This window comes from Myxocyprinus asiaticus, chromosome 35 (assembly GCF_019703515.2).
Source record: "Myxocyprinus asiaticus isolate MX2 ecotype Aquarium Trade chromosome 35, UBuf_Myxa_2, whole genome shotgun sequence".
NCBI classification, from domain to species: Eukaryota; Metazoa; Chordata; class Actinopteri; order Cypriniformes; family Catostomidae; genus Myxocyprinus; species Myxocyprinus asiaticus.
In genome coordinates this window covers 24,058,314-24,343,990 of record NC_059378.1, presented here as the reverse complement: position 1 = coordinate 24,343,990, position 285,677 = coordinate 24,058,314, and the positions used below count along the sequence as shown (strand labels likewise).

General features: G+C 38.3%; 11 protein-coding genes, 3 long non-coding RNA genes and 5 other non-coding genes across 25 annotated transcripts; 10 read left to right on the top strand and 9 right to left on the bottom strand.

Moving 5' to 3' along the window:
• The first annotated feature begins 6,831 nt into the window (after positions 1-6,831).
• Positions 6,832-53,819, top strand: LOC127426437 (adenomatous polyposis coli protein 2-like). The gene is made up of 15 exons (XM_051673245.1): positions 6,832-6,884; positions 23,852-24,010; positions 30,415-30,505; positions 30,768-31,017; positions 34,522-34,630; positions 36,384-36,497; positions 37,089-37,184; positions 44,016-44,105; positions 44,565-44,946; positions 45,288-45,386; positions 45,510-45,649; positions 45,784-45,861; positions 46,014-46,130; positions 46,265-46,479; positions 46,577-53,819. Exons 2-15 carry the CDS (start codon positions 23,867-23,869, stop codon positions 52,125-52,127), a joined length of 7,476 nt encoding a protein of 2,491 aa, XP_051529205.1. The 5' UTR covers positions 6,832-6,884; positions 23,852-23,866; the 3' UTR covers positions 52,128-53,819.
• Positions 53,820-53,930: 111 nt separating this feature from the next.
• On the bottom strand, positions 53,931-59,345 carry c35h19orf25 (chromosome 35 C19orf25 homolog). Its single transcript, XM_051673286.1, has 2 exons — positions 59,013-59,345; positions 53,931-54,374 (listed from the first exon to the last, which is right to left on the bottom strand). The coding sequence occupies exons 1-2, from the start codon at positions 59,170-59,172 to the stop codon at positions 54,169-54,171; spliced, it is 366 nt and encodes a 121-aa protein (XP_051529246.1). The 5' UTR covers positions 59,173-59,345; the 3' UTR covers positions 53,931-54,168.
• A 4,712-nt stretch (positions 59,346-64,057) lies between these two features.
• On the bottom strand, positions 64,058-72,188 carry LOC127426450 (receptor expression-enhancing protein 6-like). Its single transcript, XM_051673280.1, has 7 exons — positions 71,975-72,188; positions 69,077-69,170; positions 68,778-68,916; positions 68,362-68,530; positions 64,863-64,939; positions 64,648-64,671; positions 64,058-64,545 (listed from the first exon to the last, which is right to left on the bottom strand). The coding sequence occupies exons 1-6, from the start codon at positions 72,099-72,101 to the stop codon at positions 64,651-64,653; spliced, it is 627 nt and encodes a 208-aa protein (XP_051529240.1). The 5' UTR covers positions 72,102-72,188; the 3' UTR covers positions 64,058-64,545; positions 64,648-64,650.
• A 14,277-nt stretch (positions 72,189-86,465) lies between these two features.
• Positions 86,466-105,233, bottom strand: LOC127426443 (thimet oligopeptidase-like). Of its 2 annotated transcripts, none has more exons than XM_051673270.1 (13): positions 105,141-105,233; positions 103,158-103,364; positions 101,122-101,270; positions 100,223-100,330; positions 100,032-100,134; positions 98,950-99,110; positions 98,705-98,840; positions 95,999-96,365; positions 94,561-94,762; positions 94,258-94,444; positions 93,952-94,080; positions 89,080-89,216; positions 86,466-88,888 (listed from the first exon to the last, which is right to left on the bottom strand). In XM_051673270.1, exons 1-13 carry the CDS (start codon positions 105,151-105,153, stop codon positions 88,727-88,729), a joined length of 2,061 nt encoding a protein of 686 aa, XP_051529230.1. In that variant the 5' UTR covers positions 105,154-105,233; the 3' UTR covers positions 86,466-88,726. The 2 variants fall into 2 exon arrangements, 1 of the variants encoding a protein (XP_051529230.1); XR_007894778.1 differs by lacking the exon at positions 86,466-88,888 and adding an exon at positions 91,266-91,608 and having other exon boundaries at positions 89,083-89,216.
• A 275-nt stretch (positions 105,234-105,508) lies between these two features.
• On the bottom strand, positions 105,509-114,806 carry LOC127426543 (zinc finger protein OZF-like). Of its 2 annotated transcripts, none has more exons than XM_051673414.1 (3): positions 114,566-114,806; positions 113,601-114,155; positions 105,509-107,208 (listed from the first exon to the last, which is right to left on the bottom strand). In XM_051673414.1, the coding sequence occupies exons 1-3, from the start codon at positions 114,756-114,758 to the stop codon at positions 106,517-106,519; spliced, it is 1,440 nt and encodes a 479-aa protein (XP_051529374.1). In that variant the 5' UTR covers positions 114,759-114,806; the 3' UTR covers positions 105,509-106,516. The 2 variants fall into 2 exon arrangements, with proteins under 2 accessions (XP_051529374.1, XP_051529375.1); XM_051673415.1 differs by having other exon boundaries at positions 114,009-114,155.
• A 6,193-nt stretch (positions 114,807-120,999) lies between these two features.
• LOC127426387 (cadherin-like protein 26) lies at positions 121,000-143,567 on the bottom strand. 2 transcript variants are annotated; one of them, XM_051673175.1, is made up of 17 exons: positions 143,436-143,567; positions 140,465-140,581; positions 139,516-139,665; positions 139,287-139,431; positions 138,555-138,718; positions 138,049-138,180; positions 136,825-137,007; positions 134,822-135,117; positions 132,071-132,213; positions 131,695-131,919; positions 130,013-130,234; positions 128,036-128,157; positions 127,751-127,846; positions 123,733-123,819; positions 123,507-123,563; positions 123,302-123,388; positions 121,000-121,950 (listed from the first exon to the last, which is right to left on the bottom strand). In XM_051673175.1, the coding sequence occupies exons 1-17, from the start codon at positions 143,478-143,480 to the stop codon at positions 121,717-121,719; spliced, it is 2,505 nt and encodes an 834-aa protein (XP_051529135.1). In that variant the 5' UTR covers positions 143,481-143,567; the 3' UTR covers positions 121,000-121,716. The 2 variants fall into 2 exon arrangements, with proteins under 2 accessions (XP_051529135.1, XP_051529137.1); XM_051673177.1 differs by lacking the exon at positions 143,436-143,567 and adding an exon at positions 141,677-141,769.
• Positions 143,568-156,409: 12,842 nt separating this feature from the next.
• On the bottom strand, positions 156,410-189,283 carry LOC127426305 (dysbindin-like). The gene is made up of 4 exons (XM_051673033.1): positions 189,090-189,283; positions 163,132-163,281; positions 162,897-163,031; positions 156,410-157,408 (listed from the first exon to the last, which is right to left on the bottom strand). Exons 1-4 carry the CDS (start codon positions 189,130-189,132, stop codon positions 157,158-157,160), a joined length of 579 nt encoding a protein of 192 aa, XP_051528993.1. The 5' UTR covers positions 189,133-189,283; the 3' UTR covers positions 156,410-157,157.
• A 15,578-nt stretch (positions 189,284-204,861) lies between these two features.
• LOC127425885 (uncharacterized) lies at positions 204,862-207,391 on the top strand. Its single transcript, XM_051672168.1, has 2 exons — positions 204,862-205,428; positions 207,031-207,391. Exons 1-2 carry the CDS (start codon positions 204,862-204,864, stop codon positions 207,355-207,357), a joined length of 894 nt encoding a protein of 297 aa, XP_051528128.1. The 3' UTR covers positions 207,358-207,391.
• A 4,121-nt stretch (positions 207,392-211,512) lies between these two features.
• On the bottom strand, positions 211,513-232,536 carry LOC127426338 (bone morphogenetic protein 7-like). The gene is made up of 7 exons (XM_051673087.1): positions 232,149-232,536; positions 225,518-225,710; positions 215,309-215,451; positions 214,461-214,676; positions 213,326-213,402; positions 213,078-213,188; positions 211,513-212,661 (listed from the first exon to the last, which is right to left on the bottom strand). The coding sequence occupies exons 1-7, from the start codon at positions 232,534-232,536 to the stop codon at positions 212,512-212,514; spliced, it is 1,278 nt and encodes a 425-aa protein (XP_051529047.1). The 3' UTR covers positions 211,513-212,511.
• A 3,875-nt stretch (positions 232,537-236,411) lies between these two features.
• LOC127426571 (uncharacterized) lies at positions 236,412-242,579 on the bottom strand. Of its 4 annotated transcripts, none has more exons than XR_007894804.1 (5): positions 242,554-242,579; positions 242,199-242,242; positions 241,980-242,086; positions 239,935-241,057; positions 236,412-238,222 (listed from the first exon to the last, which is right to left on the bottom strand). It is a non-coding gene; the product is annotated as an uncharacterized LOC127426571 (long non-coding RNA). The 4 variants fall into 4 exon arrangements; XR_007894806.1 differs by lacking the exon at positions 242,554-242,579 and having other exon boundaries at positions 239,935-240,616; positions 240,889-241,057; positions 242,199-242,543; XR_007894803.1 differs by lacking the exon at positions 242,554-242,579 and having other exon boundaries at positions 242,199-242,543.
• A 3,229-nt stretch (positions 242,580-245,808) lies between these two features.
• LOC127426390 (uncharacterized) lies at positions 245,809-247,128 on the top strand. The gene is made up of 5 exons (XR_007894771.1): positions 245,809-245,940; positions 246,191-246,291; positions 246,507-246,546; positions 246,739-246,803; positions 246,899-247,128. It is a non-coding gene; the product is annotated as an uncharacterized LOC127426390 (long non-coding RNA).
• On the top strand, positions 246,346-246,438 carry LOC127426619 (small nucleolar SNORD12/SNORD106). The gene has a single exon (XR_007894809.1). It is a non-coding gene; the product is annotated as a small nucleolar SNORD12/SNORD106 (small nucleolar RNA).
• On the top strand, positions 246,590-246,682 carry LOC127426623 (small nucleolar SNORD12/SNORD106). Its single transcript, XR_007894812.1, has one exon. It is a non-coding gene; the product is annotated as a small nucleolar SNORD12/SNORD106 (small nucleolar RNA).
• Positions 247,129-248,981: 1,853 nt separating the features above from the next.
• On the top strand, positions 248,982-255,264 carry LOC127426391 (uncharacterized). The gene is made up of 7 exons (XR_007894772.1): positions 248,982-249,114; positions 250,223-252,433; positions 252,684-252,784; positions 252,996-253,069; positions 253,327-253,366; positions 253,570-253,634; positions 253,739-255,264. It is a non-coding gene; the product is annotated as an uncharacterized LOC127426391 (long non-coding RNA).
• LOC127426621 (small nucleolar SNORD12/SNORD106) lies at positions 252,837-252,926 on the top strand. The gene has a single exon (XR_007894810.1). It is a non-coding gene; the product is annotated as a small nucleolar SNORD12/SNORD106 (small nucleolar RNA).
• Positions 253,157-253,249, top strand: LOC127426618 (small nucleolar SNORD12/SNORD106). Its single transcript, XR_007894808.1, has one exon. It is a non-coding gene; the product is annotated as a small nucleolar SNORD12/SNORD106 (small nucleolar RNA).
• On the top strand, positions 253,417-253,509 carry LOC127426622 (small nucleolar SNORD12/SNORD106). The gene has a single exon (XR_007894811.1). It is a non-coding gene; the product is annotated as a small nucleolar SNORD12/SNORD106 (small nucleolar RNA).
• LOC127426389 (small integral membrane protein 7) lies at positions 255,121-256,420 on the bottom strand. The gene is made up of 5 exons (XM_051673179.1): positions 256,299-256,420; positions 256,084-256,125; positions 255,954-256,012; positions 255,573-255,663; positions 255,121-255,422 (listed from the first exon to the last, which is right to left on the bottom strand). The coding sequence occupies exons 1-5, from the start codon at positions 256,322-256,324 to the stop codon at positions 255,407-255,409; spliced, it is 234 nt and encodes a 77-aa protein (XP_051529139.1). The 5' UTR covers positions 256,325-256,420; the 3' UTR covers positions 255,121-255,406.
• A 985-nt stretch (positions 256,421-257,405) lies between these two features.
• On the top strand, positions 257,406-266,560 carry LOC127426388 (trimeric intracellular cation channel type A-like). The gene is made up of 6 exons (XM_051673178.1): positions 257,406-257,625; positions 261,959-262,115; positions 262,830-263,014; positions 263,147-263,234; positions 263,890-264,007; positions 265,878-266,560. The coding sequence occupies exons 1-6, from the start codon at positions 257,502-257,504 to the stop codon at positions 266,091-266,093; spliced, it is 888 nt and encodes a 295-aa protein (XP_051529138.1). The 5' UTR covers positions 257,406-257,501; the 3' UTR covers positions 266,094-266,560.
• The last annotated feature ends 19,117 nt before the right edge of the window (positions 266,561-285,677 follow it).

The following is a 285,677-nucleotide window of genomic DNA, read 5'->3' as shown; positions in this document are numbered from 1 at the left end:
CTTTTGAAAGACCCGGACCAAACTCCAGACATGAATTGTCGACCGACAGTGCTTGCAAATCACTGACCCCTTTTGCTGAGGCGAGAGCCAGCAAGAGAAAGCACATGGAATTCAACAGTCCAAAGGTTCTAAGAGGGGCCCCGCGAGCACTTTTAGGACCAAAGTTAGGTCCCAAGTCGGGACTGTAGCCAGGCGAGGGGGATTTAGCTGCCTCGCACCTCTAAGGAACTTTATGATCAAATCATGTTTGCCTATAGAGGTGTGGGCTTCAGGTGCATGATACGCAGAGATAGTTGCTACAAAAACTTAGAGTGTTGACGGAGTGAACCGTGCATCCAATAGCTCTTGAAGAAATGTAAGAATTTCAGGTATGGGGCAGTTCACTGGGTCTTTGCCACGTGAAAAGCACCAACTAGTGAACACATTCCATTTCAGCACGTAAAGGCATCTCATAGACAGCGCTCTAGCCTGTAAAATGGTGTTCATAACCGACTGGGTCAGTTCTGTGATGTTTAGAGCACTCCATCCAGGGGCCACACATGCAGGTTCCACAGCTTGGGCTGGGGATGCCAGATTGTGCCTTGCACTTGAGAGAGGAGATCTTTCCTCAGCGGTATTTCCCATGGAGAGCCGTTCAGAATCTCTATAATTTCTGGAATCTAGGACTGATTGGGCCACTTCGGCGCAACCAATAGAATCGTTTCCCTGTCCTCTTGGACTTTGTATGTGACAAAGTGAAGGAGGCACATCGGGGGAAATGTGTATTTGCATTTCGCAGGCCATTTGTGGGCCATTGAATCCACTCCTAGCGGAGCATGGGACTTGGAGTACAAGCCAAATCCTCAGGACAGTCTGAGGATGAAGTCTCCATTCGCTCAGCATTGCTCATTGGCGTGACAACAGGTCTGCACCGTAATTCAGACGGCCTAAGGCATATGTCACCCGCAGGGAGAGAAGATGGTGCTCGCTCCACAGGAGGAGGCGATGCCTCAGGCTCATCATTGGCAGGGAATGAATTCTGGCTTGGCGGTTTTTGTATGCTACAACTGTCATGTTGTTCAAGTGAATCAGAACATGATAATTCGCTATTTTGGATTGAAAAGCCTTCAAGACTAGGAAAACTGCCAACAGCTCCAGGCGGTTGATGTGCCACGTCCTCCTCGCACCTGTCCAGATAATGAAGGCCGGGTGTCCATCGCACAAAGCACCCCAACCAGTGTTGGATGTGTCTGTAGTCACCACTTTCCACCTAAAAGCCTACCGCAGCATGACACCTTGCTGGTAGAAAGCATCAGCTATCCAGGGTGCTATAGCAGTTAGACTGCAGCGAGATATAGCAATGCGCATGCGTCCTTAGCATTGGTGAAATATGACCCTTTTGGCATTCCATATTGGAGCGCGTTGAAGAATGTGTGTGCAACTGAATGTGTATGGGTGGTGGTGTAGTGGACTAAAGCACTGAACTGGTAAGCAGAAGGTTGTTGGTTCAATCCCCGCAGCCACCACCATTGTGTCCTTGAGCAAGGCACTTAACTCCAGGTTGTTCCAGGGGGATTGACCCTGTAATAAGGGCACTGTAAGTCGCTTTGGATAAAAGCATCTGCCAAATGTGTAAAAAATGCAATGAGTGCTTTGCTCTTTTGTGAGAACATTCTTATTGAACACAATACACAGAATCAACATTTTGAGTAACATCCCGGTCCCGGAGGAAGGAAATAATTGGGATGTCACAGACCATACAGGGCGGTGATAGCATCCAATACACACCTCAAATGTGATAAGTAATGATTAATTTCCCTACTTAGTGAATTCGGGAGGGAAGATTAACATCACACTAGGAGCAAGGTGGCCGGCGTATGAACTGAATCATGCAGCCGTGTCTGACCGTCTTTAAAACCCAGTCGGACACGGCTGTGAGGGCCCGCCTCTCATCCGTGGAGTGGGAAAATGGCATATTGGTTCACTCACTAGATGAGACTGAGCGCTGCTCACCACCGGGAAGCGGTTGTGCCCAGTATTTAATACTTGCCTCAAAGTGTGATTAGTCATGAGGAAGGAAATAATCATAATAAAGAATGTCACAGACCACACAGGATGATGATAGCATTCAATATACACACCTCAAGTATGATTTGTAATGATTAATTTCCCCACCTAGTGAATTTGGGAGGGATGAAAATAATAGGATGTCACAGACCACACAGGACGGTGACAGCATTCAATATACACCTCAAGTGTGATTAATAATGATTCATTTCCCCACCTAGTGAATTTTGGAGAGAAGATTAATTTCAAACTGAGTGCGAGGTGGCCGACGTAAAACCTGAATCATGAGGATGCGCCACGCATCCGCGGAGTGGGATAGGAGGCATGTTGGCTCGCTCTCTAGATGAGACTGAGTGCCGCTCACCATTGGATAAAGGTTGTGCACAATATTCATTAATACACACCTCAAGTGTTATTAATAGTGATTAATATACCCTCCTAGTGAATTTGGGAGTGAGGTAGCCGGCATACAAACTGAATCGTGCAGCCATGTAGACCCACCACGCATCCACACAGCGGGATAACGGCTTGCTTACTAGATGAGACTGAGCGCCGCTTGCCACAGGGAAGCAGTTGTGCACAGTACTCATCATTTTAGGAGGGAATCACTCAACAAAATTGGACCATTCACAGTCTCTGATGCTGCGTGATGCGTCATGGCATCATCTTCATCTTCAGAACCGCCAAACGAACAACAGAGGACCTGAGCTCATCACGCATATAATATATAGGCGAAGCCGCTTCAAGAGAAGATTGAGGGGCTCACAGGGCTTGCGCCAGCACAAGATCCACTACTGATTCATCTAGCTCGGCCTCTTGGCCATGCCGTGAGAGAGCGCATGAGGCCAAATTCAGAGTGAAGCATCTTGAGACTCATGCTCTCACAGTGAGGGCAATCTGTCTCCATAAGAGCTGCTTTGGAGTGGCCGTGGCCCAAGCAATGAACACAGCTCTCATGACCATCTGACAACTGGATGTGCCACTTGGAACACTTGCGGAACACGCAAGTGGCTCTTTATTATACACACAATAATGTATAATTTTTTTTATCATCCCCTTTTCTCTCAATTTGGAATGCCCAAATTCTCACTACTTAGTAGGTCCTTGTGGTGGCTTCTCACCTCAATCCAAGTGGCAGAGGACAAGTCTCAGTTGCCTCCGCTTCTGAGACCGTCAATCTGCGCATCTTATCATGTGGCTCGTTGTGCGTGATACTGCGGAGACTCCACATGTGGAGGCTCATGCTACTCTCCGCAATCCACACACAACTTACCACACGCCACATTGAGAGCGGTTACCCAATGTGACTCTACCCTCCCTAGCAACCGGGCCAATTTGGTTGCTAAGGAGAGCTGGCTGGAGTCACTCAGCACACCCTGGATTCGAACTCGCGACTCCAGGGGTGGTAGTCAGCGTCAATACTCGCTGAGCTACCCAGGCCCCCTATACACACAATATCAACAATAAGCGTATAAGGATACAAATCTCCTGCCGAAGCGCTGCGGGGAATCAGGATGCTGAAGCGGCCCGTTCACCAGTGAAGCGTCAAGCGTCAAGGCGGAATAACACTGCAGGGGAGCGGAGAGTCTTCTTGTTGCGGTGAAGATCCTGCCTGCTGACTCGTGTATGTCGACGGCAAAGTTGTAGAGGGCTTCTAGACGAGAGAGATGCTCGAAAATTCTGAGGAATGGTGTTTGTGTGCCTGCTTATATACTGAAAAACAGTTTCGCGACTAAAAGGGCTTAAACACCATAGCCAATTTTAGGATTGCCTATTGTAGAAGGGTTTTAACTAGGTCGTCGGAAAAGGATTTCCCATATGCGTCAGCATGAGGCAAGGTCGAGTGAACTGAATCTTAAGGGAACGGAGGCAGCAGTCGAAGTGGCGCTGCTTTCCAAGCTCGTTCATGAGAAATCTGCCGTTTTGTTGTGCACGACTGCTTGCGGCGCACACTGCGCAAGATAAAAAATATTTTATCTCTCCGCGGCTGCCGTTTGTCATTGACCAATGCTTTTATGTATTCAAGCACACAATGGAGAAGAATAAACTCACTGTTGCTGAATTTCCTGAGCTATATATCCTTTCTTTGAGTGTTTATAGAGATATAAATAGGAAAGCAGCCTGACAGGAAGCTGTAAGTGGACAAGTCGGTGTACCAGGTGAAAATAGGCTACGGATACTTGCATAGTTTATGTTTGGAAGACAGACGACTGTGCGATATATGCAAATGAGCCATGGACCATCTACTTTAATGTTCTCTTCTGCAGCAGGTGTTTGAAACATCAACTTTAGATAAACAGAAAATTCCATTTCCCAGGGGGTTTATTAGCAGAGTGTTTTGTGGATGTTTAATGTTAATTTGTAGCCCTCCCATATTTTAATAATTGATGTGATGTTATTTACACTATATAAATTTGGCAATAGAAATATAAAGTACTGCAGTCTGTTTCTCCTGTCATTAAAAAAATACGGAATTCATCAAATGTGGAGAAACATGACACACCAATACTTACAATTATATTATTTAGCTATTTAACCTTGATATAATTTTACATTAATTAAAAAAATATTTTCTAGTTATAACAAGTTTTTTGGGGAAATACTCTGGCGGCCAAAAGTTTGGAATAATGTACAGATTTTGCTGTTTCGGAAGGAAACTGGTACTTTAATTCACCAAAGTGGCATTCAGCTGATCACAAAGTATAGTCAGGACATTACTGATGTAAAAAACAGCACCATCACTATTTGAAAAAAGTCATTTTTGATCAAATCTAGACAGGCTCCATTTCCAGCAGCCATCACTCCAACACTCCAACTTAACCTTGAGTAATCATGCTAAATTGCTAATTTGGTACTAGAAAATCACTTGCCATTATATCAAACACAGTTGAAAGCTATTTGGTTCGTTAAATGAGGCTTACCATTGTGTTTGTTTTTGAGTTGCCACAGTATGCAATAGAATGGCATGTCTTAAGGTCAATATTAGATCAAAAATGGCAAAAAAGAAACAGCTTTCTCTAGAAACTCCTCAGTCAATCATTGTTTTGAAGAATGAAGACTATACAATGCTTGAAATTGCCCAAAAAACTGAAGATTTCATACAAAGGTGTACACTACAGTCTTCAAAGACAAAGAACAACTGGCTCTGATAAGGACAGAAAGAGACGTGGAAGGCCCAGATGTGAGGATCAGTACATCACTAAACTAGAGTCTCTAGTTTGAGAAATAGATGACTCATATGTCCTCTGCTGACAGCTTCATTGAATTCTACCCACTCAACACCAGTTTCATGTACAACAGTAAAGAGAAGACTCAGGTGTGCAGGCCTTATGGGAAGAATTGCAAAGAAAATGCCTCTTTTGAAACAGAAAAACAAAAAGAAAAGGTTAGAGTGGGCAAAGAAACATAGACAACAGATAATTGGAAAAGAGTGTTATGGATCTTAACCCCATTGAGTTTGTGGGATCAGCTAGACTGTAAGGTGTGTGAGAAGTGCCCGACAAGACAGCCACATCTATGGCAAGTGCTACAGGAAGCTTGGGGTGAAATGTAACCTGATTATCTGGACAAATTGACAGCTAGAATGCTAAGGATCTGCAAAGCTGTCATTGCTGCACATGGAGGATTTTTTGATGAGAAGACTTTGAAGTAATTTAAGAAGTTCTGAAATTTTTTTATTTTTTTTTCAAATTGTAATAGTAATTTTTCAAGTTATTAATGTCCTGACTTTACATTGTTATCAGCTGAATGCCACTTTGGTGAATAAAAGTACCAATTTCTTTCCTGTACATTATTCCAAACTTTTGGCCGTCAGTGTAAGTGCCATTTTATTTATGTGCAATAACGTACATGAAAACTAATACAATATTTACAGAAATCACCTCAGAGACCCAGTATCTGAGCAGAAACAGTAGGGGTCATTGCAGTAAAATGTGGCATGGATGATCAACCATGGCATGATTGTTGGTGCCAGACGAGCTGGTTTGAGTATTTCTGTAACTGCCAATCTCCTGGGATTTTCATGGACAACAGTCTCCAGAGTTTACTCAGAATGGTGCCAAAAACAAACAAAAAAAAAAACATCCAGTGAGTGGCAGTTCTGTGGATGGACATGCCTTATGCACAACATGTCGAACAGCAGAAGACCATATTTTATATTTAATATGTACATTTATTTTTTTACTCACAACAGTTGTAATAAATAAATGGGCATAAGTGTTTGTGAGAGAGTGTGTGAAGTGGTTGTGTGTATTTGAGCACATTTCTTTATTCATACTAATCTAACTTATTAAAACTTGAATATGGATTCTTTCAATATTATTTGAACCGTTTTAATGAAAGGAACCATCTCTTATGAGTCAGTTTATAAAATGGCCCATTTTAGCTGAAACACTTGGCCCATTTTAGCTGATCAGGGTTAGTAAAAATGGATCAGTAACAAAGTAGTCTTTTCATCAAATAATTAATTTGTTTTGCAAATCAATTTAGATATTCAATAGTTGCTAATGGATATACTATAAAACATGCCATGGCACTGATCTTATGGTTTTGCCATCAAGCAAAATGATTTGCCCTGCTTACCTCAACAAACTCAGAACAATGAAATCTTACACCAGTCAATACTGAAGTTCTATAAAGACAATTAGAGAGAGAGAGAGAGAGAGAGAGAGAGAGAGAGAGAGAGAGAGAGAGAGAGAGAGAGAGAGAGAGAGAGAGAGCGTAGCGTTTACGTGACATCAGAACGTGCAGCATCACTGAATGCAGGGTATAGTCTCCACAGAGAAACACAGCACGGACTCCACGCCCAGAAAATACCACCAACGCTGCTTGAAAATGAGGTAAGATTAAATTATATTAAACTATTAGCCTATATGTTTGAACATGCACGACCGATGAATCACATAACATACATATGTACTGCTCTTTTTGCGGTGAAATCTAACAGCAGCATTCATTCTGTGTGTTGGTGAGACGTGGTCCTGATGAGAATATGTATGAGGGCGCCAGAGATGGCTACTCACGCTCGCGCTTTCACACGAATCTTATGTTAACGCGCTCAAATAAATTAACTTATCCTGCCTGTGAAAAATTACGTATTGCTTTAAGGCTAGAAAAAAAGACACATTTTATGGTGTCATAGTAACCAAAATATTTAAAATATAACGGCCAATGTCATAAATAAAACAGCAAAGGTAACTACCTCATCATCTACCTCAGGATTGTGAACGTCATGCGCTTTAATGTTAAGAAGTACGATAATTTGACGTTATGGTGAAAGGTTCATAAGATTTTAATGAAATAGCATTTAAATCCTTTGGCTCCCAGAGAAGAAGACCTTTTCTGCGAGTGTTTCGGCCTCCATCACCGCTGCAATTTTGCATGAGCACAAAGACAATGCGACGATTATAGTTGCTATGTGAGACGTAAGTGAGATGTAACGGAATTGGTCAGAATACACATTATTTGTATAAGGTGCAACTAGTGCCATACTAAACCAGGCTCGGAATTATATATGTAGGCTACAAATAAATATACTTCAAAGGCCTGCTGTATCATCAGGGCCATAGCTAGTGGGGTGAAAAGTGGTAACGATTCTAGGGGCCCACAGGTCCAAGGGGGCCCCACAACAAATTCTAAACAGTATTTTTTAATAGGAAATGGGCCCAGAGCAACATAGAGTCAAGGGGCCCAGAATACCCTGCTACGGCCTTGTTTCATATTTTATACAACACGATTTTTCATAAAATAATGCATGAAGTCTCCTGATTCATTTAGATTCCGATTCACAAGCTCTCAATTCAATTACATTTTGATTTCGATTCGGAATTTCAGTTATAATGTCCCTTTTGCTAACATATGAAAGATATAATTAACTAGGTACATTATGAAAATATAAAGTTTACTTATTATATTTATTAGTTTTTTCATCATTTTGGTCACATTTTGACTTTTAAAAAATGAACAAATCTCAGTGGTTAGCACTGTTGCCTCACAGCAAGAAGGTCCTGGGTTTGAGTCCCAGCTCAACTGGGCCTTCTACCTGTGTTTGTGTAGATTTCCTCTGGGTGCTCTGGTTTTCCCCACAAGTCCAAAAACATGCAGGTTAAGTGAATTGGAGACTCTAAATTGCCCCATAGGTGTGAGTGAGTGTCCCCTAGCCACTGGGGGTTGCGTCAGGAAGGGCATCTGGTGTAAAACCTGTGCCAAGTCAAATATGCAGATCATGGATGGTCTGCTGTGGTGACCCTAACAGGAGCAACCAAAAGAAGACAATGATTTGTTGAACATGTGCTAAAACCGGTACTGTCTCTTTAACAAAACTGGCATTTCTGTAGAGAGGGTCTGTAGATGAGCGCATTTTAACGAGAGAGACTCAAATAGCTCATCTGTGCCATGCATGATTAGAATTAAATGTTTATTTTTTGTTGTTTTTTATCAACAATTGACTGTAGAGAACAGAAAGGGTATTAAAAGAGACATTATTCAATGACAAATGGGTCGTGTGGATCTCGTCTTTGGATACACATTTCACGGAACAACTTTTACTCTCAACACGCAGTGAAAGGATCTCGCTACTGAATACTCCACCACAATACTACACAATCACTGTTGAGTGAAATGTAAACATTTACCAGCCAGTTGCCAAATATACTGTATACATTTTAGTCGCATAGCAAGAAATTTGGTTGCAAATGCGAATGATTTTGGTTGCGCATAGAGTAAAAGATCGATCTTGGGATTTAAGACTCGATATCGAGATTGTTCAAATGAAGATCGTGATGCATTGGAAAATCGATATTTTTACCCACCCCTAGAAATATAAACGTTACTGTTACTGTTACTTTATCAAAATCAGCAAAGATTTCACACCAAAAAGACATGTGCATCACTATATGAAGGTGAACATGTTGCAAATGATTTTACAAAGCCTTCAACTTCCTGAAGAACCTGGATAATTCACCAGGAGGCAGGAGACAGGTATACATGTATACATTTCATATAACAGGTTTTTCTGCAAAGTATTGATCATGATGTAAAGGCTTTAGAATATCATGTATCAAATATGATATGCTAGGCTTTATATGAATTTGAGAATTATTGTCAATTTCTTTTAATGTGATCTTGGCTATTGCTTGCCCATAAGCTATGGCTGTTTGGAAGCCCAAAGCATATGTGGCATGGGGGGCGTGGTCATGTGTCGGTCTGCGGGAGAGAGAGAGCGGTAAGGCTCGTCACCTGGTTCATAATTATCTCTAACACCTGTCTCTCATTATAGTGATGGCGGAGGGAGACTTAAAAGGCATGCCAGAGCATCAGAGAGAGAGTGACCGACAAACCTACAGCCAAACACAGAGTGTTTTGCCCATTATTTTGTGAACCAGGTGACGAACCTTACTGCTCTCTCTCTCTCTCTGTCTCTGTCTCTCTCTCTCTCTCCCGCAGACCGACACATGGTTGATTGAAAATAAAACTCCACAACTTGAGGTTTGTGGACTATTGACTTTAAATAAACTTGCAGTCATGTTGTAGTTAGCATAGATTGATTTGTTTTATAGCTGATATACTTCTGTTAGAAGACTTTTGAGAACTCACCTTTGAGGCTGAAACTTGTCAGCGTTACCTTTTTAGGTTCACTCAAGCCTGATGATCATAATTTAAGATTGATCTGTACTTTCACATTCTCTGCAGGTCTTTCAAGATAATGTAAATAGTCTTTTCCAATCTTCAGGGATTGTTGGAATTGTGAAGGTGATTTGAGCTATCAAACAAGGGTTACTGGCAAGCATATGTTGAAAGTTACTGCAGTAGTGTTTCTTTACTTTTAGCAAACATCAGAGGAATGGATGGTTGCATATTTCTTGTTGCACCCCTCCTGTGCTGCAGAATAATGCAGACCACTAGATGAAATTTTGATGAGTCATTATTATTAGGCCCTTGCTCATCTGAACAAGTCAGTGACCTTACTTTGTAATCACATGCTGGCTATAGTTTCTTGATTTGTGGGTCGCTGGCATGGAGACTACAGCGTCAGAGGGCACTAACACAGGGTCAGCTGAAATGCCTAACTGCCTTCACAGAATTATCGTAAATTTGAGTTTGCACATGAACAAACTCTTAAGTCGTAATTACGACTGGGGAAACTCTTAGATAATTTGGATACCCGGGTTTCAGAGATGGGAAGAGTCATAAACTTTCAATGTGGTGGAGGAGAGTACAGTTTCTATAGTGAATGACATGTTTTATTCATTTTTCTAAATACAGCTAATTGTTAGCAGTACTTGCCGTTTCGGTCATATTCATTTATGTATATCAGCAACCATTTGATGCATGTTGTACATTTTTACACCGTGAAAACAGCTTGTATTTGACCATAATTCAATTATTGTCAGCAAGCTAACTGAGTAATATGTAATATGGTGTGACTGGTGTCAAAATAAAGTTCCTCAAGAAATATGTATAAATGAACCTGGCATCGTCCATGTTTCCTGTTCTTTTTGACAACAAAGCACTTGAATGCAACATATTCAAAATTATATAGGATAATTCCGATAGCAGATAAAGGCAGCATTAATACTGCACATTTTTAAATGAAGGTTTCCTTTAGGTCATTTTTTCCTATGGCCAGCACTGCATTAGGTTTATCAGTTGATCTAAAGTTAAAGTCAGAAGTTTACATACACTTAGGTAGTCATTAAAACTAATTTAACCACTCCACAGATTTCATATTAACAAACTATTGTTATGGCAAGTTGTTTAGAAAATCTACTTTGTGCATTACACCAGTAATTGTTCCAACAATTGTTTACAGACAGATTGATTCACTTTTAATTGACTGTATCACAATTCCAGTGGGTCAGAATTTTACATACACTAAGTTAACTGTGTCTTTAAGCAGCTTGGAAAATCCCTTCTGATTAACTAATTGGAGTCAATTGGAGGTGTACCTGTGGATATATTTTAAGGCCTACCTACAAACTCAGTGCCTCTTTGCTTGACATCATGGGAAAATCAAAAGAAATCAGCCAAGACCTCAGAAAAAAATTGTGGACCTCCACAAGTCTGGTTCATCCTTGGGAGCAATTTCCAAACGCCTGAAGGTACCGTGTTCATCTGTACAAAAAATAGTACGCAAGTATAAACACCATGGGACCACACAGCCATCATACCTCTCAGGAAGGAGACGCATTCTGTCTCCTAGAGATGAACGTAGTTTGGTGCGAAAAGTGTAAATCAATCCCAGAACAACAGCAAAATACATTGTGAAGATGCTGGAGGAAACAGGTAGATAAGTATCTATATCCACAGTAAAATGAGTCCTAGATTGACATAACCTGAAAGGCTGCTCAACAAGGAAGAAGCCACTGCTCCAAAACTGCCATAAAAAAGCCAAAGATTTTTATGGGGGCAAAGATTTTACTTTTTGGAGAAATGTCCTCTGGTCTGATGAAACAAAAATTGAACTGTTTGGCCATAATGACCATCGTTATGTTTGGAGGAAAAAGGGTGAGGCTTGCAAGCCGAAGAACACCATCCCAACCGAGAAGCATGGGGGTGGCAGCATCATGTTCACAAAATAGATGGCATCATGAGGAAGGAAAATTATGTGGAAATATTGAAGCAACATCTCAAGACATATGCCAGGAAGTTAAAGCTTGGTCGCAAATGGGTCTTCCAAATGGACAATGACCCCAACCATACCTCCAAAGTTGTGGCAAAATGGCTTAAGGACAACAAAATCAAGGCATTGGAGTGGCCATCACAAAGCCCTGACCTCAATCCGATAGAAAATTTGTGGGCAGAACTGAAAAAGCATATGCGAGCAAGGAGGCCTACAAACCAGTTACACCAGTTCTGTCTGGAGGAATGGGCCAAAATTAGTTTGACCCAAGTTAAACAATTTAAAGGCAATGCTACCAAATACTAACAAAGTGTATGTAAACTTCTGACCCACTGGGAATGTGATGAAAGAAATAAATGAAATAAATCATTGTCTCTACTATTATTCTGACATTTCACATTCTTAAAATAAAGTAGTGATCCTAACTGACCTATGACAGGGAATGTTTTCTACGATTAAATGTCAGGAATTGTGAAAAACGGAGTTTAAATGTATTTAGCTAAGGGGTATGTAAACTTCTGACTTCAACTGTATATGTTTAAATTGAATGTTTACATTTAAGTATTTAAACATCATGGTAATAATTGTTGGACTGCCTTTAATTTATGCTGAATAAAATATATATAAATTGCAGTCATTTTTTACAGTTAGCAAATAATTCTGTATTACAATGATGAAATCACCATCGTGTATAATAGTAATTACCACAACCCAAGAGTAATATGCCCAGTCGCATTACAGTAATGAGAATTTATGGGGGAAATTTGCTTAATTGTCATGAAAATAATGTCACAGTGGCTCCTAAAATATGCTCTATTTGTCAAATATAACAGTGGGGTGAAATGTGACCTGGACATGTTTCCATGAAATTCTTGACTATCCCCTGCTTGGCTGATGGGTGAATTGCCTAAATTTGTGGCCACCATTTTATACAAACTTTCCACAGTTTAATGCAATCTCTTAACAAAAACATGACCTGCTGGCTCAGATTTGGAATTCTTAGGCATGATGCCTTCCTTTGCAGGTGCTGTTTCCTTGGTAACCAGATGGTCTAGAAGTGAATGGTTGTTGAGAGAAACTGTAGATGTGGTCAGGGAGGGGGGAGGAGGCTAAGCAATCCTCCAACTTCTTTGTTCTCATTCCCGCTGCTTGTGGCCTACTTTACTCCACTGTATCAAAATTCCTTTTCTCAATGCATGTCTGGTTGAAATATTTATTGATTTCTAAAATGAAATCAATCAATCAGAGCTACATCATGAAGGGTTTCAGTGAATTATTGGTTAAATTGCTGTCGTCTAATTTCTTTTACTCTGGTCTATCTTAATGTCAAGATGTCTTGCGAGTCTCTTGCATCTTTCCATTTCCTTTTTATTTGTACATGTGTACATTAATTTATTAAAACAATGTTTGTTTTATTTTATTATTGTTCTCACTGAATAATGAATACAAGCCTCTGAATCTCTAGCTAATCTCAAGTTAATGCACTGAGGTCCCCCTATTCAGAGGAGAGTATTTTTATATTATATTTATATTATATGTGATTGCTGACCTTCCCAACACTCTTTTTGTACTGTTACTGTGTGGCGATGTGTGTTTTATCTGCTGTTGTGTGTGCATGACTAAGGAGCCTCAGGCTATTGTTATATCACAATTAGGGAGGACATTAGGACACTGCAGAGTCACGGGCATCTCACACAGCACCACTGATGCACTGTTTAATGCCCTAACAATGGGCATCCAGTGAAACTTATATCTGTACAGAAATGTTCTGTAAAGAAATGTTCTGTACAAAATTGTTATTGAAAATATTTTTCAGGAACACTGCTGTGTCAAAAAAAATGTATGCAGCATAATATAAAATCAATAGTGTAAGGGGGTTCAGTGGAAAGGAGGAGGCGAGAACTGGCTTGACAACTTAAATTATAATTTAATAAACAATTTAAACAAAACACACAGTACAGCTGTCTGTAATTCTCTCTCTCTCGAACTGTCGTCCCCGGCCACCTTTATCCCTCGCACGTCCCATCAGGCTGATTGGGGACCGGGTGTGTCTCATTCCAGCCCGGCCCCGCCCTCCTCAGCTCTACACTCCTTCCGGCGTTGCCTCAGGCCGGGGAGCCCCCGGCATGACGTACATCCCCCAGCCTTCCTCTCCGGGGGGGGGCGTGCCTTACGCCCTGACTGCCGGCGGGTCATCCCCGCCTTCCTCGACCTGGGAGGAGACAGGAGGGGAAAAAAACAAAACAAAAAACAAAATGGCGAGGGAAAGGCCAACACGGAGCGAAAGAGAGAGAGAGGAGAGAGAGAAAAAAACTCACCAGTTCTCTGATGCGCCGTCGCGTGGTCCTCGATCACTACTCCACCCTCTCAGGCGGACTGCAGCCGCTCCTCCCCGGGCGGACCGGAGTCAGACCTCCGACCCCCAGCGGACAGAACACCCCTCCGCGTTCCCGGCGTCCCGTGGGGACACTCGTCCGCCCCTGGCAGCGGCCCTACCACTCCAGGCGGTCGGGGAGTCGCTTCCCTCCTCCCCCCGCGGACGGCGGTCTTCTCTCGACCCCTCCGCGTTCCCGGGGGACTGCAGGGCACTCCTCCACCCCCGGCAGCGGCTCCCTCGCTCCAGGTGGTCGGGGAGTCCCGTCCCCACTCGCCTCGCGGACGGCGGCCGTTCCCTGCGTCCGGGTGGTCGGGCTACTCCGTCCCCCGTCGGACAGCAGCGGTGCTCCCCTGGGTGGACGGGAGTGTCAAGGACTCTGCGACGGGAATCCCTCCTCCTTTCCGGGTTTCGGCACCAGTGTAAGGGGGTTCAGTGGAAAGGAGGAGGTGAGAACCGGCTTGACAACTTAAATAATAATTTAATAAACAATTTAAACAAAACACAACCAAAAACACACAGTACAGCTGTCTGTAATTCTCTCTCTCTCGAACTGTCGTCCCCGGCCGCCTTTATCCCTCGCGCGCCCCATCAGGCTGATTGGGGACCGGGTGTGTCTCATTCCAGCCCGGCCCCGCCCTCCTCGGCTCTACAAATAGTTTTCAGTTTTAGATGCCATTGTAGAAATTAAGTATTCACAGTCAGCCATGATTACTTTAATCAATGAGGGACAGTGTCAAATAACAGGACGGTTACTGAGATTAAGCGAGTAGTATTCGGCTGGCATGTGATTCTAACATGGCAGCCCCCATGTGTGGACCCTCTCCATACAGAATAAAACAGCTTTTATAAGGTTACTGATATGACTGGAGTCTTCATTTTAATGTGAGTGGTCATGATTTCCTACATACATTGCAAAATTACAATTCAAGTCTTTAGGAGTTAAACTTTTTTAATGAGGAAACAATTACTGAGTGCACCTTTAAATATTCACTGTAAAATGACTGCAAAAGCTCCCTTCTTAAAAAAAAAAAATAAGTAAAGCTCCCTTCTTCTTGATTAATGTCCACCAGTTTTTTACAGTGTTTCTCAGAAATGACATCTTATGTTGAGGTTGTGTAACTTTGAGTCATCTACTCTCAATATATACTCATGTAATGTGGTGATGTTGAGCTAAACCTAGTGAGCTGCAATGCTTTCTACTGCCTACACAGCATCCTTTCCCGAATGGAACCTCATAAGCGATTGATTTGGCATCTCTGCATACAGTAGGAAGCAACTATGTGCGTCATACAAATAGTGCTTCTCATGTTAATTTCAATAGAGTGTGGCATTAGCATGTTGCTAAGCTAATGATGCGAGACTCTAATTAGCATAAAATACATAGCACATACAAATATTGTTCAGTAATAAAAAAATATATATATTAGAATGAGCTATTTCATTCTGTATTTTTGGTATTTCTGTTTTATTGAAATGATCAGTAGATTTTACTGGAGTCATTTAATTTTTCATTTACTGGAGCCATGAGACCGTCTTTCTGTCATTAAATTACATCTGTTTTCAATCTAGCCCTGGGGAGGCGTGCTGTACAGCTGTAGATCTGAGCATTAGATCATACAGTGAGACATACTGTACATTTAGGTAGCACTTTTCCCCTCACAATGCAAATTAAGATGCTGTGTTTTTAGTACTTTCCCTCCTTAAGCAGAGCAGAGATGGGGTGTTACCATGGTAACCATCTAGAACTGCTGCACCGCATTGGCAGCTCACTAACACTCTTTCAATTATTTTCCTCCAGGGACAATTCTCTGAACAGATTATCCAGCATCCACTGCACCACATAATATGCAGGAAAAAGTACAAACGACAGAAAAAGGGATCACCATTTCCTCTCCTGGCATCAGTAATATAATGGTTATTGAAACACCCCAGGAGCCCATTAAAATGCAGAAACATTTAATGGCTGTGCATGGTGCCCAACTGGTCATGCATTCAGCCAATTTGATCTGGAACAAGACTAGCGAGATGAAAAAGAAAAACTTGCTGTGTTTAAATCCCCGTGGACACATGCTTCATCATCAAACATCTCTCTATCCCTCAGCTCCTTTTACTGTATATCTTACACACACACTTTTGCACATAATTTTTAATTTTAGTGCCTCCTGTGCTTTCTAGAATAAGTAATGTTCTCCAAATCTTGCTATGAAATTACAGACAGATAGCCTACTGTGTGCAATGATGTAAAGTGCAAAAACAACAACAACAGAAGAATTCAATGTGACTCCATTGGCCACTGCTCTGGGCATCGTTCATGGCAAAATGTGTTGGGTTATGTTAGGCGATGTTAGGATGTGTTAAGATATGTTGGGCTGTGTTACATTTTGTTTAGCTCTGTAAGGGTGTGTTACGCTATGTTGTGAAAAAAATCATTTGGGATTCCATCGACCACTGCCCTGGTCTTGTATTCCTGGCAAATTGGTTTTCTGCATTGATCTGTGAGTGTGAATTTTAATGGATTGATTTTGGGGTCGTGCACAATCTTTACATAATCCAGCATGTCCTCAGATGGACCTCAGCTGAGCATATAAAGGCGTGTGGTCCTCCAGAGAGATCTGCTTGAGTGTTGCGGGGTCTGGCTGGATGTGCTAATTTAGTTTAACACTACACCTGCTGATACTGGGATCTGTGCAGTCTGGAGAACACAGCAGCCTGTTTGTGAGTAAATCTTTAATTGACTAATGGGGGCTACTTGAGCAGGATTACACAGATTTAATTTAGAAAATTAAAGCATAGTCTAAGTGATTGTAATGAATGCCTTGGTAGTTTGTGTCTGTGCTGGCAAGTCCATTGAGACAATTACAAAAAAATAAAACTAAAAATAGAAATATTAAAATATAGATTATATGTATTAGAAATGTTTATTTAGAGAGGTTTAGTCTGGCCCCATTTACAACATGCATTGACATGCATTTTCAATGAACGGATCGCTATCGGATAGTACTTGACTGCATTAAATTACAGGTGTAACTGCACCAAAGATGCATTTGGTCACCCAAGACCACATTTGAAGGAGGTCAGGGACGGATTGTGACCACATTCAAGAAAGGTGTAAATGCAAATGTGTTTTTGTTATCGGGATACAACTACGTAAGTAATTAATGATGTGATGAGTTCACGCTACAGTCATCCATTGTTAAAGCACTGTGTTGTGTGTTCTTGTCTTTTTCTGTTAATTATGCTTTTGCAATGTGAAAAACACAACAGACACTGCTGTCTTGCAATCTTGTTACACAAACAATATCCTATGTATTATTCCATTGGAATACACCTGGAATATCACGTCTCTGTCCTCAAATCCCCACTCGTTTACATCTCTCTCATGTTTTCTAATCTTGCGCAACACATGTGAAATCAGGCTACACTCGCACATTTCAGATGAAGCATATTTAGCCAAGCACCAAGCACGAAACAACTATCATTAATGTCCCCATGAAGTGCTTTGACTAGTGTGATTACATTTTGTGTTTTGACGTATTTCCTTCTGAAACAGGATGTGGTGGCGGGACATGTGAAACGACTTGTCCCATTTTTAAAAATAGCCAATAGGCTTTTGTTTACAAACACACACACACACACACACACACACACACACACACATACACACACACACACACACACACACACACATACACACACACACACCCCTTGTGCTGCTCATGTCAGAGCCACTTACTGGGGGAACTTGAGAATCGATCTCAATACCGGCCAGCTTTTCTAAAGACTTGAGAACATTCAGTTGATCTAACTAAACCTGTTACTGCATAACAAGCCCACAAACAAACACAGCGCATCGCGGTCTTTGCTTACAACAAGGCTGGAGCCAGTGCCAGTACAGATGAGAAACAAGCGAGTAAAAGATAATATATCCATGTTTTAAATCACAATACACTAAACATAAATAATAAAGAACACTAACTCGAGCTGTACATCCCAAAAAAAAACTCAATTTATATAAATAAACTCGAGAAACTTTCCTCACGTGCTGCTCCCACGTAGCCGCGTCCCATTCAGAAGTGATTTCTGAATGGACAAGGTTTCTGAACCTCTATGTGACATCACAGATGTTTCTGAGACTTTTTAGCCAGAAGAGATTTTAAATGCTTATATCTTCTGAAAACAAATTTTGTCAACGTTTAGAACTACACTAGCAGATACAGTCACTGAGCACTTTATAAGGAACACCTGTACACCTACTTATTCTTGTGATTATCTAATCAGCCAATCATGTGGCAGCAGTGCAATGCATAAAATCATTCAGATACGGGTCAGGAGCTTCAGTTAATGTTCACATAAACCATCAGAATGGGGAAAAAATTTGATCTCAGTGATTTCGTCTGTGGCATGATTGTCGGTAGCAGACAGGTTGGTTTGAGTATTTTTGTATCTGCTGATCTCCTGGTCTCCAAAAAACATCCACTGAGAGGCAGTTCTGTGGACGGAAACGCCTTGTTGATGAGAGAGGTCAACGGAGAATGGCCAGACTGGTTCAAGCTGACAGAAAGGCTATGGTAACTCAGATAACCACTCTGTACAGTTGTAGTGAGCAGAATAGCATCTCAGAATACACAACAGGTTGAACCTTGATGCGGATGGGCTAAAACAGCATAAGTCTGGCACTTTATTAGGACCATAGTGTTCCTAATACAGTTCTCAGTGAGTATAGAAGACCTTAAAGCTAATAGATATGGACTAAAAGCAGCAAAACTTAAATTTTAATTGTACGAGATCTTTACATTTGCGTCAGCGACCCGAAATTTAGCTTTGACAGCTGCCAAAAAATAGTGAAAGAAAAAACATGACTGTTAAAATGATAGAATAGTGTATTTGAAAATTTGTTAAAAGACAAAGAATTTTCAGTTACCACAGCCTCTATTGTAATACATAAGTAGCGTTTTCCTTTTTGCACGGGTAATTTTGATCAAATCTCTATCTGATTACAGTGGAGACACATTTGACTGCAAGGTGTAAATGCAATCCATTTAAAGAATATCCAGATATTATCTGGATATGAAATCCATGTTAGTGCAAGGTGTAAATGGGGCCTCTGTGTTGTCTTCTAGACTAGTAAGTGTTGGACAGCACTAAGATGTGTTAGGCTGTGTTTGTTACACTGGCCTGTGTTAGGGTGTGCTAAGATGTGTTAAGCTGTTTTAGGATGTGTTAAGATGTGATTGTACGGTGGCCGTGAAGTGCAAAACAAAACAAATATGGCAAATCCAAAAACAAAACAGTAAATCAGAAAATACAACAGCAATTCAGTTGAAATGGAAAGGGTAGGTACCATAGCTTCTCACCTGATTGGCTGTGTGAATGAGACCTAGTCCTTTCCTCAGGATTGGTTCAATGATTATATCAAAATCCATGGCAAAAGGTCACTGACTGAAAAACTAAATCATTTGGAGTGTTTTCTCTCTCAGGAAAAACTTTATAACACATAGAGTGAAAACAGCAAGCAGGAAAAGTTAGTTTTAGTTACGATGTTCATCTATGGTCTCATGGTTCATCTGGTGCATAAGGGACCGTCTTAAAGTTTACAACCTGCGCTAAAACGTTGGTGGCATCCAAGTGTTCATTCAATTTGCATGTTCTAACTTATCAAACACTGTTGTTTAAATAAAAATAAAAAATCTTAATTATAAAGGTTCTGGTTGCTGCCAATGGATGGATTTTCCAAGTATATCTACAGTAATTATATGGATTCAGTATTCAATTATTTTACAAAAAACACCACTAAAATTCATCAAGATGTAATTTTTATTAGGTTGTAACAGGCTGCCAGTGGTGTGAATGACTAACTTACATAGTTTATTATTATTATTATAATACACAATTCACAAGTTTCAGTAATTGAGCATTTTGAGGGCAGGGAACCAGTCCTGAGGAAAGGAGGTATTCTCCACACAGCCAATCAAGTGAGAAGCTATTGGTACCTACCCTTTCCGTTTTGACTGAATTGCTGTGGTGTTTTCTGATTTGCTGTTGTGTTTTCAGATTTGCTAATGTGTTTCTGAATTGTTATTTTGTCTTTGGATTTGCCGTTGAGTTTTTAGATTTGTTGTTTTGTTTTGCACTTCACGGCAACCGTATGGGCTATATTAGAGTATTTTAAGCTGTGCTGGGCTGTGTTAGGGTGTTACATTGTGTTGGGCTTTTTTAAGGTGTGTTAAGCTGTATTGTCTTTCTAGCAGCTTGCATCTGTAGTGCTATTATCAGCATCAGATTGAGGTTTGAGCTATATAATCACGCTGGTATTGGGACGCTGCACTATAAAATATACTAGCTTTAAAGGGACAGTTCAAATGTCTAAGGCTAAAGCCCAAAGTAAACTTAAGTCTGCTTACAGTCTAACCTTTCAAAGTATACTTAATTTGACTGTGAGCACATGCACAAGTGGTTGGCACGCGCATGCTACAACAGCTATGAGATACTGGATTATTTCTCTTCAAGAGTTTAGACCCATGAAGATGTCTTTATATTCCTTCAGACTCCAGTCATAAAAATGGTGGTATCTCCTGACCTCCTCACACATGCAGTCTTGGCATGCACATCCACTGTTTCCAGCTTCATCTCCTGTTGTTTACTGGCCTTTACATCTTCTTCTAGCACTTCTACTTGACAGCAACAGCTCAACTGTGAGTGTTGCCACCTTGTGGGGCCACTAATTAGTGCAAAAATTCCAGGCACATTCACATACTGTGCATTCAGAGTACGCATGGTTAGAATAATCTGGCTGCATGCATTTAGTGCTCGAGCACTCTGCTGATGACGAGATTTGTGTTTCGCGTCTGAGTGAAATATACTTTGAGCTTAAAGCCTCACCATCCCCCAGCACTCTTTGAAGAGAGCAATTCACAGAGAACAATGCAGACATCCAGGTTCTTTCTCAGTACTCTAGATCTCAGCTGCAGGCATGAGCAAACATCATATAATATAGCAGTGCTCAGGGTCCATGTGTGTTATTATTTGAGAAAAAGTGGAACAAAAGCAAGGCTGTGCGAGTAGATAAGGGTGGAAAATGAGGGAGCAAGCGAGAGAGAGAGAGAGAGAGCGAGAGAGAGAGAGAGGGAAATAAGAATGTTTGATATGTTCCTGATCCAGACTATAGTGTGGGGGGATGGTCAGCGAGAGAGAGAGAGAGAGAGAGAGAGAGAAGCTGCTGTCAGCAGTCACACAGAGAATTAACACAGCAGTGAATAATGCAAACCTGTCTTATCTGTCTGCAAGGAGGCTCTGCTTGTACAGACAGATGGCTTGATCCAGACTTGTGCACAAACCCATCCAAAATTTCTGCCATAATTTTGTCACCATCATATATTCTTCCAAACTCATATGACTCTCTTTCTTCCATGAAACACAAAAAGAGATGCCTCAGTCACCGTTCACTTACATTTTATGGGAAAAAGCAGAGTTGCCCTGTCTAGAATAAAAAACTAAATGGTGTATGTATCGCAGGGTCCAGTGTTACTAATGCTCACTTGCCCTGTCAGGATTTGTGTGAGCATTCTCTTGTACAGTAGCCAATCTGAATGGCCCCACAGGAAGTGCATTCAGGCTTGCCCAAGTGTAAACATTCATGAAAAATGAAATAAACTGAATTTGACAGATCATTAATTCACCTTTGTGCCATCTGCTGCCAGCAGTATGAAATGTTCCTGAGAGTTCTTGTGTGTTTACAGCACACACCCAGCAATTTAGAGAGGAGTTTTGACTATGGTCAATTTATTTACAGTCCTGCAGTGTTTGGGTGAAGGGAAAGGAAGCTGGAGGATAGTACAACACACAGTGGTGCTAAATTCATATTTCCTTCTTTCTTATTATTTGTATTTATTTGTATAAAGGGCAAATATATTCTCTGAAATGTAGCTTTAACCATTTGAATGTAGTAGCTGGTTTTACATGGTTTCAACTTTCTAGCTGGTCCAAGTCATTTATGGTGTCATTAAGCAGGTCTTCATTGTTGATCAGCTGGTCTGGAGATGTTGGAGCTGGATTTGACCTGGTAGACCATCTTGGTTAAAAGAATAGTTCACCCAAAAGAAAATTCTCTTATCATTTACTCACACTCATGCTGTCCCAGATGTGTGTATGTCTTTTTTTTTTTCATCTGCAGAACAGATTAAAGGTAATCCGTTTAATCCATATTTTCTGAAGTGTTCTAATCAGTTTTGGGTGGGAACAGACCATTCTCTTTGGGATGAGAATCTTGACATCAGCAGTCTCCTTGGCGATCATGATTTTAAGCTTGATTGCACTTCATAGCCACATCTAGCACTCTGCGCATGTTCCACGCACTAAGAAGTGTAACTGAGCTTGAGTGTACCGCGCCTAGAGACTGCAATGGCAAGATGTACAGTGAAAAAGGAGTTACATTTTGGTCTGTTCTTACTCAAAACCAACTGGAAAATTTCAGAAGATATGGCTTAAACCACTGGAGTCAAATGGATTATTTTATGCTGCTGTTGTTTTGATATTTTTTAGTTTTTGTATTAAATTTTGATAACCAACCATTCATCTGCAGTATATGGACCTACAGAGCTGAGGGTTTCTTATAAAAAACTTTGTGTTCTGCAGAATAAAGAAAGTCATACACATCTGGGATGGAATGAGGGGGAGAAAATGATGAGAGAATTTTCATTTTTGTATGAACTATCCCTTTAAGCTGGTAGACTAACAAATAAACGCCACTTGCACACCTGAGTGGTCATGAACAAGTGTGGAGGATACCGTCAATATAATGGAAAAATTGATAAACTCTTGCACACTAGCTGGTAGCTTGCAAATCTTTATTTAATTGCAAGTTTCCCTTCAAAAATCTTATTTAGACATCTTAAAAAATGGCACATGATCAACTGGCATATTTAAAGTATGAAAAATGGGCAATCAGATTATTTTTAATTGTGTTGAACAGCCAATAGCATCAAAAGTGACAACCAAACACGTAAAGCCACATGTGAAAACAAAAAAATAACAATTTAAAAATCCCAGATGTGAATACCAAGAAAGAAACTGAAATATCTTTATATACTAAAAAGGAGAAATTTAAATACAGATGTGATCTCCAAAGTGAAAAAAAAAGAAAAGAAAAAAAAAAACAGAAAAAAAGATACAGATCGGAAAATATGTCACGCAATGACAAAATTGTCTACATTCACAAATCCCACCACAACAGAAATGTAACCACTGTACTTCTTATAGCATCACACTGAACATCCTTTGGAGATCACATTTGTATTTAAAATTTCTCATTTGTTGTATAAAATGTTTTGTTTAATTTTTGTTCTTTGCAATTCCATGAAGAGGAACTTAATCAGTTTTCACATCTGGTTTTGCATGTTTGATTGTCATCTTCTTCTATGCCATTGACGGTCCAAAACACCTAAAAGGATCTGATTGGCCAGTTTATACTTTGAAAATAATCATACATTTTCTTTAAAATGCCTGAAGATCTTTCACTGAAAAGTTGCTAATGAATAAAGATTGGCAAGCTACAAAAGTATACAGGATTTTTTATATTCTTTACATTGTAGAGCTGTAGGCAAGCATGGACCAGCAAAAACACTAGTTTCCATGTTTAGTTGCCATGTTTTAAAAACCAGCTTGACCACCTTAAGCTGGTATTATTTGGTTTTTCCAGCAGGGTTCTGTGGAACTGAGATCTGTGGATTCCAGTGTGTTTTGTGCACACCACCCATCTGAGATTGTGATTGCACTGAACTCTGAGTCTGACCTTTGCCCTCTGACCTTCTCAGGGATCCCATCGTGTGATGATGTCGTACTCAACGGCCTCCTATGACCAGCTGGTGCGTCAGGTGGAGGATCTCCGGAAGGAGAACTCTCACCTGCGACGTGAGCTCCAAGACAACTCACACCACCTGTCCAAGCTGGAGAACGAGACCTCTGACATGAAGGTGAGATAAGCTCAGATCATCACATAGTCATTAAACGAAATACTAGAAGTTTGATCCTGCTGGTTGGACTGGATTATCCCCCTGTCTTCCATTGTTCTGACAAACTAGTTAATTCCCAGTAACAGTAGACAACAGTTTATTACATGTAGTCCTGGCTTAATCGCCACATTCTTCGATAACAGCCTCTTTGCATGTTTTCATTGTGGGCCAAGGAACATTTGATTTTTTGTGATATGATACTTTTAAGACATTTTTTGTAACTCTAGAAAAGCACATTGGAAACATTGACTAAATTTTGACTTAAATTCATTTTTTTATTTTTTATTTTGTCTGTTCAGTGTATGTTGAACAATGTGCAGTGTAGTCGCAATTGCATGCATTTGCCTTAGTCATGACCCACTTTTTGCAAAATGTCTGGAGACTCTAATGGTGACTGCCCAGCCCTGAATAATGCCTGAGCGCATTTTAAATCACAGCCAAGCTCCATATTGTTGCCCATTGCATTGGTTGCCTACTGCGTTTGTCTGCTCTAAGTTGAGTTAGGAAGGAAACCATTAGACCACGGAGGTAATTTATCATAATTGACCCTGAGTCTTGAATTGCAGAATGTTTTACTGTATGTGTCATATGAGCTTGATGTTGGTTCAGTTTCCAGTAAAGAGGGTGTGTCTTCTTCCAGTCACACAGGGGCGTAGCACCAAATTTTGGGCCCAGGGTACAGAACTGTTTTAGGGCCCCGTTAACAATATAGGTTTGTGGTGGGGATAATATCCAGTATAAATATTTTAGATGGATATTTAACAGTGCCAATTCATAAGTAATTCACATCTTTTTATTTTCAAACACAAATATTATTTGAATAAAGCAATACATTATTTAAAAAAATTTAAAAAACAAAAAAACAAAATAAACTGTACATGTATAAATGTATGAGTTTTCTTGTTGACAAAGTCACTGTAACATTTCTGAAATGAGAAGAGTGCCAGGTTATCAGTCTATCCTGAGACATTTCTGCTCTCAGGTAGTTTTAGAAAGTCTTAACTTGCCAACTGATATTTGCACAGGGTCCAAAATTAACTTAAAATTAGGGCTGGGTATTGTTACAGTTTTCCAGATTCCATTTTATATTTAGTCCGTTTTTCATTATATTGGTCACATTTTAGCTTTTGAAAAATGGTCAAACTCATTATAGTCCATCAATAAATGTCTTGAAACTGCATTATTATTTTGCATACATATATTTGTTACATGTTTATTGTTTACATGCATAGATTGTTCTATTTACAATGATTAACATCGATACTCAGAACACATGCTAAATCGGTACTGTGTCTTTAAATAGATAACAGCATCTGAGTGCAACTACCGTTGATTTTGTTCCTCGCATATTCTTTTAGTGGCTTAATGTGAGGAAAATGTCACATGTATCCCATTGAGTTCTGGAGAAAAATAACATTTAGGCATCATAGATGGTCATCTGATGGTAAATTTTGCACTTAAGTAAAATATGTTTATACAGTAGATGCGTAGCGGCTGTTGACAGTTTGATTTGAATTGTGCACATCACTTTATTGAGCAAGCATCTGATTGTTGTTCACTGTTTAATAAAAAACATGTAATGATGCAGTTGCTAATAGTGTTACCCACCACCTGGTGAATATCACCAAAAGCAATTTTTTCTTGCATGTGGCACATGCAATATGTGTTCATTTTGGACCATGTTTTCATGGATATTACTGCTTACTCCTGCTTATTCTCCACTCCTTTTTCTTTTTAATGTCCAACTTTGGATTCATTTCTGTAGATACATTAACAGTCTGAAGCTATGTACATCAAGACGTGTACACAGTTTGGACCGCGTGCTGGCTGATGGACCAGACCACTTTCGCTTTTGTTGAGGGTGGGTGGGGGTCGCTAACATGGGAGGAGACAAAACATTAGGAGACATTTTTACAGGTGGAAAACTGACTCTTGCCACCTTTTATTCCAAACAATAACATGTTATTACTGTATGTATGTAACAAATGATAATATAATGGAATATCAATGTAACATTTCTGTGGGCCCCCCTCCAGTGTGGGCCCCTGTTAATCAGGTCCACCATTACCCACGTTCCGATGCCCCTGCAGTCACATTCTGCATTATTTTAAAAATTCAATTATTCTGCTTTTGAAAACTCAACAACAAATCAAATAAATCAGATGAAGATGAGGTAGAAACCCATCAGATGAAGAAAAAATAATCGAAAAGGTCTTACATTTGTTATTAGGTTAATACTGCAGATTCCAGACTGTTTTGTCAATTTAACTGTGCTTAGAGACATTAATCCTGTAGGGAGTAAGAGCTCATTAGGAACTGACTGCTTTGTTCTATCAGTTTTAGTTTAGTCTAGAGGTGACCACTGCTTTCATTTGGCACAATAGTAATGAATGTTTAAACAATATTTGTTTACAATTTCAACATTATATAAAAAATCAGATAAAATTAAAGCTAAAAAGATATGCAACATATATAAAAATTCTGTTTTAGTCAATCCATGTTTTTGGACATATCCACTATACTGCTAACCAACTGCTAACCCTACCTTTAAAGAAATATGTTGAAAAATCTCACCCTCATCTCATTCCAACACTTATCAAACCCTTTGTCTTTCTTCCATGGAAAAACAGAAGACATTTTGTTGCTGCTAGTTGTTGTTTTTATTTATTTTATTTTATTTTCATTTGTCAAATTTAACATTTCTGGATTTTTGAACCAGATAAACTGATTCATTGAAAAGATCTGACTCATTTGATACTCATTTGATTTATTCAAGAATTGGTCATCACAATGCAAACGTGCAATGGAGAGCAAGGGCGAATGTCAAGATATTAAGTGAATAACAACTTAAATTTCGATCTGTTCATCACACAAAGCTTCACATTGGTTCACTCTTCACAGAAATTAATAATCAACATTTGAGCGTATCATCTATTGTTTCCCGTGATTGTTATTCTGTGTAAATACATTTAAGCTACCTCTGTGTGTCAGTAACCTTGTTCGGTCTGAAATGCAATTGTTCTTGTGTTCCGTTGTCAGACAGCAATTAAACTTCCTGTTGCCTTTGAAGGAATGTAATGTGAAGGTTGTACAAAGTAACATTTATCTTTAACAACACTATCAAAGTGGGTAGTGGGCACAACAATGGGCCGCTATCTTGATTGTTTAGGGTTGAATGGATCACATGACTGCGTCACATGACATCAATTACGTTATCGTTTTCAGATATTTCAGTTGTCCCTGTCCACACTACAACATGAAGACAGTGTTATAAAATGTATCTACTTGGAAGAGCGTTTTCAAAAACAAAGATTAAGTGTGGACGGAAGGCCAAAACGTAGAGAAAATTTTTCAAACTAAAACGTATTGGTGTGGATGTGGCCTAAAATCACTCTAGACAGGCTTATTTAACCATAATATAATTGGCTCATAATGCTGAGAGCAGGCTCCCGCATGGGTCGGCCAGTGGTGTGGCTTCTGAAAACTTGTGATTAGTTAGGGCTGTTGATTTAATGCGTTATTTCAGTGTGATTAATTATATAAAAAATAACGGGTTAAAAAATTAACACAATTAATCTTGTCCTCGGACCGTAATAAGGAATATTTCTACCAAAGGAGCAATTCAAGCTTGAAGTACCACCTATTTTCAACAGGGGGCAATAAGTGAAACTAGGCAATGCACAGCTGTTCAGACAACAAACCACACTCAGGCTTGCTTGACACTAGTGACAGCACAAGATGAGGACGCGTTCTGGCATTTAAACAGCTGGATGGAGTGCAATTCCGAATTTAGAGATCTCAAGATATGTTTTTATAAGTTTCAAACTACGTTTAACTTGACACAGCACCCTTAAAACGCTGTGTTTATGACGAAAATCAACTAAAGCGAGAGACTCCAAAAGCATCCGTCTGACGTAAAATCAGAAATTATTAGATTTTTTTGGATTGCTGTGGACTGTTGGCAAATGATCTTTCTGTATGTTCAGTGATATATAAATAAACAACATATTGCCTTCTAAGGCAACTTTTTGTATTGTCTTATCAATGCTTTACTCGTCTGCCACATATTGCATTTTAACTATCAGAATAATTATATTTATATTATACAGTATATTATATTTATAATTATTTGAATATAACTATTTACAATTATTGAATCATTATATATTAAATAATTGTTATTTGAGTGCCTTTCTCAGCAAATATGTATACATTATATGCAATTAATTGCAAATCATTTGATTAATTTACATATTATGTTATTATTCAATTAAAAATTGTAATTGATTGACAGCCCTACTTGTAATATATACAGGTGCATCTCAGTAAATTAGAATGTCATGGAAAAGTTCATTTATTTCAGTCATTCAACTCAAATTGTGAAACTCGTGTATTAAATAAATTCAATGCACACAGACTGAAGTAGTTTAAGTCTTTGGTTCTTTAAATTGTGATGATTTTGGCTCACATTTAACAAAAACCCACCAATTCACTATCTCAAAAAATTAGAATACATCATAAGACCAATAAAAAAAAACATTTTTAGTGAATTGTTGGCCTTCTGGAAAGTATGTTCATTTACTGTATATGTACTCAATACTTGGTAGGGGCTCCTTTTGCTTTAATTACTGCCTCAATTCGGCATGGCATGGAGGTGATCAGTTTGTGGCACTGCTGAGGCAGTATGGAAGCCCAGGTTTCTTTGACAGTGGCCTTCAGCTTATCTGCATTTTTTGGTCTCTTGTTTCTCATTTTCCTCTTGACAATACCCCACAGATTCTCTATGGGGTTCAGGTCTGGTGAGTTTGCTGGCCAGTCAAGCACACCAACACCATGGTCATTTAACCAACTTTTGGCAGTGTGGGCAGGTGCCAAATCCTGCTGGAAAATGAAATCAGCATCTTTAAAAAGCTGGTCAGCAGAAGGAAGCATGAAGTGCTCCAAAATTTCTTGGTAAATGGGTGCAGTGACTTTGGTTTTCAAAAAACACAATGGACCAACACCAGCAGATGACATTGCACCCCAAATCATCACAGACTGTGGAAACTTAACACTGGACTTCAAGCAACTTGGGCTATGAGCTTCTCCACCCTTCCTCCAGACTCTAGGACCTTGGTTTCCAAATGAAATACAAAACTTGCTCTCATCTGAAAAGAGGACTTTGGACCACTGGGCAACAGTCCAGTTCTTCTTCTCCTTAGCCCAGGTAAGACGCCTCTGACATTGTCTGTGGTTCAGGAGTGGCTTAACAAGAGGAATACGACAACTGTAGCCAAATTCCTTGACACGTCTGTGTGTGGTGGCTCTTGATGCCTTGACCCCAGCCTCAGTCCATTCCTTGTGAAGTTCACCCAAATTCTTGAATCGATTTTGCTTGACAATCCTCATAAGGCTGCGGTTCTCTCGGTTGGTTGTGCATCTTTTTCTTCCACACTTTTTCCTTCCACTCAACTTTCTGTTAACATTCTTGGATACAGCACTCTGTGAACAGCCAGCTTCTTTGGCAATGAATGTTTGTGGCTTACCCTCCTTGTGAAGGGTGTCAATGATTGTCTTCTGGACAACTGTCAGATCAGTCTTCCCCATGATTGTGTAGCCTAGTGAACCAAACTGAGAGACCATTTTGAAGGCTCAGGAAAACTTTGCAGGTGTTTTGAGTTGATTAGCTGTTTGGCATGTCACCATATTCTAATTTTTTGAGATAGTGAATTGGTGGGTTTTTGTTAAATGTGAGCCAAAATCATCACAATTAAAAGAACCAAAGACTTAAACTACTTCAATCTGTGTGCATTGAATTTATTTAATACACGAGTTTCACAATTTGAGTTGAATTACTGAAATAAATGAACTTTAACATGACATTCTAATTTATTGAGATGCACCTGTAGTTATTTAGTGATATGGACTACTGGTGCTTTTTTTTATGGTGCTTTTGTTTCCTTTTTTAAGCTTGAAAGCTCCAGTCCCCATTAATTTTCATTTTTTGTTAAAATATTCCATTAAACAAAATCATCAATTTAAACAAAACCAGCAATGAGTGATTTCATGAGCTTATACAGTAGGTGATACATGGGGGTCATGTTTGGTATCCCATGATTCCACATGCCCAGATGCTGAGCATAATCCCTGCTAAAGCTTTCATTCTGACAGTCAATTCTTTCCTCAAACAGTCTGGAATAGAGCTGATGCAAGCATTAGAAAGATGAGGTCAATCTGTTTCCTCGACATGAGAGGAGCATCTATGAGAAGAGATGCTTTTCTCCTTTTTCTTTAAAACGTATGAGTTTGTTTTTACTAAATTGGACTCCACTGGCAAACACTGACTGTCGCCTGTTTGTGTTTTTTGGTTTATTTTGCTGTTAAAGGAGGTTTTGAGGCAGCTGCAAAGCAAACTGGAGCAGGAGGCCGGAACTCTTGCCTCTTCAGGCAGAACGGATGTGCTGGACCAGCTCAAAGGTTATTTAATGGTGCATTTTTTCAATGAACAAAATATTTGACTTAAAATTTATTTGACAACTAACGTACAAATATTACTCAGATTAATGGTCTATCAATATTTTTCAAGTTATTCAATTAACAATTTTTACAATTTTACCTTTGATCCCCCAATAACTTCTACACTATTAATTTGCTGCCTTGAAATAATTGGTATTGTCATTCAGGAAATGCAAAGCTAGTTAAACTGAAATCTTCGATCTGGATCTGTTTGTTTCTCCAGAGCTACATATGGACTTGACCAACTACTATGAGCTCAAGTACAAGCCTCACAACCTGTGTGCATTTCCAGAGACTATGGCTAGTCAGGTAGGGGAAGGTGATGAGAGACTCAGCATCGGCAGATCCAGGAGCCCCATCTGCCCGCCGTCCCGTCAGTCCTCATCTGCAGCTGTACACCCTGGGCACCCTTATCAGGGCACTGGAGATGTCCATGTGACTGCGCAGCACTTAGAGGATCTCTGTAAAGAGAGGTGATTTTTGATTTCTTCAAAAATAGTGCCATAATTAGTTTTCATTTTTCAATTAACAACATCCAAAGTCTAGTAAATGTAAAAAAAAAAAAAAGCTAAATCAATATTTGGTGTGACCAACTTTGCCTTCACAACAGCACCAATTCTCCTAGGGACACCTGGACACAGTTTTTCTTGGTTGTTGGCAGATAGGATGTTCCAAGCTTCTTGTAAAATTCGCCACAGTTCTTCTATATATTTAGGCTGTCTCAATTGCTTCTGTCTTTTCATGTAATCCCAGACTGACTCGATGTTCAGTGGGGGTCTCTGTGGGCCATGCCATTTGTTGCAGGGCTACAAGTTCTTCTATTCTAATCTATTTGCAGAAGAAATGTTTGGGAATCAAAAATGTATATTACCTATTGACACACTACAGCTTATGATATAAATAACCATCTTTAAAACAAATGTTTTTGATAAACATCTTATGTTATAAATAATAATAATAATAATAAAAAACACACACATTTAAAACTATAAGTCCCTCTCCACTGCCCCTCCCCGAGAGCCCTCCAAAAAGGCCAAATAGCTGCCCCACTTTTTATCAAACAACTCCCGGTTGCCTAGCCTTCTATACGACACCTCCTCAAATGTTGCCACCCTGCCCATCTCTGTGCACCACTCCTGAAATGAGGGTGCTCCAGTCGACTTCCATCCCATAAGGATGACCTGTCTGCTGATCATAACACTGGCTAGGACCCAATTTTTTATGTACTCATCCCCTGTATTAATGACTGCCCCATCGCCTAAAATACAGAGTCTGGGGCAAAATGAAATTTGAGTGCCCAATACGTCACACATAAAACTCTAAACCCTCAACCAAAATTCTTGGATCTTAACACACCACCAAAAAACATGGGTTGTGTTCCCATCTTCTGATTGGCATCGCCAGCAGGTGGGTATGTCTTTAAGACCAAGCCTGTACAATCTAGAGGGGTCCAATAGAATCTATGTAAAATCTTAAATTGCATAAGGCACACCCTTGCATCTCTAGATGTAGACTTGATGTTTTTTAGAATCCTAGCCCACACACCCTCCTCCAATACCAAGTTTAAATCTTTCTCCCATAAGTTGAAGCTCCGTCCCCCAGACTCTGAACTAGCAGGGAGTAATACACTGATGTCTCATGACCTTTGCCAAAAGCAGTAATCACCACTCCCAGAGTATCTGCCACTTTAGGGGGGTGTATGCTACTCCCAAAAATAGAACAAAGCAGGTGGCGCAGCTGTAAATACCTAAAGAATTGAGACCTGGGAATCCCAAAATGTTGAACCATATTTTCAAAGAAACTCAACACTCTCATATAGGTCACCGAGCGTATTAACCTCCTTCACAATCCACTCTGTCCAGCAGAAAGGGGATTTATTAATACATAACTTTGGGTTCAGCCATATGCTCGAAGCAACATTTAAATAAATGTCCAAATTAAAACTCTGGACACATTTTTCCATACCGTGTGCAAATGCGAGATAACGGGGTGTAACTTATCTTCTCCGGTTAGTTTGATAGAAAGACTTTGCAATGGTGAAATAGAGAAAAGAACTTCCTGTTCAATACAAAACCAGGGAGGGGCTCTCTCAGGTGGAAGCGACCAATGAGCCAAATGTGTAAGACCGAATGCATAATAATAAAACAATATTTTGGTTAGGCCTAGCCCACCTTTGTCAATCGGCCTATGCAACGTACTGAAATGTAATCTGGGACGTTTACCATTCCAAATGAAGGACTTCGCTATGCTATCAAATTACTTGAAATAAGAGAGGGGGACATCTATAGGGAGAGACTGTAGCAGGTAGTTGAATTTTGGAATACAATTAATTTTAATAACATTAACCTTCCCAATCATAGACCATGAGACCATGAGAAACAAAGATTGAACTCTTTGGCCTGAATGGCAAGTGTTATGTCTGGAGGAAACCAGGCACCGCTCATCACCTGGCCAATACCATCCCTACAGTGAAGCATGGTGGTGGCAGCATAATGCTGTGGGGATGTTTTTCAGCGGCAGGAACTGGGATACTAGTCAGGATCGAGGGAAAGATGAATGCAGCAATGTACAGAGACATCCTTGATGAAAACCTGCTCCAGAGCGCTCTGGACCTCAGACTGGGGCGAAGGTTCATCTTTCAACAGGACAACGACCCTAAGCACACAGCCAAGATAACAAAGGAGTGGCTCCGGGACAACTCTGTGAATGTCCTTGAGTGACCCAGCCAGAGCCCAGACTTGAACCCGATTGAACATCTCTGGAGAGATCTGAAAATGGCTGTGTGCCAACGCTCCCCATCCAACCTGATGGAGCTTGAGAGGTCCTGCAAAGCAGAATGGGAGAAACTGCCCAAAAATAGGTGTATTAACCCCATGCATGACAGCGCCAACTTGCGTCCATCCCTCCAAACTCAAACAGTCCATGCACGCCTACAAGAGCCCCTGCGAAAAACTTAAGTGTTCTGTGTTTCTATAAAAAAAAAATTTGGGACAGAATTACACAGCAAAAGATAATCTATAAAACAAACTCCAGCCAATAGGCAGAATAATCACAAAGAGCATGTGGATTCATCCATAAAACTATCCTGAAGGTGTGACACTACAAAGTAAACTCCAGCCGCTTGGCGGAACCAGCACAAAAAAAGCGCACAGATTTCTCAAACAGTCAAGTGAATTTTCACTGAGCTGGTCCACTCAGCTGCAACATGAGTGCAAGCAAATGACTTACTCCAATGACTTTGCAAGAAATACTCCACAAAACAAACTCCAGCCAATAGGTGGAATAAGCACAAAGATTTGGTTGCTTAAGAGACCTGCCTGGAGTCAGTCAGCATGCCCTGGATTCGAACTCATGACTCCAGGGGTGATAGTCAGTGTCTTTGTTTGCTGAGCTACCCAGGCCCCATCAGAGCCTGAGGATTTTTAATTCTTTGACATATTGTCCTCCTAGAACAGTTATGGAACAGTGTATCGAATCACATCGGTTTATGTCATTAAAAGTGTTAAAACTAGCAAAGAGTGCAGAGCTCGCCATTCACACGTCCGATCCTTGCATGGCGTCACATGACTCCCACTTTGTTCATTCTTGAAGAAGTACAAAAACATTCATTGCTTTGGACTGCTATCTCCTGCACTGCATCAGCTTGTCCTGTGTGTGTGAGAGAGAGAGATACATGTTATATCACCCTCTTGTGGTCTCCCAACGCTATTACGCCAGACTGTTAAACTGCCAACTGAGTGAATCGGAAAGCATGCGAATTGGGCTTCTAATTTAAATGTCGGCTAATTTTTAAATATCGATGCCTCAAAAATATATCGATAAAATAATGTGCTGATCAATAATCAATATATCAATATTTTATGACATCCCTAGTGCTTAGCTATTTGAGGGACCTGAGTTTTGAGCATTTGTGCATATAGACTGGAGTACAGTAATTTCAGGTTTCAGGAGTGTGTCTGTGTTTATGTGAGTTGCAGGGCCATGTTGCTTAGAGAAACAGAGAAAGAGGAGAGAGAGCAGCGATGGTATTACTCACAACTGCAGGATTTGTCTAAGAGACTGGCTGAACTGCCACGGCTTGATACGGTAAGGAGCTTCAGCATCCTCTACTGACTGGACTGTGCGCATCTGTAGCCAAAAATGAGGTCACCTGGTTTGCAACTAATGACCACAGATTGTCTTAAATCTAGATCAGATTTTTTTCAGTCTGGTAATGCCCATGTCTAGTTAAAAATATCAGCTAATATATCTCTTCAATTCTGGGGCATTTTTGGGCTGTAGCCTGCAATTTATCACACTCACATGCATTTTAGCCCTCACAGATGTGCTCGTCCATAGACTTCAGTCTAATTTTCAGTTCATGCACCACCCCCATTGTTTCACCGAATATTTCGGCCTCCTAGTGGACTAGAAGCTCAATCTATCATTAGAAAGCTGAGATCATCCCCTTTGCGAAGATGTATAACATTTTATCATCAATAGTATGATAAAATCATCTATAACATATATTCCCCATGATTTGTTCAGCAGCTTTGCCTGCTGAACCGTATATTTTGTTCTGGACATAAAAGATACATAGTAACTTTGGTTTATTCACACAAGCAAGCTCACAGACAAGTTAAAAAAAAAAAAAATCATTAATTTTTTAGAAAACTGCCTATGGTAAACGTAGATATAAAGTTTTTAGCTATTTGAGGCTTACAGCAGCAGTAATTGGCTCATAAAATAGACATTTGTATTTGATGTCTTACAGAAATTGTAGTTCACTTTGTGATTCTTTTGAACATTTTTCAAACTATTGGTATTAGTTCAACAAACTGTACAGTCACATTCCTGAGCATGAGAGCTTTCATTTGATATATGATGTGTCTGTTTAAGTGCTGTTTGAAAGACTTTTATATTCATATTCATATTTCTACCACATTACCTCTAGGTGGCGCTGATTTGCGAAGAGAATGTTTTCAGACCTTATTTTGTTATTTTATGTAACAGATTCTAAGCTTTCAAACGATACCACATATGATTGACTTATGTATTCGGAGACTTGAATATTTTAAGTGTAAACATTTTCGTGACATAGCGTCCCCCTTATGGACCCACCGTCAGTTCTGCAGAGTTGAAGAGGTTAAAGGAGTAGTTCAACCCATACAAAACATGATGTCATCCTTTACTCACCCCCATGTCATTTTAAACCCACATGATTTTCTTTCTTCCATGGAACACAAAAGGAGATGATTGGAAGAATGGTCGCGCTGCTCCTTATAGTGACAGTATTTAGTGACCAGGGGCTGTCAAGCTCTAAAAAGATGCTTTGTGCTTGGGAAAAATGCTATATAAATTAAACAAAAAAAGCACCATAAATATATCATAAATTGTAGTCCATACGACTTGTATGCTATATTCCAAGTCTTCTGAATCCATATGCTTTGTGTGAGGAACAGAAATTCAAGGTGTTAATTACTGAGCCCTCAATTCTCATTCAAGTACGTTAGCAAAAATGAACTTCTCCTTTTGTGTTTCATGGTTGAAAGTAAGTCTTTTTTTTAAATAATGACAGAGTTTTAATTTTTGGATAAACGATTCCTGTTAGACTAACTCTGCCATCATTGTAAGTTGCTTTTGGGTCTTAACATTCAAATACAACAAATCTGTATCTAATAAATAATTGTATTTTGTTTGTAAAAATTATTGATAATTCAAGTTTTTGTTGGGTTTGTTTAATCTGCAAGTCTCTCACATCTCTCTTACAGAGAGATGTCTGTACATTGCTTTGAATAGATAAAAGAATTGTGTGCATGCAGTAAAAATTTATAAGTCCAACTTATTCTGTGCATCACAGTTCTCTATGCAGGTGGATTTCATTCGTCAGCAGCTAGAGTTTGAAGCCCAGCAACTGCGTTCCGTGATGGAGGAACGTTTCGGCACCAGTGATGAGATGGTTCAGAGAACACAAGTAAGAGCAGATTGGAGATTTAATGCAACATGTTTCATCAACCAAGATCCAGCTGTAAATCCAGCTTAAGTGTCACGTGTCAGTCACAAATGCGCCACGCTTAAAGCACTTTATGTAAATTACAGTACTGGTGCTCAAACATCCAGCACAGTTGATTTTGGATGCTGGTGTCCCCAACAAGGCTTCTTAATTAGCTTAACAAGCAAGACTTCCTTAGTCAACCAGCTTCATCAGAAAGACCATGCTGGTTAACCAGCTTCAAAAGCTGGTGAACATAAAGACTTTGCTGGTCCACTGGCTAGACCAGCACTAAACAAGCCCATAAAGTCATGCTGGTCTAAGTTGGTCTTTTCAGTATAAACATTTACATTTGGCATACAGTGCACTTAAGTAAGAAAAAAAATTATGTTCCCTGGGAATCTAACCTATGATCTCACCATTGTTAGCACTAAGCTCTACCAGTTGAGCTACAGGAATTTATAGGATTTACAGTGGCATCTGATATCTTGCTCTTTTAAAGTGTCAGCATCAAAGCATGAGACAGTTGTTTTCAGTCTGATCAATAACCAGCATATGTGTTTCTGCGTTCAGATCCGTGTTGCTCGGTTGGAGCAGCTAGAGAAAGAGCTACAGGAGGCCCAGAGCTCTCGTGGTTGTCAGGAGAAGAGTGTTCTACCAGAGACTCAGGTGATACACACACCCCTGCCCTCTATTTGAGCTGGCATCATTAAGATGAAATGTAATTTTACTGCAAGAAAACTTGCTCTAGAAAAATAGAACATGACTGAGCATGAACACTTTTGGCTCTGGTATGGCTTAAACCCCTTTAATATTTGAAAGTAAAGCAGTTAACCAAATAAACATCAACACATCTCCTTTATAATTTTGGTGAAATATGCTATAAACACAGATATGATCATAATAATAATAAAAATGGCTGAAATGGGTCAATGATGTGTTTTTCTATCTGGGTCCATTAAGTTAAGATATCCTTATATGTCATTGACCTAAATACCCAAAGACACACAGTTATCAACAGTCATTAAAACATTTAATAAGTAATCTAATTAATTTTGTAATTATAATAATATTTCAAAAAATGTCACTGATAACTATGATGATTTCCTTTCTGTTAGTCACATCAAAATGCTACAAATAAGATTTTGGAGCAAGTCACTTCGCAGTTACAGTATTTACCCCTCAATAGTGGCACACAATGCAGATCAATTTATAGAAGCTATAAACTGCTGAGGGTTTGCTTTTGCCAGGGGCAACACAACAGCTCAGAAAACATTAGCCGCTTTTTCCACCATCGAGCCGAATGGTGCTGAGCACGGTGAGGAATGGTTGGAGTAGCATTTACACTTGAGCACGGTTTGGCACGGCACGAGTACAAACTGTTCTCGGCACGGATTTCTTGGCACGGTTAGCTTACTGCAATTAACCATGCTCAACTGTGCTGGTGGAATGGCTTTAGTTGGTGATGACACAATTGTCAATAGCCCAACAGTGCCCGACCACTTTTTCAGCCGTCTGGGTTCCGGAAGTATTTTTTCCTATTCATTTCTTCCATAGACTTTTCATAAAATCCTCCATTAAAGAGTTGTAAAGCATGAACCAAACCAACCTGCTCCGAGGTGAATCGCAACATTACAGACTTAGTTTTAAGGCAAAAAAGTATTTGAAAATCCAACAAAAAGACAAAGGTCTGTATACTTTTTTTATTTTTTATTTTTTTTTTTCTCTTTTTTCTCCCAATTTGGAATGCCCAATTCCTGATGCGCTCTAAGTCCTCATGGTCGCATAGTGATTCACCTCAGTCCGGGTGGCAGAGGATGAATCCCAGTTGCCTCCGTGTCTGAGACAGTCAACCCGCGCATCTTATCACGTGGCTTGTTGAGTGCGTTGCCATGGAGACATAGCGCGTGTGGAGGCTTCACGCCATCCACCGCGGCAACCACGCTCAATTCACCATGCGCCCCACCGAGAACAAACCACATTATAGTGACCACGAGGAGGTTACCCCATGTGACTCTACCCTCCCTAGCAACCAGGCCAATTTGGTTGCTTAGGAGACCTGGCTGGAGTCACTCAGCATGCCCTGGGATTTGAACTAGCGAACTAGTGAACTCCAGGGGTGGTAGCCAGCGTATTTTACCACTGAGCTACCCAGGCCCCCCAAGTCTGTATACTTACCGTCTTTCATGAGGGCACAGACTACAATCCCATGAAGCACTGTGAATGATGTAATCGAATATAAAACTATAAAAAATATTGATTTTAGGTTGTTGATTATAAGTATAGAAACAATATAGTTTATGTTTATTACAGAATATTCCGATATTCACAAATATATAAGTAGTTTGAGAGTGCAGGAAGACCAACTCGTTTGCGTCATTCAGAGTGTATCATGGGAGTGGGCAGTCGCTTCCGGGCTTATTTCGCAGGCTTTGTTGGCCATGGTTCTCTGATTGGTGAAGCTTTCTCTGCTGGACCATGGGTAATGTAGTTGTTCAACAGGAATTCCGCTATTAAAGATGATTTTTTAACAATAAAGTTGAAATAACGCAGATGGATTGCTTCAACAGAAGCATATACCATCGTTGAACAACCTCAAAGCTCATGGTAGATCTGTCTCTAAAGGTTTATAAGTTAGCATTGAAAATCAGTTCGTTTCTATGGAAGAAATGAATGGGATTTTTACTTCCGGAACCAGACTGTTGCACTCTATTTGCCAACAGCAAGGTAACTCATTTGTTTCTAGGTAGCTGGCAAAGTTTGCCATGGTGAGGTTTATAAAATAAAAAGTTTTTAAAAAATAGTGAAAGTTTGGTGTATCTTTATGATTTTATGATGTTGGTTTAACTAGTATAGTACATTATTTTTCTACACGTCTTTTGCGTCAGGGAGGTAGATTACGCTAGCTAGCTCATTACAACACATCTGTTTTATATCATTATATTACTTGTATAATATTTTGTCAATAAATGTCCTTTTTAGCTAGTCTGTGAACTTTTACCTTTTTGTGTGTTCTTGTCCGTTGACATGCACAACCCCTCAGCAAATGATGGTAAACCTCCCAACTTTTTCTCTTTGCTTTCTTTTTTACGACTTGGGACATGTCTTTCTTGTGCTTTAGCAGAGTAAAACCCAGGGGAAAAGCAGTCCTAAAAACTGGAATATGCGATCATCCTCCATAGTGCACACTGGCTGGGCCACTCAAGGACATTCACAGAGTTGTCCCTAAGCCACTCTTGCGTTGTCTTGGCTGTGTGCTTTGGGTCATTGTCCTGCTGGAAGGTGAACCTTCGGCCCAGTCTGAGGTTCTGAGCGCCCTGGACCAGGTTTTCATTAAGGATATCTCTGTATTTTGCTGCATTCAGCTTTCCTTCAACCCTGACCAGTCCCCCAGTCCCTGCCACTGTTAAACACCCCCACACCATGCTCCACTGTTGGGATGGTATTGCGCAGGTAATGCGCGGTGCCTGGTTTTGTCCAGACATGACACTTGGAATTGAGGCCAAACAGTTAAATTTCATCAGACCAGAGAATCTTGTTTCTCACAGTCTGAGAGTCCTTTAGGTGCTATTTATGTGTCTTGCACAGTGGAGAGGCTTCCGTCTGGCCACTCTGCCATAAAGCCCAGATCGGTGGAGTGTTGCAGTGATGGTTGTCCTTCTGCAAGTTTCTCCCATCTCCACACATGATCTCTGAAGCTTAACCAGAGTGACTATCGGATTCTTGATCACTACAGCCGTCCTCCTCCTTTTTGCTCTGATATGCATTTTCAGCTGTGAGACCTTATATAGACAGGAGTGTGCCATTCCAAATCATGTCCAATCAATTGAATTTGCCACAGGTGAACTCCAATCAAATTGTAGAAACATCTCAAAGATGAGCCAGAGAAATGGGATGCACCTGAGCTAAATTTCATGTGTCATAGCAAAGGGTCTGAATACTTATGTCAATGTGATATTTCAGTTTTTTATTTTTTAATAAATTTGCAAAGTTATCAAAAATCAGTTTTTTGCTTTGTCGTTATGGGGTATGGACTGTAGATTGGTGTGAAACAAATAATAATTTAAAGCATTATAGCATAAGGCTTCAACATAACTAAATGTGAAAAAATGAAAGGGTCTGAATACTTTCTGAATGCACTGTATATATCTATATATATATATATATACTGTATATATGTATACTGGCAAAAGTTTGGAATAATGTACAGATTTTGCACTTATGGAAAGGAATTGGTACTTTTATTCACCAAACTGGCATTCAGCTGATCACAATGTATAGTCAGGACATTAATAATGTGAAAAATACTATTACAGTTTGAAAAAAAAAAAATCTGAACTTCTTAAACTACTTCAAAGAGTTCTCATAAAAAAATCCTTCACGTGCAGCAATGACATCTTTGCAGATCATTGGCATTCCAGCTGTCAGTTTGTCCAAATACTCAGGTGACATTTCATCCCACGCTTCCTGTAGCACTTGCCATAGATGTGGCAGTCTGGTCGGGCACTTCACACGCACCTTACAGTCTAGCTGATCCCACAAAGGCTCAATGGGGTTAAGATTCATAACACTCTTTTCCAAGTATCTGTTGTCCAATGTCTGTGTTTCTTTGCCCACTCTAACCTTTCTTTTTGTTTTTCTGTTTCAAAAGTGGCTTTTTCTTTGCAATTCTTCCCATAAGGCCTGCACCCCTGAGTCTTCTCTTTACTGTTGTACATGAAACTGGTGTTGAGCAGGTAGAATTCAATGAAGCTGTCAGCTGAGGACATGTGAGGCATCTATTTCTCAAACTAGAGACTCTGATGTACTTATCCTCTTGTTTAGTTGTACATCTGGCCTTCCACATCTCTTTCTGTCCTTGTTAGAGCCAGTTGTCCTTTGTCCTTGAAGACGCACGTTTGTTTGAAATCTTGGGTTTTTGGCAATTTCAAGCATTGTATAGCCTTCATTCCTAAAAACAATGATTGACTGATGAGTTTCTAGAGAAAGCTGTTCTTTTTTGCCATTTTTGACCTAATATTGACCTTAAGACATGCCAGACTATTGCATACTGTGGCAACTCAAAAACAAACGCAAAGACAATGTTAAGCTTCATTTTATGAACCAAATAGCTTTCAACTGTGTTTGGTATAATGGCAAGTGATTTTCTAGAACCAAATTAGCAATTTAGCATGATTACTCAAGGATAAGATGTTGGAGTGATGGCTGCTGGAAATGGGGCCTGTCTAGATTTGATCAAAAATGACTTTTTTCAAATACTGATGGTGCTGTTTTTTACATCAGTAATGTCCTGACTATACATTGTGATCAGTTGAATGCCACTTTGGTGAATTAAAGTACCAATTTCCTTCCAAACCAGCAAAATCTGTACATTATTGGCCGCCAGTGTGTGTATATATATATTGATTTTGTATAGATAATATATCTATAATTATGATTAAATGTCTCCAAATAATATTTAGGAAATATATGTGAGCCTCACACCACGAGATTGCATATTCTGTATACATAAAATATTCAACAATATTAATGCTAATTCAATAAAACTGTGCAGCCACTTCCTGTAATTCACTGTGTTACTGCTGGAATATGATGTAGTGAGTGCGGGTATCTGTGCCATAGTTACTCAGTTCAGGAAAATTGGAGGCATTAGTCTTCTAGGCTTTTCCTCTTCCTGCCACTATCTCATAGAACAGGCTGGCACTGAATGTTGCTATGCAGAAAACAGGGCATACCCTCTGCAAGCTGTCTCCTATTGGCTGCTAGTAACTGGGATGCTTGGCAAGTGTGAGGCTCTCTGAGACTAAGGGATTCCTACCAAAGCATAGTCATCTGTCTTCACCACACTGACAGTGAGCTGCAGAAACACATCACTTAATTTTTTTTAAAAGATGAGAAGTCATAAATAGTTAGTATATCTTGTTTTGTTGTAATTTTAAAATAAAAGAAAAGTTGTTTGACAAAAGTGAATTGACAAGATGCTCTTTGGAACATTCTCAAATTGTGCTTGAATAACATGGATCATCAGGCTGTGCACAAACTTGTGGAGCCCCTGCCAGCTCAAGCACAAGCTGTAAAACTAAGAGCGGCATACAAAATACTAAGAAATTCTAAAATTCATATACATTTTTCAGTTGTTATGCTGATAATATCATTTGTAATGAAAATAAGAAGACTTTTGGACTCCACTGTACAGATAAAGAGAACTGAAATTGCCTCATCTCTACTGCTTTCAGATGTAAACTGAATTAGTTAATTTAAACTATTTATATTCATCTAAAAAATCTCCAAAATGATATTCTAAAAACTGTATAAGATATCCTGAGCCATGCCAGTATTCTACCTTGCAATCTAGTCCTCTAGAGATTGCATGTGCAACACTGGTGTCAAAAGTTACCATAGTGATTGGCTTGGGCATGAAAGAATGAAGTGCTTTGGCGCCAGTGGTAATTCACTCCTCACATGCAGATGATGTCCACAAGCTCAATCAAGATTTTTAATAGAAAGAATGTGTCAATTGTCTACAAATTATCTATATGCAGGGTTGGGAGGGTTACTTTTGAAATGTATTCCACTACAGATTACAGAATACATACTGTAAAATGTAATTTGTAATGTATTCTGTTAGATTACTCAAGGTCAGTAACATATTCTAAATACTTTGGATTACTTCTTCAGCACTGGTAGATTTTTTACTTGTTTTGACTATAAAAACTCTGCCAGAACAGTAAGACAAAATACACATGTTAAAAATACATTCTCTGAAAAACCTAAATATCTTATGCAGTGTTGTTTCTAAAACAAAATAAATCAAATTGATCTTGTTTTAAGGATTTTTAGATATTTTTACAGGAAAACAATACAAAAATTATGAAGAATATGATTTTTGCCCTAATATCAAAAGTCTTACTAGAAAAAAAGAAATTATGATCCAATGTGAATTTTCTTGATAAAAAAATATGATCATGCCTGGTAACATAAGCATGTAAAATGGCTAGAAATAGCATTTTAGCTGAGCGTAAAGCTGACAATTTACACAAGGTTTATTTCTATTTCTTCTGTTTCAAACATACTTCAAACTTACTTTTGTCTGCTTGTATAAATGTAACACATCATAAGAAAGTGTTTCACTGCTGTTCAAATGCACTTTGGATCGCATCATATATATGTATAAATGTTTTCCATCTGAAAGGACTAAATATTAAATGAAACAAATGACAATAAAATGCAAAGTAATCTCTTCAGTAATCAAAATACTTTTTGAATGTAACTGTATTCTAATTACCAATGATTTAAATTGTAACTGTAGTGGAATACAGTTACTTATATTTTGTATTTTAAATACGTAATCCTGTTACATGTATTCCGTTACTCCCCAACCCTGTATATATGTGCACTCACAATAGATATGGATCATTCTTAAATATATTAAAACATACAAACCAAATTGCTTGAGTGCCTGAAGGAACAAATATGAAATCATTCCCTCTCTGTCCACAGAATGCTGATTGTCTCTCAAAAGCATCTGTCCCTGACATCGATACGGGAAATGCTGGTACTTTGGAGGCCTCTGGAGAGGCAGGGAGCAAAGTAAGACCACCATCCTGATTTTTTCCCCCCAAGATGTATCAGTTTGTTGTTATTCCTCAATTTTAAACATCTGGAGCATTTTTGCTTCAAGCCCTGGTTAATTTCTAACCTTGTTATGAAGTATTCTAATAGTTTTCATTTGAACTTCATGAAACAGGGCTCCCACGTTCAAGGATTTGATTTCCATCTTAAGAAGTCATGGACATTTCTATAGTGAAAATGCTCTGTAGTAAATTTCTATAGTGAAAATGCTCTGCGCTAAAATAATTCATTGGCTAGTAATTGCTCTTTGTGAGTGGAATCTCAGTTTAAAAAAAATATTTATGAAGTAAACAATTTGTTGGTCAAATTATGTACTCAAAAGATTTATGGCTTAAAGAAAATACACCCCAGATTAGTAATAGTGGACTGTAAAATCGTTTATGTGTGGATACTATAGTTCTACTGTCTGTGTTGTAGGTAGAGATGGTGTTTTGGCTGCTCTCTATGCTAGCCTCTAGAGATCGGGAGGAAATGTCCAGGACCCTGCTGGCGATGTCAAGCTCACAGGAGAGCTGTATCGCCATGCGCAAGTCTGGTTGCGTCCCGCTGCTTGTGCAAATACTGCATGAGGGAGGCAGCGGAGAGGCAGCTGGGACAGAAGGCTACAGTCGAGAAGCCCGTTCCAGAGCCAGTGCTGCCCTGCACAACATTGTGTACTCACAATCAGATGAGGGTCAGGCCCGGCGTGAGATGAGGATTCTGCACGTGCTGGAGCAGATCCGCTCCCACTGTGAGAATGGCTGGGACTGGATCGAGAACCATTTAGGAACCCTCTCACCTGGTGGTGCCAAAACCACAGGTGAGTCCTGGCTAAGTTCATTATATCTCTGGAATCTCACTAATTGAACTGCCGTGCAATTTATTAGTTTCTCCTACACACTAACCTAGAAGGGATGAGGTCTTGTATCAGAATAATCAAATGAGAGGTACCTTCCATGTGTTAACTATTTAATTCATTGGATTATCAAATTATAGTCATTACCACATGGTAATTTAATATTTAAACCATTTTTATTTGTATTTATTTTCTAGAAAAAATTATGTATTTTGATATATTTATAGTATATACCTTTACTGGTATATAAAATTACTCATACAGTGATATAAGATTTTACTTAACATTTACATTGATATCCACAGAAATCCCTGAGCCAGTGGACCCCCAGATTTGCCAGGCCTTGTGCGCAATAATGAAGTTATCTTTCGAGGAAGAGTACCGCAGGGCAATAAATGAACTAGGTATGTGAATGAAGTGCAGTTTCTCTAAATACACTGGAGAGCAATAGAATGTATGCTGTAGTTATAAATAAACACATTTACAATGAGGTGCAACTCAAAAAAGTTTATTTGTGCATCTTTTAGGGGGGTTGCAAGCCATTGCAGAGCTAATTCAACTGGACCAAGAACTGTATGGCATGCAGAATGAGCCAATCAATATTGCCCTGCGGCGGTACTCTGGAATGGCGATCACTAACCTGACATATGGGGATGTTGTAAATAAGGTACATTTCTAAATACAGAAAGTATAGATTTGGGTAAAGGTACAAATAAATGACAAATGTTGACCTGCAATTATAAATGTGGATTCACTTGTTTTCTTGTGATATAAATAGAATGCTCTTTATTTATTTTTCAGGCTACTCTTTGCTCAAAGAAAAGCTGCCTTCAAGCCATTGTTGCACAGCTTGCATCTGATAGTGAGGAGTTGCAGCAGGTATATAAGCTAGTTTTCCAAAGAGTCAATCATCAGATTATTGCTTTAAGAACTTTTAAAGACAAATAAATGTAGCAACTCATTGTAATTTATTGCTTATCTCATGTGTAATGATTTGGACCAATATATCTCTGATTTGTCTTTGCCTTTAGGTGGTGTCAAGTATACTGAGAAATTTGTCATGGCGTGCTGATATCAACAGCAAGAGGGCTCTAAGAGATGTTGGCAGTGTGTCAGCACTTATGAGCTGTGGACTGCAGGCTACAAAGGTACAATCAAGATTTCTATGATATTATGCAGTTTACATTTATTTGAAGTTATTTACCCAATAAGTTGGTTACATGTATCCACTAATTCCATTAAATAAGTAATTGGAATTAATTTAGCCTGGTCTTCCCTACAGGAATCCACCTTAAAGAGTGTGTTAAGTGCACTATGGAATTTGTCAGCACACAGCACTGAGAATAAAGTGGCAATTTGCTCTGTTGATGGTGCTCTTGGCTTTTTGGTTAGCACTTTGACTTACCGATGTCAAACTAACTCACTGGCCATTATTGAGAGTGGTGGAGGCATCCTGCGTAATGTGTCCAGCCTAATTGCTACCCGAGACGATTACAGGTATCAGGTGCATTTACATTCACAAATCAAATGCATAAAATGTATTTTTCATAGTACCAATGACATTACTTATATTCTTCCCGTTTTCTTAACTCAGGCAAATCCTCAGGGATCATAACTGCCTACAGACTCTGTTGCAGCACTTGCGATCTCACAGTCTGACCATTGTGAGTAATGCATGTGGAACCCTCTGGAACCTGTCTGCAAGGAATCCAAAAGACCAGGAACTACTGTGGGATCTGGGAGCTGTGAGCATGCTGCGCAATCTGATCCACTCAAAGCACAAAATGATAGCCATGGGAAGTGCTGCAGCTCTGCGAAACCTCCTCACAAATCGTCCCCTCAAATATAAAGATACTGCTGTTATATCCCCAGGATCCTGTATGCCGTCACTCTACATGAGGAAGCAGAAAGCGTTAGAGGCTGAGTTAGATGCAAAGCACCTGGCAGAAACATTTGATTCAATTGAGAAGCAAAGTTTCAAACATCAGAGTATAAACAAACCACTTAGGCACATTGAGAGCCTAGCAAAGGACTATGCCTCAGACTCTGGTTGTTTTGATGACGATGAGGCCCCTAATGTGTCAAGCAGCTTGGACACAGGGACCTTCTCCATGCTTTCTATGTTCTTGAACAATTCTAACTTCCTTAATACTCATCATCGAAAGCGAGAGGGGGAGCCTGAACAAGACATTGAACATCTGCAGACCGAAAATAAAAGGACACAACCCCCTGATGATGAAGTGACTGTAGCAGCTGAGAAATTAGCCAAAAAGATCACCAACACAGTGGCTAAAATTGATAAACTGGTGGAAGATATTACGATGAACACATCATCAGAGGACAGCTTCAGCCTCAGCTCAGAAGACCATTTTGTAGATTGGAATTATGGGCCAGATGAGCTTCATGAGGCAAGAGCCGTATCATGCTCCCCTTGTTATCTTTCTGATACCAGCTCTTTTTCACCTAAAGAACGTCTCAGCAGAGCCCATGCTTTCTTGCATCTTAAAACACCCAACTCAAGTTTATCCAATGACAGCCTTAACAGTGATGGCTATTGTGGCAGTCAGGACCAGATTCATACTTTTTCAAGGCCAACAGAACAAATACGCCCAAATAAACTTGACCTTAAGGTAGCTCATGAGGAGCCATTGAACAGTGTTGTGCATATTTCAAGAGTCATGTGTCAAAATGAGATCCCTGAGAGAGATTTTGAGACAAAAAAAGATGCTATTTTGCCTGATTCAGGTTCCACGGATACAGAGAAGAGCCAAGAACCTCTTATAGCAACACCAGCAACTGTATCAACCAAGGTGTCCTCTGATGCTAGTATACCAACTGTCAAGCTCTCTCCCTCTTATCAGCATATTCCACTCATACAGAGTATCACCAAATTTAGTGTTGCAAAAACTACAATTAATGTTCAGGCAGCACAAGCAATGCGCAGGCAGGCTTGGGTTCCAACTGTGATGACTGGTGGAAGTATATGCAAATATTCGCCAATATGCTCTGCAAGAAGCCCAACAATAGGACAGCTGGAGACACCTCAAAAGTATTCTGTAGAGAACACTCCAATCTGCTTCTCTCGCTGCAGTTCTCTGTCCTCTTTGTCCTCAGGGGATGGAGCCCTTGATGGGCAAAGTCAAACTGAAAACGAGTTAGAGAGTGACTCCTCATTAGAGATCATAGAGGTGGAAGATGATAATGTTGAGAGAAAAGAGGATGAGGATGAGACACTAGATGACTTGAGTGACAGCCAGTTATTAGTAACTGATCAAAAAATCTGTCCAACCAATAGCAGTAGCTCTTATCCAACTGAGCTCCCTGGAACACTTAAAAATGAGAAGGGGTTCTTTACAGGAGTATCTCCAATAATTCTTGAGGACAGGACACCATCCAGCTCTTCAGAAAACTACATTCATGAAACACCACTTGTAATGAGCCGCTGTAGTTCGGTGAGCTCACTTGGAAGCTTTGAATCCCCTTCAATTGCCAGTTCTATTCAGAGTGATCCATGCAGTGAAATGATAAGTGGAACTGTTAGCCCCAGTGACCTACCAGACAGCCCAGGACAAACCATGCCTCCAAGTCGCAGCAAAACTCCATGCTGTGCAGAATCAAGTGGGCCTGAGACACAGACTCTAAGCGGAAGCCAGTGGGAAAACAGCTTGCGCAAGTTTATGGAAATTGCAGACTTCAAGGAAAGGTTTAACCTACCTCCAGATTTGGACACAATGATCTATTTCACTGTGGAAAAACCAATTGAGAATTTCTCATGTGCCTCTAGTCTGAGTGCCCTCCCTCTGCATGAGCACTATGTCCAGAAAGATGTGGAGCTTAAACTTACTCCTTTGTTAAACCAACAAGACAATGATCCAGAGGATTCTGGAAAGGATGAAGATATGGATGACCAAGACCAATACAGTGAAGGCAACTCCGATGATGACATTGAAATTCTCAAAGAGTGCATTAATTCTGCCATGCCTTCAAGGTTTAAAAAGGTAAGGCCCACTGTGATGCCCACCCTCTCAAACCAAGTTCTAAACATGCAGGCTCGAAAATCTGTGCAATTACCAGTGTATATGGTGCTGCAGAATAAAAACAGTCCAGTGTGTACTGGACAAAATCTTGTAATGTCTGCTAAAGAAATCTATCATGATGATTCCTCCTACACTGACTCTGCTGAAGGTACCCCTATCAATTTCTCAAGCACCACTTCCTTAAGTGATGAAACTATACAATATCCAGTGAGGGCTAAAGGAGTAAAAGATTGGAGGTTAAGAAACAAAGAAACACAGGAGCTTGTTGATATCGAGGCAAAGAGAATTGAAGACCTACGCATGTTCTCTCGCTTCCACAAACCAACAAAAATGACATGTCAGTCTCACATAGTCACAAACAAATTGAACAAAACAATCAGACCTATGGTGCCCACTCAAAGATTACTTATACAGAATAAGGAGATGGCAGCAAAAATGACCCAGCAAAGGATTCAAAGCCAGTCTCCAGTTCAAAAAACTCAAAAGGAAGGACAGAATCTGTCAAAAAGCATGCCACAGTTAGATATTCCCATAAGAAAACAAATGACAGATGTATACCAACATCAGAAATCCTCCTCTCTGAGTTATGCAGAGGAAAACACTGTAGCCTTTCCATCTAGGCATCACCCAACACCTATAGAAGTATCAATTTGCCATAATAAAATGGACAAACATGGTGGACTGATGAATAGGACTGGACGTAAACAAATACGTAATGCTAATATACAAGATCAAGTCAACAGTTACCAATCGCGCCAAAAAGGCTTTCACAGAATTAAGCAAAATCTAATTTTAGAAGAAGCACCTCCATGTTACTCTTTGAGTTCCTCTCTTAGCTCTTTGAGTGATGCAGATTTTGAGGAGCATCATGAAAAAACTCAGCATACGTGGATGAGGAACAGACATAATATAACATCCCACCCTGGTCAGTGCTCTCCAAAATCAAAGCAAGACCTCAACCAATTTGAAGAGAACAGTTCGCCAAGCTCAGTCAGCATGGATTCAGAAGATGATCTTTTGCTAAAATGCATAACATCTGCTATGCCCCAACATAAGAAAAAGCAGGCTGCCAGAAAAAGCAAAGCAGAGAAAAAGCACAAACAGAAAGAAACAGAGGAATGGAGTCCTGAAAATGAACTAGACAGTGATGAAATGGTATCAGACAAAGACTCTGAACTCAATAGTGTTGAATGGAGAGCAATACAAGAAGGAGCAAATACAATCATTACAAAGTTACAAGCTTCAAAGTCTCAGGAACCGTCATCAGAGTCAGAATCGGTTATGTCCTTTATGTCTGGATCAAGCTTTACTCCAAAAGAGAAGAAGGTATTCAAAGATGACAAAAAGGCTAATAAGCCACTTGATTTTGCACCTCGTAAGCCAGTTCCAAACTTGCCTATGGTCTTCAGGGGTAGAACAGTAATATACACACCCAAGAAGGAGACAACTCTCTCTCAAAGACCACCACCCAAAAAAGTGATACAGAAAGCAGATGCCCCCAAAAATCCAAATCTTGCTCAACACAGGTCAAGAAGCCTTCACAGACTGGGCCATCCCAATGATTCTGCTCAGTTGTCATTGCCCAAAAGAAGCTCAACACCTCCTGCCCGGATACCAAAGAGTTCATCATCAGGATCATCTCAAATTTCAACTCCTTCCAGGCATCCTCAGAAAAAAGTAACATCCCCAACACAAACCATTAAACAAGGTCAGGAGAAAGTGGCATCAGCACCAAGCAGTCCACCAGACAAAAGGGGAAGCACTCCAAACCCCAATCAAAACTCAAAATCTCCAATAGACAAGAAAACTCAGAAATCCCCTGTCAGAATACCTTTCATGCAGAATCCATTGAAGCAAACAAGAGTCATTTCACCTTTAGTAACCAGTCAGCCCTCTAGCATCAGCAGACAAAATACCCAGATGTCAGGGAGAAGAATCCTACCAGCAAATCGATTTGATTTGGTTCGCATGACATCTACTCATTTAAGTAGTGGCGAATCAGACCGGAATGGTTTTCTGAGACAATTGACATTTATCAAAGAATCGTCAAAAGTTCCAAGACGTAATGCTTTTTGTTCACGTTCTGTTCCTACATCGCAGCACGCCTCACCCCGAAGAACAGGCCCAGGGGCCCCAGCAGTTTTTTTATGTTCCTCTCGTTGTCAAGAGCTGAAGGAAGCAGTTCAAGGTCCAAGAAGAATACCTGTGACTCAAGGACAAAGACAAGTGCAGGAACAAGGGGTTCTTAGACAGGGCATGGCTCTGACAAGAGCTACCTCCATTGACAGGGATGTCACTGTGAAACGTCCGGCTAGACGAACAAACTCAGAAAGTCCTTGCAGGGCATCACAGAGGAATACACCTGGGCCAAAGCAAAGAGAAAAGAGGGATGATACCTTCAAAAGATACTCTTCCTCTCCAAGTATAAATATCTTAAGTCGAGGCACCAGCCGCTCCTCTCTTCGTTCTTCATCTTCTGACTCAAGTGGACAAGCGAAAAGTGAAAGAAACATAAATCAGAGGCAGCAGAGAGCTGGATCACGAAATGCTGATAAAGTGACCTGGAGAAGGATTCGTGACGAGGACGTTCCCCAGATATTAAAGAGCACCCTATCACCCAGTGCACTGCCTCTGCTGCCTTCACCTGAGGGTGTCAAACAGATGCCACCACCACTACCAGGAAAACTGCCAACTATTACTCTTGCATCACGGAAAACAAGTGATGCAACTGTTCAAACTGAGGACTTCTCAGCCAACAAAACAAACTCAAGCACCTCCCCCACAATTGAAAATGGTCTTATCATTACAGAGGAGGTCCCAAAGATGGCCCTTCCCAGAAAAATAAACATGGCCTTAGGAAATAACCTACAAGATGGGGATTCAGATGGATCCCTCAAAAACTACAGCACAGCATCAACCTCCACCTTTCAGTCAGTGGAAAGTACCCACAGTGGTGGTGTTGGCCATTTCCGTCAGAGCTCTCCTAGTAAAGCGGTCCGAGTTACTCCCTTCAACTACATCCCCAGCCCCATGGTCTGCTGTTCTCCACAGACACAGGGTCAAGCACCGACAATGTTTGAGAAGTCAGGTGAAAAACATGAAGCATAAAACCTGTGATCTGTCCACATTTCCATGCTCGATTATATTCTATGCTTCTGATGCTGTAAAAACTCAGGTGGTAATGGACATGATTCTCATTACCTCGATATTAAATCGAGTCTTGTGCTTGCCAATTCATCAGAAGTTTTACTTATCTGAAAAAATTAAAATAAAAATGTGGATGTTGACAATTACCCATGTACAATACTCTCACTGGATTCACAACATGGACCTATCCATAATACAAGTGAGGGTATACCATTTTTTAAATTTTTTGTAAAGTTATATTAATCATTGCTTGTGCTATTTAGATAACTAATCACACAGGAAAAAGACTGTCCCGGAGTGTGTTATCCATAGTTAAAAATAATTCTCCACCGTCAACACATTATGCAAACCATTCTCTGAAAAACAATTGTGACAAATACTTTAAAAAGCCATGTGCCACCTACAAACCGGAAAAGACTGTTGTTCTCTAACAAGAGAACCATGTATGTGCATGCCTTTATGCCACACTGACAGGTTAGAACAGCCTATTGCCTTTACTTATTATTATTGCAGGTAAATATATTTACAGTAGGTAAAATCTGCACAAAATGTCTATGTAATTGTCATGGATATTTAGTGATACTGTTGTAAATACTGATTTAAAACTGTAGTATAATGCTTCCCACAAGGCAAAATATAATCCTGCCATTGCTACAAAAAGCATGCTACACACTCACTTACCCACTGTAAAAATATGTGATGTTTACTTTGCAGTTTTTTTCCATTGAAAATGACAGACTATGACAACCATGCATCTCTACCCAACACATTTCCATTTCTGAATATAAGACTGTTGTAATTGTCCAGTGTTCAACAAATTTATTTATGTACAGCCACTTAATTGTATTATTTCTTCTTACTGAATGCTTTCATAATGTCATTTTGTGTAGAGTCGCATAATGCTTTAAGTATTTAAAAGCGAGCTAATGAGTAGCAACTCGGTGGATTGAGGATAAATATAACTACTTGTCAGTTGGCTGAATTCTAACAGACTGCTGTAGAATGTTTTAAATGGCTTCCATTCCAACCAAAGCCCTCTGCAGATAAACAAGCAAATATTTTAAACGTGATGATCAATATAGGCTCAATTATGACTTAACAAATAACCTGCACAAAAAGTGTTTTTGTCTTATTTGGTGAGGTGCAGTATTGACATGAATTTCATTTTAACTGTAATATAGCAGCTTGACTGAATTTGTCACTTTTACTCAGAAAACATGCATTCTCTAATGTTTCCTCGGACATTCTGATACAGGGAACTACATTTTGGATGTGCTCGCTAATACCAACTGTTTTTCAGAGAGAAGACACTGGTCTGATTATAAGATATTGAAATTGACCAATAACAGTGGTTAGTGTAATGCTGTTCCTTAACAGTGTTGGTCTGGATAAAGCAATATGATGTAATTACTTGCTATAAACAATAACATTACAATTCTTATAAACCTCTACAAAAAACATTGATTTAATGCTAAACACATTTTGATCTTTTTGGGGGGGTTGGAACCATGTTGCTTTTGAGCAAATTTGAGAGGTCTTGTCAAAGTATGAATTGGGTTTAAAATGTTGTTTCAGAGAATGTGTAGACTAACAGTTAAACAGCTGTGGCCAAGGGTTAGGAGTCCTCAAATAAACATTCTCATAAAGCCTGTGTCTAGATTTCATTTTATTGAGTGGAATGATTTAATGATTTAAGGGATGTAAGACCATCAGATAAAATTACACTTTCTTATAAAATGAAGAATTTTTGCAGAGACCATGGACCTTTGTTAAGCCATATTTAATGATGCCAATGTAAAGAAATCTGTGAGAGATTGTACAGTCTGTTCAGTGGGTTGTACCCCAAACATAAAAAACCTGCATAAATTAACATATCTATTCACCATACATCCATTATGAAGAACATTCACGATTCTTCTGTTGATACTGATCACCATTTTGCTTTCACTAGGGCCATGACCAGTCATCAACCAGTGAATAAACAAATCTCAGGTTCATAAATTCAGATTTGTGCTTGCTTCGGGCCCCTGTGCGACGTCTTCACCTCTGTCACATTTCTTTCCAAAGACTCCCCGGTTGCATGCAGCTCGTCTCTCCGCCGTGCGAGGTCACTGCGTGCCTCCTGGAGTTGCTCGTGCAGCTCTATGTAACGCCTGCTCTGCAGGTATCTCGCCTCCACTTCTCTGCTGCTGGAACTGCCCTTCAAATCTGAAAGATGACACTTTATATAAGTGGTCAAGGGAAAGGCTAATCATTACCATTATGTACCAAGTGCCTGAAACTTCTCTAAATCATTATTACCAAGTGCATAAAATTCTCTAAAACCATCAATCTAGAGCAAACGTGGTCAGCCAAGATGAGCAAACCACCTTAGACTGGTTTAAGCTGTTGCAAAGGGATCATTTTAGTCACACCATGCTGCTATTTTCATTAAAAATAAAATAAAAAAAATATACTAGGATGATCACACAGTATGCATTCTTGCTTTTAAAAAAGATAAATGAAATCAAATTAAAAATTGAATTACTTTTAATGATACACAGCATCTTAAAATACGCAATGCTCGTGGCACTATACATTAAAAAAAAACCACTCAGACATGACACATCGACCAAAAAAAAACGTCCCTCTGGCACATGTGTACCTAGAACAGCAATTACAATAGCACTAGGGCTGTGCCGATACAATAAAATATCGATATATCGCGATATTTTTCCTCATAATATTGTATCTATACTTTAGATCCATGTATCAATATTTATATTAAACTATTTGTGTATTCATATCATGTAAACACACAACAAATTTGGCACTGCTCACCAAGAGACAAAAATGTGATGTTTTGAGCTACATGCTCTTCATCAGACATCAGTTTATAACCTAAATATACCCAAATGAATTGGAATTGAAATTGGAATTGATTTGTAATCGAATCAAATTATATCATGATGTATTGCAATATATGAAATCGTGATGTGTATTGCAATACGTATCATATCGTGAGGTGCTAGGCGATACACAGCCCTAAATAGCACACTGATTCTTAAGACATGGCACAAAACATAGATCACAATTTTACCAGTCATTATTTAAAAAAACAAATTTCCAAATTACTCAAATATATTATTTCATTTATTTTCTCTTTATTTTAACAAAATTATATTACTTCATTATTTATTATAGGGGTGGGCGATATGACCAAAATATTATATCATGATAATGATATATATCAAGATATATTAAAAGTTTTCAGAAAAATCAATACAATTCTATTATATATTAAGCCATGTGGCAATGTGTAATTTTGAGTAATCCAGTCAGTGAAATTAATACTTTATAAATGAAAACTTAATTATAAAAAATAAAAAAGCCACATTTCAGTCTAATGATGTGCACCAATTTTCTTCTTCTTTTTATTATTATTATTGTTGTTGTTATTATTATTATTATTATTATTATTAATATTATTGTTAAAACTTTCCTCAAGAAACTTAACATCTTCTCAAAGCAATGCAAAAAGTAAAATAACATATAAATAAAAAATGATCCATAAATAAAACACTTAATTGGGCTCTTTGTGTTTTTAGTAATCTCTATAAAGAAAATATAAAATATGTGAAGGAAAGCATGGCTGGTTTGTTTCCTGATATCAAACATCATTTGAACAGAATTTTAGAAAGGGTTTTGATGTGCATTTTAAAAACCCACTTGACATCGAGAGAAACCAGAATGAGTAACGGGTGTGATCTGCGCTTTTTCTCTCACAGGAGCACAAATGAAGGGACTGGGATGACTTCAATACTCGTGCGCACTTGCGTGTTTCAGACTGTGTGTGCAACACTCGCGCAAAACACAGCTGCACGTGTTTGGATGGGAGACATGTTTAGAGCGTGGGAAATATTATCATTGAATTTGCTTTGACGGTCGCTCAAGCGAAATTTCTTGCCGCAAAAGAGGATTCAGTGTCATTTCTTCTCACGTCCTAAACAAGCATTTCATCTAATGACATGTGCAGCTGTCAGTGAAAAACTGTTTCATTTTTTCTATCAGTCTCACATGAAGCCTTGACCACTGATATATAGGTGCACATGGATACAGTATATCGACATACACATGTTTTCTGCTCGGTATCACGTTTTCAAAAGCCAAACCAATTCCACACCACGGAGGATGCAATTTTTCCTTTATAATCTCCTCTTATCTTCTCATTCAAATGAATTTGAGGAATGAGCAGTCCCTCCTCCTTCCTCCATTAATCCAACAGGGTGTGTAATGCGTGCATGTTATGTGCTGTACACATTTCTCACGTGGCAATTTTGAGTTACCGTGATAAGAGACGTTATCCAAAATGTATACCGGTTGGCAAATTTCTACGGGTTTATCATGTCTACCAGTATATCGGCCACCCCTCTATATATATATATATATATATATATATATATATATATATATATATATACATATATATAGTTGACTGTTTAACACGTTAATAAAAATTAAAGCAATTAATGCCACATCCGGGTTTTATACCTTCAGAAACGTCACTGTTTTTTTCCTAATTCCTGGCTAAAATTGCCATATATAAATTTCCAGGAGGTACACACTCGACTCGACTGCACGTCCTAGCACGGGAACTGACTGTGTGGAGTAGTGCACACTTATTCATTAAGCACCACACATGTCCCGGGCATAATAAACACAGGAGCAGATTTACTGTTTGGAGAATGGAGTGGTGAGCCAAGTGTGGGAGAGATACGGGAAAGCTGCCATATCTCTTCACATCACCCAAAAACGCTCACTCACTGTCATCTGAACCAGTGTCCAAAGGAAAACCGAGAGAGACCCAGCGTGTACGTGATTAAACTTCAGCATTCCATTTGTTTTATATCTGTATAAATAGTGTCCAATAATGCATTGGCAATGTACACTTAAAGGTGCACTCAGTAATTTTTCCTCATTAAAAGTTTAACTCTTATATTGTAATTTTGCAATATATGAAGGAAATCATGAGCACTCACATTAAAATTAAGAGTCCAGTTTTTTTTATTTTTCCCCTTTTTCTCCCAATTTGGAATGCCCAATTCCCAATGTGCTTTTAAGTCCTTGTGGTTGCGTAGTGATTCGCCTCAGTCCAGGTGGTGGAGGACGAATCCCAGTTGCCTCCGCGTCTGAGACCATCAACCCGCGCATCTTATCACGTGGCTTGTTGAGCACGTTGCCACGGAGACATAGTACATGTGGAGGCTTCACGCCATCCACTGCGGCAACCACGCTCAACTCACCACGTGCCCCACCGAGAACGAACCACATTATAGCGACCACAAGGAGTTTATCCCATGTGACTCTACCCTCCCTAGCAACTGGGCCAATTTGGTTGCTTAGGAGACCTGGCTGGAGTCACTCAGCATGCCCTGGGATAACGAGCTAGCGAACTCCAGGGGTGGTAGCCAGCGTACTTTACCACTGAGCTACCCAGGCCTCCCATGGCTGACTGTGAATCCTAAATTTCTACAATGGCATCTAAAACTGAAAACTATTGATTTGAAATTAAGCTGCATCCAAGCTGCTAGGTGTCAGTGTAAGTCCAAGATGACACAATTACAAAAGTTACTGAGTGCACCTTTAAGTTTATCTTGCCAATAAAGCTTGATACGAATTGCATCTGCCCATTTGATCCTATTATTAAAGTCCAATTGAAAACTCCAGGTGATTTTTCCAAACTTTTACAGCATGTCCACTGATTTTAAGGCATGTATACATATACTTGAATCAAAGATTTATACCTGATAAAAATGTGTCATTAATTATCTGCAAAATGATCTGCAAAAAACTTAACATTAAAATGTTTATATTAAAATAATTAAAATAAATGATGACTTTCCAAGTTCTTTGAGACTAAGTATAAGGTAAATATATTTATGATTATATTTTAATGTTTGTTTTAATGTATTATGTACCATGATTATCCACGATTAATCTCAGAAAACTGTGTGATTAATTTGTTAAAAAAATGAATCTATTCACAGCCCTAATATATGTGTGTGTGTGTGTGTGTGTGTGTGTGAGAGAGAGAGAGAGAGAACTTTGTCATCAAAATTGAGATAATTCCCCTTATTTTAAGTAGGTCTTATAAGTAGTTAGTAACATCAGAACATGGCTACTATGATTAATATACGTGATATGCAAAATGTGGTTGTTTTGTTAGCACATTTTTAACACTTTCTGTCTGAAGATGATAGCAATTCAATAGATGGAGCTGTAAAATCAGTTTGAACCCTCCTGTATTCTCAATTCACTTTTAATCAAAGCTAAATGCTGTATTAGTCCATATTTATAATAAACATCTGACATGACAAACAAATTGACAATCTTGAGGGAAAAACTCATTTTGTGAGAAAATGAAAGTAGGAGGTTGCACCTCAGCGTTAGCATAATTGAATTCCTCTGAACATGTGTTACAGACTAATCTAAAATAATCCCTTGGTATATAGCTAAACTTTAACTTTTTTAAATTCTGTGGCCTGTTTTGTCCAATGTCCTAAGAATAGGTGAGCGCAGACGACTGCAAGAACGTCTCCTGTGTGAACACCCCCTTATTCTGTACGATCATTTGTTTTTCTGATTTACAAATCAGTTGATCGTCTGCATTAGTGAAGTGGGGAAAAAAGTGCATTTACAACGTAAGAAAATGTGTTTTCATGTGAAGTGATGTTTGAAAACTAAGGACATGAACTTAATTTTCATTTCACTAAAACGTTGACCTGCAGCATGTGTGTTTAATGTCTCTGTGCAAAAATATTCACATAAACTGTTGAACTCTGTACATTTAGCAGCACCGTCCGATACCTTCAACAGAATCTTGTAAAACAGCGAACACTGGATCGTTGGGATAGGCTCGGTTCACATCCTCCATGATCTGCTCCACTGTCGGCGGTTCGGGTCGGGTCGGCAGAACCATCCGCTTCTTGCTTTTGGAACCAAAATTCATCGTAAATCTAGACTGCATCAGCTTCAGTTTAACACATCAGACATATGCTATTTATAAAGCATTCGTGTTCAATTTGATGGGAAACTGTACAAAAAAATATATATCAGCAAATTAATGAACATGTTTAGCAGCAAGGAGCACTCTATTTGGGGTAAACCCTTGTTTACTGTGGAAGCCACCTGACACGTCAGAGGACGATCTTTGTGATGACTGTCGCCACCTAACGACTCGGAGTAACACTGCATTTGAGATTCCCACTCCAACCCCCACAGATTAAATGTCATTAATAAAATATCAATGGTAGATAATGATAAAAAAAAAAAAAAAAAGAAAAGGGCATTAATAGGCATTTGAAAAGCGCTAGAAGTTTTCGTTTTTAAAGCTGAAGTATGTAACTTTTTCAGTGTTAAAATACTTTCTTCTGTCCCAGCTTTAATATGCAGAGACAACTATAAGTTAGCCATTCATAGGTTAATTTTCTCAAAAACTGTAAACACTGTGTCTCTGTGTTTGTTTTGAGCAACCCGCTAAGACCCGCCCCAACAATGTTAATGAACCAATGGTATGAGTTGAGGGCGGGGCTATCTGACTGTTTGAACAACTGCACAGGAGGGGTGTATTCAGAAAGCGGTTTTAAAACATTGTTTATTTTTTGAAGTTCCTTTCTGTGGCACTAGTTGCGGAGAAATTACATAGTTCACCTATTTAAGTTTAGCTTTTATTTTCATTTCTGAAACAGTTTTAATATAATTCTTTAAGTTAGTACTACAAAACGCAGTAGGCTATGAGGGTTTTTTGTACATTTCATTTTTTGATAAAGATATCATGTACTTTTGAGTGTATTATTTTATAAAATTTTGCTGTCATATATAATTTGAAGATTATCCAAATGAGATAAAAAAAATAAAAACAGGTGTACCATACCAAGCGGATGTAGGTATGGGCAGGGGTGGGCTGAGCCCACCCAAACGTGAGTCTTGCCCACCCAATCAAACATTTGGGAAACACTGTTTTAAATAAAATATTACATTTTTTCCAATTTGTGCATTGGTTAAAAGCAATATGGGGGCGTGCTGTGTGTAACAGACATTGAGAGTGGTCTGTAGATTGCCCAACCAATCACAAAACAGCACCGGAAATGTGTAGTGTTTTTCTATTTTTCTCATTGGCCGAAAGCAACAATCTGCAGATGCAAACCAGATGTCACATGAGCGAGAATGGTAATAAGAGATACTTTTGTGCAATGCATAGGTTTTTAGTGCCCATAAAGAAGCCTGGTGGTGTCTCTAGCAGTGACCATGTGGCTGTTGTTAATGTACCACAGGCTCCCTCTTATCAAATATCTCCCTCCACATCAGCTTCCCAAAGTCATGTTGCGGGTGTTCAAGAAATACTGAACGGACCTGAATTATAAAGCAGAGTTCTGTGCGGGATGGATTTTTCAGACACGCTCACACAAGATTCTGTCCCGCTCCCGCAAAAATATATGTAATATTTTGTCCCGCTCCCACCTGCAACTTTCACGTTTTGTCCTGCTCCTGCACACAAAGGCCCGCATGTAGTGGTCTGCGTGAATTTTTCAGTCCCACTCCCGTAAGATTCTGTCCCACTCCGGTATCATTAGCTTTTCTTTTTCTTTTTTTTTTTTTTTTTACAATTCCCAGCTGGGAAAAAAACGGAAAGAGAGAGAGGGAAAAAAAAAAAAACACATTTTGTTAACACTATAACATTGTCAAATATCTGATTGACCTTTGGTTGGTTTCGAAGTTTTGTTTGTACCTTTCTTTAATAAAGTGTTAACATCCATAGCACTAAGGTGCTTTCCACCGCATGGAGAACAAGGAAGAAATTGTATGAATCAGCCACCAACCCTGCGCCTGTATAGTTTATTTTTTTGTTGCTCTTGTGCGATAGGCGAATAACACGAATAACACTCTGTACCTTAAATACATTTGAGGAACATCTGTTTTATTTTTTAGATATTTATATTTTGCATGAGTCCCACGAGTCATTTCTTTTTCCCGCTCCAACGCACACATCATCCCGCCCACACCTGCACATAGCAATCAAAACTTGTCCCGTCATGTGGTTTCCGCGGCTAATATTAGGGGATAGTACCGTTCGCGACCATTGCTGGGTTTTGCAGGATGCGTGATTCTGTTTCCCCTTTTGTAAATTTGGTGTTGCTGAGAGATGCTGTCTTTCTCCTCATGTCTTACCTCTCTTATACATCTTTTACAGTGCTGTGATAGTTTGTTGTTTATTGTTCGTCAATGCTTTTTAAACTACTGTATTTTTGCCATGAATATTACCATAGGTGCTTACATGGCATTACTTTACATCCATCCATCCATCCATCCATCTATAATGGTAGCCAGCTGGCAGATAGCTGTGCAGTGTGTAAACATCACTCCCCTGGCCTCAAGAGGCACACTAGTGACCAATGCTAGGGGCTGTAGCCTTTAGCCTCTTCACTGGTGTGCCTGCTTTCCATGCCAGAGACCCTGGTTCAAATCCCTCTAGGTGTGGGCCAAGAAGGACTGGTTACACATCTATCCATCCAAATTTCTGTATATTTCCCTAAATTACTTTACACATAGTTTCACTGGTAAAAATATAAATACCCTTTACTAACCTACAAAGGCCATCCTCATTAACACTGAAACTGAGGAAATTGGCTTTTATTATTTGATGTGGATTTTGTAGTTACTATATATTCACAAATTGGTTTCTCTGAATTTCAGCATACTCATCTGTCACCGGACAAATCATAGGATACCTGTTTCAGTCATTACTCAATTTTGCGTTTTGCCTTTGTAGGGCAGTATCATTGCTTATTACATTTCTGTCAAACAGAAAAGTCAAACAATTGTCATTATTTAATATTGTATAATTATTTCTTTAAGCAGTTCCAATCTGTGACAAACTTTAGGATCTTAATCTTATATGTTATTGATCTCTCCATCTAATATATTTCCTTTCATACCATCCTTGTTTTCCTCCTTGATATTATTTCTCTCCACTGCATCCTTGCATTCGTGGGGATTTGTCTTTGTAATTTGCTTTAAGGATGTAATACTAATTACTCTGAAAGTGTTTTGCTTTATTTTATTTCTTAGTAATGGAGGTCGTATACCAAGAATAAGGTTGTCAGAGACCACTTCAATCTTATGATTATATACAATGTTTATCAGTTTATTTCAATATATTTTTAATTATGGGGAATAAGTGTAAAATATAATTATATTGGGCCATATGATCTTGACAATTGCCATGTTATGCCAATTAAAGACATTAAATTAGTAGTCTGAGTAACCCCCCATAGGCTATAACTGTGTGATAAATAGTTTAAGGTAGCTACAAGTGTTATGCTGTTAAATCTCAATATAACTTTTCTAAACTGCTTATTTGACCTAACTTCACTTCCTTTATACATTAGAGTTGTGTGGGGTGGGGGTTTATCTGCTATTAAGTGCAATCTGCTGTCACGTCACAATCGAGTTGCATTGTGGGATATGGAGCTGCCTGAAGCGTACATCAGAGTAGGCTTGCTCCCTCGGTCAAAATCGAGGGGTTGAGGGTCTGTCAACAGAAACTTCCCTCGCTCACTTAAGGAAGTGGAACCAACTTCCAAAATGGCGGCGGGGATTCCCCCGAGGGGAAGTGCTTAGGGAAGTTAGCCAGTGGATGTTAAAAGTGAAGTGGAACGCAGCCCAAAATACTAGTGAACTTATTATTCTCCATTTTTTTTCCTTTTATGCACAAAAGCAAAAAAAAAAAAAAACATTTTTGTAAACAACGAAACTGTAATTTGACAATAAATTAGGATTAAACTGTGTTATTGTATCATTACTGTTGTTTAATAATAGTGTAATATTACAGTTTATGAATAAAAACAAATGAATCAATCCTCAATATTAAAAAAATTTCTTCAGAAGAATATTGTGCTTTACTCATGTGTGAGTTCATCCTTTGAAATTATAATAATTTACGCAATTTAAAAAAAAACATAATTAAAAAAAAAACAGTACAGGTTAGAGCGTTTGTGTCTTCACACATTTGGGGTCTTCAAGTAACAGGTAGGACATTTCTTAATAGTTTAATATTTTAGCATATGAGTTCATTTTAATTGTTTTGTCTGAACAATTATATTGTTTTTGATGGTTATTTCTCATTCACACAGACACGGCAACATTTTTGAACGTGGTAGAATGTAACTAATGCATTGGCTGGCTTACTAAATGACTTAATTGTTGGTGAAAAAGTTCCACTGCGTTTTGTGTGTGTGTACAGTGATCGCGATGGGAGAAAAGTGCCTCTGGTTCCTTGCAGGGTACTCAGGGGTGGGGTTAGGGCATCTGTTGCCTCGCAGGAACAAATTGAGGCCCCTTTGTACAATGGGCGTACAGTGATAGGGAGACACGTGGTTCTCTGATGCCCTTGTTGCGTGTGCAAGATGTGTAAATCGTCCACCAAAACTGCAGCACCCCTTGCCAAAAAATCGTTCCCGCGCCTTTGCAACATTCTGTAGGTGTGTGAACCCTCGGCCAAAATCAAGTTGTTCTGAACCGGCTAGTGAGATGCTGACTTTAATATAACCTACTGCAATTAGAGTCATTTTAGACCCATTTGGTGACTGTGCTGGCTGGTGCCACATTGCAGTAATAGAAACCATTTCAAAAATAGAAAGTCCTGTTACTAGTTGCAGCTGGTTAGGACAAAAACTTTGATTAACATGGAAAAGATAGGCTACCTTTTATCACTTGTCATGGCGTCACGTCTGTTTAGGACACGGTGTTAGATGGCATGAGGGTGAGTAAATGATGACAGAATTTTTATTTTTGGGTGAACTATCCCTTTAAAAAAAGCATATTTTCAAATATAGAATACAAAACCAATTTATTGAAAGTTTGTAAACTTTACATTTTTATCTAATTAAAATTATGATTTCAAAATAAATAGACCTGACACATGCAATATGTTATTACTACAAAGAATATAATAAATAAAACCTGGTCTGTTGAATGGCCTATTGCAATTTGATTGAAAAGTGTCATTTGTAAATAAAAATGCTGAAGACTTTCTGGACAAATACATATAGGATGACTGCTGTAAATACTCTAGCTTTGAAGGAGGAACAAATATTTTAGATTATTAGGCTATAACATCCAAAACTCCTGACACTGACTGTCTGATAACCATGATCATTAGGAAAATAAGATAAATTATAATTCACATAATAATTCAAAATGATAATTAATTGAGGTCCTCAGTGCTGTCATGTCAGATTTTAATCCATCTGAAGTCTTTCTTGAGGATGCCGCTCCTTTAACTTGTTGTCATGTGATTCTTCTCCTCACATAACTGAGACTTTGCATGAGTGCAGTCGGCCTGTATGTAAATATGTTAAAAAAGTTAATGACCAAATAAATAATAATAATAAATAAATAAATAAATAAAAATGGAAAATTTTAACATTTTGTGAAAATGTACCTTTTAGTCAACAGTGGGTTCAGTCTACAGTCACATACATGCAAAAATAGACAGCACAAAGAGATGGATTAATGTGGAACGATTAAACAAATGGAAAAACGTATGACTTTATAAGATATTATGAGACAGATGAACTGTAAGTAACAAAACATGAGTTTTTATGTGTGTATGTGTGTGTCAGATTTAGGTGTAATTAGTAATATGATATGACGTACAGGAGTTGAACTGGGCAGTTGTTTGGCTTCAGGCATGGCAGGGCCAATAGTTCTGTTTCTCACCAGAGTTTGAAGAACTGCAATAAGAGACAGATGGTGGAAAGAACAAGTGTAAAATATGAATAAATAAATGAGACCAGGCAAACTCAGCATATGACAAAATATGAATGACGAAAATGAGGTGTTAACATTTACAGTATACAGACAAATATGAAGGCTGATGTCATCAGGCTTGTCATGAAATGTGACTAACAGTTTTCTCTTTTATGTGCCACAATAACATGCCATAACAATTTGCCATAACAATGTAATGCTTGGTTTAAAAAAAAGAATTGTAATTCCATAATAAATAATATAGTAGATTAGATAATTTATTATATGGGTCTGGGCAGGGCAAGAGTGGCAATGGGGAAGATCAGGAGAATTCCCGCTGGGCCGGTCAAAAATTGGGCCGGTTAGGTCCGCATGTTGATTGACACACTTTCATCATATGTCGCATAACAATTGCCAACAGTCCGTAACATCCGGTATTTAAAGGATCAGAATTGCGTTCCGTATTATAGCAGACGCAGTCTGTATTTTATCATCTGACACCCAAACAAATGAGAGAGTAGCCTGTGAGAGACAAAACTGATGTGCTTCACTTGACAGCACGGGTAGGATCACGGAAGATCCATCAAGAACAGATAGGCTACTAATAGCTGAATGGATGAATGTGCTTCAGGTAGCCTACAAGATCATCACAAGTTTAATACTGACTGCAGTCTCACAATCTCAATCAATTAATCTCTGAAATCATCTTCCCTAGCAGTGCAGAATGATAATAGCAAAATTATTTTTTGTCACAAAATAACAGAGTACATAAAGTAAATGAATACAGATGCAACAGCACGACACGGTACGAAAATAATGGGTCTTTACAGCTCTCAAAAGATTAAACTCAACGAAACAAACTGCACAGAGTGCCTTCAATGTTGTATAATGCGATAAAACCCTCTTAAAGTGACAGTAACCATTTTGCCTTTGTCCTGAACATTTACATTCCAAGTAAAAGAAAAGCACAAATGTGTTATTTTTAGTCTTTTATTTCACTCTTATCATTGTAAAATGGCACAATTTTGAATGGCATGTAAAAATGTAAAAACAATCACTCAATCTTAATTGTTTCACTGGATCTGTTGCTATATCAATTATCTAAAATACAAAGCACTGACCATTTAAAGTGTGAGCCTGTACATCTTGAAAGAGTTATAAACATTTACAGTTCTATAGTGTTATTATGTGCCTAGATAGTCTTTAAAATAAACTTAGTTTACCCAAGAATGAAATTTCTCTCATCATTTACTCAAACTCATGCCAGCCCAGATGTGTATGACTTTCTGTCTTCTGCTGAACACAAATTAAACTTTTTAGAAGAATTTCTCAGTTCTGTTGGTCCTTTCAATGCAAGTGAATGGTGATCAGAACTCAGAAGGTACAAAAACACATAAAAGCAGCATAAAAGTAATCCATACAACTCCAGTGGTTTAATCTATGTCTTCAGAAGCGATATGATGATTTTCTTTTCTATAAATTCTCTCCCTGCCCAGTATGGAGCGATATGCTTATGTAAATCACCAAAAACAGAAGAAGAACTCTTAAGAGAGAAGAGTGCTTATGAAAGTGAAAGTGGAGATTTATAGTAAAAAATGACTGAATTATTGATCTGTTTCTCACCGCTTCTCATTTACTTGCATTAAATGGACCAACAGTTCTTCTAAACATCTTCATTCATGTTCTGCAAAAGAAAGTCATACACATCTGGGATGGCATGAGGGTGACGAAATGATCAAATATCCCTTTAACATTCGCTTATTTTTACAACACATACAATGATGTCTTATGACAAAGTGAAAATTTTGTGAATGCCATATGTGGTATAATGACATGGAGAGCTTAAATAATTTTCGAGTAATTACATATATTGCATATTTTTGCTGTGATCTTGATTTATTGTTATCATCTTCACCTCCAACCCCACTTTTGGGTGTGGGCTGACTTGGACATGACATCCCGGGCTGAATATGCATCCCACTCCGGCCCTGGGTCTGGGTAAACCCCAGGGTACAACAGGGTACAACCCTGTTGTAACTGGTTTGTTTCTCAGTCCCTATATTTAGGGCTGTTACCTACTTGGTATTTGTTACTTGCTGTAAGCTCCATGACCTCAATATACCAACTTAATCCATGTGTTTGCTTATGAAATACAACACTGGTCAAAGTTTCAATTAATTTTAACAAATACACTGCTGTTTAATCAAGACTGAGAAGTTTTCATTGGGTACAATCTAAAAAACATGGCAATTATTGTAGTTTTAATCAAAGGAATATTCCAGGTTCAATACAAGTTAAGCTCAATTAACAGCATTTGTGGCATAATGTTGATTACCACAAAAATACTTTTTTACTCGTCCCTCCTTTTCTTTAAAAAAAGCAAAAATCAAGGTTACAGTGAGGCACTTACAACTGAAGTGAATGGGGTCCATTTTTGGAGGGCTTAAAAGCAGAAATGTGAAGCTTATTATTTTATAAAAGCACTTACATTAATTTAAACCTTGTGTTGTTAACACACATATTGTTTTTGTCTAGTTGCTATACTTTTGAAAAAGTGAGTATTTAATGTTTACGAATTGTCTCCATTCACTTCCATTGTAAGTGCCTCACTGGAATCCAGATTTTTGCTTTTTTTTTTTTTATAGAAAATGAGGGACATGTCAAAACATTTTTTTGTGGCAACCAACATTATGCTACAAATGCTGTCGATTGAACTTAGCTTGTATTGAACCCGGAATATGGACCGATGTAGCAGCCAGGGCAATTTATCAGATGATATTTGGCCATTTTGTGATTATCAGCATCGTCTGATAATGCTGTGTTAGCTCCTTCTTATGTCAGTTCAAACTGATAGCTTTGTTAATTAATAAATGTTTGGTGAATTTGTATTAAATATTGTGTAAAATAAGTGTTCATTTCGTTTTAGCAGTTTGCCTTAAGATGTACACAATTTATCTGCATAAAATCGCCCATTGGCCACCCAGCTGTCTACATATCACTATCGGCAGGGGCGTTACTAGGATGCGATCTTTGGGGGCATTTTGGTCTTTAGTGTAGGCAACTAGCTGTCTCTGCGTCGGTTCGAGGGGTGGGGGTCCCCATCGATCATTCAGCATTTGTACTGAGGTGTTGTCAGAAGTTTCTCGGGGAGCACAAGGAAAATATATGGAGCAATGTCGATTGCCTCCCCTTAGACCTGGCCAAGGACATTGGACTTTGAAAAACCCATATCGGTCAACCACTGCTTCTAATTTCTCAATATTTTTTCTCAATTTTTCAGGTAGGCTAACTAGATAAAACATCTAACATCTAAACATCTTCACAAAATAGTGTGGCATCTCTGAATTTTTCTCTCTTTTTGAAAATTCTGGAAATGAATGGTGTTTGTTGCTCTTGTGCTGCGTACCTTCTCTGGTGACATTCTCAGCTGCTGACATGGCCTTCCCGCTCAGATCATTGACCATCCCGTCTACTTTAACTTCATGCTTCAGGAAAAATGGGCGCACCGCATGCCTGTACAGAATCTGAGAACCATTCCAGGAGACTGGAGCCATGCACCACAGAAGGAACAGGCACTAAACACCAGCAAAGAAACAAAGATGACAGGAGAGGGAGAAAGGTTATCTGGTTTCAACACTAATATGGACATACTGACAGATGGTGTCCTAACAGAACTTCTAAATGATCTAACTATCCTCTTAGATACCATATGACAAAAGGAGGCAGAAGTCTTTGTGCCAATTAGCAGAAAGGAGCTGGTAATAACTGATCCTCTTAAACTGGATATTAGCAAGAGAAAGCGTATGGCATTGTTCTACCCACCTTACATATGTAGTAGAATGGAAACCAGTAGAGAAAAATGTCAGAGAAGAATTCACCTATGCTGAAAAAGCCGTAGATTACCCAATATGTCAGCCATTGTGTGTCATCCTCTTTACCTGGACTTTCTATGGCTTTTATTCTAAAATATTTAAATAACACATTTTAAAAGGATAAGAAAGATAGAAAAAATAAAAAAGACAAGTTACTACAAACAAACTCTAAGATAACACAAAATAAACAATCCAAGTAATCAGACAAATAGTGATTCTTGAAAAGTTTTAAAAGCACTTATGACTCACGAGAAATATGCTGGATAAACAAAACCAATTAAATTGCAGAGCAGAGAGGCGCCATAGCCAAATAATAAATATGCTCCCGTCACGGAGACAGCACCTGTGGGGGGAAAAATAGATAAATACAGCCCTTCTAAAACAACCCAACAGTGTACTGTATATGCTATAACTTTCTTTAGGGAAGTGTCTTTAATTAATTGGCTACTCATGTTCATTCAGTTAAATGAGTAACTGTCTTTCAATAAGGCCAGAAATGTATACAAATGAGTATGATACTTTAATTACCACTCATGTTCAACTATTATAAACCTGGATTAAATGAACACACATACTGTATAAGGCAGGGTTGGCAATTCTTACGCATTTAGTGTGAGACACACGTTTTCAGACTCTGTCTCACGCTCTCACTTTACCCAAGTAAATCTCAACAAATCACAACAAAACATAATTCAATATAAAACAAATAAAACATAGCAGCAAATCTTCAATTTGGATTTTTCCATCAGCATGAGACTTGAATTTTCAGGCTGCCGAAGCAAATTTACCACCCCAACGCACATCAGCGTGCCCCACAAACTGGATAACCAGTGCTCTCACGCGACTCAACACACATTCGATATCTCTGCACGCGGACACCTCAAAACTACTGCACTTAATTTGAATTCTACAGAGAATCATCTAATTTAAATAGCTGGGGAAGAAGTAAAACCTCTTAAACTGCTAGACAGCCCTGACATTATAAACTGTTAAGGTAAAGAGGAGACAACACCATGCATCAAAATCAATTATAAGGCTTTTTAAAATGCACATCATCACCTTAACTAAAATGATTTGTGTTTATTCTGTAGTAACACATTGACAGAAAAGTTATAGTTTCATATTAAATCTATTAGGAGGAATCCGTTTAACTTAATTTTTATGTTATGTTATTTTATTTTATTTTAAGTAGGCCTACTTTATGTACATGTGTTTAGGCTATTAGTTTTTTCCATAATAAATACTAGTTTGTTTGTTTTTTAGAAAGACTAGCTACATTGACCTAACTAAGGTAATGATGAGGAGCCATTCATTGTGGTTATGGCCCTATTATTAGGCTACCAATGACAATTAAACAGTGGAAGAACTATGACAGGCTAACCAGTCGTAAGGGCAAGTACAAATGGTGGAATGAAGGGGTTTAAAAATCTGGACCTCCATGAACTTTGGACAAATCATAGACAAAGTTTTTCTCCTGTACTAACAAACTGGCCCTGTTTACCTTCAGATATTTCAAGATATGACTTAACTTGATGTAAATTACTTAGAGCCTGATGAAAGGAAAACAACATTTAAAAAGGACACAAACATTTTTACTGGAAGCACAGTCCAATAAGGTCTTATTTAAATTAAATTAATTTAATTTGATTTCCCATAACATTTTTAAGTAAAACATTAAAAAAGTTCCAGATTTCCAATGTTAACATGAAATGCAGTTTTGTAATTCTGTTAATTAGTAATAATTGTAATTATGTAACCAACCAACTTTAAGCTTGTGGGTGAGCTTGGTTGGACCCAGGAAAAACCCTTGTTGTGCCAAAGTTTATGGGTGTTTTGGAATTGTGAATGGTAGGTAAATTGGCATAATTGAGCCAATAAATAGGCTAAATAAATTAAAAAATATTATTTGTCTTGTAGGGTTGGATTAGGTCTTGTGCTGGCCTATTAGTATCAAGTACGCGGACTACATGGATTTGCCTGTTCATTAATGCGGTCCTGGCCATGATATCAAAATCTCACTCCAGCCTGGTATCCAAAGTTGGCAACCCTGTATAAGGCCAGATAAAATCATATAATAGATTTATACCTATATATAAATAACAGATTTATTTCTATAGTATTTACAAAACCCACACTCATTACCCTTCCTAACAACAATTCAATCCAATCCAATAAAGGAGAGCCAGAACCCTTCTACATAGTTGAACCTACAAGCTTAGCCTAAAATAGCATAACGCAGCGGTCCCATAGACATTCTATGGGCGGTACACTGGCGAGGAGACAAGAGGCAGTTTTTTTAATGGATGTCTATGGAGAACATACTTCATTCCGCTGAATAAACTGCTTTTGTAAGGAAACAGCTTTCCATTTAATAAACTGACCGATCTTCAAAATGTTTTACACTAAACAATCCTTTTGGAATGAACTATGTGTCGAGATTACTACGATAAAATTGCTGTTTTATCAGAGAAGACACGGAAAATGTTGCGACAGGTAGGTGTCAGTTTACGGCTCTCCCCATTCGTTTGTATGGTACCCGCAAACGGTGACTTACTGTCGTAACGCGTTAGTTGAGCGTAACGCTTTCTCCGATATTAAAAACGTGCATGTTTTTATAGATGTATAGAAGATCTTTGTGAGAGCCTTTTTCTCCTAAACTGTGTTGGCACCTGCACCAAAAGCAAGTCCTTGCATATCAATATTGTATATAAAAACTTAAAGCTTCTAATTGTTTCTCTCTAGTGATGTAATTTCAGATGCCACTGACAAAGACAGCAATATACCAAAACAGCAAACAGTTGTATAACCTTTAACTGGTTCCTGTCCACACTGAAATAATAATAATAATAATAATAATAATAAACTATAAATGTGCTTCCTGTGGTAACATCTAAATTAATTGGTTTTATTTAAAAGGTCCAAAATATTATTTAACATTACTGAGTCGACCTGAATACATCAAGATACACCAACAAAACTAATATTAAGGACAAGATCAGGTAAAAATAGACCTAACAATTGCACTTTTAAAGTGCACCTGTTTTCCAGGCTATGGGTTACTGTTATTCTGTTGTATCCTATAACTCAGTATTGCACAAAAACACTTAATAATATAAAATATATAAAACATATAAAATTAGGACAAACCGGCTGCCAGGTAACGTTTCCTAATACCCGTTTTTTCTTCGATCTTATTGAGACAGTCTGTGAAAAAATTCTTCTCGTTTAAAAAAGCCTCGACGCGTTCCTTTATCTTTGTAAATATGGAAAACATAGTGGCTTGATTGCGGAAGGAATGTGCTACAGCCGTACCGATGTAAACATTAATAATAATGTGTCCAAGTGCGTCTGATAGTTTCGCTGACTGAACGCACACAATCCGCTTACTGACGCGTCTGTTGGGGGGATCAAGTCTCCTGACTGACAGGCGAGAGACCAATTATATGTTATACCTCATTACAAGACATCAAACCAGTTCAATAGACTTAAGAAACTAACATTTGGCGCTTCGTTACACTGCATTTTAAAATTAAAATAAAAGACTGTTATTCCAATTTCAATGCACTTCTATGACCTTACAGTAGGCTATTGAACAGTTAACCACTAGATGGCACTGCTCACTTGGTGATAGTGCCAAATCAGTTTTGTTTATATACCTACTTGGAAAAATCTGGTCACAGCAGTACAATGCAACTGTGATATGAATGTAAAGTCATTAAAACTCATTTTTGAACCACTCCACAGATTTCATATTGGCAAACTATAGTTTTGGCAAGTCGTTTAGGACATCTACTGTGTGCATGACACAAGTACTTTTGTTTACAGACAGACTGTTTCACTTTTAATTGACTATATCACAATTCAGTGGGTCAGAACTTTACATACACTAAGTTAACTGTGCCTTTAAGCAGCTTGGAAAATTCTAGAAAATGATGTCAAGCCTTTAGGCAATTAGCCAATTAGCTTCTGATAGGCTAATTGGAGTCAATTGGAGGTGTACCTGTGGATGTATTTAAGGCCTACCTTCAAACACAGTGCCTCTTTGCTTGACATCATGGGGGGGGGGATCTGGATCATCCTTGGGAGCCATTTTGAAACACCTGAAGATACCACGTTCATCTGTACAAACAATAGTATGCAAGTATAAACACCATGGGACCACGCAGCCATCATACTGTTCAGGAAGGAGATGTATTCTGTCTCCTAGAGATGAGCGTAGTTTGTTGCGAAAAGTGCAAATCAATTCCAGGGCAACAGCAAAGGACCTTGTGAAGATGTTGGAGGAAACAGGTAGACAAGTATCTATATCCACAGTAAAACTAGTCCTATATCGACATAACCTGAAAGGCTGCTCAGCAAAGAAGAAGCCACTGCTCCAAAACTGCGATAAAAAAGCCAGACTACAGTTTGCAAGTGCACATGGTGACAAAGATCTTACTTTTTGGAGAAATGTCCTCTGGTCTGATGAAACAAAAATTGAACTGTTTGGCCATAATAACCATCATTATGTTTGGAGGAAAAAGGGCGAGGCTTGCAAGCCAAAGAACACCATCCCAACCATGAAGCATGGGGGTGGCAGCATCATGTTGTCGGGGTGCTTTGCTGTAGATTGAACTGGTGCACTTCACAAAATCGATGGCATCATGAGGAAAGAAAATTATGTGGATATATTGAAGCAACACCTCAAGACATCAGCCAGGAAGTTAAAGCTCTGTTGCAAATTGGTCTTCCAAATGGACAATGACCCCAACCTCCAAAGTTGTGGCAAAATGGCTTAAGGACAACAAAGTCAAGGTATTGGAGTGGCCATCGCAAAGCCCTGACCTCAATCCGATAAAATATTTGTGGGCAGAACTGAAAAAGTGTGTGCGAACAAGGAGGCCTACAAACCTGACTTAGTTACACCAGTTCTGTCTGGATGAATGGCACAAAATTCCAGCAACTTATTGTGAGAAGCTTGTGGTAGGCTACCCAAAATGTTTGACCCAAGTTAAACAATTTAAAGGCAATGCTACCAAATACTAACCAGGTGTATGTAAACTTCTGACCCACTGGGAATGTGATGAAAGAAATGAAAGCTGAACTAAATAATTCTCTCTACAATTATTCTGACATTTCACATTCTTAAAATAAAGTAGTGATCCTAACTGACCTAAGACAGGTAATGTTTTCTACGGTAAAATGTCAGGACTTGTGAAAAACTGAGTTTAAATGTATTTGGCTAAGGTGTATGTAAACTTCTGACTTCAACTGTAAAGTTATGTATAATGTTTAAAAAAAACATTTGTACATTTAAACCAAAAGAAATCAAATAAATGTACGTAAACATTTACTTAAAAAAATATTTTCAAGATTTACAGTATGCTCGAGAGTTTCAATTTCATAACAAATATCTATTAAATTGAATTAAGTAATCTTTAACAAGATTAAGAAAAAAAGTTTTTTATTATTTTACTTTTATTTTAAAAACTTTTATTTTAAGTTTTAATAATTAAATTTGGTTAAACATCACAAAATTCTATTTGATGGAAATTTGTTATGAAATTGAAATGCGTAAATCTTAAAAATAGGCTTTTTTTGTGTTGGGCATTATGAACCTAAGAGATATTACAGTAAAAAAAAAAAAAAAAAAAGTAGCACACCTCTCTCCTCAGCAAGCCACATGATTTGAGGTATCATTCATGTCCATAACACAAACGTGCAGGGCAAGTTATGCACCAAAGTTTAATACCTAGGGTTAGGGGTTTGCAAAGCTCTTTAAAGGTTTGAGCAATAATAATAGTGATGAACTGCCCACCTTCTACATTGTAAGACTGACCATTGTTTTATGTGTAGACTGTGTTCAACTCCATGTGTGGCTATGAGACACAGAAGATGAAAAAAAATGTGGTTGGTCAGTTCATCTATAGATTCTACACCATTGGCTGTCTGAATAAAATCGTCTGATGGGGTAAACAGAACTTTCTGCTGGTGGGAGGGATGACCTTTGTCCTACGTTGCCTTGAGTCAGGTTCACCTTACTACCTTAATTTCTTACTGATTTTTTTTTATTTACATGTAGACTTTGAATAATAATTTTATGCCTCAACCACACTGAAAAAAATGACTAGTAAGATTTACTTAATTTTTTTGCACAGTAAATCTTAATGGTATAAAAAAAATAAAATCTACTTAACTTTATGACATAATATTGATTAAAGTGAGTAAATGTTAGTAAATTCAGTAACTTTTATGAGAAAAATATGATATACATGGTGCTTTAATAAACTTAGTCAAATTTAAATAAATATCTTATTACAATATTATTGCAAGCTCATTAATTATTCAAGCCCATTGCATGCTGGTAACATCAGCTTTGAAAAGTTAAGTAAAATGTACTTATTTTATTTACCAGTGAAATTTACTCAAATTAGCAAATAAATATGACATGGTTTTCTGCTTTAGGATTAATACATGATGACACATTGTGGGGGTCCAAAAGTCTGACACTGTGTTGAAAATCTTTTTACTGAATCCAGGAAAAAAAAAAAATTTAAGGTAGGGCTGCACAATCGTAATCGCGATTAGTTTTTCGATTATGTAATCGTGAAAATGGACAATTACAGAATTCAGTTTATGTCCTGTTGCGTTAATGTTTTCTATTTAGAAAGTGTTATTGCAGCGGTTGAGTTTCTAACCAATCCCAGTTGTGTGCGTTAAGCAATGAAACAGCAATAGCCAATCAGAGACACAGTGAGTCTATAGTACAGTCCTATCAGAAATGACAACCAATCTTTATGCGCAAGTTTGGAATAGTCTGATGTCTAGATAATTGCTTTACATGACAGTATATTTAATTTCGATTAGCGATGACACACGAAAATTAAGAAACATCACCTGACACTCGAAAATAAGCTGTAGAACAAAGGTGAGCAATGTTGTATTATTTTCAATTCGTTAAATGTCGCCCCGTTTTATTTATCATAGGTAAACAATCCGCTAACGAGCAACGCGACAAAACTAAAACGATCCCTGCCCGTTATAATCAAGGTCTAAATAAGTGATTTATTGTGTTGTTTAAACAACTATATTTATTATGAGAGCATTTGTGAGTGCAGAACAGGAGAGTTTGAATACTGTTGGGTTGCTCGATTTTTGTGTACAACTTAATTTTTTTTAAATAATAATAATAATAAAAAAGAATAACAGTTGTATTGATGTATTAAACAAGTTTTGCTTGTTTTGGACATAGAAAAAGTCTTCAAATTTCACAGACCATCCTCATTGTTATCGTGTCTGCTCAAATAAATGCCTATTTGTTCCACATCTTTTGTTGGTAGATTTACATTTTAACGAATCATACAAAATTGCAAACAGGCTGATCTTACTTTCCAACCGCTGTAACAGATTTGAGACCAAATATGATTTAATGATGATCTTATGCAAACAAGATCACAGTACGGGATTTTAAATGCAGTAAGGAAGTTCAATCCAAGGGTACGTTTACACGACAACGATGTACTAAAAACAGAAAAGTTTTTCCTTTGCGTTTTTGAAAAGTTTCGCGTACAGACGACAACGTTGTCAAAACAATCCCTGTTCACACGGATCCGCGAAAACGACTAAAAACGTTGCATTATGCATGCCAGGCCAGTAGTGAGCGATGTCACTTTGTAAAGAAACATCATGCGCCTGCGCACATAAGCATTCTTCCACAGAGCGGTGAATACAACAATGAAGATGGCGAAAGCATCGAGCAATTTTGTCTGGATGGACGATGAGGTTGCTTTATTACTACAATTACTTTGCTGGAGAAGCGTCAATAAACTCAAAATCTTGAGCAGCACTAACACAGTCCTGTAGTCCGCCATTGTAGTTTTGAATGTCTCGCGCGTTGTTTTGAAGTACACACGTGCATGCTTATAGACTGAACTTTAAAGATTATTCAATAAACTCTGCTCATTTTTACCATCACTTCGTCTCCTGCCTTCTTCTGTATTCCCCCTGCTGACTCTTGGGCTAGTAGGAGAGTAAATTAACATAACAGGCTGTTGATGTTGACTGGTTTTGGATATCAGACAGAACTCTGATATATGGATATCTTCTGACGGAGAGAGAGGTCTTGTGTACACTGGATCTAACATGCATTTTCACTGTCTCACAGTGGCAGCGGGGGCGTGGTCAAGCATCTCTCTGGAGAGAGAGAAAGCGGTAAGGGTTAAATTAAGAGTTAAATTATGTCTAACACCTGTCTCTAATTTCAGTGAGCACGGGGAGAGCAGCATAAATAGAGCCACACCGCAGGTAGACGAGAGAGAGCCTGGGCACCAGAGACACTGTTGTGAAGCAGAGAGTTTAATTTTGTGAAATAGTTTGTTTAATTTTTTTAGAGTGAATTATTGAACAATGTGAAAGCCCTGAAAGAGTGTAGTTGTTGCAGTGAGGAAAATAAAACGCTTACCTGAACCAGGAAATCTGCTTCTCATCTCCTCCTTCCACTGAGAAGTGTTACACTGGTGCCGAAACCTGGGAAAAAGGTTTGAAGATGGATGGAAGTCGCCCCGTAGAGTCCTCCCAGTTGGCTGAGATCCTCCAAGCCCTCGCTGGCTTACATCGGAGCCACCAGCAATCCCTGCTTGAGCTCCAGCAAGATAAAGACCGCCGGTTTGTGGAGCTCATGCGTGCTCAAGCAGAGGACCGACAGGCGATCCGGAGCCTCCTCAGCCAGGAGGCATCCCCAGCCGCGACCCCGGACACCCACACGCCGTTACCCCCGCCTGCGTTACAGAAGATGGGGGCAGCGGACAACCCAGAGGTGTTCCTGGATCTCTTCAAGCGCACCGCCGAGATCTGGGGCTGGCCGCTCGGCCAGTGGGCGGCCCGACTCATACCGCTACTGTCCGGGAAGCCCAGCTCACGGCTCAACAACTACCAGCGACGAGCCTCCTGGCTTACGGAGATTTAAAGAAAGCTATCCTGCAACGGGTTGGTCGGAGTCTGGAAGAAAGTCGTCAACTCTTCCGGAGCCTGAAGCTGGAGAGCTCCGACCGCCTGTTTGCCTTCGCCCAACGGTTCCGCGACGCCTGCCGAAGATGGTTGCTAGCAGGGGGCTGCGGCGTCGACGGAATCATCGACCAGGTGGTACTGGAGCAATTAATACATCAACTGCCAAAAGGGACGGCGAAATGGGTCCAGTGCCACCGCCCGGCGTCGCTGGAGGAAGCCATCCGGCTTGCGGAGGACCACATGGCGGTGATCCCGAGGGCGGAAAAGCCTTCCCACTCTCTCTCTCTTCCCCCGTCTCATTTCCCTCCCCATCTCCTCTCGTTCTGCTCTCTCTCCAGGTCCCGTTCCTGCCCCATGCAGACTAGGAGGACTTCAGCCACTGAGACCAGTTCCCCGGGTGCGGGGGCCGACACTTTCCCCTATCCTGATGCCCCGCCACTCTCCCCCTCGGGCCGACGCAAGTGCGGGCGTAGTGCCTGGGCCAGCCTGCTTTCCCTTTGGAGCAGTCGCGAGGCGAAACCCTCAAACACGCCTTCGACCAAGTGAGAGTCATCGATGGTCAACGTTTCCAGCCGGACATCGCCCTTTCATACCCCTATTTTGCGATCATAAATGAGTGGTTGTATAGAGTGACACAGGACGCTCAGACTAAAGAGGATACAACCCAACTTTTGATTCCAAGGAGCCATCGGGAAATGGTATTCCAGGCGGCTCATTATAATCCCATGGTGGGTCACTTAGGAGAATGGAAAACACTGAACCATCTAATAGCCCGTTTCTATTGGCCGGGCATTGGCGGCGATGTCCGCAGGTGGTGTGCGGCATGCCGCGAATGCCAGCTGGTTAACCCACCGGCCACCCCAAAAGCGCCATTGTGCCCTCTCCCTTTGATCGAGGTCCCCTTTGAGAGAATTGGAATGGACCTCGTCGGGCCATTAGAACGGTCAGCACGCGGACATCGCTTTGTATTGTCCCAGTGGACTATGCAACGCAATATCCGGAAGCAGTGCCTCTTCACAACATCTCAGCATGCAGTGTTGCGGAGGCACTCTTCAAAATAATCTCCTGGGTGGGTATTCCGAAAGAAATCCTCACCGATCAGGGCACAACGTTTATGTCACGGACACTACGCGAACTGTACGAGTTATTAAGTATTAAATCGATTCGCACCAGCGTATACCATCCTCAAATGGATGGCCTGGTGGAACGATTTAATAAAACCCTCAAAAACATGATTCGTAAGTTTGTGCACGACGATGCTAGAAATTGGGATAAATGGCTCGACCCCTGTTATTTGCAGTACGAGAGGTCCCGCAAGCCTTCACTGGCTTCTCCCCATTCGAACTGCTGTATGGGCGACGCCCACGCGGTGTGCTTGATGTATTGCGAGAGGCCTGGGAGGAGGGACCTTCAAACAGTAAAAATGAAATTCAATACGTTCTTGATCTTAGAGCAAAACTCCACACTTTGGGACAGCTAACACAGGAGAATTTGCTCCAAGCTCAAGAACGACAGCGCCGACTGTATGATAGGAGAACTCAGCTAAGGGAATTTGCACCAGGAGATAAAGCGCTTGTATTGCTCCCCACATCGAGCTCTAAATTACTCACCAAGTGGCAAGGACCCTTTGAGGTCACACGACGAGTGGGAGATCTCGATTATGAGGTTAAACGAACCGATAGACGGGGCGCACGTCAAATATACCACCTCAATCTCCTGAAATTGTGGAGGGAGGCGGTTCCCGTGATGTTGGCTACGGTAGTTCCCGAGAAGGCGGAGCTCGGACCGGAGGTGAGTTCAAAACATAAACAGTTCACCCCGGTCACTTGCGGAGACCACCTCTCACCGAGTCAATTTGCGGAGGTTGCTAGGTTGCAACAGGAGTTTGCGGATGTGTTCTCCCCTCTACCGGGACGTACAAACCTCATCCATCACCACATCGAGACCGAGCCGGGGGTCGTGGTACGTAGCCGCCCCTATCGATTACCCGAACACAAGAAGAAAATCGTTCGGGAAGAATTGGATGCAATGCTCGATATGGGGGTAATAGAAGAATCCCACAGCGATTGGTCCAGCCCAGTTGTTCTAGTGCCTAAGAGCGACGGGTCTGTACGGTTCTGTGTGGATTATAGGAAAGTCAACGCGGTGTCTAAATTTGATGCGTATCCAATGCCTCGCGTTGATGAGTTGCTCGATTGGTTGGGCACTGCTTGATTTTATTCGACATTGGATTTGACGAAGGGTTATTGGCAGATCCCCTTGACACCAATTTCCCGTGAGAAAACCGCCTTCTCCACACTGTTTGGATTACACCAATTTGTGACACTTCCGTTCGGTTTGTTTGGAGCCCAGGCTACGTTTCAGCGTCTCATGGACCGAATCCTCAAACCGCATTCAGCTTACACTGCTGCCTATTTAGACGACATCATCATTTATAGCAGTGATTGGCAGCGGCACATGCAACATCTGAGGGCGGTTCTGAGATCGCTGCGCCGAGCGGGACTCACAGCGAACCCAAAGAAGTGCGCGATTGGGCGGGTGGAGGTACGGTATCTGGGGTTCCACTTGGGCCACGGGCAGGTGCGTCCCCAAATTGACAAGACAGCAGTGATTGCGACCCGAGGCCCAAGACCAAAAAGGGGGTGAGACAGTTCCTGGGGCTGGCTGGCTATTATAGAAGATTTGTACCTAATTATTCGACGTCACCAGCCCGCTGACTGATCTCACTAAAAAGGGAGCTCCAGACCCGGTCCAGTGGACAGAGCAGTGTCAGCGGACGTTCACGCAAGTTAAAGCTGCACTTTGCGGAGGGCCGCTTTTACATTCACCTGACTTCTCTCTCCCTTTTGTTTTACAGACAGATGCTTCAGACAGGGGGCTGGGGGCCGTGCTCTCGCAGGTGGTGGAAGGGGAGGAGCGCCCGGTGCTGTACATTAGCCATAAGCTCTCGTTGAGGGAAACTAAGTACAGCACTGTGGAAAAGGAGTGTCTCGCCATCAAGTGGGTGGTCCTCACTCTCCGATACTACCTGTTGGGGTGGGCCTTCACCCTCTGTTCCGATCACGCCCCACTCCAGTGGCTCCACCGCATGAAAGATACCAATGCCCGGATCACCCATTGGTATCTGGCTCTTCAGCCGTTTAAGTTAAAGGTGGTCCACAGACCGGGAGCGCAGATGGCTGTCGCCGACTTCCTTTCCAGGAATGGGGGGGGAGTGGTAGGCAGGCCGGATGCTGCCCCGGCCTGAGTCAGGTGGTGGGGATATGTGGCAGCAGGGGCGTGGTTAAGCATCTCTCCGGAGAGAGAGAAAGCGGTAAGGGCGCTTACACCTGAGTTAAATTATGTCTAACACCTGTCTCTAATTTCAGTGAGCATGGGGAGAGCGGCATAAATAGAGCCACACCGCAGGTAGACGAGAGAGAGCCTGGGCACCAGAGACCCTGTTGTGAAGCTGAGAGTTTAATTTTGTGAAATAGTTTGTTTATTTTTTTAGAGTGAATTATTGAACACCGTGAAAGCCCTGAAAGAGTGTAGTTGTTGCAGTGAGGAAAATAAAACGCTTACCTGAACCAGGAAATCTGCTTCTCGCCTCCTCCTTCCACTGAGAAGTGTTACACTCATGTTTTCATATTCTAAGCATATCATTGAATACTGTACATGGCATCACATCTCTGTCTATAGGCTATATACATAAGCGGTGGGTGAATGAATTGCAGGGTAAAGGTACATCAAATAAAATTAAGTAAATAAATAAATACAAAATACAAATACATTTTTCCCATCTGAATCCATACATTTATTTCAAGATTTTCAAATTGCAGGTTCTGCCTACTGTACAATGTTCACACTCCATAAAAAACACTCCAAATGAATAAATAGTTGATTATTGTTATTTGCACAGACACCAGTACTCATATTGATAATTATACATCTCAAATTGATGCCTATCAATCCATCATTCTTTATATAACACGTAATAAGCGTGCGCATGACGTCATCGTTTTCACAGATTCGCGTTTTTGTACATTTACACGGAGATGATAACGGCATCATTTTCAAAAACTTGCACTTTGAAACCTGTTTTCAAAAGTTTGTACACGACAACGCCGTTTTGGGGCCTGAAAACGCAAACTTTTGAAAACGGGTTTCAAAGTGCAAGTTTTTGAAAACGATGCGTTTATCGTCTCTGTGTAAACATACAAAAATGCGAATTTATGAAAACGATGATGTCATTCGCACATGTATTACGTGTTCAGTCTATAGGCATGCGCGCGAGTACATCAAAACAACACGTGAGACATTCAAAACTACAATAGCGGACTACAGGACTGTGTTTGTGCTGCTCAAGATTTTGAGTTTATTGACGCTTCTCCAGCAAAGTAATTGTAGTAATAAAGCAACCTCATCATCCAACCAGACAAAATTGCTCGATGCTTTCGCCATCTTCATTGTTTGTATTCACCGCTCTGTGGAAGAATGCTTATGTGCGCAGGCGCGTAGTGTTTCTTTACAAATTGACATCGCCAACTACTGGCCTGGCATGCATAATACAGCATTTTTAGTTGTTTTTGCAGATCCATGTGAACGGGGATTGTTTTGACAACGTTGTCGTCTGTACGCGAAACTTTTCAAAAACTTTCCCGTTTTTAGTACATCGTTGTCATGTAAACGTACCCTTAATCGGCTGTTCAGTTTGACTATTGAATATGTCAGATGTTACTATTAACTGTATGTGGACCAATAATTTAAGCAGTAAAGACACATATTGCATGTCTGTTTTTATGCCACATTTTTCAGGCTTTGGAATTGTGTTAAATGTGTGAGGATGTGTATACATCAACCTGTTACATGACACACAGGCATATTGACTGAAGTTAAAACTGGTTTTGCCAATAGTTCAGAAAGAACCTAAATACATTTCTTCACTGTAACCATAGACCTTTGTAATAAACTTTAGTAACATTAACAAACATTATTACAGTATTTAATGCTTAAAATACATTGCAGCCCATAACCACCTGATGTTCTGAAGAACCTGCAAGCACGGTTGCCTGCTTAGTGACATCACAGTAATTTAATCTATTAATCGTCATTAATAATCGCTGTTACAATATCAAGGGCAATAATCGACAATTATGATTTTTGTCATAATCGTAAAGTTTCTGGCGAGTACCTACTGACAGTGGTCCGAGGAGGGACAAACCACAAACAAGGCTCATCGATGTGCGAGGGCAACGAAGGCTATCCCGTCTGGTCCTAACTGACATAAGGTCTACTGTGGCACAAGTCACAGAAAATGTTTATGTTGGTTACGGGAGGAATGTGCCACAACACACAGTGCATCACACCCTGCTGCGTATGGGGCTGCATAGCCACAGACCAGTCAGTGTGCCCATGATGACCCCTTTCCACCGTCGAAAGTACCTACAATGGGCAAGCGAGCATTGGAACTGGACCTTGGAGCAGTGGAAGAAGGTTGCCTGGTCCGATGAGTCCCATTTTCTTTTACTTCTCATGAACGGCTGTGTATGTGTGCACCGTTTACTTGGGGAAGTGATGGCAACAGGATGCACTGCGGGAAGACTACAAGCCGTTGGAGGGAGTGTGATGCTCTGGGCAATGTTCTGCTGGGAAACCCTGGGTCTGGCCATTCATGTGGACGTCAATTTGACATGTGCCTACCTAAACATCACTACAGACCAGGTACACCCCTTCATGACAATGGTATTCCCTGATGGCAGTGGCCCCTTTCAGCAGGATAATGTGCCCTGCCACACTGCACACATTGTTCGGGAATTGTTTGAGGAACATAATGAAGAGTTCAAGGTGTTGCCCTGGCCTCCAAATTCCCCAGATCTCAATCCGATTAAGCATCTGTGGGAAATACTGGACCAACAAGTCCGATCCTGTGCAGCTCTACCTCGCAACTTACAGGACTTTAAGGATCTGCTGCTAATGTCTTGGAGCCAGATACCACACGACACCTTCAGGGGTGTTGTAGAGTCCATGCCTCAGTGGGTTGGTGCTGTTTTGGCGGCATGTGGAAGACCAACAGCATATTTGGCAGGTGGTCATAATGTTTTGGCTCATCAGTGTATAATTTGTAATACACTTTTTTTTAAAAATTACATTAGGAAGCATTTTCACCAGTGATCTCAGACTTTTGCATACCACTATATGCGTTACATGTCAAATCAGCCTTTTAAACATTTTTACATTTACAAATGTATTTACAAATACATTTTTAATTAATCTTATTTGCTTTTACAGTTAAAAAAAGAGATCTCCTCATACAGGTGTATTCCACATAATATTTAATTGTACATCACAGCAAAATCCACACTGAACTGCTACAGCACAACCACAGAAACATTATATCTGACATATCTCATATGCACGATGCACTGAATTGATTCATTCCTCTGTTCTTCAGATATGTATGATGTCACTGGCTGCAGTACAGTTCTGTCAAATCAGAAACGTTCAACAGAAGACAGGAAAAACTAACACTGGCCAAAACATTTTTTGCAATAGAAAGTCTTGACTGTTTTTAGACACCCATCTTTCCCTGTTTTTCATTCAGATTTAATTATGTGCTGCATTAGAAATAACTATTAACATGTTACAAACTAAACGCAAAATGTGAATGCGTCATTCCTGCTTTGCTGAATATTGTCATGTCCCCATCATGTATTAATACAGTAGCTAAACAAATCAATTTTTTTAAAGATAGAAATTTATCAGTTTGTTTTCTAGAATCACAATAGCCTAATCTAGTGAACATATGTGTGAATTTGAAATAATTTCACTTTTTTGGTTTAACCAGATGTTGCCATTTTTGCCATGACCACGGGTACTATACTGTACCCTAAATTTTAAAATCATAATCTGGCTATTTATATTCCAGCTGTTTCTTAATTTTTCTCTAATTGAAATGTTTCAAACTGAACATTTCCTTGGGAATATCGTTTCAATTGGTAATCAAATATCCTCTTTAATTTACTGTGCGTAAAAGACAGCTGTGAATAAACTGTAAAAACGAAGCTTTTATAATATAATGTTAATAAAATATACTTTACAACATGCTGCCCTTTAGATGCTTGTGATAGGGACCAGAGCAGTCACAAGGATAATCAGACCGAGGAAGCAGGAATGGCATTCCAAAAAGATATTTATTCCATAAGAGGTGCAAAATGTGCAAATAAATAGTTTAAAAGCAATCATAAAAACAAGATTACATAAAAAAAAAAAAAAAAAAAAAAAAGTCTAAAATTTAGGCCTGTTTGTGGTACTAATACTGCGTTTCATTCAAATCGGATGTGGGATATTCTTACTTGATATCTCCGATCTCCGACCATAAATGCATTCCATTGCCATATGCTTGGAAGATGGCGTTTAAGGAAACAAAACTGCAAAGCTTCCGTTAGCCTAGCAGGTATTTGGCTGTCACCAGAGATGTCTCCTAGTAACCCAGTTCATAAACAATTTGCAATGCTAGCATTTGTGCTACAGGTGTATGATTATCAAAAAAGAATATAATTTACCGTGTTTTGAACACCGGCTACTCTGCTAATGTTTGTTAAACATGCTTTAATATCATGTAATGTAGGAACTTCTACTCATTTATCGATATTTGCAACTCGGCAAAATCGGAGTTTAAAATTTCCACACAACTTTAAACTGGAATTACGACTTCAAGTGCCGTTCCATTGCACTTTTCCCAGTAGGAAGTTGGAAAATCCGACTTTCCGAGTTGAATGGAATGCAGCAAAAGAACAGTACCTACTCCCTCCCTAAACAATGGAGGCCGAAGTATATTGCGCTCAAGCAACGCCAGCAACCTTGTCCATGTGCTCAAACACTCGTCGTCCATCTTGTTCTCTCCCCTAGTGGCAGCTGGGTTAAATAGAAAAATTTCCAGCCTTTTTTAATTGGAACATACCATTTAGTTTAACTTAAAATTAACTCTCACCTCCCTATTCTTAAATACAAAACCTTTGAATTATACACAAGAATGAGTTAAAATGAGTGTTAAAAACAATAAATAGGATGGATAACATTTGCACAATAAAACCCCAATAAATATTGCAAAATGGTGAGTAAAACAATAAAGTCCTTTAGACACATTCAAATCCTGTGATAGAGACCGATTCACAGGCTCTCCATCACAATGCTGTATTTTAATTTATTGACAGAATTACTAAAGTCAGCCTGCAGAGTGTCTTCTTCTCAGAGGAGAACACGTGTTGAATGGTTTGGTTTTCATCATGCCATGAAATTGTACTGAACAGGATTGTAGTCTTGAAGCTCATTGATTACGGTGTGGGGAACAGTGTTGGGTAACGTTACTTTTAAAATGAACTCGTTAGAATACTCCTTAAAGTAACTTAATTAAAAAGTTATTTTTTATGGAAAGTAAAGCGGTACGTTACTTTTTTCTCACAGCCACTTTCTCTTCTGCTACAGTGCATCCGGAAAGTATTCACAGCACTTCACTTTTTCCACATTTTGTTATGTTACAGCCTTATTCCAAAATGGATTAAATTCATTATTTTCCTCAAAATTCTACAAACAATACCCCATAATGACAACATGAAAGAAGTTTGTTTGAAATCTTTGCAAATTTATTAAAAAAAAAAAAAAATCACATGTACATAAGTATTCACAGCCTTTGCCATGACACTCAAAATTGAGCTCAGGTGCATCCTGTTTCCACTGATCATCCTTGAGATGTTTCTACAACTTGATTGGAGTCCACCTGTGGTAAATTCAGTTGATTGGACATGATTTGGAAAGGCACACACCTGTCTATATAAGGTCCCACAGTTAACAGTGCATGTCAGAGCACAAACCAAGCCATGAAGTCCAAGGAATTGTCTGTAGACCCCTGAGACAGGATTGTATCGGGGCACAGATCTGGGGAAGGATACAGAAAAATTTCGGCAGCATTGAAGGTCCCAATGAGCGCAGTGGCCTCCATCATCCGTAAATGGAAGAAGTTTGGAACCACCAGGACTCTTCCTAGAGCTGGCCGCCTGGCCAAACTGAGCGATCGGGGGAGAAGGGACTTAGTCAGGGAGGTGACCAAGAACCCGATGGTCACTCTGACAGAGCTCCAGCGTTTCTCTGTGGAGAGAGGAGAACCTTCCAGAAGAACAACCATCTCTGCAGCACTCCACCAATCAGGCCTGTATGGTAGAGTGGCCAGATGGAAGCCACTCCTCAGTAAAAGGCACATGACAGCCTGCCTGGAGTTTTCAAAAGGCACCTGAAGGACTCTCAGACCATGAGAAACAAAGATTGAGCTCTTTGGCCTGAATGGCAAGCGTCATGTCTGGAGGAAACCAGGCACCGCTCATCACCTGGCCAATACCATCCCTACAGTGAAGCATGGTGGTGGCAGCATCATGCTGTGGGGATGTTTTTCAGCGGCAGGAACTGGGAGACAAGTCAGGATCGAGGGAAAGATGAATGCAGCAATGTACAGAGACATCCTTGATGAAAACCTGCTCCAGAGTGCTCTGGACCTCAGACTGGGGTGAAGGATCATCTTCCAACAGGACAACAACCCTAAGCACACAGCCAAGATAACAAAGGAGTGGCTCCGGGACAACTCTGTGAATGTCCTTGAGTGGCCCAGCCAGAGCCCAGACTTGAACCTGATTGAACATCTCTGGAGAGATCTGAAAATGGCTGTGCACCGACGCTCCCCATCCAACCTGATGGAGCTTGAGCGGTCCTGCAAAGAAGAATGGGAGAAACTGCTCAAAAATAGGTGTGCCAAGCTTGTAGCATCATACTCAAAAAGACTTGAGGCTGTAATTGGTGCCAAAGGTGCTTCAACAAAGTATTGAGCAAAGGCTGTGAATACTTTTGTACATGTTTTTTTTTTTTTATATATATATATATATATAAATAAATTTGCAAAGATTTCAAACAAACTACTTTCATGTTGTCATTATGGGGTATTGTTTGTAGAATTTTGAGGAAAATAATGAATTTAATCCATTTTGGAATAAGGCTGTAACATAACAAAATGTGGAAAAAGTGAATTGTATACACGCATAAACTGTTGCTTTTCATGTCTGATTATATGTGCCAAAGACCACTGAAATCATTTTAATTTAATCGTAATTAATTGCAAAATTATTTTAAATGACAAGCAGGTGTGAACCTGTTGAAACATGTTGGCTTTGCTGCTGATCTCATTCCTTCGAGGTGCAGGTTATTTTATTGCGCTGTTAACTAAACCTCTGCATCAGTTAAGTTTTACTCTGTGTTGTTTGTTTCAGCCATGCTCCTTTTAACATGTTCAGGTCCCTTCGGTCCTGAGATAAAATAACCGAAGTCTACGATCACTAAGGGATCAGGTGTCAGGTTGCTTTGAGTTGTGATTAAAACGATTGACAATTTGACGGAGGAAATATTGTGCAATACTCCTGTAACTTTCTAATTAAACACATTTCTTGTAGAATGAATCTCACGAAACACATTTCTAATAGAATGAATCTCACGAAATGAGATGCACGAAATAACACGATGTAAAAAATATGGTTTCCTGGTGTCCTGTTGAGAACCAAAGGTTGTATCGCATGTGACATAAGCCTAATGATGTTATGAGTGCATTGGGGCAGTTGCTCCATATTTCCTGTAGGGAATTCATTATATTCAACAAAAAACACATCAGAAAAACAAAGGAGTCAAGATAGCATTTTGTCTTTTTTTTTTTTTTTTTTAAACAGGTTTCAATACAATTTTCAATTTTGAAATGATGCTTCAAACATCCAAAACAAAAGCTCTGTGCACAGGTTCAGGGCTGGGAAAGGGTGTAATATGAGCATGAGCTTTCTGGGTTTTTCTAAGGAGGTATCAGTCTGTCTGAGGCTTTATTGGTTGGTCCTAACGCTCACGCGGTCAGCAGGCACAGGGTGTGCCGGACTCCGGCTCCACTGTCAATCCTTTGCTCTGGAGGAATGCTTCCTGCTTGGGTTCTCTTCCCAGGAACTTCTTCAGCATGTCGGCAGCGTCCTCCGAGCCACCGGGCTTCAGAATACACTTCCTGTACTCCAAACCCACCTGTTAAAAAACACAAATGTGAGTAGGCATACAAAATGTGTATTTACAAAAAAGTATTAACAACAAAATTCAGTAGTTATCTAATAGAAATGTATATAAAATATCAACACTAAATACATTCAGATCACAAGAGATTATATCTGCACCTTATTTTAAAAATTTACCAAAATGAAACACTATATTAAGCAAACCTTGGGGTTCATAATGCCTTCCTGTTTGAATCGGGCGAAGAACATGTCCATGGAAAAGACTTCGCTCCACAGGTAACCATAGTACTGAGCATCGTATCCTCCTGCAAGGTGGCCGAAGGTGGCGGGCATGTTTGTCCCTATAAGCAATCAAAAGACATTAGATGATATCCAGTTAGTAGGGCTGGGCACAATATATTGAATGTTCATGATAAAATGTGCAATTATTTTGCTAGCAATATAAAATTAAGCAATATTGTGAACATTTATATAATTTTAATACGCTTTCCATTTTGCCATTAAGACAGATGTTTTAAAAGCATCTCCGATTTAAACGTAATTTGAGGAAAAATGGCATTAGAGTTGGTAAGTCCAATTGAATTCCATGATTAAACTCATATTCTGTGAATCAAAACATACAGCTGAAGTCAGAAGTTTACATACACCTTAGCCAAATACATTTAAGTTTTTCACAATTTCTGACATTTAATCTTTGAAAATATTCCCTGTCTTAGGTCAGTTAGGATCACTACTTTATTTTAAGAATGTGAAATGTCAGAATTATAGTAGAGAGAATGATTTCATTTATTTCTTTCATCACATTCCCAGAAGGTGATAAGTTTACATACACTTTGTTAGTATTTGGTAGCATTGCTTTTAAATTGTTTAACTTGGGTCAAACATTTTGGGTAGCCTTCCACAAGCTTCTCACAATAAGTTGCTGGAATTTTGGCCCATTCCTCCAGACAGAACTGGTGTAACAGTCAGGTTTGCAGGCCTCCTTGCTCACACATGCTTTTTCAGTTCTGCCCACAAATTTTCTATCGGATTGAGGTCAGGGCTTTGTGATGGCCACTCCAATACCTTGACTTTGTTGTCCTTAACCCATTTTGCCATAACTTGGAGGTATGCTTGGGGTCATTGTCCTTTTGGAAGACCCATTTGCGACCAAGCTTTAACTTCCTGGCTGATGTTGCTTCAACATATCCACATAATTTTCCTTCTTCATGATGCCATCTATTTTGTGAAGTGCACCAGTCCCTCCTTCAGCAAAGCACCACCACAACATGATGCTGCCACCCCCATGCTTCACGGTTGGGATGGTGTTCTTTGGCTTGCAAGCCTCACCCTTTTTCCTTCAAACATAACGATGGTCATTATGAACAAACAGTTCCATTTTTGTTTCTTCAGACCAGAGGACATTTCTCCAAGAAGTAAGATCTGTCACCATGTACACTTGCAAACTGTAGTCTGGCTTTTTTTATTGCGGTTTTGGAGCAGTGGCTTCTTCCTTGCTGAGCAGCCTTTCAGTTTATGTCAATATAGGACTCGTTTTACTGTGGATATAGATACTTGTCTACCTGTTTCCTCCAGCATCTTCACAAGGTCCTTTGCTGTTGTTCTGGGATTGATTTGCACTTTTCGCACCAAACTACGTTCATCTCTAGGAGACAGAATGCGTCTCCTTCCTGAAGTTGCGTGGTCCCATGGTGTTTATACTTGCATACTATTGTTTGTACAGATGAATGTGGTACTTTCAGGCATTTGGAAATTGCTCCCAAGGATGACCCAGACTTGTGGAGGTCCACTATTTTTTTTCTGAGGTCTTGGCTGATTTCTTTTGATTTTCCTATGATGCCAAGCAAAGAGGCACTGGGTTTGAAGGTAGGCCTTAAAATACATCCACATGTACACCTCCAATTGACTCATTTCATGCACAAGAGATGTCCTAATCAACTTGCCAAAACTATAGACTGCCAATATGAAATCTGTGGAGTGGTTAAAAAATGAGTTTTAATGACTTCAACCTAAGTGTATGTAAACTTCTGACTTCAACTGTACATATTAGTGCTGTCAGTCCATTAAAAATTGTAATCACGATTAATTGCATACTTTTTCCACAGTTAATCGTGATTAATCACAGATTTGGAAAGTGCTGAAATTTTAATCTATATACACCGATGAGCCAAAACATTATGACTAGTCGATCATCTCCTAACAAGGCCACATGTCAAGGTCTGGGTAGATTAGATGGTAAGTGAACAATCAGTTCTCATAATCAATGTGTTGAATGCAGAAAATGGGCAGGAGTAAAGACCTAAGTGACTTTGACAAGGGCCATGCTCTGAGCAATGTTCTGCTGGGAAACCCTGGTTCATGTGGACGTCAATTTGACATGTGCCACCTACTTAAACATCATTGCAGACCAGGAACACCCCTTCATGGCAATGGTATTCCCTGATGGCAGTGGCCTCTTTCAGCAGGATAATGCACCCTGCCACAATGCACACATTGTTCGGGAATGGTTTGAGGAACATGATGAAAAGTTCAAGGTGTTGCCCTGGCCTCCAAATTCCCCAGACCTCAATCTAATTGAGCATCTGTGGGATGTGCTGGACCAACAAGTCTGATCCATGGTGGCTCCACCTCACAACTAACAGAACTTTAAGGATCTGCTGCTAATGTCTTGGTGCCAGATACCACAGGACACCTTCAGGAGTCTTGCAGAGCCCATGCCTCAGCGGGTCGGCGCTGTTTTGGTGGCATGCGGAGAACAGTATATTAGGCAGGTGGTCATAATGTTTTGGCTCATCAGTGTATACTTTTCTTGTCAAAATGCAATTATTTCCATCGTACAAAAAAATAAATGTAACAATAATGCTTTAACATTTTTCAAACAAAGCCTTCCACAGTATAAAAACAGAAATGCACTAAAATAGAAACAATGCAAGTAATATTAAACAATTCCCAAAATCTAAGTTGGAGGTTGACTAATTAAAAGAACTAGTCCACATAGGTTGCATATCATCCTCTACAATATTAATTGGCAGCAGACTGTGGCTATCCACTTTGCATATGGAATTCACATTATTAGCATCAAGCACCACTTTGAACTCCACATAATTAGGGGGCCAAGCAGCGAAGCTGCTGGATCCCTATTGTAATTGTACTGATTTTCTTCTTTTTCTGCCCTAAAAGTGTCTGGGCGTCAGAGACCGTAAGTTGTAGAGACAATAAACTTGGCAGGATGATCCCAAATCCCCCCCAATACTAAGGTGCACAAACGCACACCCATCTGACCCTAGGTGCCGCTATAATAAACACTTAAGTTTTGACTCATATCTCTGCAACCATAAGGGCTAGAATCTAAATTATTCCTCTGACTCGAGTCAAGCCATACAAAATGTATATCTCCGATTTCATTTCCGTCTATAATTTTTTTTCCGCCATTTTGACCGTTTTGAAAAACCTACTTTTTCGAACTCCTCCTAGACCGTTAGTCCGATCAGCACGCAATTTGGTATACGTAATCTACAGACCCCCCTGACAAAAAGTTATCAAAAGAATTTCGATACGTCAAATTATTCCAAAGATGTTAACGATAAAATTCCTTCGGCTTAACGCAATTTGAGTAATTGATAATATCTACTCAACACAAACTCCAAATGTAACCAAACTCAGTACACATAGTCAACAGGATATTTAGAAGACGTCAGCAAAGTTTCATACAATTTGACCCCTAGGGGGTGCTACAAATAAAACCGGTCATAACTTTACAGCTGTTTGAGCGACAAAGTTCAAATTAAATATGAATCTTCTTTAGTTCAAATGCTAACATACTCTTAAAAAATAGATTCGACAAATTAACAAAAATGGCTGCCAATGGCCAATCAAATTTCAGTACCTTATAACTTGTATTGGGAATGGCCAAGGGTTATGGAAATTACTAAACTCAAGAAGGGTGTCAACTTGAAGCCGCATATCGAATTTTGTGACAATCGGCCACACGGTGGTGGTATAATTAGCTAATTTGCATTTTTGCTAATAACTCCGAAACTGTATAGGCTACAATACAAATTTGTAGCTTCTCTGAATCTATCAGTGCCCCACAATGATATGGTCACTTGAATTTCCATTTCCACAAGAAACATTTTTTTACAATTTCGATTTATTCGAAAAACATACTTTTTCAAACTCGTCCTAGGCTGTTTGCCCGAAACTTGGTATATATCATCTACAGACTCTCCTGACAAAAAGTTATCAAAAGAATTTTGATGCGTAAAATCGTTCCAAAAATATAAGCAAATGTGTTTTGGGCATGGCCTATAATGACTAATTAGCCTGTATCTTGTGAGTGCAATTTTGAAACTTAAAATTTGTACACATGGATGAGAAAACTGAGGTAACATAATGAGTTTCGATCATTTATTTATGCTAGGTGGCGCTATAACTTAAGACAATCCTATTTTTGCAACTGTGCTCAAAGCAGGTGAAATGTCACACCAAAATAGCTGTCCACAGCATCCACAGGATCTTTTCTGTCAAATTTGTTTGTTTTGGTCATCTCGCCATATGTGCTTGGCCCCCGACAATAGTCGCTTGCGGCTATATTTAAAAATTGTTGTGATTCTGTAGAAAAATTTAGACTATCAAAATGATGCAAAGTACTTTATTTTTGTAACAAGTCCCATCTGGGTTTGTTTTACAGGTCCTTTCTCCATCACTTGATCGTTAACACTGAATCGCTGTTGCGTTTACGGTGTGTACATCTGTGTAATATCCACACCGGACACATCGCAAATTTTCTGCCGTACTTCACCCAGTGTTTAGAACTCACTCGGAGCCGAATAAAATGTCAGAATCTAATGCGAAAATTGGTCAATTTATAATACAGAAATATATTAATTCTTCATTATCTTCATTTAGTTAAAACTGTATTTTACTTCTTGCATTGAACATTTTGAATCAACTAGGCAACAATGGCTGGTTGGTTTTCGGAGCAGACACAAAAATAGAGATACATATGGAATCTACTCAAAAGGTTGAAAAGAAATTGAGATCGCCCATCACATCTCGATCAAAATCGAATTTTACCTGCTGAAGCAGGAATTCCCAGGATGTCCAGACAGAGTTTAGCATACTCCTCAGCTGCGTCAATCCCACCCTTAATGTGCAAAGCCTGGTCCACCTTAGCCAGAACAATCTGCCTTAAGTTAAACAGCCCTGATGAAAAGAAAGAAAAAAAAAAATATCCATAAGTGAGAGTTTTAAATGTATCTAGAAATTACTTGAAATTTATGAAAGCTGGAGCAAATGTCTTATTCAATTCAAGTTCTTCAAGCTAGAAACTGATTAGTATAAGGTGTTTATCAAAATGTTCTGTTCTGTCTTTCTTGTTACCCGTGTTAGCGAGTCTGGACTTGATGAGCTTGTCCAGAAGCTCCTCTGGAATGGCGTTTCCCGTTTTGTAGTGTTTGGACATGCGCTGCAGTGGCTCCTTCTCCCAGACCCAGTTCTCTAACATCTGGGATGGAGCCTCCACGAAATCCCGCTCCACATGAGTCCCGCTGAACATCGCAAAGTCAGACTGAACAAACATAAGTACATTTATATTATTGTACTTAAACTGCAAATTGTTACAATACAGTGTAAACATTATCCAATGTGTGTTTGGATAAGTTACTTTGAAGACTTCATTCAGACCTGGGCACAAAGCTGGTGCATCACATGTCCAAACTCATGGAAGTATGTTTCCACCTCATCGTGCTGCAGCAGGGATGGAGCATCAGCGGTGGGCTTGCTGAAATTAGCCACCATTGCAGCCACAGCCATTTGCCTGGTCCCATCCATGAGCAAACAGCCAGGTTGCAGGCCAAAGCATGCGGCATGGCCATACTTTCCCTCCCTAAAGGAATAATGGAGAATTAGCCTTTAATTTAGCTCAGTGGTTCCCAGCTGCTGGGTTGCAAATCTGTCGGGGAGAGCAGGGGAAAAAAACAATGCTAAATGCAAATAATAAAATTCAACTAACCATAAAATCATGCATAATTATAAAAGCAAATTAAATGGCGTTAGGAGAAAACACTTCCCATATCTTTTGTTGTTTTCGTCAGAGGCAATGCATCCAATCAAACTCTACGGTATTTTGGAACAAGTTCATCAGTCACTTCACTTGGTAGTAGCAAGCCAAATTAGGCAGACGTCAACATAAGACAAGTTGCTTGACAGCCCCTCATCCTCGAAAATTGGAAATCCAAAACAGTCAGTAAATGTCATGTAAATATGTCAAGTAAAAAATTTTGCATATTGCTGGGCCTATGCAGATCATGGTAATATTATTTGTAGGATTAAAGGGATAGTTTACTCACCCACATGCCATCCCAGATGTGTATGAATTTCTTCTGCTGAAAACAAAGAGTTTTAGAAGAATATCTCAGCTCTGTAGGTCCGTACAATGCTTGTGAATAGTGGCCAGAACTTTGAAGGTCCAAAAAGAATATAAAGGCAGCATAAATGTAGTCCATATGACTCCAGTGGTTAAATCCATATCTTCTTGAGCTATATGATAGATGAGGGTGTGAAACAGATATTTAAGTCATTTTTTCTTTACTATTAATTTCCACTTTCACTTTTTCATACTTTGTGCATATTGCCACCTACTGGGCAGCGAGAATTTATAATAAAAAAGGACTTAAATATTGATCCGTTGCTCACCCACAACTATCATATCGCTTCTGAATATATGGATTTTACCACTGGAGTCTTTTGGATTACTTTTATGCTGCTTTTATGTGCTTTTTGGAGCGTCAAAGTTCTGGCTACCATTCACTTGCATTGTATGAACCTACAGAGCTGAGACATTCTTCTAAAAAAATTTGTTTGTGTTCAGCAGAACAATGAAAGTCATACACATTTGGGATGGCATGAGCGTGAGAAAATGATTAGAGAATTCTCATTTTTGGGTGATCCCTTTAACAATTTTAATATTGGGTTGGGTTGCCACTTGAAGTCTAATGTAAAATCTAAGACCTGAAGCAAAACCAGTTGAAAACTAATAATTTAGCTGAACTGCCACCAAAGCTCTGCACTCAGGGAATAACTGGGTTTCAAGCCTCAGAAAACACAGACACTGATTGCTCACCTGGGGAAAAGATCCAGATAAAACTGGCCCACCACATGGCCCGAGGTGCGGTCTTTAACACAGTACAGCGTCACATCATCGTGCCAGACAGGAGCACCTTCTACCAGCTCAAAGGTGAGATTGAGCAGCTCCTGATAGATGTCCAGCAGGCCCTGGGTCACCACCTCCATGGGGAAATACTCCTTCAGCTGGTTCTGATCCACCGCATACTGGGTCTCTTCCACCTGGGTCATGTAGTAGCGTGTGTCCCAGGCATGCAGTTCTCCACTGAAGGGCAGATTCCTCTTCAGGCACTCCTGTTCCTTTAGCTTCAGGATCACTGCTCTCTCCTCCTCACCCAGGGGCTTCAGCTTATGAGCCAAATCCTCTACAGGGTGCGGAGTGCAATGGAAAAAATGGGGTTAAAGGTTATAGGACAAAGATTGAGGTTTCAACTAGGATTGGGTGATATAACTGAAATGACTAAAAATAAATCTCAATATTTAGGCATTTGCTTTGAACTGGCATAAAAAGGGTGATTTGTTTTATTTTTAACCAGAGGAACAATTTTGACCAAAACTCGACTGCAGACGTTAACAAAATTTGAATGCTTGTCACAAATCATGCCCTGCCTCCTGTTTCTTATGTTTATTTATTGTTCGTCCTTAAAGAGCCCATATTATGCTAATTTACAGGCAGGGTTGGGAGGGTTACATTTGAAATGTATTCCACTACAGATTACAGAATACATACTGTAAAATGTAATTTGTAATGTATTCCGTTAGATTGCTCAAGGTCAGTAACATATTCTAAATACTTTGGATTACTTCTTCAGCACTGGTAGATTTTTTTCACTCGTTTTGACTATAAAAACTCTGCCAGTAAGACAAAACACACATGTTAAAAATACATTCTCTGAAAAACCTAAATATCTTATGCAGTGTTGTTTCTAAAATGAGATAAATCAATCTGATCTTGTTTTAAGGATTTTTAGATATTTTTACAGGAAAACAATACAAAAATTATTATCAAGAATATGATTTTTGCCCTAATATCAAAGGTCTTACTACAGAAAAAGAAATTATGATCTAACATGAATTTTCTTGATAAACAAATATGATCGTGCCTGGTAACATGTGCATGTAAAATGGCTAGAAATAGCATTTTAGCTGAGCGTAAAGCTGACAATTTACACAAGGTTTATTTCTATTTCTTGTGCTCCAAACTTATTTCAAACTTACTTCTCTATCTGCTCGTATGAATGTAACGCATCATAAGAAAGTGTTTCACCGTTGTTCAAATGCACTTTGGATCGCATCATTTATGTATAAATGTTTTCCATCTGAAAGGACTAAACATTAAATGAAACAAATGACAACAGAATGCAAAGTAATCTCTTCAGTAATCAAAATACTTCTTGAATGTAACTGTATTCCAATTACCAATGATTTAAATTGTAACTGTAGTGTAATACAGTTACTTATATTTTGTATTTTAAATACGTATTTTCGTTACATGTATTCCGTTACTCCCCAACCCTGTTTACAGGTTCATAATTTTATTTTTGGGGTCTATAAGAATAGATTTACATGCTTTAATGCTCAAAAAAGCTTTTTTCCCCCCCTCATACTGTACATTTATTTTCTCTGTTCTTCATACTCTGTCTGAAACGCTCTGATTTAGCTCCTGTCTCTTTAAAGCCCCACTTTCCGAAAAGCCCAGTGTGCTCTGATTGGTCAGCTGGCCTAGTCTGTTGTGATTGGTCAACCGTGTAGAGTGTGTGTCGGAAATGTAAACGCCCCTTACCATAACCTAGTTTCAGCTCCCGAGGCTACGCGAGTAGCTTTGTAAATACTATTGTATCTATGGTAACAGTGGTGTCGGTTTTTGCCGTACCAGCTCTAGCCCGAGTCCGATAATGAATGAAATAATGAAAGTTTGCTTTAGCAGGACGTTTCACAGTGGTAAGTTTTAATTTTATAGCTCTCTTACAAGTACACTGATGATTATTGTGATTCTGAAGCACCAGATTGTCCCAACAAAGTGGGAACTGCACCATCATACAGAAGTAACCGACTTGAAAATCCAGCATCAGTTGTGGTTGTATTGCTAAATAATTAAAATACATTTTAACCACTGATTCTTCAATTCATCTGCCTTTGGAAGTTCAAACAAAGAGGTTTTGCTTTCACAGTGAAGAAAACAGTGTCTTCTGGACATGGCGACAACACTAACCCAACTCATCCTGGCCTCGGCTATAACCAAGTTTGTTTGAGGGCGAGCCAAATTAGCCAATGTGTTACAGTGACATAGATACTTTACGGATGAAATGACTGGACTACAAATCAGCCATTTCGTGTAGTTCTTGGGCAGTGTTGTCTGTGGCAGAGAATAAATCCCTTTTGCGTGGACTTTGTGCTTTGCAACTTTGCAGACTTTTACATGCACAAACAGCTATGTTACACACTAAAGGAAAGGTAAAATCCCAAAAAGCATAATAGGGCCTCTTTAATTATAATTGCGTTGGCACTGCATTAGCCATTGAGAATGTAGTTTCCTCAATGTAATAGTAATTCCCAGAAAATGTAAAAAAAAAAAAAAAGAAAAAGAAATAAAAAGCAGATTTGACGTGGGTCTAATGGTTGGTTTTGCCTGTTTATCTTAAGTCTCTCAATACTCGTCTCTTAACGTCTGTGTCAATTGCCATGTGAAGATGGAAGTAATTACCAAGGAAAGTTGAGACCTTCTTGGAGTTCTTGGCCATGTTCATCTCTAGCACAAAGTCAGCATGCGTGCTGAAGCCCAGTAGACTGCTCTTCTGAGAGCGCAGCTCTACCAGCTCCTTCAGGATAGCAGAGTTCTCCTGCCACACAAATCAAGATGAATGAATGATTCATTTTCATTATTTTTATGCAACAGCAACTAAATCATCAGCACAGTGTTACGGTTTACAGACAGAGACAGTTTCTGACCTCTTTACAGCGCGAGTTAAAAGCCTCCTCTAATTTCTTTCGTGTCTCAGGGACGAAGCATTTCTTCATGGTGGGGAAATAATGAGGGTACTTCAGAGTTAGCTTCAGTTTTCCAGACTCTTCTTTCTCAAGTGAGTTAAGGAAATCCTCTGGCAGTCCTCCTAAAAATAGCATTTATCAAAACAGGTAACACGCTCAAATCTATGCAAAATCAGGTTGGCATTTTCTGTCTTTTTGTAGCTACATAATTAGCCCTTAAATGGATAGTTCGCCAAAAAAAGAAAATTAACTCCTTATTTACTCGGCCTCATGCCATCCCAGATGTATATGACTTTCTTCTGCAGAACACAAATGAAGATTTTAAGAAGAATATTTCAGCTCTGTAGGTCCATACAATGCAAGTGAATGGTGACCAGACTTTTCAAGTTCCAAAAATCACATAAAGCCAGCATAAAAGTAATCCATTCGACTCCAGTGGTTAAATCTGTCTTCAAAAATGATATAATACGTGTGGGTGAGAAACAGATCAAGATTTAACTCCTTCTTTACTATACATCACTTTCACATCTTTCACATTCTGAAAGTGAAAGTGGAGATTTATAGTAAAAAAATGATTAAAATATAGATCCGTTTCTCACCCAAAGTGATTGCATCGCTTCAGAAGACAAAAATTAAACAACTGGAGTCGAATGGATTACTTTTATGCTGACAATGTGTGATTTTATTTTTTTTGAGCTTCAAAGGTCTGGTCACCATTCACTTGCATTGAAAGGACCTGAGCTTCTACTAAATTCTGATTTGACAAAGCTATTGTAAAATGCCAATAAACACACAACCATAAACAGCTTACAGTTAGACTAATGTTCAGACTAATAAACTACCAGTACTGTTTATTTCTTGGTGGAAGAATTGTTTATTCTGAATGTTTTTGATAAATTTAACTGTTTATTGAACATGGTTCTTTTTTATCAAGTTGCTGTAGTTTAACTACTTATAAAAATGATAATCATAACGGTTCTAAAGGAGGCAAAAAATAAAAATCCTCTGTGTCTCTCGGAAGGGAAAGTAAAACTCCAACCTACCAAGCTCCTCTCGAGAGAAAGAAAGGCTGGTTGTATCTTCATTCAGGTGCTTGTTGAAATCGATACACAGAGTGCTAAGTTTTTTCTTGATCTTTTTAATCTCCTGTTACAGAGAGGGTAAAACTCTGTTACAGTCCAGAAGAGAGAGTTTGTGCTACTGTTACACAGCAATGATGATCTTAACGTCTGACCTCCTGCATATCTTTGGGAAGATGAAGGCCGTTTCTCTTGCCAAGTTTTATGAGTCTCTCCATGTAACGCTTGGCCTCAGGAGTCAAACTCTCATCTGACAGCTTCTCCTGTAAAAATATACACAAAATTGATACACTGATTAATCCAATTCATCGTAAATAATCGCATATTTCAATATTTGCAGAGAAAAGCCCCGAAATGTACACAACTCAAAGACGTTACAATACTGTGGCAGATGAAAGCACTGAATAGACATTTATTTCAAAAAGTGGCTTTAGATGTCAACATGTTATTTGTTTTATTCCATATCATTTAACAAAAGCATTTTACTGGCCTACAGTCCACAGCAATCGAGTGTCAATATGTTTTAGGTGCTCTTCTCACACATTCTTGCATTCCATCTGTGCCATTTATTGCTATTATTATTATTGGTCCATGCGTTAAACAATCACCACTGACCATTGCATCACTGTTTTCTCAGCAGCTCGTGCCATGAGACCAACGTTTTTCAAATGCAGTGTCAAGAAAGAGTAAAATTAGTTTAACTTTAATCCGTCTAGATGGAGTTAATGCAAAAATGTGTCCTGTGTGAATAGCTTAGGAAGGAAAATTTCTTATTACTGAAATTATGTATGGGTCAGGGGGTACGATTCAGTGCGTTACATTTTGTATCATAATTATTATTTTTAAATAATTATTTGTACTAAATTAAAATGTTAAATTGGAAGCTCTACTAAAAAATATCCATACGCTGTTGTCGTAACACACTGATGTGCAAGTTATTTAGTAAACTCAGTTCACAGGTTTATTCAGCTGACTCAGAGCTCAGCTCAGTCCCTGAGAGACACAGTGGTTCCTCTGAGAGAGACACTCTAGCGCTGTGACCCTCACTGCTCACCTCCAGAGCCACGATTCTCAGATAAACATCCTCTCTCATGCTCATCTCCACATCAAACTCTGATAGCTTCTTATCAGCTTCAGTGCTGGCAGTGCGGACGTCCTTACAAGAGGACACGTGCTGGGGGAAGTCCAACATGTTCCTCTGGACTGCAAAAAAGACCCAGAAACTGTAAGGTGCAGTTTTTGAATACCAGTGATTCTTGAGACATAGGACAAAACATGTGTCCCACAATTTTATCTGCCATTAGTTTTGAAAATAGCAACAGTTCCACTTTGAAATGATTCAGATATGATCACTAGATTGTTAACACAAATGTACTATTTTGTTAATTTTCTTTTTATCAAAATTTACAATACTTTTTTTTTTCACTCACTAAATTAAAACCACCTGTCCTCAGACCATAACTCAATACTTCATATAGACAGATAAACACAGTATTTGACAAAGTGATAGTTAAACCAAAAATAAAGATTCTCATCATTTACTTAGCCTCATGCTATCCCAGATGTGTATGACTTTCTTTCTTCTGCAGAACACAAACACAGTTTTTCAGAAGAATATCTCAGCCCTGTAGGTCCTCACAGTGCAAGTGAGTGGGTACCAAAATTTTGAAGGTCCATAAAACATAAACACAATGTAAAAGTAATCCATAAAACTCCAGTGGTTTAATCCATATCTTCTGAAGTGATATCCTAAGTGTGGGTAAGAAATAAAAAGTCCTTTTTTTATGCTGCCTTTATATGCTTTTTGGACCTTCAAAATTCTGGTCCCCATTCACTTACATTGTATGGACCTACAGAGCTGAAATATTCTTCTAAAAATGTTGCTTGTGTAAGAAGCAAAGAATAAGAAAGTCATACACATCTGGGATGGAATGAGGGTGAGTAAATGATGAGAGAATTTTAATTTTTGGGTGAACTATCCCTTTAAGAAAAGCAGAAGTATAAATATGTATCTTTAAAAGAAACATGACATTGTGGAAGAGGTAATTAAAAAAAAAAAAAACATCTGAAGTTTCTCAGTTGTGTCCTTTTTATCAACACTGTCTGATATTTATGAAAACATAAATAAGATCATCAGGCAATGTCTAAGTCAGCCTTCACCCACAACTTAATTTTTAACTTTATATTTTCTGTCACAATAATGGCATGTACATTTTTAGATGATTTCCCTCATTTAAAGCAGGTCTTATTATTAGCAAGCAACAGCAGAAAAAAAAAAAAAAAAAAAAAACACTAGGCTTCTGCATTTAATACTTTAATGTCTTGTGTAAAATGCAAAATATTATTATTTTGCCAACAGATGGAGCTGACAATTGGTTTGAAACCACCCTATGTTCTCAATTCACTCTTAAACAGAATGCTAGATTTGCCATTATCAATAATACTTATTTAAAAAGACAGTAGACATTGTTTTTGTTTCTGGCATTGATAGGCAAGAAAAAAAAAGTGATACAATGGAAGCATGATAATTTAACAGATAATTTAAAATAAATCCAATGTTTTAAGAATCACTTCAGCAATCAATTCTGCATGATTGGTCAGTTTTGATCATTGTTAATTCAAACAGTAGGCCCTTAAACATTGTGTGCACACCTTTATTTCAACTTGCTATCTGAACAAGTATGTTAATTTTTGTTTAGTAGGAATAATCACAGACAAAAGTCAGCTAATTTAACACTTGAACAATGGACAACTGCAGAAGAGTGTGCAGGCTGCTCAGGGTTTCATTATGTTAAAGTGCTGAATGGTCGGTATACCATTGCGTACAGCTTTACTGCACACACAGACTTTTTTTTTGTAGTGCTTACAAAAGTGATAGTGATGCATGGTACTTTACTGTCATCCCTCAATCAGACTGTTTAGGTTAAATTGTTAGGGACTGAATTATTATGGCAAAAATCTCTCCTGAAGTTTAGACACAGTATCCTTCACACTTTGTGTCAGATACTGAACTTGCTGGTTTTGGATACAGTCCACAACAGTGCAACAGACAGCACAAACACTATATTGTTTATATGATGGGATATGTACCTGTGTACTCAACTTCCACATCAGCAAGTGCCTTGAGGGTGTTCTCATAACTGACTCTGGCCAAGTCCAGAGCACCCACCGAGTCGTACACCTTTTTGGTCTTGGCAATGAGCTCATCGGTAAGCTTGTGGATCTGGTCTGGAGTGAGGTCCCAGCGCAGACGGTTGTCAGCACAGACCCGCTCCCCAGAGCCAATCACAACTTCACCTGAACATTCAAAGATACGACATAATTGACTAAATGACTCATTCAAAATCACACCATTATAAGATAAATATTCCCTTAGGGCTTAATGTGAATAGTAGTACATATTCCTAGACCAAAACAACAACATTCCTATCAACAAAGTGCTGACATCTGATTTTACAGTAAGGGCTATGACTGGTTAATAGGAAATTCAAAGTTTTTACTGGTCAGATTCATAATATTTTTTTTTTTTTTTTAACCAAAGGTCAGCTTCAGCTTAAAGGGATAGTTCACCCAAAAATGTAAACTTTTCATTTACTCACCCTCATTCCATCCCAGATGTGCATGACTTTCTTTCTTTTGCTGAACACAGATGAAGATTTTTAGAAGAGAATCTCAACACTGTAGGTCCATACAATAAAGTGAATGGTGGCCAGACTTTTGAAGGACCAAAAAGCACATAAAGGCAGCATAAAAGTAATCCATATGACTCCAGTGGTTAAATCTATATCTCCAGAAGTGATATGATAGGTGTGGGTCAGAAACATATCACAAATATTTAAGTATTATTTTAGTATTAATTCTCCTCCCTGCCAGTAGGTGGCGATATGCACGAAGAATGTGAATCGCCAAAAACAAAAGAAGGATGTGAAAGTTGAGATTTAAAAGTAAAAAAAAAGAAAAAAGAAAAAAAGGACAAATATTTATCTGTTTCTCACCCACACTTATATCACTTCTGAAGATATGGATTTAACCACTGGAGTCATATGGATTACTTTTATGCTGATTTATGTGCTTTTGGCACTTCAACATTTTGGTACGCGTTCACTTGCATTGTGAGGGCTTACAGAACTGAAATATTCTAAAAATCTTTGTGTTCAGCAGAAGAAAAGAAAAATTCATACACATCTTGGATGGCATGAGGGTGAGTAAATGATGAGAGAATTTTCATTTTTGGGTGAACTATCCCTTTAACTGTGCATTTGAAAAATGTACACACATAGAGGCACAATAACAATAAGTATTTCCAGGCCATGAGTTTTCAAGGCTCGGAAATCACGGTTTAAACATTGCTAGATATTTCCAAGTTTTCCATGTCCGTTTATAATCCAGACAGTGGAAGAGTGTTTGATGATTCTGAAATAGGTAGCAAAATATTTACTTTTTTATGAATGATAGATGCAGAACCTTACTGAAATGTATGTTTATTATACAAAAGTATTGCCTTAATTAAGTTTATTGCATTGTCCTTTAGTACCTGAACTATACATAACTAAACTGCTCCAGGAAGTTTCAGTTTGTGTGTTTGTGTGTGTGTGATAAGCGTTTGCTAATAGAATCTCAAAATAAATCTCAGCGCTTAAAAGCTAACTAACCCTGCTCTACTTTAACACAACCTTTTTAATTCCCAAAACCAGCTTTATAATAAAACTATATAATTTAATATCCTCAAAACAACAGAGGAACCACTTATACTGAACAATGAAAGAAATGCTGAATTAATCTGGTGTATTATGAAACACATATTGGGCCCTGTCACTGTGTAATGACTGAACAAGTGGCCCGCGCGATCAGTTGTATCTGTCTCGCGCGTTCAGTGCCGGTACCGGAGGGAGTACGCGGAGCTATGCGGCACCAGCTGACCCACCAAAAATTAGCTGACTACGCTAACCAGCTACAAACGCATCACCGGAGTTATTTATGCTTAATTTAAACCGCTAAAAATAGTGTTTGCGCAGTCTTTCTCTAGCCATATAAAGCATCTTTATGTAGGTTATGGTGGCGCGTGTCTCTTACCTGTAGGTGCCATTAATTAATTAAGCACAAACACCGCGTGTATAAGCGCAAAGAACCGCTTACTTCACTCACTCGCTTCTTGCTCCGGTCACATGACCTTCAGAGCGGAGCCAGCGATTGGTTGCACGCCTCTGCTGTCATCTAAGTCGTTTTAATCTACTTTAAAATAAGCATTTACTTCTTTTATTCATTTTCTTTTCTTTCCTTTCCTTTTTCAGTTTTGTGTTCTTAAATTATGTTAAACTTTATCTATCTATCTATCTGTCTGTCTGTCATCTATTTGTGTTAATAAATCGCCTATTGTTTAAAAGATGTTTATCTTTGATACCAAACTGTCTGCACATTGGATAAACCTCACACGTAATGGACAGCAGCATTTCAGAAATGGGAATATTTTGCTTTATTTACAAAACACATAGACTTGCTAAAAGCATTAAAATAAAACGTTTTCTGGCATGTGACCAAGTTAAAGGGATAGCTCACCCAAAAATAAAAATTCTCTCATCATTTACTCTCTCTCTCTCATGTCATCCCAAATGTACAAGACTGACTTTCTTCTGCTGATATCTAGGCTCTGTAGGTCAATACAATGCAAGTGAAAGGTGACCAAAACTTTGAAGCTCTAAAAGTACATAAAGGTGGCATTAAAGTAACCCATAAGACTCCAGTGGTTAAATCCTATCTTCAGAAGCAATATGATAAGTGTAGGTGAGAAACAGATTAAGATTTAAGTCCTTTTTTACTATAATTCTCCTCCCTCCCAAGTAGAGTTGCCATATGCACAAATGTGAATCACCAAAAACAAAAGCAGCATGTGAAAGTGGAGATTTTTAGTAAAAAAGGACTCAAATATTGATTTGTTTCATATCATATCACTTCAGAAGACATGGAATAAACCACTGGAGTCATATGGATTACTTTTATGCTGCCTTTATTTGCTTTTTTGACCTTCAAAGTTCTGGCCACCATTAACTTGCAATGTGTGGACCTACAGAGCTAAGATATTCTTCAAAAAAATCTTCATTTGTGTTCAGTAGAAGAAAGTCATACATATCTGGGATGGCATGAGAGTGAGTAAATGATGACAGAATTGTCATTTTTGGGTGAACAATTCCTTTAAATTGCAGTTATATAACTAGGAAATTATTAGATATTTTATTACAGTATGCAGTATGGTTGTCTGTTGATTCTCTATGGCCTCTGATGAAAACAATTACACTACTGGGCTGTTTTTTTATTTAAATTTTCCTGATATTTAATATTTGGGCACTGTACACTCAATCTAAAATTAGGTATGTAAATTTGAAATTCAATACCAGCATTACTATTCAAATTACTTAGCCAAAGAAGTGATAACAACAGCCAATTTACCAGCTTTACGGCTTTTTCTTTGATAATAGTGACATATCTCCTCCATGATGTTTAATTATGTGTGCCCTTGCCTGATTCCACTGAACAAAGCTTTTCCCACATTTTTTGCACCCATATGGTTTTTCACCAGTGTGAATCCTCAAATGCTCTCTGAGATGACAGCTCTTATAGAATCCCCTACCACAAAACCTACAGTGGTAGTTTCTGACTCGTTGGTGCACACGCATGTGGATCTTTAGACTCTGGTGATGTCTGAATGGCTTGTCACATATTTCGCAATGGACAGGATATTTCTCAGTGTCCTGATGGTGTTGGTCCAAATTCAGGTGAGATATCCCCTCAAATGTTTGTTCATTATCAGGAACGGTATAGGTGCTTAGTCCATCATCTTCAATTATCACCTGGTCACTTACACTTTTATTTGGAGTAGTATGTGACCCTGAGATATTAGAACAGATGGCCTTTGTCTCAAAATAATCTCTTGTAACATGCTCCATCAAGTTCATGCCTAGATCAGCCCCCTTTTCTGTCTTAACTGAGATTCTGTTTAAACTTAGTTTAGAAGTTGATGAAGCACTCGGTGAGTACTGTGGGTTTCCATCCAGGTTTATGCTGTCTGGCTTCAGCATTATTTGCATATTGGAGAGCTGTGAGTCCAGTGGTTCTTCAATGGAGCTCTGATCCACTGTTCGGCTTTCTGTTGGGAAAGAAATGTTCTTAAAATAAAGTCTATAAATATGATGATCAGTTAAAAACACGTTTATATGAGTTGCATCATAAAACTATTTCTGTAATGGCATTCTGTGGACTAAATATGCTATTAATGAAAAGTAAGATCTCATGATCTTATCTGAACTGCTACATATCCACTATTAACATCTAAGTGAGTCTAAACATCTAGCAAGCTATTTGTCAGCAAATTTCATGAACTTGGAACTACCTTGATTTCTTTTAATTAGATGTGGAGTTGAACGTTGATGTTTTTCTTTATGGCAAACAGAAGGCAGTTTGCGGTCCAACTACAATATCTCCTCCACTTTCCAACAAGAAAAATGCTGCCTGTACCTCCAAGACCCAAAAGACCCTAGCTGTGACATTGTAGTTACCAAGCAGGGTTGTTTGTGAATGTTCAGAATGGCATTTTTCATGTTTGTAACTTTTGTATATTAATCTAAATCATAACCCTTTATTTGATTGGACTGACAAAAATTAATACAATTTGACACAAAATTGGACATCAAATGCAAATTAACCATATTTTCAAAATGACAACTAGATGCCACTTGCAGAAATTAAACATGCATAGTGAGGTCCTGTGAAAACAATGTAGTATTTTAATGATTTTAACTAGGCTTGCTTCCATATTTAGGCCTATTTATTTGTTGTATACTTTTATTACTAACACTTATTTTTTGGGTGCCTTAAAAGGGGTTATGACATGAGGAATCAAAGTTTCCTTGATTTTTTGACATAAGATGTCATTGTACTATAAGTTTCAGAACTGAAAACTTCCTCCTTAATAGAAAAAAAGCATTTATTTCATCCAAGCTGCAAAAATGGCTAGTATGGAATTTGTGGAACTTGTGACGTCACAAAGACATCATTGCACAATTGGCCCCGCCCACTAGTGCTCAGTCAGTCACACAGGTGAAGAGGAGAGAGATGGCCTGTCATGGGAGATTCATCCAAAATGGGTTGCACAGGACACATTCATGTACCTGTCTGGATTTAAATGTTTTTCTTCACAAACGTGCACTAGACGAACAGCGTTGACTGTTATCATACATCTCGCGCCACTTTTAAAAGACGCAATGTCAAGTTATAACTCTAAAAAGGATCCCCCCATTGTGTTTCATTCAGCTGCGCTGTCTTGCTGTTGTGCTGTTTTGGAAGGCGTCCTGGACTATTTTTGCACCCATCTGTGCTATTTTTAGTAGTTGGTCTTTTGTAAACATATAACCATCTTTGATCGTTATGACGCGTTTCCGGCGATGTATGCTGCGTTTTAAGAGCGGTACAAGTACAAATTTTAAAAACGTGTCTCATTCTGCTGCTGCCACTGACTGGGACAAACACATGCAGTCCTGTGTGTAAACAAACCGGGAAAATGCTAGATGTTTAGACCAGCGTCTCTGCTTTGGCCTGTTGAAGCATCCAACATCACCGTGTACTGTATTACATTTGAGTATTCAGAAGATTTCAGTGTGAACTGCTTGTGAAACAGCCACAATATGATTCAAGTTTTGCAAAGGAACTGATATTGAAAGATGGGGCAGTTAAAATTGGACTAATGGACGAAAAACTGTAAGTAACCAATTTCATTCATGAATATTTAATGGCATGACTGTTTATGCTGTGCTTGAGTGAACAGTTTGATACATTCAGATGAAATATGTTGGGTGTACTTTGTGTTAACCCTAAAATGTAGTGTGGAGTTTGTACATTTTCTTCAGAATGCATTTCAAATATGCCTGTATCACAACAGTAGGCATTTACAATGAAGTCTTAAAGGGTCAGGCAGCTTAAAACCAAGGTTTTCAGACAGAGGGCCAAAGACAGGATGGAAAATTATACAGTGCATTCAGAAAGTCAGACCCCTTCATTTTTTCACATTTTATGTTGCAGCCTTATACTAATATGCTTTATATTATTGTATTTTTTTCACATCAATTTACACTCCATACCCCTTAATGACCAAGCAAAAACCGGATTTTTGATAACTAACTTTGCAAATTTATTAAAAAGAAAAAAAACTGAAGCTTGATAGCCCCAGGCCCCGTTAACATTCATTGTGTGAAAAGTTGTCAGATTGACAACTACTCAGACCCTTTGCTATGACACTTGAAATTTAGCTCATGTGCATCCCATTTCTCTGGATCATCTTTGAGATGCTTCTACACTTTGACTGGAGTCCACCTGTGGCAAATTCAATTGATTAGACGTGATTTGGAAAGGCACACACCTGTCTATATAAGGTCTCACAGCTGAAAATGCATATCAGAGCAAAAACCAGGACTTTTCCTAGAGCTGGCCGCCTGGCCAAACTGAGAAATCAGGGTGAAGGGCCTTGGTAAGAGAAGTGACCAAGAACTTGATGATCACTCTGGTTGAGCTCCAGAGATCATGTGTGGAGATGGGAGAAACTTGCAGAAGGACAACCATCATTGCAACACTCCACCGATCTGGGCTTTATGGCAGAGTGGCCAGATGGAAGCCTCTCCTCAGTGTAAGACATATGAAAGCACCTAAAGGACTTTCAGACTGTGAGAAACAAGATTCTCTTGTCTGATGAAACGAAGATTGAACTGTTTGTCCTCAATTCCAAGTGTCATGTCTGGACGAAATCAGGCACTGCGCATTACCTGCGCAATACCATCCTAACAGTGGAGCATGGTGGTGGTAGCATCATGCTGTGGGGGTGTTTATCAGTGGCAGGGACTGGTCAGGGTTGAAGGAAAGCTGAACACAGCAAAATACAGAGATATCCTTAATGAAAACCTAGTCCAGAGCACTCAGGACCTCAGACTGGGCCGAAGGGTCACCTTCCAACAGGACAATGACCCTAAAGCACACAGCCAAGACCACGCAAGAATGGCTTAGGGACAACTCTGTGAATGTCCTTGAGTGGCCCAGCCAGAGCCTGGACTTGAATGCAATCGAACATCTCTGGAGAGACATGAAAATAGCTGTCCACTGATGGTCCCCATACAACCTGACAGAGCTTGAGAGGATCTGCAGAGAATAATGGCAGAAAATCCCCAAATGCAAGTGTGCAAAGCTTGTCGCATCATACCCAAAAAGAATTGAGGCTGTAATCACTGCCAAAGGTGCTTCAACTAAATACTGAGTTAAGGGTCTGAATAACTTATGTCAATGTAATATTTCAGTTTTTTCTTTTTAATAACTTTGGAAAGTTATCAAAAATCTGCTTCTTGCTTTGTCATTATGGGGTAAGAATTGTAGATCAGTGGTTCCCAACCTTGGATATCTCCCTAATCAAACACACCTGATTCAACTCATCAGCTCATTAGTGGAGACTCTAAGACCTGAACTGGGTTTGTCAGAAAAGGTAGATAAACAAAATGTGCAGTGTTGGGGGGCCTGCAGGAACAGGATTGAGAACCACTGGGATAGATTGATGTGAAAAAATAATTGCAGCGATAAACTTTATTGGACTTTAAAATAAATAACACAAACCAACGCATTTCAGCACGTAGGCCTTCCACATTTAAAACAGACATCCACATTTAAAACAACTTTGACCAATGAAAGCACACTTAAACAACCAATCATTTTGGGCTATGAAATTGAATCCAAGTTTCTCACTTGATTGACAAGAATGTTTTTCTTTCTGCCATGTTTTGTGGTCATTATGAGAGAAGTATTCTAAAAGTATTCTATCAAAAAAAAAAAAAAAAAAAAAAATCAGTCAGAGCCGTTACTGAATTATTCTTATACTGATAACTTGAAATTAAATAAGAATGGTTGAAGTCTCACAAGCCTAAGGTACAAGATTAGACTACATAACACAACTCTCTCCACAAGTTTTGTTGTAATAAGTGGAATTTTATAAAATAATAAATGCACGAATGAAACATGCTATCACATTTCTTGTTTTAGAACTTTTATTTAATATATAATTAGGATCAATTATTGTATTGCATGTATTTCTCTAAAAAGTCTGCAAACACACCTTTTACAACAATTTATATTTAAGCTTTAATATTTATATACACTGATGAGCCAAAATATTATGACAACTCACAGGTGAAGCGAATGAAGTTGATCATTTCCTAACAAGGTCACATGTTAAGGCCTGGGTAGATTAGATGAGTAAGCGAACAGTCAGTTTGAATGCAGGAGAAATGGGCAGGAGTAAAGACCTGAACGACTTTGAGAAGGGCCAGACGACTGGATCGGAACATCTATGAAACGGCAAGGCTTGAGGGGTGCTCCCAGTCAGCAGTGGTGAGTACCTATCAACAGTGGTCCAAGGAGGGACAAACGACAAACCGGCAGCAGGGTGTTGGCCACCCAAGGCTCATCGATGCGTGAGGACAACGAAGGCTATTCCATCTGGTTCGAACTGACAGAAGGCATACTGTGGCACAAGTCACAGAGAATTTTAATGATGGTTACGGGAGGAATGTGTCACAACACACAGTGCATCGCACCCTGCTGTGTATGGGGCTGCGTAGCTTCAGACCATTAAGAGTGCCCTTGATGACCCTTGTCTACCATCGAAAGTGCCTACAATGGGCACCGAGCATCGGCACTGGACCTTGGAGCAGTTGAAGAAGGTCTCCTGATCCGAAGAGTCCCGTTTTCTTTACATCACATGGACGGCCGTGTACGTGTGCGCTGTTTACCTGGGGAAGTGATGGCACCAGGATACACTGTGGGAAGACAACAAGCCAGTGGAGGGAGTGTGATGCTCTGGGTAATGTTTTGCTGGGAAATCCTGGGTCCGGCCATTCATGTGGATGTCAATTTGACACGTGCCACCTACCTAAACACCAGGCACACCCCTTCATGGCGATGACATTCCCTGATGGCAGTGGCCTCTTTCAGCAGGATAACGCGCCCTGCTACACTGCACACATTGTTCGGGAATGGTTTGAGGAACATGAAGAGTTCAAGGTGTTGCCCTGGCCTCCAAATTCCCCAGATCTCAATCTGATTGAGCATCTGTGGGATGTGCTGGACTAACAAGCCCGATCCAAGCTGGCTCCACCTCGCAACTTACAGGACTTGAAGGATCTGCTGTTAATGTCTTGGTGCCAGATACCACAGGACACCTTCAGGAGTCTTGTAGAGTCCATGCCTCAGGGGGTTGGCACTGTTTTGGCAGCACGTGGAGGACCAACATATTAGGCAGATGGTCATATTGTTTTGGCTCATCAGTGTATATTAAAGTTATTTCTGATGTGTTATATCTGCTGTCAAATTTCAAAAAGAAACTTGAAATTTCAAGAAACTTGAAATGATCTCATCATTTGGCAACAGACTGCAAAATGGCAGTAAATGCAATAAGAATTGCATTTCTTATTTCCAAATAATTCTTCCTCAAAAGTATTAGCCTAAAAGAATTGTTACTGGAATCGTTACTGGAACCGGAATCGTTAAATTCCTTATGATTCCCATTCCTGATAAAAAAAAAAAAAGTCAATAATTCTCCTGTGTTTTTAACGTGAGGAGTGGTATTTGTGTGATGCGCAGAGTTGCTGCCTTGTAGACCGTTCCAAATAGGTCACTATTTGGAGGTTCCATTTGAATTAGGATGCGGTCTTAGAAGGAAGTAGACAGCAAGGCAACGCACAAGGTTTTGGTATCATGCCAAAATCTGCCTTACCCACAGTACCATATTCACAGAATCTATCAGTCCATAAATCTGACAGAGAAGTGTTTTATATAATCTGCCATCTGTATAAGTGTATTACAAGAACATGAATCATATTTTCATACAATCCTTTGAACACCTGACCCCCTTCGGATGTTCCCCTCATGTTTTGGTATCAAGCCAATATCTGCCTTACCCACAGTACCATAATCACAGAATCTAACAGTCCATAAACCTGACAGAGAAGTGTTTAATATAATCTGCCATCTGTATAAGTGTATTACAAGAACATAAATCATATTTTCATATTATCCTTTGGATGTTACCCTTATGTTTTATTATCTGCAGTATTGTATTTCAGAGCAAGTGAATGTAACTGCGTATCAAATATATTGGACAGACAGTGTTGCTGCTATCGTTGGGCAGAAATTCCTCCCATCGAACAATCAATCAATAAAGCAATAAAATAATATATAGCAATGTTCACATAATTTGGAAGAAAAGTAGAGTTGTCTCTCAGTTACATGTTTTAATATTTCATTTACATATATCTAATAAAACTTAGTAGGAAATTAGTTAATTATTTCTGATTTCAATTCTTCATTTTTGTGTGTGTGTGTGTGTGTGTGTGTGTGTGTGTGTGTGTGTGTTTTAAGACTGATCACAATGAACAGTCTTAAGGTGCCATCTCACAAGATTTGACCGAGAAAAACCCTTTCCACACATTGGGCAGCTGTAGCGATAATCACCTTTATGGAGTCTCTCATGTTCTTTCAAATGGATTTTCGATTTAAAGCACCTCCCACAGAAATCACAGCTGAAAGGTCTCTCGCTCTGGTGAACTATCATATGTGTCCGCAAGCGTCCCTTGCTGCAGAAAGACTTGCCACAAATCTTGCACATGAATGTGTTCTGGTGACTTTGCGGCACCTTTTGCGACACCTCATCACGAGAGTGCAGATCTTGTTCAGCTATTGGAAGGTCAACGTGACCATCACTGATATAGCCAAGTAGTACTACAGTTGGGTTTGAATCACTACCTTGATCACACTGATCTGATTTAACTGCGACTGATGATTGTATATCTAAACCACCACTATCTTCATTCTTCACAAGTAACTCTGGCTGGTGTGAAAGGGACTCAGTGGGTTCCTGACCTTCTGAGAGGACAGAGGTGATGGCTGAAGCTTGACTCAAAGGTTCATGAGACACCACGGTGGCAACCTCCATCTTCACTCGTATTTCTGAGAGTTCTGAACCAAATGGATCTTGCAGAACTTCATCTGCAATGTTGCTCTGAGTGTCTGTGTAACATGTGACACAAGATCAGATTTGAATAACAAAAATAAAACAGGTAAACAATAAATATCAATGTTGAATGTACTGTAAACGATGTTGAAAATCTCACCACATAATACTGTATAACATTCATCACATAGATATCAGAAATCTTCACCTAAAAAAATCTTATAAGCACTACAAGTACAAAAAAGTACTGTGGTGGTGTTATGGTACAGTGATTAGCACTTTAATACATAACATATTTCTAAATGAGTACCATTTTCATAAACCGTGATATTTACATTACATCATGTACAAAAACATAGTAACACCATGTTACTATTTTGTTAGTGTACAATTTAGTGTATGTTAAATAAATGAGATAATGTTTGTTCTTGTTTATTATTAGTTTCTAAGTGAATGTGTTACTGACCATTGTGTGTTTCTGCACGGTTGAAGCTCCTGGTGTGAGCCAGTGTGTTCCTCAGGCAACAGTTCTCCTGCTTTAGACGCTCTATCTCCTGCTGATACTCAATAACATTGTCTTTGACAGCGTCGAATATTTCTTCGGCGGCTGCCATCATGCGCTTTATCAGAAATGAATGAATGGACACCAATCCCATCATGATGAATTTTGTCAGACACTCCGGCCGTTGTTGAACTCTCTTCTTCGTCTTCCTGTGCGTCAAACAGCAGTACAGTTACAAGCTGAGAATGCAGAGCGCCTCCTGCAGAGCAGTGCAGCGTTTCAGTCACTCAAATAACAGCAAATTCCGATTCAAATATATGAGATGCACCTGTCCAGGGTGTTTCCCTGCCTTCGGACCGAGACAGTTGGGATAGGTTCCAGCACCTCCCGCGAACCTACATAGGACACGCGGCTATAGAAGATGGATGGATATATGAGATAATGATTTAAATTCAGAATAGTTCACTCCAAATCTTAAACAGTTGTCTTGATTTACTCATCCTAATTTTTTCCCAAACCTGTACAAACTTTTTCCACAGGAAAACAGAAAAGGAGTTGTTTAGCCAAATGTCCTGGCTGCTCTTTTCACACAATGAATGTTAACGGGGCCTGGGGCTGTCAAGATTAAAAAATGACAAAAAGCACCATTAAAGTATTCCAACATAAAGTACTCTGGTAACACTTTATATGAAGGTTCTATTTATTAACATTAGTTAGCATGAACTAACAATGAACAATACTTTTACAGCATTTAGCCTATTAATCTTGGTTAATGCAAATTTCAACATATAGTAATGCATTTTTAAAATCAAAGTTGTATACGGTAACATTAGTTAATGCACTATGAACTAACATGAACAACTGTATTTTTAATTACTAACATTAACAAAGATTAATAAATGCTGTAAAAAAAAAAAATTGTTCATGGTTAGTTCATGATAATGCATTACGAATGGAACCTTATTGTAAAGTATTACCTGTACTCCTTTGTTAAAGCCTATAACTATTCAATTCATTTAAAATCAAATAAAAATTAACATGAACCCACATTAAACATGTAATAATGTGTATTTTTGCTATCGATTTTCATTGTTTAATATTGAAAGTCTAAGTCTGGGACAAGTTTAAAACAGTCAAATCTGAACATTAAAGGAGCACTCAGTAATTTTTTCCTCATTAAAAAAGTTTAACTCCTATAGACATGAATTGTAATTTTGCAATATATGTAGGAAATCATGACCATTCACATTAAAATGAAGAATCCAGTCATATCATTAAACTTATAAAAGCTGTTTTATTCTACATGGAGAGGGTCCACACATGGGGGCTGCCATGTTAGAATCACTTGACCAGCCGATTAATACTCGCTTAATCTCAGTAACCGTCCTGTTATTTGACACTTTCACTCATTGATTAAAATAATCATGGCTGACCATGATTACTAAATTTCTACAATGGCATCTGAAACTGAAAACTATTGATTTATAAATGATGCTGCATCCAAGCCGCTAGGTGTCAGTGTAAGTCAAGATGACACAAAGACAAACGTTTCTGAGTGCACCTTTAAAGACTTTGAAAAGTAGCCTACCAAAAATAAATGATGAAGGTCTGTTAAAATGTTTGAAAGTTAATTTTAACGGAAAAAATGTCCCCAAAAAAAGTACAAAAAAACAAACAAACAAACAAAAAAAAAAACAAACAAACAAAAAAAAAAACATCCATTTAAGAAATAGCCAACAAGAACTTTCATTACATTGTGTCTTTTTTTTAACTCTTTAAAAGGGTCATATTAGAGAAAATGTGATTTGTTAAAAAGTGTAAAAGAGTTAGATGCAGGGTTGGACTGGCCATAGGGAGAACCGGGACTTCTCCAAACAACCCCAAAATATTCAGTTTACTGGAACACATACCTATAAATAGTAAATCCAGAGAAACTGATCATTTTGCAGTGGTCTCTTAATTTTTTCCAGAGCTGCATATGTCTTAAAGGTACAGTTCCCAAATTAGCTGATGTAATGGTATGATCAGAAAGAGAGTGGAAAATGATCATGAAAAACTAAATTATTACTGTTTTGGTGCAAAATAAACATAAACATTATAAGTGGACTTTTTAAATGCTCCAAAGGAAATGCTACAAAAGTTGATGTGTTAAGTGTAGAAGTTAATCAGTGAAACCCTACCTGTACTGAGTACATTTACATTTACATTTATTCATTTGGAATACAGCAAAAAGCCATTCATCATAAGGCAGCAGTAACATGAGAAGAGTATGACAGCAGCCAGACCCACCCAGATGTGACTGTACATGTTGGGAATATTCTTTGCATTGTGAAAATCAAACACAGCCACCACAGAATTGACCGCCATGATGAAGGCGAGAACAACACTTCATCATCTGCTTACTGCACTTTGCAGGTCTATAGAAGCCTGTACACCACAATCACTGGAGAAAAAAAGAAAATGAATAAATAAACAAATAAGTGGTCTTTCATTTACATCACAATTATGAGGAGAAACCAGATTCATACAACCAAGCGTTGCAGAAATGAACAGATGGGGTAAAATTGACAACATTTAATCATTTAATTGGGGCCTATACATTAACACAACACCTTAAAAAAAAAAAAGAAAGAAAAAAAATCTCTCTCTCTCTCTCTCTCTCTCTCTCTCTCTCTCTCTCTCTCTCTCTCTATATATATATATATATATAATAAGCAAATATAAATATAAGTAATAACATACCTCCTAATGAGCAGATTATTTTGCAGGTCATTTTGTGTGACCTTCTTGCATCTTTTTATGTTGGTAGTGTCTAAAATCGTTTCCCATACTATTCTTGAGAAAATGTGACATGTTTCTGCCATCCAAAGTTTATTAAACACAGTCAGACATAAAGACTAAATAGCAGGTTATTATAGTTTTGGGTTTTTAATTTAATTATTTTGTATTCAATTTGTCATTGCAATTTAGTTTAGTTTTCGTTAGTTTTCACAGTTTGTTAGTTTTAGTTTAGTTTTAGTTTAAGTATTTTTTATGGCTGCCAAAGCTGAGCTTTTACTGATGTAATTCAGAAAGTCTAACATCATTACATTTCTCAGGGCATTCTTGTGTTACCACAATCAAGTGGTATTTTCACGTTTAATGTGGATTGTAAATGTTGCAAATTGTATAATATAGGGTGAATAGTGACAAAGGACATTTGAGCTTGATCCTCATTGTATCCATATGTATTTCCTTAAATTATTATAAATCATAACTAAACTAATCTTTGGGGAGTAAACAATTAAAGGGATATTTCACCCAAAAATGAACAATTTTTGTCATTAAATCACTCTAATCCCATCCCAGATGTGTATGACTTTCTTTCTTCTGCTAAATACAAAACAAAGATTTTTAGAAGTATATCTCAGCTCTGTTGGTCCATACAATGTAAGTCAACAGGGGCCAAAACTTTGAAGCTTCAAAAAGCACATAAAGGTGGCATAAAAGTAAACCATAAGACTTGTGGTTTATCCATGTCTTTAGAAGTGATATAATAAGTGTGGGTGAGAAACAGATCATTATTTAAGTCATTCTTTACAGTAAATCTTGACATCAGCAGTCTCCTTGGCAATCATGATTTCAAGCTGGATTATATTTTCCAGCGCCATCTAGTGCTCAGTGAACTCTACTTGTAAGTGTAATCGAGCTTGAAAACATGATAGTTCCTGTAGACTGCAACTGCAAGATGTACAGTGAAAATGAGTTACATGTTGGTATGTTCTCACCCAAAACAGATTATATCACTTCAGAAGACATGGATTAAACCATTTATGGATTACTTTTATGCTGACTTTATGTGTTTTTTGGATCTTCAAAGTTTTGAATGCTCTTGACTTGCATTATATTGACCAACTGAGATAATCTTCTAAAAATCTTTGTTTGTGTTAGCAGAAGAAAGAAAGTACACACATCTGGGATGGCATGAGGGTGAATTCATTTTTGGTTCAAATATCCCTTGGAGGTTTTTAATTGATGATTTTACTTTGGGATGTGTGGCAGAGCTCATTTCATGACCACTGGTGGGAAAAGCAATGATAAACATGACAGAAATTTGAGGTAAATCTTGTTAAGTTTATAAAAAGTAATAAAAAAGTAAAAGTTAACTTGATGTTATGATGTGAAAGTAAGAAAATATAAACATTTATTCCAAATACTTTGTAGATATTTTCTAGAGAATAATTTTTCCTCTGTCCCACTTTACCAGTACTGCTTAAAATAAAATCAGGGATTTGGCCAAAATAGGGTCTTCAAAGGCTCTACTTCCCAGTACTGAATATTTATTCATTTTTGCTTTTGACTTAGAAGACATCCTAAGCTTTCTTCAAAGGTATAATGTTACTGTAGGTTATGTGGCATTTGGATTACAATTCAAAGTGTCAAGAAAAGTATCATTTCCAAAAGTGTCCCACTTTGCCCATATTCACCCTAGTATATCAAAAACTAAAACTAAAATGTATTCGAATATTTTTTATTTTCTTTTAGTTAGTTTTTGAGTTACGAAAAAGTATTTTGGTTTAGTTTCAGTTTTTTCCAATTATTTAATTTTTAATTTTGATTTTAGTAAAAAAAAAAAAAAAACGATTTTAGTTAGTTTTTGTTTTCATTTTCATTAACTAACCTATAATAACACTGCTAAATAGCAACAAAATAATATTTTTCATTACTTATTTTCTGGATATCTGTCAACAGGAGCATTACTGAGCATGCAAATCTCTATGTACTATTTATTATTTGTATATATTTAAAATTTTATTTATGCTGCATTTGTATTTTTTGTCACCTTAATTGCTAGTTAACCCCAGGGAATCACAAAAGTAGGTGTGCCTTGCAAGGTAGTGGGTAGGAAGCAGGGTGAGCCATAGGTTGAAGATCTAAAGTATCTAATGGCAACCACCTCATTTTTGCATATCAGTGCTTTTGCTTTTTACTAGAGCTTTCAATTGATAATTATTATTATTATAATCATTTTTAACTGAATTAAATTCATGATGTGGTGATTAATTAGTATAAGCAAATTAATTAAAATTAATCACGTATATCAATATTTGCTAAAAAACCGGACAAATATACATATAAATGTTGCCGTTATATGATTGGCTTAGAAGACTCCCTTGTTAAAAGTTGACCTTTTATGCTCTTTCCTTTGGTAGAGCCGCAGAGGCTTATGTCCTTATAAAAAAGAGATTCTCTGCATTCTAAAAAGAATCCAAAAGAAAATGTGTTCTGAGTAGACCACGTTTAGTCTGCCTTGCTCATGCTATCCACGTAAGATATTTTAATGTCTTCATATAAAATGACTGGACACTCAAATGCTCTTGAATTTATTTAGATAACAAGAGCTCTAAACTCCCACCCAGCAGACAGGACAATTACACATTTAAAAGAGATTTTCAGCTACAAAAACTTTGCAGAATCTCACAAAAACAAGTCCAGGTCACATTTCACCGAAAAATCAATTAGAATTAGAAAATATATTATTCTGATATTGAATTTACTTACATACTTAGACTTAACAGACCCTAAAACCCTACAATGACTGTAAAAACAACGATTTAAACAACTTTAAACTTCAAATAATACATGACTTTTAACAGAAGAATTAATGTAAGTGCTTTTATAAGATTATAAGCTTCATATTTCTGCCTTTAAACCCTTTAAAAAGGGTGGCCCCATTCACTTCCATTGTAAGTGCCTCACTGTAACCTCGATATTTGCTTTTTTCAAAGAAAAGGAGGGATGAATCTAAAATATTTTTTTTGTGTTAATCAACTTTATGCCACAAATGCTGTTGATTGAGCCTAAACTTGTACTGAACCCGGAATATTCCTTTAAATCCCAGTGACAAGCTTTTGTTTTGATGAACAGCCTCCCTACTTCAAATGTATTATATTCCCTCACTCCTCTATTATAGCCTATGACAAATTTAATAGAGCTGAAATAGTGATATGATAATATGTATTATAAATCTATTTCTGCCTAAAGTATAGTTAATGTTACTATAGTAAATTCAAGCGTGGTCATGTAGAATTCTGTGCCGAATTCAAATGGTTTCTGTGTCTCGCGCCTTGCTTCTCACTGATTCTCGCAAAGCTGCAATGATCAGAGATGCGCGTTTAAGAGCTCGAGACCAGTCTTTGTGTAAAAACATACCTACCTTGCGCTCGCGCTGCTCTTTCCATTGAGCCGTATTCACCTACAGAGTCATACAGGTGCATTAGCGGAGGCTGTGACTTCGTCTATTTGACGCTGCTAAACCAGATACTTCAGATGTGTTGCTAGACTTCAAAATCAGATGAACTACAGTACAACCCATATAATGGAGTCTAGATAAACATTTTAATGCAAACAGGAGCTTGAAGATAGATTTGATTAACATGACTGATAAACGCCCCCCATTTGTAACCTAACGCCACCCTCACTACTAATTTGCCCTAGCGCCCCCTGGCATCCTTTGAACGCCCACTGGGGGGTGGTACCGCCCCTGTTGAGAACCCCTGTTCTACATGATGCTTTTTATTTCATAAGTCAGAGGCAAAAACATAGTCATCATTTTTGAAGAAAAAGAAATTTGAAAAAATACAAAAAATACATTTGGAAAACAATGAAATGTTCAAAGGATACAACCACCTCACAGAACAGGCCAGTACAGCTGAGAAAAGAGCATTAAGTATATGATGCTACTGTATATCCCTGAGTACATTTTTGCTTACATCATTTATTATATATTTGCTTTGTAAACAATCACTGTAAGAAATACAAATCATTGCTTTTCCTATTATTGAGGTAGTAATGACTTGTTTTTGCAGCTGACACTGCACTTGAAATATTGTATATCTTTGCGTGTGTCTTTGCAGGTAGCATCTCTTGTACTTAAAAAACATATACTTTTAAAACAATAAAACAATCCATTATAAGCAAATGAAAAATCCCAAATTATATACTTCATTTGACAATGAAGAACTTTTTTTTCTTTAATCTCCCCATTATTTTTTTCAACAGTTGATCATTTAATTTAAATTGGCCACTCTTTACTATGGGAATGAGACAACATCTTCATTTTCCTAATCACTAAACTATCTGATCCCATTCTTCATCCCTTCTGCTGTGGAGCATATCTCCGGGTAACAGATTAAAGCCAGATGTTTAAAAGCTGGCCCAAGGCCAGAGAGCAGCTCAGGATCAAACTCATTATTGGGCATGTCTATGGGGTCCAGGTCGACAAAGTTCTCAGAGTCATCCGCAAAAGCGTAACGGTGAGGCTCGTGATCAGGCAGCTCATTTTCTATGGACTGTATTGAATGCAGCCTCTGAAAGTTAAAAAAGAAATATGCTTATTGCCAAACAAATGTTATATTTTCCAATCAAAATATCCTAAAAGAGATTTTTAGCTTAGAAAAAGTTGGGGAATCTTACAAAAACATGTCCAGGTCACATTTGATCACAAAATAAAAAGAAAAAAATTCAAAATTATATTTTGCTTCAAGAAAATAAAGTCTATTCTGGGACTAATAGGATATTGGTAAATATAGGTAAATACTTTACAATGAAACATAATACTAACAGAATTGAAATTTAAAAACAAATAAAAAAGAAATAAAATACAGGGTGGCCCCCCCAAAAAACAAGGCCACTATGTTTGATTGCAAATATCTTAAAAATTCATAAAGGTGTTTGCACAATTTTTGACGTACTTCTATGACTTTTTGTAAACAAAGAAATTATGTCACTGTGACATTGTGAGCAACAACTTGCTAAAAATAAATAAATAAGTAAATTGAGCAATCAAACACAGTGGCTCCCTTTGTAGACTGTAGACACAAAGTTTCCATCAGTGCCACTATTTCACTCCCTGCAACAAATATTCATACATAACATCACTGGTTTTGGTGTACCTCAGGTTTGGCTGTACGCTACTTGTTTTCTTTTAACCCTTAAACGCATAACTCGGGTCTTTAGTGACCCAGCACCTCATTCCACCCCCTGTACCTAATCCAGTTTTTGGAGTTGTGCCCAAACCTATTTAGTATTCCTCAATGTCTGTCTTATAAATAATGTAACACAAAAAAATGCCAATTGCAACAAAACAAAAAAAAAAAAAAAAAAAAAAAAGGGGGAAAAATAATAATGTTTTGAGTACCAAAAGTGTATAGGGTCATTAGAAGCCCTAGGTATGTAAGAGTGTCAGGTTTCTTTTTTGCAATTCCATAAATTATAATTTTATGATTATTTCATAGCTATATAAGTTTACTGTCACAGGATATCTATTTATTTGTTTATTACAAGAGGAATGAGTACTACATTCACACACATATATACTCTATAATGTTGATTTTCTGTGCATAAATTTATAAACAATGGCGATTTATCAATATTACACATGCATGAAAACATACATATTATACATGTTATTTCTTACTCAAGGTGGTGCTGATGTGTCAGTGACTGAATTAATTTACATTTGACATTGTTATTTGATGAAGAAGCAACATGGAAGTAAACTACAAGTGTAACACATGAACAGTATGATTTGGCTATTGTCATTTGGGTGTACTACTGAAGTTGTGTAGTAGAATGAATGATAAATGAATGAACATTGCATTCATCTGTTGCTTTGCTGGGTGGAAGGATTGCAGGTGAATCGGGTACATTGAAACTTACCTGCATAAGCAAACTTTGTATGGCAGATCGGCTGATAAAATAGCTATTGTGCCTTCTTTGTGAGCTCCTCCTGCTAAGGGTTGTGCCCTAAGGGCACAAAACATAATCTGTATATTACTGTTCTGAAGATATTTCTCAAGAGCACACTGTTTCACAAGGTGCCAACATGTTCAGACATGTCAAAACAATAAAATGTTCAACTGACCTGAAAGCAGCTGTCACTCCGATACAGAGACTGTTTCCACACCAATGTCTGTTGGTTCTGGTGGAATAGAAGACAGTTGTTGGAATAGGAAATCGAGCTTACTTTTTTTTTTTTTTTTTTTTTTGCAGTTACAAAGAATCATTATGTTACTCATTTTGTAGTCCTTGTTAAATTATTGTGAAAATGCTGTAAATGAACTGCTGTAATTTAATGTATGTGGTTTTACCTCAGGGTAGTATTGCGATCTGTCTCTGGACAAGTATTTATCCGTTTGAACCGAGGACCTTTGAGGACTCAAATTTTTACTTGTTACCTGTGACCAACAAATACAATAGTAATAAAAAACTACAAAAATAAATAAAAATACAAAGGAGTGTTTTTTTAATCTTCTAACAAACTCTAATATTTAAACATTCATAGGATTGTTTTTCTTTCGTTCACATTATGAATGGAAGATAATTATAAACATCTTTTTTTAAAGAGAAAATAAGGGTTTGACATTATAAAATTTACACTTGCATTCATCTTCAAATGACTTGAGAGACTTCAGATATGCTCACTGGTTTTAACAATGCATTCATTACAGAGGGAACATTTCAGCACACTGAAATGATTTTGAGAATGGAACAGCCCTAGAAATGCCTGACTCCCTGGCCAATGCCCTGACAGCTGAACTTGGGAGCTGATTGAAATGCACACAGAGATATTTTATTTACAGAATTGACAACAGCATTCTACTACCAAATTCATTCTCAAAAACCTAATAAAAACCAAATTTTCATTAAATAATAATGAAACTGTTACACTGTTTACTGATTAAAGGATCTTCTACTTCAACTAAACTATAAAAGTTAAAAAAAATTTTTGTCAGTGTAACCCATTAGTCAGATAAAATAACATCTTTAATTTTCACTGTGGGTGTATGTGCGCAAACTGTGGGTGTATTGTATGGTAACAAAGTGGCGCAAAGCACGATTTTCTATTTTTCAGATAAATAAATCATTCGTTTCAATACCACGTGTGTTTGCAAAGCAAAGTCCAAATTCAGCTCCTGCATCTGCAGTTTGGAGATTTCACCATCAGGTGGTAATAAAGTTTATGTCCAAACTCTGGAAACATAGTGAAACATTAAATGATGTCCCTGATGATCACTGCTGTAGCCGTTTTATGAAACAAACATTTGAGTTAAAATATCTATTGGTCATGGTTTATTTTTCAATTATTTTTATTATCATGTTTATATTTACAGTTGAATTTATGATATAATTTTATTGGTATTTTTCCACCTGTTTTCGTTGAGTAATTTTTAAGTCTCTGCAAAAGGGGCCGGTGGAAGAAAATGTTTGGATGATTTTTTTATGTTTCTATAAATGAATTACATTTTTTTCAAAATCAAAATCGACCAGTAGAAGTGAAGAGTGTGCCGATACAATCAATGTTAATACTAGCCATGATTTGTGTTTTAGTTGATGAAAATGATTAATAATACTTATATTCTTTATAATTTAACAGAGCCTTCATCCATATCCTGAACCACATTTTCCATGCGTATAAAAGGAGTGTCACATTCAACATATTTCTATTAAACTAATCATTGCATACAGTCTATTTTCACTACCAACTTCTTATGAATGTGCTATCTTAATTTATATCACTGGTGCTTGAGGGAATGGACTATATAATTGGATGCAGATGCAGCAATAACCATAGAAGAACCTCCAAATTAAATTGCACTTGACCCAGCCCATTAGGGGAAATGAACTAGGGGGGCATAGACTAAGTGCATGCTTGCACGAAAATATTAAAACTTCATGGCTATGCCCATTGACTTTGTGCTTATAACTTATGGCATAGCGCTGCGCGCTGTCAGCCAACCTGTTTTTTCCCCCTATAAAATTAGTGATTTTGTGAGCTCACTTCATGTATACTGAAAACTTAATTGGCTTCAGAAAGCTTAGGTTAGGTTTCACTCTGAATCCTTACCAACTCTTAAAAAACCTTAAGTACATTATAGTATGCATTATCCTTTCATAAGTTACATTAACATTTGCATAGAGTGGCAGTGTTATCTAGGGTAGATTCAAATGCAACCAAATGCATTATTAATATTCATCTGCTGACAAAAATTTGCAATTTGTATTGGTTTATTAAAAATTGTTCGTTGAGAAGATTTTTACCTGTGACTTTTCACACTAAAAGTAATAAACATTCAGACACATATTTCTCACATTCTTGGGAGGGGCTCAGCCCCCTAAAGCTAAAATCCTTGAACCACCCTTGAGTGACTCATTCACATGTTTTGATACTGTCTCTCATACAGTGCATCCAGAAAGTATTCACAGCGCTTCACTTTTTCCACATTTTGTTATGTTACAGCCTTATTCCAAAATTGATTAAATTCATTATTTTCCTCAAAATTCTACAAACAATACCCCATAATGACAATGTGAAAGTAGTTTGTTTGAAATCTTTGCAAATTTATATATATATAAAAATAAAAAAAAAACACATGTACAAAAGTATTCACAGCCCTTGCTCAATACTTTGTTGAAGCACCTTTGGCACCAATTACAGCCTCAACTCTTTTTGAGTATGATGCTACAAGCTTGGCACACCTATTTTTGGGCAGTTTCTCCCATTCTTCTTTGCAGGACCACTCAAGCTCCATCAGGTTGGATGGGGAGTGTCGGTGCACAGCCATTTTCAGATTTCTCCAGAGATGTTCAATCGGGTTCAAGTCTGGGCTCTGGCTGGTCCACTCAAGGACATTCACAGAGTTGTCCCGTAGCCACTCCTTTGTTATCTTGGCTGTGTGCTTAGGGTCGTTGTCCTGTTGGAAGATGAACCTTCACCCCAGTCTGAGGTCCAGAGCGCTCTGGAGCAGGTTTTCATCAAGGATGTCTCTGTACATTGCTGCATTCATCTTTCCCTCAATCCTGACTAGTCTCCCAGTTCCTGCCGCTGAAAAACATCCCCACAGCATGATGCTGCCACCACCATGCTTCACTGTAGGGATGGTATTGGCCAGGTGATGAGCGGTGCCTGGTTTCCTCCAGACATGACGCTTGCCATTCAGGCCAAAGAGCTCAGTCTTTGTTTCTCATGGTCTGAGAGTCCTTCAGGTGCCTTTTGGAAAACTCCAGGCGGGCTGTCATGTGCCTTTTACTGAGGAGTGGCTTCCGTCTGGCCACTCTACCATACAGGCCTGATTGGTGGAGTGCTGCAGAGATGGTTGTTCTTCTGGAAGGTTCTCCTCTCTCCACAGAGAAATGCTGGAGCTCAGTCAGAGTGACCATCAGGTTCTTGGTCACCTCCCTGACTAAGGCCCTTCTCCCCCGATCGCTCAGTTTGGCCGGGCGGCCAGCTCTAGGAAGAGTCCTGGTGGTTCCAAACTTCTTCCATTTATGGATGATGGAGGCCACCGTGCTCATTGGGACCTTCAATGCTGCCGAAATTTTTCTGTACCCTTCCCCAGATCTGTGCCTCGATACAATCCTGTCTCGGAGGTCAGCAGACAATTCCTTGGGCTTCATGGCTTGGTTTGTGCTCTGACATGCACTGTTAAGTGTGGGATCTTATATAGACAGGTGTGTGCCTTTCCAAATCATGTCCAATCAACTGAGTTTACCACAGGTGGACTCCAATCAAGTTGTAGAAACATCTCAAGGATGATCAGTGGAAACAGGATGCACCTGAGCTCAATTTTGAGTGTCATGGCAAAGGCTGTGAATACTTATGTACATGTGATTTTTTTTGTTTTTTATTTTTAATAAATTTGCAAAGATTTCAAACAAACTTCTTTCACATTGTCATTATGGGGTATTGTTTGTAGAATTTTGAGGAAAATAATGAATTTAATCCATTTTGGAATAAGGCTGTAACATAACAAAATGTGGAAAAAGTGAAGCGCTGTGAGTACTTTCCGGATGCACTGTAGTTGTTTCCAACAGCCCTGATGTCTAGGGGAAAGCCACACATTATATTTGAGAGCAACAAATTAAAAGGCATAATCAAAACATGGCATATCTGTCAATGGCGGTTTAATAGAAATGTAGTAAACCATGTTAAAATGCCTCCTGTCTATGGCTGTCTTATCATATCACTATGATGATCATGTAATTTTGGGTGTGACTTTATTACCGCAATTTAAGGGATTTACTACCATATTTAATTGTGGTTGTCACTCCCAAAGCTTTGGAGTTTGTATGTGGCTTTGATGTAACAAATAGAAATGTTTGCCATACCTGCTGAATGCCAGATATCTTTTGAACACCATTACTGGCAGGAGGAGCCTCCTTTGATTGAATATCAGATGCTTCCTTTGGTAGAACATACAGGACCTACAATCAAAGATGAATGTATGTAATATAGAAACATGGTCATTAGTTATCCTTGTGTTAGACTTTTTTTGGGGCATTTCTGTTACACTTACATTAAATACAAAAAGCAAATTAAATGTCTTTGAATGCTTTATTTGGTATTTTGTCAGACTCCAGTTTTATGTCAGTATTTTTAAGGCAAGGTCTTACCATACAATCTGTGCCAGGTTTCTCAATATTAGAAGGCAACAGGGTATCTTCTAAGATGTGATCCACTTGCGCCAGAGACTTTACGTTCCCGCAAGAGCAAGTAAAGAACAGCAGCAGGCATGCTAAGAGGAAAAACATTTGAACTTCTTAAACAAAATTAATTCATTTCATATAGAGCCAAGAACTAAAATGCTTTCATTTCCTAAACATATGTATTTACTCTTTGTTGTTGTTCTACAAGGGTTGCAGAGACAAAACAAATGCAAATAATAAAATTCAACTAACTATAAAATCTAGTAAATGGTTAGTTTTTTTTAAAAAATTATTATTATAGTTAAGTGCATTGTTAGGGTAGCAACTTAAAAGGGAGGAAAAATAAAACACAAAATTAGTTCATTTCATATAGAGCTAATAATTAATATGCTTTCATTTTCTCAAAAATATGTATTGACCCTTTGTTGCTGTTTTGGTAGTGTTGCAGACACAAGACAATAAAAATGCAAATAATAAAATGCAACTAAACATAAAATCTAGTTAATTGTTGTGTTTATGGTTAAATATAGTGAATAGTTAGAACAGCAAAATAAACAGACTCATCAACTTAAAAGGGAGGAAAAAACACTTTGCATATCTTTTGTTGTTGACATCAAAGGATGTCCAAACAAATTCTATTGTATTGTTTTTAAAATGTATCTGTCTTTTAGTGCACCAAAAAAGCAGTAACCTACAATTGTTAAAACAATTAAATAATAATAATAATAATAATAATAATAATAATAACTTTTGAACAATGAACACTTTTGGTACTACTAAAAGTTGATAAAACAATCTTTAAGCAGATACGTGCATTTCAAATAAAAGTATTTCTTCTCTGGGAAAACGGATCAAAAATATTGATGGTTCATTTTGTTTCAGCATACACATTTTTGTCCAATGAAATGCTCTCTAAAATTATAAAGTCCCTCCCTCTACACTGTAAAAATTTTTGTGAGGTAACTTACTTGTAAATGTAAATGTGCATAAATGTACTTCATGTGGTAAAAACTAAATTAAATTGTTTTATTCAGTCCAAAATTTTTATTTTAAATTGAAGTTTTTTTTAGGTGTTAAATATGTTCTCCTTTCCCAGCTTAAAGGTGCACTCAGTAATTTTCTTCATTAAAAAAAGTTTTACTCCTGAAGAAACGAATTGTAATTTTTAAACATATGTATAAATTCATGAGCACTCAAACTGAAATGAAGACACCAGTCATTTCAGTAACCTTATAAAAGCTGTTTTATTCTACATGGAGAGGGTCCACACATGGGGGCTGCCATGTTAGAATGTTACTGATGGCCATGTTTGACCAACCAAAAACTACTCCCTTAATCTCAGTAACTGCTCTTTTATTTGACACTTTCACTCATAGATTAAATTAATCATGGCTGACTGTGAATAGTACATTTTTACAATGGCATCTGTACCTGAAAACTATTGATTTTGAATTATGCTGCATCCATACCACTAGGTGTCAGTGTAAGTCTAATATGACACAAAGACAAAAGTTACTGAGTGCACCTTTAATGTATAGAGACAACTATAAGTATGCCAAAGGTTATTTTTCTTGAAAACTGTAAACACTGTGTCTCTGTGGCGCTATAACAATTCCTCTGTTTGTTTTGAGCGACCCATCCAGTCCGATACAATAACATCAACTCAACCATTGGCATGAGTTTGGGGCGGAACTATCAGTTTGTTCAATCAACAGCAGATGGGGGATGTATTAAAAAGGCTGTTTGAAAACTATTTTTATTTTTGCAATTCCGTTCGGTTGCGCTAGTGGTGCAGAAATTACACGCAGGGCTGTGAATTAGACTAAAGTCCTTCAGTATGTCCTGCCCCAACTTTCTGTCACAATAGTAAATGTCAACACAGGAAAGAAAATTGCGCTTGTCAAATCATTTCATGGGGTCTTTAAATTTTCCAGAAACGCTCACCCAAACTCAGTAGCGAGACAAAGACGATAGTTCCAATCACACCACTTCCCACTTTCTGTTGTGTGTTGCGCTGCAGCAGACAGTTTGGGGAGACTGTACAATCACACGCAGCAACAGTGAGGTTCTGGAGGACATACCTTCCCTGCATATCAGATATTTTCACAACCAATGTGTACAGACCGACATGAACGCTTTTGTGTTTCACCAAATGCACTGTGCTACCTAAAGAACAAAGCAAAAGAGATGACAGAGGATTACAAGGAGTTTTGCACCAACTCTAAATCTAAAGTCTAATCAAACGTTATGTAACTGTAATAACAATCATCAACCAAAGTGTTGACTGTTACGTCTACGGGGCAAATGTACAATAATTACCCCATCAATTTTACAACTGCATGTCTGTCAGCGCACTATCTGTTATTGTTTGTTTTTACCAACTGAGTGACAAGTCCAAATGATTTTCTGTGATAATCTTCAGTATGTTTCAGATGCACAACATAAATTAATTAATTAGTTAATTAAATTCTTTATCAGTAGTTTTGTCTTCAATTGAAAACCAGTTATCTAAACACCTATAAAACATGCCACATATACAAAAAAAAAAAAAAAAAAGAAAAGAAAGTGCACGATTGTAATTCTTACTCATTCACAGTTTTTCTTGTTTTAACATAAACCTCTCTAAAATGTATAGATTCATGCACAAAACAAGAAAGAACAAATTGCCATTGGGGTAAGAAAAATACATTTGAATGAATATTCCAGGTTCAATACAAATTAAGTTCAGTTGACAGCATTTGTGGCATAAAGTTGATTACCACAAAAAATGTTTTAGATTCGTCCCTCCTTTTCTTTAAAAAAAGCAAAAATCTGAGTTACAGTGTGGCACTTACAATGGAAGTGAATAGGGCCCATTTTTGAAGCTTGAAGCTTCTAACTTTATAAAAACACTTTTATTAATTCTTCTGTTAAAACTCATGTATTATTTAACCTGTAAAGTTGCTTAAATCATCACTTTTACAGTCATTTTAATGTTTTAGGGTTTGTTGACACTACATCGTTATGTCAACAAAGCTGTTAAATTGGCTATAACTTTACACAGAAAAGGTTAGTAAGCGATTTTATCACGCTAAAATCATGTTAACACGTATATTGTTCATGTCTTTTGGCTATAATTTTGAAATAGTATTTTAACGTTTACGGATTGGCCCCATTCTCTTCCATTGTAATTGCTACACTGGAACCCATATTTTTGCTTTTTTTAAAGAAAAGGAGGGGCAAGCCAAAAGAAGTGTTTGTGGTAATCAATATTATGTCACAAATGCTGTCGATTGAGCTTAACTTGTATTAAAACCAGAATATTCCTTTAATTCAAAATATATTGTCTGAAAACAAGTAGGCTATTTATTATATTGTATGCCATTTTGCTTTCCAAGGAAATTGTTCTTGTTTTTAGGATGTTTAGACATTTTTACTGGAAAACAAGACAAAAATACTGATTAAGAAAATTATTGTTTGTAGTGTGCTGTCAATAAATTTAACCGGAATGCTCCTTTAAAATATCTATACGTTTATTGATCATCTCGGCAACTGAAACTATATGGCTCTTGGGTTTCATCTGAATGCTTTGAATAAGATACATCTCTTGAGAGTTTATGCAGACACTATAACGTTTTTTTTCTTACCATGGCTAGGGTCGAAGTTCCATTCTTCCTTATGATCCCCTATTACTTCAAAACTGAATGGACCACTGTATGGATCTCCGTCGAGGTCATTAGGAGTGATCTCTGTACTCGACATTCCATCAGACTGGCACACAGAGACCATGTTCTCCTGTAGCATGGGGACATTGTCATTCTTGTCTTCAATGTAGATTTGAACTGTAGCAGTGCTTGTCACTTTAGGATTATCTGGCATGGAAAGTTAACAATAAGAAAAGGAAGAATAAAACATCTTGTTCTATAGAGCTGAAATTAGTTTTGATGAACTCTGTATGGGTTTGTCTAACATTGCCGGTTTTATTTTGTGAGCTGAACGGAAATTGACTGTATTTTGGTTTACCCTTCTCTGTCACAATGACAGTGATTGTATAAGTGCCATTGGTCACATAACTTGACTCTCTGTCCAAGCTCTCTTTTATAAAGATCTCGCCTGTTGTTTCATTTACTCTGACCCAGCCTGCAGGGTCTTGTTCAACAGAATACCTGATGGGGAAAAAAGAAGTTTCATTGATGTTATAATGTTGGGTCTCTATACATGAGCTGCTTATGTTAGAATTTCATTGCATTCGATAACAAAAGATCAAAGCAGTGGCATCTGCAAACTAATGATGCTATAGCTTTTCACAGAACTAACTTTTCTAAGCAATTTTTCAATGACTTTTAACCAACTAGTCCCCAAGGTAATTTTTAAAGGGGTCATGACATGAGGAATCAAAGTTTCCTTGATTTTTCCTTGATTAGAGATCATTGTACTATAAAAACATACTGTAAGTTTCAGAACTCAAAACTTTTTTCTCACTGCAAAAACAGCATTTATTGAAACCAAGCTGCCAAAATAACTCATTCTCTACTTCTTCCACATTGTGATGTCACAATGTGGTAGACATTTGCATCTGACTGTCCCCAAAACAACACATCAAAGCCTAATTTACCTTATCACTTTCATAGTTTGCCCAGCAGTGGTGAGCAGTGAGCTGGCAAGTAGAAAGCAGGTCAGTCAAGAGCAGAGAGCCAATTATAACAGTGGGCGTTTACTGTTAAGTCTTAAAAGAGAAGCAGCACCAAAACCCAAGCGTTTCTGACAGAGGGTCAGAATGAAGGTGGAAAGTGATCATGTTTTACAAATATAAGACTGTTTTTTGTGCAAAAAACCTTACTAATATTATAAGTGAACCTCAAAGAACATGTCATGACCCCTTTAAGTTCACACATATGTCCAAGCAGAGTAACTATAGGTTTTGTTCCTATAACTACAGATATGTTCAACTCATGTTAAACAATTACAAAGTGTCCATATTCTGTACTTTTTTGTCATAATCATGAGCGATATTGTTTTATAATTTGAAACCGAACAAGGGCAGATCTTCCGGGGTGGCATAGGGTGGAAAATGCCACCCTAAGAAAAAGCATTGCCACCCCATCTGCCACCCCAATGTAAGTATCCAAACGTATTAAATATAAATGTAAGTATATTATAGCTGATGTTGACATTGTGTAGGGGTTTATTTATGTCAAACTGCCTAAACTCTCACTGAACGCACAAATGACTACAGACTAACCAGGTGAGCTGATTGTTGATGAGGCACACCGGTGCACAGTGTGTTTCCTCCCTATATAAAATGTTTCATGGCTGGGTTGTGTGATAGGAGATGGTTGTTTGTGAACTGTGTCATCATGTTCACTCAGGCGCATATTGTTTGTTTTTTTCCCAGGTTCCCGCTGCTGGTGCGGAGAGTTTGTGGTTGTCACTGTCTGAATTTCAGAGTTCACTGTTTTTCATATACAGAAATATCCATAAATGTGATTTTGTTTCTGCTACTCTCATCTCCCTGCATCTGTTGCTGCAGTTTTAAAGTGTAACACCCATCCACTGACATACAGATGCAATCTTGTTTTTTTTAAATAAAAAGTTATATTTAGGCGATTTAGAATCCAAAACCTCTAAAAACTAAAGGCAAAAATTTACCACTAGATCAGTTAGTCATGTTCTTAATCATAGTGCTGATCTATGTATTCATCTACTGACTAACAAAATCGCAAGACTGATAGTGGCAGATGTAGAAATTAAATGACCATATTGTGTGAAATATTTGGGTGCTTGAATTGGTCATTAAGAATGACTGTTGATTGAAACAGGTAATTTAAAAGAATCTTTTGCTGTGCATAGCATAATTAATATACATGAGTTTTGCAGCAATGCCCCCCACAGTGTAATTTTCTGTACAGTTTATTTTTATTTAGACCTAACTTTGTGTTAATTCACTTTCAAATGGCTTATTCCAGCTGTAACAAAGGTGATAGGTCTACAGGACTAGAATAACATGGTATATGCATGCATTTCCCATCCATGGGTACACTTAACAAAAAATAAAATAAAATAAAATTGGCCTGCATAAGGTGGTGACGTTTAGTCCAGATTGCCGGTTCTATATGTGAAGCTTAGGAACATTTAGAATTTGGTGATGTGTATAATAGACAATGTCTTGGTGCTCTGGAGATATACAATTTGTTATTTGTTTTTTATTATGCAAAAAAAAAAAAATAATAAATAAAAAATGTTACTATATGGTTACTGTGGAAATGCAGTTGTATCGCAAATTAATGGACATTTGTAATTTAATAGTGACTCCAATTAATGAACTACTTGTTGCAATGAAGCTTGGTACCTTCATCAATAAAAACTACGTATGGGCGCTTGCTTTGGTGTTGCCACCCCTCATAGTCTGCATGCCACCCCCTTGCCACCTCATAAAAACATTTCTAGATCCGCTCCTGGAACCGAACAAACTTATTTTTTGAGATGCTTTGGTTGAAGTGGATTTGATTTATTTATTTCAAATAAATGCCACTTGGTTTAATATTTTGTTATTTAATGCAAAGATGTTCATACATTTTTAAGTTTGGCTTAAGTGTCCAAATAATATTGTATAATTTTACACTGGCTTTCATTTAGCCAAGACAGCATTCTGTATTTGACCAGTTTAGATCATAGTTGTGACAAATGACTTTACTATTAAATAAGAGATTAATAGAATTTTTCAAAAGTACTACAGTAAATAACATCGAGCATATGAAAAACTGAAGAACATACTGTAGTGTGTAGGGATGCGTGGTATCAGGATCTACAGCTGTTACTCTGTCCACAAAAGTTCCAATGGCACCATTTTCTTCCATGATGATTTTACTCCTTGGCTTGGGAAAATATGGGGGTTCATTGACATCTTCCACTGCAATGGCAATATCTCGAGAGGACAGTGTTGGTGGATTTGTGATGAGAGTCCAGAGGCCATTTGCAGATCTCTCTTTCACCTCACATGAGAAATAGGGTTCTTCGTTCTCAACAGAAATGGTGATTTTTCGTTCTGCTTGTTCTTCATAGTCTAAGGGCTGCATGCACAGAATTGCAAAAACTAATATCATAATATATTCATGATTATTCCACTCTTTGTTTGGGAGAAAAATCGAAAATACTGGACCTTAATATACCTGTGCTTACTAGATACATTTTTGCATGTGTGATTAAAAGCTTCTCTCTTTTTTTTTTTTTCAAGATCTCACTGTGAATTCGGTGATAGTGGGTTGAAAGTTCTGCTGCTGAAATCGGTCTGTTCTTACCTAAATTCAAACCACTGCCCCCAGTGGCCAAAGCTGGAAGTGTTGTTTGAACGTATAGGCTCCAGGTGAAATGTCCACAGAGTGAGCGAGTTGAATTTTAAGTTGTAAAAGATGTAATACAGCGAACAGGAATGCATATTTTTAAACATACGCCCCAACTCAAACCCTAAACCTAACCATCAGTGGAGTAAAAAAGTAATTTTAAAAAGAAAAATCAACCTCCAATTGACGCTCATCATTGTTTCTGTAAATGCAACTACATCCTGGATACCATAGACCAGAACCCATCTTTCTGTTTGTGCAACGCACTCAGTAACACCACAGAAAAAGGTAAACACATTTGAATTGATGCAAAAATGTCTAATGGGGGATGGCACTTGTCAGTTTTTTTGGCAGAATGGGGTCGAATTTAGGGTGCCGGAACATTCGATAGCAAGATGTTGATTTCCCATGTGATCATGTTGACATTATAGTTATTAATATAAACAAAAAGTAACTTTACAATGAAATAGGAATAATTAAGCATTTATTTTAGCTTCTAACTTAAAATGACATATATATATATATATATCCCTAACCCTACCAACATGTCATGAGCAGGCACAGTGTGACAAAAGTATCAGCGACAAGCTACAGCATTTCTATTGCCATGTGGAATGCAAAACTGCTGTGTGACTCAAAATAATCACAGACAATCAGAACATATTTGATGTATAATGTAGTTATGTGCTTCAATTTTGGACCAATGTGATTTCACTGTGGACAGGGCTACTAAAAACATCACAGAAATAAAAACCAAGCGACTAATAAAATGTCCTATTGCTTCACACTGACAGCGAATAAAGCACTGGAGGTCGCCGAGTTACTGTACTGTTGGTTGCCCGTGGGTGTTCATACTCAGCTGCCTTTTCCAACCGCTTCACTGTCTGCACTGCCGATACCTGAAAGGTGCCCCGAATTGTGCATGACACAATTCTGCATAGCATTGCTGTGCATTTGCATGAAGTTAAACTTTGTTGCATCACCCACTAATGGTGGGTAATTTTATTCATCCCAGTGACATCCCAGTGTCATTTGAATCGGTTCATCAAAAAATTAGTTCACATATGTTCAGTGACCATTCTGTGGATGATTACATCTTTACGCCAGTAGGTGGCAACAAATTAGCATCTTTGTTGTGAGAGAGTCATTGAATCATGGACTCCATCAACCACTCCTGTAGTGAACAATGAGTTACACTACTTTTTAATGCCTACAGTAATTAGATTACAGTAACTAATTACTTTGTAATCCAGTTACACCCAACACTGTATATAAAGCATAGTAATAAACAAAATAATATACCCACATAATGTTCCATCTGTGCACTAAAAAAAAAAAAAAAACAATTTAAAAGAATATTTGTTTCTTTTATTCATCCCCAGACATTGTGAATTTTATCATAACATTAACAGAAAAGCCTGCAGTGTGTAAACATACCTTAACAACTGTAAGGATTCCATTATTGGTATCTGGATCAGTGTGGATGGAGAAGTGGCCACTCTTATCTCCCTTTACAGAGTATCTGACTCTCCACGCTGCAGTGGAACGTGTGTCAGCATCAGTTGTGTGTATGGTGAGGGGGGAGGTACCATTCGTCCCCTCTGCAACTTTACCTGAACCCTAAATGAGCGGAACATTTAAAGAGATATTTTAACCAAAAATTTAAATTCTGTGATAATGTACTCACATCATGTAGTTTCAAACATGTATGCAGTTTTTTTTCCTGTGGAACAAATTAGAAATGTGGAAAAATATTTTCTTTACAAGGACAATTAAAAGCCTGAACACAGAACACAAATGAAGATTTTAAGAAGAATATCTCTGCTCTGTAGGTCCACACAATGCAAGTGAATGGTGACAAGACCTTTCAAGCTCCAAAAATCCCATAAAAGTAATCCATACGATTCCAGCGGTTAAATCCATATCTTTAGAAGCATTATGATAGATGTGGGTGGGAAACAGATCAATATTTAAGTCCTTTTTTACTATAAATCTCCAGAAAGTAGAGATTTATAGTAAAACATAATTTAAATATTGATGTTACTCACCCAAAGCGATTGCATTGCTTCAGAAGACATTTATACTTGCATTGAAAGGGCCTACAGAGCTGAAATATTCTTCTAACAATCTTCACTTCTGTTCAGCAGAAGAAAGAAATTCAGTCATACATCTGGGATGGCATGAGGGTGAGTAAATAATGAGAGAATTTTCATATAGTGTCCATGGCTATCCAAAGGACAAAAACACTTAGGTGAGGAACACACACACACACACACACACACACACACACACACATACATACATATATATATATATATATATATATTTTTTTTTTTTTTTTTTTTTTTTTTTTTTTTTAAATCCAGTCCTCCACCATGTCAAAATGCCATTGGTTCTCACATGTTGTAACCAAACATGATGCTACTAAATGAATATGCAAAATGGAGAATAAAATTTGAGCTGCAGATTTTCAGATATAATTTTGGTCTGTTCCTCAAACAAAGCTATCCTATGGCTTCAGAAGACTTGGAATATAATGGAAAAGTAACATGTTTTAGAACAACATGGGTGTGAGTAAATTTCATTTTGGGGTGAATAGTGTTTCCCTATGAACTCATGTATGTAATTATTTTTTAATATGCTGGAAAATTTAACACTAACCATTTGTCCTGTGATAACTGGTGGATGATTGTTGCCATCCAGCATACTGACAATTATAGTAGCTGTGCTTGACAACTTTACAACCTCTCCACGGTCCTTCGCTTCAACCAGTATAGTGTATTTATTAGCCGCCTATAAAGAAAACCAGTAGGACACTAATGTTTAAGATATAAACAAACAAAAAAAAGCATTTTGCAGGACTTTGTAAATGTCAACATATTATACACACTACAATGCATGTTTTCACATGTTATTATAACATTGTACTGAACTTTAATACAGATGCCTGTTGGTTTACTATGTCGGGCACTAACATGACAGCTCATGTTTTATGACTGCAATTTGCCAATTCGATCATGACACACAGGTTTAACAGGCATGAAACATTTTGAATAGTATGTTAGGACCTGAATGCACTGTGCTAGTAACAACAAAGTAATAATGTATACATTGAGTTAATAATCAAGCTGTCTCAAATGTCTCCAATGTGCGTTGATGGTTTTTACCTCATAATCCAGACATCCTTTAAAAGATATCGCGCCACTATCTTGGATGAAGAATTCTGCATTTTTAGTACTTGGGGTTACAGAGATGAGTTTGTAATCAATGATGGAATTGAGAGTTCCTGGTTCGTCTTTATCAGTGGCTAATAGACCTACAACAAATGTGCCTGAAAACAGATGATGTGCAGAAAATGACTTTTTGTTTGTTTTGTTTTGCTATTAAAGATATCAATGAAGCAAACAGACAACATATCTCCTATTTGTACTTTATTTATTAATATTTTAAAACCAAGTGCTCACAAAAACAGTGGCCTATAAATATTTTTGCACAAATCTTTGCCATTTTTGCAAGTGTACCAGCTGGTGTCAAAGTGATTCACTGATTGTGAATTTCTGTCAAATGTTTTGCATGAAACGTGTGCTTGTGCTATCTTTCTGTGTAATAAATGGTTTAACATTTTGTTATATAAAGTAATGACATCCATACTCTGTTAAAAGTGGTAACCTGCAACTGTTATCTTAAAGGTCTATTTCTACTTGATCTAACCCTGTATGTATGTAATTTGAGGCTGAATGTTGGACTGAGGTTTGCTAAAGCTAGCAGCAACACATCACAAAGTCATTTTTAAGTGTGGCCTAAGTGCCCAAATACTTTTTGGGGCCATTGTATGTATAATTAACTTATTTATATGCAATATACCTTATACCTGAAATCAAAATCATAGTTCTACTGACCTTGTTTAGTTGCTTCATGTAGAGTGACCTGATAAATCTTTCTCTGGAAGACTGGTGGGTTGTCGTTGATGTCCAGTATGTTGACCTCCATGCCTAGCTGTGTGTCTACAGCCAGGTTGGACCTATTTCTTGCTTGAAAGGTCAGCTTTGAAGCAGTGATGAAATTGGGGTTTAAACATATGGCCTTCATATTACCGTCATATTAAATAAAAATTTGGATTCCTCTTACCATCAGAACATTGTACTGCTCAAAGTCAACTTTGCAGTGGACTTTGATGACTCCTGTCTTTGGATCAATAGAAAGAACACCCTTTGGAGCTTCATCCACACCTTTGCCTTTTAGCATGAAGTCCACTAAATAGCTCCGCTCCAATTTAATCTAAAGTTTGGTTGAAGAAATTTTCTCAGGAATGCACTCAATGTTTTTTTTTTTTTTTTTTTTTTTTTATAGAATTATGGTACCTTGTTTATGGTAAAATAAAGATTGCTACATAATAATTTGTCATTTAAATGATGCTTTTTATCCAAAGCAATTTAGGCTACACATTCAAAGACATTAATATAGATTTTAATAAAACAATATATATATATTTTATTTATTTATTTATTTATTTATTTTACACAGCATGTGGGTTGAAATCTTTTGATGGCTGTGTTAACTGTTAAGACAGTATTGAAAAATTTATCAATTTGAAAATTATTTATGTTTTGTTGTAAAACTTGAATTTCATTGAATTTGCAATTCGGTAAATTCCTCTTCTGTTATTTAAATTCAAATTACAGTTCAAAATCCTTTGGGGCATAGCCAGTTCAAATCATGGAGACAGCCAATTCACATATTCTACACTCAAAAAAATTATTTTAAAATGTACACATTTCAGTTTCAAAATCAAAACAAAATTACATTACAATTATTTGAGTTATCTTTAATAAAATAAATTAAAAAAACAAAATATATTTTTTTAAACATTACATAGTTCAATATGATGAATTTATTTATAAATAAATATTTTTTTAAGTGTGAATTTGCACAGATCTTAAACCAAAAGTATACACCACCTCATTAATATAACTTTGTACTGTATTGTAACATTTAATGTTTTCTGGGCACACTGTAGAACAATTATTGAACTCGTGCAGTTCTTTCTAGTACAGCATATTAGAGCATTGATACTTACCTGTCCCAATTCGTATGGAAAAGGTCCTGGGTATTCCTCCACAATGTCAAACGAGTCTATAATCCAGGATCTTTTATAACGTCTGAGAAGCTCTGTGCTGCACAAACAAAGCGATCCCTTTTAACAGAAACAGAACATGTGTTATTTTAGTCTTTAAACGTGTTATATACAGTAGGAGCTTTAAAGGGATAGTTCACCCAAAAATTTAAATTCTCTCACCATTTACTCACCCTCCTGCCATCCCAGATGTGAATGACTTTCTTTCTTCTATAGAACACAAACAATGATTTTTAGAAGATTATCTCAGCTCTGTAGGTCCATACAATGCAAGTGAATGGTGACCAGACCTTTGAATCTCCAAAAATCACATAAAGGCCACATTAAAGTAATTCATATGATGGTTAAATCCATATATTCAAAAGTGATATGATAAGTGTGGGTGAGAAACAGATCAATATTTAAGTCATTTTTTTATTTTTAATAAATCTCTACTTTCAATTTCACATTCAATCACATTTTAAAAGTGAAAAGGACTTAAATATTAATCTGTTTCATATCATATCGCTTCAGAAGACATGGATTAAACAACTGAAGATTTATGGATTACTTTTATATGGCCTTTATGTGATTTTTGGAGCTTCAAAGATCTGGTCACCATTCACTTGTAATATATGGACCAACAGAGCTCAGATATTCTTCTAAGAATCTTTGTTTGTGTTCTGCAAAACAAATTAAGTCATACACATCTGGCATGGCATGAAGGTGAGTAAATGATGAGAGAATTTTTATTTTGGGCGAACTATCCCTTTAAGGAGATGATAGGTAGAATCTGAGCCTGTGAATGGTGACTGAGGCTGTCAGTCAAAAATCTTCTCCTTATGTTCCACAAAAGATAGTCATATAAATTTTGAACAACATGAAAGTGAGTACATGACAACAGAATTTTCATTTTTGGGTGAACTATCTAGTTAAAAGATGAGGAACTATTTATTAAACAGACCACCTTTTCAACTGTAAATCACAGGACTGTTCTGTCCTTTATTTGCTCTCATAAATATACACTCACTGGGCACATTATTATGAACACTATGGTACTAATAAAGTTCCCGATGTGGTCTTCTGCTGTTGTAGCCCATCTGTATCAAGATGTGTTGTACATTCTTAGTTGTTATTCTGCTCACTACAATTGTACAAAGTATTTATCTGAGTTACCTTAGCCTGTCTGTCAGCTCGAACCAGTCTGGCCATTCTCTGTTGACCTCTCTCATTAACATGGCGTTTCTGTCCACAGAACTGCCGCTTAATGGATGTTTTTTGTTTTTGGCACCATTCTGAATAAAATCTAGAGATTGTTGTGTGTGAAAATCCCAGAAGATCAGCAGATATACAAATACTCATACCAGTCCGTCTGGCACCAACAGTCATGCCACGGTCGAAATCACTGAGATCAAATTTTTCCCCATCCTGATGGTTGATGTGAATATTAACTGATTCTCCTGACCCATATCTGCATGGTTTTATGCATTGCACTGCTGCCACACAATTGGCTGATTAGATAATTGCATGAATAAGTAGGTGTACAGGTGTTCCTAATCAAGTGCTCAGTGAGCGTAAGTGTTATATGGCCTGATATAAAATATGGCATTGTTTGTCAGAGCAGCTGTGTATGAGGTGGTGGTAGCCTCAGAATTATGAATAGACCCTTTCCACATTTTGTTGGGTTTGGAATATGGAAGTAAACTATAGCGGGGTAAAGTTATATAGAGGTACATGGCAGACCTATCAAAAATTATTTTTGCATTTCCATATGCTCCAGCAGCAAAATAAATCCACTATTACATTTCCAAGACTTTCCAAAAGAGGAAAACAAATAGAGAGAGATGGCTTACGGTAGTCAGAAGAGAGACTGGGCCCTTTTTTTATTATTAATATTAATGCTATGGGTAATACAGTATAACACAAAAAAATATCTGTTGCTAAGTTAGGGCAGAAATATGTCACCACAATCGGTGAAAAGGTTCCATTCAGTGGTTAAACCTAAAGGCAAGAGAAAATCGGAGAAGATGGGGTCATCATGTAACAGCTTTGTCTTTCATAGTATACGGATGATAATGGAGCATGGAAAATGACATTTAATTAACATTCAACATCAACATTGTTTCGGTCATTTCTTCCATAGAGGCAGTCAGAGGACACATATTTTTGCTGACTCTTTTGAGTCACCTTAATTTACTTTGACTATATGTTTACCTGACTGAGAGAATTCAAAGTTGTGAAACAGGTTTGGAAAAGGCTCTATTTGACTCTTTTATGGCTGTTTTTCTGAACTGACCCTCAAAAAGATAAATCTCCTGGCTATGGGCTCATGTTACAGAAATAAATGTGTAAAAAAAAAAAAAAGAAAACACTTAAAAACACAGTTGGGTCATAAAATGAGTGTAGCAGAGAATGTGAAAATGTCTCATAACTCTCTCATTTTTAAGAACTGCTCAGTCTGGAGATCAACACAATGACCAACAACTGTGTAGAATTAGAATTACCTTTTTTCTACAACATAATAAATTCTTTTTTTGCTCAAAAGTTCATGTTAAATTACAATGTCAGAAAAAAAAAGCAGAAGAAAAAAAAATCACAGCACTGTGAAAACGTTTAATCGGGTAACTTAAAAAATGTGCTTCAATTTAGTGACACCTAAACTGACTAGTTTTATTTAAGTCAAATATATTATGTGGTATGACAGGATCAACATGACAACATTAGGTTACACCAATAAAAGTGATTTTTTAACATGTCTGAATACATGATTACATTTATTATACACCTTTACAGTTTTGCAAAACAATGTTTAAAAAAGTAGAGCAAACCAATCAATGCATGGATTGAAAAGACATTTTGATTTACTCTAAAGATATAATTTAACCTTGAAGATCACCAATTAAACAACTGTGACAGGAACACAAACTGTACTTACCAAAAGTACCAAAAAGTAGAACATTTTTGTGTCCATGCAGTTCATAAGATGTAAAGTTAATTAACACCATCAGCTTCTCACAAACTCTCATACTCAGTGCTGCTACTGCACTCAAAGCGTACTCATACCTGTGAAAAGACAAACAGGTAACTAAACCCTAGGGCAGTGTGAGCTACAGAACTATTATGTACACCGACATTATAGAGAGAGACATTATACATGTTTCTACAGGAGAGAGAGAGTCTATGATTTAAGAAGGGAGCTGAATTTTACTGCCTGGTCATCTACTTACCTAATTTATCTTACTTTATATCCGTTTGTTTTACATCCAGTGGGTCTTCATGTGCATAAGTTGCACCAGCAGTCACTGTAGCACAATTAGATACAGTTACTCACCCATCCATAAATCACACCTACCTGTGATAACACCTGCAACACCAGCCAGTGCCATCAGGGTAACCATGAGACCACCACTAATCCATTTCAATAATCCAATCAATTCGGCAGTTGTTTAAAGAGAAGAATCTTGACTGAATAATTGTTCCTGAATATTCTGGTTACATCATTGTGAAATATGGAGGAATACAATTATTTTAGAACGCAATTAAAAGTTGCATTTCAAATATTTTTACATTTATTTTATTGGTAGGGTACAACGGGTTTAAAGGCACCCAAATTTGATATTTATCTGGTCACAAAGTATATCCAGGTTAAAAAACATGACTTTTTTATTGAATAATGATGGAGCAACATAATTTGTGTAGAAAATAAATAATGCAAGTTTTATTAAATTTAAAATTCATTAAAAAAAATAGGTGAAAAAAATAAGATGCTATTTTGAGCAACAAATTAAAATAATGCTTATTCAAAATTCAGAGAAGGGTGCACCATTTCATGGTAATTTCAATCATATTTGGCTTTTCATAACATCTCAAGTATTCTATTAACAAATTAATTTCCATTGTGAATGGATCAGTCAACGTGAGCCCACTTTGAACATTCTTCATAACAAATCTATTCCCCCTCTTAAGGGTGGATCTTTTATAGGGGGCCTTTATCCCTTGCAACAAGGTGGCTTTTTACCCAATATACAATCCTAATTTTTGGATAATTATTGAAAAACCTTTTAAAGTGGTCATGTCATGCATTTTATTTTGTTATTATTTTCCTTGAGGTTCACTTAAAATGTTACTAAAATTTAAGTTATAATGTAATATTACATTATGACTGTTTCTTTGTGGTAAAAAAAACGTTACTAACATTTTTAGTTTGGGATGGGGATATGATTTCGAGGCCCCAAGCAACCATCCAGCGGGGCCCCCTTTCAGCATACCTCTGGGGGAAATTACATAAAAGTGATTTTATATCATAATTTTAAAATAATTTCTAATAGCCACTGTAGACAAGTACATTCAAAATGTTTAATGAAATAAAAATCTAGATGTATTTAATTTATAATAATTATTATAATTTAGAGGATTTGTTTTATACAATAGTAATAATATGTTTCTGTCATATTTACCTCACTGTCACTTGGAGCTTAAATGAATTTTAAGAGAACTACACGACGGCGTTTCCAGGAGGCAATGAAGCAGACAGACACATGACCACGTCCCCATCCCCACAAAGGGCTTGTATGTAATTTTTGACAGCTGAAGTTTGAAATTACGAACATTCCAAAACAGACTGCTTGCTCAGTTAAATATCCTGTCTATTTAATGTAGTCCAGGGGATTTTTGGACACTTTGAAAAGGCTTAAATTATGCCTTTGCAGGTCTTTTCGATGGAAAAATAATAATGGCAGCCAAGCTGTAGGGTTGTTCAAAACAGAATTTCCCAAAAAATGACCAAATGACCACTATTTTTGAGCCCACACCTTTCAGCCCTTCAAAGCTCTCACAATGGAGGGTAAAGTCTTTGAAGGAAATAGGGTGTAGGGATGATCACTTCTGAATGGAACACACCCCATCATTCAGATGAGTTAGAAAAGATATAGCAGCGCGAGCCAGAACTACCTGAACTCTTTGCCGAATTTCACCAGACCTTTGCATAGATACTACAGGAACCTACTGTATTTGTTAAATTCATCAATATTTAAAGTGTTTGAAGTTAAATTATTTCCATTTATTATGGCTCCTTTAAATATATGCATTTTGTATGCATAATTTGTAGTACTTACACTGAGTTTACATTATGTTTAACAAAAGTTAAAATGTTACTGTCTCTTTAAGAACAGTGGCTGTTCAGCAAATGTGTGTTTTTTTTTTTTTGTGTGTGTGTGTGTGTGTGTGTGTTTCAATTAATCTGACAGTAAATAACAGAACAGGTATTAAAATAGACTTAAATTAAAGAAAATCAATTACTTAGATCTCAACTTTAAAAGATAATTGGACCTGGGGGGGTAAATTGGCCCCAGGGCCCTTGCTAGTCATAATCCGCCCCTGCCCATGCTTCATAACTAAACTTAGAGGAAAAAGTGATACAAGTGGCAGGAGGACTGACACATCTTGATGTGATCCGTCAGTGCCAGCTTCTGCCAGCCAGTGAGAGATCAAACTCCTATCATCTTACTGCGCGGAGTAAACAACGCAAAGCCGAACCCTTTATGCTTGCGCGACCCACTTAAAGTGCAGAGACGTGCTTTGCAGCAAGTCGGCGCTCAGTGGGTCGCACGAATGTTTTGTCCACTCTCTTGCTATTACCCTCGTGCCAACCCCTCCACGTGGCAAAGGTGGCACGTGTGCCTTTGGTTGTCGACCCCTGGGCAAGCTTTTTAAACTATTCCTCAACTTATATGCAGTCTGTTTCCTAACCCACACCCCCGCGCTAATAGTACAGTCCACAGTGAAAACTGCAAGACAAATAAATGGAAACATTTTAAATTGGTGATGAGTCAGTTATTCAAAAAATAATTTCTAATGTCGCAATTTAGAAAAATTCAAATTGAAGAAAAGGAGAGAATTATCCATTCTTGAAGTAACTGGAAAAAAATGAAAAATTAAAGTTTCAAACTGTTTTTTTATTTTTGCATTTGGATTGTTATGGTCTGAAAAATGAACTGTCTAAAACCTGTATATTATTATTAATAATGTTATAGATTTTTTTTATTCAAAGTGTTTTCTAACCAAACATAGTTTATACACATTTAACATGTATGTTTGAGGAGAATGTGTAGGTTACTTACTGTGCTGACTTAGTATCTCTTATAAAACATAAAATTTTCCTACCTAACGTACTCTCGACTATGGCAAAGTAGCGATTCTCCTGTAGTAGACAGCAGTAGCAGTTTTAACCATGCAATTGCGTGGGGCCCCGGACATTGGGGGGCCCCCATCCTGGAAAGCTCAGCAAAACCATTTGAGGGGTGACATGTTGTTCTGGGTACACATGAGGTGTGAATATGCTGTTGTCAGCGCTCTCAGCATTAGAGGTACGCTGGGTTCAGGTCAGTTTTTCAAGTAGGACTTTGAGTTGGGGTTTGTAATTTATGAAAAAATATACAGTCCTTCTGAACTTGTTTTGCACTCTCACTCTCATGTGTTAGTGGCCGTTCACAACAAACGTGTTTTTGCGTGCGTCTGCTCTGTTTTTCCAATGTTTTCCTATGTAAAATGCAGTGGACGAACGTCCATACCTGCTGCACCACGTCTCGCTATTTCTTCAGTGCCTCATGCAGGACCAGCACATTTTAGACACAGTGTCAAGTCTCAAAAACGCATGTCGAGACACCTGTGTTCTGTTTCATTCGTTGTGCTGCATTTTGATTGTTTTTAGTGCAGGTGTCACAAAGATTTAACGTTCTGAACAAGTTCAGGTTACAAAGAAGTGACTGTTACAATGTTTAACATTATTCCTGATTGTTCTGCACCAAGCAAAGTTTCAGCACTTTATAAACAGCAATGTTTTATTTCCTTCTGCTCTAGTGTGCTGATTGGCTGCCGTGCCTTGTATGTTTACTGTAACAATACTGCTACGAATGTTGATACAGCCTTTTGCAACATGTTGAACAATACACTGCAGCCTCCAGGTGAAAAAGTAAATAAGACAGGAATATATTACTATTGATACAACAAATCCTCTGAGTTACTGACAAACTGGACAACAATAAATCATTTTGTGTTATAATAATAAATGACAACTTAATTCCAAAATATTAGTGAGTGAAGTAGTAGGTTTTGCACACCCTGTTCATTAAAGTAATACAAAGTGTTTTGTAAAAATATATGTATTGCTTTTTTATCACTGTATTGTGGAAAAACTGGAAAGCATGTATTAATTATCTTTAACTAGATTTTTATTTAATTAAACATTTTGAATGTACTTGGCTACAATGGCTGATAGGATGAATTAAAAATTATTTAAAATAGATGTCATGTAATTTAAGCAAAAGTTTTCAAACTTGGGGCCCCAGGCTGGTCGGTTTCTTGGGACCTCAGAAATCATTAACACGCCCCTGGTAGACAGTTATAGTACAACGCCAGGATGAAGTTTTTTCCAAGTTGCGCATGCGCACAAGATCATAGAACGCTTAAATTCCAGCAACAGCTACCAACAGGACAGCTACGGCATTCTATGTTCTTATCGTAGTCGAGAGTACGAGACAAATTAGCTGTTGTAATCGGTTACGGTTACGACCGCTATGATATCAGTGATGTAAAATACCATTGGCTTTTGCGTGTCATGTGACCGACTGCAACATTCTAATGTTTGGATGTATATTTTCTTAATGAGATGTGACTGTCTTTGCGTAGAGAATGATTTTCAGTGATTAAACACGGAAAGTGCATCCCAAACTGCACACTTTTGCACTATTCTACGTCATTTTGTAGTGTAAGTGCTATTGTATGTTTACACTGAAAATGCAACAAAAAGAAGTGTACTACGAGTACCCAGATGATGTACTTCTTCAGCCATCAAGACGGACTGTGGAATGTTGGACACTTCATGTACTCAGCACTAACGGCTTGCCGTACGTAGCGGAAGGGGCAGAGTTACCTGGCTGCGTTGCTGGTCTGACAAAACATTTGTAAACAATGGAAAATGTGGCCACTAGCGAAACTTCAGTGAGGACAGCACCTTACAAAAGTGAGTTGAATGTTTTGCCATCACCCAAGCTGTTTGAATATCTTCCTTAATTTAGATATAAGTGTCAAAGGTGCACTTAGTAACTTTTGTCTTTGTGTCATCTTGGACTTACACTGACACCAAGCAGCTTGGATGAAGCATCAATATCAATAGTTTTCAGTTTCAGATGCCATTGTAGAAATGTAGTGTTCACAGTCAGCCATGATTACTTTAAAGGAATAGTTCACCCTAAAATGAAAGTCTCTCATCATTTACTCACCCTCATGCCATCCCAGATGTGTATGACTGACTTACTTCTGCTAAACACAAATTAAGTTTTTTAGAAGAATATTTCAGCTCTGTAGGTCCATAATTTGCAAGTGAATGGGTGCCAGAAGTGTGTTCTTCAGAAGAAAGAAAGTCATACACATCTGGGATGGCATGAGGGTGAGTAAAAAATCATTTTTGTCAAATAGTCCTTTAATCAATGAGTGACAGTGTCAAATAACAGGAGGGTTACTGAGATTAAAGGAATAGTTCCTCAAAAAATGAAAATTTGCTGATAAATTACTGATTTATGACTTTCTTTCTTCATCAGAACAGGATTTAAGATTTTTAGGAAAGTATCCCAGGTTTTTAGCTTCATCCAATGCAAGTAAATGGACACCAATTTTTGATGGTCCAAAAAGCATATTTTGGTAGCATCAAAGTAATCCACACGACTCTGAGTCGATCAAGTAATGTCTTCTGAAGTTAATCGATACATTTGTGTGAAGCTGGAGTGTTTCAGAGGTCCTCACACAGAGCTACTGTATTGTATGTTTACTAAAGAATTTAAATGCAGCATGCATGAGTCATTTGGAATACTTTTATGATGCTTTATTTTATGAATAAATAATTGTGTATTTACTTGTATTTTATGTGCTTGTTATGCCTTTTATATTGTTGGTTGGTTATATTGTTGTTATATTATTGGCTAGGTTTAGGCATAGAGGTAGGGTTAGGTGGTCAAAAATATTGAGTATATTACAGTGTAATGTAAATAAAAATAACTGTGACTACATTTCCTTGTCTCTTACATGTTTTATATTGTTGATAAGTGGTTAAGTTTAGGAATGGGGTTGAGTTAGGGGATCTAAAATATAAATATGAGCTTATATATACTATCATATTGATAAGTATAATGAAACATGCATGATAAATCTGAAGACTGCCGAGCCTGCGATGGAATCGTTAGAGCTGAGATGAGAACAGAATGACTATAACATTTTGATGGTGCAGGAAATAAAGTCGCTATGGTGACATTTTCTTCATATGACTGCCCTGGTTTTTCAAGATAATGTCTCTGAATGATGTCCCGCTGCATTCCTTTTGTGTAGGGTTTGGTCATGAGGGAAAAGAGCATTTACATTCAACAGACAGTTTATAATCTCAGGCACATAATGGCACTTAATTTTTACAAGTACTCCTGCTTATCTGTCATTCTTGCATGCCTAAATGAGGAGTTTGAGATGAGCTCAAATTGATGTATAAATATTTGGAATGCCTGCTTTTGTAAACTGAATTCCACAGATTCAGGCTAACTTCTGAGTACTAGCATAGCATAGTTTGTTGCAAAATATCTTGCATTTAATGAAGTTTATACTTTAGACTCTCAATGGGAAATCCTTCAAGGCCTCATGAAATCTAAATTGAAGTTTTGTGGCTTTAAGTATGTCAGTAAGCTGTGAGGCCATCTTTATGCTAATGTACTCCAAAAGTTGACAAAATTAACTTTTAGCAGATATATTTAAAATGTACCATCTTTCTCTTCCGGGAAAACTGTTGATGACTTGTGTTTACTTGAATTTACACATTTTTGTCCAATAAAATTTTGTGCCTTCCCCTTGAGGGCTCCAATATACTAGTGAAATCAAAGAAAAATGGGTGTAATGTCAGTTAAAACCAAATCTGGCCTAAATTGTTTTTTTTTTTTATTCAAAACATCTTGCCAGTGTGAATTTTCTGGAAAACTTCGTACTGATTGGAGGGAACAAGACATTGTGTCGATGTAGTGACACAAGGGGTCACTCTTGGGAGCCCCAAACACCTCTGCTTTTTGAAAAAAGGCCAATGGGAATTGGCGAGTGGAATTTGCATGCCACTCCCCCAGACATACAGGTATAAAAGGAGCTGGTATGCAACCACTCATTCAGGTTTTGTGCTGAGGAGCCGAGACAAGGTCCCGGCCATTTCAGCGGGTAGTTCAGTGTTGTGGCAGGAGGGACACAACATCTCGTTCCCTCCATCAGGGAACAGTGGTTACAAAAGTAACCAGGACGTTCCCTATCTATCACTCACTCGTCGTTGTGTCGATGTAGTGACACTAGGGGTCCCTATACAAAACGCCACAACTAGCTGAACTGTGTTACGTGGACTGGCGGTGCGAGAAGGGCAGACCGCTGTGTGCCTCGTAGCCAGCGCACCAGGCCGTCACGTAACCTCCCCCAACGCTCTTATGAGCGTCGAACGGTCCTTCGGGAACAAGTCGACTGCCCAAAAAAATAGGGACAGGCTAGCCCAGCCATGGCCTCTTTTCCTCTTTTGTTCTCCCCAAAAAGAGTGGAATTTGTTAACTGACTGGGAGCAATAAATGTCTACGTCAGGGTGTCACTTCCAAGGGGAAGACACCACGGAGACCACACTCCGCCCAGAGAAAAGAGGGGGTGGGGGGGGGGTATTTTGAGTGGAAATACACATGGTCTTACCGAGTCTTGTCGGAAGTATGTCATGTGGAGAAGTCCCATGATAGGTCCTACCCAAGGGGGGAGGAGTTTCTTCAAACATGGTGACTGGGGGCAGAGGGGCCTCTGCCCAAGGAAGATGCAGTTTACCGACAGGTTTAGCAGAAGATATCACATGGGGTTACCTACGGGGAACCAGCACATGTGGACCACCTACCTCAGTACAGGGACTAATTAGCACACGTACTGGGCTGGCAGCGAGTTTCTCCGCAAACTCATCTGCCACAGGGCTAAGGAGGAATGTCATCCAGGGATCACAGCTTGTGAACATGACTGGGAGTCAAAAGCACACATCTTCACCTCAAGGGAGGGGAAAGGCGCTGTGCGCAAGCGGTACACCTGGCCAGCTGTGCCGAAACTTACCTGCTCGTACCTGACAATACACGGGACGAAACCGGCTCAACCCAGAGATTGTAGAACCTTGCAAAGGTGTTGGGTGTTGCCCAGCCCGCTGCTCTGCAGATGTCTGCCAAAGAGGCGCCACTGGCCAGGGCCCAGGAGGCCGCTTCACTCCTAGTAGAGTGGGCTCGTAACACCACAGGGGGCGGTACGTCCTGAGCGTGATATGCCATCATGATGGCGTCAACGACCCAGTGGGCGATCCTCTGTTTGGAGACAGCACTTTCTTTCCGTTGTCCACCAAAGCAGACAAAGAGCTGCTCAGAGCTTTTAAAGGTCTGGGTGTGATCCAAATGGATGCGTAAAGCACGCACCGGACACAGAAATGCCAAAGCTGGGTCTGCCTCCTCATGGGGTAGCGCTTGCAGGTTCACCACCTGATCCCTAAAAGGGGTCGTGGGAACCTTGGGCACATAGCCCGATCGGGGTCTCAGGATCACGTGAGAGTAACCCGGACCAAACTCCAGGCACGATTCGCTGACAGAGAACGCCTGCAGGTCCCCTACCCTCTTGATGGAAGCGAGCGCAGTCAGGAGGGCAGTCTTCAAAGAGAGTGCCTTAAGCTCAACTGACTCCAGGGGCACAAAGAGAGCTCCCCATAGACCCCAAAGGACTACAGAGAGGTCCCATGAGGGGATGAGGTGCAGTCTGGAGGGATTCAACCTCCTGGCGTCTCTCAGGAACCTGATGATCAAGTCGTGCCAGTAGGGTGCTACTAGGATGACCTGCTCCTCGTCCTCCCTGACCTTGCACAGGGTCTGTGCAAGTAGGTTCACTGGGGGAAACGTGTATTTGCATAATCCCAGGGGCCAGCTGTGTGCCAGCGTGTCTATACTGAGGGGTGCCTCGGTCAGGGCGTACCAAAGTGGGCAGTGGAAGGATTCCTGGGAAGCAAACAGGTCTACCTGTGCTCGACCGAATCAACCCCAAATCAGCTGGACCACCTGGGGGTGGAGTCTCCACTCTCCCATGAATAACCTGTCATGGCAGCACATCCGCTGTGGTGTTGAGGTCACCTGGGATGTGAGTGGCTCGCAGCAACTTGAGGCGCTGCTGACTCCAGAGGAGGAGACGGCGGGCGAGTTGTGACATGCAACGAGAGCGTAGACCACCTTGACAGTTGATGTATGCTACCATCGCTGTGTTGTCCATCCGGACCAACATGTGCTTGCCCTGGATCAATGGCCGGAACCTCCGCAGGGCGAGCAGTACTGCCAACAACTCGAGGCAGTTGATGTGCTAACGCAGCCGCGGGCCAGTTCAGGAGCCGGAAGCTGTGTACCCGTTGCATATGGTGCCCCACCCCGTCTTGGAGGCATCCGTCATAACCATGACACGCCTGGAGACCTGCTCTAGGGGAACCCCTGCCTGTAGAAATGCAAGGTCGGTCCAAGGGCTGAAGAGGCAGCAACAGATTGGTGTGACAACCACGCAATGTGTCCCGTGGCGCCATGCCCCTCTCGGGACTCAAGTCTGAAGCCAGTGCTGAAGCAGTCTCATATGCATCAACCCGAGCGGTGTGGCCACCGCTGAGGATGCCATATGCCCCAGGAGCCTCTGAAAAAGTTTCAGTGGAACCACTGTCTTCTGTTTGAACGCCTTCAGACAGTTCAGCACCGACTGTGCGTGATCGTTCGTGAGGCGCGCCGTCATCGAGACTGAGTCCAACTCCAAGCGGAGAAAAGCAATGCTCTGAACCCGGGGAGAGCTTGCTCTTTTCCCAGTTGACCCGAAGCCCCAGTCAGCTGAGGTGCATGAGCACCAGGTCCCTGTGTGTGAGCTAGGATTAGCCAGTCGTCAAGATAGTTGAGGATGCAGATGCCCACTTCCCTTAGCAGGGCAAGTGCTGCCTCTGCAACCTTTGTGAAGTCGCGAGGAGACAAGGACAGGCCGAAGGGGAGGACCTTGTACTGGTATGCCTGGCCCTTGAAAGCAAACCACAGGAAGGGTCTGTGTCGAGGTAAGACCGAGACGTGGAAGTACGTGTCCTTCAGGTCTACTGCCGCGAACCAATATTGATGCCAGACGCTGGCTAAAATGCATTTTTGTGTCAGCATCTTGAACGGGAGTCTGTGCAAGGCCCGGTTCAGTACTTGCAGGTCCAAGATTGGCCGCAACCCATCGCCTTTCTTCGGTACGATGAAGTAGGGGCTGTAAAACCCCTTCATCTCGGCCGGAGGGACAGACCCTATCGCACCCTTCTGTGGCAGGGTCGCGATCTCAGCACATGGTAGCGGCGTTCTTGCCCTTCACCGAGCTGAAGCAGACACCACTGAACCTGGGTGGGCGCCTGGCGAACTGAATCGCGTAGCCGAGTCGGACAGTTTGGGTTAGCCATCGCGACGTGTTGGAAAGCGTGAGCAACGTGTCCAAACTCCGGGCGAGGGGGACCAAGGCGACAATCACGTCGGACATACTGGCGGGTGGGGCCTTGTAGTGGTGCGGAGCCTGAGGCGCCACGTCGAGGGGGCTCGAACCCCGTGGCCGTGCTGAGTCCAGGGACATCAAAGCACTTACCTGGCTCCTGACACCCACTATGTGGTTGGTCGAGGAGGGGGGAGGAGGAATATCGTCCCCGCAGTCCGTCGGAACCAACCCAATGTGGGCATGTTTGTGCCACAGCTGGGTGCACAGGGGTGGGGGGGTCTGCTGCTGGAGCGCCAAACCTGCCAAAATGGGACGGTGGATGGCGGTCATGACGACGACCATGTGCACCTGACATGTGACCCAGGGAACAAGGAATCCACTCTTTTGTTGAAGTTTTGGGTACCACAGCCTCTTGGGCATGCAGCGACAAAAGATTCTCCTCCTGGCCCTCCACCGGGGGATGGAGTGGTCTGTCTACCAGCTCCATAGAAGTGGGTCTCCTCATCCCTGTGTCTCAGGGGCACTTCGAAGCCTTCCTAGGATTCTTGGTGGCCGGCCGTGGGACAGGTGGCCGGCCGTGAGACAGGTGGCATCCGCTTCCTGAAGTGGGCTCCATGCTGGGGCTGGGCCACGGGGGAGAGCTGCGGCGGAGCCAAGAGGACGCCCTTGGTGACAAACAGATGGGGTGCGGGGTCTTGAGCCACGCCGGGGCAGGATGTGTTGAATAGCCTCCGTCTGCTGCTTCACCTTGGGAGATGGGGGCGTCAAGGAACCGTGCCTTGTCAGCCTCTCTCATGTCGACCAGGTTGAGCCAAAGGTGGCGTTCCTGGACCACCAGGGTGGACATCGCCTGTCCGAGAGACCGCGCCGTGACCTTCGTCGCCCAGAGAGCGAGGTCGGTTGCCGAGCGCAGTTTCTGCATTAATCCTGGGTCAGAACTACCCTCGTGCAGCTCTTTTAGCGCCCTGGCTTGGTGTACCTGCAGGAGAGCCATGGCGTGCAGGGCGGAGGCGGCCTGTCCAGCGGCACCGCAGGCCTTAGTTGCCAGAGACGACGTAACCCTACAGGCGCTGGACAGGGGTCTCAGGCGGCCCCGCCAGGTGGTGGCGTTTTGCGGGCACAGGTGCACTGCATCCACCTTATCCACCTGGGGAATCGCCAAGTACCCCCTGGCAGCCCCACCATCAAGGGTAGTGAGAGCGGAGAAGCTCAGAGACCGGGTCCGGGCAGTGAAAGGTGCCTGCCGCAACCTTGTGGGCTCCTCATGCACCTCTGGGAAGAAAGGGACTGGGGCAGGGCACGGCCGTGAGCGGCGCTCCGGGCCCAGGAACCAATCGTCAAGCTGTGAGGGTTCAGGGGGGGTGGAGGGTTCCACTCCAGCCCGACACACTCAGCCACCCAGGCAAGCATGGATGCCAGCTGCACATCAGGATGCGACTTGGCGACTGCACCCGAAGATGGGAGCCCAGTCGAGTCCTCAGCATCAGACTGGACAGCCCGCTCTCCGATGCTGCAATCGAGAGCTCATCCACTTCGTTAGCGCTGAAACGAGATCGCGAACTCGCCCTGAGACGAGCCGGCAGCCTCATCCCAGCAGGGAAAACGAGCATACTGGGGAATGGGAGGTCTGTGGGGAGTTACCCGGTGGAGTGGCTCCCAGTGGGGTCCCGAAATCGCCCCCAGTGCTAACTGACGCAGCTTCAAACCTGTAGGTAGAAGGACTGAGGCGGGGAGCCGCTGGGGTGGTTCCGCGACCACAAAGTTCTCGCAGTGAGAACATGACCCATCCACGAACGCTGTCTCCGCGTGGGCAGCGTCCAAGCACGTAAGACCGCAACCAGGAAATACACACAAACGGTGAGGCATCTTTAAAAAGACGCACTCCGTTAATGCCACTTTTTTAGAAGGGAAAATATACTCTTTCAGTAGGAAGAATATACTCTTTTAGCTGCTGAAGCACCCAGGGGCGTTCTCTGCACTTCACCAGTGTAAGAGGGGGAGAAGCCGCTGTAATGCGCCGTAAATCCAACAGCTTTTCGAGGTGAATGGATCGGCAGAGTAATTCTGAATGAGTGGCATGCAAATTCCACTCGCCAATTTCCATTGGCCTTTTTTTCAAAAAGCAGAGGTGTTTGGGGCTCCCAAGAGTGACCCCTAGTGTCACTACATTGAGACAACGTCGAGTGACTGACATATAGGGAACATCTTTTCTTGCTAGCTCTGAGCGAGGAATAAAGAAGGACTTTGCTGTGAGTGTTTTGGAGCCTTAATGTTAGCCTTAATGTCTAATGTTTATGGACGAGCTTTTCGATAAGTCTTATCCAAACTTGCTGTTTCAATAGGAAACACAGGAAAGAATACTGCACTTGTCAAGTCATTTTTATTTGTATAGCGCTTTTCACAACACACATCATTTCAAAGCTGCTTTACAGAAAATCATGCATTAACAGAAAATGAAACTGTAATATCTATAAAGTCTTAAAGAGTCATCATTGTGTAGTTTGATTAAATATGATTGTAAATATTTTATAAAAATAAATAATTAAATAATAATTATATTTAGAACCCCAGTGAGCAAGCCGAAGGCTTGTCAAGCCATTTAATGGGGTCTTCAGTGATCACAAGAGATCACATTAAGATCAGCCTCAAACCTGCACATTGTTTCAATTCTGCAGCTGGCATTTGGCTTTATTTTGGTAGCAAAGCATATGTTGTTGTGGACATCAGAGGGAAGACATATCCAAAGAAAAAAAACTATGACCAAAGAAAAAAAGAAAAAAGACAAGACCACAACAAAGAATTTCTGACATCTGTAAAATATACACCCAATCGTTACAGCTGTTTCAACACAAATTATTAGTTTTACGCATTTTACGCATTAACGCATTTTACTGAGCAGCATCAGTTTTTGTGATAGTAAGTGACCAGTACAAAAATGCAAGTCTGTCAAAGTGTAAAGAATAAGTACTTTGAATGAGGATTTTACAAGCATTCATGAAAGTCTTTGGTAGATTGATTTATGGTTAAAATCAGTCAACCTGTGCCTGAAACATTCTCAAGCTAGGCAAGTAACATTTCCCCAACTGTCAGTAGTAAATAAGAAGGCTGTTTATAATAAGAGGGCAGACTGGTCATTGGCTGTGGGCGTCCCCGTTTGCAACAGGCCATCTTCATTCACATCTTCATCATCTGATTGGACGACAGGAGTGTTTGTTCCATCCTCATTGGATGCCTGGCTGTCACAGGTGGAGTTGGAGGAAGTGGACAACATACGTGATTTAACATCACAAGGGTCAGGAATTCTCGAGGATACGTCATCTCTCCGCAGTCCACCTTCTTCAACATCATTGTGCCCAAGAGCTGTAGAGAAAATGCCATATTAAAGGAAATGTAAGCAATAAAATGCTCCTATTACATGACAGATATCACTGAAATAAATTGCCTATAGAAAATCATTATACCCCTTTGGAATAGTCACTTTTTTTTTTGTCTTTTTGTTTTTTTTTTTGTCTTACAGCCTGATATCAAAACCCAGCTTTATTTACAAATTGTGCCTTACAACATTCAAGTAATGAAAAAAAGGCAACAGTTCCAAAAATGTATTAAAGATGGAAAAACTAGAATAACAGGGTTTAAAAAAATATCCCTGGATTTAATACTTTGTAGAGCTACCTTTTGCTTTAATGACAGTGATCAGTCTGTTTGGAGATGTCTCTAGATTGGGGAATATTTGCCCATTCTTCCTTGCAGAATTGTTCAGAGTTAATACTTTGTAGAGCTACCTTTTGCTTTAATGACAGCGATCAGTCTGTTTGGAGATGTCTCTAGATTGGAGAATATTTGCCCATTCTTCCTTGAAGAATTGTTCGAGTTCAGTCAAATTGCGGGGTGAGTGGCGATGGACTGCTCTCCTAAATCCATCCACAGGTTTTCTATTGGATTTAGGTCACGGCTCTGACTAGGCCACTCAAGGACTTTAACCTTCCAATCCTCAAGCCACTAAGTTGTTGTTGTTGTTGTTGTTTGGCGGTGTGTTTAGGTTAATTGTTGTGCTGAAAGGTGAACCTCCTGCTCATCTTTAGTTGTTGATCAAAGGGCCACAGATTTTCCTCAAGAATTTGGGTGTACATGGGAGCATCCATTTTCCATTAAATCCTGACCAATTGCACAGTCCCCACTAATGATAAACACCCCCACAACATAATATTGCTACAACCATGCAGGGCTCCAGACTCATTTGAGAGCAGTAGCACCAGTGCCAACAAATTCTACAGATTGTCGCGACATATATTTATTTTGTCCCACTGAAATGCCCACTTCGCAGTAAAGCATTGATTTTGAAATTGTGTAAATGTACTGATATTACAAAAGTAATCTGTAAAAAGTTAACCTTTTTTTTATTTTGGGTAAAATTAAAAACCTTGACATTGGGAATGAGTTCCTACTGATTATAATACAGTCATCTGAAGACAAACAAAGCCTTTTTTAAACTAGTTTAATCACCAACACATTGGGGGGTTTTCATAGGGGTTTTAAACCAATAATGAATGCTGAATCTGTGACCCAGCCCACGCTTCTCACAGAGCTGTTTAAGGGAAGTGATCATTATGAAGGTATTTTTGGAGCAAATCAACTGAGCACCTGTGACAGTGGAATTTGTAGTTGTAGAGATTAGCCACACGTGTACCAGTAAATTTTAAGTCAAAGAGAAAAATGTTTTAAGAGTTGCAAACTTTTTTCTCTACCACAAACACAACACAACAGTTATACCTTCTCAAATTCTTCATTGCAGGTGCACAAATCCTATTCTACGAATGACAAATTAAGAAACTCATATGCTCACATTTTTGCTACAGTTGCTGCAGTGAATATGGTGCAAAACACATTCACACACCCGCATCAAAAAACGTGAAGTCGTGGACAAATTTTGCTCATCCGCAAATCAGTATGTGAATTCATCCAATGAGAGTTGCACACCTGTAGAATATTTTCTCACAAATAATTTTTTTTCTTGGATATTTTTCTAGCACAAACACAAGTACATAAGTATAACTGCTTGAATCTGCTGCTACGAGTCTCAAACACTGTTTTTCGCTTGCAAATGACAAGTTTCGCGCGCTCTCCCTTTTGCACCACATATCTATGTAAAATATGGAGCAAAAGTAATTTGTGCATCTGTAGAGGCAGGCGGCGGGCACTGTTCAGAGATCAGAGAATTTTGGCCAATCAGAAGAGCTAGTTATACCAATAAAGGTATGTTTTTTTCTTTATTTTTTTGAAATCACTCACCTTTATACATTTGTTTAGTTTAAATATGCGCGCTGGTCAGCTGCGTTGGTAATCAGTGTTTCTTAGTTAGGTTATCCTTTCTTGTTTCACGAAAGGTAAGCTAACGCTAGACTACCTGCACTGTTAATTTTGCCATTCAGTCGTCTCATATTAAATGATACCCTCATATTAAAGGATGTATTCCTTATATTCTCTTCTGCTTTACCTTCTAGAAAAATGACAGAACAGGGTGGGTCTTCGCAGGTGATTATAATATCATAAGTATGCACCTAATGTAAGATTACCCTTATGAGAATTTACCATGGTCAGAAAAACATGGGTACCATGTTTGTTTTTGTTTTTTTTTTGGTGGATAGTAATTTTTATAGGAATACCATAGTAAAGTAAAGGGATGTCAGAGTTTGCACTACAGTAGGCAATTTGCCCAGTAATTATAACTCCCATAGGGAAGCAGTCCCGAAATTGGAAGCTATAAATAACATAATCTTGATCCCATAGGTATCCAGGAATTGAGCGAAACAAACCAAGTAAACTAAGGGGGCTGGAACCACCTGTTTCCAAGTGATTAAGCCTCTGTTGTAGGTCAGCAGACGTGATTTAGTGGGACACTGCAGGGCACATGGGAGTGAGATAACTTACTATTCTTAGACTATGTAAATATTGATTTTATATTATATGGAACACCTATATGCAGTGACGTTTGATGAAAAACATGCTTTAAATCGCCTATAGGCTTTATAAAATGTTAATTAACCCGCTCTGTGACTCACTGCAGCTTCCAATTTCAGGACTACTTCCCTATGGGAGTAATAAATACTGGGGCCGCTAGAGGCCGCTGCCTCTACAGATGAACAAATCACTTTTGCTCTATATTTTACATGCAAAAGGGAGAGCGCGTGAAACTTGTCATTTGCAAGCTAAAAACAGTGTTTGAGACTCGTAGCAGCAGATTCAAGCAGTTGTAGTTATGTACTTATGTTTGTGCTAGAAAAATATCCAAGAATTTTTTTTTTTTTTGTGTGAGAAAATATTCTACAAGTGTGCAACTCTCATTGGATGAATTCACATACTGATTTGCGGATGAGCAAAATTTGTCCATGACTTCACGTTTTTTGATGCGGGTGTGTGAATGTGTTTTGCACCATATTTACTGCAGCAACTGTAGCAAAAATGTGAGAATATGAGTTTCTTAATTTGTCATTCGTAGAATAGGATTTGTGCACCTGCAATGAAGAATTTGAGAAGGTGTAACTGTTGTGTTGTGTTTGTGGGAGAGAAAAAAATTATCTACAAGTTTGCAACTCTTAAAACATTTTTCTTTGTGACTTCAAATTGACTGGTACACATGTGTGGCTAATCTCTACAACTACAAATTCCACTGTCACAGGCGCTCAGTTGATTTGCTCCAAAAATACCTTAATAGATCATCCTTATGCCCTATTCCCTTCGAAGACTTTATCATCTACTGTGAGAGCTTTGAAAGGCTAAAAGTTGTAGGGCTCAAAAATAAGGATCATTCGGAACTCCCTTTTTAAGTAATTTTTATTGGAAATTCTGTTTGAAGCGACCTTACAGCATGACTATCGTGATTGTTCTCCCTTGAAAGTGCCCTTCGGAGGGTGAGTTATGCCATTTGGACACAGTCTATGATGATCTGCGTGGCTGAGCGTTCGAGACTGGTCCACGTGCTCTGCACTGATCTGTCCATTGAGCCGCAGTGACTGACCCAGTTAAAACTGTTTAGTTTTGCTTTTGGAGAGTTTGCCGTTTGCTATTTCTCATACACAACAAAAAAAACCACAGCATATAATCAGAGAGCAGGCCAACTTTGTAGTCGCACCAGTGCGACCTCTTGCAAAGTTTAATCGCACTGTTAGCAAAAATGGTCACAAAATGCACCAATTAGTCACAGTCTGGAGCCCTGCCATGCATCATATTAGGCTTGATATGTTCTGGGTGGTGTGCTGGGTTTGGTTTTCTCCAAATATAGCGCTTAGAGTTCAGTGCAAAAAGTATACCATAAAACGTTTTGCCACAAGGCATCAGAATCCTCCAATTGTTCGCAAAATGCAAATGAGACTTTGTGTGGCACTTTTTCAGAAGAGGCTTCTTTCTTGCCACCCTGCCAGACAGGCCAGCTTTGTGTAAAGCTTGGGAGATTGTCACATGCACAGACTGATCAATCTCAGCCATAATGGCTTATAAAATCTCTCAAAGTTGCCTTGACTTCTTGATAGCTTCCCAATATCCTCCTGGCACCCATCAGTTTGGAGGGACAGCCCGATCTAGGCAAGGTTTTGGTGGTGCCACACACTCTCCACTTCTTAATAATGCTCTGAACGGTACTCCGAAGGATATTTAAAGCCTTTTAAAATCTTTTTGTACCCTTCAGCTAACCTGTGCCTTTCCACAATTTTATCCCAGAGCCCTTTTGGAAGTACCTTTCCAACCATGGTGAATTCTTGAATTCATTACCATGCGCTACTAGTAATGGAATCCTCATGGAACTGCCAGTTTTATTGTGAAGTAATGAAGGTATGCGATCTGAAAGGTGATTGGTGACCATAAAAGGTGACTTGAGCAAGTTTGTAATGGTTTTTCTTAGGGGATTACTATTACTTTTCTAAACCATGTATTTTACTTATTAAATTTTAATACTTTTTAATAATATTTTTTTTATGTGTTAATTTCACTTTGATGTTGAAGATTATAATGTGTAAATACAGCTAGAAAAGGTTAGATTGAATTTATTTACATTTCCAGGGTGTAATGTGACAAATGATAAGGATAAATGGCATATGATGACTTCCTATAGACACTGTATGTGTCCTGAGAAATCAAGCAGACGATGAGTGACATATTTTCCTATATTTGTTTTACTGGAGAGCAATTATTTACAATGCTGTTCAACCCTAGTGCAGAAGGGTTCTCAGATACTGTATGTCATTGGATGGTGTATGTTACACCGTGTGCAACCCAGACATAATACGTGACATTTTGTGTATTGCATGGGCTATGTTCAGTATAGCATTCTCCTTTCACTACTTCTGCAGTATAGAGCACAACAATGCCTGCTCACTTTTCCAACGATCTTGGTTCCAGTTTCTTGGTTTCACATTCATTTTCTCCATAGGGCTCCCAGGTGAATCACAACATTATAAACTTTGAAGCAAATAAGTATTTGCAAATCAGACAAAGAGAGGGTACAAGTACTTTCATGAGGAAGTAAACTATGATGATGCACACTGTTACGTAATCGAATTAAAAATGATGGAAAAATATATAACTTTTGATTTAAAGTTGTCAGTTATAAGTTTTATAAGATTATATCAATTTGGATTGCGGAGACCACAATGCTTCATGTGCAGTGCGTCATTCGCAGTGCTTCATGAGTGGGTGGTCGGTGCATAGCTCTTTTGCAGCGTAAAGAGAGCTGAACAGTTGGGTTTCAGAAGTAAAAAACGTCTACTAGCGACAAACAGTATGGCAACCTGTTGTCCTGCAGTGTCTGCTGTTGGTGCGAATGCCACTTTAGAGGGGTAAGCACTGCAGTATATACCTGGAAGGGGAGACGCCAGTGCTCCTTCCTCCCCACTGGCACTAAAGAAGACATCCAAAACCTCATGATCAGAGATGTCCATCTGCTCTAGCATATCCACGTTTACCTCCATTGAAGAGATGCTTCCTAACGGAGCTGGAATGAAAGGGTGAAACAATATTTGAGATAAAAAGAAAGTTTATTAAGAAAGTTGATTAAAGTTGGATATGGTTTGTTTATGAGTGTTCACACTTACGTCTCTTATAGTCTATCTGCAGGTGTGCAGAGGAGAGGTAGACGTCTACATCATGTTGAAACACCTCCTCAAAGAAGCGCTGTCTCTCTCTCAGCCTCATATGCTGGGTTGACTCCGTGTCCGGGACTCTCTGTGTATGCGCTGTCTCCGCTACCAACAACAAGTGGAACACAAAAGGAGAATTTGAATGATTTTCACACAGCTTCATGGACCGTTCATAGTGACCAGTCAAGCTCTCAAAAGAACTGTAAGGGATCTACAGGTTCGGGTATGGAAAGGAGGCGACAAGGAGCAGTGATACGCTTCAGGTAGGCTTTTATTTTCTGCCTTCAATACTCTTATGTGCACTTTTTCTCAGTGCTTTTCTTAGTTCAGTGAGTTCAGTGTAACAAAAACTGTCAACATTTATTTTTTAATCTTCAGCTTCTTAACACTCAAACATAAAACACTCAATAAGACACGCCAGCCGCTGCGATCTCGTGTCGTTCTCTCTCTGCCTTACTCTGGCGTGTTCAGCTGTTTTAAGGCGTCCTAAGGTGTTATTCACGTAAAATCTTTCCCTCCATTGCAGCTCAAATATGGCAGCGTTAGACGTGTCATGTCAGGTTTGATGTGGATGGCACACAAATGACACAAAGTGTTCATGATTCATGAAATTGCTTTCATAAATTTTGTACCTTGTACCTGGTGCTTGTCAGTGCTGTTGTGATAAGTGATTGCTTGGGCATTGCTATGCAGTTGCTAAGGTGTTCTGAGTGGTTTAATACAAAAGCTAGTTCCAGTATCAAAGATGCTGATATTTCATATAACAGCGCTGCAATGTTTCACTGTTTGTATCATTCCACTTGCCTGCGTTCTCTACATAGACACAGTTCATCCTGTTTTGGCTTCTTCTGAAACAATTTTTTGTTGGTTGCTAATACATTGTTAGATGGTTGCCTATCAAAAGAGCCCACCCCCAGGTCTCTGAGTTTCTGGTCCCTTGAAATTCAAAGTCTAAGGGATTTTTTCATCACCAGTTGTAAACATTGTTCCACCAGCAGGGGGCAGAATGTACCATTTGTATACCCTTGATTTCAGTCTTTCAGTTTTATTTCATGTAATTAAAAACTGCATCCATTAACATCTACCATGTCTTTATTGTTAATTTGTTGGTTCAGAGCATTGCACTGAATATTTATTTTATAACTGCTACATAATGCAAGCAGCAAACACAACTTGTAGTGTCCATTACCTCTTATTCTATTAATAAATAATATCTTATTTTATTAATGCAAATCAGATTCAGATCTGCTGTTCAAACTTTTAATTTAACAAACCCTCTTTGTAATGTGCTGTACTGAATGCTGTGCAGCGATTAAACAAACAAACATTTGGGCCATGCAAAACATGGCACACATGAGAATGTGTTAGAGGTATGTGAACATCTTGTGTCTGTATGCTCCAGTATGTTTGAGTCATAGAGTTGTTAAACCTTCTTTACTGAAGACTTATTTAAGAAGCTAGAATGAATGTATCCAGGCATTGTGTGCATTTAAGCTCTTAAGTAGACCATTAAATATAGTACAGCATGTTTGAAATAGTAATTTGTCACGTTATTAATGTCCTAACTATACATTGTGATCAGTTGAATGCCACTTTGGTGAATAAAAGTACCAATTTCTTTCCATAAGTCCAAAATCTGTACATTATTCCAAGCTTTTGGCCGCCAGTGTGTGTTAAAAAAAAAAAAAAGAGAAATAATAATAATTTATATATATATATACAGTGTTAGGGAGTAACGGAATACATGTAACGGGAATACGTATTTAAAATACAAAATATAAGTAATTGTATTCCACTACAGTTACAATTTAAATAATTGGTAATTAGAATACAGTTACATTCAAAAAGTATTTTGATTACTGAAGAGATTACTTTGCATTCTGTTGTCATTTGTTTCATTTAATGTTTAGTCCTTTCAGATGGAAAACATTTATTCATATAAATCATGTGATCCAAAGTGCATCTGAACAGCAGTGAAACACTTTCTTATGATGTGTTACATTCATACGTACATTCATATGAGCAGACAGAGAAGTAAGTTTGGAGCAGAAGAAATAGAAATAAACTTTGTATAAATTGTCAGCTTTACGCTCAGCTAAAATGCTATTTCTAGCCATTTTACATGCACGTTACCAGGCATGATCATATTTTTGTATCAAGAAAATTCACGTTAGATCATAATTTCTTTTTTCTAGTAAGACCTTTGATATTAGGGCAAAAATCATATTCTTGATGATAATTTTTGTATTGTTTTCCTGTAAAAATATCTAAAAATCCTTAAAACAAGATCAATTTGATTTATCTTGTTTTAGAAACAACACTGTATAAGATATTTAGGTTTTTCAGAGAATGTATTTTTAACATGTGTATTTTGTCATACTGTACTGGCAGAGTTTTTATAGTCAAAACAAGTGAAAAAATCTACCAGTGCTGAAGAAGTAATCCAAAGTATTTAGAATACGTTACTGACCTTGAGTAATCTAATAGAATATGTTACAAATTACATTTTACAGTATGTATTCTGTAATCTGTAGTGGAATACATTTCAAAAGTAACCCTCCCAACCCTGTGTGTGTGTGTATATATATATATATATATATATATATATATATAAGGTATAAATCAATTATATTTTCAGTTATGAAAATGAAGACCTTAATCCGAATATAATAATGCTATATTATTTCAATTGTAACATATTTAGACATCATGATCTTTTATGCTGATATACAGTAAAGAAGAGAATTTTTGTATTGCTGTAATTTTTTTACCCATATAGTTAGAATTATTAGATAAATTGTATTGAGATTTGGTAATATGGTATTACCATGGGGGTTTTATACCATCTGAAATTACCATCTGATACCTGTTCAATAGAAGCGCCACAGTGCTTTTTTTTATTATTTTTTTATTTTTTTTAAAAGAGTCCATGGGATGTCTTATTTTGATAACTATGCAAATACAGAATACATGTTTTTCCAAAATTTTAAAACAGGGTAACAAATCAATGCCAGAAGATTTAGTTTTCGGCTCATGATTTTATCAGATGCAGTAATATTCAATAAAACTTAAAATTAATAGAGGAAGTATATCATTACATTGCACTGTGTATTTTTTCATTACATTATATAAGCTCTTTACATGAATAAAAGCAAATAAACAAACTCATTTGGGGATTTGCTTTGGATAAAATCATCTGCTAAATAATAATAATAATAATTAGTATTTATATAGCGCATTTCAAGGACCTAAGGACACTTTACAAAGCATAGGCAAAAACAGAAATTAACATATAAAGTAATTTCAAGCATGTAAGCAAGCATACATATATAAAACATGTAAATGTTTCGGTATGCCATGTTGAGCACTGTCCTTAAAGTGACACAGGAGCTCAGCTGAAATAACAGGTCTACCACTTGCAGCAGGGCTCAAGAGTTTTGGAGAATGGCATTCTTTGCTTTCACAAGCCATTAATACATCCAGCCTTACAAAGACTGTGTCCCACAACTGAACCTTAATTACAAAGCACCGGTTGAGCCCAAACTAATTGGATCTGTCTTTTAAACTGGGTCTAAATTAGGAATAAGGTTAAGATTATCTGGTGTGTGATGGGAGAGCTGACCGCATTCAGCTGCTGTCAACAGACGAGCTCTAGACAACCATTCAAACTCTGTGTCTGTAATTTGAAAAATTCTGCCTTCGCAGGTAGTATATGGAGGAAGGAGGCCATCGAGGCATCATCTTACAAAATCTTGTCTGTTAAAGGGATAGTTAATAAAATAAAAATTTTAAAATATTATTTACTCACCCTTATGCTGTTCCTAAATATATTAATTAATTTCTTCCGTGGAACACAAAAGGAGATGTTAGGCAGAATGACAGCCTCAGTCTACATTCCCTTTCATGTGATCTTACTGGAGCTTATCAACATGTCCTTTCTGTGTTCCATGAAACAAGATGAGGAAGAGTAAATTATATAAAAAAATACAAAATAAATAAATACAAATTCCCACCTTCATGCCATCTCAGTGTCAGGTGTATTTTGTTGATTCATGTCTTTTATTTTGAAAAGTTTAGTTCCTGTTCCCTAGTCATGTGATGTCTTGTTTTCCCTCCATGTTCATGTGTCATGTTTTCATTGGTTTATTGTTTAATTATCTTGTTATCAGTTCTGTTTGTTCATTGGTTTATGTTCTCCCATGTCTTGTATTTAAGCCCTCATGTGTTCATTGTCTGGGGTTCAAGTATTGAATGTGAGTGTAGATGTTTATGTCAAGCCATGTTCAGTTCAGTTCACGTGTAGTCAGGGTTATTGGTTTTCACTTTGTAAATAAACTGCACTTGGGTTCTTCATATCATCGTCATTGTCAGCAGCCAACATCGTTACAGCCAGACGTGTATGACTTTCTTTCTTTGAACACAAGCAAAGATTTTTTAGAAGAATATTTCAGCTCTGTAGGTCCTCACAATACAAGTGAATGGGTACCAAAATGTTGAAGCTCTAAAAAGCACATAAAGGCAGCATAAAAGTATTCCATAAGACTCCAGTGGTTAAATCCATATCTTCAGAAGTTAAATGATTGGTGTGGGTGAGAAAAAGATCAATATTTAAGTCTGTTTTTCCCATTAATTCTCCTCCCTTCCCAGTAGGTTGCGATATGCATAAAGAATGCAAATCAACAAAAAGAATGTGAAAGTGAAGATTCATAGTAAAAAGGACTTAAATATTGATCTGTTTTTCACATACATCATATTGCTTCTGAAAATATGGATTTAAACACTGGAGTCTTATGGATTACTAATGTGTCATTTTTGACCTTTGGAGCTTCAAACTTTTGGTATCCATTCACTTTGTGAAGATGAAAGTCATACACATCAGGAATGGCATGAGGGTGAGTAAATGAGACTTTTCATTTTTGGGTGACTATCCCTTTTTAAGCCATTGACTGTTGACTGACTGGGCAGCGAGCCAGTTCATGGACTATTCATGCTTTATGAATATAATCTATTTGTACTTTTCATATCTTTAGGTGTACAAGTTTTTCCTAAGTCTTCATAAGTTTTAAACACCATTAAAGGAGACCAGGCACTAAGTACAGCTTTTAGGGTGGATAAGTACATCAGAGTCTCTAGTTTGAGAAATAGATGCCTCACATGTCCTCAGCTGACAGCTTCATTGAATTCTACCCGCTCAACACTGTTTCATGTACAACAGTAAAGAGAAGACTCAGGGGTACAGGCCTTATGGGAAGATTTGCAAAGTAAAAGCCACTTTTGAAACAGAAAATGATCCATATCCTTATGTTTGGCAGGCAAAGCAGAAACCTCTCTCCCACCAGCATGTCGTAACAGAACACAATTTTAAACAGACAGTACATTTATTTGACCTATTAATTTTATTACTCAAATGCTTCTCACAATTCTCTATATTTCACTACTGACTCTGCATTCTGCATATTTGAAATCCTTTCACCAATTTGAAAGCCAGTGTGAGATTGTGGTGACTACATTTCCTTTTTATTTCTGTTTACAAGAATCCATGAGTCATCATTTGACAGACAGACCTCCACAGTAGGCAGTTGTGTGAGGTTTAAATGCAGTCATTCTCTCTTCACTGGTGGCAGCAGTGAGGACGATGGGAGGCATCCAGGGGCCACAGTGCTGTCACTCTGAATAACTAATCAGATCAGTACTGGCTGACCACCACAGTCAGAAAGGACAGGGGAGAAGCTAGAAGTCAGTTGTGTGTCCCTCTGACAGTAGTGTGAGGATCAGCATAATTTGTGTAAGCTTGTGTGTCTGTGTGCACAATGGCTCCACAAAGTATTTAGACACATTAGCCACACTTGAAAATGAATGAATGGCATTGCATTACAGTACATAACAAAATATAAGAAATAGTGGAAATATTACACAAGCAAAACATTGCGAGGTTAGGTGTTAAATGAGAAAACAATAAATATATATTAGCGGTGCATTTTCTCTCAGAATTATTACAGGCCGGTAGAAAGAGAGACTGTATACTTAAACAAAAAAAGAAAAAACTGAAGCAATTCATGTTTCTCTTTTATATATCCTGATGGTAATGTTGTAAGAAACAAGTGAAAAAGTGAAGTTCAATTAGGCCCTATAATGATAGTGAATTATAGCAACATGGAGTGATATTTACACCAAATACCAGCCCTTCTTTTGCAATGAGATTTCAATGGCCAGACACCATGAGCAGAGAGAGAACGAAGAGGGCAGTTTTTTTTACTATTCAGTGAAGAAAAGTTAATTTAGGAGTAGTTGGAAAAAGTGCAAGATAAAATTAACTTCTAGGGTAGTCTATACATAGAAGCACTGCATGATTGCTTTTAATTCAATGTATCGGTAACACTTTGCAATAAGGTTGTGTATACAGTAACATTGCACAGTTAAATATAAACTAAGAATAAACCATACATTAACAGCATTTTTAAACATTGGCTTATCTTAATTTCTACATATACGAATACATTTTTAATATTTGTAATGAGGAGGAGGGTGTGGCCGGGCTATGATGGTGCGCAGCCGGCGCTGAATCAGCTGATCAGCGGGAGAGCAAGACAAAGGAGAGCCAGAGGCGCCAGTTCGAGAGAGAGAGAGAGAAACGCACGTACGCACGCAGCCACGTTGCATGTGTGTCCTTATGTTTATGTTTGTTTTATGTTGAGTTTCTGATTAAACTTTACGTTGACTGGTCAGCCGGTTCCCGCCTCCTCCTTGCCCGTCCTTATACTGTTAAAATATTTAAATAAAGTGATTTAACATCATAAATAACAAGAATTAACAATGAGCAATAGTATATTTATAAATTAACAATAACCAAGATGAACAAATGTGTGAAAGTAAAAACTATTTTTATGAGTTATTTGGACCCTGAAGAAAGCTGTTTTGGTCTCACTACTGTTATGGTTAGGGTTAGGTTTAGAATTTGGGTAAGGTGCCTTTCACATCACATCCATTTAAAGAAGTTCCAGCTTCGGCCAATGGGAGGGTAGTTAGAAAATTTGAAAAGCATACCCTCACTGAGCACTTTATTAGGAACACCTGTACACCTACTTATTAATGCGATTATCTAATCAGCAAATCATGTAGCAGCAGTGCAATGCTTAAAATCATGCATATATGGGTCAAGAGCTTCAGTTAATGTTCACATCAAACATCAGGATGGGGAAAAAATATGATCTCGGTGATTTCGACCATGGCATGATTGTTGGTACCATACGGGCTGGTTTGAGTATTTCTGTAACTGTTGATCTCCTGGGATTTACACGGGAACTTTATTAGGACCACAGTGTTCCTAATAAAGTGATAAGTGAGTGTATATTGCTTTTAGCAGACAAAGCATTTGACCACCTCAGATCAGTCTGGAATTTTGTGGTTACCCCACTCACATTCAATCAATTCTTTAGAATCTCAATAAGAACCCAATTATCTCAAAGGAGGCACAAGAGACGCTGTCTCCCCCTGAAACTTTGACTGTGTCTCATTTCGAAGGCTGCGTGCTAGGTAGGATGCGTCCTTTGAAGGCTGCAGTATACCAAGCATCCTCTTTTAAACAAGTCTCGTTTAAATGAGACAGCCTTCGTAGGACGAACGGAAACAGAACGTAACATGGTTGCTATGTATATACTCTGCACCCATCTACTGAGGTACTTCAACTTGGGAATTAACATTACTTATGTTTGAACATCATATTTACGGGCAAGTTGACAGGTTTTTTTAGACATTTTCGTTGAAGCAAAGAATTGTGGGTTGTGAGTGCCCACGAAGGAACACCTCATGCATCCTCCGAATTCCCGTGACAGAAAGTCACATTCGATGGCTGCATTCGAAGTGTCCTACTCGCTTTTATGAAATGAGACAGCCTCGATGACGTATGTGGCTGACAAATGCAACCTCCGGAGGACGCAGCCTTCCAAATGAGACAAAGCCTTTATCTACTGGTGTCACTTTTGGATAGTGTTTTAGCTAAAAGTTTGTGTTTTACATACTATTTGATTTTATCACACTGCACTTTTATTACTATCTCATCCAAAAAAAATTTTAGGCACTGCAACTGAAAACAAAAAATTATGAGACACACTAGACTGAACACAGTGAGCCTAAAATAAAGGCTTCAGCTAGCATACTAATGTTCAAATGTCAACTCATTCAACACATACTGTATAACACTCTCTCTGTAACCTTTGATGGTATCTTCTCATCCCTTTTTCCATGGCCTCATCCAAGCTTAATATTTAAACTAGTGCTGTCAGTCTATTAAAATGTTTAATCACGATTAATTCAGAAACACAGCCAACATCTTGTTTTGATTAGTGCTGGCTCTGCCCACGTAATAATACTCTACCAGAATTGTCCGGTAATCATTAGTTGACACTTCGAAGGCCAGCTGCAACAGGTTAAAAGTTTAAATTATTTGAACTTTGACTGGCTCGTCAGCAGACATTCAGTGGGAGAATTCCAACAAGCTGCACAGTGGTCCCTCATCAGTGCTTCTGTGGTAATTAAATTCCACCTCATAAAAGCTGCAAAGTTCTGCTTGTTTCTCATCTTTCTCATCAATGACACACTGCTGTGTGACAGTTTGTAGTGTGTACGTTAGTGTAATTGCCCCCGGTCACATCGCAAAGGTTCTGCCTTATTCCAGCCAATGTTTAAAACTTACACAGAGCTAAATAAAATGTCAGTATCTCTAATGTAAAAACTGCAGCCTGATCTCATGAAAATAACGTGGCTGGCATTTTTGCAAAAAAAATTACATGGCTAATTACACATATAGTATCGCTGCAGTTTCAAGGTTAAATGTCCACTAAGGGGCTCTAAAAGCAAGTGTTTTACCAAAAAGATCATCTTTTTAAGGTTAATGCTCCATGGAGTATTAAATGATCAAAACCTACCTCCCTAACTTAAACCTTTAACCTAAACCTAACCAATAGTGTCATAAAAAGCAAATGCGAGATGATAGAGAATTAACCTAAAAAATGTAAAATGACGTAAAAAAGACATCTCTACCCTAAATACTACATCTAAACTTAACTGAGTTTTATGAAATCAAATGTGAGGTGAACAAAACAGGCATCCTTACACTTAACCCCACACCTAACCCTAACCAATAGTGTCCTAAAAGCAAATGTGAGATTTAAAACAAACACACAACCACGTCATTTCGTGGCGCTTCCACTTTTGACTCGCATGTCTACTTGTGTGCTGTGCTGGTGTCTCGGGTCTTCCACGCTCAGAAAAGCTACCGTGTAACTAATCCCAGCTAACAAAAAAAGGTCGATAGAACGTCCCCTGAATGGCCACTGCAAACATTCCCTGAAAGTGTTCATGTTGGGTTCCTTAAAATTTTAAAAGGATGTCAGGGGGATGTTCGCAGGACTTCCAGTGAACATCTAGGGACCTTTAGGGAATGTTCACTACCGGTCCTTTGAACGTCCTTTTCATTTTACTTTAAAAAGAACCTCGAACTTGTTAAGACTGAGATGTATGGGGACATGGTCATTATTGTTGGTAATGAATATTTACATTTTACAACTATCCATTTCCAGTATTGACACTGACACTTTTGAAGGTGCAGTAAGTAAGATTTTAGCAAGGATTTAGCTGGCTCTTACTCGTCCCATTGGTCCCAGAAGTAGTTTGCGGTTTTGGACTCTATACTGACACCCACCGTCCTATGTGCTGTCACTTCTTATCAAATGTGTTTATCATCTATTTTGTTATTTTTAATCTGAGTTTTTATCCATCTCATATTACACACATCCCTATAATGGACATTCTACTATCCAATCCTAACGAATTGGAATTCAGTGTTATTCTATTAAACCAGGTAAAAAATTGGAAAATGCCTTAATCGCGCTAAAGAAAAATGTATGCGTTAAACATTTAAAATTTATAGTTTGTGTTAATGTGTACATTTTGACAGCTCTAATTTAAACGTAAGTTCTCCATATGGTGGTGTTTATGTAAAAGGGTGAAAGAAAGGAAGAAACACTTAACACTCATGTCATGAACAGGTGGATATTGCATAAGCAGGTTTGCATGTGTGTGAAAATAAAACGATGACTTGGTGCTTCAGAAATATCGCAGTTAAGTGCTTTGCTCAGGGGTAAAAGCTACAATGTTTTAGTTTCATTCCCTTCCAGTCAAACTGCATTTTCTCTGATGTGATTAAGAAAGGAACAAAACAGGAAAAAAAAAAAAAAAAAAAAAGATTTTACTGAGCTATTGTCCTGAGAAAAAAAACATTTTGCTGCCCACTGTTGCTCTTAGTATTGCTTGGTGCCAGTGCAGTGGCACAGTGTTTCTTGCTGTGTTTAAAAGTACAGCAAAAAACCTACTTCCCTCAAAGGCTTAGGCTTTTTGGTGAGGCCCAGAGGGTTATGCTGATGTACTATCATGCCTTCATTCCATCTTCCTGTATGGTGTATCTGCTTAGTTTGGTAATTTGACAGTTACCCTAAGGTTCCAGCTGAACCATCTGGTGAGCACAGCAATAAAGACGGTGTGAGTGACCACCCTTCCCTTCAGTCCATATTTAACCAAACTGTTCTCAATCTGGCAAGGAAAATGACTTTGGACCCATCTCATGTGCTCTATCCAGAATTTGAACTACTCCCATCTGTTCGATGTTTTTGCACTCCAAGGTTTAGATACAATCGCTAGAAGAATGCTTTTGTCCCTTTGGCTACAAAACTGCTGAACTCTAATATGAATGAAATGATTGTATGAATGCTATCAATTTGTTTGTCTTGTTACGCAGCGGCACGTGTATGTATGCTTAAAACAAATTTCCCTCATTGTGACAAATAAAGTATATCTAATTCAGGTCAGCTGGCAGAAATGGCAGAGCTCATAAAGATTCCTGACTTCTGGTTAAAAAATAAACTTGTAGACAGTAATAACTGTATCCTGTGCATTTTTAAATAGCTTTATTTTATTAGTAGCACTTGTTTAAGCAAGCATCACTATTGCTCATACTAAGGGTTTATGATTTGAATAAACCCATAACCCTAATATTACTCTTCAGCACAAAACTCGTTCTACACACAATGTTTTTACCTGGCAGACGACAAAACAGGCAAAAAAAGAAAAGAAAAAAAAAAGCCATATCTTGGGACCAGAATATCATGGAGACCTGGGGTGGGCTCTTTTGACTTGGGCCAGTAAACAAACACCTAGCAATTGCCCAGCACACCATAACAATGACATAGAATGTTGCTAGAAACCACATAGCAACAACCTAGAACACTCTAGGAACCACTTAGTGTAACCGCTACACAGCGTGGTGTATTCAGAATAATAATCTAGGTATCTAAATTAATTCAGATGGGCACATTGATTTAAACACCAAATTACCTTCTAGGTTCAAAGGAGGACTTTAGCCAGCAAACCACACATGTTGAGATAGAAAAGTATAACTTTGTATTCATTTTTTTTTTAAAGTATCTGCAGAATGGCAAAATACAAAGCATAATCAGGCCTTTATATGGAAAAGAAAAAACAACCCCACCAAAGTCTAAAGAGCTCTTTTTCTTGAAAAAGAAAAAATGTCTCAGTCCTTCACGTTCCAATGAGGGAAAATGACTGTATTACTCGGGTAGTTTTCAATCTTGTGATCACTGAAATGATTCAAAGTGCTCTGAGTGTTTGATCGCCTATCTGTTCTCAAAGCACTCCTTGTAATCCAGATGAAAAGCTCCACTCCACTAGGTGGCGTGTTGTGATGTCACATGAATCTTGCTGGCTCGCCTGATCCAGAATCAACGTTCATCCAATGGATGCACACTCATTAAAAAAAAACAACTGACGTTTCCTGAACAGAATACCCAAATAAATGGTTTCTTTTCTCACAGCTCCTCTGACCATAAAAACTCTTAGCACTTTTCAGTTACTTTACACTTAAATTGTTTAGCTTTGAGTTAATTAATCGCAGTTCAGAGTAGCTCTTCACTCTCTGCAAGATGGCAATCAACTAAACGTGAACAAGTCATGCGTGCTCAGAAAAAGATAAATGCACTCTAAAGGGAAAGAATGCTACTACATTATTTTCACCCATTTAATTTATCTTCAATACTCTGTTCATTTTAAAGGGGTTACATCAGCAACCACATAGCAACGCCATGGAACACCCTAGCATTGGGGCAGTGGATATTGCACGGGCAATAACAAATTTAGTAGCTATTATTTTCATTATAGTAATGTACATACTCTACAAGAAAACCACTTGCTGGTTTGGCTTTGATTGACAGACAGGTGGAGACAAACAGCGCAGTAGTGGATAACAGTTAGATTTATCGTAAAGTAGTTTATTACGTTATTGATCAGTCTGTGCTTTCTAATCCATCTGATTAAGGGATTGAAAATTAAAAGTGAACAACTCCACCATCAGCTTACTGATCATTCATACAGAGAGTTAACAACCACATGAGGATGAGATCACTCTGGTTTTTCACTCATTCATGCCTCTTTTTTCACATTGTGTTGTTCATTTAGGAAGGAGTGAGAAAGACTTGTCAGATCAAAGGAGAATAAAAGCGTATTGTCTTTGGTGGATTAATGTGTCATTCCCCCCATACAAGGCAATGCTCTGTTTCAAACCCCCACTTTTCTTTGTTTGTCACAGTGGGTCTGGCACTGAAGCATTTTGGGGATTATGGTTTAGCAGGGCACCAGACATGGCACAGCACCATACACGCCCTCTCACACTCATGCCAATTTTTCAGACAAAAATAGGTTGTAATTTTAACAGAAGTTCTCTCCTCATTTACAGGAATGTAAAAACAGTTTGTTTAAATGGTCATGGGGTGGTGTAATTACTTGACCATAGTAGGAATGCTTAAGGCCATGTCCACACTAATACGTTTTCATTTGAAAACACATTTTTTCTCAACATTTTAGCCTTCCGTCCACACTGAGATTACGTTTTTGACAGTGAATATTGAGCTTTTCGAAAACGCTCTCTCAAGTGGATAAATTTGAAGACGAAGTCTTCTCGTTGTAGTGTGGAAAGGGAAAAGGAGATATCTGAAAATGATTACCTATTTGTTGTCATGTGACACAGTCATGTGATCCATTCAACCCAAAACAAAATCGCTGGTGTCACTGTCCTTTTCTGCATATCGCTGCCCCCTTCGGCATATCGCGGCGCCGTTTTGTGGCCCATTCTACATATCGCGGCGGCTCATTTAAGTTTATCGCGGCCCATTCGGCCCATTTCGCGGCCGGTCCGGTTCTCCCGATGGCCAGTCCGCCCCTGATCAGCCCCAAAGTGCGTCAGCCCACCAAGAAAATGCCCGGTCTGCCAGATTACCAATCCAGCCCTGCTTGCTGAATATATTAATCATGGCTGACTGCAATTAATGCATTTAACAATAGAATTGATTACTAAAAAATGTTGTTGTAGTTCTCAGTAATATTATATTTTTCCATTGGTTATCCATACACCTGGACACAGTTTTTCTTAATTGTTGGCAGATAGGATGTTCCAAGCTCCTTGGAGAATTTGCAACGTTTTATCTATCTTTTAAGGCTGTCTCAATTGCTTCTGTCTCTTCATGTAATCGCTTTAGAAGACATTAATTTAACCATTGGAGTCATATGGATGACGTTTATGCTGACTGTTTGTTCCTTTTAGAGCTTCAAAGGTTGTATCACCATCCACTTTTATTTTAAGGACCTACTGAGCGAAGATATTTTTCTATTTTTCTTCAAATGTGTTCTGAAGAAGAACGAGAATCAATGATGAGAGAATTTTCATTTTTGGGTGAACAAACCCTTTAAGACAAATGTTTTTGTGAAACATCTTAAGTGCCCAAAACTTTTACACAGTACTGTTCATTAATTTATGCAACATGGAAGAACACTTAATTTCCCAGAATTCTCTCATTTTAGTCTTCAAAATGGGACCAAACATCAAAGTTACCTGTAAAAAAAACAAAAAAAAAAAACAAAAAAAAAAAGTAGTGGATAATGTGTAGCACTGAATGGAAAAATCAAAATCTTTTTTAAAAGGCTTTAAATATTTAACTTAGCTTAGAGAAACACGTAATCATTTAAGAAACAATGTACATATGGAATAAATTGGCATAATTTAATTAGTAATTAATAAGTGATTGATTATCACAAGAAACAGGTTGCAGGAAATGGAATTTCCATATGATCAAGTTAAATTGTAAACCTCTGGGACTGAAGAGCAAAAGCCCTCATTTACTAACGTTAAGAAATAAGAAACCTTAAAAATTGTGACTGAAAAATCAGATGATGCTTTCTGTCATTGAAGAATGAGGAGATAATGTTTCTCAGGAACTAATTTCACCTAAATTTGACAAGGTGTGTGGTAAGTCTGCACCAGTAATGACTATTCTGAAGGTTTTGAAGGGAATGTGGATATTCAAACCCATAAACCAAATGTAATGTAATAACTCTGGATGAGGGATGTTGTATTCAGCTGTAATCACATGCTTTTTGGATACTTGCTCCAATCTTTGACCTCAGAAACAAAGAGGGAACTTTTTTTTTCCAGGAAGAGAAAGACTGTATACATGTATCCTGGATGTATGGGTATAATAATAATATTTATATAGTTTTACTGAATATATTTGACACTGTATTCATACTGATGAAATGCACAGCAATGTATTATACCTGTGTGTCATAGTAAAAGAGCTGAGCTAAGGCATGACAACAATCTGTTATTATATCTGTCAACTCTTTGGGTCATCAGGGTTATGTAACACTCAGTCTCAATTCGATGATGTCACAGGTCTGTTATAAAATATGTCATGTCATAGCAATGTCATGATTTGTCAGGTCAGTTGTAGTTGCTGCTTTTAATCAATGCTTGCCTGCTTTACTGATTTCTTTACCTGCTGTGCTTTCACAATGCCATCCATCAAGCTACACACAAAACGATGCACACTGTGCTCAGATTAGCAGCCGTCAGCTTGAAGTATGATCACATTAGTTTAGTCTCATGCCTTCATCTGGTAAGTAAAAAGCAATGATGATGTTTCCAAAAGGTATAAGACAAATTAAACTCACATGAAAGGGAAATGCCTACATTTCACCCACAAAAAATTATCTTCCTCTAAGGAGAAGAAAAAAAAAAAAAAAAGAGTCATTTAGAGATCTGGTCTTGCACAGATGCTCTGACACATTGCCCTGTGGTGCTCATGAGGGTGACGATAGTTTGTGTGTGGCTTGCAACATTTCCCGATTCTGTTTCCCCTTAATTTCCTGTCGTCTATATACTCTTTTATATTTATGTATATTTATATTTAAGTGGCATAAAGAGGCCAAAAGAGCTTTTATGACATAAGCAAGCTCTATTCCAACTAGAGGTGAGGTCATGTTTTAGTGATCTCAGTTACTCTTTATAGTCCAGTTTCATGGTGTCATGGTAGCAGGAAAACACAACAGAAGAATCAGTGATGTGTTTATAGATTGTTATTTTAAGTGTGTTTTGCTGCACTAAAAAAAGATGTACTTAAAAATGTGGTAACATTAACTAAATTAACTTTTTATTCACGTCAAAAATATTATTTTAACATCACTGAATCAACTGCATTAGGTTACACCAACAAAACTCATTTTATGCGGAAGATCAGGTAGAAATATCTGTTGGTGAAAGCTGTTGGTGATATCAGCCAATAAGGTGTCATTTTTTTTAAATTTTTAGAAAAGGAAGTTATTACATTTTGATGAAATTACAAAGATTTTAGTCAGAACAACGTGCACTAAACTACTGCTCAATAAGACCAGGAAAATGTATTAAGAAAATAGGGTTCATTTTGATTCCATGTTGACTTTAAAACCCCATGTAAAAGTAGCCATGTAGTGTCCTGTAACATGGGCAGCAGAATACCAGACCTGCTGATCCTTTTATAGTGTAAAGTGCTTTTGCCCAGAGAGAGTGATTGGCAGAGAAGCGAATAGGTTGCGTTGTTTACATTTGATGTGACAAATTCTCCTCTCCTTTGCCCTGCCTGAAATCTGAACACCTGTCTGTTCTTTCCTCAACAGGCTGAATTATTAATAGTGGGAATGTTTAAATATGCGCCTATGTATCTGTGTGTGTGACGCAGTGCGTGTGGGTATGCATGTCCTGAAAATAAGGATAGAGCACATCTCGGCTGCAGCCAAAATTTCTCCAGCACTCTGACAACGAAGTCATTGTTAACAAATTCTCCTCCTAGAGACATTTTATTCAGCATCTTTTATAAGGTGACCCCTAATTCAGCTGTACTATGTCTAGAGACACTGCGGTTCCCGGGAACAGGCTTGGGGAGTAATGGATTACTTGTAATGGAGTTATGTAATCAGGATACAACATTAGGTAACTGTAACTCATTACAGTTACATAAAAACCATAGTAATCATCTTACAGTTACATTTAAAAAAAAAATGGATTACTGTCAGGATTACAAGTTTTTATTTCTGACAAAAGAAATAGTGAAGTTTCCTGACATAAAATGATACAGACAGCTGTTTGTTTAGAGTGAGAGATGGTTTAGATGCACGTTCTCTTCGGGTTCTCTTTCATGACTCACTTGAGTCAGGAGCGCCTCCTATGTGCAAATAACACCTGTCTCACATTAGCACTCTGCTCTCGAGGCAAACAGCTGCTTAATCGTGATGGCCACGGAAGAACATGCATTAATTTCTTTAAAAGAGAAAAGAGAAACAACATTAAAGTTCAGTAGCATTTATGCCTTCCAGCCATGAAGATGCTCTCATTTTCCAAGGTCCTGAGTATTTGAAGGTAATAAGAGCCACACAGAAATCACATTAGCTAGGTTAGCTAAAATTTGTTTATATTAAAATGTGTTAAAATGAGTTAGCCTTTCTGCTCAAAGAAATCCGTGGCCCTCATCATTTGGCGGGAGCAGGAATAGCTGCCAGTACTGACAGGATTTGCGCATCATTGCAGGTACGTTATAGAAATCCCCTGGTTTGCATGGTTGCAAATGCGAACTGTACTAAAAAAAAAAAAAGTCCCTTTTTCAGGACACTGTATTTTAGAGATAATTTTGTAAAAATCTAAATAACTTTACAGCTCTTTATTGTAAAGGGTTTAAACAATGTTTTCCATGCTTATTCAATGAACCATAAACAATTAATGAACATGCACCTGTGGAATAGTTGTTAAGACACTTACAGCTTACAGACGGTAGGCAATTAATGTCACTGTTATAAAAATTTGGGACATTAAAGAGATCTTTCTACTGACACTGACAAACACCAAAAGAAAGATGCCCAGGGTCCCTGCTCTTCTGCATGAATGTGCCATAGGCATGCTGCATGGAGGCATGAGGACTGCAGAAGTGGCCAGGGCAATAAATTGCAACATCTATACTGTGAGATGCCTAAGACAGCGCTACAGGGAGACAGGAAGGACAGCTGATCATCCTCGTAGTGGCAGACCACGTGTAACAACACCTGCACAGGATCGGTACCTCTGAATATCACACCTGCGGGACAGGTGTGATATTAGCCAGGACGTCCTGTATGTTGTTCCATTCTGTATTGAAGCTGAACAAATTACCCCTCCCCCAGGTGAACGGTACTTAAACATTTAAGAAAAAAAAGTTTTGAATACAACAATGTAAGGTTTAAGGATTGGAAAGGAGGAGGCAGGAACCGGCTGAACCGTCAAAATAATATTTAATGAAACAAAAAGACACACAACACAAACACACACATGGCAGCTGCATGTGGCTCTCTCTCTCTCGAACTGCCACGTTCTGCTTGTTCTTGAACTGTCACTTATCCCTCTCCTCAGCTGATTTGCCCGATAGGGGGCTGGGCGTGCATAGTCATGGCCCAGCCCTGCCCTCCTCCTCGTCACAAACAACAATACAAAAATCAACTGAAAAAATACCCCTGGAAAACCTGCTATGACTTTCTCTCCTTTTTCACTTCTCATGATTTTGCATCTCTGATCATTATTAACAAACCAAATTTTACACAAATACCAAATTAATTGAAAATGTGTTTTAAGTTCTTAGGAAAGAAAGTTCAATGAAAAATGTATCTGTTTTTGATAAATTATTGTTGAGAACAGTTCAAATGTCTGGGTGAAGGAGACATTCTGGCAAATGTAACATGTTCAGCACTTACACCGATCAGCCACAACATTAAAACCACCTGCCCAATATTGTGTAGGTCCCCCTCGTGCCACCAAAACAGCACCAACCTGCATCTCAGAATAGCATTCTGAGATTATATTCTTCTCACCACAGTTGTATAGAACAGTTATCTGAGTTACCGTAGACTTTGTCAATTCAAACCAGTCTGGCCATTCTCTGTTGACCTCTCTCATCAAAAAGGCATTTCTGTCCACAGAACTGCCCTTCACTGGATGTTTTTTGTTTTTGGCACCATTCTGAGTAAATTCTAGAGACTGTTGTGTGTGAAAATCCCAGGAGATGAGCAGTTACAGAAATACTCAAACCAGCCCATCTGGCACCAACAATCATGCCACGGTCCAAATCACTGAGATCAAATTTTTTCGCATTCTGATGGTTGATGTGAACATTAACTGAAGCTCCTGACCCATATTTGCATGATTTTATGCACTGCTGCCACACAGTTAGCTGATTAGATAATCGCATGGATAATTGTTGGTGCCAGGTGGGCTGGTTTGAGTATTTCTGTATCTAGAACTCTTGATAGTGTCGCCCCACTTTGATTAACAATAATGAAAGAGAAAAGCCCTGCACCGTGGTACAATGATCACACTCATGTTCTCAAGAGAGCAGCTTGAAAAATGGAGCGCAAGTGGAAGAGTACAAAATTAGAGGTCTTTCGTGGTGCATGGAATGATAGTGTCTCTAGCTACTGAAAGGCTCTAAAAGCTGCCAGGTCTGCATATTTTAGCAAACTCATAGAAAATAACCACAATAATCCTAGGTGTTTCTTCAGTACTGTGGATAAATTAATAAGGAATAAAGCTTCGACCATCGCAGCACAATAGTAATGACTTTATGTATTTCTTTTCTGATAAAATTTAAATAATCAGAAACTAAATTGGAATTATGCAACACTCTGCAGTAGCACCTCTGAAGACAGTGTCTCATATTATTCCCCACAAGCAACTTCAATCCTTTGCTGTCATAGGACAGGAAGAGCTAAACAAACGTCAAAACATCAAAATCAACAACATGTATGTTAGATTCAATACTGACCAAGCTATTAAAAGAGGTGTTTCCTGTAATCTCAAAACATCTTCTTAATATTATTAACTCCTCATTATTCTTTGGTCATGTCTCAAGAAAATTTAAGACAGCAGTTATTAAATCCCTTAGCAAGAAACCACAGCTTGATCCTGGAGAGTTGGCTAATTATAGACTGATTTCAAATCTCCCAACTATGTTCATTTAAAAAAAAAAAAAAAAAAGGTATATTTGAAGAATTTCAGTCAGGATTTAGACCCCATCATAGTACAGAGACTTCACTGATTAGAGTTACAAATGACTTGCTCTTATCATCTGATCGCGGCTGCATTTCTCCTCTAGTGCTTTTAGATCTTAGTGCTGCCTTCGACACTATAGATCTCGAAATTCTCTTGGATATGCTTGATAATTTTGTTGGTATTTGTGGACAGGCATTAGCTAGGTTTAGGTCCTATTTATCCAACCACTACCACTTTGTCTGTGTAAACGAGGAATTGTCAGATCAAACTAAAGTTAAGTATGAAGTGCCACAGGGATCAGTTTTAGGGCCTCTCCTTTTCTCCTTATATATGCTTCCCCTGGGAGACATTATCAGGAACCGTGGAATTAATTTTCACTGTTATGCCGACGATACCCAACTTTATATTTACTCGAAACCCGATGAAATTTCACAATACTCCAAGTTAGCAGAGTGTATTAATGATATCAAAGATTGGATGGCTAGAAATGTCCTTTTACTCAATTGCGACAAAAAAAGATACTAATTATTGGACCAAAAACCTCTAAAAATAAGGCGCTTAAATATATTTTACTCTCGATGGATGTACTGTCATGTCATCTTCTACAGCAAAGTACTTAGGTGTTATATTGGATAGCAATCTGTCCTTTAAAAAAATGTTTGTAGAACAGCATTCTTCCATCTCAGAAATATTGCTGTTACAACACATGCGCTCTGTTTCTAATGCCAAAAAAATATTTAATTTGTTCATGACCTCAAGACTAAATTATTGTAATGCATTACTGGGAGGATGTCTTGCCTGTTCCATAAATAAACTTCAGTTCAAAATGCAGCATTTAGAGGGCTGACTAGAAAAAAAAAATATGATCATATCAGCCCAATCTTAGCATCGCTACATTGGCTACCTGTTAAATGTTGTATTCATTTTAAAATGCTTCTAACTACTTACAAAGCTTTGAATGGTTTAGCTCCACAGTATTTATGTGACCTTCTATCACGTTATACTGCATCACGTTCACTAAGATCGCAAAATTCTGGCCTGTTAATAATACCTAGAATATCAAAATCCACAAAAGGAGGTAGTTCCTTTTCCTATTTGGCTCTTCCAAAGATGGTTCGGGACTCAGACACTCTCTCAGTTTAAGTCTAGACTAAAGACTCATTTTTTTCAGCCAGGCATACACCTAACTTATCTATAAACTCGTAGTTATGCTGCATTAGTTAGGTCTGCTGGAACCGGAAACACTTCTCATAATATTGTATAATCTTGTTTTAAAATGAATGGCATCTATGCTAATATTATTCAGTTTGTTTCCCTGTTGTAACCTCTAACGGTCTTGCCTGATGTCCGACTCCCACTACTATGTGTTGCTGAGTGGTGACGACAAACTGCAGCCTGTGCCAGCCAGATATCACTTCAGTCTACTACGATGGACTTCACAGAGGATGAACTGATGCCAATACCAACCATCAGACATGTGATACTTCACTGGACATTGCCTGAAAATTGGACTTAAGATGGACTCCACCGGAAATTAATCTGCCACAAGCTTACAGTCTAACTGCAGTGCACCTTACTGACCTCTGCCTGCATCACCTTAGTCAAAGGATGGACTACACACTTAAAATGGAATACATCGATAATAAATTAATTACAGCCTTTATCATCCAAATAACAAAAGACAATGCATCTGTTTGCACTTCCGCAGTTAATTAAGAATGTAAATTTTAAGAATTTAGTCATTAATTTTATGGATTTTGTTTAAACATTGGCCCCAACACTTACTTAGTTTACTAATTTTAAATCTTGGCTTGTACTACACAAAAATATCTAATATTGGCATTATATTCATGCTCTTTAGCCAGAGGGGAACTGGCTCCCACAGTGAGCCTGGTTTCCCCAAGGCTATTTTCTCCATTAACCAACATCGTTTTGTTTTCCTTGCCACAGTCGCCTTAAGCTTGCTCACTAGAGGTCTAAATACAACTATAATAATTTTCTATTATGTATTTTAAGGCACAATTTACAATCATGTTTTTTATTATTATTATTATTAAACTGCACTATTATGACTCGAAGCATTACTATATTACAGCTTTTTCTTTTAAAGCATAATTTTCTGTAAAGCTTCTTTGAAATTATGTGTTGTTAAAAGCGCTATACAAATAAAAATGACTCGACTTGAAAATGACAGTGAGTGTATATGTCAATATTGTTAAGTATTATTTTTTTCAGGATGTTGGATTGCTCTATTGACCGTACTACAGTAGTTGACAACATAATGCACAATAACTGCATTGGATTGTCCATTTAGTGGATTTTAATGTGGAAACTTCAGGTTTACTGCTGTAAGTCTATTAGGGCTCCCACAGACATGGAAAATCTGGAAATATCAGGGAATTTAAAACTTGTGATTTTGACTCTTAAGGATCTGTTTGAGTAGTCATGAACATTTTTAAAAGTCATGAAAAGGTCCTGACAATTCATGGGTTAAAAAATGTGGAAACACTGTTAGGCTAAGCACTATAAACTTCTTATTGTTGCATCTGCTACTGAGCAAGCCAGTTGGAGAAGCAATTTGTCTGGAAGAAATACCCATAATCGTTTGCACTTTATTTACGTGTGTTTGGTCAAAGCATGGCAACATACAAGGACATGTAACTAATTGTTGTTTAAAATTAATAGATCGCTTTAGCTTTATTTTGTGTTTTTAATGATATCTTGCTGTAAAAAGTTGTGCTTTTGTTTTAAGTCACCATCAGGGTGATTAGTGTTTGCTTTGGTGAAGTTTCTTTAGTTTTTCTTTTTTCATTGTATTTTCATTTCAAAGTTAATAATGGTGATCAGTAAGTCAGCCCAACAAATTGAAAATTTGGTAGGGCTGATCCATAGTCTTTTATGGAAATTAAAGTCTACTTATCAAATAATATCTTGAACGAAACACTTTATTTTCTATAAATAAATACAAATTTAAAAAAACTCTATAATTAGCTCAGCTAAACTTAGAAACGCGAGCTTGTTGAACTTGGGAATACTTGTAGAATTCACTTAGACTTAATTTATTTGGTTAACTGAATTCACAAACTGTCTTAAATTGTTAAGTTGATACAACAAATTTGCCTTTATTTTGAGGGGGGAAAAAAAGAAAAAAAAAATCCCTAATGCTGGTTGCCTTAATTTTGTTTTTAAGTTTCCTCAGTATGATATTTTTTTTTTTTTACAGTGTATGTGCCAGAGAACACTTTGAATGGAACAAACTGAGGGCCATTTCTAGCAGATTCCACAGACTAAATGACATAATATTTAGTCATAAGGAAAGTAAGTGAGGCAGGGGAACTACATAGTGAGTCTGTGCTTTCCACCAAAGGGAGGGAATTTTATATTTGTCTAAGATATTATTTATTACTTTTCTGCTACCCACACAACACTGACTAACTCCTATCCCACTGTATCTTCAAACGAATTTCTCCCCCCTTTCTGTGGCATCATCTAAAGACTGCCGTTTTGAAGTGTGAGAGAGATATATCACTCCAGAATTCAATCTCAATTAGAGAATTTTAGTCTTTTGTCAGAAAGAGAAAACCTGCTTGTCAGTATATAAAGGGTTTCTTCATTAGTGCAACTATCAGCCTACTTGCACACTCAAAGCTATGAGGGTAAATCTCATGAAAACATGTCCAGGTCACATTTCATCCCCATAATTAACAAAGAAAATTATGATTATGATTTATTTTTATTTTTTTTGCTTTGCTATTATTTTCCTGACAATTATGCACATAACCCACAAATGTTTTTTTTTTTTTTTTTTAACCACAGTATAATTTCCTATTTCTTTCTATAGTTTTTGGGGTGCAATATGATCGGACATGTTTTGACATGTTTCATGAATGCATCATCTGTTCTAACAAAGTCACATAACCAGAATCCAGCCAATTCTGCCTTTTCCGATTTAATGACCGCCAAAATGAAAACAGAATTGTGATTTCCAGGGAAGCCATCATATGGCCTTCTGTTTAGCCTGATATGTTTTCCTGGTAGTCACGCTTAGCAGATTCTAAAGATTCTAGATTCTACATGTGATTTCCTGGGAAATATATCAGGATAACCATTCAATATTCCCTTAAATGCTACTGTAGATGTTGCTAGAAGGTTATTTGGAATTTGTCTGGCACAAATTGTAACAAGACCAATTTGATTGTGATTGTGTTGCAAACTATGCAAACCATCATTCCATTTTACCATGTGGCCTCTTGATCATTCCCTTTTCCATAATCGTGTGTCATGCAGGCCAAGACAATTAGGAACATTTTCTAAACCGTTAACATTTCTGTGGATAAGGGTCATTCCACAGGACCGCAATGACACCACCCTAAACATCTGGAGTGTAAATCTCTGGGGCAGACACAGTCTTCATTACATTTTGCTCATAATGTGAGTGAAACTGAAGGATAGTGGGACAAATATTCTCATGTGGCCAATCTAATTTACAGTCTCACCCTCCAAGCATGTTTATGTGTGGGTACTTGGATTGTATCCAATGTTCAGCTGCTAAAATGGCAGAAATATCTCAATTACAGGAATTTCAGTCAATCTAGAATCAAGAATGTCTTTGAACTCCAAGCTTTGGGACACTGTTGTTTTTTTCGACATTTCGGCTCTTCAAATGTCTTGTCAAAACAATGAATTAATGCCCCCCAGATCTAAAATTCTACATGACATTGTGTTTTAAATTAGAATTTACCATTTGTTTAGACAAAAAATACATAAAAAATAAATAAAAATAAAATAAAAAATAAGCAGAGGTTTTCAAACTAGGGTTATAAATAACAGGCCTGAAGTCTACACAGTGTAAACTATGATAGACTAAAATAAAACAGAGCCACTGCTCAGATGGTTTTAGATAATCTTTCCATACTCAGCCAAAGGTGAAATGTGTCCAAATAAGGAAGGCTTTTAATGGTGCTGGGGAAGTCCAAACTACATGCAATTGTGACCTACCATTTTTTTCAGAAATGTTATACTCTTAAACCCACTCACTTCGTACATGTTTCTATATTTAATTAAATTGCCATTTAACCTTTGAAATCTAAGAAGACTAAAACCTGGGTCCTTACTAAAGTATGGGCAGGGTTGGGGAGTAATGGAATACATGTAAAGGGATTACATATTTAAAATACAAAATATAAGTAACTGTATTCCACTACAGTTACAATTTAAATCATTGGTAATTAGAATACAGTTACATTAAAAAAAGCATTTTGATTACTGAAGAGATTACTTTGCATTTTATTGTCAATTGTTTCATTTAATATTTAGCCCTTTCAGATGGAAAACATTTAAACATATAGATGATGCGATCCAAAGTGCATTTGAACAGCGGTGAAACACTTTCATATGATGTGTTACATTCATACGAGCAGACAGAGAAGTAAATTTGAAGTAAGTTTGGAGCAGAAGAAATAGAAATAAACCTTGTGTAAATTGTCAGCTTTACGCTAAGCTAAAATGCTATTTCTAGCCATTTTACATGCACACGTTTCCAGGCACGATCATATTTTTTTTATCAAGAAAATTCACGTTGGATCATAATTTCTTTTTTTTAGTAAGACCTTTGATATTAGGGCAAAAATCATATTCTTGATAATAATTTTTGTATTGTTTTCCTGTAAAAATATCTAAAAATCCTTAAAACAAGATACATTTGATTGATCTTGTTTTAGAAACAACACTGTATAAGATATTTAGGTTTTTCAGAGAATGTATTTTTAACATGTGTATTTTGTCTTACTGTACTGGCAGAGTTTTTATAGTCAAAACAAGTGAAAAAATCTACCAGTGCTGAAGAAGTAATCCAAAGTATTTAGAATATGTTACTGACCTTGAGTAATCTAACGGAATATGTTACAAATTACATTTTACAGTATGTATTCTGTAATTTGTAGTGGAATACGTTTCAAAAGTAACCCTCCCAACTCTGAGTATGGGAATATTGATATGTTTTGTCACACAATCACATATGCAGGGGAGACCAAACCTAGTTGTCACATGGGGATGCTGTCACAAGGACTATATCTCAGTAACTATAAGGTTTTGAGTCAAAAGTACATTTACACCAATGTGTATTTTAAAGTAATAATTTTAATAATTGTATACATTTTATTAGTTACAATTTCTCAAAATGTCAACGTGTCATAAGAACTGTATCTTTTTTCCTGGGCAATAACAGTAGAAATGTTCTGTATCTTTTTGTAACTGAGACATTATAAACTGACTTTCAAAAATAAACCCTTAGAAATATTCACTGGGATAAAAAGTGTGACGTTGCTCCCAGTCTCCCTTACACTTGCACACACATATTCTGTTGAATAGTGACTAATCTGTCATGCATGTTGTCAGGCAGAGTTAAAGAAGAATTTGTGCTATATGAACAGAATTATTTGACTGTAACAGAAAGAGGTGAAATACTCACATGGCAGGCGTTTGTTATGGAAGTTTGTCCCCTTTGAACTCATGACTCCCGATGGAGTTACACAACAAGTAAGAACTCAGTACTATAACAGAACTCTCAGTCAGACTCCCGTCCCAGAGAAAGAATGGACTCTGACACAGCTCATCTCTTTCTGTTGCTGTCTCTCAAAGAGGTCTTGTCTCTCTGACAGTGTGTGAGCTGCTCAGACTCAGGACTCAGGACAGGGGCAAGTGGATCATACCAAGTTTACCGTCATGGGGGGAGGAGATACAGATGAGATCAGCCAGAGGAAGGAGGGAGGGGTTATGTAATAAGAGAGGTTGTGCTAAAAAACCAAAGCCTGCTCTGTCTCACATTCCTTTTGTCTTATATCTCCATACAGATATACAGTATACACCCAGAGACACACGTATACAGAGTGATGTGGCTCAGTGAGACCTTAGATGCACACAATGTTAATGACTAGACAAAATATTACCATTAAAACCTTTAGAGGGATAGTTCACCCAAAAATAAAAATTCTGTCATAATTTACTCACCCTCATGCCATACCAGATGTGTATGACTCATGTATCTTTCTTCTGCAGAACACAAACACAGATTTTAGAAGAATATCTCAGCTCTGTAGGGTCCATACAATGGAAGTGAATGGTGTCCAGATCTTACCATCTCCAGAAATCACATAAAGTCAGTTTAAAAGTAATCCATACAACTCCAGTGGTTTAATCTGTATCTCTAGAAGCGATATTCATAGGTGTGGGTGAGAAACAGATCAATATTTAAGTCCTTGTTTAACTATAAATCTCCAGTTTCACTTCCACATTCTTCTTTTTTGGGCCATTTGCATTCTTCGTATAAATCACCACCTACTGGTCGGGGCTGGTCAGGGGAGAATTATAGTAAAAAAGGACTTAAATATTGATCTGTTTCTCACCCACACCTATCATTTAACAACTGTAGTCTTATGGATTACTTTTATGCTGGCTTTATGTGATTTTTGGAGATTGTAAGTTTTGGCCACCATTCACATTGTATGGACCTACAGAGCTGAGGTATTCTTCTAAAAATCTTTGTTTATGTTCACCAGAAGAAAGAAAGTCATACACATCTGGGATGGCATGAGGGTGAGTAAATTATTAAATAATTTAAATTTTGGGGTGCACTATTCCTTTAAGACATTTAATGAAATAGGCCTTTTTATCACTAAAATGAAAACTACTTGTTGGCTGCTTTTCCTCTAATATCTGATCAAACTCATCCATTTAAAAAAATAAATTATAATATATATATATATTGTATGCTTAATTTAATTTTTTGTTTTTTAAAGAAATTAATATAGGCAAAATCAAAATTCTTTCACAAAACTAGTTTCAAGCATTTAAGAATACAGCTTTATATTAGAAGTTTTTGACTGACAGTGTACATATAGATATGGCACAATAAGACTTGAGGCACAAAAAAAGTTAATAGTTAAAAGGGGATATTGATGCAATACAGTAAAGTGATCCAATCGGTTTTGGGTGAGAACAGAGCAAACTGTAACTGCTTTTTCCTATTAATCTTGACATCAGTAGTCTCCTTGGTGATCATGATTTCAAGTGTAATCAAGCTTGAAATCATGATCGTTCCTAGATACTGCAATGGCAAGATGTACATTCAAAAATTTGCTACATTTTGGTCTGTTCTGACCCAAAACTTTTGGATTGCTTCAGAAGACATAGATTAAACCACTGTAGTCTTATGGATTACTTTTATGCTGCCTTTATGTGCTTTTTTGAGCTTCAAAGCATTCAAGCATTGTAAGGACCTACAGAGCTGAAATATATTCTTCTACTTATATTTTCTGTTCCACAAGAGAAAGAAAGTCATACACATCTGGGATGGCATGAGGGTGAGTAAATGATGAGAGAATTTTCATTTTTGGGTGAACTATCCCTTTAAGCCTTTTCTGTTTTTAAAGCTCAACCGGCTTTCCCTTTAAAATTGGGGTCATCAGTTTGTAGACAGTAGACGACTAATGTATTAAGAAAAAAAAACAAAAAACTGTATACATCACTAAAAGGGGACCCTGTCTTAAACTGTAAAAAATTTAAATAATTTTAACTGTAAAGAAAATTTACAAATTCTACAGTAAAAAAAAAGTTCATTAGTAGCCTTTACATATATGGGAAAAATTATAACATATTTTACATGTTAACATGTTTTGTTTTTTTTTTTACAGTAAAATATTGAAGAAAAAAAATCATGTAAAAAGTATGATTTTACTATATAATTCATGGTAAAATTTATATTATTTTCAACAAGACAATACATGTATTTTTAACAATAATCGGGCATCACCCATCACATTTAATTTTATTTTATGGGAATAGTTGTATTTCTTCTTATTTTTAATATGAGTTATGCACATTGGGGTGATTTGTGTTATATTTTATGTAGTTAAGTTAATGTTTATTGCATTATTTTAGTGTCACATGTGTTACCCTGATGGTGTTTTGTGTTTGTGTGAGTGACACTGTGCACTGTTTCTATATGTGTATTGATTGTTGATGTTTCACCTTTGTTTTCACCATATATGGGCTAAATATTGTGTAAAACGTATTGTAGAACCCAGCTCTGACAAATAGTCTATTCTGCCAGGAAAACCCCTATCTAAAACCAGCCTTAGTGATTTGGCTGGTTTTAGCTGGTTGCTTAATCAAGTCAGGCTGGTTTTAGAGGGGATTTGGGCACTTTTTAGATGGCCAGGCTGGGAGACCAGTTTAAACCAGCTAGGATCAGCAAGCTCATATATGTTTGGGATGTATGCTAGTACTGTAGTACTCCAGATACTTGGATGTATGCAAGGACTGTAGTTTTTAGATTACAAACAATGCGCCATCTAGTGGCAAATAGGACTAAATGAAACCAGATCAGATCAGGGGATTTCTTTTTATCAGGATGTTATTTATGCTGATATTCACTAGGTATGTAAAATGCTAAAAACATAAGTCAAGTCATTTTTATTTGTATCGCGCTTTTCACAACACGCATCGTTTTAAAGCAGATTTACAGAACAATATGCTGTAACAGAAAATGATGCTGTAATGTCTGTAATGTTTTGAAATCCTCATTGAGCAGTTTAAATTAAAAACGTGATTGAAAATCATGCTTTAAAAATGATTTGTCTTCAGGCTCCCAGTGAGCAACCCAAAGGTGAAAGGCGGCTGTGGCAAGGAACCTAAAACTCTATAATATGTTAGTTAATGGAGAGAAGAAAGAAAAACCTTGGGAGAAACCAGGCTCAGCTGGGCATGAATACAGCATGAATATAATGCCAATATTAGTTATCTATGTTTAATACAAGTAATGTATTAATTGAGTCAACAGAGTAGATGTTGGTGGGCAATGTTTAAAATGAAAGGATACTGACTGAACTGTAAGATTAATAATTAGTGTCTTTGAAGTCCATCCCGAATTGACTGTGGAAGTGCATGTAGATGCAGTGTCCGGTTTTATTTGGCTGATGAAGGCTATAGTTGGCACTGATTTATTGGCTATGTATTCCATTTTATGAATGTGTGGTCAATCCTATGACCAAGATGATGCAAGCAGAGGTCAGTGAAGTGTGCCTTGCAGTCCGGCTGGAAGCTTGAACATACATCTCCACTACAACATGTTGACAGATACATAAAAATAGGGGGAAAATGAATATCATATTATTTATTGAATAAAGTTTTGTCTGTGCATTTAGTCGACACTGCTGACAGAAGTGTGCATGCGGCTGAGAGAATCAGAAAGAGGTTAATGTTGCTGTCTGGTTTAGGACTGAAACTGTCTCAACTGCCCTCAGCAGATTACCAGCCTCAAAAGTGCAGCTGAGCGTCTGTTGCGACTGAATGTAGATAGTTTACCACAGCTGTAAGAGTGTGTGGGATGTGTGGAAACCATGATTGTATCAGCATTAACTCTCTAAATGTCACACACACACACACGTTGGTGTGGCTATCCTTATGAGGACTCTTCATAGACATAATTCCATGCATCATTCTATCCCCTAACCCTACCCCTAAACCTAACCCTCACAAAAAACTTTCTGCATATTTACATTTTCAAAAAAACATTGTTTAGTATGTTTTTTCAGATATTTAATTTTGGGGACACTATAAATGAACCACATTTATAGCATAATTCCCTTGTAATTACCCGTATGTAACCTAAAAAATGTCCTCGTAACACACACACACACACACACACACACACACACGCACACACACACTTTCATTCCTGACATGCATGCAGTATGTGTGTGTTGGGAGGAGTGTGTGGTGTTATAAAGCTCTTATATGAGTCAGACAGAGAATCCTTGCAAATGTGTGTGGGCTTCACTTTGTGGCTGCAGCATGTCACAAACGTTTTAAGTGCAAACAGATTAAAGAGCAGTGCAAACAGGTTAACTGATAATATTGACACATCTGGCTGATGTTTTGGTCAACGGTGGCGAGAAAAATAGAACTTGTAATGTAAGCAAGTTAGAAAAAACATAACTTCGGTTGATCCTATCAGTCAAAAGACAGCCCACCTTCAAGAGATCTGCTGTGTGCAAACTACAATCAAATTTATGTTTAGTATTATATAATCATTGCAATTGACTCTGGCTTATAATCAGCATATAATTCTATAATCATTATGGGAATTGCCCACTTATAGTATTATTATTATTAGTAGTAGTAGTAGTAGTAGTCTGAAACTTTATAACTTCAAACTTGCTAGGCAAGCATCACTATTATTTCTCATGTCCCCGTTTTCCGGGGACAGTCCCAGTTTTTGGTGGTCTGTCCCTGACTGGAGATGCCCCCGAGCATTCAAAACAGCCTGCATAGTGAAATATTACATGGCAATAAACTTAGCCCAAGCAGCAAAGCCTACCGTGTGCTGTTTATTTTGACCAGCAGACGGGGCTGCTCACTATAGCAGCTTAAATTCATTTGTCTTTCCTCTTGTCCTTCACTGATTATTTGGTTGGGCCAGTTTTGCCATTAAGAACTGGACCAGGCATGATACACCACACCATAAATATTATTTCCATGATTTGTTAACTTTATATTTTTACCAAATCAACTTAGATTCACTAATTTGTTCAAATAACATAATAATTTGTGTTTTATTGAGTAATGGCACAATGGCAATGCACTGATATAATGTATATATATATATATATATATATATATGATTCCACTAAATCTTATTTACTGTACTTTTTTATTCAAATTATTATTTTATTTATCACATTTTATTTTAAATGAACTCAAAACTTTAAGGCAACCAGGTTACTTATTTTTTTGACATGAATGGTACCTCAAATCATTAGGAGAGGTGTGCTATTAGTTTTCTAAGTGATCCGAAATACGGGTGAAGCAGGTGGAGAAAAAAATCCCACAGACTTGCAATAAAATAGAGACCCAAATAGGCTTGGGATCAATGCCTTTTTCACACATCAATAACTGGAAGATTTTCCCGATGATTATCTATATATTGGACTTTTATCAGATATAAATAGGGCTGCTTGTTGCACAATAGTCTTTGTCTTGTCAAACATGTTTCTCAACAACTTTGGTAAAGTGTGAGTAGCAGGGTAAATAAAATGGGGTCGCACACCGGACACGTCTGGCAGACAACATGGCCTGTTCTAATATTCGTAACAATTATTTTCTACAAAGGTATGTATCAAAATTCTGCAGTGCCACAGAGTGCAACTTGCATAGTTTTTCATTAAATTTGACCCAAATCATTATCATAGGACAAAAATTATTTTCTCTAGCCATCGCTGGATGATATATTGTGTATATGTATCTTTCATATAGCCTACACAATGTATTTTCAGTAACAAGTATGTCATTTTGTGGTTTGACAGCTTGAATGAAACCTATTCAAGGCTACATACAGAAAAACTGCATTATAAATGTCGCCATTTCTAATTGTTCAGTTTGCACAATTACACCAGTTTTATACACTAACCAGCAAACTCATCAATGTCACTTTGTTCATTCCTGAAGAAGTACAAAACCCTTCGTAAATCTGGACTCATCCTTTCTGTGTCAAGGAGCTCTAACATACAATGCGTGCGATACATGTGCCTTTCCCACAATAGTAAATGTTATATCACCCTCTTGTGGTCTCCCAACGCTATTATGCCAGACTGTTAAACAGAAGACCAACTGAGTGAATTGGAAAGCAAGCAAATTAGGCTTCTAATTTAAATGTCGCCTAGTTTTAATATATCGATGCCTCATAAATATCTTGATGAAATAACGTGCTGATCAATTATCAATTTATCAATATTTTATTACATCCCTAGACCCAAACCATATCTAGGGACGAGAATATCATAGATACATGGGGGTGGGCTCTTTTGACTTGGGCCTGTGGGTAACTACCAAGCTATCACAGAACACCATAGCAACTAGGGGTGTAAATCGGACGTTTCATCATGATATGATCTTATATCGATTATCTTGGCCTGCGATCCGATATTTGCCAATACTTCAAAGTCTGCCGCGATACGATTTCAATTTGATTAGATTCGGAGCCCTGCGATCGATACTCCGATATTATGTGCCTATTTTGCACAATCAATTAAAAAATGTTGCCCTCAAATGCAACCAAAATATAATTTGAATATTTAATTGAGCTCTCTGAAAAGTGCAAATTTAGTATGCACATTGGGACATCCACAACAAAATAAGGTACTTCACATGTTGAAAAAAATTATACAGATAATAATATAAAAAATAACATCACACACAAGTGATCATCAAACGTTTGATTACAGCTTATTTTTCAGTTTAATCCAATTCAAAATACTTACATAGCCATGACTTGTTTCCAACTATCCGTGCAATCTGCCGTTTTCTTGGCTACAAATTCCACAGCTGTCATAAAAAAATTCTGATACAGTTAAATGGGATAAATGTTAGTAAGTGTGTTGATGTGTAGATGTGTAAAGTCTTATAACTGATGTTGGAGCTGAGCAGGTGTTTCTTTTTCCCTCATTAGTGCTGTTCAGAATGGCGGCATTGTCAAGATGTTTCACATGGTTGAACTTCTCCATGGTACTTTAAAATAGCAAATTCTCATGTAAAAGGTTTAAATGGGTTGCACGCGCAGCGATTTCGACGGAAGCCCGAATTAATCGCGCATGTGAGCCTTTCTGCGTTTGTCACGAGAGCTCGCAATTTAAGGAGCGCCCGGTTGATACGCTATCCCGTCAATGGAGCTCGGGTTTCGCGGGAAGCCCGGTTGACGCGTGCGCACGCCGCACGGATAGCAGAGTGTAATTTGTCTTCACAGACTCTGCGCACAACCTTGTCCCACATGAAAAGTATATTCAGCGCTCATAGAGTCAAATGAATGTAATACATTTTATTCATCGCCTGACGGAAATGCGTACGGACGTCGCTGACATGAGAGTATTAAAATCTTAGAAAGTACATCTTAGAAAAATGTCTATATTGATATTTACGCGTTGTATCAGTAACACTGGATCGTTGGTTATTGGATCGATGCATCGATCCAGATCGATGAATCTTTACACCCCTAATAGCAACCACGCAAAACATGCTAGAAACCACATAGCAGCACATCACAAATCAGTACTCCTTGCAACAGCAGAGCAACCAGAACATAGCAATAACCCAGAACATCCTTGAAACACCCTGGCAACCACTTAGCAATGTTCTAATAATCACTCAGAATACCTAAGCAGCCACATAGCAGCACCTTGGTGACAGCCCTAGCATGGTGGCAGCAAGTTTTTAACTGGCACCGGGCACTCATATTTTCTTCAGAAAATGTAAAAGTTGAGTTATTTACAGAATACATTATTCATTCATCATTTACATGATTGTGCTTAATAACTCTATGGATACATATACACAACTGTATATAAATAGCATATATGAAATATATTGCTGAGAGAGAGAGAGAGAGAGAGAGAGAGAGAGAGAGAGAGAGAGAGAGCGAGCAAGCTTAAGACAGAGTTGAGAGAAGTGTGGGAGAGACTGAGAGAGAGTAGGAGGAATAAAAGATAAGAGTTTGTCTGCAAATCAGCATCATAACTGGATGCACTTTGTCAGCGTTTCATCAGCACAGACCCTTATGTTTCTTAAAATTAGGGGTGTATGAAGGTAAGATCATTATTTAATAACCTGTTTTGGGTGCAGGCAAAACATACTCACAATGATATCAGCAAATGTTGTTATCGATACATTCAGTATTAACATGAAAGTCTTGGAAATTAACTAGTATTTTTTATTTCACCATTTATTTGACAAAAAAATGGCACTTCTGTGTATTTTTTCCATTATAAATACATGACAATCTTTATGTGAATTCATTTTCAAGTTCTGATGTTCTGAAAGTGTGACTTTACAAGACTTCCAGATGAATGGCTTTCATTTTTCATTAGATATTTTTTTTTTTATGTGATTTTTCAGCACATTCATTTTCACATAGCTTAGCATATATTATTTCATTTGCATACAAATGCATGGATGTATAGTTAGCTTTAGAAAAAGCAGTATAATATCACCAAAGCCAGAACCTCCTGTTTAAAACATTCAATCAGTTTTGTGGTAGATGTATATAGTACACTTGGCAACACTGAATTACTTTTTTCTGTAGATATTCCAGGATTCCATTAGAACTTTTTGAAATCGGCCATGTTTTCTGCTGCTATAGATGAATTGCAGAACTGAGGAGGATTCTTAGATCATTCAGGTCTTCATGCAAATCCGATTCATTTTCCGCATCGGTTCCATGACAAATGCTCACTTTTCATGTAAACAGCTATCAGGTGTTATAGAGTAATGAACGTTTTTTCCAGTTATGAGAGCTATAATATCTATTTGTCAAGCTTGTCTCCTAAACTGCATGTTTGCCTGACTATCATTCAAATAAGACCTTTGCTGTCACCATTGCTGATGTTCTATATTGTATTACTTAAGAAGTGGAAAATGTTCTTGCTCTATGTTGTAAAGCCTGAGTATAGACTGAGTGTTATAAGTACTGCATGACAGTTTTAGGGAATTCATTTATGTAAATAAATAGCCAGGGCATTTGAATAGGTAAATACCTCTTACCTCAGTTAATAACTCAGGACAGTAAACTTAATTTAGAGAGTGGTCATAAAGAGTAATATAGTCATGTGTAATAAGTGTCTTTAAGATAGCGTGGGAATTGATAGGTAAGGCTTCACAAGCCACAAAAATAAAATATATACACAGACACAAACTATATCCCATATTTGGACATGAGATCAGACAGATATCCAGTCGCATTTTTTTAATTGAGTCTTTGTGACCTTTCTTATGTGCCATAGCCATTTAACTCTAGACTCACATATGCACTGTTATTATGGAATATTTGTTGCCATGGTAACACGCTCTTACAGGGGGCAGACTGAAGTTTGCAGACCTCAGTGAAAGCTGGAATGAATTAGGTCATCTGGGGCTGAAAGCTGTTATTAGTCTACCATTAAGCTATCAAATTGTTAGCAGGCAGACACTTGTAAGTATAGACCACACTCTTTCCACAGAGAATACTTTAATAAAAACAAAAAAGCAATTACAAGAAATATTTGTATGTAGATATATTAATACATTATACACAGTTGTGCTCAAAAGTTTGCATACCCTGGCAGAAATTGTGAAATTTTGGCATTGATTTTGAAAATATGACTGATCATGCAAAAAAACTGTCTTTTATTTAAGGATAGTGATCATATGAAGCCATTTATTATCACATAGTTGTTTGGCTCCTTTTTAAATCATAATGATAACAAAAATCACCCAAATGGCCCTGATCAAAAGTTTACATACCCTTGAATGTTTAGCCTTGTTACAGACACACAAGGTGACACACACAGGTTTAAATGGCAATTAAAGGTTAATTTCCCACACCTGTGGCTTTTAAAATTGCAATTAGTGTCTGTGTATAAATAGTCAGTAAGTTTGTTTGCTCTCACGTGGATGTACTGAGCAGGCTAGATACTGAGCCATGGGGAGCAGAAAAGAACTGTCAAAAGACCTGTGTAACAAGGTAATGGAACTTTATAAAGATGGAAAAGGATATAAAAAGATATCCAAAGCCTTGAAAATGCCAGTCAGTACTGTTCAATTACTTATTAAGAAGTGGAAAATTCGGGGATCTCTTGATACCAAGCCAAAGTCAGGTAGACAAAGAAAGATTTCAGCCACAACTGCCAGAAGAATAGTTCAGGATACAAAGAAAAACCCACAGGTAACCTCAGGAGAAATACAGGCTGCTCTGGAAAAAGACGGTGTGGTTGTTTCAAGGAGCACAATACGATGATACTTGAACAAAAATGAGCTGCATGGTCGATTTGCCAGAAAGAAGCCTTTACTGCGCCAATGTCACAAAAAGCCCAGTTACAATATGCCTGACAACACCTTGACACGCCTCACAGCTTCTGGCACACTGTAATTTGGAGTGACGAGACAAAAATAGAGCTTTATGGTCACAACCATTAGCGCTATGTTTGGAGAGGGGTCAACAAGGCCTATAGTGAAAAGAATACCATCCCCAATGTGAAGCATGGTGGTGGCTCACTGAAGTTTTGGGGGTGTGTGAGCTCTAAAGGCACAGGGAATCTTGTGAAAATTGATGGCAAGATGAATGCAGCATGTTATCAGAAAATACTGGCAGACCATTTGTATTCTTCTGCACGAAAGCTGCGCATGGGACGCGCTTGGACTTTCTAGCACGACAATGACCCTAAGCAAAAGGCCAAGTTGACCCTCAAGTGGTTACAGCAGAAAAAGGTGAAGGTTCTGGAGTGGCCATCGCAATCTCCTGACCTTAATATCATCGAGCCACTCTGGGGAGATCTCAAACGTGCGGTTCATGCAAGACGACCAAAGACTTTGCATGACCTGAAGGCATTTTGCCAAGACGAATGGGCAGCTATACCACCTGCAAGAATTTGGGGCCTCATAGACAACTATTACAAAAGACTGCACGCTGTCATTGATGCTAAAGGGGGCAATACACAGTATTAAGAACTAAGGGTATGCAGACTTTTGAACAGGGGTCATTTTATTTTTTTCTTTGTTGCCATGTTTTGTTTTATGATTGTGCCATTCTGTTATAACCTACAGTTGAATATAAATCCCATAAGAAATAAAATAAGTGTGTTTTGCCTGCTCACTCATGTTTTCTTTAAAAATGGTACATATATTACCAATTCTCCAAGGGTATGCAAACTTTTGAGCACAACTGTATATACACTGTTGGCCAAAAGTTTGGAATAATGTACAGATATTGCTGTTTCGGAAGGAAACAAACGTTCATTTTTGTGGCACAAATCAGCACAAACACAGCACAAACGAATGGAATAGTTTTGGTAATTATTTAATTATATGGAGTGCCAACTTCACGGAGGTCTTTAACCTACGAAAGTGGCAATCAGCTGATCACAAAGTATAGTCAGGACATTACTGATGTAAAAAACAGCACCATCACTATTTGAAAAAAGTAATTTTTGGTCAAATCTAGACAGGCCCCATTTCCAGCAGCCATCAGTCAAACACCTTATCCTTGAGTAATCAAGCTAAATTGCTAATTTGGTACTGGAAAATCACATGCCATTATATCAATCACAGTTGAAAGCTATTTGGTTCATTAAATGAAGCTTAACATTGTATTTGTGTTTGTTTTTGAGTTGCCACAGTATGCAATAGACTGGCATGTCTTAAAAAGAAACAGCTTTCTCTAGAATCTCATCAGTCAATCATTGTTTTGAGGAATGAAGGCTATACAATGCTTGAAATTGCCAAAAATCTGAAGATTTCATGCAGAGGTGTACACTAAAGTCTTCAAAGACAAAGGACAACTGGCTATAAGGACAGAAAGAGATGTGGAAGGCCCAGATGTACAACTAAGCAAGAGGATAAGTACATCAGAGTCTCTAGTTTGAGAAATAGACACCTCACATGTCCTCAGCAGGCAGCTTAATTGAATTCTACCTGCTCAACACTGTTTCATGTACAACAGTGAAGAGAAGACTCAGGGGTGCAAGTAATATTCACTTTTGAAACAGAAAAACAAAAAGAAAAGGTTAGAGTGGGCAAAGAAACACAGATATTGGACAACAGATAACTGGAAAAGAGTGTTATGGATCTTAACCCCACTGAGCTTTCGTGGGATCAGCTAGACTGTACGGTGCGTGAGAAGTGCCTGACAAGACAGCCACATCTATGGCAAGTTCTACAGGAAGCATGGGGTGAAATGTCACCTGGGTATCTGGACAAACTGACAGCTAGAATGCCAAAGATCTGCAAAGCTGTCACTCCTGCATGTGGAGGATTTTTTGATGAGAACTCCTTGAAATATTTTAAAATATTTTTCTAATTGTAATAGTAATTTGACACGTCATTAATGTCCTGAGTATACATTGTGATCAGTTGAATGCCACTTTGTTGAATAAAAGTACCAATTTCTTTCCATAAGAGTAAAATCTGTACATTATTCCAAACTTTTGGCCGCCAGTGTGTGTATATTTATACAGTGGCAAGAAAAATATGTGAACCCTTTAGAATTACCTGCATTTATGTATAAATTTGTCTTAAAATCTGGTTTGATCTTCATCTAAGTGACAATAATGAACAAACACAATCTGTTTTAACTAATACACACTAACTGTATTGTTCTTATATTGAAGACATCATTAAAACATTCATAATGTAGGTTGGAAAAAGTATATGATCCCCTAGGCTAATGGCATCAACAAAAGATAATTAGAGTCAGGAGTTGGCAAACCTGGCATCCAGTTAATGAAGTGAGATTGGAGGTGTGGGTTTGAGCTACTTTAACTTATAAAAATCACTCAAACATTTTGAGTTTGCTATTCACATCTGCTGACGTGGACCAATTCCTCGGCAAAAAAAAAAAAAGAGATCTCAGAAGGCCTACGGTCAAAAATTGTTGCTTTGCATAAAGCTGGAAAGGATTACAAACGTATTTCGAAGAGCTTAGATATTCATCTGTACACAGTTAGACAAATTGTCTATAAATGGAGACGATTTAGTACTGTGGCTACTCTCCCTAGAAGGGGCCATCCAGCTAAGGTGACTCAAAGGGCACACCGCAGAATGCTCACTGAGGTAAAAAAGGACCCTAGAGTGACAGCTAAAAGCTTGAAGGAATCATTGGAACTGGTTAACATCTCTGTTCATGAGTCTACTATACAGAAAACATTTAACAGGCATGGTGTCCATCGCAGGACACCACGAAGGAAGCTGCTGCTTTCCAACAAAAACATTGCTGCGTGCCTGAAGTTTGTCAAAGATCACCTTGAAACTCCACAACTCTACTGGGAAAATGTTTTGTGGAGTGATGAAACCAAGGTTGAATTGTTTGGAAAGAATACGCAGCACTACATATAGCGTAAAATGGGCATTGCATACTAACAAGAAAATATCATATCATCGGTGAAGTATGGTGGAAGGAACATTATGATTTGGGGCTGCTTTGCTGCATAGGGGCCTGGACCACTTGCCATCATCGAGGGAACAATGAATTCCCAAGTTTATCAAGATATCCTACAGGATAATGTCAGGGTGGCTGTGCGCCAGCTGAAGCTCAGTAGAAGGTGGGTGATGCAGAAGGACAATGACCTTAAACAGCGAAGTAAATCCATTACAGAATGGATTCAAAAAAAAGAAAATCACCTTTTGGAGTGGCCCAGTCAGAACCTAGATCTTAACCCAATAGAGATGCTGTAGTACGACCTCAAGAGAGCCATTTACACCAGACATCCTAAGAATATGGCTGAGCTGAAGCAGTTCTGTTTGGAAAAATGGTCCAAGATTCCTTCTGAACGTTGTGCAGGTCCATCCGCAGCTACCGGAACTGCTTGGTTAAGGTTATTGCTGCCAAATGAGGAATCGACCAGTTATTACATCCAAGGGTTCACTTACTTTTTCCACAGCACTGTGACTGTTTAATGGGATGTCTTTAATAAAGACATAAAATATTATAATTGTTTGTGTTGTTAGCTTAAGCACATTGTCTATACTTGTGACTTTGATGAAGATGAGATCATATTTTATGAGCAATTATTGCAGAAAGCCAGCTGATTCCAAAGGGTTCAAACACGCACGCACGCACACGCGTGCACACACTCACACACACACACATGTATATATACTGTATACTTTATATAATATTAAGAGAGTGTCATTAAAAATGGCAGCTTATTTCAGGTATCTTATCAAAATTATACCATTTAAGTTTTTGTACTCTGAAGGTCAACATGAAATGCCATTCATAACACATTTTACTTAATATTGCATATTTCAGAGTGAAACAAGATATTCAACAACAGAAAATGTAGGGCAGAACTAGATTTTATCCATTGGGAATTTACTGTATTGTGAAAAGTGGTCGTTCCATGCCAGCATGGAGCCAGAAGGTTATTACATTAAGTAATTTCATTTTGAAAAAAGATAACAAAATATTTTAAACACTTTTTTTATTTGAAATAATGTGTACCGATATATTTTTGCAGCAACACACAAAAGCAAATGTTTTTGGTTACTGATGCTGTGCTGGTTACCAAGATAAAGTAGAACTATTCCTTTAACTGGTCATGGGATCTGAACATAGCAGCTTACATGAAGGGTGGAACACTTGCAACCTGTACAGGCAATATTATTGAACAATTTTAAAGTAAATATTAGCGTATCAGAGTAAAGAAAGTGAAGCAAATGGGTTTGTTACCTTATAATTAAGGAAGTCTTAAATATTGTATAGCTGCTGCCTAAAGCTAGGTTTTACTACAAGCAGATCAATTAATAACGTAGTATAATTTATCAATTTATCTTTTTCAGATATTCTTGGAGAGTCATTTAACAGCATTGGAAACCACTCAATAGTCAGCATGATGCCACAAGTCTCCTCTAAATCTTAAACCAATTGACCCATCACAATATCTCAGAAATCTAGTAAACACAGCTGACCTGCGATAACAGTCCTTGCCCAAAAATAACCATCAAATTGTTCTCTTCCCACTGTCCCAAAAGCACATTTCCACCTAACTGATTTTGTTACTATATATAAAAAGAAAAGAAAAGATGTTTGAACAAGATTATTGGTATTTACCTACAACCACTAAGTGTGTCATTTTATAGAGGAGAAGAGGAGGACTGCGAGCTGTTTAGGTCAAAAGTGATGCTACAAAACTATTATTGTCACCATGGCAAATAATAATAATTCCTCCTCAGTTTTAGAGACTCTAGATTTTGTGCGAATTTGCAAAGAACAGTCATCCGAACCCATTTTTAAAACCCCTTCTCCCTTTTGGAATCAGGACTCAGTATTCAGAAGACCTAAGCATCTACGGGAATCCACACTTGATGGTGTTGCAGATGCATTTACCCTCCATCCTTACAGGTGTAATGTAGCCTCTATCGCAAACTCTGAACTCTCTTATGTTATAGGAGCGAATCAGATCCACCCTTCATTGAGTCTGAATTCTTCTAGTAGCAGATATCTCACACCTGCAACAAAAATACTTGTGAGTGACCCAAATAGGCTGCATAATATTGAAAGAGGTACATTAAGTTGGAGCTATTTAACTTCAGAATTCGGAGATGGATTTGCCAAAAGCTTTAGAAATCCACATGGGTCACAGGTTGACCCGTTTTCAGCATCATATTACTACAGAGGGGTTTTTAGGGATGTCAGAAGAGATATTCTAAATGAGGATATCAAAATGGGCATGGAGACACACAGGTATTCACATTGGTACCATGGACCAGAGAACCAGAGAATTCTCCACAGGTCCAAGAGAGACCATGAGAAGCTTTATGTGAAAAACAACCCAGTTCTAGGATCTCTACTATATACAGATTCTCATAAAGAATATTTCAAACACAACACAGAGTACAACCATCAACAAATGCGTGCTTTGGACAACTCTACACATTACATGGCTGAAGAATCAAAGTGGGGTGGTGAAAAGCAAACAAGAGAAGAGCTCCCCCTACTGGTCTGGAGAGGAGATGCAGAAAAACACAATCACCACATAAACTCTAGCACACACTCTAAATCATCCTCTTCTGCTCTAAGTGTTCTCCATCGCTTTGTAGAAGGTTCGATGGTGGAGCTTGAGGGTGGTCGACTGAAGCGTGTAGAGGATTTAAAGATGGAGGATTTGGAGCAGTGTGCTGAGCTGCATCCTGAGCTGAGATTGAGCCGTTTTACTGTGTTGAACATCACACCCTCACATGCACCTGCACTGTCGTGTTTACATGTGAAGCTTGAGCATGATCACTCACAGGTATGTGTACACACGCACAGAAGGTACTTGTGATGTGCTGCATATTGGACTTAAAGGGATAGTTCACCCAAAAATTAAAACTGTCATCATTTACTCTCCCTTGCATCGTTTCAAACCCATATGATGTTCTTTCTGTGGAACACAAAATGAGTTATTTTGAAGACTTGGTCGCTCTATATAATATATACACCAATCAGCCACAACATTAAAACTACCTTCCTAATATTATGTAGGTCCCCCTCGTGCCACCAAAATAGCGCCAACCCACATCTCAGAATAGCATTCTGAGATGCTATTCTTCTCACCCCAATTGTACAGAGCGGTTATCTGAGTTACTGTAGACTTTGTCAGTTCAAACCAGTTTGGCCATTCTCTGTTGACCTCTCTCATCAACAAGGCATTTCCATCCGCATAACTGCAGCTCACTGGATGTTTTTTGTTTTTGGCACCATTCTGAGTAAATTCTAGAGACTGTTGTGTGAGAAAATCTCTGGAGATCAGCAGTTACAGAAATACTCAAACCAGCCCGTCTGGCACCAACAATCATCCATGTGATTATCTAATCAGCAATTCGTGTAGCAGCGGTGCAGTGCATAAAATCATGCAGATAAGGGTCAGGAGCTTCAGTTAATGTTCACATCAACCATCAGAATGGGGAAAAATGTGATCTCAGTGATTTAGACTGTGGCATGATTGTTGGTGCCAGATGGGCTGGTTTGAGTATTTATGTAACTGCTGATCTCCTTGGATTTTCACACACAACAGTCTCTAGAAATTACTCAGAATGGTGCCAAAAGCAAAAAACATCCAGTGAGCAGCAGTTCTGTGGATGGAAACGCCTTATTGATGAGAGAGGTCAACAGAGAATGGCCAGACTGGTTCGAACTGACAAAGTCTACGGTATCTCAGATAACCACTCTGTACAATTGGGGTGAGAAGAATAGCATCTCAGAATGATATTCTAAGATGTGGGTTGGCGCTGTTTTGGTGGCACGAGGGGGACCTACACAATATTAGGAAGGTGGTTTTAATGTTGTGGCTGATGTGTATATATGACTCATTTGCGATATTACAAGTCTTCTGAAGCAATATAATAGCTTTGTGTGAGAAACACTCATTAATATTTAAGTAATCATTCACTGAAAATCTTGACATCTAGTTCTTCTTGGCTCATTCATGAGAGAAGTATAGCGAAATTTGATTCATGAGCAAATAATTCTTTTGAAAAATACCTTTTCAATGAATCTGTTGATCCAGTTCACAAAACCGGTCTGAATGATTCATTCAGGATCAGGAATCAGACCAGTTGGTTCTCAAGTTCAACTCACTGAATCAGTGATCTGGTTGCAGAGGTTAAACAGCTCTTTGGAGGGGAAGATTATCAGTGAGTAACAACTAAAAATTTTGTCTGTTTCTCACACAAAGCAATTGAATGGCTCCAGATGACTTGTAATATAGTATATGACAATATAAATCACCATACACTTGTATAGTAAACAGAAGCTCAAACATTCTGCCTAAGATCTCTTTTTGTGTACATGATGACAAACTTTTCATTTTTGGGCAAACTATTTGTTTATAATATCTCCATTTTCTGTGCAGTTGTCTCTGGAGGTGAGTGAGGAGTTTCCCTTCTTTGTATGTGGACGTGGCTGGTCCTCTTGTAACCCTCACCATACGAGTCAAACCTGCAGACTGCAATGCCACCAACTTAAGGTGGGTGACATATGCCTGACACTGACACATGTGTCCGCCCCACGGGCAGAGCCTAACAGTCAGAGCCAAGCTGAGGTGAGAAGTGGTCACATGGTCCCAAAGTGCCAAACCGAAATAAAGACCACACTGCTGAGAAAGAATAAATCACGAAAGAGACACTTCACAGCACCTGAGTTCAGGGAAATGTCCATGGTACACCACGTCAAAGATTAAAAGAATAATGGTTGCATTATAGCTATTGTAGAATTTAACTAATCCCCATATCTTTTTTTTTTTTTTTCTGATCAGAGTTATCCTCTAATAAAAACAATTTTTATTTTTCTGTATATTGCAGATAACTGTATATGTATATTGTAAATGTCAAATATTGCAATATCTATGTATATAGTCACTGTAAAGTTGTACATACAGCAATCTGCATACAATATGAAACTACCAATTTACAAGTCGTCATTTTTATTTGTATAATGCTTTTCACAACACATATCATTTCAAAGCAACTTTACAGAAAATGATGCTTTAACAGAAAAATAAGCTGTAATATCTGTAATGTCTTAAGAGTCATAATTATGCATTTTGATAAAAAAACATGATTGTAAATTGTGCCTTAAAATAAATAATTAAACAAGTTAATTGTATTTGAATTTAGACCCCACAGTGAGCAGGCTAAAGGCGACTGTGGCAAGGAACACAAAACTCCATTAGATGTTGGTTAATGGAGAAAAATAACCTTGGGGTTATTAAATAAACTAGGCTCACAGAGGGGGCCAGTTCCCCTCTGGCTAAAACAGCATGAATATAATGCCAATATGAGTTATTTATGTGTAGTACAAGTCATGGTTTAAAATTAGTAAACTAAGTAAGTGTTAGGGGCCAATGTTTAAACAAAACAAAATTGTATGAACTGGAAGATTAATGACTAAAGTCTTTGAAGTCCATCATGAATAAACTGTAGAAGTGCACACAGATGCATTGCCTTTATTATTTGGCTGACGAAGGCTTTAATTTTTAATAATTTATTATCTACTGTTTGTATTCCATTTTAAGAGTGTAGTCTAACAAAGGTGATGCAGGCAGAGGTCAGTGAGGTGCATTGCAGTTCAACTGGAAGCTTGTGGTAATACAATACAAAGGGTTTTAAAGTAGTGCTGTTATTTTTCTGTTTCCTAGTCACCATCATTTTCTAATGGAAGCAGGATCTCACCACGGAATTAAAAAAAAAGAAGGTAATTTTGACATCTCACAATTCTGACTTTATTTCTCACAATTGCGAGTTGATATCATGCAACTGTGACTTTATAACTCACATTTCCGAGAAATAAGGTCGCAATTGGAATTGCAAATTATAAAGTATCAATTGCAAGTTGATTTCACGTAATTGCAACTTTTATCACACAATTTCGAATGTATTTCTCGCAATTGCGACTTCATAATTTGCAATTCCAATTGCAACCTTATTTCTTAGAATTGTGAGTTATAAAGTCGCAGTTGGGTGATATAAACTTGTAATTGCAAGAAATAAAATCAAAATTGTGATTCCAAGAAATACAACTGGAATTTCGAATTATAAAGTTGCAATTCCGAGAAAAAAGGTCGCAATTACGACTTTATATCTCACAATTTCTACTTTATTTCTCGCAATTGTGAGTCTATAATTTGCAATTCCAATTGCAATCTTATTATACCAATTACATTGATATAAAGAACACTTTAAAGGCCCCATGAAATCAGTTTTGTACCTTTTAGTCCATGTCCATTCAACGGTGTAATACTGTATTCTTAAAAGTCGACAAAGTAAAATTTTAGCAAATAAACACATTCCATATGTAGTCTGTTTTCCTTAAAAATTGACCACTCATGCCACCAAGGAGGTCTATAATACCTGGAGAGAGCTATCCGCTAGCATTCCCACATCTCAACAGCAGTTGCTTGGCTGACACGTGACATGCCCTTCAATATGTCCCCAACTGTTTCAATAGGAAATACATCGACACAGTAAAGAACAATACGTTCATAATACCTTTTCATTGGGACTTTAACCTAACCTAACCATTTAATCAAAATGCAAATATCCAAGATTTTTATTTTTTTTATAAACCTTGGGAAAGGGATACAAGGGGTCACAAATATTAGACTCCCACTGTATTGCAATACTAATAATGAAAATGTAAGAAAGATTGAGAAACGTAACGTATGGCAAATAAAATTATTTCCAGTTCCCCAAACATCTGGTTTGGAAGGTCACATCTTCCATCACTTGAACCTCTGTTTAACGCATGACTACAATGTTGTATTGTATTGATGTTATTGAGAACATCTGCACGGTTCAAACTTTCATCTGCCAAAATCTAGCACACCTGCTCCTCTTTAGACATTTTTATTCATTTCATTTTATCATTCGATTTATTACGAATGTTCAGATCATAACCAAATGCTCTCTCCTGATACCGCCCACCTGCTGGCTTGGCCACGCTTCACAGGCGGGAATGGGCTAAGGGATGACTGATACTGCAGGTGGACATACTGCAACACTGGCCCTTGAGAATGGGGTGTTTTCACTGCATGAGGGGGCCAAATACACACAAACATATACATGCATACAACATCCACATTCACACACTCTTCAGAAGAAAGTGATTGACAAATTCACAAAATCAATTTCTCCTGAGGCATTGGGGCTGTAAACAGAGAACAATGAGTTAGACTTTTCTGATGTCCCTGAAAGGCCAAATCCAGGCACATGGAGGGGTTGTCTTTTTATTGAATCTATGAGCGATAACTGCTGAGAGAAAACATGTGCTCTTTCATGTATGTGATGAAATCAAAGTGACTCCAAGGCAAGATTGAGTTTCAGATTTTCTGCTGTCTTGTTTAACTGAGGAGAGTGCAGAACATATGTGAAAAGGGTTTGTTTAGTGTCCTGAATACGTGGAATTGAAAATAATTGCTTTGTGTCATTTTAACGATCTCACATAATTTGCATTTCTTTCTCACATCTTGTACTGAAAAATATATTTAGATTAAGCGAGTCAGGGATGGAATTTTCCATAAATTACTTGAGTGTACTAAGAAGTTATAATTAAGTAATAATTAAAATCATTATAAATCCTCAACCTTAAAAGTGTTGGACCCCATTGACTGGACAAAAAAAAAAAAAAAAAACATATCTCCATCAAAATATCTTAGTTTTGTTATGCAGAAGAAAAAAGTAATACGAGTTTATGACAGCATAAAAATGAGTAAATGATAAAAGAATTAGCATTTTGTGGTGGGACATCAGAAAAGTCTAACTCTGTTTACAGCCTTTAAATTCAAAAATGTACAATCAATCTATTATAAATGTATTTTATATTTTATGTTTTTATTTGCAGTGGAATAATTTTTTTCAAGGTATTATTAATACATTTTAATGTTTGACTGTAAGCATGTTTGTACGATAAACAACTTGTGTTATGTTGCCACTTGATGTCCAATGTACTGTAAATATGGGATCTGAAGCAAAAGTGATATAAATACTAATATAAATCCAGTTTTGTAGTGTGTGATACGAGTGGTTTTCCTAATAAAATCTCTTTGTGTAGAGCATCTTTCTTGAGCAGTCTCTTTAAATGTTTTTGAGGCCAGTTTTTGCTCTCCGTATCTGCTCATGCCTTCTTTGATATTCCAAACTTGGCTCTCTGTGCACAGCTGAAAGCCAGAATGCCACATACTTGACTTAGCTGTGGTCAGCTCCTTGCAGTTCCAGGCTTTTTGAGTTTTGAATGAGAATGTATGCTTTGAATGCATACTTTGCTAACAAAGTCCAGTTTTGCTCCAGTAATGAGTCTCTTTCCTCTCTGGAATCTTGATGATCAAGAAAATCGGTCCCTTATATTCTCTTGTCCCTACTAGTGGTGCACTGATCAGGAAATTTGAGGCTGATACCGATCTCTGATTTTTTAACACTAAGATCATCCGATACTGATACCAATTTTTTTCTTAAAGTGCCCTTTGCTACACTTTTACAAGTTATATGCTGCAGTTATATGTTTATGCCCCACACAGTAAAATTATGGTAACACTTCCATTTGTTAACATTATTTAACAAATGTACTGTAACATGAACAATGAACTTAATGTTAGTTACAACATATACTAATACATTATCAAAATCAAAAGTTGTATTAGTTAATGCACATTAATGCACTATGAACTAACAATGAACAATTGTATTTTTATTAAATAACATTATGATTAATAAATGCTGTAAAAATATATTGTTCATTGTTTGTTCATGATACCTAATGCATTAACTAATGTTAAAGAAATGATTAAGTGTTACCAAAATTACATTCAAATTACATTAATTGTCAATTGCTAACATTTATTTGTATTGAATACAGTTATTAATAGTTCTGTTGCTAATGTCAAAAAGTCATTGTGACATACTGGCAACCAAAAACCATGAGAGCATCACACACAGTAGAGATACTTTCAAAAATAAGAAAAATATTGTCCATTACAAGCTCTAAAACTGCTCCAGTGAGAAATCATTAATATCTATGATTTGTTTACTGTCTTTGGCATCTTGTTGTAACACAAATCACTAATTATTAAGCAAATGCGTGAAGATGTGATGCCGTTATGGAAGGTTAAACAGTTACATCTGTTATTAGTGGTAATATGACCAACATTAATCTGATTTAAATTGGGATCCTCACAGAATAGAGCTGGGATGAGTGACTGATGATGAGATATTGAGAGCACCTTGTGAGCCGCATGTTTGATTTACACAGTGAGCAATCATGTTAAAGAGAGTACAGCTAAAAGCACTCATGAAGGCTCAAACAGTCTCTATCGCGCCACACAATGTCTGATTGTCACGACTCGCATTACATCACGTGCACTCAGATTTGTATTTGCATGTTTATTTGTTGTTTAATTAGTTTTTATACCCATTAGCAGCCTCTTTATCCTCTTCCTGCTAACTGTGCAACGAGTCAGAGTAATTACCGTATTGACTCTAGAAAATGGGCAACTTAATATTCATACACGTGTAATTCTTAAAAACAAAATTACAACAAAACGGCATATTCATGTGAATTACATCATGTCTGAAAGTTTACATTTGTGAATGCTTAGAATTGCCAACAACTCACCCTCCAAAGGCCACACTGTCATGCTTCAAGGGCTGAGCAAGTGCTCATTCATTAGAGGATCAGTGTATGTGTGATTCCCTGCATGCTGCAAAAAAGATCAGCTCTGATTCTAGGCACGGTCGCCGATCACGGATTTAAGACGAATATCGGCCGATTTCGATCGGTGGCCGACCGATCGGTGCACCCCTAGTCCCTACCATTTCCCAATGCCAAGGGCAGTAGTAGTGACTTAATGGCATCCACAGGCTCTGACTACCATGTTGCGGTACTTTTTCAATATAACGTTGGAGCTGTCATCAAAGTACAAGACGGAGATTCCGTGTAACTGAGTAGGAGCGCAGCAGGGCTTTGGGACTGTTTCTGGGTTAATGAAATGAACCTGGGATGACAAAAGAAATACGAGATTTGAAGTGGATGGAGTCAATTTATAACCACTGCAGTCAAATATAGAATAGTGATATTGATCTTTGTTAACTGATAAACAGACCTACATGGAATGTGTGCCAACAGAAATGGTCATACTTTTCAGAACAATCAACCTATACGAATGGCTTACTTATAGTTGTCTCTGGGATATGAGAAATTATTTAATATATTTTAACAAAATTTGTTTATCTTTCAGCTACTAATCAGATTGGAGTACCCTCAGCTATGATAAGCACTTTTTATCCAGTTTAAATGCATTCCTAAGGATTCATAATTTCGCCCTAAAATTAGTGCAGAAAATGCAAAAAACATATAACATATGACAATCCATAGATTCCATCTAGGTTTACTGATGACTGTAATACTCACCAATGTCTGAACGATAGCATGGTTTGTGGCATTCATATATGAATTTAAGGGGAAAACACATTCTCCCTCGCAGTAGTATGCAGCATAACCCTCTGGAGCAATGATCCAATCCTGGAAACGTGAGAGAGAGAGAGAGAGAGAGAGAGAGAGAGATGACACAGATTAGAGGCAGAAAGATAAAGTCATGAAATGAAAGAGGGCTCTGATGGAGAGAGAAACTATGAAACAGATTATGTTCATCACTGTACCTGCCATCCCAGGTCTCTGAAACTGACATAGAGTTCATGTTTCTTGCAACCCTGTTTGGGGTCAACGCTAGCACCATCTACAGGGAACAGGTAAAAGGATAAATATGCAGCACATTTAAATTCAAATAAACAGTATTTTTTTGTAAGGGCTAAGCAGTTTGACAGTATATACCATGTAACTGTAGAAATGGGTCAACCAGTAGAGATTCTGCTGTACTGTTTATACCACAATATTGGCAATGAAAAAGCATGTGCTCCAAACAAGTCAAGAGAAGGAAGAACTTGTTACTAAAGGCCCCGATATACTTCCGGAGGAGTTCTTTTTCGTTCAGGGGTAAAAAGAAGTTCGAAACAATGTTGCCGAGCAAGGGTATACTGTTTGTGAACATTCAGACACCCGCCACACTGCTGAGGGATGTGTTTAGAGGAGCATTTAAATATGAGGATGCTCACTAAAACCTTAACTAATGTTACATTCAAATGTGTTATCAATGATTTTATGCCTCATTCGAGTAGAATTCACACTAGATCAGTAAAAGATGCTTTTTACCACTGGATGATGATTTAGAGTAATATATGCAGTAGAAAATGCACAATTTGTCTTGTTTACATTCTGAATTCATGACGCTAATGCGTTAACACGCTGTATGCAGCCATAATATGTGCCAATTACACTCTGTTATTGTGATTTTTGATGACACTGATACTACTGCAAAGACTGGTGTATAAAAGAGTGTTAATGGACAGAGTACAGACAAAAGAATGATGATTGGCATACCTTACTCTGGACATATGTGTGAATGGCTTTCAATGCAGAAGGCACATGAGTGAATGGGCACTTAAGAGTATTTGAATAGATTTGATTCCTTTTGTAGTCTAATTTTAAAAAAATGCATGACTTGCTCTTGTAAAATGAACGATCATACAGATGTAGGCAAATTTGCACCAGCTCCCTAACAACTGCACGCCGGTGTGTTCATGTTGACTGATCTTGACTGACTGAACAACATAAACAAAATTAGCTGCTGGCCTCAAAGTATGTGGAGCTCCAGGTCATTACAACAGTCAACTAGCTAACAGAACATGCTAAAACATGCTAATATTAAAGTTTAACAATTGTACTCTGAATTATTACCTGTGAATTCAGCTGTCTTTAGGGCCACCTGGCTGGGTGCAGCACCAGGTTTGGTGTTTTTAGAGCGGTTGTGACCCCTCTGTTTGTTTCCTGATGTTGACCGGACACTACGGAGGTGGACTCCTGATGCTTTGAAGAACGCCACCATAAATGGCTGCTTATCCTGGGGTCCACTTCTGCCCACCAGCCCTGCTCTCCTGGGGTTCATACTTTCACCTTCAGAGGGTAACAGTGAGTTACATGATGAAATTAGTCAACATGAAATAAAAATGTAATTTCCTATTGTACATTCCTGGTCTTACTGTGCTCATCAGTGCACACAAAAAAAAAACTTTTTCTTCGTAATCTTTTAGAAATTCCAACACCGAAGCGACTTTTCTCTGCAGCAGACACCATAAATCTCTCCTAAATTTCAACCCCTCCCCTCCAACCACATTGATTTATTCTGGTATGTAACGTCCACTTTTCATGAGCAAATACATTTTCAATTAATAAAATAAAGTCCCGTCCCTAAAGAAAATTCCTCATTAAATATCCCATTTCACTCAGAAATGTGCCACATTACAGAAGTAAAATGGGCTGCAAATGCCATTTCACAAGATTTTGATTCTAATCCTGAGATGAACTTTGATGCGTTCAGGTACAGAGTTGATTGTAATGATTTAGCTAATAACAGCAAAGTGAGTTGAAGCAATAAGCACTGTATGAATTTGTATGAATTATATAAATATAGGTCAGTGTTACATTAGTTGAGAGATATACTGCTATGGCACTGTTTATGATAGTGAGACTGTTTGGAAGCATTTGTGTTCTGTGGATCTTGATTTTTGGAGTTTGCAGAAACCCACCATGTGCTGTCTCCAGAGAGAGCTGTAGTCCCAGGTTCTGACCTGGGTTTATGACCCAGTGGTTACTGGTTACTGTGAGGTCAAATACCAGCCATCCCTCTTCCACTGCCCATACTACTCGCGAGTTCAGCAGGTAGAGCTCCCTACATGGGGACAGAAGAGGTCACATATGGGTCAATAGTGGTGACAAGCTCATTAGTACATACTTAACAGGGGCTTTCAGCTGAAAAAGTGGATATGATGACTGAAACAATGAAAATATTTTTGCCATGTTAAATATTTTAATTTCATTTCATTTAGCACAAAACACAAAAACATTGGTAAATTTTTGAAGAAAATGTGTTTTTTTGCCCAGGATGTTACTAGTGCCCAGGGTGGTGATTTACTGGCCCATATAAAATAAAAAACACCCCCAAGATAATCAGGTTGCTGGATATGGCTTGGGTCTCTCCTTCAGTGAAAGTGTGTGATATAACCCACTGAAAAATATAAATAATTTTTTTGCCTGTTTTGTACGGTGGCCGTGAAGTGCAAAACAAAACAACATATCTAAAAACACAATGGCAAATCCAAAGACAAAATAACAATTCAGAAACACAACAACAAATAATAAAACACAACGACAAATCCGCTAACAAAAGTGCACATCAGAAAACACAACTGCGAATCCGGAAACAAAACAAGTTAGAAAACACAACAGCAAATCAGAAAACACAACGGCAATTCAGAAAACACAACGGCAATTCAGCTGAAAGGGTAGGTACCATAGCTTCTCACCTATTGGCTGTGAATGAGACCTAGTCCTTTCCTCAGGATTGGTTCACTGATTATATCAAAATCCATGCCAAAATGTCACTGATTGAAAAACCAAATCATTTGGAGTGTTTTCTCTCTCGGGAAAAACTTTATAACACATAGAGTAAAAACAGCAAGCGGGAAAAGTTAGTTTTAGTTACGATGTTCATCTATGGTCTCATGGTTCATCTGGTGCTAAGGGACCGTCTTAAAGTTTACAACCTGCGCTAAAACGTTGGTGGCATCCAAGCGTTCATTCAACTTGCATGTTTTAACTTAACAAACACTGTTGTTTAAAATCAAAAATCAAAATGATAAAGGTTCCGGTTGATGCCAGTGGATAGATTTTCCAAGTATATCCAATTAAATGTTCAATTATTTTAGGAAAAAACACCACTAAAATTCATCAATATGTAATTTTGTAATAAGGTTGTAGCAGGCTGCCAGTGGTGTGAATGACTAACTTTTTTATTATTATTATTATTATTATTATTATTATTATTATTTACAAAAATAATTGAATAATGTATATGTATAATTCCACATCCTGGGAAAATCTCACCAAGAGTAAATTAGCATATCTAAGAGCAGCCTTCTACAACCTTTACAATATGAAAATAATATCTTGGTAAAATTTTAGCAATTTTTTTTCTAAAATAATTTAACACTGTACTCATAATTGGACATGCTGGCTTCAACTGTAGAAAGTGAGTCATCATGCCGGTAGTCTACTGCAACCTTTAGAATGAGAAAATGCTTTTTTAAATAACAGTGTTTATGTTAGAATATGCAAGTCAATTGAATAAATGCTTGGAAACCTGCTTTTTAGCACAGTTTGTGGAATTTTTAGACGGTCCCTTACACACGTAGCTGAAAATCGTACCTGAAACTATTCCTAACTAACATCTAACATTGTACCTAAACTAACATCATACCTAAAACATACCTAAAACTATTCCCGCTCGCTGTTTTTGCTCTCTGTGTTATAAAGTGTCCCATTACTGTTTTACAGAATGACAAACCGCTCACAATTTTCAGTAACTGAGCATTTGGAATGAATTTTGAAATAATCACGCAAGTGGGGAAAGAACCAGTCCCGAGGAAAGGAGGTATTCTCCACACAGCCAGTCAAGTGAGAAGCTATTGGTACGTACCCTTTCCATTTCAACTGAATTGCTTTGTGTTTTCTCTCTTGCTGTTGTGCTTTCTAACTTGTTTTTTTGTTTCTGAATTGCTATTTTGTTTTTGGATTTGCCGTTGTGTTTTTAGATTTGTTGTTTTGTTTTGCACTTCACGGCCACCGTAGTTTTGTCTTCTGAGAGGTAAAAATTGTAACTCAGATCACTTATATCAATAAACCGCACAGTTTGGGGTATTATTCATGTCTGTGGCATGAAAAGTTAAAGCTATGTATGTCACTTTTTCAGTGTTAAAATACTTTCTCCTATCCCAGCTTAAAGGGATAGTTCACACAAAAATGAAAATTCTCTCATCATTTACTCACCCTCATGCCATCCCAGATGTGTATGACTTTCTTCTGCAGAACACAAACAAAGATTTTTAGAAGAATATCTCAGCTATATAGGTCCTCACAATGCAAGTGAATGGTGACCAGACCTTTGAAGCTCCAAAAATCACATAAAGTTAGCTTAAAAGTAATCCATAATACTCCAGTGGATAAATCCATACCTTCAGAAGCGATATGACATGAAACATCAATAAGCCCTTTTTACTCTAATTTCTCCTGCTTGCCCAGTAGGTGGGGATATGCACGAAGAATGTGAATCACCAAAAAACAAAAGAAGAAGAATGTGAAAGTGGGGATTTATCATAAAAAAGGACTTAAATATTTATCTGTTTCTTACCCACAACTATCATATTGCTTCTGAAGATATGGATTAAACCACTGGAGTCGTATAGATTACTTTTACGCTGCCTTTATGTGCTTTTTGGACATTCAAAATGTTGGTACCCATTCACTTGCATTGTGAGGACCTACAGAGCTGAGATATTCTTCTAAAAATCTTTGTTTGTGTTCAGAAGAAGAATTAAAGTCATTCACATCTGGGATGGCATGAGGGTGAGTAAATGATGAGAGAATTTTCATTCCTTTAATATGCAGAGATAGCCAAAAATAAACCATTCATAGGTTAAATTTACTTGAAAACTGTAAACACTGTGTCTCTGAGCACTATGAAAATTTCTGTTTTGAGCAACCCGTCTCAAGAGAGAAAATAACATTGACTCGACCAATGGCATGAGTTTGGGGTGGGATTATCAGTTTGTTTGATCAATGGCAGAAGGGGGGCGTATTTAGAAAGCTGTTTTGAAAACAATGTTTATTTTTGCAACTCCGTTTGGTGGCGCTAGTGGCGCAGAAATTACATACTTCAGCTTTAAATGCTGAAGAACGTACTGTAGGTCCTTGTTCAAGTATGCCCAAGCAAGAACCACTAACACCTTCTAAATGATGTACTTCATTTCATTTTCCAGCATATTGCTTCAATGAAATGTGCCTCACAATATAAACCCTCAGTGAGAAAATACCCTTCAGTGTGGTTACAAATGTAACACATCATCTACATTAATAATGCACAATCTTGTCAAATTTCAGTTACTAATAGTATTGTGATTCCTTGGTGAGGTTTTCTTTGAAAGATGAACTGCAGAAATGAAAAGCTTTGCATAATAATGCCATCTCATGCCAGAACTGGTTGACCTTCTCAGATAAAGATATAACCAAATGAGCTCTATTCCATGAGATAAGATTTTGAGGTCTGGCTGGTACAGCTCAGAAAGTCAAAAACAACTGAACTGCTGGAGATCCACAGGTAACAACATGTTCCCAAGACAGCATCAAAGGTCTCTCTTATTAAATGTGATGCCTCTTAAAAGAGATCAGATTGTCCTCCGGTGATGAAAACAAGGGGCTCTGGAAGGCTCTCTTGAACAATGACTTGGCTTACAGGTAGGATTTCAGACCTTGAGGGCAACAGATAGACTAGCTCTTTATGCTCCTCTGTCTAGTCACCTTGCTGTCTGTGAGCATCAACGTGGCAAAGCGTCTCTGCATGACAATGGGAGAGGTGTAGGAAGGATGATTCACATTGGGTGGTCTTCACAGGGAATTTGTGTAATTTAGAACAAACAACAAAGAATGAAAGAGAGACAGTCTGTCTGAGCGTGTGTCACTTGGAGGACTTCTTCAGGTGGGATCCATTCTCCACCCACAGAATGACAGGACTGGGTCTGGAACCAGGATCTAGCAGTTCTACCCCGATTGACGAAAAAAAAGAAAAGTAAATGGCACAAAACTAGAAATGTAGCGAGGTAATGTGCGTTCAGCTGACGGTAGGGCTGAAACGATTAGTCAATGTTATCGACAATAAAAAAATTTCGAAAAAAATTGATGTATAGTCCTTTGATCTCATTTATATATGATATATGAGGGAATTATACAAAAATACCAAATAAGTAAATACAGAATTACTCACGTTGTGGAATAAGCAGAGCCGGAGCTCTTTAAAGGAAACACCCTGGCGTTACATCTTAAATGTAGTTATATTTTATGCGTTATAGCTTATTAAATTAAAATAATACGGAAGCAGATCATGTAAATAACTACAAACTCCGAAACTGTCATTTCTCTGTGCGGTCAGCATCTCTTCTATTAGTTACGTGAAGTGTCCCGATCTAAGGGGAAGAGATTGAAACTGCACCCGGCTGATGCACACACTGTCACGGGGACGCTCATCCCTCGAGCATGCACTTGCTGCAACTAGATTATATATAATATTATACTTAATATATAATATTAAAAATACAAATATTTTAAAATATCTACAAATCCTTTAATAAAAGGTGCATTCACCTGAGAAGCAGCATATTTAGACTTGCTTTTAGAGAATAGATCTTGAATATATGTATACTTGTCTTTACTGCACTCGCAGAAGTAACCAAGTAAAAAAAAAATACACTTATATACAAAATACACTTATATTTAAGATACATTCTCTTAAAGCAAGTCTAAATATCTTATATGTTGCTTCTCAAGTAAATGTATCTTGTTTTAAGGATTTTTAGACTATTTTAAATTGAAAACAAGACAATAACACTTGATAACAATAGTATTTTTAACAGTGAATTTCTTTACTGAATTAAACTTAATAAAAAGTATTTTTCCCCTTTAATTCAGTGAATGTCATGTAGAGGTATTTTAAAAAGATGATTTTGACCTCTTTATTGTTAGTAAGCACATTTAATACAAACTTTTAAGTCAGGGCACAAGCTGAATCAGTTAACAGCTAATGATTAATCGTTGCAATAATCGCCCGAATAGTCAAATTATTGTTCTAAGAATCGTTAGTTAATCGATTATCAAAATTATCATTAGTTGCAGCCCTAATTGACAGACATTTCATTCCAAGCACCGGCTCTTGCTTAAGCAACAGCAATATTTTGGAAAAGACCAAAAAAGACAGGTGTGATCTAGAATGAGAGAATGAAGAGGGGTAAATCATTTCGGGTGAAGAAGTGGGGTGTTTCTCCAAATGTCTGGGGTGGGAGTTCTCCTCTCGGCTGAGAACTCTACATCTCAACAATTGACAGTAATGGCTGTGTAATGGCAGCCGCTCTCACTGCCTGTTAGCAGCCACACCGTAAATCAGCTTGAGGAATTCAGTGGGAGCCCTGGCACTAGACACGTACCATTGGACAGACAAATCAGTGTGTGTGTGTGTCCATCCCTCCCATTTAGGCTTAAAAAGTGTGGGTGGTGGCATATGTTTCATCTCAGTTCACTGTGTTTTTTTATGATGCCTTGAGGCCTTTGGATACCACCCTATTAAAAACCCAACCAACTTGAACATACCAAAGACATTAATTAGTTTTTATATATTCCGAATCAGAGCATGTGAGCGGAGCATTGAGCGGAGTGGTGATAATTCCACCTGAGCGGACAGGCCGCTCAGTGCCGCTCGCTCAACCTAGAATGTGCTTCATGATATGCTGGTTTGGGAACCTGCAAAATAAGCAATAGGTCTGAGGAAGTTCAAACATTGTTTTAGTGAATTTTCAAACCTTATAGCCTACATACCATAAATGCAAAGTATAAATCAAAGTTAAGAACGAGGAAATCGAAAGGGATTGTGGAGAGACTGTGAGAGTTAGCAAAGATTCCTTAATCTTACACGTCACATTGCCAGAAAGCACGAGGATGTGCTACGCAAACATGGTAGCGCAGCAAAAGGTGAGCTAGTAGGTTCACTACCATTCTATATTAAATTAGCATGTAGTAGATTGTAAGGAATCTTGTTGTTTTGCAATCATGTCAGTGCAGCTGCCAGCAAGATGCAGGCCCGGTTTTGCAGGGGTGCGAATGTTAGAGCACCTTCAATTGAATATGTAAGCTTTATAATACTGTATATTTGCAAAGCATATTTCCTTGAATCCCGGCGAACACACACAAAACTAAATTTAGGGATCCCCAAATCTAATAAACGTATGATCTTGCAGATCAGTGTGTCCTTATTTGCAGGCGCAGCATTCTGTTTTCATACCTCCATTGTACAACTGACCATTTGATTGGTAAAGACTTCTGCTCTCACATAGAGAATTTCATAGCAGAATTATCTCACTTAATCGACCACCTGTTGCTTTCGATTTCTGCTTCGGGATAAAGTGGCACACAACTGCTGGTCAGTTTCCCAAAGCCAAATCCACACCTTAACGATAAATGAAATGTAAAAAACTGACTCTAGATTAGTGGTTGCGGATAACATCTTCCGACATAGCTTGCTGCATCTATGCGCAGAGAAAAAAGCTATTAATGACTGTACATTAGAAAAAAAAAGTTATTAAATGAAGGCAGTGTAATTTGTGAATTAAATAATTTAACATTACGCATGATTTCATCTAATATTACAGTATATTGGACAAAATCTCACTTTATGCAAGATGGATATTTTTTATTTGTTAAATCCATGGTTAAACCCTGCTGCATGTACATATAAAGAGCACATGCACAGCACATGATCTTTTAACACATATAAAGTAACTTTATGCTGCTTTAAAAATATCAAGGAAAAACAAAGGGGGCACATGGTATCTACTAATATAATAATTATTATATAATTAACCACAGTCCTTTAGATTGCATACAGTTCCAACATATAAAATTCTAGGGAATATTAATCAAGCAACAACACTGAAAAAGAGAAAAACATTCACTGCTCTTTTCTGGATAACTTAATACGCCTTTAAAACTGAACACAAAATTAGGATGAGGATTTGCTCATTTTAATTTATAGACCTAAAGTCTGATAGCATTAAATCAGTAACCTAACCTTAATCTTAAAATCTACAGTAGTCTAATAATCATTCCATAGAGACAACTGAAGAACAATTATGAATTTAACCTTTACCTGTATTTCCTGATACCAGTCCATGTTTTCATTATCGCCATAAATGACTCAAACAAATTTTAAAGAATTGTGAAAAGATTGTGTTTTTCTGGGTCGGATGTGTTACTCAGATCCAGTTTAAACTGAAAAGCGCAAATTTGCGTGTATGCTAGTTTCCGCACCACCGCACATATGTTTTATGACTTGCAGAGGCATGTTTGATGACCTGTTTAAAGTAAATAAAGGTAATTTAAAACTGAAAAAAAGATAAGGCATTATTTGAAGATGTTCAATGACATATGTGCTAACAGTGAAATATTTGACTGATTACAAATGATAACGAAGGTCTGGTAGACCCGATTATCTAACAGCCGTTGTAAACCATTACAAAATAAACAGCAAGATTTTATGTAATATAACACAACAATACAATCGCATAATTTCAGATGTGTACCTTACTAAGCATTTGATAATTTAATAAATGCCGGCCTACAGCCTAGCCAATATTTCACCCAGAGGGGCACCTCAGCCCATATGGGCAAAGGGGCAGTTGCTCGGGCCATTGAGCTCAATGTATAACAAGTATACTACAGAGAAATTTCTGTCTGAGTGGGATTTGGGCAAACTTTTTTTCCTGGTGAGCATGAGCGGTACTTGAGCGGAGCGTCCACTTGGGCTGCGAGCGGTTGAGCAGAGCGCACTCGCATTAAGCGGATTATTGAGTGGAGTGTCACACTGCACAGCTTCGCTCACATGCTCTGTTCTGAATGCAATTTTATATTCAAATTATATCTTAGTTACAGCCAGTATGTTAAATAACCAAACAAAAGGCCCAGGGCAAACAGATGCACTTCCAAATACTCTGGATTTAGAGTCACAATCCATTTTACTTCCGTAATCTATTATATATCTCAAAATGTATGATTATACATTATATTTAACAAAAATATGACCTAATTTCATACTTCGAGAATGATTGGATTGTGACAAGTGGTCTTAGGATGAAAGGGGTTTAAAATTAAGAGGCACGGGTAATGTCAGCCGAAAAGGAAAGTTGTTTCAGAGGCGGAGGATGTTACTACATTTTGAGATGTTTTTTATTTATTTGGAATAGCATGCACTAATGAATCATGCACAATACATTAGGAATATTTATTAAATGTGCACTCAGTAATCGTTTTTTCCTCATTTAAAAAGTTTTACTTCTAAAGAATTGAAAAGCATTTTAGAAACATATGTATAAAATCAGGACCACTCATGTGAGATGAAGAGTTTAGTCATATCAGTAACCTTATAAAAGCTCTTTTATTCTACATGGAGCAGGAGCACCTCATGCCATGTTAGCATCACATGACCATCTGAATACTACTAGCTTAATCTCAGTAACTGCCTTGTTATTGGACACTCTTTCATGGATTAAATTAATCCTGGTTTACTGTGCATAGTGAATTTCTACAATGGCATTGTTAACTGAAAACTACTCTGTTTGAAATTTTGCAGCATCCAGGCCACAAGGTGCCAGTGTAATCCATACTTCAACAAACTACAAAAAATGACTAAGTGCACCTTTAAAGGGGACATATTATTCAAAATCCACTTTTTCAATTTTCTGAAACATAATTATGTGTCCCCAGTGTGTGTAGACAACCACAAAATATGGTAAAAGGCCATCCCCTCGTTTCTTTCCTTTCCCCATCAATAAAAAACAGAGTCTCCGAAAGAGCCGTTCAGGTTTGCAGCCCCTTATGACGTCAATAGGGGAAAGGTACCACCCACAGCTGGCGAAGAGATCCGCCCGAGTAGCTTAGATCCGCCCTCTTTAAAACCTGAGCGAGCAGCGCACAGTCTGCCATATTTATCTCCTCGCTAGAGCCGCTTGTGCAAACTCGAGAATGTCCCAGCTACGAGGGAAACATGCCAAATGTTCTGTCGTTGGCTGCAAGAGCGAACACAAGAGTCTTCGTGTACTCCCGACATCTGAGCCACTGAAGATCCAGTGGATTAGTTTTATTTTTGATGGCAATGTGCCCACAACAATAGGAAAATCCATTTATGTTTGTTCAAACCATTTTACGTCAGACTGCTTCATCAACAAGTGTCAGCACAAGGCTGGATTCGCTTCCAAGCTAAGGATCAAGGATGGATCGTTACCAACTCTCCGTGACCCAACTTCAGATTTGCAAGTTGTAAGTTTTGCACTTTATACTTTTTTAATGTTTGCAATTTGGCTTTCTGAATTTGCTTGTTTGCACGTTGCATGAAAAACACTTGTTGTGAAAACATTGTGCTTTACGTAACATAGCAACTCTGTAGATATCGTTTCACAGTTTCCAAATGAGCACCTGTACCACAATTAAAAAATGAGTGTTATACTAAATGAATCATGCCACTATATTGCGCTTAGCGAATGTCATTACAGTACTTTGTATGTGTTGCTTATTGAAGTAGTACTGTTCCCTACAATGGAAAGCGGAGAAAGCTAAAGTTGCCGTTAGACAACGAACAACACAGCATCCATCGTAGCAAAATGGCTGAAATAACCCTACAAAAGTTTCACAAATTCATCAAACATTTACGGCTGAACTCCGGTGTTTTCAGTAGCAGCCATATTGGTTCTCCTGCATTGTTGCTGCCAGGGTATCCATGGTACCAGCAGGAAAGGCACAGCCCACTTCCAGAAACTTCCACAGCAGCTCCTTGCATTTAAAGCTACAGACACTATAACAGCCCGTTTGGAACAGGGCTACAAAAAAGGGGTATAAAGGCATGGTAGAATAAATGATCTGTGAGGTATTTTGAGCTGAAACTTGACAGACACATTCTGGGGACACCTGAGACTTATATTACATTGTGTAAAAAATGGGCATAATATGTCCCCTTTAAGGAAATCAATAGAATCGGTTTTGATTTCATGTTGACTTTAAACTAGACAGTCTTGTGGTACAAATAGTCAAACACATTTCTCTTTTATAATGGATTAACACTTTGACATACATGTTTCTTTGTCACAGACCTTTTGGGCTGCCGTTTGAGCACCTGGAACACACTGACATGGAATGTCTCATTTTCATAATGCTCGTGTACAAAGTCCTTGTAGATACGGAACTCTGCAGCAGTCACGGTTTCTCCAGCTGGGATGCGAGAGAGGTCAAAACGGAACTCTCTGCAGTGCTGATGATACAGATGGAAGTCTTCCTCTGAATCCACTAAGAAGAGAGAGAGAGAAGAATCAGCTTATACAGTACTCATTCATTTGCACATTATATGTAACTTCACTGATAAGAGAAGGACTATTTAAGTCTCTTAATGGGATAGTTCACACAAAAATTAAAATTCCATCATCATTTACTCAGTATGATTTTGTCTCTTACATGGATCACAAAATGGCCTCAGTCACCATTCACTTTTATTGCATCTTTTTCTATACAATGAAACTGAATGTCAGTCCCTTACATTATGCCTAACATCTCCTTTTGTGTTTCACAGAAGAAAGTCCTATGGTTTGAAACAACATGAGGGTGTGTAAATAATGAAAGAAATGTACCATAGCTATGCAAAATTAACCTCAACAATGGTGTCTTAGGCCTGAAATGTACCATATGCAAGTATGTTATTTAGTTTGAGCACTACTCAAACTTCATTTCACATTGTTGCGTTATGTTTCAGAATTAATTTTAACAGCACAAGTTGTATACGGTAACATTAATGTATTATGAACTAACATAATGAACAAAACAATGAACAATGAACAAAAGCGTATTTAGAAATGAATATTAACCATGTTTAAAAATGTTTATAAAAAAATATTGTTCGTTGTTAGTTACCAAACGGATTTACTTATGTTAACAAATAGAACCTTATTTTAAAGTGTTACCCTTTTTTTCATACAGTGTCAGTCCCTAACATTCTGCCTTACTTCGCCTTTTGTGTTTCACTGTGGAAAGTAAGCCATACAGGTTTGGGAACAACATGATGAGAAAATGAGTAAAATGGGCGAGTAAGGGTGAGTGAATGATAACCGAGTTTTTAGTTTGCGTAAATTTTCCATTTAAGGTGTACAATTTTCTGCCTCATCCAACTTTTTTATATATATAAGATAGTACATTTGGTTAAAAACTGTCCTCTAAGTCAACTAGAGTTGGTTCAGTCTGAATGTGCACTGCAGGCTTTTGTCTCATTTGACTTCATAGTACTGCTACAAACCAATGAGAACTTACTCAAACCACAGCATAAGTCAATGTACCCAGACTTCATCCTGTCAGAATTGCTGTGGAGTCACATTAAGCGCTAACGCTTGATTGCCTCACCCACATCACTGTGTCCAAAAAAGAAATGTTTGCTTCCATAAGCCAGTGATTGATTTGAGAAATGGGGACCCCTGGGGACTCAAATTGGAGTAAAAACCACAGGCTCTGCACCCACCCACTATAGACTTCAATCACGCACATGTGCCAACCACAAGAAAAGCTCTGTTAAAGGCTTGGTCCGGAAACCAACGGTGTCCCACATACATATACGCAATATACACATTCGTTCAGATGGTATATTGGTGGCTCAAATGGAGACTCCTAGCAACACTAACCTGAGAGACCTGTTATGCGCAGTATTTTAAATTAATTTTGGATACAGAGGGAATTATGGCTGCACAATTAATCAAATAAATAATTGCAATTACAGTGACAGCTGCCACTATTAGCCTAACTAATTATAAAAAGTGTCAATTACTGCATTCATTTTAGGTCTACTCCTATTACATATTCTAATGTAATTTCATGTAAGGTAAAGAGGAAATTAATCGCACTTGCAATATCAAGGGAAATAATTGACAATAGTCATAATCATGCAGCCCTAAAGCGAAGGATAAATGTCTCAAGGCCTCTATAGCAACATCTGGCTGCTCCCAAGTATTAAATGCATATAAATGTAAACCACATTTTGGGTTAAGGTTGTCCCTACTCTGCTAAAAAGACCAGCTTAACCTGCATTCAATTCCCATGCTAGGTTAGTTTATTCTGGCCAGTGCTAGTTTGGTGTTGGTCTTGCTGGTCGACCATCAAACCATGGTGTTCACCAGCAAAACCTAGATGGTGTAGCTGGTTGACCAGCAATGCTGTTTTTTTTCCCAGCAGGGTAGGCCCCTTATTCTGTTTGGCTGGCAGTTTGGCATATGTTTTTGTTAACCCACACCCATAAACAGCAAAGAAGGCTAAAATAATGAATCTCCATGAGCGGAGAGAGAGAGAGAGAGAGAGAGAGGGGGAAAAAAAGTCTTGGCCGACACCAACTTAACCTCCATGCTGTTTCCACCATGCCCTAACCCAGCTGAGCACGTTCTCAGAATTTCCAGTCTGATGGTGGCGGCATGTACCGAACATTTCCTGGAGGTTTCCAACGTGCTGTTTTTATAACCAATCTGTTCGTACCTCCATCTACACCCTCAATGCTACGCCTGACCTCCCACAGGTATGAAGGGAATCGGTCATGACAATTACTCTTCTTATTTTTATGCACATCCTGCCTGTGAGTCCATGGCATCAAGTGCTGGTGAATAGCGATGTGTTATAATTATTTCCAACATCTTGTAATCTTGTGTGTGCATGATTATTGAAGGAAGCACTATGTGCATACTCAAAACAGTGAGTCATTTGTTTGAAGGCAATTAAACAGAGGACAGAAAAAAATGGGTATTTTATGGAGGCAGTAATTGCTTGTAAGGGTTTTGGTGTGTTTACGTTTACAAATCTGATGTACATGGTACTTAAATAAACTTCTTATATATTTTAAACTTTCCTTATAAACACATGTTTAAATATGTACCACATGACAAATGGAAGCTTTACAAAGGGAAGCTTATTGCATGCTACGTAGTCTACTAGATAACCTCACCTTGCATTACTGGCAATAGAAACCAAAACACAAAGTTGCACACACAGTACTCAACACTTGGTGCACAAAACACGATGACGGTAACAATCAACATATAATTACTGATCAAGAACAGATCATTTTGAGTAGAAAACAAGAAGTTACCAAACATAACAACTAAATCAAAAACTGTGTAAATAAACTTGCAAACAGTGAAACCATGAAAGCACATTAATTATTCAAGCCTGGTGCATGCTGGGAACACCAGCTTCAAAAAGCTAAGTATAATTTACTTATTTTATTTACCAGTGAAATGTACTCAAATTAGTGAATACATATGACAAGGTTTTCTACTTTAGGACTGATATATGATGATGCATTGTAAAGATAACAATCAATCATAAATAATATTTACTTATAAGCTAGAGCAGGGATCAGCAACCTTTTTGACATGGAGTGCCATTTTTTATTTTACAGGTCAATGACTGTGCCGATTTTTGTTTTCATCAGCTGAATGGGAGGCTAAACACTATTAAAGTGTGACGAGATTCATGCTGCACGTGCAAGCCATTCGAGCATCACAAGCTGATCAACTATTTAGCCCTTTTCTGCGAATTGCATCTGCAAAATCCTAAAACTTTATTTCCAAGATTAATTTATATTTTGAATAGATAATGTTTTCTCTTTTAATCTTTTAATGTAATTTTGAATGTAACCATAGTTTAAGGAGGGTGTACCTGTATGCTGGGTTGGAAATCTCAAGGATTAATAATGGTGTTTTCCTTATTACATCATGCGTTGTTCTGAAAGCAAAAAGAAACAAATGAAACATGGAATGTAGGCTGTCATCCTCGCAGCCTGACCGAAGCAAAGCGGGCACGTTTACTCGCGCGATTAACCGAAAGTGAAGCGCTGCCGGCTCATGATGCGTGAATGGCTTGCACGTGCAGTGCGAGTCTCGTCACACTTTAATAGTGTTTATCCTCCCATTCAGCTAATGAAAACACGCTTTGTGATCATGAGGAAGGATTACATCAAGGTGTAGATTGGAATGCTGGTGCAGAATTTATATAAATAAAATAGTCTACTCCTCTCTCGCCGTTGCTGGCGTGCCAGTGATTACCCCTCCAAGTGCAAATGCTGGCACGTGTGCCATAGGTTGCGACCCCTGAGCTAGAGCATTCGTTTTTACATGCTTGAATGGAGTACAAATGTAGAATTTACTTAATAGTTTCAAGTTCACGCTTAAAATTACTTATTCAATAGTAGGAAGTACTCAATCTTTCCTGCTTTATTTACTTCACCACAAAATCCTTTTTTTCCATGTAGGCCTTTTCCATTGTGGGATACGGTTATAACACTTGCATTGTGGTGGGATATGGTTACTGGTAAAGATCACACATTGATTTACATTTATAAAGCTATGGCTGCTCCATTGGTCTACTTCCTGTGATCAAAAATTCAAATCTTCCCCAGAATGTTCTCATGTCTCTGTTGAATGGTTGAATTGCTAAACATCAGACAGGAACAAATGTGTTTTCTGAGAGAGCTGAAAAACTAATTGGTAGGACTAATCAGCTTTTGGTGCAAAGGCAAGAAATCTGAGGCAAGATCTGCTTACTTTCCTCAAAATCAGCTTATCAACATAAACAGGTGGATTTGTAACCTGCTTATTGTGCAGGCTTCTACATTACGTTTAGAGTTACAAGGAACTTGGAGTAACAATTCACATAAGGGATCACTATTCATTTTTGTTTGGTTATAATAATCTTGGTTGACTTACTGTAATGTCTTAAATGTAAACTGATTTGGTGTCTACTGCAGCATTATGCTCTGTCAAACACTAAAATTTTGGGGCAAGATGCCTAGCAGATGTCTGTGATATGTTAAGGGCCAAACAATCAATCCAATCTACAGTATATCTTTATCAACCTCTTTTGGAACATCTGATCCTTACTATGAAGAACGGCATAGGGGCATCAAGATTTTTTGTAAAACTTGAATGTGAAACATGGAAAATGGGAATCAGGTCATTTGTACCACAAGCTGCTCTATGAAGTCACAGTTAGGCTGCTGGAAAATGTGTTTGTCTATATTTTTGTAGAAAACGTGGTCAAGTGTGGTTTGTTTCATAGTATGAAAACCTCTGTGCAAATAAAAGATGATTAGATAGATAGATAGATAGATAGATAGATAGATAGATCTTGCTTTAATTCTGAACTTATGGTCAAGCTGGGGAAATACTTTAATTCACTTCAGTGTGGTCTTAAACGTCCGCTATAAAGGCGTGCCAGCGTTGACACACAACTCAGGAGGAAATGACTCTGCCAGTCATGAGAGAGAAAACACCCTGTGCTACACCAGCCCGATCACCCACTCCAACACATACAAATTCCAAAACATCATATGTCTACTCTCTCTTAGAATTTGTAAAACACCCAAGAGCTCAGTCAACACATCCATTATTTTCCAATATTAAACATAGCATAGTTTCAGCAGCAGCTGTCATTAGTAATGAAAAGTACTGATGCTATATGGAGACTTACAGTGCTTTGGAATACTGTTCACAGTTCAGTTTCCAAGAGAAACAAAGACAGGAATTGGGTATAACAAACGCTATAACACTCAAAGAAATCCTTGACTGGAGTGTGCCCTTCTGGATTTGCTTAAATACACACACAAGCAAACATATTTGCATCTTGAATTCCACACAACTGCATTCATGTCCACATACAAATCAAAGTTCCATCTTAGAAAAATTCTTCATATCTTTGAACCACACACACACACACACACACACACACACATAGCCATAATCTCACATTTTTAGCACACACTACAAGGCTGTCTTGACAGCAATTCGTATTTGGATGATGTATGTGACCCCCAAGTATGTTGCCCTCAGCACAGTTCAAAATGCCTCCCTAAATCCTAGTCATGCGAAACAAAGCCCTTTTAAAACCCATGTCTTAGAGCTTTGAAGGGATTTTGTGAAAATTCAATATTGGTCCTCAAATATAACTTTGTTATGAAAAAGTAAATGTAGTGAAGACAGAAGCTGAATTCTCTGAATATTCAAATTACTTCAAATTCAAACAGATTCATTCCTTAATCGAATCAAATTGTCAATCAAATCAAAATGAATTATGGTGACCGAATCCCTTGTTTTGCATTAGTTATTTCATGTAGATGTGCATCATTTTAGGGATGGCAGAAATAACAGGCTAAATATTTACATGTGAGGGAATGAAAAACCCACAGTATTTGTTCATAAAATGATAGATGGACAGCTACTTTCTTAAGATTTGGGCGTACATTTTTTTTTACACATTGATTGATTTTGGTTAATAGAGACATTTAAAGATATTTCCAAATCAATAATAACATTTTGTATGATTAATAACATATCTAAATAGATATAGATTTTTTTTTTTTTTTAATGAATAACAAATTAGCCTACTAATGAAAATGAATTAGTATTTTCAAAAGAAAATAATCCCAAAGGAATGCTAATGGATTTATATATATATATAAATTACTATTATCTTAAAGGGATAGTTCACCCAAAAATTTAAATTTTCTGGTTATCTACTCACCCTCATGCCATCCCAGATGTGTATGACTTTCTTTCTTCTGCTGAACACAAACCTTATGTTTCCAAATTATTATCAACATTTCAGTATCAATCCATCAGCATTCCTTTGGAGTTCTCTGACAAGTATTTATTTTTCTTTTTTTTAATAATCTGTTTAAATGATTGCATATTATAAAATGCTCACCCAAATTGACAAAACTCATCACCATGTCTGCATCATTCAGAAAGCTACTGTCCTGCTGGGTCACCATCGGGGGTCCCGGGGTCGTGTAAACCGGTTCATAAGAGTACGCGTAACCGCTGCGCTGCCCTCCATCCTCCAGGATGGCGTTGTACAGATCCAGCATGTACATGGGAGCTGCGGTGTGTCTCTCGTGGAGAAGGGGACGGGGCCGTTGGGGCAGCCCGAGGATGGAGAGGATCTCCCGCTGCATCTCTCTGCGCTCTTGGCTCTTGAGTCGCTGCTGGATGAAGCTGGACTGAATCTCATTATCCAGAGTGAAGTTAGCGCTAATCGCGAGACTGCAACCACACGCCACTATCAAAACTCTAATCAGCTGCAATGGAGTCATATTAAATAGTTATTCTTAATATTTAAACAATTTTCAAAAGAAATCCTAAATTGATTATAACTCGCAACTTTTCTACTTCATTTGATCATATTATGGTGTTGAGATGATTTTCAATATACTGAATGAGAGCAATAATCCAACGCAGAGATGAATTAATCTAACAACTTTCCTGATGTTGCACTCGCACTGATCTCGCGCTGTTGCTGTTCACGCTTTAAATAGCGCGCTGAAGCTGGTGGGTGGGGCGCACGCGCAGCCGCGCACATAGGGCTGTCCTGTCGTAAACAGCATAAAGAGAGTTGTTTGGTGGAGAAAATGCCCTAACTGGTAAAGGGGCATTTGCATACCTAGTTGTTGGCTATTTCGGGCCCCGTTATCCTTTTTTAAATGAGTCTCTCTCTCTTTTTTTCTACTGACAATTGATTTGTTTGTGTCATGTGAGCATGATTTATACACGCCAGAACAATCTCTCAGATTTAGAATAAATAAATACATATTATATACTTTTTTCCCTGTTTTCTTTAATAGCTGTCCAATAAGTGAAAGGCAGGGCCGGCTTATGACTAGCAAGGGCCCCAGGGCCAATTTTCTTTTAGGGCCCCCCGGTCCAATTATCTTTCAAATTTGAGACCAGGGGCATAGATTCCGAGGGGAAATGAGGTAAGGTAAACCCCCAATAATCAAAACAAGCAAGTACCATTATTTAAACCATGATCAATGGAAACATGAAAATACTTAACGCTGCAACATAACTTGTGCATATTTATTATAACAGGTTTTAGACCAACATCATCTTTCAGAGGGACAAAGTGAAATTAAATGGCTATTTACAAACCCCATGTAGAAATGTTCATATGAATCAAGGTAGTCTGCACATTCATTTATATTTGACAACTCTGTAGACCTGTCAAACTCAAAACTAGGGTTTTTAATTAGTAGGGTTTTGGTATTAGTTAACACTGTAACAAAAATATATTAAATACAATGACAAAATTTGATTCTGAAAGCTTCTCACATGGTTTTATTAAGATTCATATTTGTTTTACAGTTAGTAACAATAAAAACAGCAACTGTCACTTTGGATGAAACTGCATGGTAAATGTCAAAGGGAAATTTTTATTTCTCAGTGACCAAATGACAACTCTTCAATTTTGCTTAGTTGACGGTTTAGTGATGTTGCTTGTTTAACGCCATACCAGAACTGCACTTTTTTCAAGGTTAATAATTGCAGACAAAATGCAGCCTTATTCTTCTGAGCACACAATCACCACCTGACCTGATCAATGAAAACGCCCAGCACATCCTTGACCTGTAAGCTCCTTTTGCACTGCCTTCCTGTCTTAATCTCAGACCGATTAGGTAACAAACATCAGACAAGTCGTGACAGAACCCTATTACTTGTAATGTAGCAAAGGGGACTCTGAAAGTCAATGTGATGACAGCTCTAGCATACTGATCTGCCATGCTGCTGATCACCTGCTGTGGTTAGAGTCCCTTGTCTGTGGCAACCAGCACCACCCTCCTGCTGGGCTTCCAGTCTGCGTGCACCAACCAGCCTGAACTCAAAGGTCAAACAAATCCCACACCCTGGTTAGCTCATTACTCCCTATGCTGAAAGGCACAAGTGATCTCACTAGCAGCTCTCTTTGCCCTACGATTAAATTGTCTTTCCCAGCCAATTTTCCTTTGGAGACATCAGTGATTGTCTCACTGTCTCACACACTTTCTCTCTTTGAAGTTGTCTCTCCTCTTTTTAAAATCATAATGTGCTCTTAAATTGGTAGAATCTGTGTTCCGTATATCCAATGTTCTCATTGAGTGTCAATGAAATAATTAGCATACATTGCTCTTTAGATTAATGATGACATCGAATTACAACATTTACATCAGCATGATTAAAATTTTTATAGTTTACCGTCAGTTTCTGTTTAAAATGAAAATGTGTTGCACGTTGGGTTTGTGATATATTTTAGTGCTTAAAAACACAATTTTCAGAAGGAGGCACAAATTAGATTAGAAATCAAAATTTAAAATTTGAACAGATGGGAACTCTGTAAAGAAGTAATTTTGTAATATTAAATGATGATGAATATTTTGCTCTTTTTCCAGTTAGTTAAATGGACATGTTGAACTGTTGACATTGGGTGTCTCTTGAAATTATATGTAAATGTAAATTTAGGTAAATATATCGGAATTGTGAAAATATATAAGTAGATGTAGACCGATACATCGGTTTCACAGATTAATCAGTGCCAGTAGTTGCTGTTTGCAACTATTGGTTATCTGCAAAAATCTGTGCTGATGGTTTTTGTTTTCAATTCCTCTGTGGCCAGCACTGGAGGATTCTACAGTTAGAACGGCTTGGCTCTACAGTATAATAGAGTAACTCTGCCATCCATTTTGACAATATCCATATGTTTATCCATATTTTTTTATTTTTTATTATATAATCAAGTGTTCTAAATAAAAGCAAAGGTATGCAAAGATAAATGTGACTATATAGAAATGTGCCCTGTCAGCACATGCATTGTGTCTCCAATTCATATCTTGTATATAATAATAAAAATAATCTGGTGAAATAAGTGTCCCTGGTATGTTTTGGGCTTGTTTGTAGTAAAAAGTCTTGCTTTATGCAGCAAATCTTATTGGGATTTTGGTCATAAAAAATAAAATTAAAAAAGCATCTGGTAATTTTATTTATTTTGGACTCTTGTTGCCCCAATGTCTGTGCCTGTCATAGTAAGGAAAGAATAAGACAGAATTTTTTAACATTCTATAAATCGATTTTTAAAAGCTATTGGCCAGTTAATCGGTTATCTGTCTTTTTCACCACCTTAGTTATCGGTATTGGCAAAATCTACTTTCAGTCGACCTCTAATGATAAGAAGATGAAAGATATATATGTCCTGTGTTGTTGTTTTTGTCTTCATTTATCTACTTTTTTGTATATGATTCTTCCTGTAATCTCATTTTTTATGATTGGATCATGTTAGTTTGTTTCGTGTTCATTTAAAATAATACTCAATAAATATATAAATAGGTACAAATAACATGTGGTGAAATGATCACTAGCAAAAGAACACATTTTCTTGATATTTGGATAATCCTTTCATTTTGGTCAGTGTTCCTCCTGCTTTACCTGCCCCGGGGCGTTCAACCACTTGAGCCCTCTCACCTCATCTAAACAAGCCAGAAATCAGTCAACATTAAACTAATCCTCCAAACCTACCTGAACACACCAAAAAAAAAAAATATATATATTGTTGGACCATTCCAGTGCTGAATTATTGGTTCGTTGACACTTCTATTAGCCTACAGTGTTCTCACTAGGATAAATAATTTCTGCTTGTATTATTCTCTGTCGCTTTGGATAAAGCTGTTTGCTAAAAATATATATATACACACACACACACAAATATATATGTGTGTGTGTGTGTGTGTGTATGTATAAATATTTTAAAAACACATGTAAAGAGTCACTTCATGCAAACATCTTATTCAACATTAAAATTAAATGGCTTTTACAAGACTAAAAGCAGCACTTCTCATATTTAAGGGATGATAGGTTGCCCCGAGACACCTGGGGAAGGTATGCTTTTTAATATCAGTTGTTGATGGGAGATAATCCCACGACTGGTAATTCACGATTTGAGTTTCTTTGTACTAAAACAAAGAGCTGGGAGTCGCCCTTATGTGCCGACAACACATTCAGCAATCTACCTGAGTTGCTAAACAAGCGAGGTTAAGTTAGTTTTGTTTTTGATATTTGTTAGTAAAATACGATTCGGCTGCTTTATTCTGCCTTCCTTGCAAGCTCTTCAATCAGAAGATGAATTCACCAGTGGGAAGAAATACACAGACACAGAATGTCACAAGCAGTTTTTCGATTTATTAAAGGAAAGCATGGGGTTATATGGTTCTTGTCACACAAGGCTGGTTACACCCTTTACCTTAAACCCCCTCAATCCTCCATATATGGGGTTGTTTCCTCTCACTTACAGAAGTACATTCTTATCTGAGGCCTATTTCTCACTGTAAGGACGGTCGATAAGGAGGACACGGGAGGCAGGATGCTCCACTCACAGGTAAGGCTTTTAATGACCACACTGATCTCTTCAGCTTCACAATAATAAATTCTTAGGTTCACAATAATAGTCTCTTCAGCGTCACAATAATAATCAGCTTCACAATAATAACTTTGGGGACCCAGGCTCTCTCTCTCGTCTGCTGGCAGTGTGGCTCTTTTATGCCGCTCTCCCCGTGCTCACTGTAAGTAGAGACAGGTGTTAGACATAATTTAGCTCAGGTGCAAGCACCCTTACCGCTTTCTCTCTCTCCGGATGGACGCTTGACCACGCCCCCGATGCAACACTCACATTGCCCACTTTTGTCTCGAAGAGACAAGTTCCTCAGATGGCTATTCAAAAATCAAATCTTGTTTACCTTACATTCTATCTTTTACTCATTACCATCATATTCCTCCCAATGTGTCCCGTAACCATTTCTATCAGCATCTTCAAGGTTTATCAGAGCGTAATTAGCATTCAAAGCCTTATCAATGGTCCTATTGACCAATGCTTTAGCACATGGAATCACACAACAAATCAGTAATGCTATATCAAGTAAAATTACTCCTATAGGTATTAAAGTAAAAAAAAAAAAAAAAAAAATTCAACCATTTAACCATGTCAATAAGTCATTGACATAATTTACAGTTTCTCTTGCTGTCAAGTCCGCTGCTATCTTCGTCATGTTTTTCAGGCCCATTTCTATGGCATGTCCATCTTCATCGTTTTCTGGAATGAAAGTACAGCAACTCGTTCCCATGATAACACATACTCCTCCACTGGCAGATGTTAATTGGTCAAGGACCAGTCTATTTTGTAGCGCTGTTAATCTTAGGCCTTTTAGTTCTTGGCGTACTGCATCAGTTGTTGTTTTTGTTGAATTTATGAATGATATCAGTTCATATCTAGTCATTTCAATTTCTTTCTGTATTACTGTAACACCCACTTGAGGGAACAGTGCTCCAAACAATTTCTCTGTTCCTGTGTTCTCTCGGTGTGGTATAGGGTTTACTTATGCTACTTCTTCTTCTGTTTGTTGTTTTCTCAATAGCTCAGACCACCATGATGTGGTTACTTAATTCAACCATGGCACATCTACCTGTCCACAATCCAGCAGAGCAGTGTACGAATTATAACCATATTGCCAATATTGGTCTCCTATCACTCATGTTCCTTGTAGGTGTTATGAGGTTACTTTTACCTCTGGTGTAGATGCACTATGCAGCATATGCATGCATACATAACAACTACCTTTCTTTTCCTGTGTTTTTTGCCATAAAGTTAGCTAGTTTCCACCACAAATTGGTAGCACTGGTATGTGGTGCATCAACATCATCTATCCATGTCTCATCTATCCATCTATCCATGTCTTCGTCCCTTCTAATTCTCAAGTTCCCGGATAGGCACTGTTGCTGCGTGTTCAGCTCCTCCAGCACTTTCACCATTTGCTTTCGAAATAGTCAGGCTCTCGCCAGGTGCAGGCTTCATACGGCTTGCGTGTATCCACTGTGGTTGCAGTTCTGTCTGTACCCTCATCCTGGTTACCGCCAGAACCGTTGTTGGACCCAGATACTTGTGCTCACCAGCTTCGTTGGTTCCAGACACTTCACTAGGACCTGCTGGTTTGGAATAAATGGGTGAGTGGGCTTTTCTGTGGGCATAGGGAGAGAAAGTGAAACATCACCATTTATGCTATTCAATGTTTTGACAAGGGAATCCATGTAATCAGCTACTACCACCTTCAAAATCACCTGTGGACAAAGAGCATGTGTAGCCTTTGACCGAAGGGGTCGGAAAAGGCCTACCCATTAGTATTTCAAATGGAGACAGTCTTTTTGTTGCTGATGGAGTCATTCTTGTCTCTGTTAAGACTGCTGGTAATATATCTACCCATTTTCGTCCTGTTTCCAGGCATGCCTTAGTCAACCTATCTTTTATTGTTCTGTTAGTGCGTTCTACCACCTCTGCTAATTGTGGATGGTAGGGTATGTTGAAATGCCAAATAATGTTTAGCTCCTTAACTAGGAGTTGTGTCACTTTTGAAGCAAATGGAGTTCCATTGTCACTTTCAATGACCGATGGAATTCCTAAACGTGGAATTATCTCTTTTGTCAAAACTTTTACCATGGTTTGTGCATTTTCTTTGCTGCATGGGAAGGCTTCTGGCCATTATGAAAATCGGTCTATAATAACCAGGAGTAGTTTAAATTGCCATATGTCGGCATGTGTGTGAAATCAATTTGCAGATGTTGGAATGGAGATGCTGGACGAGGTAATGATTCGTGTGTTTTCGGTTTGTTGCTATTATTTTGTGCACACACTAAGCACGCGTCTAGAATTAAAGAGACTGTTTTTCTCACATATGCAATGCAATACAATTGATCATCTGTATCACCTTTTGTTTTTTATATGTGATATGCCATGATAATGTCTGCACAACAGCACTATTGCTGATGTTGGTAGTGCTAATCGTTTTTGTTTTGTCTTTTAGCAGTCCCCTATCTTCTGATACCTCATTGGCTGCCCAGTGCTCTAAGTCGTGTGCTGTTGGGTTTGCTTGCAAAATTTTGATGTCTAGATCACTAGTCAAGGTGGAATGCATCATTGGTATGATGCCCACTTTTGTATCTCATTCACCTATGTGTGGACTATGAATTACTTATTTTGCTGCCCATTTTGCTACTTCATCTGCAAGCCTGTTGCCCTTTGCTTCTTCTGAGTCACCAGTGGCATGGCCTGCCACTTTGATTACTGCTAATTTGGAAGTCAGCTGTGCTGTTTTAATCAAATCAGCTACCACATTGTGATGTGATACTGGGTTTTCATCCAAAGTTTTATAATTTGGCAAAATCATGCACTACTCCATATGCATACTTTGAATCTGTATATATATATTTATGCATTGGCCTTATGCCAATTGACAGGCTCTTGTTAATGCTACTAGTTCAGCAGCTTGTGCTGATTTGTATGGTAACAAGAATGCTTCAATAATTTGATTGGGTAGCTCTGTTATTGCGTAACCACACCAGTACACATTGTCATTTGGTTTATAGCATGAGCCATCTACATACCAATGTCTCCCCTCTTGCAGAGTGGATGCAGAAACATCCGGTCTGCATGCAGTGGAAACCTGTATTCTCTCCATACAATCATGCGAGTCAGGCTCGAAAGTGCCTTGAACCAACAAATCATGCAAATGAATCGTTGGTCCTTGGACCACACTGATTGGTTTTAGAGTCAAATTAGCAGTAGATGTTAAAATAGCTTCATAACCAGACCGTCTTTGTGCAGTCATGTGTTGTGTTGAAATATTGTGCATAATAGCACATACCTGGTGAGTTGTATGCACAGTCAGAGGATGTGAAAGCACAACTCGTTCTGCATCCTGTATCATCATCGCTGTTGCAGCCACTGCTCGCAGACAACCAGGGAAGCCCTTTGAAACAGAATCCAGTGTTTTAGATAAATTCGCCACTGGGTGGTAAGAGCCCCCATGTTCCTGGGCGTGGATTGGAGCAGCAGTCCCCCCAGCCTCGTGCATGTACAGATGGAAATGCTTGCTGTAGTCTGGAAGACCCAGCGCTGGTGGTTTCCCAAGGCATTACTTCAGATGTTTAAATGCAAAGTCCATTTCCGTAGTCCATTATATTGCATCATCGCTGTTCAGTGTTGAATTGTCTTGATTCGATCTGCAGACATGCATACAGTCCCCTTTGCTAGCACATGTCCAAGGTATTCAACCTTTTGTTTGACCCACTGTAGCTTCAATTAATAATTTATGCTTTTCTGCTTTTCTGCAATTCTCTGATGTTTCAGCAGTAATCAGAATGTTGTCGTCATACTGCAACAGGCATGCGTCAGGTGGCAGTTTCACATCCTGTAATGTACAGTGCACAACAGCTGAGAAGATAGCCGGCAAATCTCTGTACCATTGTGGCAATCTCGTCCATGTATATTGTTGGCCCCTGTAGGTGAATGCGAACAATGGCTGGGTCACAGGCGAAACAGGTACACTGAAAAAGGCAGAACATAAATCAATTACAGTAAAATAACCATGTGTCGATGGTATTGAATTAATAATTGTTTGTACATCTGGAACTATTGGAGAAAGTGGTTCAATTAAATCATTCTTATGTCAATCTCCATGTTCCGTTAGCCGTTCTCACAGGATTTATTGGAGTATTGTATGGAGAGTGTGTTGGTATTAGAATACCTTGTTCAATCAATTGCTCAATGATTGGCCTTATACCTTCTTCCTTTTCAATTGATAGTGGATATTGCTTACAGTATACTGGAGTGGTTACAGCTTAATTTAGCTGTATATGGTTTCACATCTGTAAGGCCAGCTTCGTCTTTGTGCTGAGCCCATAGTCTGGGGTTAATTATTGCTTCATCACCCTCCAGCAGTAGCTGTCCGCTCACTTTCTCCCCCACACCTCCTATAGGCACGGTGACTAAATACACAGCAGGAAACATGAGTTGCAGAGAAGCATTGTCAAAAACTATTTGTGCACCAATTTTATGCAATAGATCTCGGCCCAGTAAACAAAATGGAGAGTCTGGTATGATTACAAAAGCATGCATTTTGAACAAATCTGGCAAAAGATCTTGTTTACGGTCTGATAATTTGATTAGAAATTCTGTCAGATGTATGAACATCTGTGTGTTAGCCCATTTAAAATCTAGTGTTCGTTTTAACATTATCTTACTGTCTTTCTCTTTTTCTTGTGATCTTAATTTTGTGGATTTGGCTTCTTCTTCCATTTATATTTCCGGTAGATCGTGCGTGCTGGCCAATTCGGGAACTTAAGTCAATTAATTATTTCTCGTCACCTCAAATGATTTTTCATATATTTATAATCCCATTCTGGGTCGCCCCATCCTTTGTTCATCACTGAATTCCCATTGTCTAAATCTATCTTTCTGAACGACCCCTCTCGTGGAAACAGATCTAATTGCGTTTTTTCCTCTGACCAACCGGCCAGGTTACTGACAAACGGTTTGGTTCCAAAACATTTGTTATTTCTAAACATCCAATGAACAGGCATTTCACCTCGAATTGGTCTACTTATCGTTTGTCCCATTTTGTTCAAACAACAAAAATGTCTCTTGTTTTGGTTTTTGGTATGAACAATTCTCTGATTTCATCAAAGTTCATTCCTATCACAAAGAGTGAATGCGGCAGTGAAACTCCTACTGACTGTTAGTGGAATCCGCCGCACTTCATCCACAGGACTGGCCCTTTTAACAGTCTTCAACAACAAAGATCCTCACCTCTCATGAGATCACCCGCAGTTGTGTCACAGACGGATCCTGACCATTGTAGAGATACAACGAGTTTTACTGGAATCGTTCTACTACATAATAAGTTCTTACCTGTCTGGAGATATCCCACTTCTGACACCAGGACTGTTAGTAAAATACGATTCGGCTGCTTTATACTGCCTTCCTCGCAGTCACTCTTCGATCAGGAGATGAATTCACTGGTGGGAAGAAATTCACGGACACAGAAAGTCACAAGCAGTTCTTCGGTTTATTAAAGGAAAACACGGGGTTATATGGTTCTTGTCACACAAGGCTGGTTATACCCTTTACCTTGAACCCCACCCCCAATACTCCATATATGTGGTGGTTTCCTCCTGCTTACAGAAGTACATTCTTATCAAGTACATTTTGTGCTCAAGACAGTGCCGAAAACATACAAAGCAGATTAGCAAGCATCAGCATAAAAAGGTCACATTGATCCATCTGACGCCTATTTCTCACAATTTTCCAGACACATTCAGCGATAAATGGCGATAACTTTTAAACGACTTAGAAAATATTTTCCAAAATAGTATTACTGTAAAACATGTTAATAAGTGCTAATAATATTCTTCAAGCTTGTTTTCATTATTTTCACTCGATATTATGAGCATTTGCCTGCAAAAGCCATCGCAATGTGAGTTACCCCGGGAAGAGGTCCTCCTGTCGCAGCGGCAAGTAAGGGACCGTGGAGAAAGTGCAATTCTTTATTTTTTTTGGGGGGGGGGGGGGGGTTTGTAATAGCTTGGTGTGTGACCTGCATGTCCAATATAAATCTTCTTTTTGCTTTTTTAGCAAAAAGCTTTTTTGTTAAAGGACATAGAGACATGAAACCAACGTCATTCAATAGAGGAGGACAGTGCGCAACTTTCACAACAAATCGTTTTACCCCTAGTGATTGAATAGGGAACTGCATGTCCAAATTCACCTTTCTTTTTGTAATAGCTTTTTTGTTGAAAAACATAGAGGCACGAAACCAACGTCATTCAATAGAGGAGGACAGTGCGCAACTTTCACAACCTTTCGTTTTACCCCTAGTGATTGAATAGGGAACTGCACGCCCAAAATTAAGATTCTTTTTGTAATAGCTTTTTTGTTAAAAAATGTAGAGGCACGAAATCAGTGTCATGACCCTGTCCATTCTGTGTCAGACAGTGAGTAGGAAGAAGAGGATGAGATTGACCCTCAGTCAGCCCCAGGACCAGCCTGTCAGCAGCCAGGACCAGCCTGTCTACAACAAGCTCATCAGCAGCCTGCAGGAGCATGAATATGGATGGTGAAATTGAATGGTCTTCTGGCCCAAGGAATGACCCACCCCACATGGCTGACAATGTTATAAGGATGCAACCAGGGCCGATGCGGATGGTGGTTACTTGTGTGCAGGACATAAAGTCTTCATTTGAAGTTTTCATCCCAAACACCATATAGAAAATCTTCTGGACTGCACTAACTTTGAGAGAAGTTGTGTTTTTGGAGAGAGGTGGAAGGAGATGGACCAAACTCATTTACATGCATACTTTGGGTTAAAAACACAATGTTGTGGCTCCATCAGACCCACAAACATTGGATGAATAACATAAAAATCAACACCACCCAAGGGTTTAAAAACCCAATAATATTGTGTGTCCATCAAACACTGGGTGAATACTCAAAATTTGAAGACCACACATGGGTTATATATCTTCATATATTTCAGATTGTGTGATTGTCTTGCATGGCTAAACCATAAATGACAGCTTGTGTATTGTTTGCATTTCAAATTAATTGCAAAAAAGTATAGAATCTTGTATAGAAAAGAACACTTTTTTTATTTCTATATGCCTATACAATCTTTAAATGTGCTGAGGGTTTTACCCACAGATCACACACAACCACATTATTCTCTTAAATTTGAAGATGTCTTGTTTCGTCATGTTGACAGAGAAGGAGTTGTACCATCATTCGCAGGTACTGCACTGAATATGGTGGGGGGAAATTGTGACAATTAAACTTTGTATACTTTTATATTATAACAAACATATTAATGTACAGATGAACTTTACTACATTTGTACATACTACATTAATGACATTACAATATTAACTTTTACATATCATATACAATTTTATAAGTTGTGGCAGATAAAGAAATATTTGCTTTTGATTAACTTAATAAAAGTTGACTATAGAACATTTGTTATGATGTTATTTGTAACATGAGGTTAACTGCATCAAGTAATCAGCAGGGCAATGCTTGACCTAAACCTGTAGGTACTTAGTAGGGAGTTAAAAATATTGCTGTATGATCATGTCATTGTCTTTAACTGATATTTACAAAACATATTTAATTTAATTTGCTGGGAGCAAGGGCAGCTTGTGTTTTGCTACTATAGTGGAATACAGGCAGGCTGTCACAGCACAGGAGTGTCCCTCGGTTTAACGGTCTACCACTGTTAACACAGATGAGACCATGATTGAATTTTTGCCCAAAATTGTAAAAGGTACGTTTGAAGCAAAAACACAGCACATCAGCTAAATAACTCCATACCCACTGAGAAGCATGGTGGTGGCAGCATCTGTCCTCTATTCAATTACGTTGGTTTCGTGAGTCCTATCTCCTTCAACAAAAAAGCTATTACAAAAAGGTTTATATTGGACATTCAGTTCACACACCAAAGCTATTAAAAAAAAGAAAAAAGAAATGCACCTTCTCCACGATCCCTTACTTGCCGCTGAGACAGGAGGACCTCTTCCCGGTGTAACTCGCATTGCTTTTGCAGGCAAATGCTCATAATATCGAGTGAAAATAATGAAAACAAGCTTGACGAATATTATTAGCTTTCCATATCTTATAAAATTATTTTGGAAAATATTTTCTAAATCGTTTGAGTTATCGCTGAATGTGTCTGGAATATCAAAAACAACTGACTTTTAATCTCGCTTCCAAAAGCGCAAGATATATGTTTAATGTAATAACACAATTAGGCTAATTGCCCTACCATGAGTGTGCAAATCTTTGCGTTTCAAACTGTAACCACGATGAGGCATGTCCATGGATAATATGACTGGATTAAAATAAGTATATAAAAAGCAAATGTGTGTGAGTGTGTGTGTGTGTGTGTGTTGTTTAGTTTAAACTTTAAGAAACGTGGGCGTTGAGTCGACAGACCTCACGTTTAGACGTCCATTATCTGTCCGAGGTTGGGTAAATGCCACTGTTTGAAAACGCTCAACTAATAGAATCATTTTATAAAGTTCATACAACAGTCTTGATATTTGTGTGCAGACATGCTTTAAACAAATAGTTATTAAAAGATAAAGCAGCATAACATTTTCATGTGAGTACTTTAGTATATGCTACCACCTTCAGGAAGAACTCTGAGAAAAGGTCAGTTTCGTTTGCCAACCAGCGATTTTATTTAACAAATTTGTGTACTTATTCGAAATAATAGGCAACAGGAAGTAGAAAACAAGATACATTGCAATTATATACAGCTAAGCTACAAAAAAAAAAAAAAAAAAGAAATTGTATTTGTTTACAGAGCAAAAAAACCTTAAATATTAGTTTAATAAAATCGCTCTTCGATTTGTTTCTACGTGCTCTAGAATTACGATCTTAGAAACAATTCTGCACTAGATTTATTCACAGTAGCGCCATCTCTTTTTTTTATTTATTTATTTTTATTTATTTTTTTAGATTTTTGACGGGAATAAAAACAAGGCAATGAGGGATATATCAAAAAGCTCCTAGATCTCCCCTTATTTTTTCACAACTCGTGTTGTCTGTAGTTTTTGGTTTATTGAAATATTTTAGAAAGATATTTGGCAATATTTCGTCAGCGGGACGATCCAAAAACACTTTAACAACTGTAAAAACCCATTGAAGAGACAGTCAGCCTCGTTGTCGTTCCCGTCAGAAACCAAAGATGGCGCTGCGGTGAATTCCGTATCCTTGGAGCGTATGAGGACAAATCCTCACTGCGCATGCGCTAAGCCTATATAAGACGTATGCGCGCTCTTTTCTACCCTTGTTCGCTTCCTGACGCGTCGTGATGGTAAGTTGCTTTAATTGTTTTGTCTTTACTTATTTACTAGAAGTGTGTTGTGCAAAAGAAAGAAAAGAGATCGCTGTGTTATGGATGAAGTTGTTTAAAGAGCTAGTGTTCATGTTAGCCATGCTGTGAGCACGTTGCGCTGTTTCGGCGCTCGTAGGAAGATCAAGCTAATAAACACCACGACAAACCTGATAGTGTAGTCATATATGAACAGTTTAATGCTCGTGTATGTTTTATACTTTTTATTTAGATCCCTTATGTCAAAATGTTGATGCCTAAATTCAAATTCCACCCATGGACCGTTGGAATAAGGACCATGTGCTTTTTGCTTCAGCACAAACTCGAGACATGGTGAGTTTAGATTCATCTTATACTCCTTGGGAACTGTTGATGTTTCTAAAAAGTTCTGGAAGCAATGATGACTGATCTTTTTTCCCCAGCAGATCGACAGTGTTGACCTCTTTAATATAAATAAGCCAAATTTTCTGAGCAACCAGATGGCCACAATTTGATTTGTTCCTCCATTTATTTCCTGTAAGTTTACCTGTTACTTTTTCTCCTTTCAGATCATGTTGGTACCACGTGGGTAACCACATTCTGAAACGGGTAAGGTTGAACATTCTTTTCAGCCACTATGGATGCCTTTTGATCTGGTGCACATGATGACCTGACCTTTTTTCCCCAGCAGATCGATCATGTTGATTTTGCTGTTTATTAAAGCCAAAATTCCTGAAGCACAGTTTCTTTGCATGTGAAAGTCATTTGATTTCTTGTTCCTAAATCTAAATGTATTTACAGGACACATGATTTTGATCCAAGAGGACCTTGAACAAATGACCCTTGATTGTTGGCCACATGTGAAGGTATGGTATTTGTTTGACATTTTTCCAAGTAGATGTTTAGCATGTGCTTAAGACTGTCTGTTAAATTTAGTGCATTATGGTCCCTAATATTCCAGGTTTTAGGGGATTGAGGTGCCAGTTTGAAGCCCTATTGGTGCAGTGGAGAAGCAAGTGGATTCAAAATGGCTCTTGCTGTACCAGCTTATGTTCCAGCATCCTGTCCAGTATTTTTTATTTGTCAATGTACAAATATACAGTAAGATGTTTTTATTAAAGTGTCAGAAAGCTTAAGCTTTCTGAAAACCACAAGCAGCTGCATTAAACGTATTACTTGAAACACTTTCCTTGTATTGGTCATTTGATCTGTAAAACAGTTAATTCAATTTGCTCTGCTGGCATATTTATTTAAAACTATTATCAGACTAACATTTAAGGCAACATCCATACAATTTTTCCTAATTGTGATACTAGAATTTACTCATTCATAATTTATAGGAATTATGACACTGTGTATACAAACTACAGTCTTGGTCTTAATTGATCCTTAAAATAATTGGAGTGGAAAAAGGTCTTTCATGGGCACATGCCACTTAAGTTTTTGTACACTAGTTACATTCGTTCCTAACCCCCAAGAGCAAGGTGCTCCAGACCCCTTCAACCTCTACATCCCACAACTGGCTAAATCTGAAGAACTGTTCTTAAAGGTTAACCAAGCAATGGACTTTTTTTTTTTTTTTTTTTTAATATATAAAGGTATAGTCAATTATTTACTTTTCATAAACTGTCAAATAGCTTAACTCCTGCACATAAGCTTTCCATTAAGGGATTGAACATCTTCCATAATATGGGGTGAAATGACAATATTTGGATTGGCTTTTCATATTCTTTCAGATTTAACATTATGTAGACCATGGTGAGCCGCTTTGAAGATTGAACTCTCCATTTACATAACTTTATAAAATGGTTCCCATGTGTTGTCCAAGTTTTATTTGAATTTTTTTTTTTTTTTTTTTAACAAAACTTGCAAGGGTTAGTAAAGACAATGCATAATTTAACACATACTGCACAAAGTTTACATACAATTAGCCCAACACCACGCTGCAATAACTATCCTTGGTGCCTGTAGTGATCCTCAGTTGAACAGCTGTTATGATTCGAATAACCTGAGAAAAACAACATACATGCATTTAAGAGTAAACGCATATAGCATAGCTCGACAAACGGCTTGCTTTTTAACAGGATAAGGATATGGTTTCCTTTGCATACAACTGATTGAAAACCAAAATGTTGATGTATGATGTCGGTACTCGCAAGATCATGCAAAACATGAAAATGTTCCAAAGTGCGATTAAATATGAGTACCGAAGACTCTGGAGAAACTCTGTTTTCACCTAAAGACACGAAACCAACGTCATTGAATAGAGGACAGTGCGCAACTTCCACAACCATTCGTTTTACCCCTAGTGGTTGAATAGGGAACTGCACGCCCAAAATTACCTTTTTGTTGAAAAACTTGACGCACGAAATCAGTGCCATGACCCTGTTCATTCCGAGTCAGACAGTGAGTAGGAAGAAGAGGATGAGATCAGCCCCAGGACCAGCCCGTCTACAACAAGCTCATCAGCAGTCTGCAGGAATATGGATGGTGAAATTGAATGGTCTTCTGGCTCAAGGATTGAGCCAACCCACATGGCTGACAATGTTATAAGGATGCAACCAGGGCTGATGCGGATGGCGGTTACTTGTGTGCAGGACATAAAGTCTTCATTTGAAGTTTTCATCCCAAACACCATATAGAAAATCTTCTGGACTGCACTAACTTTGAGAGAAGTTGTGTTTTTGGAGAGAGGTGGAAGGAGATGGATCAAACTCATTTACATGCATACTTTGGGTTAAAAACACAATGTTGTGGCTCCATCAGACCCACAAACATTGGATGAATGACATAAAAATTAACACCACCCAAGGGTTTAAAAACCCAATAATATTGTGTGTCCATCAAACACTGGGTGAATACTCAAAATTTGAAGACCACACAAGGGTTATATATCTTATATGTCAGATTGTGTGATTGTCTTGTACGGCTAAGCCATAAATGACAGCTTGTGTATTGTTTGCATTTCAAATTAATTGCAAAAAAAAGTATAGAATCTTTTAGAGAAAAAAACACTTTTTTTATTTCTATATGCCTATACAATCTTTAAATATGCTTACATATTTATCCACAGATCACACTCAACCACTTTATTCTCTTAAATTTGAAGATGTCTTGTTTCGTCATGTTGACAGAGAAGGAGTTGTACCATCATTCGCAGGGACTGCACTGAATATGGTGGGAGGAAATTGTGACAATTAAACTTTGTATACTTTTATATTATAACAAACATATTAATGTACAGATGAACTTTACTACATTTGTACATACTACATTAATGGCATTACAATATTAACTTCTACATATAATCATATATAATTTTATAAGTTGTGGCAGATAAAGAAATATTTGCTTTTGATTAACTTAATAAAAGTTGACTATAGAATATTTATGATGTTATTTGTAACATGAGGTTAACTGCATCAAGTAATCAGCAGGGCAATGCTTGACCTAAACCTGTAGGTACTTAGTAGGGAGTTAAAAATATTGCTGTATGATCATGTCATTGTCTTTAACTGATATTTACAAAACATATTTAATTTAATTTGCTGGGAGCAAGGGCAGCTTGTGTTTTGCTACTATAGTGGAATACAGGCAGGCTGTCACAGCACAGGAGTGTCCCTCGGTTTAACGGTCTACCACTGTTAACACAAACCTATATAGTGTATTTTCAGCTGTCATAACACCCCACTTTCACAAAATATACTCACTCTTCAAAAACTAACACCCATATGTAATAGTAATATTTCACTCATTACTGTATGGGTCTTTCATACACAGTACTGTCTATACAATATTGTTTTCAATTCATAGCTGGGCAACAGTTAAGTATAGTATACAAAGATATGTACTACATCATGCCTGCTTCCGTCTTGACAACTTACTGTACTGCAAATCCTGTTTAAAGTGTGTTTTCCACAAATATGTTTAACCAGAATTTGGCACGTAGTACATGTCCAGTGGATATAAAAAGTCTACACACCCCTGTTAAAACAGCAGGTTTTTGTGATGTAAAAAATGAAACAAAGATAAATCATACCAGACTTTTTGCACCTTTAATGTAAAAATGTGCCACTGAAAACCAAAGTGACACATTTCAGAGAGAGAATTTTTTTTTTTTTTTTTTTTAATAACTTAACTGCATAAGTGTGCACACCCTTTTATAATTGGGTATGTGGCTGTGATTAGAATCAAACAATCATCAAGCTCATCTGAAATAGTACACACCTGTCTTCACCTGAAGTGACTCTGATAAACTCCAAATAAATCTCATCTTTTCCTGTAGGATTTTTCTGACATCTTCTTGGTTGTATGCTACTACAAGTGTCATGGGTCACAAAGACAGCTGGGATAAATGGGATCTCATTGTTGAAAGGTATTGCTCAGGTGAGGGCTGCAAAAAATGTTTCCAAGGCATTAGATATACCATGGAACACAGTAAAGACAGTCATCAACAAGTGGAGAAAGTATGGCACAACAGTGACATTATCAAGAACAGGACATCCCTCCAAAACTGATAAGACAAAGAGAAAACTGGTCAGGGATGCTGTCAATAGGCCTACAGCAACATTAAAGGAGCTCCAGCTCTTTCTGGCAAGTACTGGTTGCTCCCTACATGTGACAATTATCTTCCGTATTCTTCATCTGTCTGGGCTATGGGGCAGGGTGGCAAGATGCAAGCCTTTTCTGATTTAAAAAAACAAAAAATCCAAGCCAGGCTAAACTTTGCAAAAACCTATATCCAGTCTCCCAAAACCATGTGGAAAAATGTGTTGTGGTCTGAGACCAAGATTGCCCAAAATTGTAAAAGGTATGTTTGGTGCAAAAACGCAGCATATCAGCAAAATAACACCATACCCACGGTGAAGCATGGTGGTGGCAGCATCTGTCCTCTATTGAATGATGTCGGTTTCATGTCTCCGTCTCCTTTTAACAAAAAAACCTATTACAAAAAGGTGATTTTGGGCGTATAGTTCCCTATTCAACCACTAGGGGTAAAACGAATGGTTGTGAGTTCCGCACTGTGCTACTCTATTGAATAACGTTGGTTTCGTGTCTATCTCCAACAAAAAAGCTATTACAAAAAGGTTTATATTGGACATTCAGTTCACACACCAAGCCATTACAAAAAACAAACAAACAAAAAAACTTGCTTCGACAGGAGAACCTCTTCCCGGGGTAACTCGCATTTCGACGGCTTTTGCAGGCAAATGCTCATAATATCGAGTGAAAATAATGAAAACAAGCTTGACGAATATTATTAGCTTTCCATGTTTTACAGTAATACTATTTTGGAAAATATTATCTACGTCGTTTAAGAGGTATTGCCGTTTATCGCTGAATGTGTCTGGAATATCAAAAACAAAACTAACTTAACCTCGCTTCCAAAAGCGCAAGATATATGTTTAATGTAATCACACAATTAGACTAATTGCCCTACCATGGGTGTTCAAATCTTTGCGTTTCAAACTGTAACCACGATGAGGCATGTCCATGGATAATATGACTGGATTAAAATAAGTATATAAAAAGCAAATGTGTGTGTGTGTGTGTGTGTGTGTGTGTGTGTGTGTGTGTGTGTCTTGTTTAAACTTTAAGAAACGTGGGCGTTGAGTCGACAGACCTCACGTTTAGACGTCCATTATCTGTCCGAGGTTGGGTAAATGCCACTGTTTGAAAACGCTCAACTAATAGAATCATTTTATAAAGTTCATACAACAGTCTTGATATTTGTGTGCAGACGTGCTTTAAACAAATAGTTATTAAAAGATAAAGCAGCATAACATTTTCATGTGAGTACTTTAGTATATGCTACCACCTTCAGGAAGAACTCTGAGAAAAGGTCAGTTTCGTTTGCCAACCAGCGATTTTATTTAACAAATTTGTGTACTTATTCGAAATAATAGGCAACAGGAAGTAGAAAACAAGATACATTGCAATTATATACAGCTAAGCTACAAAAAAAAAAAAAAAAGAAATTGTATTTGTTTACAGAGCAAAAAAACCTTAAATATTAGTTTAATAAAATCGCTCTTCGATTTGTTTCTACGTGCTCTAGAATTACGATCTTAGAAACAATTCTGCACTAGATTTATTCACAGTAGCGCCATCTCTTTTTTTTTTTTTTTTTTTTTTTAGATTTTTGACAGGAATAAAAACAAGGCAATGAGGGATATATCAAAAAGCTCCTAGATCTCCCCTTATTTTTTCACAACTCGTGTCGTCTGTAGTTTTTGGTTTATTGAAATATTTTAGAAAGATATTTGGCAATGTTTCGTCAGCGGGACGATCCAAAAACACTTTAACAACTGTAAAAACCCATTGAAGAGACAGTCAGCCTCGTTGTCGTTCCCGTCAGAAACCAAAGATGGCGCTGCGGTGAATTCCGTATCCTTGGAGCGTATGAGGACAAATCCTCACTGCGCATGCGCTAAGCCTATATAAGACGTGTGCGCGCTCTTTTCTACCCTTGTTCGCTTCCTGACGCGTTGTGATGGTAAGTTGCTTTAATTGTTTTGTCTTTACTTATTTACTAGAAGTGTGTTGTGCAAAAGAAAGAAAAGAGATCGCTGTGTTATGGATGAAGTTGTTTAAAGAGCTAGTGTTCATGTTAGCCATGCTCTGAGCACGTTGCGCTGTTTCGGCGCTCGTAGGAAGATCAAGCTAATAAACACCACGACAAACCTGATAGTGTAGTCATATTTGAACAGTTTAATGCTCGTGTATGTTTTATACTTTTTATTTAGATCCCTTATGTCAAAATGTTGATGCCTAAATTCAAATTCCGCTCATGGACCGTTGGAATAAGGACCATGTGCTTTTTGCTTCAGCACAAACTCGAGACATGGTGAGTTTAGATTCATCTTATACTCCTTGGGAACTGTTGATGTTTCTAAAGTTTTGGAAGCAATGATGACTGATCTTTTTTCCCCAGCAGATCGACACTGTTGACCTTTAGAAAAATAAGCCAAATGATCTGAGCAGCCAAATGGCTAAAATAAAAACTGAGATTCCTAATTCCCCCTCTGACAATTGGTCTTTTTTTCTCCCTTCTCCAGATTATGCTGGTACCAGATGGGTGACCACAGATTCATCTGACTTCATTTCAAAAAACTATCACAGTCTTGAATAGGTAAGGTTGAACATGTGCTTTGGCCACACCGTTTTGGTGAGCTCTGATTCACAATGAACTCACTTGGATCTGTTATATTATAAGAGTTCTGGAAGCAATGATGACTGATCTTTTTTCCCCAGCAGATCGACAGTGTTGACCTCTTTAATATAAATAAGCCAAATTTTCTGAGCAACCAGATGGCCACAATTTGATTTGTTCCTCCATTTATTTCCCATAAGTTTACCTGCTTTTTTTTTTTTTTTTTCCCCTTTCAGATCATGTTGGTACCACGTGGGTAACCACATTCTGAAACGGGTAAGGTTTCTTTTCAACCTTTCTTTTTAGCCACTATGCATGCCTTTTGATCTGGTGCACATGATGACCTGACCTTTTTTCCCCAGCAGATCGATCATGTTGATTTTGCTGTTTATTAAAGCCAAAATTCCTGAAGCACCAAGAGTTGCTTTGCATGTGAAAATCATCTGATTTCTTGTTCCTAATTCAAAATATATTTACAGGACACATGATTTTGATCCAAGAGGATCTTGAACAAATGACCCTTGATTGTTGGCCACATGTGAAGGTATTGTATTTGTATGGTGACTCCCCCCCCCCCCCAAGTAGATCTTTTGCATGTGCTTAAGATTGTGTCTGGTGCATTATGGTCCCTAATATTCCACATTTTAGGGGATCGAGGTGCCAATTTGAAGCCCTATCAGTGCAGTGGAGAAGCAAGTGGATTCAAAATGGCTCTTGCTGTACCAGCTTATGTTCCAGCATCCTGTCCAGTACACTTTAAAAAAAGTGTCAATGGACAATATACAGTGTAATTTTAAGATGGTTTTAAAGTTTCAGAAGGCTTTAATTTCTACAACAAGCAGCTACATTAAACTTATTACTTGAAACACTTTCCTTGTATTGGTCATTTGATCTGTAATTGTTCATTCAATTTGCTGTGCTTGGCATTTATTAAAATTATTTAAAACTATGAACTAACATCTAAGGCAACATCCATAACATTTTTCCTAATTGTGATCCTAGAATTTACTCTTCTTGCTGTTATTTATAGGAACTATGACAATCTATACCTAAACTACACTCAATTGAACCTTAAAAATAGAGTGGGGGTGGGAAGGTATTTCATTGGCACATTTAAAGTTCACACTCTGAGCGCGCGCAGGAAAATGTCCTCTCCCTAGATATAGTTATGAAATCACTAAGGTGGTGCGGGAATCCCTATGGATGTTTTCACATTTGAGTCTTTAAATCTGTGCATGCTTGGGGGGGTTTCAAGCGCAGGATAATCGCCTCCGGTGAGTCCAGCCCTGTCTTTCACCGGAACATGTCGATGTGTTAATTTTGCTCATCCAAGAAATTATGCTTAAATAGCCTAGAAAATAACTTTCAGATTAGGGTTTTTTTTTTTTAAACGACCGTTGATTAACGTTCTCTACCGAACAGCTGTCATATTAGATCAATGATTAATGCACGACTGAACGTCGTGAAATACGCGCAACTTTTCAGCACATTTTTCCCCCTCATAGATTTGGCTTAATTATTTTCAACAATGTTCTGACTGTTTTAATGTTAAGTAACTAATTTCAGTTTAGAACAGGCTTTTGGGGTTGTTCCATTTGATCCTGCACTATTCAATTGTTTTCAATATGTCTTAAATATTCGCTACTGTTGAGTGAATGCTTGTCATGTTCTATATTTAATGTACAATGATCATAAGGCGAGCACGTCGCAGATAAATGCCCCTTTTCAGTGGAATTTAGCGTCGGACTTGGAATAGTTTTTTTTTTTTTAAAACGGTTTTCTGAAGGTTGGTTTCTTACAGAATTTCCGTTTAAACGACAGTCAAATTAGTCATAGCGCACATCTCTCCTACATACCACAACTGGCTAAATCTGAAGAATAATTCTTAAAAGGTTAACCAAGCAATGGATTTTTTCCCTAAAAGGTAGTCAATTTTTTCATAAATTGTCAAAGCTTAAATCCTGCACATACGCTTTCCATCAAGGGATTGAACATCTTCCATAATATGGGGTGAAATTACAATATTGGGATTGGCTTTTCATATTCTTTCAAATTTAATCATACAGATCATGGTGAGCTGCCTTGCGTTGAAGACCGTACTCCATTTACATGACTTTATAAAATGGTTCCCATGTGTTGTCCAAGTTTCATTCAAAGAACAATTTTTTTTTTTTTACAAAACTTACAAGGGTCAGTAAATAAGACAATGCATGATACTTCAACACATACTGCACAAAGTTTACATGCAATCAGCCCAACACCACGCTGCAATAACTATCCTTGGTGCCTGTAGTGATCCTCAGTTGAACAGCTGTGTTATGATCCAAATAACCTGAGGGAAAAACAACATGCATGCATTTAAGAGTGAACGCATATGGCATAGCTCTACAAACGGTTTGTTTTTTAACAGGGTTAGGATATTGTTTTCTTTGCATACAACTGATGGAAAACCAAAATGTTGATGTATACTGTCAGTACTCACAAGATCATGCAAAACATGATGAAAATGTTCCAAAGTGCGATAAATATGCGAAAGTACCGAAGACTCAGGAGAAACTCTCTGATGTTTTCACCTAAACACAAATTATACATGTAAAAGACAATTAGATAAAATAACAGCATCCTTGTAGTAATAACATGGGTCAAAAATGAATTGGGTCTTGGGCGAAAAATGCAGCTCTAATTAATTCCTGTTTTTATATGTTATCTAACACTTGATACAGGCGTGTACAGTTATGGTTAATACAAATAAATACAAATCCGATTCTCCATATAGGTTACCGGACACTCGAACATAAAAAGTATCGGTCGTAATAAACTATTTCGGTCTATCTCTTAGTGATCTGACGTAATGAGATGTTACCTGTGCTGGATGCTCGATGTTCATCTCCAAACCCTTGAGACTGCGTCTCTCTCTTCTTTCTGCGTATACAGACCGATTAATGAGCAATCCATCTGACTAAAGCTGTGTGCGTGTATGTGTTTATACTCACAGTTTAAAGTTAAGCACAGCGCCGGCGTTCATTAGCAGAGTGCTGGGCATACACACATAATGCAGGGATATGAGTGACGTGGAAAAAAAAAACACTGTAGTAGTATATATTCTATTATACCAGTAATATATTGTACATCTGAACATTATGGATAACTTTCTGTTTAAGTGTATCGCGAAACGACTTCTGTTTTGATCAAAACCAGCGAAACTTACCCAAATATTAAGAGATCTCCAATCATTTTGAACGATGTTTATATCCGCCTCGGTTGGTTTTCTTCCTCTTCTGTCCGAGTGTGAGTACAGTAAGTATCTTTCGCTCATCATCGCCACCTGGCGGCTGAAATGGCATCAGGCAATTTTGTTACCCGAACAGTCCCTATCGTTAAAGCTGCAGTTTTACTTTAAAGGGATAGTTCACCCAAAAATGTCAACTCTCTCATCATTTACTCATCCTCATGCCATCCTAGATGTGTTTGACTTTCTTTCTTCAGTTCAACACAAAATAAGATTTTTAGAAGAATATTTCCACTCTCTAGCACAGGTCCATACAATGCAAGTGAATGGTGGCCAGACATTTGTATCTCCAAAAATCACATAAAGGAAACATAAAAGTAATCAATATGACTTTAGTGGTTAAATCTATATCTTCAGAAGCGATATGATAGATGTGGGTGAGAAACAGACCAAATTTAATTCCTTTTTATTTTTACCTTAAATCTCCAATTTCACTTTTACATCTGCAAGTCACACGTGGTGCCAATTTAGTTTCACTTTCACATCCGAAAGTAAAAGTGGAGATTTAGAGTAAAAAAATAAAATGAAATAAATAAATACTGATCTGTTTCACACCCATGTTATATCGCTTCTGAAGATATATATTTAAACACTGGAGCCATATTGATCACTTTTATGTTTACTTTATGTGATTTTTGGAGCTGTAAAGGTCTGGTCACCATTCACTTGCATTGTAAACACCTACAGAGCTGAAATATTATTCTAAAAATCTTTGGTTGTGTTCTGCAGAAGAAAGGATGTCATACACATGGCATGGCACGAGGGTGAGTAAATGATCATTTTTATTTATTTATTGGCTGAACTATCACTTTAAACATTTATTTCAAGAATTAAATGTTACATTTGGAGCGATTTTCGTGGGAGTAGAAATTTGATACAATGCTGTAACATAACTCAGTCTTCGCAGGATTTTTTTTAATTCTGTGATTGGACTGATTACACCTTTTCTTGTATATCCACTGAGTGGCAGTAACATCCTCTACCGCGTCCGTATGTCTTGATTTAACCTCAGTTGTGCGCCTTATTAATAGGCGAGCTGTATGTGAGAAGATCCCTTCACTCGATCAGACAGAGGGTATCATACACAGATATCTGTTCATGCGGTAGGTTCAGCGCAACATCATGGACGTACTGGATGTCCTCAATCTGGGCGAAATTGCCCAGTATTTCTCGAAAATGGCGATGTTTCCAGTTTTCGATCTCGCTTATTATATCGTGTCAATACTCTACCTCAAATACGAGCCAGGTAAGTGATAATGTTGTTTCGAATGGGAGGCTTAATTTTACTATCCATGATTTAATCACAATCTTACACTGAAGCTTTATCTGGGTAAATAATATGTCGGATGATGATATGCATTTTTTTTATTATTATTATTGTTCTTTGCATTTACGATTGGATCAGTGTGGCATAAGTCTGACATAACGTTAAATATGAAACTCAGTAACTACGTATTATTATTATTATTATTATTATTCAACAAGTGGGGTCGTTCACACCTTACGTTTCTGCATGCGTCTGCGAAGTGTCAGTAGTTTGACGGTGCGTAGCGTCTCGCGCAGGAGCGCCGCGTATTTTAGACGCAGCGTGTCAAGTTAAAAAGAACTAGCTTTTTTTATATGAAAGCTCCTTTAGGTAATTTTTGCTGTTGCAGTGTTTACAATCACTGATGCTGTTTGTATAGGATGTAGAATAGTCTATGTGTATTCCATATTTTATCCTTGTCTCTACGTTTCATTCCTCATCATCTCCATTTTTTTGGGAAAGACTTTGCCCACTCTTGAAGACCCCTCCTCGAAACACGATAGAGTCCGTGCGCATTCCTGAGCGCGCCTCGCTGCAATTAATAGAAGCGCCCTAAATAGACAGCATCAGAGGAGAGGGCAAAACGCGCAACGGTTGAAGCCGGACATTTGTTAAGCAAATTCATTTAGCTCAGGACTTGCTCTGCAGTTTCATTTAGCAATTCATATAAAAAAAACATGCCTGTTAAAGTAGACCAATTTTTTGTGGAACACATTATTTTTATCACAGTTAAGTAAATTAAAATCCCAAATGTAAAGCATCCTGAAGTTTTTACTTTTGAGTGTGTTTGTACCTCTCATTAGGCTTATTCTCTGTGAGGATTCTCATTATATCAGCTACTGAATACAGTAATGAAAATGTATCATTTCCAGACACGACTACTGATTTACAAGCCTACTTTCTGTCATTGTATATATCATTTAGAATGTATTTTTAATTGATAGTTTGAAAAAGTTGTTGTGCCTGCTTGTCACTCTGTAAACCCTAGTAAGTTAGCAGAACAAGAAAAAATAGATCAGTTACCTCAGATTTTTTAAGTTAATAAACTCCCATGTTAAAGTTTATAGAACTTTCAGATTTTGATTTTTACATACGCATGTTGATTGATCTTAATATGTAATATTGAGTAAGCTGATTCAAACTAACTTCCATTTAAATTTCTCTTTTTGGTTGAAATAAATAATCAACAACATGAAACTCTATTTACTAAATTCAAATGGACTGAGTATAACTAACGAATGTAATCTACAACTTGACAGTACAATGAGTGCAATCATATTAAATACATGTTCTTTGAAATAACATACTTTAGTTTGTCAAGCAGTTGCACAATGAGTATTGTATTGTAATTTTAATTTTAACAAGCTCAAGCTCGACTATTCACCGTAACGGTAACCCCCCAAATCTTTAACATAACAGAAACTCTTTTAAATAACACAACAAATCATTAAACACTAACAAGTCTCCCCCTTTACATTCATCTTGCACAAAGACACATTATATATCACTTAATTGTTACACACTCTCCCTGTTGAGTGCATGCAAAGCATGCTGGGAAATAGAAATCCTGCCAAATTTCAGTTAAATTTGAGTTCCTGTAAATTTAAAGAGACAAGTTCATTAAACTCCAAACAATAAACCAAATCAGGTTACTTAAAAGGTGTCAGTTTCGTGAACTCAAAAGAAAGAGAAAGTTCTAAATCCTAATCAAGGTTAATTTATTAGAACTCATTTATATAATTAAATTTTTCTCTACTCAAAACAATTGATTATTTTTAGCATTTGTGTCTACAATGTCACAATGCAAAAAGCTACTAAAAATAGGCTTAATTATTATTATTATTTTGTTTGTTTGTTTTTTGAAAAGTTTATTTCTTATTTTCTTTTGATTTTGGAGTGAAATATGACTCAGACAGGTTTATAATGAGATCCACCAATTACCCGTTGTTCAATATTATTTATTTATTTATTTATTTATTTATTTATTTTGTGTATGTTTGTCATCGCCCTGGATCTGTTTCCATGTTATATTCAGTGTGTAGTGGATGTTTGGCAGTCACCACTTTTAATGGTTTCAACTCATTTTCAGATGGTTATTCAAGGGTACACTTAAACTATACATTGACGGTAGATGAAGAATGTGATATAAATATCAACCACTTACAACACTGTGCAGTTGTTGGATGAAGCTCATCCTGTCAGCTCTGTTTGCAGTTTGGAGGTTGTGGTGTGAAACAGGCCTGCAGTTGCGACGGACGAAAAGCTTTAGGCTTCTGTTTATTTTTAGTCCACATTTGAGAGGATCAGTTTTCAGTCAAAATGCCTGTTGAGTGTGTAACCGCCCTGGCCACACCTGTTCTGTAAGATTGGTTCTGGGGTTTTAGAAAGGGGTGGTGTGAACCCCTAGATCTTGATATTTACATTAATGAATAGCCTACAACATCTCTTCTGTGTCAGAAATTATGATATTAACCTAGCATTGCTACAAAGTCTGATGTCTGATATTACAATTTAAATGTAGGTATTTAGACATTGTAAGAAATTGTTGACACAACTTGGTGTTGTCACATCACTGGGGGATCCCAACTAGAGCATATGGTCATCAATTGTAGAAAGGGCCATCAAGAACCATCTCAAACAATGGAATGCCTGAGCGTTATTAACATTCAGACCATATCTTGTAGGGTCCTTAATTTACATTGATGAAGAGTACAACTTCATTTTTGTGCAGAAAACTGTTTTACAAACTGGCTAAAAGGTTTGAGTTAACAAAGTTCATTGTTTAGTCAGACTCTGCTGAATCCAAAATGCTTTGTGAACTTTGTCACTGCTACACTACAATGAAGACTTATCATCTTCAACTCAAGACCCCTCCTCCGTGTATTTTTCTCTCACAACAAGTAAATGCAAAGTGAATGGAGCACAACAGTGACTGGTCACTTTTTCAACCTTGGTTCCAGAAGGATTTTCCTCCCCGTTAATTTTCTCCGTAGAGATTTCATAAAATTCTTCTAAGAGTTATAAGCTATGAACCAAACCAACTAGCTCTGAGATAAATAACAACATTATAAATTTTAACATGAAGCAAAAAAATAAAATAAAAAATAAAATAAAGAGAGAATAGAAAGAAAAATCAAAGACACAAGACTGTATACTTAATTTCTTTTTCATGCAGAAATGAACTACTTATCCTATGATGATTTAATTGACTTGTATATTAACTATTGACTTACAGTCAATGAGATCGTTTAAATGCACATCATACGCCGATACATACCTGTTTTAAAGTTTTTTTTTTTTAAAAGGTTAAAGGTTTACATGCAAACCAATTGACCAACAACACAAGCAAAACTTATTTACATGGGGCTTGAAATAATCAGGTAATTCTATGTTTTTGATGTTCAAACCATGAAGAGGAATGCACATAACACTAGCACACAATGGATAAGCCAGTAAGAATGCCGGTAAAGGTGTTTACATAAAATGCGAAATTGGGGTAATGGGCAAAAATCTACCCGTGTCGACCTGTTTATTCTTAAGATGTTTATGACATTGGAAAGACAAAGGAACACTGTTTTATGTGTTTTCATATCCACACATGTTGTCGGCTTTTTAAGCATAATTAGAGTCAGAATGTGCATGTAAACGCACCCATTGATTATTAGTATACAAACACTATTTTTAAGTTTAGTGCAAATGACAATGAGAAAGTAACGTCATTCACAATGCTGCATCATGGTAGAGGGCAGTAAATGCTGAGCTATTTTGCCGAAAATCCCATTTCCATGGTAACAGGGACAGAGTTCGGTATGGCATTCTACCCATACTACTTGTACTACTTCTGCCATAGACATATATGGCAGAAGTAGTAAGAGTAGTATGTATGCCATTCCGAACTCAGCCAGTGTCTTTGATTAGTTGAGTTCGCTTTAGGATTATGGGTAGAGCATCCCGAAATGTCACATAAACGCAAAAGTCGCTTAAGGATTTAGAGAAAGCGGTTCAACACACCTATAGGTATTCTGGTGTCCATGTAAATAAGCTCACTGACATGTGGCTTCTACTGGAGCATACCCCGCCCATTAACAATTTCAGTGTATTATTAGCCTGTCTTAAAATATTTATACATGTTTTGTTAAAAAAACAGTTCTCTGTCGAGAAATTGAATGTAGTTGTAACTTCCGTAACCCTACTGATGTGCTCTATTGTGTTGTAAGTGTTTGTAAAGCCTGTGAAAGTGTTATTCTCATGTTTAATGGTCTGTGCTGATCAGGTGCCATTGAGGTGTCCCGTAAAAGTCCAGTTGCCTCCTGGCTTTGTGCTATGCTGTACTGCTTTGGGAGTTACATATTAGCAGACATCATGTTGGGTGTGTCTCCCATCGACTATTTCCATAACAACAGTCACATCCTCCTGGCCTCAGCTGTCTGGTGAGCCTCTTTTGAGTGCTTGTACACTTTGCAAGTTTCTTTGAAAATAATTTCAAGATATGAAAATGTCTGAGACTACATTGAAAATCTGGGATTTTTAATAAAGTTATAGTATTTTGAAAATAAAATAAAATTAACAAAACAAAGAAAAGTTATCATGTACAGTGAAGAAGAAAGATTCTGCACCATTTCTAGGTCATTGATCAACTGTTAGCAAGTTTGTGACATTGACCAAGTCTTTTGTACAAAAGGTCTTGTTTCCTTGCATACATTTAAGCATGCAAGAAGCTCTTTTTCCTCAAATCATGCTGGACAACAATGATTATCAGGTTTTGTCCATGCCAGCTTAAGTACATGTCACTGAAGCAAAAGAGGAAATAAGAACTTCTGAAATTCATATAAATTTTTTAGTTTTACAACTTTTCAATAAAATTGTTCTGCTGATAATATCACTTGTAATGGGAAACTTTTATTGAATTAGAAAAGAATGCAAAATAGAAATATTTTCACATGGTTTCAGGCTTTTGGATTACACTGTACATTTATAGATACAAGATCTTTATGGTTAGCCAAACTGAAAATTGTGCTTTTAACCAGTTCATGATAGTTACTGTCATGATAATAGTCATGATAATTAATTTTAGAGTCAGGCATATATGAAACATGTGAAAGTATAAGAGACAGGTATAAGAGTTTCTTCTCATCACTTTGCAGGTATCTGATCTTCTTCTGCCCTCTTAATCTGTTCTACAAATGTGTGGCTTTTCTGCCTGTGAAACTTGTGCTGGTGGCCATGAAAGAAGTTGTCCGCACTCGTAAAATTGCTGCTGGAGTCCATCACGCTCACCACACGTATCACCATGGCTGGCTGATCATGGTCATTACAGGTTATGTAAAGGGTAAGTATCTTATAACTTCAGAGGGATTTATCTTTTGGAGTCATGTGACACTTTCATAAGAACATTCATAAAATTCTTGCTCTGAGGATATGTGCCACTCTTCTAATTGACACACTCTGTTAATACTCGTAGGGTCAGGGGTTGCTCTGATGTCTAATTTCGAGCAGCTGTTGCGTGGAGTGTGGAAGCCAGAGACCAATGAATTTCTCAACATGTCATTGTAAGTGGGCTGTTCATCACTTGCATGTTCATGTGGCATGTTTACCGTTTTAAGCTTAAAGTCAACATGAAATGCTGTTCGCAGTCCATTGTACTGTCCTAATTTTATGTATTTCCGACTGAAGCAGAATATTCAAGGAAGGACTTTCCATCAGGAATTGAATAAACCATTAAAAGTTAGGGTTACATACCAGAATGGAGACAGGTGGTTGGAGAGAAGGGGTTGAGCAAGAGGGATTTGTGATGTCAAATGAAAAGGAAAGTAGTTTCAGAGGCAGAGTTATTAAAAGTTATTACTATTCAAATATTCTGAAGACATGCATTTTTTCCTTTGGAGTTATGTTCACCAACTTGTATTAAAGGAACGGTTTAAAGGAACAATAAAATGAAAATTTCAATTCAAAGTCTTCAGAGGTCATTCGACAGCTTTGAAACAGACTGAAACAGACAGAAATATAAACTGTTACTTAATAAGAATTTTCATTGCAATTCTCAAATGACATTTTCCATTTGGCATAAAGTAGCATGCCCAAATTTAGTAATGACAAAATTTGGATTTCATGTTGGATGTTAGCTGATTGCACTATTCTTAACCACTGCAATTTATGGATGATTTCTCATAGAATGTGTGGTTAGGTGATTTTTGTTTTTTCCAGCCCTACCAAGGCCAGTCTGTATGGAGCCATTCTGTTCACACTTCAGGAGGCTCACTGGCTCCCTGTGTCTAAGAGCATGCTCATCTGCCTCTTCACACTCTTCATGGCTACAACCAAGGTAATATTCAGCCTCTCCAAGAATCCTGTCACATACAGTAGTTGCTGAAAGAAAACATTGTTAGTACCCCCACAGTTCATTCATTAAAGGGTTAGTTCAGGTGAAAACTCTCTCATCATTTATTCACCATCATGCCATCTAAGATGTATAGGACTTTCTTTATTCTGCAGAATACAAACAAAGATTTTAGAAGAATATCTCAGCTCTGTAGATCCATACAATGCAAGTGAATAGTGATCAGGCCTTTGAAGCTCCAAAAAGGAGATAAAGTCAACATAAACATAAACATAAGACTCCAATGGTTTAATCAATGTCTTCTGAAGCTATCCAGTTGGTTTTGGGTGAGAACAGACCCAAATATAACTCAGTTTTCACTGTACATCTTGACACTGCAGTGTCTAGGCCTGATCATGATTTCAAGCTCGATTACACTTCTTACAGCGCCATCTAGTGCTCTGCACATGCTTCAAGCAGTAGAAAGTGTAATCGAGCTTGAAATCATGGATCGTGCTTTGAGACTGGCAAGATGTACAGTGAAAAAGGAGTTACATTTTGGTCTGTTCTCACCCAAAACCAACTGGATCCCTTCAGAAGGCGAGCTGGAGAACCATAAAAGAAAAAAATACTCCGCTGGGTCCATCTTGGCCAGTTCGTTCTTTCATGGAATGCAGAGGCAGCACCCTATCACAGAGTTCAAAAAACAAGAATTTATTAAATACAAAAAAAGGGGGAAAAAAATTCAACCAAAACTCCCACAAGGGGGAAAACAAGCATAAAGTACCTCATAGGGGGAAAAAGTATCCAGGCTGGGGCAGAGGGTAATGGAAATGGGCTGGACTGGAAAATGGGGCAAACACACAGGTCCGACTAGATGGGGAACAGGACCCACTGGAACAAGACCAACAAACAGTACTGACTAGAATACACACAAGACAAACTGGCACTGGACAGCACACACGAGGAGACTAAAATAGGGAGAGAAATCAACAGGTTAACCAGACAGGGCAGGTGTGACTAATAAACTAATAATGAGCAAACAAGGAGGCGGGGTATGATGTAAGACAGAGGGATGCAGTGATACAGAAACAAAACAAAGCCACATGCTCTCTCAGGACAACAAAACACCCGAATGTCATGAGTGCACATCGGCATGACAATAAGGCAATATACGCCCATGGCAACTGACAAACAAGATGAGAGAATGCATAGCAACGGCAAACAAAGCAATGCCACACATTCTCACACTAAATTAAACCTGAGTTTACATCGCTCCAAATGGGTCAAAATGGGCACAAGGTGTCCTGTTTAATTCCCTTTTGATGTGCAGGAATAGAAGGCTTATCTCTCCTGCTCTCCTCTTCATATTTCTAACCGACTAAGCATCAGTGGCATTTGCGAGCCAAGGGTGGGATGATGTAAAGTTAGGCACTGATATCTTGCTGGGGAGTGTGTGTTGTAACAAAACCATGGAAGAAGAGAACGAGGCATTTTTGCAGATTGGTTTATATACTTTTTTTTTTTTTTTTTTTTTTGCATTTGTAGAGGACGTTTTGAGTTCTGAAACTTACAGTATGTTTTTATATACAATGAACTCTTATATGTTAAAAGATCAACTAAAATGTCATGTCATGACCCCTTTAATGAAGAATATTTTTGCTATGCCTAAAGAGAAAATTAATGGGAAAAATATGAAACCAAGTCTGCTAAAACAGTAGCTAGTCCCTGCACTCCATTTCCTTCATAAATGCAAATGTAATTGTATACATACAGTAAATAGGATACATAAACTTTCCTTCTCACCACTGCCTCTGCTCCAGTTATGCCAGAAAAGATCATTGGGACAGTTACTACCTCTCTATTCCTTATACAGGTGTTTATGACGGCCTGTCACTCTCATGGATCACCCTTCGCCCTCATTGAGTCCTGGATGTGCCACTTGCTGTTCGGTTCATCTCTCGGTAGTGACGATTCCCACGATCACCATCATGCCGCACCGGCCACTACCCCTGTGCCCCTCTCTCTGGCCAAAACAAAGGAGGAACTGAGTGAAGGAACCCGTAAGAGGAAGTCAAAGAAAGCAGAGTAGAGCATCAACACAAAATGATCCAAAGAACCTGTGATATAACAGATGGACTCAGCTCTGTTTTAGAAAGGAGGAAATTAATGTTAAAGCAATGCAAGGTTCTCTTTCAACGGTGCTTTTAATGACAGACATGCTACATAGGGACTCTGTATATAGCTTCCCAACATCAGTGTCTTTATTTATTTTTCAATGTTTTCCATCATTTTTCCCATTTGCTGAAGTACTGAAGTATGTTATGAACAAATGCATGAATAAATGAATGAATGAAAGGCAGTGAGATGTAAATCTGCCTCCATTAATTTGAATTCAGATTTCACCGAAGGGTCCATCCAAACGACTTGAAGAAACAAAGTAAATCAGAGTTTGACTTCCCACTTCCACAGCACACTGCTGCTTTTTAAATCCAGTGGCATTGAAAAAATAACATATTTTCAAAAATAAATAAAAGTAAATTATTTTTCAGCCAGAAACATATGAGTACTTGTTCTTGTTCCCGCTGTTGCCACATTTTTCGTTCTTCAATGATATCTCTGATAGCACACATCATCAAGACGTCTATTTGATGTGTGTTTACATCTGGAAGCCTTTTTTTTTTCTTTTTTTTTTTTTTTTTTTAGGTTGTTTGCTCAACGTTTCCTCTCGGATGTTAATAAGACATCAGATGTTTTTGAAACATTTATGATTTAGAATCTTTGTAAATCTGATATTTTTAAGATGTTAATGAGAATGAGATGGTTTCCAGATGAAACATCTAAAACAGACATCTCAGAGATGTACATGTACTGGGAAAGTGCGATCAGACAACACTTCTTGCTTTTTTCACTTTCACATTCTGCTGTGGATGAAATTTCAAGTTTGGTGAACTCTGACCTGCGAATCTGGATGACAAGAAGACATGTGACCAATAGAAGATGAAAGAGTCACACACTGACCTCTTGGCTCAAACAAAGAATACTTATTTCAAAGCTGCGTGCTTCTATTGTTGCAGGAAAGTGAGTAGACATATATTTAAACATTTTGACTATAATATGATTTGCTATTTGTGATTTATTATTTATTAAAACCAGAAGTCCTCATACGTGACATCATATGGACTGGCCATAGAGTTCAGTGACCGTCCGCCCCTTTCTTTGAAAATTTACTGTGTCCTAGAGGGTATCTTTTTCCTAGCAGCTCTGTGTGTTGAACTTTTCTCTCTGTCGCCGGAAGCTCCATCACACTTCATCTGATGTTTGTCTGCACATGAGTCTGCTCACCTGCTAGAATCCAAAGATGGTGGAGTATGTTATATTAATATCACAAGTGTTGGGGAGTAGTTAACTAAAAGTAGCAATGCTACTTTTATTTGAGACTGCATAGCCTTACAGGGACTTTGCCTTATTTTTTTAAAGTGAAATAATATTTCAATTCAGCTTTATAGAATTGTGATTTCTGGTGTATTTGTCTATATTAAGAATACATTTATGTTCAATTTATTGTTGTCACCCTACAGTATTTGTTTCAACTTTATTAAAATTAACAATGGTTTTACATGGTTTTCAACAATGGTTATTATAAATGTAGACTGTAGGAAGTAACCGGGGACTAAAAACATTTCAAGGAACCAAAACCAAAAGCGGAATTGTTTTTTTTTTTGCAGAACCTAACCGAAAACTGCAACAAAGTGATAAAATTGTTCTGGAGTGAAAACATTATTTTTGAATGCTGGAAACTGGTTATAACCGGTTAATTTTGTTCTGATAATTTTTCATTAAACTAAAGGCCAAAGGGTTTATCACAGTGTATTTTTGGAACTACACCACTTCATGTTGCCCGAAAAAATCCGTCCATTGTGGATGTTGTATTCTGTGAATTAAAACCTTTTTAACAACTAATTTATGTATAATACTACATATACATGCACGGCTAATTTAGATACAAGGAAAACATTATTACATGTAAAAAGTACTTTTCTCAGTTGTTTACAAGTCTTCACTAAATTATTGTTAGATATAATGCATTAATACAGATTTGGTACTGCCGGGTTTTGACTCAGAAGCAGTTCTTTAATTTAAACTTGACTTAACTGTATGCTTGTTACGATATCTATTGTGATAAATCGCTTTTTGTTTATTTTGAGGCAAGTGGCTTATTTTGAGCTTATTTTTCCAGACCAGATTGCTTGCTTCTCTTGTGAGATCTGGCAACACTGCAATTGGTATTTCACCCACCCCATAGCGAAGAGTACTGTCATTTTAAAAAGAATGTTATTAACCGTTCTTTTATTTTGTTCTAACCGGTAACCATTTGGAAAGGAGGCTGGAACTAATAAGTACCATGTTTGCTCAGAATGAACCAAAATGAAAAACATTTAGTTTTTAATCCCTGGTAGAAAATATTTTTTGGGTGTAAAACATGGTTATGACACAATTAACTATGGTTCCCTTTCAAGAAGGTGACTTATATTTGGCATCATAAAGCCCAAAGTATACTTCAGTCAGATGCTGAGCGTCCACCTACAGGACGCATGATGCAAATGTTGTCATCAGCAGAGTGCATGAGCACTGAATGTGCACAGCCCGATTTTTCTAACCGGGCATCTTTAAACATGCAGAATGTGCATGCGTTACTGGAGCACCCCCAGGGGCTATTGACTTTGAAACCCTTATTTGATTGGCTGGTAAAGCTTGGAAATCCATCTATGCTGACATCATTGTGAGCATATAAGCAAGAGCCCAGTCAGAATTTTCCTGTTTTAGGGCAGCGTAGACTAGCTTTGTACCCCTAATCCATTGCTTTAGATCTGCACCTGGTCAGTGGGAAAGAGTCCTACACTTCTCCCTGCTGTGTTCCATAACTCTTCAGGGTTTGTAATGCATTTTCATTGCACTCCTTAAAGAGTATATTGAAGACAACTAAAAGATTAACTTGCCGAAAATAATGTCTTTTCAAAGATGGAAATATTTCACAAGTGTATTCCACCTGCGAGCAATACATCCCGCTGTCTAATGGGCCAATCTCCTCTCCTCCAACTAATGGTCCTCGGTGGCTCCCAGAGGACATATGAGTGAGTACGCAAGAGGATGGGATACAGAGATTGGAGATTTTTAGGAGGGTGTTTTCACCAGCTTAAGCCTTTTGTGCATGCCTTTTCACCATATTAAGCGACTTTGCCTAAACGTGACGATGTGTGCCCCACAATCAGCGTGCATAAGATGCGATAGAGGAAGTACCAGCGTGCAAGGCACAGAATTAAATTTTCTAATCGCCAAGTAGGATGGTGGGCTGTGGCCTACACTGGACTTGAGGCACTTGAACTGGACACTTATAAGATTCCATTCAAGGTAGGTACTCAGAGACAGATTTTGTCTCATGTTCATCCACTGGACTGGTTTGTGTCAAATGATTTGCAGGCAAAACAATACAATAGACTAAAGATTGAAACACAAGGCATGTGCATATTACTGGTGTAAAACAAGGAAATTTTGCTGAAAAAGAAATTGCTGCTGGGACATCGTGCTTGTGAAGACTTGGTGTTAGTCAAACATGTACTTGCAATTACAACCAAAGAAACACTGGAAATAGGATTCACACTTACGCACAACATCAAAACACAAGACTACAAGGAAAACAATTCACTGAGAATATGTGGGGAAAACCAGTTTCCTAGATTATATGATGGAATTGGAGTTTTGCCTTACACCCACAGTATTAAACTGAATGACAGTGCCAAACCAATGGTTCATGCCCCACTAAGAATTCCTATTCTACTCTGGCAAAAACGAAAAGTTGAACAGGATGGAAAACTTGAAAGTCTAAAGCCAACCAAATGAGCTACAGAATGGGTAAACTCAACTGTGTTTGACAAAGCCAAATGGAGAACTGAGAGTTTGCATGGACCCAAAAGACTTGGCATGGACCCAAATGAAACATCCTTTGGGAACAATATCAAATACCAAAAAGAAAGGAGATCCTGAGTGAAATGGCAGGGGCTAAGTGCCTCAAGTTCACAAGCTCAACGCATCACATGGCTTTTTGCTGCTGTTACTGGATGAGAAAAGATTTATGCACATTTAACACACCTTTTGGGAGCTACAGCTATCAGCGGCTACTGGTCAGCATATTGTCAGCCCCAGAGATTTTTTTACTGTGCAATGGAAAAAATCTTTGAAGGACTGGAGGGTGTACGAGTGTACATTGATGGTGTCATCATCTGGGGAGAGACAAAAACAGAATTAAATGTAAGAGTGCAGAGAGCTTTGGAGAGAGTGCATAAATATAGATTCATACTGAACAATGAAAAATGTCAATTTGCCAGACAGATCACATTTCTAGGATGCTGACACCTACAGGAGTAAAACCAGATGTAAATAAAGTCACAGCAGTCATTAACTTGCCAGAACCGACAGATAAGAAAGCAGTGTATAGTCCTTGGGATGGTGAACAAGATGGGCAAGTTTGTTCCTAATTTATCTACAAAGACGGAAACTTTGAGAGAATTGCTGCAGTCTTAAAGTGAATGGTCATGACAATAAGCACAGAGTAGGAAGCTGAAAGAGATCAGAGAAATGCTATGGCTATATAGAAAAGAAATGTTTGGGGCTGGTGTTTGGCTATGAAAAGTTCCAATCATATCTCTATGGATTACTACAAATTGTACTAGAGTTTGATCATAAGCCCCTAATAACCATCACCCAAAAGCATTTAAATGACATGACGGCAAGAATTCAGAGAATGATGATGCATTTGCAAAGATATAGCTATGTGCTCTCATACACACCTGTAAAGCTTCTGTTGGTTGCAGATGCCCTGTCAAGAGCAAAATCCAGTGGTCAGCAAGCATATTGTCCTCAAGAAAGAAAGAAAGTGGTGACAAGTCATGTACAGGCAGTTATTGAGATGATTCCGGTGAGTGATACACTGAAACAAAAGACAGGAGTGGACAAGCAGCTGCAGAAAGTGCTTAAGGAGGTGGCATCGAGATCATACACTGTGCTCACAAATGCTGGTGCAGTGGTAAGGAAAAATCACTCTCAGTTTCTGAAAACCCCAAGCCACTCCACACAGGATAATCTGAACGATACACAAGATACCTTGCTCTCACACCCAGCACAAGTTGATGCTCAGGTGGAGGACCTTTCTACATCTATGAATTTACATGTGAACACACCTGAGGCCCAGCTGCCTGAACAACCCCTCAGATGGTCAGGAAGGACATTGAAAATCCCAGACAGACTGAACTCATAACACAAATGCAAATTTTCAGGTAAAGAAGAGAGAGAGAGAGAGAGAGAGAGAGAGAGAGAGAGAGAGAGAGAGAGAGAGAGAGAGAGAGAGAGATTAAGTTATTTTTAACTGTTTAAAATTAAATGTGTTATTTTGTTAGTATACAAAGCATGAAAAAAGAAAAGAAAAAATAAAGAAGGAAGATGTAAAGATGTTATTGGTTGGATTTGAGCTTAAGAGTTTTCGTAGAATCTGCACAGGAAGTGACGGCAATGAAACAATAAAATTGATTTTGAGTCATAGTTTATTACACACAGCTACACAGAATATTCACAATGGACAAGACTATAATTTTAGGATTTCATTTTAAAGGTGTTGTAAGCAATTATTTTATGGAAACGTATGCCTTCTTTTAAGGAAAAATTAATTGTCCTGAGATCTCACCGGTCTCTGTGACAGCACTAGGCAGGGTAATCAGCAAACAAAAATTATTTTATCAGCCAATCAGAAGACTTCAATGTGCTTTTTACCAAAAGCACATTTTGCACGTTATCATAGTGTAGTAGTTGAAGTGGAACATTCGGGTTTAATGTCATAATCAGATTCATAAGAGTTGTCAGCTGAGTGGGCTGTTTTGCTACGGTGGTGTTTGACAAGCGTGAGAAGACGCACTGCTGCTCTTCAGTGATGGTCTTAACCAAGGAGCAGTGGTGGATCCTGGTATAGGTGATATAGGCAGCTGACTAGGGCAGCAATGTTCTCTGGGGTGGCACGACAGGGTACCTGCTCGGCCACGGCCTTCCCTGCACAGAGCTCTCAAGTTCACAATGGGAGAATGGGGCCCCAAATTGTGCCGCCCCGCCCCTGGCTCGCAAGATCACGATGGGAGAAAGGTGCACCAAATCGTGCCTCCCCGCCCCATCCTCGAGCTCACAAGATCGCGATGGGAAAAAGATGCCCCAAATCATGCCACCCCGCCCCTGCCCCGAGATCACAAGATTGCGGTGGGAGAAAGGTGTCCCAAATCGTGCAACCCTGCACAAAGCTCGATCGGGATGGGAAAAAAGGGTGCCCAGCCTTAAAGGCTCTATATCAGCACTACCCAACACACGGCCCATGGGCCGCATTCGGTCCTCGAGCCATTTTTGCAGCCTGCGTTATTATTTAATTGTCAAAAAAATATTTTTCAATAGCCCATGGAATGTGCATGAATTGTGACGTGTCCATTTTCCAGAGTATTTACAGTAGCCCTCTGTATTGCTGAATCACAGCACAGTTAGAGAGGGAAATAAACTGCAAAAGGATGTAACGACAAAGAATAAACATCAAAGAATATCTGAGTATAGCTGATGTTTCATGGGAGCGGCTCTCAGTCTATGCACGCGTTCATAGATACAGTACGTGCGCACATGCGTGGCTTGTCAATCAAGAATGCATGCTCTCAATCTCACCTGAGAGTCACTCATCAGCACAAATCTGTCAAACTGGTTTGAGTAGCTTAACAGAGATATATGCTTGTCATGATAAAAGTCATAACAGAAAATAATAATAGTTTATCCTGCAATAACGGCGTTGAGACGCCTTCACGCAAATGCTTATTAATGATCTGCGTTATTTCACTGCTAAAGAATGCTAAAGAAGGTGAACAAATCTTTATGACTTATCACTGGAGCAATTTTGGAGTTAACAGTAAATATATCTCTTTTGTTTTTGAATGTATCTCTGGTGAGTGTGATGTTGAACACTCATGGAGTTTATAAGTTGACAGTGTCTTTGACAGTGACAACAGAACTGATCATATCTGTTTTCTTTATGGCAATGAATGTGGTAGAAAGTGGCTCTTTGAAAAATTAAAACTAAACCATGAGAAAATTGTTACACCCCTAATTTATAAGCATTTATATAGGCTTGTATGAAATAATATTATACTCTAAAATTAATAATTCTTATAAAAAATCTTCACTATAATATATATGACATAAATAAACATATATTATATATAAGAATTACTATAAAAATTAATAGTGCGGCCTTGAGGATACACGGTTCCAGTTTTGCAGCCCCTGAGCTTTCCAAAGTTGAGTAGCACTGTTCTATAATGGTTAGGATTATGGATGTTCATGATAACCATGATTAACAGTATAGGTACACCATGACACAGGATTGCCTCAGTGCTCTTGAAAAAATTAGTATCAACCATGTGATTGATATGACAAAGTCATTGATGATTTTGCATCCTTGAAAACTATAAGGGGAGGGTTCAATTTTAAATGAGGTGTAATAGCATAAGCAGCAATCTGTAAGTATTCTGCCATTTTCTTTATTTATTGACTCTATAATTTAATTTAGCAATTTAAGTTATTTTTAAGTTAAGTATAATGTAAATGTTAGTATAATTTGCATATATATATATATATGCAGTACTGTGCAAAAGTTTTAGGCACTTGTGAAAAATGTTGCATAGTGAGGATTTCTTCAAAAATAGTGCCATAATTAGTTTTCATTATCTCAATTAACATCATCCAAAGTCTAATAAACATAAAAAAAGCTAAATAAATATTTGGTGTGACCAACTTTGCCTTCAAAACAGCACTAATTCTCCTAGGGACACCTGGACAGAGTTTTTCTTGTTTGTTGGCAGATAGGATGTTCCAAGCTTCTTGGAGAATTTGCCACAGTTCTTCTATATATTTAGGCTGTCTCAATTGCTTCTGTCTCTTCATGTAATCCCAAACTGACTCGATGTTCAGTGGGGTATCTGTGGGGCCATGCCATCTGTTGCAGGGCTCCCTGTTCTTCTATTCTATTCTATTCTATTTGCAGAAGGAATGTTTGGAAGTCTAAAATGTATATTAGCTATTGACACACTACAGCTAAAGATATAAATTTTAAACATCTGATGTGCTTAAGACTTTTGCACAGTACTATATATATAGTTGAAGTCAGAAGTTTGCATACAATTAGGTTGAAATCATTAAAACTCTTTTTTAACCACTTCTTTATATTTATAATATTTATATTTTAGATTTATATTTCATATTAGCAAACTATAGTTTTGGAAAGTCGTTTTGGACATCTACTTTGTGCTTGACATGAGTAATTTTTCCAACAATTGTTTACAGACAGATTGTTTCACTTTGAATTGACTATATCACAATTCCAGTGAGTCAGAATTTTACATACATTAAGTTAACTGTGCCTTTAAGCAGCTTGGAAAATTCCAGAAAATGATGTCAAGCCTTTAGGCAAATAACAATTAGCTTCTGACTAATTGGCTAATTGGAGTCAACTGGAGGTGTACCTATGGATATATTTTAAGGCCTACCTTCAAACTCAGTGCCACTTTGCTTGACATCATGGAAAAATAAAAATAAATCAGCCAAGACCTCAGAAACAAAAGTGTGGACCTACACAAATCTGGTTCATCATTGGGAGCAATTTCTACATGCCTGAAGGTACCACATTCATCTGTACAAAGAATATTACGCATGTATAAACACCGTGGGACCACGCAGCCATCATGACGCTCAGGAACGAGATGCATTATGTCTCCTAGAGATGAACATAATTTGGCAAATCAATCCCAGAACAACAGCAAAGGACCTTGTGAAGATGCTGAAGGAAACAGGTAGACAAGTATCTATATCCACAGTAAAATGAGTCCTATATCAAAATAACCTGAAAGGCTGCTCAGCAAGGAAGAAGCCACTGCTCCAAAACCACCATAAAAAAGCCAGACAGCAGTTTGCAAGTGCACATGGGGACAAAGATCTTACTTTCTGGAGAAATGTCCTCTGGTCTGATGAAACAAAAATTGAACCGTTTGGCCAAAATGACCATCATTATGTTTAGAGAAAAAAGGGTGAGGCTTGCAAGCTGAAGAACACCATCCCAACTGTGAAGCATCATGTTATGGGGGTACTTTGCTGCAGGAGGGACTGGTGCTCTTCACAAAATAGATGGCATCATGAGGAAGGAAAATTACGTGGATATATTGAAGCAACATCTCAAAACATCAGCCAGGAAGTTAACGCTGGGTTGCAAATGGGTCTTCCAAATGGACAATGACCCCAAGCATACCTCCAAAGTTGTGGCAAAATGGCATAAGGACAACATAGTCAAGGTATTGGAGTGGCCATCACAAAGCCCTGAATTCAGTCTGATAGAAAATTTGTGGGCAGATCTGAATAAGCATGTGCGAGCAAGGAAGCCTACAAACCTGACTCCAGTTACACCAGTTCTGTCTGGAGGAATGGGCCAAAATTCCAGCAACTTATTGTGAGATCAGCTTGTGGAAGGCTACCCAAAACGTTTGACTCAAGTTAAACAATTTAAAGGCAATGCTACCAAATACTAACAAAGTGTATATAAACTTCTGACCCACTGGGAATGTGATGAAAGAAATAAAAGCTGAAACAAATCATTCTCATAATATATTATTCTGACATTTCACATTCTTAAAATTAAGTAGTGATCCTAACTGACCTAAGACAGAGAATGTTTTCTATGGTTAAATGTCAGGAATTGTAAAAAACTGAGTTTAAATGTATTTGGCTAAGGTGTATGTAAATTTCTGACTTCAACTATATATACTGTATATAGTGTTACTTAATTTTTTTTATTGTCTAGTTACTTTTTATTTAATGGGATAGTTTACCCAAACATGGCTTTCTTTCTTTTGCAGAATACAAATGAAGATTTTTAGAAGAATATCTCAGCTCTGTAGGTCCATAAAATGCAAGTGAATAGTGGCCAGATCATTGAAGCTCCAAAAAGCACAAAGGCAGTATAAAAGTGATCCAGACAACTCCAGTGGTTAAATCTGTTTAAATCTTGCATTGAATGGACTTGCAAGGCTGAGACATTCTTCTAATTTTCTTTTACTTTTGTTCAGCAGAAAGAAGTTCATACACATCTGGGATGGCATGAGGGTGAGCAAATGATGAGAGAATTTTCATTTTTGGGTGATGTTACGTAATGTGACGTAATTCTGAATATACTGTATGTTAATTTCGGATACATAATGCTCTATTTCGTTTTTCTTTCTAGCTGTTTTGCCTTTTGTCTCCCCTATTTTTGCTTCTCTCTCTCTCTCTCTCTCTCTCTTTTGTTTCTAACTCCCTCTCCTGTCTCTCTCCCTTTCACAGGATTGGACCAACATTGAATACTCCCCACCTATGATTGGTTTGTCCCAAGAGACCAGGAGTATATAAAAGTCTGCTGAATCTGTGCTTTCTCACAATTTGAAACCTGGTGTTCTAGAGAGTTTGCTGTGTGCTTTTTGCTTGTTTGTTTGACATTGTTACTGTTGTTATCATTGTAGAAGTTGTGTGTTCATATATATTAGCCACATTTCCTTTTTGTAAAATGTGTAAATATTATACATAACAAGCCACTTGGGAAGCTGTATGGGGTGAGGGCCCTTTCTTTTGCATATATCCATTTTCTCTTTTCTTGTTAATTAGGGAGTTAGATTTATTCATTCATTAATTTTCTTTCTTTTGTTAGGCAATTTAGTTTCTATTGGGAGTTAGATTGTTGCTTGTTTGTTGTTTTGGTCTAGGCTGACCCCTGAAGTTATTCTTCCACTGTGCAGTACCCTTCCTGCAGGCTCATCCTGACATGACCCTCCAGCATGACAATGCCACCAGCCATACTGCACGTTCTGTGCGTGATTTCCTGCAAGACAGGAATGTCAGTGTTCTGCCATGGCCAGTGAAGAGCCAGGATCTCAGTACCATTGAGCATGTCTGTGATCTGTTGGATCGGAGGGTAAGGGCTAGGGCCATTTCCCCCCAGAAATGTCCAGGAACTTGCAAGTGCCTTGGTGGAAGAGTGAGGTAACATCTCATAGCAAGAACTGGCAAATCTGGTGCAGTCCATGAGGAGGAGATGCACTGCAGTACTTAATGCAGCTGGTGGCCACACCAGATACTGACCCCCTTTGTTCAGGGACACATTATTCCATTTCTGTTAGTCACATGTCTGTGAAACTTGTTCAGTTTATGTCTTAGTTGCTGAATCTTTTTATGTTCATACAAATATTTACACATGTTAAATTTGCTGAAAATAAAAGCAGTTAAAAGTGAGAGGACGTGTCTTTTTTTGCTGAGTTTATATATCCTTTGAGCAAATTAAATCTAAACTGATCAGCATTTAACCTAATATGATTAATTGAATGATTTTTAGTGGAATTAATCAGTGTACTTATGAGTTAATTATGTATACAACATTATAACATATCATATTCTTGTGAGATTATTATTGTATAATAATGTGATTCATTATTATAGTCTCTTAGTATATGTTCTCTGTGGTTTCATGCTCATACAAACAGTTTGAGACCAGCTACACTGTGTCTGCTGCCTAAGAGGCCTTGGCCATGTAGGCCACTTCTCAAGTGTCTTCATGACCCTACAACATACATTTGATTATGAAGGTTTCTGCCAATTTAACAATAATACTACTTCAGTTCTCCTGAGAGAAAGTACAGTTATCTCTATGTTTTAAGTTCCAACAGGAAAAGGCCAGTATCCAACAGAAGTTTTGTAGTATACAACCTTGTATAGGAGAAGCTGTGTGTGTGTGTTTCTTCAATGTCTTTCCGTTTCAGGAGTCCAGTGGAGTTAGAATAGCAGTCTAGAGGTGGACAACTGGACATCAGTGTAGGAACAGTATGTGAGTTAGGAATTAAACTAAACTGCCTGTATTCTCCACCATTATTATGTAGGAACAGTATGTGTGTTAGGAATTAAATTAATCTGTCCGCATTCTACGTCATTATTATGTAGGGAAATTTATAATGGAATTAGTTAGTTTCCTTGAACTCTACATGGCACGGAGGCTGCAAGCCATGAGGGCAAGAGCGTGGAGGAATGAGGAGCTGCAGAGGAAGTGAAGAGCAGAGAAGAGAGAAGACAGAGAGAGGAGAAGACTGAAGAGTTCTTCCTTGGTACCAGAGTCTTGAGTGTAGACTGGCCGCACCCCAAAGAGGCTCTAAGCCAATCAGATGTGGATTTTCAGAGTCATATGGTCAACTTGTCTGTCCTTTTCAAAATTGATTTACAATCCTTTGTGTAAAGGATTCTTAAAATTCCCGCTCAAAATTAAACATTTTAACCATGAATTTCATAAGAAAACTATAACTGTAAATAACCCGAATATATGCATGATAAGACTTCCTACTAATTCGTTTTTTAGTTTTAACATGGATAATACATTACATGTTATGAGAAACATAATTGTCAGGGTATATTACCAGGTTAAGCCTTGAATGAGAGTTCTAGGCACTTTAGCATATTATGTACAGGATAAGATTACAGTTAAGTAAGTTTTGCAATTGTGTCAGAGCTTATAGTTTAAAATGCTGTTTGCAGGAAACGACCACAATGTCTCTGGATCTCCTGATTAGTTTAGTTTAAGTGTAGCACATTGGTTTATAATGAAGACCACTAGGTTTCCAACAATAGGTTTCTCTAGCAATCATGAAAAGTGTAGTTCCTCAGCAAATGGCCAATCATGTGACGCTAACCTCCATAATTCTTAAATGGAAGAAGGTAAGAACAACCAGGACTCTTCCTAGAGCTGGCTGCCCGGCCAAACTGAGCAATCGGGAGAGAAGGGCCTTGGTAAGAGAGGTGACCAAGAACACGATGGTCACTCTGGTTGAGCTCCAGAGATCATGTGTGTTGCAGAAGGTAAACCGTCACTGCAACACTCCACCAGTCTGGGCTTTATAGCATAGTGGCCAGACAAAAGCATCTCCTGAGTACAATACACATAAAAAAGCACCTAAAGGACTCTCAGACTGTGAGAAACAAGGTTTTCTGGTCTGAGGGAAGACTTGTTAACAAAGTCGAGGGCGATGAGGGACCAGGGGAGGGGCTGGAGGAAGCTGGCAGGAGGACAGTTGGAGGTTTTGTTTTGAGCGCACACCGAGCAGGCCACCAAATATTGACAAACATCCCTCGTTATAGTCGGCCACCAGAACCTTTGATGCACCAGTGCCAGAGTGTGTCTTACCCTCGAATGGCAAGCAATATTGGAGGTGTTGAACCAGTGGAGGACAGGCGGCTGGACCGACTCTGGAACAAACAGAAGACCCTCTGGACACCTCCTAGGGGCAGGTACCATCCTTAATGCTCTCCTGACCTGAGCCTCAACCCTCCAGGAGACCACCGCTACTACCTTCTCCAGAGGGATGACGGTATCAGGAGAAACCAAGCACATGGGCTCAGGGAACAAGCTGGAGTGTATCAGGCTTAGCATTCTTAGAGCCAGGACGGTACGAGATGGTGAAATCAAACTGCCCTAAGAAGAGAGCCGAGCAAGCCTGTCATGAGTTCAGTTTCTTAGTGGACCAAATGTATTCCAGGTTTTTGTGGTCAATCCATCCAGCCAATGACGCCACTCTTGGCCAGCTTGGCTGCCAACAGTTCCCTGTTGCCAATGTCATAATTCCATTCTGCCTGTGAAAGACGATGGGAAAAGAAGGCACAGGGGAGAGTTTCACCATCATGAGGGGATTGTTGTGAGAGGACTTCTCTGACTCCCACCTCTGACGCATCTACCTCCACCAAAAGATGGCGAGCCAGGTCAGGAAAAACAAGAATGGGCGCTGATGCCAACAAGCTTATCAAATGCCGCTTGAAGTAGTGGCGCCCAGTGAAACGGGGACCTTGGTGGAGGTAAGATTGGTCAGAGGTGCAGCAACTTGGCTGTACTTTTAAATAAAGCATCTGTAAAATTTGACAGAAACCTCTGCGGGGTCTTACAGGATTCAGCGGTTGGTCAACTGGATACAGCCTTCACCTTGCCAGGATCCACACAAATCCCCTCAGTGGAGATTACAAACCCCATGAACGGCACCGACTGAGCATGGAACTGATACTTCTCCGGCTTGACAAAGAGTTGGCTCTCAAACAGCCTTTTGGAGTCCATGGCGAACGTGCTGGGTGTGTTCCTGGGGAGACTGAGAGAAATCAGTATGACATCCAGGTACAAAAAAACAAAACGATTTACCATATCCCGCAGAACGTCGTTCACAGGGAATAAAGCTGAGGTCAGCTCGCAGAGGGAGAAGGGGGTGCAGCAGTTGAGCCAGACTCAGGGGTGCTCTGCAGCTGCTGAAGCTGTTCGGTGAGTCCTGTGAAACAGCCACCATAGCTTCCAGAGCCCGTTAAGTGGCACTTAGCTGCTCATAGTGGCAGCCGAGAAGAGCTCCTTGCTGGGTAATGGCTATCACTAGATCTGGGCATTTGGAAGGGTCCATGCTGGTCAGATTGTAATATCAGGGACTAGTGTAGGAGAGAGGACCCAAACAGTTAAGTAACAGCAGTAGTCTGTTTATTGACAAAATTAATGAACAGAAATGAAGAAGGCTGAGGGGTGAAGTGGGAGGACACAGGAGATGCGTGGGGGGCAAACAGTGGAGGCTAAGGAGAGAAAAGGCCTGAGGACCGTGAGGCTGAACTGGACACCAACAACAGAAGGACGGTTGGGGAGCATGAGTGGCACTGGAGCTTAAGATAGTGGTGCTTGTGACACACTGAAAGAACTGAGAGACCCTCAGCAAGGCTGGACTGCTTAGTACTACAACACACGACATTCTGGCACAGGACCGAAACACAAGGAGGTTAAATATGGAGAGAGGTGATGAGTAAGATAAGGAACATGTGCCACTGTTTGGAAAGCAGCCGTGAACAATCACCCGTGCTAGTAAACCCCAGATCACAGGCAGCACATGACACCTGTAAAAAATACAGACACATGAACACAGAAACATGTAGACAAAAAGGGCATAATTACCCGGAATCCTGACATATAAATAATGAGTGCCATAATTGTTTTCGATGATGTGCATCCGTACATACAGTATCTGTTAAAATCTCAAAAAAAATAATTTTTTTTCAAGGGTTTTATGACCGTTTAAGTTTCAAAGTAGTCCTTGCTTTGGTTGCAATTGCCCTGTCCCAAATGGCACACTTGATGTGGACGTGCGGTCTCGTGGCCTACATTTGCACGTTCCCACAAAGTCCACGAGACTGTAGGATGTTCCATTTGAAATTTTAGCACTCGGAGGGGTGCTAACGTGCCCCCTTTGCTGGAGCCTGCATCAGTGCTAGCTCCGCAGCTGACTACTCACTAACAGTCCCCGCTGCTGATCCTCTTGACCAATCACAGTAGACTGAAGTTTCCTTGCTGGAGGAGAAAACATGGCAGATGAGGCAATATCAATTGCGGATTAAATATTGATTTAAATAATCTTTTTTTTTCCTGATTTGCAATGATGGATTACTTGCTTTTCTTGTGTATATAGTATCACTTTTTAGTCTGATATGTATAATCGGTTTAAAACTTTGTTTTACTCAGTTTTCCACAGATGGAATTACTTTTATTCAGTTTTTATTAGAGTATCAGAGTTCTTCTAATACATAAAGAAGAGTAAGCCAGCTGAAGTTCTTGTAGGGGAAAAGAGTTTATTGATGTCAATAGTGTAGCATAATGTGCAGGCTGATCCAGCAGATGGAAAATAACTCCATTAACTTAATGATTTATAGAAGGAATAACAATTTTAATTGGTAAAATTAATTAATTAATTCAATTTTAAATATAGCTGCAAGCAGCCATTATGGGGCCAAACACCAACATGGCAACCATTGCACAATATTAAACACATCCCAAAGATCACATCACCCCAGAACAGATCTGAACCCATAATTTTCTGTTTTAGAGGTCAGGGTGCTGTCCACTACACTACACAGCTGTTTGATCAATGATAAAATTTTATTCAGTAAACAGAATTAAAACACAATTTGATATGGCAAGCATTACATCATAGTAAGCACAACACATTGCATGAATATGATATACAAAGCAACCCCACACTACTTCACAAATCACCAAAACAGTGACAGAAACAGAAAAGTTTCACAGATGCTAAAGAGACATACCAATACTGCCCCAAACTGGTCTCAAACCAGCAATCTTTTGATCATCAGAGCACAAAGACATGGCACAATGACCACTGGGCCACACATTTACAGGTATTGAAGAAATATACCAAGATGAGAGTCAGCATGTTTTAAATTTAAAAAGTTTTCAAAAGGGTGGAGTGTTGATATGGCTGATATCAAACACAGCAGAAAGAAAGAACAAACAGGTCATGAGGCATTTTGCAATTACTAAGTGTTTCCAGTCGTCCCAAGCTGGTTTCAAACCAGCAACCTTTATTAGTGTGCTAAGCTATCATAGTATGTAGAATGTGATAATCATGCTAAACAGACCATGTCGTTTTGAACTACATGTGATGCTGTCTCAAAACTTCTTAATCCTTTCAAAAGATATTACTCCCACATATACCAGAAGAACAACACTAAGAAAAGAAGAACAAGAAGTATACCTTCAAACAGAAATTATCTGTGATAAGCCCTGCAACTAATGAGTAAACAATACAAATATTTCCAATACAATTTAACATCAACTCTAACACTAATCCACCTGGGAAACAAACCCATAATCTTTTGAACAGTAAATCAATGCTTACACACTGAGACACTCAGTTGACATACCCAAAACCTTGGGTGCTTGGCCCCTAATTATAATAATACTAACAAAAATTATTGGTGCCACAGCACCTTCGATGCTTGGCCCCTAACTAATGGATACAATAGGTGCCACAGGACCTTCGGTGCTTGGCCCCTAATAATAATAATACTAATGAAAACAATAGGTGCCACAGCACCTTCGGTGCTTGGCCCCTAATAATACTAACAGATACAATAGGTGCCTACGCACCAAAGGTGCTTGGCCCCATAATAATTCTAATGGATACAATAGAGGCTACGCACCTTCGGTGCTTGGCCCCCAATAATAATAAGAAATCCAAAAAAACAAACAAAAAAACAAAAAACAAAACAATAGGTGCCACAGTACCTTCAGTGCTTGGCCCCTAATGAACACTGAATAAATGCAAAATAATAAAGAACTAAATTTGGAATATTGAGTAAATAGGTCTTGAAGATATAACTCATAAATTAAGTCTATAGAATGTTGTCTCATCTAATGAACTAAGTAAAAGAAAGGATTAAGATAGACGAGACCTCAGAGATGTAGTCTATGCAGAGAGTAGAGTAGAGGAGAAGAGCTGAAAAGATATTTGTGCAAACCTATATAATACAAATCTGCATGCGAGCTTGGTTTATCTCAATATTTTTGTTCTGACAGAAAACAACACATTCAGCTTGGGTCTCGATGACATTCAAGGCCTAAAACTGTGTAAGCAGTATTATTTAAGCCATAACAGTTTTTATAATAACATTAACTAATTCTAGCACTTAGGTAGTTATCATGAGTAACAAAACATAGCCACTGAACATTGAATAAGAAAAGAAATACTTAATATCCCTGCATACATTTTGAGTATTATCAAGTACATTGATGACATGACTGCATAGATAAATGTATATATAAAGGATGGATATATGAATATTGCTTAATAGTGAATTATAATTGATTACAAGCATAATATAATATAAGCAAAGAATAAAATAAAGAAAATCGTCTATTCACATGCATCAGTTCCCCCGGTTGAGTTTGTAAAAATGTATTAATCAAATAAAACTCATTCATCTAAATTATCCCATCATGACCGGTATGAAATCTGTTAACAGGAAAAGTGTAATGGAAAGTGTTGATGTGTTGGTTCTCGCAACCATAACTAGGGAAATTTTCACAAAACCAGTATCGAGCATGAGTATCTTGCTTGGAGAATGGAGAAGTCAAGTCAAAGAATGTGTCCTGGTCCCAGAGTCAAAACATCAGTGGCGGAAGTATTAGGCTCCAGTGGGGATAGACCCAGCCCCAAAGAGTGGTGGTGTTTGGATCGATCGGCCAGCCAACACAGCTAGAAAAGCAGGATCGTTCAGGAAGAGTTCATGCCCCAGTATGACTAGGAAGGCATCAACTGGTAGATCACACAACCTGGAACTAGGAGCTCCGTATATTGTCCAAATAGCATCAATCAGTACTATGGAATATTTTCATTTAATCATTCAGTTAATCCATTTTGATGATTGCATTAACATGTATGCAATATGCAATAATCTAAAAATGACAGTGTGTAATCAACATACTATGATAAACTGCATTATGAATGTTATTCAATATGTTGCATATTTAATTATTAATTTATTGATTTAATTATTATTTACTCAGTTTGATAATCCAGGTGCAGAACAATGGCTAAAAAAGCTTAGAGAGTCACAGTCTCTCTCACTGTGTCTCCGTGTAAGGCCCTTTCTGTGAATGTTTTTAGTAGAATAGAATCAGACAATGCATGATTTGATGCAGACAATATGTGGAATAGGGAGTATTGGGATGAATCGGGATGCATGCATCAAGAGGAATAGGGAGTCTCAAGGATAAAAAAAGAATGAACACCTGTGGCAGCACACACACTTCATCTCACAGGGATATGTTGTGTGTGTCCAATAAACTGAAATAAGGGAAATCATTTAATATACTAATCAAATTAATGCAGAAAGTAATGATTGTTAGTTAATATAAAATATGTAACCATATGAAGTGATTACAGTGTGTTTTATGCATATAAAATGAAATAGTTATGCTTGTGCCACCACTGAAGTAAGTTAAGCCAGGATGTCCTGTTAGAAGGAGTGATGACGTAAATAATCGAGGCATAAGATTTCATTGGATGATATTATTGGATGATATTATGGGTTCATTTTATTGGATGAAGAGGCCATCCTCAAAGAGAACAGAAACTGTATAAAAAGGCATGTTCTAAAGTGTCATTTCAGATGCTCCATGGAACACCTTGGCTTTGTTACTCTGTAATAAAAGTCTATATTTTTAATCAGAACTTTGCGCCTCTGAGAAATCTTTGACTCAACTAAGCTTCGATGGCTGTTTTGGGAAATCTGCCACGACAGTACCTGTTATCAAAGAGAAAGAATAATAGAAAGGGAAGAGAGAAAGAGGGGAGAGAGAAAAAACATGGAAGGGAAACCTTTCTAACAATGTCAGTGACTAGTATTATTGTTATGTTTCTTTTCTTTTCTTTTTTTTTTTGTAGAAGGGGTATTTCCTTTCCTTAGAAGCAGCATTACATCTGTGGACCTGTCAGGGGGGAAGGTATAGCAGCATTAAGCTTAGCGTCGTTGGGTCGGTGAGTGGGTTAGTAGAGCAAGCAGGGAAAGAGTTAAGTTTGCGTTAAATGCATCCATCAATTCAAGCCTGACTCGATTTCAACAAGCACAGATGTTGGAGCTGTCAATAACACTGGATAAGGGCCATCATATTTGAGGATGCTGGTCCAAAAATACCTAGATTTTCATTCAATACCTCCCACCTGCACTGGGT

What these genes read in the sequence shown, in the direction of transcription:
- LOC127426450 (XM_051673280.1), bottom strand. Translation starts at nt 72,101, where the DNA reads ATGTTTTCCATATTTACAAAGATAAAGGAACGCGTCGAGGCTTTTTTA. An exon ending in GAAACGTTACCTGGCAGCCG is followed by an intron (nt 69,171 to 71,974) that starts GTTTGTCCTAAT and finishes TTCCCCCCACAG; the next exon opens with GTGCTGTCTCCGTGACGGGA. An exon ending in TGAGAATGTCACCAGAGAAG is followed by an intron (nt 64,940 to 68,361) that starts GTACGCAGCACA and finishes CTCTTATTGCAG; the next exon opens with TTCTTCAAACTCTGGTGAGA.
- LOC127426305 (XM_051673033.1), bottom strand. Translation starts at nt 189,132, where the DNA reads ATGAGTTCAAAGGGGACAAACTTCCATAACAAACGCCTGCCAT. An exon ending in CCATAACAAACGCCTGCCAT is followed by an intron (nt 163,282 to 189,089) that starts GTGAGTATTTCA and finishes TGTTGTTGGTAG; the next exon opens with CGGAGACAGCGCATACACAG. An exon ending in ACTGGCGTCTCCCCTTCCAG is followed by an intron (nt 157,409 to 162,896) that starts GTATATACTGCA and finishes TTTTCTCTACAG; the next exon opens with CTCTTGGGCACAATGATGTT.
- LOC127426387 (XM_051673175.1), bottom strand. Translation starts at nt 143,480, where the DNA reads ATGAACTGCATGGACACAAAAATGTTCTACTTTTTGGTACTTTTG. An exon ending in AGCAGTACAATGTTCTGATG is followed by an intron (nt 139,432 to 139,515) that starts GTAAGAGGAATC and finishes ACTGCTTCAAAG; the next exon opens with CTGACCTTTCAAGCAAGAAA. An exon ending in GAACTTCGACCCTAGCCATG is followed by an intron (nt 130,235 to 131,694) that starts GTAAGAAAAAAA and finishes TTTGTTCTTTAG; the next exon opens with GTAGCACAGTGCATTTGGTG.
- LOC127425885 (XM_051672168.1), top strand. Translation starts at nt 204,862, where the DNA reads ATGGGCATGGAGACACACAGGTATTCACATTGGTACCATGGACCAGAG. An exon ending in TTGAGCATGATCACTCACAG is followed by an intron (nt 205,429 to 207,030) that starts GTATGTGTACAC and finishes TTTTCTGTGCAG; the next exon opens with TTGTCTCTGGAGGTGAGTGA.
- LOC127426543 (XM_051673414.1), bottom strand. Translation starts at nt 114,758, where the DNA reads ATGATGGGATTGGTGTCCATTCATTCATTTCTGATAAAGCGCATGATG. An exon ending in CCGTGCAGAAACACACAATG is followed by an intron (nt 114,156 to 114,565) that starts GTCAGTAACACA and finishes CATGTTACACAG; the next exon opens with ACACTCAGAGCAACATTGCA. An exon ending in ACATGAGAGACTCCATAAAG is followed by an intron (nt 107,209 to 113,600) that starts GTGATTATCGCT and finishes CTTTCCCAACAG; the next exon opens with AAAGCCGAACAGTGGATCAG.
- LOC127426443 (XM_051673270.1), bottom strand. An exon ending in TTTCTCTCGAGAGGAGCTTG is followed by an intron (nt 99,111 to 100,031) that starts GTAGGTTGGAGT and finishes TGCTATTTTTAG; the next exon opens with GAGGACTGCCAGAGGATTTC. An exon ending in TTAACTCGCGCTGTAAAGAG is followed by an intron (nt 98,841 to 98,949) that starts GTCAGAAACTGT and finishes TTTGTGTGGCAG; the next exon opens with GAGAACTCTGCTATCCTGAA.
- LOC127426338 (XM_051673087.1), bottom strand. Translation starts at nt 232,536, where the DNA reads ATGACTCCATTGCAGCTGATTAGAGTTTTGATAGTGGCGTGTGGTTGC. An exon ending in AAAGACAGCTGAATTCACAG is followed by an intron (nt 213,403 to 214,460) that starts GTAATAATTCAG and finishes TGTTCCCTGTAG; the next exon opens with ATGGTGCTAGCGTTGACCCC. An exon ending in ATGCTATCGTTCAGACATTG is followed by an intron (nt 212,662 to 213,077) that starts GTGAGTATTACA and finishes TTGTCATCCCAG; the next exon opens with GTTCATTTCATTAACCCAGA.
- LOC127426388 (XM_051673178.1), top strand. Translation starts at nt 257,502, where the DNA reads ATGGACGTACTGGATGTCCTCAATCTGGGCGAAATTGCCCAGTATTTC. An exon ending in CTACCTCAAATACGAGCCAG is followed by an intron (nt 257,626 to 261,958) that starts GTAAGTGATAAT and finishes TGTGCTGATCAG; the next exon opens with GTGCCATTGAGGTGTCCCGT. An exon ending in GAATTTCTCAACATGTCATT is followed by an intron (nt 263,235 to 263,889) that starts GTAAGTGGGCTG and finishes TGTTTTTTCCAG; the next exon opens with CCCTACCAAGGCCAGTCTGT.
- LOC127426389 (XM_051673179.1), bottom strand. Translation starts at nt 256,324, where the DNA reads ATGATTGGAGATCTCTTAATATTTGG. An exon ending in GGAGATCTCTTAATATTTGG is followed by an intron (nt 256,126 to 256,298) that starts GTAAGTTTCGCT and finishes GTGTATGCCCAG; the next exon opens with CACTCTGCTAATGAACGCCG. An exon ending in GCTGTGCTTAACTTTAAACT is followed by an intron (nt 256,013 to 256,083) that starts GTGAGTATAAAC and finishes CTGTATACGCAG; the next exon opens with AAAGAAGAGAGAGACGCAGT.
- LOC127426437 (XM_051673245.1), top strand. Translation starts at nt 23,867, where the DNA reads ATGATGTCGTACTCAACGGCCTCCTATGACCAGCTGGTGCGTCAGGTG. An exon ending in CTGGAGAGGCAGGGAGCAAA is followed by an intron (nt 44,106 to 44,564) that starts GTAAGACCACCA and finishes TCTGTGTTGTAG; the next exon opens with GTAGAGATGGTGTTTTGGCT. An exon ending in GTGGACTGCAGGCTACAAAG is followed by an intron (nt 46,131 to 46,264) that starts GTACAATCAAGA and finishes TCTTCCCTACAG; the next exon opens with GAATCCACCTTAAAGAGTGT.
- c35h19orf25 (XM_051673286.1), bottom strand. Translation starts at nt 59,172, where the DNA reads ATGCAGTCTAGATTTACGATGAATTTTGGTTCCAAAAGCAAGAAGCGG. An exon ending in TTTACAAGATTCTGTTGAAG is followed by an intron (nt 54,375 to 59,012) that starts GTATCGGACGGT and finishes GTCATCTTTCAG; the next exon opens with ATTTGAAGGGCAGTTCCAGC.